Raw genomic sequence first — 234909 nt, forward strand, 5'->3', positions numbered from 1 at the left:
TAGAGAAGGTTGCATGTGGCAAAAATTTCTTGGTATCGATCACCGAGAGGGGAAACCCGGGCACTTCCTGCATGTTTCATATGAATCGACGCTTAGCATCCACCGCCTAATACGGTCGAGAGGGGAAGGAACATCTCTCGCATTTTCCATGGATCGCAGCTACGTTAGCGATCGCCGCTTAACTTGGAACGCCTTTTTCGTATCAATCACCTCTTAGCATCCACCGCCTAATACGGTCGAGAGGGGAAGGGACATCACTCGCATTTTCCATGGATCCATGGATCGCAGCTACGTTAGCGATCACCGCTTAACTTGGAACGCTTATGAATCGCTGCTTAGCAATGTAGGATGTAGAGAACTACTTACTGCTATTATGGTATAATTAAAAACATGTATAAAGTTGTATATCATTGTTTAAAGTTAATTAAATCGTGGAAAAATAACATAACCTCTTAAGAAACTAACTAAAGTTGGCACTCAGGAATGTTAAGAACATCAGTACCAACTGAAAAACAATCATGAAATTTGGAGTAATATAACCTCACTTACGACGAAATGAAGTGAAGTTTGAATGAAGATTGTGGAAAATGTAAGGCTTCTTCCGCAAATTTTTTAACTGATAACATGTAATTAAGGTGTCCTCTATCCATTTCTATCAATTTCATGATCATACCTGGGGGCTTATTAGCGCAACGTAATCGCCAATCTCTCCGGTGTACAATAATATACGCGTTTTAAAACTCGACCATAAATTAACAGAGTTCTACTTTTAAGGTGTTTTTCACAGAAAAGACAATCAATTTGGCAAGGGCATTGTCAATATTGAAATGATTGGCCAATATTATTTTTCGTCGACTCCTTGATTAACGTTTGATTACATACTGGTTTTCGAAACAATTAAATTGTAAATATTACATTTGCTTGATATTCATTTAACGATTATAGCATTTTTGAGATCATCGATTAAACCCTCGATTATGGATTACGTTATATCCCTATTAAGTATTTAATTTCTTTAGCTTTTCAAGACTGGAACAAGCATTTCTTAATCTCGCTGGTTTCCCCTTTTGGTAGGTATTCTCTCCTCTCTTTTGAAATTTACTCAAGACTAAGTGGCGCCTACCAGGTTTACTCTTATTACTTTTCTCTTTTGCTTATTTTTGCTTGTGTACAAGAACCCCGAAATTCACCCCGACTCACCTCTGCTTGAGCTTACCGTCTACTTATCTTAAGGTCATTTTGTTACGTTTGCCCAAAGTAACCGTAACATTTTTTATTGGCGCTTTACCTGTAAAAGCCGGAAGAAAGAGATGTTATTTTACTATAGAAGTGGTTTTATTAAATATTGCAAGCGAGCTGGTTCGCGGCGGTTAGAAAGCAGACGTTGTTTCGGAATAAAATTTTGTCATCATTCAATTAATTGAGTTTATTCGAATCGTTCGTGCGACGCGGATAGAATTTTCATGCCAGATTTTTCCCAAGTGTTATAAAGCAGTAATTGGCTGTCCGGAACGGTTTGTAAGGATGTCAAAGTGCTCGAAATGTTTCAGATAGTACATGTTGTTGATCTATGTAAGTGTATATGTATCCTTGTGTTTTAAGGCTAATTAATTTGGTATTTTCCTTGATCCCTATTTTGAACGTGCTCCAAAATTTGAGTTGACAATGTGTTATTTGATTATTGTACACAAAGATGTACTACGTTTTAAAAAGATGGTTTCGATATAATGAAGCAGCGTGTTTACATTTTTTGCCAAACCGTTTGCATCATCCACACTTTTGTTGTGAAAGTAAAAAGGCAAAGATATAACCTAACAAAATCAAGCAACAGTCAGAAATGCTATTCAAAATACTACCTCCACTTCAATACACATTTTCAAAGCTTCTCATCGCTTTGAACGTATCCCAATGTTCGTTGACTTACGCACTACAAAAGAAGTCGAAAATGTAAGAGCACTCGGAAGTGTGCGTTGAATTTTCTCGACGACTTGAATAGTGTTTACGATAAAAAAAACACATATTACCCACAGCTTTATTTAATAAAACACAAACTTAGATCTGACAAGTCTCTCGTCCAATCCTCAATTTGTAACCGAAATAAAAGTGCGCTCTTATAGTTAGCGGAATTCGCTGATTTAGGATAGGAGACTACGTAAGCCGATTTCGGATTATTAACCGTTCCGGAACTATCCTCTTATTCATATATTCAATCCGAGGCAATCGATTTTGCATTAACTTCGAACGTATTCCTATAGCATATGTAACTCAATCTTCTGCAGATTGAAACAATGTACGTGGCATGAATTTCGTCGCAATAATTGCCGATAGGTAGGAATGTATTCTAATTCCACCGCGTTATACAGGTAACAATAACATAACAAAGTTACATGGTAAAGTGCAATTGAAGCTTACACCAAACTAATTTGGGATGCATCCACATACTTCTACAAATGGTGTGGTATTTGTAAAACAATCTGCAGCGAACATAAAGTCAACCAGTAGATAACTCGTTTCTACATACGACAACTAATTGGAATTCGTTCACAATATAAGGGTTGATAGCGTGAAGTTGGCGGCATCATATTGTAAACCAAACATTACTTTTTCGTGATAAACGGCCAACTAGCTCAGGGTTGGAAAACAAAATCAGAGCTTGAGAATCTTTCACAGCAGTAGTGCGTTCTGGATAAAATGATCTTCGTCCTTCGTTGCACTTACCAATGCTTGAGCACCACTCAATTTCTAACTTAACTCTCGCCGTATGAAATTGAGAAGATACGAGGGTAGTATAACAGTACAAATTAATTTTGGTACCAAAAAATACTGGTTTATTCACATCACATATCAAATCAAAAATAAACTCCACAATGGGATAGCGTAACTTACAAACGTTCAAAATTATGTTACGTTACAAAAAAATCTTAGTAACTTGACTCAATTTAACAAAACCCCTAATCAAGAATAATTGATTACATTGAAAGTTTCCACAAATAAATTAAACATCCGGGCAAAAATTCGTACGTATAGCACCAAGTACAAGTGAAACTCTTACCTTGCCTAAATAATGCTGACGCCTAGACGTGACCTCATTTCTCGGATTCCAAAACCTGCAAACAAAAGAAAACCACCCAAGCCGCAGAGTGCATTTAATTGTTAGCGAAAATATTTTTTATTCATTAAGAGTTTTGAGCATACCACTCACTAGCCCTAGGTTTCGAGATCCATTCTATAACAGTCTTGATATAATATAAGGGTTCACATATTCAGGAGTCATGAAAAAGTATCATATTTGGCATTAATGCAAAATAAGATGATAGAAAAACACCTTTTTCAACAAAACCCCCGGCCCATCGTACACAACAGTCATCGTAGCTAATTTAATAGTTAACATATAAAATACATGTGGAAAGTTACATGGCACATTAACTATACGTACACAAAATCTCCCAGGTACACTAAATGATCTAAACGCCCTACATATACTCAAGTGAAAGCTACCCACACCTATGAAAATTCCTCTAACGTACGTTTCAAAAACTACAATATGCCCCAAATTGTATTAACACGCTGTATATTAATCCTTAAGCCTCCTTAATAGATTATAAAACCAACCCTAACTCGCAAACAGAATCATATTAATTAAGCTAAATGGATTTTTTTAACTCGTAATTATTGTGGTTTATTGGTGTTTTTATTTTACCTTTTGAAACCATCTCTTTCTAAGAAAGTGATTTTCAGTATTTGTGAAAAATATCAAAAGGTCATTGGGTAGGTACTTCTTACACTTTTTTACTAGTAATTAGCAACGATTCCACTAAAGTTTTGCATTATTCCAGATCGTATTTCCGTAATGGAAAATGTGGCCAACAGGTCCGCGCTCTAGGCAAGGAAAGTTACACTTCCCCACTTATACACTTCACGCTAATGGGGTGAACTAAATTTCGTAACCATAAAACTCTGCGAATGATCGACACACTATAGCGACCACCTAGTGTCTCCTCGTTTTCCCTTTCGCGGCACTTAGTCTTGAGGAAATTTCAAAAGAGCAGAGAGAATACTTATCGAAAGGGGGTCAAGGCAGACTAAGAGATCCTTATTCTGGTCTTGATAAGCTAAAAAAATAAAATATTTGAGATAACCAAGAATTGTTGTTACAATCGAGGGTAATTTAGTAAATGGTCTCCAAATATCACAAATAGGAAACTGTAATACCTAGATCTGAAATGTCACTGTTTAAATTTAACTCAATTTTTAGCAAAATGGGGATCAACTCGTAGTCGGGAAAATTATTTAAATCAAAACGAGATTCTGCAGAAAACAACGGAGCTATAATGGTTAAATGACAAACAAATGTAGTAATTGCAATTCGGTTGTATGGAAAACCAGTACGTGATCAAACGTTATATAAAGGAGTCGTCAAAAATAAAAATTACCTTTGAACTTTGTAACGGCCCTTTGAACTCAGAAGGGCGCTTTTCTGACTGATCCGTAACAGGTAACACAAACAAACAAACAAGAAGGGTAGTGAATAGCGCCGCAAAAAATATTGCGGTAGCAATGCTAATGTTTGACACTCGGGTAACTCGAATACTAAAACCGTAATTAATACTCAATAAAAATGAATAATTCAATTGACACTAGAAAAAGCAAAATTTAGATTCGACAACGAATAATCTTTTCATACCTCACATTACTTGCAAATATAAATCCGCTAAGCGTATTTAATCGAGCAGCCACATCAGAAATAGAGAAAACACTCCTAAGAAATATGGCGATATCCAATACCAAGAGACCTTATTCAGGTAGACAATAAGTAAAGTAAAAAAATTACGTATCGAGAAAATTTTTCACGTAACCTCTGTCAATGCCAGACCTTCTCTGTGCGGAAAAATACTGCTGCGCCAAGACCAAATTAAAAAAGGGGTAGAATTAGAAGTATCACGGAAAACATCTGCGGCGAAAAAAAACTATTGTAAATGAAACTTGTAATAGTCAACTACATCTAAACTAAACGGGTTTACAAAGGAAATACATACATAATGTAAGAATATCACTTAAATGAGAGTATAAATCGAAGAGTTGCTTAAATTGAACATAAATTAAAAAAAACGTTAAGGAAAAGAACGTTACAACTTCCCCGACGAGTAGAAAAACCGACATGATTCTACTAATGCATTAAAAATATCTTAGTATCCGTCACTTTGAATTTCAATTTGGCCGTCATTTTTGCTTATCAAAACCGTATCCTTTAACCTAACCCCTATCTTCAATCATGATAAAGCAATCTCACTAGATGTAGGACACCCTGTATAGACGTTTGATATGTAGGTGTATCATTCAAATTTGTCTAGTATTATTTGTTTTATTGTATCATCTCGAAATTTTTTATGTTTCTTATGTCGTAATAAATAAAACTGTCCTGAAAATTTCGTTAAAATTGAACAAGGTACTCTATCGGGTGTTAAGGTACTTACGACGGGTAATATATAATTATACCATTGCCACGGCACAAAGGGTTATTAACGTGCCAGAAAATGGTTGCTCGTACATCTAATTTATTCATTATTTCCGCCACAAATAATTTTTTGTGAACTGTAATATAATTACAAGTGAAAATAATTGTCCTCTCTTATGATTCATCATCACATAACGAAAATAAACGATATACGTTGCAAAAACCAATTTTTCCGCGCTGTTTCATACTCAATACTTCTCCATGAGAGACATCCTGCTCTATGACCGAAGCGGATAGAAAAGGAATGGAGGTATCAAATAATGGAGAGCAAATAAATTATAACGACAGAACAACAGTGATAAAACGACCTCATTAATCAGAAAACAATTTACATATGCAGTTCATTGTAAGCTCGGTAATTCAATTAGCGTCGTGACACAATATGCCCTCACTTCTGACATATTAACACGTCAGCCATAACTACCCTCACATAAATTGCGTAACTTCAGATAAATTCTCGAAATATACTAAGCCCATTTTTTAAACGACCGCGGTAAAAAGTTCTAAACATTTACTTCTAAACAGTGTATAAATAACGATAATGACGGCAAAGTGATCGTTTATCTCAAGTTTTACGTCACTTTTTTTGTTGTTATATTTAAGAACGTGCCCAGTTGGCCTTACAAGTTGGACAGGTTGAAAAATGGGTTTTCTTTAGTAGCTATAGTTAATTCTATATGCATGTGCACGTATGTTTTTAGCCAAGGCGACATCTCGCGTAAGATTAATGACACTTTTGAAGTTTGTAATGTTAGCGGCAACTTAGGTGTACGTGAAATAAAATTAGTTTAGGGTTTACGGGCAATTTACAATAACCGAGTCTAGAGACCGTTTACTTTGGCAAACACTGTGTTTTATTAGAACGTACCAATATGTGTTCGCTCATTCATTTAATTCGGAATTTGTAGGTTAGTTTTGTGCGCCGGTGGCGACCAATTTATTTTCTTCCTTTTCTTGCAGTTACATAAAGCGGTCGCGACGCCATTATGTTTACACTTTATTTACCAACGGAAAAATATATGTTCAATTTACTGAGGCTATTTGACGAAATGTAACGCAATTTACACTTCGGTTACATATATAAAGACTAGTTAAACGCTGTTGGTTAATTACTGAATCTGAAGGGAGGCTAATTGGAATTATAGTAAGAACTGGGGAACAGTTATTTTCTATGGAAACAAATATATTTATATTTGCTATTAACGTATTCCAATGGAAAACAAGTCGCTAAACCACCCACATTAACACCTGTCCAGCTAGCTCAATCTTTTACATGAAATTGTTACTATAAAATGTTTCCAAGAAACCTTTCGTAGCCGCTATTACGAAAAATTTCGACAAAGACGTTAATTTTAGTTAGAGAAACTCAGAAGCCTTCATCATGCCACAATTCCAAAGAATTAATCAACACCTCAACACGTGACTCAGTAATGAGATAATCCAGGGTTCATAATCGAGTGCACTAACAAAGCTTAAGGAGATCAGCGTATTCCTGTAGGTAGGAGACCACAATGTATTTAACAAATGACGTTTTTCTTACAAAAAAAAAGAAATTGACTTTGGTATAACCCTTGAAGAGGAATTATCCAATAATTATAACTAATAACTAATAATATAACTTTTCTGCATTCCATTCCCAGCTTGGTTATAACAGATTAGCCGAGATTTCAAGTTGACCTGGCATTCGAGTACATATTCCATACAAAATGTCAGCCGTCTGGCAGATCAGTTGACGTTGATAAAAAAACTAGTAATTAGCGTGGACGTAGAGTTGAACTTAACATAATATTTGTTACATTATCAATTGCTATCATTACTTACATTAACAACAACATGAAAAATTTATGTAATAATTTCAACGAGTACTTTGTCAATGTTTGTTCCAATACAGGGATGGCAAATAGGTAATGCCACTGATTACAAGTTAGAATCGGTCACGCAATCTTTCTTCATCATTGAAGTAACTGAAAGGGAAATTATTAGAACTGTTGGAAACATAAAAAACAGCACTTCTACCTCTGATGACAATATGTCAAATTTCCTTCTAAAAAATTGTATAATAGTTATTTATTTAATCAGTGGGATAACGGCCTCATTAACTTACGAATGCGACAATTGCGCATACGAGGGCGTTAGCCCGAGCTATTGTAAGAGCATGAGTATGTTAATAGCCGTTAGCCCAAGTATTAAATACAACTTTTTATCTGCGACTGTTCTTCTACTGCTAAAAATGAAAAATAAATTTGATGCATTTTTTTAAATTCCAATCGAAGTAGCATAGTTAGCAGTTTTCGACGCCATAGAAACAAGAAAATCCTAACGTCAAGAAAATTTGTACGTCAAAAATTTTGCTTCTGATTTCTTTGCGTATGTCATGAGTGAGTCTGGAACTATTCCATCAGACGTTAATGTTTACAATAAATAATCTTGATAGTTGATTTTTGATCATACATTGTTTTGACAAGGGCTTATCCCACTGAGTGTGGTAATGAAGTTCTTATCCCACTGAGTGTGGTAATTAAGTTCGTATCCCACTTAAAATGACCGGGATAAGTGAGAGTTATCCTACAGGCGCAGATAAACTCTATTATTATACGTATCACGTATATTTCAGCTATCACTAACGTCAGGGGTATTTCCCAACAAGTTAGAGTTGGCTACTATAGTGCCGCTTTACAAAAAAGGTGATGTGAATGCATTATCTAACTATAGACCGATAAGCCTACTCTCAGCCTTGGCAAAACTAATAGAACAGTTAATGTGCTCTCGCTTAATTAAATACTTGGACAAATTTAACATCATAAGCCCGTCGCAACACGGTTTTAGGAAAGGACGCTCCGTTGACACAGCTCTCAGTATATTTACACAAGATGTGTCGGATGCCTTGGACAGGAGGGAAGTCGCTCTAGGGTTGTTTGTGGACCTGTCCAAGGCTTTTGACAGCGTAAACCATATACTGTTGCTTGGAAAAACTATACTTATACGATGTAAGGGGCGTAGCTCACGAATGGTTTTCGTCATACTTGCGAGGGAGGCGCCAAAAAATTGTTCATTGCGAGTCGGGCGCCACGACCCACTCAGATGAATTACATATTATCAACGGAGTACCACAGAGTTCAATTTTGGACCCTGTGTTATTCCTAGTCTTTGCCAACGATTTACCACAGCAAGTACACAGCATTAAAAATTCAAATTTTTACATGAGTCGTGGTGGTGTCCGTGACCACGAACATAACACTCGTCATAAAAACTTGCTGCTGCTGACGCACCACAATTTAACTCTTTATGAACGAGGCGTGTTCTACTCGGGTAGCAAATTACTTAATTCTTTGCCTTCCCAAATAAAAAATCTTAGCTTCCCAGTTTTTAAACAAAGAGTTAAAAACTTACTAATAGATATAACCCCCTACAACGTAAAGGAGTACTATCAATACTGTCGCTCATATTCACAGTAAGTCTATAATAAATTGTTACGGTTTTTGCACTTGCTGTTTTCTTTGTGTTCGTTTCTTTATCTTGAGCAATAGTCATATTTACATACGATTGTATTGTATTGCATGTATTTATTTCTACTCCTCGAATAAATATTTTATCTTATCTTATCTTATCTTAACTTTTCACTCGAACTAGGTAGTCGAACTGGTATTCACAATTAGAACGGAAAATTAAACTGGAAACCTTGAAATAAAGCACATGTAACAACCTTAGATCACAAACATTAACTAATGAATAAGATGATTATTTAGAAACTAATAATGTTACAGCAACGATTGACTTAGATCGGTTTGAATTTCATATAAAGCGAAGAGAACTCCTAACAAAAATTTTACAAGATAATGAATAATTTAGCAAATGGCCGCCAGTATTAATAAATCCAATTAAAGCCTCCAAAACTGAGAGAAAAAGTGGAAACTCGGTCAGATACCAGGTCCAACTTAAAAATTTACAATTAAACCCACATGAAGTTTAATAATACACTCCGCTTAAGTTGTGTGCCAACGTGCTCGTAATTCGAGAGGAAAAGGTAAGCTAACGTTCAATGCAAACTCGGTTCAAGAACCAATCATAATTCTCCACGACCTATAAGACGCCAGAATTTGGAAAATACAGTGATTCTCAAACAAACAAAATTACAGTGATACTCGATCAAAAATGGTTAGCTGTGCTTGAAATAATAAATTTTGTAACTATGTGTGAAATGTGAATGAAAATTTATTTTCATTGTTTCTAGTTTCCACAACATTTTCAAACCACGTACATTCGTAAGGTGCAAGTAAATAAGAAGTGCGCGATGCATACAATTGAAAGACACTGCAAATGTGGTGCTATAAGAAATCGACTTCACTAGAAAATGGAAATTCTGCATCGTCTTACGTTCCTCACTCAAAGAAACTACAGCATACGGCCGAACCGCTCGAGCAGTTTATTAAATTATGAAACAGTACACAACTTTAAAGGCATATGAATATATTCACCGTTGAATAATTCAATTTTATTTGCATTTAAAAACGCTCAACCTTAGAAAATAGATTGCGAGACGTTCATTAGTAACTCAATCGAATTGGAATGTCCTTTTTTCAAAGCTCTGGGGGCGATTCTTATGAATACTGGTAGCCCAGATCCAGAAGTGAAACTTTTTAGGTAATCGTTGAAGCGATAAAGTATTTTAAAATATTCTATTTTCGGTTTATAAAACATTTTCTGAAGAGCTTTTGAGAAATGCGAAACCGAGTGGCTTCAGTTTACTACTTATTAAGATAGGTCTGAGCATTGTTTAAATAAAAGCAATGGTCTATTAAGGATCACGAGTATCTTTTGAATGTCTAACTGTTATTTTTCAACTGGGTTAATTATTAGTTCAGAAACGTACGATATTTGAAGTAGACCTACTTATACATTCACCGCTCATCACAGTCTCCTGGCAAATAATTGCACTGTAGGTATACAGTTTCGCGACAAATCAGTTACCAATCCTGATGTAGAACAGTAAATACATAATATTTGTAGCACTTAAATTCACCCGAGTCATTCCTACCGTAAATTTTGTCTATTTTCTCCAAATTTTCCTTACATAATTAAAGTTTCTGAAATTAAAGGAATGTTAGCGTATATTGTGCGAGGCATAACCGTCATAATTCAGTGTTCTGCGTCTCGACATTTTGTGTTAATGTGTTCTTAATAAATATCACTGGTTGCAGACGACAACGTACACTTTACTGTTTTTCGGGCAGCTTCTGCAGTTCACATCTTTTGGCGTCTCGGGTGGCACAACTTTGGTTAATTTCAACGTCAAAAAATTCTTCAAAGTGCATTTTCTTAAGCTGGCGGTTACGTTCCACATGCTTTTAATAACGGATTCCTTATAATCTTCTCCATTCTTCTGTTTCACATTGTATTCCCAATTGTAACGTTATTTTCTCACCAATTGATGTTCCTGATTTAAATTCTATTTAAGTACCTTTTGATTCTTACTCTTCTTTATATTCAATATTCTTACGCCTTCTAGGCATTTCCCTTGTAATCCGCTAGTTGATATGTAAGTTAGTTTTGTTGTAGTTTCTTATTAGCCGACAACTTTGTTTCGCCGACCGAGGTCGTGTATTTCTAATTCTATCCCTTCTTAAATTTTATCTCGCCCAGTGAAAATTCCGCCGACATATCGGTTACATGCAAATTATTTCTTCGGTACGCTATTACTTTGTTACTGACTTCGTGTCTACCTGTATAAGGGATTTTTATGTCTGTGGCTGTGCTCCATTGAAGCGCTTTTGGCAGGTTTGTGTTTGCAACTAATCAGTACGAGGTATGTTAGATTATTATCTGCATTTTTTTAAATATATGTTTTGGGGGCTTTATCTTCCATCAACCCTCAAAATCCCTTTATCTTCTCTTAAGTTCTCGTCGTTTTCTCTTTTGGATTACCTTTTAATTGGCAAACGTCACGCTATAGATGAATTTCTACATTACCGCGATTTCAGTGAAACCAAATATGTGATTACGATTAGGTATACCAACATTCCCTCGCAACCCACCCACCCCATGGAATTTTTTTACCTACACATCGACATTGTTCATTGATCTTGAAAATTGCTCCGATATATCTTTTACTTACGCCGGTTCTGTCGTTGTCGAAGAATATACTTTTCGAGACCCGATTTATATCTACAATTTTTAGTTACATTACTTGATTTACTCCGAAGAATTTGCTCATATTACCTGTTTTGCATTCTGAATTAATTAAATTGTATTGCTGTTGTTTGTTATTTGTGCACCATAAAGGATATTTCTTGAGTTGTCGTCACGTTCATGCTTTTATACCCGAATTGTAAGAGCTATCCGTGATCGAGTCGAAATTGCGCTTTTTAGTTAACGTAAATTTAATTATTGATTTTTAATGGGTATTAATAATTACGATTTAGTTTCGCAATATTTTATGTGTAATCTGTTACAGAATGGCAGAACGCGCCCTTTTGAGCTCAAAAGGTTGCGACCTGAATTTCAAAGGTAATTTTTTTTATTTTCGACGACTTTGAATCGTACTGGTTTTTGATACAATCAAATTGTAATTACTACCTTTAATTAAGATTCATTTAACGATTGTAGCTCCGTTGTTTTCTGCGGAAGCGTGTTTTGATATTAATATTTTCTCTAACTGCGTGTAGATCCCCTTTTTACTAAAAGTTAATTTAAATTTAAATATTGACATTGCAGATCTATATATTACAGTGTCCTATTTGTAATATTTTGAGATCATTTATTAAATTACCCTTAAATTACCACAATTATTATTTATGGTGTATCATCCCAGTCAAATATTTACCTATTTCATTAGCTTATCAAGATCAGAACAAGGATCTCGCGTAGTATGCCTTGTCTTCCCATTCTGTTTTGAAATTTACTAAAGATGAAGTGGTGCCATCCGGTTTACTTTTACTACCTTTCCCAGTATTATTCGCCCGATTTTTAATTAAAATTTCTACGGTGTTTCGCGTAATTTCCTTAATTACTTTAAATCCTATGTCCTCTTCAAAATGGCGGGTTAATTTACTAATTAATCGATCCTTATGTCGCCATACCCATATATTTAAATAAGGCTTACCACTCAATCAAATATTTTTCCCTACTACCAATGTTTCTGTTGTATTTCCCTAAATTATTGCTTTATAAAATAGTTCTTTTTGTTGTTTGAAAAAAGAAAAAATCTCAAAAAGTAGTATTGGTTGTATCGAGACTGTGGCTTTTAGTTGATACGGGCTGTAGTAAAGAGATACAGTTTGGATATAAACAAAACATCAGTGCACCAGAGGCGCGGTGACCATAGGCCGCATACGACTTTACTAAGACCAATAGCATTATTAGAAATATTTTCAAAGACGAAGAAATAATAACGGCATTATTGTCAAATATAAAAACTGAAACCCTCTCACTAAAAATGTAGGTCAAATGAGACTACAGAAATACCGGCAGCACCTCGCTGAAAACTTACCAGTCTTATCCAGAATCCAGCTGAAAAAGAACACGGGACATTATCATAAGTGCTCACAATGGAATCGTTGAATTTTCCAATTGTCGTGTCGTGGCGTGAAAGGATCATTAAATCCCATTTTATTGGAGGAAATAAGAATTTTGCAATCTCAATACATGGTGGAACCCAATTTCATACCCAACGAAGCCTTTCATACTGTAGGTTACGGTGTAACGAGGATTTTCTTCAGGAATCGGTTTTCACTCTTAGGTTAGTTTCTTCATAGTTGAGTTAATTCTTGTTTTTTAGACATTAAGTATAGATTTTTTACAATTGCTAATAAAATTCAGTTGGAATTAAAAAAAAATTGTAAATCTCATACTCGCCCAAATTACACCAGGCTCTACACTTACTGGGTTCGTAAACACACGTGACAAAATTCGAAAAAACAATTACAAATACCTTAAATCTAAAATAAAACCCTCCACGTAAATTAAATCTAAAAATAAAATGCCAACCCAATTTAATGTTAATCAAACAACATAGACGACTGTGCACTTAGATAAATTTTTCAGCAATATAGCGGCTTTAGGAAAATATACTTTACCACGGGCACAATTAAATTATTCCATTGTCAACAAAATTCAACAAATTCTTGATGGCCCTTTTCCTCCTTTCGGAACTTTCGGAAATCCCTTTTACTATCCTTGGGTCGCAATCCTCTTCATATCTCTCTAATAATTAAAATCACTGTTCGGATCATAAAATTGGAGCGCATTTCTCGTTCAATCCATACAGGAGGATAATGTGAAACCATCCCTACTTTTCCTTCTTAAAATTTAATTACACTAAATAAATTGTTACACCTTGGAAATACGACTTATAATACACAATAATGATATACTTTAAAATTAAAATACTAGAAGGTTGCTAAGTTCAGCCTTATAAAAAAAATATTACCTACCAAAACCTCACAAAGCTAAATACCCACAAAGTTAATAATTTTTATTTGTAAACACCTTATTTATTGGCGATAGGACACACTAATATTTAAACGGCGAGTTTCGGTTTGTGATAAACCTCTCCCAATAGAATTGTGCGAGTAAATTGCACGTTCGCTATTATTTGAGCAAAAACAATAGGTGGTCTCTGCCAAGAAATTTATGCAGTCATTGTAATGGGCTATTCTTATGTAGTACTCTCACTTTTAATACTTTTACAATGTTAACAACAGCTGCAAACCTTTATGTTTTTTTTTTACGAGCGCACTTGACTTTTTGTTAATTATTGGTCTAATCTGCACTCTAAAATTAAAATTGGTAATGCAGTGTCCTCACGTAGGTTGGTGTCTCGTGGTGTCTCTCAAGGATCAGCGTTAGGCCCAACGCAGCTTTACTGTAGGCTCCCACCTAGCAAGGTCCATACTGCTTCATTTCAAATAAATAACATCCTCGAAAATCTTTTTCAGACGGCACAGGAGTATTGTTAACAAATCAACCAAACTAAATTTAGTTATACGTATGACTTTTGGTAACCTGAAAATATTGTTCAATTCGCTGGTTTTATCTTATTTCAATTTTCTGCAAGAGATGGTTAACTAACAATGTCCTCATGTTGTATATTTATACATTCATTGTTGCTATAATGATGCATAATGTTAAATAATTGTTATTATTTTTCTTCCCATCCTCGCAACTTACCATGAGGTTGAGCGCCACCCAGTTTCTTTGAAAGCTTTGCGCTCCCTGTAGGAAACTGGGAAGACGCAAAGGGAAATAATAAAGAAATTAACCAATGAAATACTGATATATTTATGCACAACAAAAATGAATGTCACTTCATTAATTAATTTATTTAAATTTCACCCTCTGATGAGGAGATAACAAAGATGATTAAGCAAATGGCCCCGACTCCACTTACGTATTTAATAAATTCAATTTTATCTCCTCCGAATTGAGAGTAAAGTGCTTAATTCGATTTCCAAACTACTTCGAACAATACACCACAACTGGTTCATCGCCAGAAATAATATTTAAATAAATTACATCACACTTCAACGGGTCAAACCACCAACGGCAACGTATCGCAAAAAGTGAATCGGAAACGGATTTATTCACCTAGTAATTCGCCACGACTAAATACGATACAATTGGGAAAGTACTGTAGTCCTCGAACAAAAATTTGAGTGATACTCAACCAATAATAATAAATAACTGCTACAAGCTTGAACAAACGCTTTACGAACGGGAATGCTGGTTTTCTATTACGAATAGTGCTTTTATATGGCTCCGAGTGTAGCAAGATGAGAACGGTAAACGCTGAATACGAGGTTAGGCTATTAAATAACGGGACTGCCTATGAAAAAAGGGTTGTATTTTAAAAATTATTCTACAATCGAATGTACTCCCCTCCCCTTGATACACACCGTTCTATTGTTTTCTCCATTACTCCAAGCATTGCATCGCATTTTCACTTCACCTCTTCCATCGAGGCAAACCGGGTTCCTTTTAAGAGAGACTTTGTCTTCGGAAACAGCAACAAAGCGAGTACGGTGCGTATTCAAGTACTGGAGTGTCACCAGCGTGTGGATTGTCGCTTAGTTTCAACATTCCATTGGAATATCCAGGTTTAATCGCAATTGATGATGTGTTCCATCAATTCTGGCTCTTCATCTAACCTATCAAGAAAATCTGAGCAGATCTGTTGACGGGCGAGCTTTTGGTCAGGGGTCTATCTGGTTGGGACCAACCTCGCACTTTACGTTCAGTTTTTTTAACAGTTACTTTATGGGCGCTTACAAGCTCAGCAATAATCAGAATGCTCATACGACCATCTCCGCGCACAATTTCAGGTGACAGATGGACAGCCGGACAAACGGACAAAACTATCACATAAGGGGAATTTTTTTCTTTCGAAAAATTCCATTAAAAAGTGGCCGAAGTTTGGTTTTCATTGGGGAGACTACTCTTTTTGATCCGCATCTATGCAAATTCTGGAAAAACTGGAAAATTGAATGCTATAAATTGAGTGTTCAATTTGGGTATAGAAATATGTAAACCTGTAATGTAAGACACTGAAGAGACTAACAGATTTTAACATGATTTCCTCTAGAAAAATGGAAAACTGGGTAAGTGTACCTATACCTAATGAACTAAATGGGAAGATATTGCGGTCCTATATAAAACTGTAAAGAATTCGTCACATGTATGTAATATACTTCCCCGCACACGTTATATTATCAAATTTGCGTGTACTTTTTTCCAGCTTTTGTACAGCCAAGCCAGTTAAGCGTGAAAAATATCAGTGAAGTTAATTACCTTTACCTACACGAATTTACACCTCCTAATTGGACTACGTAATGAGTTCTCCCTGCGTGTCGTTTATCAATGCTTCGCGCCCCGGAACAATGGGCACATTGTAAAGACACTTCAATTGTGAAAATTCCACTTAAAGTAAAGGTCTAACAAGCAGAATTACTAAAATTGAATATTTTAATTAAAAAGGTGGACGGTCGAGTATTCGCAGTTTGCACTAGAATTTATAAGAATTATACTTTAATTGTTCGAGAATTAATCATCTAAAGCGTGCTTGACTTAATTGGATTTGTTGTGTAAAATTTGTGCTTTTCCGTAAATGGACTACCGGGGATAACTACAACCTGACCTTGGTTAAAATCTCGTTACCCTTCGCATTAACCTTAACCCTAAGTAAGCAATTTGCCCTCGTTAATTTTAAGCAAATAACCTTAATTAACGTCTGGCAATAAAAGTAATTTTCCCTTGGAATCGGACTTGTCTGCAGTTGTCCAACTTTATAAAAACTCATTTTCCGAGGGGGTCGAATGATAGGGTAGAGTTTCACTCGCTTCCCGTCTGTCAACGCACGCACCGCAACTACCATTCTATTTAAAATCGATAATAACCGACTTAATGCCATAATTGAAGGTAATTCGTGCCATTATACGTTCTATTTAACATTGAAGTGGTGTTGCATGCAATGGCGGTATATAATGCACCGCGCTTTTCAACTTCATTCATTACCCAACCTAAAACTACACGAGATCCGTTAATTGCGGAAAAAAATTCAATTGCGTTAGGTATCCCTATAAAAATCAAAGGTAGACACGCGTAACCTTTTAGTCGTACTACACATAGTATGTAATTAAATCCGTTTCTAATGTTCGTGTTAGATTTTAACGAGAATTTTTGTCTAAATCAAAACTGTAGTAAATATCAAGCCAACTTTACGACACATAAGCACACAATATTTATAGTTGGAAGCTCGAAGTTGCTACATTTACATGTAGAAAAGTGGAAATTGCACAATCTGATTTAAGAAATGTGCCCGAGAATTGTACTTTTTAAGGTTAATTCTAAATTAAAATTTGTTATTTATTACATGCAAGATATTTCGTAATTTATATTTTCAGAATCTCATTTTCAATGACGTTTGCTTGGGGGTAAGTCGGTCTTAGTGTTGCGAGGCGTGTTGCGATTTTGTCATTTAATTAAAAAAAATATATGGTTGCCGCAGCTGGACGTTAATAGCACTTAGGGGTTTCTTTTCTGAACTTCATTTTTTATACTAGGAATCTTATAAGGAAAAGAATTGTTTACGGTTTCCATGATGGACTGCCATGCGGTGTTGCGAAAGATATTAAGATTAGAAATTCAGAAAATGCCAACATTGATAGTGATTCAACAATCCTAGTTTAACCACACCATTCCCAAATATAATGTTTCGTTCGAGGTTTAGTAAAAAACGTTAGTTTATATAACAAAATTATTATAAAGGTTCTAATTACTGTATCTACAAACGGAAGTGTAGTGAACTACTAGTAATATACATTTCCTAAGATTACACTGATAATTAATATTCGATAATTCATAAAACGAACGTAGACTGTCGCTATCGTAAGATACAGAATACATTTTTATTCTGACCCCACACCTGAATGTATAAGAAGGACTTTTACTAATAGAAGTAGCTAATTGGTGGTGATTACGATGCGACAAATCTACTGTAAATTCACCTTTCATTAAAAACGCATAGGTCATAAGGGGTGGCATAGCAGCATTCGGTCTGACTCTTCTTTTGCGCTAGAGAATAATGTAAAACAAACTTCGCTACTGCTTAAAATTAATTATGTATGCATTTTAATAAAGTTTGCTTAGTTAATAATTAATTAGTATTGGATCGATCGTGTTACTTTTCATCGTTAAAAAAGGATAAAAAACCATCTAAATATTCTATATAAACACATAATTTTTATTAAATGGCTATGATCGACCAAAGAATAATAAATTGTTAAATTAATTAAACAATTTAAATAAACCTACTTGATTAAAAGGTAGAAATAGAATTCTGCGTTAAATTTTTTGCGATTTGTTTCATTGAAATATTCGGAAGAACAAATTGCTATATTTAAAGAGTCAAAGTCTAAGGAACATACAACCAGACAAATATTTCCTTATGTTAAGTTCAAGTTGTTATTTTGTCGATTGTAATACAGTGAAATTTTTTAGTCATCGTCGTCATGTCACCAATGAATTAATTGTACCTGTCGCCCTGAAAGCTGGTGAACCAATATTAAAATTAATAACATATCTCCGCCATTACTATTACATCATTAAACAGGCATTAAAAAGTTAACTTAGAGTTGAGAGAGGGGATTATTTTGCCCGCAATTAGACATTCTTGTTTTGGCGTTGGAAGAGTCAAGCGAACGATCCGATTGGCGGCAGTGGTACTACGTAGAAGTTAAAGCTTTTCTGCCTAACATCATTTAAATTGGCGTTCAGAAGTAACAGAGCTTATATACAACAGTTCAGTAGTTTTCAAAGCGACCGTAGTGTCCATTTTTAACCAGTAGTTTTCTGGAAGATCATCATTTGCCCCAGTTGAAAAATTACGTGGAGACTAAATGCAAGTAGCATTTTGGAGCAATATTAAAGGTGCATTTTAGTTACGGGACCGCGTATTGACGCAGTGCGATAAAGTAAAAGGGAGTTGGATTTATTTCATGTGCAACCCGAAATTACAACAAAGAAAACTGTTAGTAAACCTCGATAATATTCAAGTTCATTTTCCTTGCCGTTAAGATAAAGATAATTAGTGTAGTTTCGCCACCAAAATTCTAGTAACCAACATAGCATCCGGAGCCAGCCTGTATTTCCCAATCAATCGTCAAAAATTCCAATCCAAAGAGCATTTTTTTGGAGGTTGTTTCAAGTCGGCGGGTTTTAAGCATGCATTCCAGTTGAAAGCAACTACCCCAGATTGCTGATTCAACAATGTTAACTGGAAGAATTTCAGATCTTCCACGTAGAAGAAAATATTCTAAATAAAGAGGTTAGTTGTAATTTTGTGGTTTTGCCAAATTCGCTCGACAGCTTTACGATCCATTATACAAAGTAAAATTTCAACCTGTATTATATCAGTACGATTAAAATTTTAGATGCGAGATCCTAAAGTAGTGTAAAACAAATTATTGTCTTTTTAATGTGAATTATTATCAAAATGACCTCCTGAATTTGCTATCCATTTTAATTATTTCTCTTTCGGAATCAAAAAAGATTCCTTAAATTTCTTTGTAAAGGAAACCAAGTTCAGATGTGATCTGTAAATTAGTTTGTCAACAAAGGGCTAACATTAAGGTTTATTTGAAGTTTAAAGATTTTTGGGTAAATTAGGAGAAATTGAAATTCAAACTATTAAGCTATTTAAAACTAGAAAAAGCGGTTTTTAAACTCGATTGAATTCAGGTACATTATGATTATTACATATTGTCCTTAAAATTGAGAGAAGAATTGAAATATTGAATAATATACAGGGTCTTCCATTTCAAAAAATGCAATTTTAGTTTGCCGCGCCTTTATGAGCAACCCTGTATAATTGAAATTATTACTGCCTAGTAGACATAACCCCAAAACTTTTGTATAAAACATATTTCGATATGTTATATATTTTCGCCGATAACGACCGTTTTCCGACTTATCAGCGACCCTGTATACATTTATTTCGCACGACTAGACTGTGGTTTTTTTAAGTCGAAGTAGGGGTTGCAACGGCTTTACATAAAACAGGGTTGAACCTCCTACAACAAAATTTTAACTTTTTAAATGACAATTCTTTACCAAAATACTGATCAACGGCTAGCGCTTACCACAAATTTTACTATGATTTACCTTTCCTAATTTCCTGTAATTTAACTTCAATACTGGGTTTTCTAATTGGCTTGCTCACAAAATCAAACAGATTTTACTATTTATAGTTTTCTCTATAAATTTCAAGTTAACTAGATTAATTTTCTTGGGCAGTAAATTGGAGGTTTTCTTTATTGAAACCGTAACAAACTAATCTTAAATAAGAAGCTGATTTTTATCTATCAAATCAACATTTTTTTACTTTAATCAAATATAATTTACCCGAAATCGTCGTGGAACTTTCATTTTCTTGTCAAGTAATCTTAGTAGTATTTTTTTTAATTAATCCACAACCACAAAACCAATTTGTGATTGGGTGTAAAAAAGAGATTAACCAATAAAAATTAGGTATCGCTACTTTAAAAAGATAATTCATTGTCGGTGTAAAAAATTTACTCAGTAATAAAAAGGGGTGGTAGTTCGAAGTTGAAAAAACAAACAGATGAAGTTTCTCACTCATAGGGGAGAGATCACAAGATTTAATTTCAAAACTTTGTTAAATGAAGGGAAGTTTCAACCCTTTATTGCAACAAAGACCGTTGCATATCAAATCACTTTTAAATCGTCATGACGATTATGTTCATTTCAATGTATCGAAACATAGTGCTTTCCCTCGTACATAAAAACCGTTGTTTAAATATATCAAGGTAATTTCCGAGGTAATTTCGTACATTTTACAATTTTCCTGTTTAACTTTAGTTACCGTCGCAACTGATATTTCTTAGAAATTACATCGTATATGTCGTACTTTGACAATGGAAAGAACATAATGGTATATTATGAAATTAGTTGCAATATATGTATGGATGAGTGAATTTGCTTCATTTATACTGACAAACGTCTGTATCCCGCATCCTAATGAGTTTCATAAGCTCTTCTCTTGCAGAATAGAGAATTAGCAAACAATCCTAATTGTCAAAGTTGTGAAAGTTCGGTCTATTAAAAAAGTCACATGAATAACCGAAATGGGGTTGTTTTGAATAATTTCGTACTGAAACATTTTTAGTTGCAAGTATGCAGAATTTTAATGAAAATTAAATGGGATAGAGTGCTTTTGTAAAAATATATGCAGGACAAAGGGAAATTACATGCCCAAGGTAATTCGCGATCGGGAAATAATGTTTTTAGTTGACAGTATCGTTTCATCGTCTGCCTTATAATTAAATAAACTAAATTGTGGAGCGGTATAACCTTTGGTATAACTTTAATAACATTATCTTTTAAATTAGTGGCAACTGGCTTGGCAGTATTTACATTAAACAAATTTTACCTCAAACCGTACTTATGGCAAGATACAACAAAGCAAAAACTGAAAGCTAATATTTGATGTCACCTACAGAGCTTCGTGTTTATCTCAGGTTGTTTGTTTGACGACCACCCAAAGGGAGTTCGTTAACAGCATATGACGTAATTTTGTATCTTTAATTTTGCGTAATGAACCACAAAGAAAAGGTATGCAATTCGTAATTGAACCGTCAACAAGCTCCTCTAACAATTTCACATTTGCGATTCTTAGTGCTGAAATGTCCAGCACAATTGCCAATACATTAAACTACGCGTTTCGCAATAGCATGGGTAATGTACATATTGAAAGCTAGTAAATTTCTCTATGAATATATGCTCCAATTTCCTCCATTCCGGCTTTAATAATTTCAAAGCATCTAATGGTGCATTCTAAATATAGACATCTGTAAATCTCGTGTTTATGCATAAAAGGGCTTTTTCCCCAACTAATTTCAGGTCTATTGACGATTTATCCAATTAAATACTCTTGAATTTCAATGTTTAATTATAATGAATATAATTCCATACTTACGTAAGATTCGCTCAATGTAGTAGGCCTATTCTGAAACTCTCCTTTGCTTCTAATTAAACAAAACATGACGAACAGTGGCAGGACCAGATAACGTTACAATTAACATTAATTTATACTTGGGAATATTCTGCCATACCTTTTTGATGCAGAATTGTTTCAACTGCAGACGGTTTGAGTGCAGTAGAACCGAAGCTATAAAACTTTGTGCTTTTCAATAAAACTAGCGAAAAGAAGAACGATACGTGGCTTTCTATTTCAATCCCAAGCTCTCGGTATAAAGGCTTCGGTACGAAAATCCGTGTTTATCCTATTTTCCAGAATTTTTTCTTGTTACATTAATCCTCTTTTTATATAACTCATAACTTCATACAATAGCTAATCAAATAGAGTTCCCATTGTGAAAAGGAATATAGGACATTTTAAGAAATATTTCAGTTCTTTTTAGTGCCTGTATTGGGAGTCTTGCTTTATTCTTATACGAGATGTATCAAACTTGACTTTTGTTTTATTATTTAATAAGGAAATCGATGCAGAGTGTAGAGATAGTGCAAAAGTTGAAAATTGTTGCCGCGTAACCGTATATTTCCAGTCGTGTTCCAATAGTCTAAGTATTCCAGAGATGTCATGGTGCCGGAACGCACCGGAACGCTTACATGTTAGGCGCCAACAAAACAAAGAAAATATTCCCCGTTACACTTGTCATTCTGATAATAACTGAATACTTTTAACCAGATATGTTTCCAGAAAAATGAGAAATTTGTTCGATTGGTATTCATGCACGATTAGGGCGTTATGCGCGGGTGCACCATCCTGTTGAAAGCAACAGTTTGCAACTTTTGTTTTGTTGTGTGCAGTGTGCCGTGCATCGTTGTATTCGTAATAAAAGATGATACTCAATACAGTGTGTACTTTTTTTACGGGCCTTATAAAAAAATAAAATTGATAATGATTTTTCCCAGTGAGAAAATGGTTTTTACTTTTTGTGTCTGTTTAAATAACATTTAAAAAAATTAAAACGGAATCGGAAAATTTTTCTGGCATCTGCGGAAGTAATCGGAATGTTCTTGTGACAAAAGCAAAGTCAATAATTTATTTCTATTAAAAAAATGTGCGTTCTGCCAAATTTGCCATGACACCACTGATGTAGGTATTCTTCATTTTATCAAGTATTTACTAGGCGATTTTTCCTCGGGAAAGTTTCCTCTGCGTGTTTCTGTATGGGGCGAATGAATTTGTAGCACTACTTCTTTCGTGGTAGATATAAAAATCATTTTATGTTTGTGTCTAAGTATACTTTGGCGACATATTTTCTTCTCTTTTACTATTTAGAATGTTTGGCCTAGACCGTTATCCGCGACGCCAGCGAGTGCCCATTGTGGTATATTAATAAGAATAACCTGCCACGCGATAAGCTCAGGCAAAGTAGCGGTGCATCGGGGTGAATAATGGGGTTCTTGTACACTAGCCAAAATGAAGCACAATGGAAATTTAGTATTAGTAAACCGGATAGGCGCTACTAGCATGCTATATTTATCGATGTTCTCTTTCTTGGTAGATGCCGTCCGGCATACATTCAAAATCTACGCTATATGTATAAGGTAAAAGGAATCAAGCCCTTAATTCTCCGAAATATTGCATTTTCCCTTTGTAGGTACCCTCCTCCAACATCTTCGAGATATTCACAGTTAAATTTTTACATCGCCAGTAGATGTATATCGTTTCGACGATCTTTCCGCCCTTTAAGAGTACCTTCCTCCGACACTCCGTTCTGCAGATATTTGCACTGAAAGTTTTCATATCATGTAACATTTTTGGAAACTTTTACTATTTTTCAAGTACATTCCAAACCAATAATCAAATATGGGGTGTTCCATTTAAAAAAATGCAAGTTTGATACGCCACTGGAGTGCAACACGCCTCTGGTGTTTTAGAAACATGCCGGCTGTAAACACTATACCAAACAGGTATAAGTCGATGTCACGAAGCTAGTTTTATTTAAAGAAACGCTGTAGCAATGTATTTGTCGTACATAAACGATTCATAGAGGGATACATAATCAAAACTCAGAAGTTGAAAGTATGTCCATTAAAACAGCGTGATCTGTTATTATATCTGCAACGACCTTATCAAGTCGTAAGGATGATTTATCTACCTTCCTTTTCAAACTCCTAATAAGGATACCTATCTCGTTCTGTATACAGTATACAGATCCAATTTGCAACAGTCATTAAGTTTCTTTTTTGCTTTTGTCACCATTTACTTCTTTATTCGGGACTGACCGTATTTTTCACATAAAAGCACGTCCTTCGTTAATTTACCAATCACTGCTTTGCTCGCCCTTAAAGTGCTTGTTAAATTCTGCTTGATTTAATCTGCCGGCGTTTTCTATTTGAAACACGACGGAATTCTAATTTCACACACGCGTTATTTTATGCGGTAGAGAACCTCCGATTTTATTATAAAAGAAAAGCCGAATGATATTGTTCCTGTAATGCGGTGAAAGAGAGCCGCAAGAATTAAATTTAAGAATGTAAATCTATATAGGTCGTTTACGAGGATGTTAACATCTTCCACAGGTTTTCCAAAGAAATATAAGGTCATAAAAATAACAGTGGCAATAAAACCATTTTCTAATTTTCCGGGCACGTAAAAACGTATCGTAAAAAATGGGACGTTACAATATTCTTGCCACTTTCTCAAATACAAACGCACGAGTTATTAAATTAGTACCTAATATATAAATTTCCTCACTATGGAAAATAATCAATATTAACAAGGAACTTGAGTTAAATAGAGAGATGAAAAATTGAAGTTTAGTGCCCAAGAAATAAATGCCCTTACGCATTGCGGTCGGTCGATCTTGCTGAAAGAGCTAATATCGATAGCTGTGATATTAGCTTTTTGTTAGTCAACCACGATTGTCAGTCACGCACAAATCGATACCACACTTGCTTTGCTGCTCTTGGAGTACCTACCTACTTCTTGGATTGTTAATATCGCGATCTACAAATATGTTCTTCTGTTCTGTACTGGTGTGCTCTTTGTTCACCATAAAGTGCTCGGTCTGTAAATATAATACCTTCAATTGTTAAGGTATCGGATTTAGGTATGAGTATCATCCGTAGGCAGTTTTAGATTGTTTGTTGTTATACTTATGAAATAAAACGCGTTTAAGTTTCTCTCCAACCGATTTATTACAGTTTACAAAATAATATCTTCGTGATTACAATCAAGACTAACTTATAGTTTAACACACTTTCAATCCTTCCACCTAGACGGGTCATATTTTATCCGTTTCCAAAAATTTATGAGCAAATTTGTATTTTGTAAAACATTTACACATGAATCGCTTTTCAGAGTACATAAACGAAAGTATGTCTGGTGATAACAACGTGTACGTTTACGATAAGCCTGCTGTACGAGATAAGTAAAAAGCGACCGGATTGTAAGGAGGTTTAAGGCAGACAAAGTTACACTTCCTAAGAGTTAGCACATACTATTTGTGCGTGGTATTTTTATTTTTCGTATAATTGCGATTTTTTAAACTAGTTCCCGTAAGCGCTCATTACTAGTGCAAGCTTTTAAGAATTTTGGAGCGATCGCGTGTAAATATCCTCACTTAGGTATAAAAAATGGTGTGTGATTTCATTAACTAGAACGGACATTGTATAAATCTATTTGATTATAAGAAAAATATTGGCAATTTAGCTTCCGATAAAAAACATATTAAGTGGTTCTCCTTCTCGGCGAATTGCGAGTTAGCATTGTGTTTAACGGCAAACGGGGAAAATTAGTAAAATCCCAATAATCCCATTAATAAACTGGTAAAATTGCACAGTGAAACTTTTTCATTTTATTCCATTTCATTACAGTTTTGAGTATTACTTTCGTGAAACTGAAACCGGTTCGTTTGAATCACGGAGTTAGTTGTACCATACAGAAGCGATCAGTTTCCATATTTCTAAAAGTAGCGGCATATTCCGAGAATGCTACCAACGTCAATTAAGGTACATTATATTAAATTTCTTGATTTATAGAGAGTGATGGCCGGTTATTTTTAAGAATTTGCGTATTAATTTTGTTTGAAGTAATTTTGATATTCCTGAAAAAATCGGCCTATGAGAATTATTTACATGAACAGATTTTGTATTGTACTTATTCATAAGAATTGTATCCAAAGAAAGGATTTTGGGGTATTTTGTTTCATTGATTGCGGTTTGCCTTTCATTTCAGTAATTTTGGTGGGATAAACTTTGGCATTGAGAAGGGGTTGTATATTTTTAAACAGAAGAATGTTCCAGTAATTCATGATGTAGTAAAGATAAAATATCTGGATAAGGATCAAATTTAGCATGGACGGGATCCCGAGATAGGGATTGCAAATTTTCTTTTTATGAATTCAGATAATATTTTACATCCAAAAGCGTGTAAAGAAAAAATGGATGGTTTTGATAGCTTTTGCTTTATATATTCTACTAAAGTCGTATGCTTATTTATTGGAGTTCAATCCAACCAGAATTTTAGATTTTAAGAGGTCAAACTTTCGCAAGGTAAGGGGTATAAAATTTTATTAATGAGCTAGCCGTGGGTAAATTGAAAATGACTTGTCATTAAAATGTTTGCCGGTGCCGAAAACGTTCAATTTTATTTTATGCAAATGAGGTCCTCGACCTGTGTAACTAATCCCTTACATACTTTATGAAAATAAACTTTAAGAGGAAGGCTATATTATAAAAGCGAATATCTCCAATTGTCATACCTTTACTCAAAAGTGCGCACTCCGCACTTTATCTCATTTTTGGTCCTATGCACTCAAACTATACCATGCACCTTCTCTCTCGCTATCGTCTTTACGAAAACTTTAATGAACATCAATAATATAGTTCAGGATCGTTAGAAATAACTGCGACAAATTTAAAACAAATCGCTTCTTTAGGTACGTGTTGCAGTGAACAAAGGAGTGAATACAGAATATGCTGTATAACGACAATTTATAGAAACTTCCATACATACAGAAGGTGTAATGGCAATAATCAATAAATAAAATATGTTTCGCATAAATAAGACAAATTACACACTTTTTCGCCATTCAATCGGGTTGGCTATTTTACATAAAAATGCAAAAAAGTGAAAGGAAAATTCCAAACATGAACATCAAACGCAATTTAGATACATTTTTTATATCAAGCGCATTTATACATACGAAATTTATAAAAATTCTACCAATAGGCTTCTGTTTATTTCATTCTTCGTATCTCTTGAAAAACGACTATAGCCTTAGGCATAAATAATCCATTTGTAGTTCATAGAAGGAACGGCTTTGTGCCAGTTGTGTACCCCTATATTTTATAAATGAAACTTATTTTGGGATATGACGTGTAGCTAAGCCGAATATACCGCGCCAAATTTTAAATCGGTATACATATAAAGCTATCGAGTTACAAACTATCCTCCAATCGAACTAATTTGTTCTCTAAATTACGGCACGATGAATAAATAACTAAAATGGCTATTATTTGCTGAAATAATCGAGATAGGTTATCCGGCGATGATGAATTTCGGAATTTTCACGTTTTTATCGCAAAATGCTAATGGATATTAAACATTTCAATTAAAATATCGGAAACACAGTTCAATTGCTCTTTAAATTTGTATCGCATCATTGGCAGTAACTATTTTTCAACGCTTATCTACGGTATAACTATACCAGTACTTATTCTTACAGAAAGCCTCGCTGGATCTTTTGGTTGTATGTTAATAAATAACTTCGTATACTTCAAAAAAATCTATAAACTTAATCAAAGGTGATTTGCAAAGGAAAGTTGCCTCGCTTAGTCCAGGAACATGCATCTGATTCGTGCATCCCAGGAAACGAGCTTTCACGTTTCCCAACTTTGCCAATAATAGAATTATGCTCGAAGGTATTTGAAACCTCTTCAATTTTTGTAGCCAAAATTTTAATTGAAGCTTGAACCACATTAGCGCAATTAATTGGTAAAGCCTTCGATTTTTGGAAATGAAGAAACTGTGTAAGCAAAAACGAGGCATGTGACAAATGGTAAGTGTCTCAGTTAAATTAAAGTGGATGAGTCACAAACCACTTTTCATTCCCTTTTAAATTTTTATTTGCCGTAATTTGTACAACATAAAACAATTTATATAAGACCCGTTATACAATTACGGTAGCTTGAAATTTATTTTCACGTTCAAGTACACAACTCCAACACGCTATTGTGCCAACAATTGACGATAATTGGATATAACAAATGGCTTACACCAAACATTCAGCAATTCCGTCCGAGATCACGAAACGCTTAACTTCTAAAAACTTATATCAGGAAAATGTGGTAATAATGCTTTTTTTATACGTACATTGTGCGCGGTTAATAAATAGTTGTAATGTAGTGCGAGGGTGGATGGCAGTTATAAAAAGTGTGTATGTATTATTCTATTATTAGTTTATTTAATATTTTTCCTTGAGACGATAATTTTAAAATGGGTATGCATAACATAGTATGAGATTTTTGGCAAGCTTTCTGTATAAATGATTCAAAAAACCCAATGAAGTCACAAACGCTAATATTGTCAATGTAACTATTCATCACTATTACAAATCTACACAACTGGAAGGCCACAACCATGGCATTAGGGTGATATTTAAAGATGCACCTCAGGGATTAACTTTGGAACCACTGTTATTCACTGTTTACACAGTATCCCTGTGCGCTAGTAGCAAAATCTGACAACATTCATTATGCGTAGTTGACTTGCAGTGGTATCGCCATTTCCAGTTCCAGTTTTATAGGCGAAATATAACAAGGAGAATCTTGATAAAAGATTTATGTGGAGGAGTAACATTTTTTTGGAAAGTTTTTAAAACCATCTGTCCGTGTTCAGAAAAAGTTAGTTCGAGAGTTGTCTGGTTAGTGAAAATGTTTCTACCATCTGAGCCGCAACCGAAAATTGTTATTATCGTATTTATCAAGCCAGTTCGAGTCATTGAGTTCAGTTTAATAAACAAAAAAGTGAAGTTTGCTGAAGCTTTCATTAAGTGCGTTTGTTTTTGGGGGGATTTTTTTTTTTGAAATATCGAAGCATCTCATACGATTTTCAGTAGGGGAATCTTTTGCCACTCAACTCGCATTCGTAAACGAGACGTTTAATCCGGCTCATATTCAATAGCACTGATCCTTGCACTCGTAGAAATCGACATAGAGACGTACAAAATCGTCACATAAGGGGAATTTTTTTTCGAAACTGAAAATCATATGAGATTCTGCGTATCTTGTTGATAAAGGCACCTTAATATCGCAAACTTCTTATAACCAAATTATTAGGATTATTAGAAATAAAACTGTAAAGAATATAGATTTTTTTAATGATGCAACTACTACAAGGGGTGTCATAGTGTCCACAAAGCGATACAGAGAACAAAGTCCAAATACCTCATACGTTCACTATTCTTAAGTTTTGGTATAACTTGACGACATTTGTTCTACAACACAACAACAAAATTTAAAATAAAAAATGTTACTTATAGTCCCGGCAATAAAGAACATATGAGGACCTTAGCTTGCAAATTAATGGTAGTTCTGGAAATAGGCTTACTTTATGTTTTTTGGGTTGCTGAATCCAAATTTTTAACTTCCCACCAAACATTCCCTCCGCAACCCTCTTCAAATCTTGAAAATAAGAAAAAACTATGTTAAGAAAATCGTTTTTTTGTGGTTTCACGAATAAAATACCTACAAATTTGAAATGTAATATAGTATGCAACCAAAAACGTCCTAAAACATGTTTACGTACTACGCAAGTAGGGGGCGCTCGCGTGCGTTGAAGTATGCTCATTGGCGATTCAGGCGCACTTCGCTTAACAACCCACGGCGTTCGTGTGCGCTATCCCTCCACCCGCGTTACCTTTCGTTTTAACCCCCTCCCTCCTTTAATCTCTCTTATTTTTCAGCATCTGGAAGTCAACCCTCAACCTTCACCTTTTCCCCACCTTTCAGACGTTTCAGACAAGTTCAGAATTAAGAACACATCCACATATATTTTAAAAATATAGATTTTTATTACTAAACAGAAATTAAATTATTTTAAAAAAAAGTTTAAATTACTCTTTACCATTTAACCGCAGCTGATGGCCCAGGTTCATGAAATGAAAGAAAATTAGGTTCATTCGCGAAAAAGATTTAATTTGTTTCAAAGTTCCGTTTTTAAAGTAGATTGATTGATGCATCGTTGAAGGAAGACCAAAAAGGAAGTTTAGAAACGACTAATCTGACACATCTTCCCTGTTTTCGGACTCTAGAAAAGCTGGACCGTGGCCAAAAATCACAGACGTAGAGTCACAGTCGCTGAAAACGTGTAAAAATATATATTTGTAGCCACTGTGTTTTCTTCAAGACCAAAGGGCGAGTAGATCTGTTTTGAAACTTTGTCTTTGTCGGGCTTCATGAAGTAAATATTAACTGATTTGAGCAAGTACAGTTAATAGAACTAATAAATCTATATCGCCGACAATAATCACCGATGGATGAATTTATGCCATTTTAATTGCTTCATTAAGGATGAGACAGACTGCGTTATCGTCATGACGTACGTGCGGTACCAAGGCTCGAACGCCCTACTCATTCGCCCTACGTCAAAATATCATATGATCTTTTTGTCGCATTGTCTACTTTCCGAATTTCCAGATAGTTTTTCTCTGAAATACACAAAATAACGGTATTTTTTAAAAAACGATTTTTTTTTAATTTGGGGGGTCACAATAGACTGTAATGACCGTGCAGCAAACTTGAAGACGATAGGAACACTTCCATACTTTATTTAACATATTTAATGTAAATTTAATATCAACTTAATCAAATTAGTTAATTACTTTCATTTCGTTTATTAATTTATAATTTTGCCTATAATATAATCACAAATTTAAACACTCAAATCTGTGATATAATACGTTTACGCATAAACCAGGGGAATAGGCAACCTAATCTACACCAGAAATTCACAACATCACCGGGGGTTGCGGCGTAAACAGGATTGGTGAATGTCAGTCAGCGACCCCAAGGGCACTGTACTGCCCTTTTAGCCTAGCAGGCCCTCAAGCCATAATGAGAATTCAATCATCTTATTCTTAAGGCGCCGATATAACTTCATGCAGTTCATTAACTGAACTCTAATCGGACTACAATAAATAGTCCAACTAATTCAAAAAGAAAGGCTTGCCCTAAATTAAGCCTTATCAGACATAAAATGGAAACCTTATGTTGCTAATTGAAAATGTTTACACATCACCGTAATATTTACAGTTACAATTACCAAAAAAGTCACATCCGTATTATTTTGAACTGGCGTGGATCTCCAAAGAATTCACCATAGAGGAAAATTTTTCTAGGGTAAGGTCAGCGTTATTTGGTATCTGTAGCTTCTTATTTATTGGAAATAGAAAACCCCCGATATATGTTGATGAATTGGATATGCAGTTCATCTCACATGAAGTAGTTTTAAACCCACCTGTGTAACAATTCCAACATTCCATTAGGTCAAAAATATAAGTGAACTATTTGTTTTAAAATGGTCCGTGGTAAAGGGATAAGTAAATAAAAAATCGACGCCAATGGATTGTTGTTGCTGTGATTTGTGTATTGGGGGAAAATCATGACCGAAAACATTAAAATTTTAAGCGCCAAATTCAAACTGTCCGCACTCATTTTGAATCAGCCGGTACCAGATTTTTGGTGGATCTCCACCAACACAAAAATAGATCGCTTATCACAAAAGTCACGTTTTTTAAACGCGTATGGCTGTGGCTAATAAACCAACGCACTCTTCTTATGAAGCGGTACATATGAAATTTTACACATCCTTCCCTTAATCGGTATTATTATTACATTACTCGCGGACCGTACCTTATTTGAAGAAGGAAAAATGGTCTACACTCTACAGTACCGTGAAAAGAGCCCACCTCTGATACTACAACAAAAAACTGTACAAAAGGACGCACCCCACCGCCTATGGGAGCCCAGTTAAGAATTGACGCATGAGGCAACAACCACTCTAATGTTACACTGAATACAGTGAAGCGGTGCAGTCTGATGGATCTACAGTAGAAACCTGAGGATCCTATAAAGGTCGTATAAAAACCAATCGTTTATCCTGCACTACTCAAGTATTTAATCACCAATACTACATCGCCTACAATGAGAGGATCTTCACCATTCCTGGTGACCTACTCTTCGAATACTTAACAGCAAATTTAAATTTCGCAACACGGTTCCATAGCTGGAGAGTAGCTCTCAGGTTTGCCCCCAGGTACTAAACTTGTCACAAATCAGGAAACAAATCACAATCGGTAACATCTTGCCAAACCACTGACGCTCTTCAGTTCAGCGATGGGGTATTGGGCTTTAGTTGCCTACTACGACACGCAGTGCCTCTGAGGTAAGGTCATTCTACTGCCCGCCCCTATATACATACAGAAAATAACATTACGAAAATATTCAGAACAATCTAACGTAAGTTCAAAAGTCGAAAAGAAAATAAAATACACTATAGCGGGTTCCCGTTACAAAATTAACTTATCGAGATCATTTTCCAACATCAGCTGATGATGTGGTGGACGTGGGCCTTAGAAGTACACAGTCTCTCTCCTGTGATGCTTATATTTATTTTTTATTTAGTTATTGTCCCTCTCTTGTTCTGGGTTACATAATGCTTTTTAGAGGTGCCCCTGCAGAAGGTCTTAAGTTGTTCTATACTACTCCGATATTTACCTTACGAATTAGGAAAACTGCAGGAAAACCTAATTCGGATTAGCAGACAGAGTGCTCGAAACTAATTTAAGAAAATTCCCAACTCTGGCACACATGAAAAATTCACCGCAGCCTGAAGTCCTGAAGAAAAATTGTTCTTTCTGTCAGCTTTTACATAGACAAGTGTAGGACCAATAATTTGCCCGATATAAACAAACATTCAAAAAGGGAAATCGTTTAAAACGTTTCTTGCGCTTGACTCATCCCCTAAGACAGGAGATCTTCAATATTTTCGCCTCTCCAAACTCTTCATACACGCTAAATACCTTTTTCCAGCATTCTTTGTCTAGAATAAAACTACTGGCTCGCATTACGTTAAAATTTGTTGACAGAAAATTATATACTCCAATAAGTAATAAAACAGTTATTCGATCTATAAATTGAATGCCTAGTCAAGTTGTTTGTTAGCTTCTTTACAAAATACCATCAAATTTGCTATGAAAATATGCAAAAAATTTATGATACACTTATGGGAATTGAATAATATATTTCGTTTCTTAAATTTACGCATTTCGTATAGCTCTAAAATTCGAATCGAGCTCATAGTCAAGAAAAACGGAGCGTATTTCGACGTTTTAAATGAATCACGTCACCTACACCTCTGTCCTATTGATCGAGATGTATAAGGTAAAACTATTTAAAATTATAAGTAAATTGTGACACAGGGAAATCGCACGATGTAAGCATAACGGTTAATATCGCGTAATGACTAATGAGTGGAATAAGGAACTGTTCGAAAGAGTAACAATTAAAGACAAAAGCACTAAAGAATGAAATGACAAAAGCACATCCTGAAAGCTCTTACGATTACGAAAGCCGACAAATAGGAGAGTTTTATCAAATCGTTTTACACGCTTTAACATTGTGAAGCATATTGTACTTTTACCTACGGCCTAATGATTTAACAAGATGATGAACTTCACACAAGAGCCCTTTTATCCTTCTATACAAGACAAGGTGAAAACAAAGGAGCGCTAAATTTTTATTTGTCCGGTCGTGGTAATACCATTTCAGACTCGGCCGGAAAACACAAACCGGCAACGTTCTAAATTAAGGGAGCTGAATTTCGACAATATTACCTACTATAGAACAACGCGAACCCTAAATAATGTTCAAGTAAAAGATATTCAAAGTTAATCTCCTACTAACTTTTTGATTCAGTACTATCGAATTTAGCGTAATTACCAATTAAGTCAATTTATGTTTATAACATTCGAGCAACTTATGTAATTTTAGGAACAATAGCGTAAGGGATGTAGCTCTAAGACATAGTTTCAACCTCAATCTCATATTAAATGTTCCCAAGTTAAGACGTTTACAAATCGGGTCGTTTAAGTTGCACATGGATGTCATTAGATGCTTGTAAATTTATACAATTTAAATTCTCCCGCAAAGTGAGCGGGTGTACAGATTTATAAGTGGCTTTTGAGCTTATTAGGAAATATTCGCCGGAAACCGAGATTTGTAAACACGAATAAAATTTATTATCCTGGATTATCTAAGAGTTTTACTATCGATAAAACGTCCAACGTAGACTCGTATGTCAGGAAGATTTATGGTTGTGATCAATTAATAAAAAAACTAGATTGGTAGATGGATATTTTAGGTTTTCGCTTTGAATCCGGGTGCCTACACTTGTATTCTGAACAGGGAACCCTCAAAGCATTATATCGCACCTCTAAGCTCTTGGCAGGCAGTTTATTCCTAAAGTAGCAAGTTTCGTGGTGAAACAATACCATACCGTTTTGCACATTCGGCCTTTCTTGACCGTTGCTCGGATAATAAGCTCACCTCATAAATGTAGATAAACAACAAGGGGTTTACCTAGAATCCTGAAACGTCGCAGGCATTTCTAACATTCTCTGCCAATTTTCGCATAATTTTAATAAAATCCTGGTAATTAATTCCTCCAATCCTTTGATACGACTCTAAGTTGATTACAAAAGTGTGAACAGTATACATCCTTCTTTACAAAAAAATTTAAAAAGATACATTTTACAGTCAATATTCATTTGTAAAACTAGCACAATACTTGCCCAGTTGCCTCCAGATATAACAAACCAAATACAACTTGACATAGTCTACGGGTTGCTAAATCCGCGAATTAGAGAAAAGGTCCCCACGGATAAAATTGCAACTTTCACGAAGTTACTACAGCTGTGGAAGACAACTTGGAAGACCTAGTTACGCCGATATCTACAATCGTTAAAAGGGAAGAGCAACCCAAAGAGCCTCAAAAGAAAAACAGGGGCGCTTTCTATAAGAGTATCGGGCATCTGAAAGAAGAGTCTCGAAGTTACCTGAAAACAATCAAAGAAAAACCTCCCAAGCCGCAGGGCTTGGTATCAGAGCTGGGCAGAATACTTTCAAAAAGTGTTTCAATCCTAAATAATAAATACTTTACACAAATCAAAGGTATTTGAATACTAAATACTTTTACGTCCAGCACAAGCGAATACTAGATACAGATACATTGAATAGTATTCAAATACTTTAAAAAATAAGTATTCAAATACTTTAGAATGTATTCGAATACTTTCAAAAGTATTCTAATACTATCAAGGTATTCGAATACTATTTCGAAGACTTTGAAAAGTATTTCATTAACTTACATACTTTGAAAAGATTCGAATACTTGTCACTCAAATACATTAAAAATTTAAAATAGTATACTAGATAAAAGTCTTAATACTACTTAAAAAATCAAGTTATACTTTGTATGGGGTTAGCTTTTTTTATATTTCTATTGTTATATACAAATTTAAGGGGAGTAAAAGCGTACTATTATTATTAAATAGGAGTTACCTACCAGGACCTTTCTTATACCAGTTATATCTTAAGACTATGTGTACCAGTTTTCAAACCGATCGTACGTCGTGCACATGATACGTACGCCTTTCTGAAATTAATCCTAGCGATTTTGGAACAGATCCATTTTTGACCATCCGTTTGTCCGTGTGCATGATAGTTTGTTTAGAAACGTGCGATCGCTTTGAAAATTGGTACACATGGTCTTAAGGATATAAGAAAGGTCCCTAGTATTTTTAAGTTACGTAGACTATCGAGTCAAAAAGTTTCACTCCAGGATCGTTCGGTATTCAGTTGTATCGGATTTTTATATTTGATTTTGTGACCATGGAAACTTTCCCTAAACATTTCTAAATTGTTCTCAAATATTTGAAGAACTAGTACTGCCTTTTTTTGAGGCCGAAAAAAAAATTGTCTCAGATCGACCGGAAAAAAACATTTTCTTATAGAATTTGGCCCGTAGAATCCATAATTTCAAACAGTTCCAAGATTGGGCTACTAGTTCACAAGTTACAGCCCTTTGAATTTTCTTTCGAAATTGGTTTCTAGTCTATAACTTTTTATTGAGAAGTCTGATCGAAAAAGTACAAATTGTTTTGGATTCTACGCCCCAAAATTAATAAGAAAAAGTGTTTTCCCGAGAAATTTTGGTGTAGTCGATTTTTGGTAACTATGCGAAGTATTCGAATACTTCTCAAAGTATTCAAATACTTTGCCTAGTATTCGTAAAATAGTTAGCAACCAAGACTCTAAAGAGTTATGGAAGTTGTCCCATGTATGGGTCGATCCTCGATGTTTAATCTCCTTCATGACCCGGTGACCTATTTCACAGCAAAATGGCCGCTTGTTAACAACAGATGTAGACGTCAGCACCCGCAGGTAACGGTGAATTTGACCCAAGGTTACAAAACTTGTACATCGGACAAGAATTATTGATTTCTCTTAAAAGTGTAGACCATACTCAAAACTACTTGCAAACGAAACAAAATAAAAATTTTCAAAATCCTACTCAAATGCGCATCTAACGCATCCAGTTACAGTACCCCCTCCTTGTTTTTAAAAATGTAGTAAGTTATTTAAAAGCTTGTGATGGAGCGAGCTATGTGCGCTAAATTCAATTTAAATATTGGCGGTTTTTCTTAAAAAAGGGCGCGAATTATTAGTTAACTTTTTAGTGTTACTTGATTGGCGTAGGATTTAAATGTTTGTCACACGATTATTTCCTTTCCTTTTATGGGAGAATAATAATATTTATTTTCCCAACAGATATACATCCACTTATTGGACAAAGCCATATTACACAACAAATTACATTTAACAAGCAATGACAAAATTAAAAATAATCAAAGAATAAACATACAAATAAAACTTAATTTTAATATTTTAAACTGAATAGAAATAGAACTATATAAAAAAGGAGCTGTATCAATATGTGTGCATTAAACTAAAAAATAATCATTATGCAACCAAAAACTAAAATACGATATATAAAGGAAAATGTATTAACATATCAGCATAAAGCTATTAATTCCAAACCCTGCTTATCAAATATCATTAACAAATAAGAATAGAATAGAGAAGAAAAACAAAACATATGTAGGTAAAGTAAGTAATCTAAACAAGTTGTAAATCAGCATATGCATGATTAAAGCGCATTTTTGGTAATGCAGGTCAGTATTTTATTAGCGAAGTTTAAAATTATCGATCTCACGAGCTGCGTTAAATAATTAATTTTATTTAATTTCAATTGACGGTACGTCTTCATTTTGTAAAACAAATCGCAAAGTAAATAATAAGTTTTTATACTGGTAGCGCTATCTAACGGTAAAATTATAGCACCTCCGAAACCCATATCGAAATTATTTTCTTCAATTATGGATCTCACAAGTAATCTAACTCAAAATAGACTAGTGCCTGCACATCTACACTATAGCAGAAAGCTTTTAGTGAAAATTTGAAGTCTCTAGCTATTGTAGTTGTGGAGATCTAACGCGGACAGCCGGCCTGCCAGCAATGACGAATATAATAGCGTATTTTTTTCAAAAATGCGCTAAAAATATGTCGTATACCTACATGAACTATTCATATAGCATAGTTTTCAACATGCATGTTACAAAGTTTGCAAATTGTGTATATTGGGGACCTCTTTAATAAATTTGTCCTGGCTGTAGTTAAATAAAACGTATTATTGCCACGATAGTTATCTCGAGGAATTTGAAAGTTCAACATTCTTAATAAAGGAGTAATAGGAGTCCGTTGTGGAGGTTGTTTGTGTTAAGATCCGCGGAGAGCGGAGAACGCCGTCATCCCTCATAAGCAGAAATGCAAGGTCACTTGTTTTTCGATAGCAGTGCAGTTCTTCAATTACCTCATCTTCACTCCATCTCTCCCCTCTCATATTGGTCTTCATTTTTGATGTGTTGTCCTTTGGTTCGTATAGAGTTTGAAAGGCATTTCTTGAAAAGTTGATTATCTTCGAGGTTCCAATTGCCTATTTTTCACCTTGTTATTGAATTCCTGTTTTATGGCTTCCCCCTTTGTTTGAGTCACTCGCTGGTAACGCTTTTAATTTTTCCTTCTTTTTTTAATCCCTTTGTAACTCTGTTGGGTTCTTCCTGATTCCGGTCAATCATTCGTAAACAGGTAACAGAATTTGTCAAAAAAGTAGATGTAATTTGTGCTGCTTCAGGATTAGATTGAAAATCAGATTAAAGCGATAAGAACACATCAAAATACCACATAGTGGTACTGTTGTAGGTTTTAGCACACTTTTCCTCATGGATTTCGGATTTGCAGTACATGTTCAACCCAGCTTTTTCTAAGTTGCCCAACCGTGTTTTTTTTTCATTTTACCCGGAGAATAATGAAGAAGGAACCTGTTGCATTCTTGTTCCACGATTTGCTGTGAATATAAAATCCATTAATTATGATATGACTCAAATACAATACAACCGGTCTTGACCTTTGAAACAAAAGTCAAGGTATCCATATAAATTAGATCGTCTGTTTTCTGATTTACTATCGTTAGTGAACGAACAATTTTTCTACAAGAACAAAAAATCTCTTTTTCTATTAATTGTGTATACCGACACGTCTTTGAGTGCTATAAAGAAGAGAATGGGCGCGTTTTGAGGCAAGTGCACTTATTTAATTTGTAGAAAGCTATTTACATGTTTAAGAGGAAGTCGCCTCCTCAAAGTTCAGTTGGTGTCAGGTAACTAAATGCTGGAAGACTTACAGCAGCATTAGTGGGTATTCAAAAATTCAAAGCGTTTTTTTGCTTAGTGTATTTATTCAAATTCTAAATATCAAACACTGCTCGTGTTCCTCTCATCTCATCTACATTTTAACCTATTCTGAGTATAGAGGCTTCCATAAACCTGAGAAAAAAGGCACTGACTCTTATAAATGATTTCAATTTATCACTTCTTTAATGCGGACTTTGAAGGAAAAGCGTAAAATTGCTTTCCCTTAAAAAAAAGAACAATTAAAATTTCGAAATTGGGACAACAACACAATGTGGACAGTTATGTGGTTGATACAACACTTGCTGGCTCCAATAAACCAAAGAATAATTCTTTTATACTATTTTTAGTAACTTTTAAAGGATCTGAAATTAAATTACTGTGAAACTTGTAAATGAAGCGACAAAAAGCAAAAAAATGTTCACGTCGTTTCTACAGTTGCACATCACACTACAGCAATTAGAAATAAAGTTAAGTGAGCAAATGAAACTGTTACTCTAAAAGGAAATAAAGATTTCCGTTTGATTAACCTAAAAAAGGGAAATGGGGCATTAAAAATAATGCTACAAGATTAGACTGATCTTTATGAGTGGCGATAACGACGGTGGTTGGAATGAAGGTATTTGAGGTACGTTCAGCTATGCCCTAATCTTAATCACGTGATCTTCGGGCTCATTTCTGCCAAAATAACTGTATAAAAACATAGGGGGTGAATAAGCAATGAGGAAATCTACCGTTTACCTCCTTTAATTTACTTAAAACGTTCCATTGTGCGAGCTAAAGCGAAACGTCACAATTTAGTTTCCCAGATCTAGCTAGACGCGATTTGATTAATTTCATTGAACTATACGACGCTTTTTCGCCCAACAATGAATGATGATCTAGCGGCTGTTGTACGGAAATCGAAACAAGCGAATCTATGACGTTTTTATATTCGGCAATATGAAAAATGTCTTCTCCGCGTTTACAGCACGCTAACCGGGGTGTCAGGGGATCAAAGTGCCATATAGCGAGCATTAATCTCCAGAGTGCAGCTCTACAAATATGTCTATTTCGTGACAGCTATAACTGTAGGAATTCAAACAGAAAGTGATCTCACGTTTGCCTTTAGATGCACATAAGATTTACTTTACGATGGTTTTTAGTTTCATACATCGTGTCGCAAATTGTTCACTACACTTTATATCATAGATCTTTGATCTTTGTTGGTAAATTCTCTGCCGCAACTTGCTATATTTGTTGTACTACTTTGGAACGTGCCAATGGGGTTTGTTTGTCGAATTATATTAAACATGCGTTTATGACCTAAGATTATCGGCCCTTTCATTTTTTGCCAATGAACTAAAATCTTAAAGCCAAGGGTGGGTCAATCTATGTGTTTTAGGATCAAATTCTGACCCTGACTCTTGAACTCACTCTCTCATCCACCAAGAAGGTTACCCTAATCGAAACAGCAATGCAAAAATATTAATCAATTTAATTACTGTAGCGGTTTTCGGCTGACGTGCCGCATTATCTTCTTCGATTAGGCGTTACACGCAATTATGTGCGGGCTGTTTAATTCATATCGAAATGGATGCAAATTTGAATTTTCATTGCTAAATTAGGTAACTTGAAACCTCATCTATTAACGGATTGACTAAAATAGCTCCAGAATAAATTAATTTAAATTTTGCTGGAAGAGCAAAGCGGTATTGATAAATGAACCTGTCATATTTAATAATGTTGCATGCGCATATTAAAATTACCATCGCCGTAAAAGAACGCGTTAATGTTGCACTGGAGAGGATGTAATGGGGTTGGTTGAGCAGACGATTTAATAGTGTTCTGCGGGAGCATGGATACGTTGACTACTTTTTTAAGCTTTCGTCATATGCGGATATGTTTTTACTGCGCTGGAAGTATTACTTTTTTTATTAATTTGAAAATGAAAAACGCGTCGGAGGTAATTTTGCAGAATGGTTGCAATGTAATAGACTGGAAGGATGAAGTAACGGAGGAACTATTTTAAATAGTTACGAGAGGGGCAAACAATGGAATCTTTTAATGATCTTTAACCATTTAATCTTATTGCAGATGATCAAATTCTACTGAGCATATATTGACAGAACATTCAAATTAAACGTTTTATTTGCAGTGATTACCTACATTGTTACGGTTAAAATGCTGAATTTATGCACTTACGTAAATTGAAAAACCGCAATTCCTTACTGTTGTGCGCACGTAACAGTAAAGCATTGCACAAAACGATGGAGAAAGTGTAGTAATAGGCAAACGACAGTAACTGTAGCTCAACATTTCGACTTAAATTTTTTCTCGAAATTTCGCTGGTAAGATAGAACTTATGGGATTTTAAGGGTTAGAGCAGTTTCGGCATTGCATATCATAGAAATTCTATAGGGGTAAGAAACTTATTGATTTTTTCCAATAAATTAATTGACTATGGAATGGAATTATTAAAATGCAAATGCAAATAAAGTCTTTGCCAAAGACTATTGCGCTTTTGGAATTAATCTACGCGGCTAAAGATTCTTTATCCGCCTAGTTTAATTTCAATAGGGTTTTGTTTCTTAATGTATTTCGGAAGTCTCAGCGTTCAATCCCATACATGAAACTCGTTGATAACAACTTCAACGTTAATAAAAAGTTGTGCTTGCAATTTAAAAATGCCCGTATAAACAGTTTCGAGAAAAAATCTACCCCCTAGAACTTTTGGGTCGCCGACGGATTTTTTGTTTGCTGTCGTAAATTTCCAAGGTGCAGTTCCAGAAGGTATTTTCGAAGCATCGTTGGATGGAAGCCGGTGCAATCTGATTAACCGCATTCATGCCGTCGTTCTTGCTTATATTGCTGTGTAAACAATGTCGGCTTGGACCTTGAGGATTAGATCTGGACAGTTGAAGTGAATGCGGGTGGTGTAATTATTAATCAACTTCTTATGACAACTCATGTTAAGCCATTTCGTGGTATTATTTACGAAAAGACACAAAACGATTTTGCGTTTACGTTTTGTTTATTTATTTCATTGTAAACGAAAAGTTTCTTAAAATTAAGGTTAAGAGAAATTTTTACCTTAATTTTTTTTATCCATTTTGTTTTGTTAATGCATTTGTGACAGCTCCGACTTGATTTATTGGGTATTTCGTTTATTTTATAAAAGGTAATATTGTGCTTAATTTTGTGAATCGGCGCCCAAAGTTCATTTCAAGTTAAAAATTTGGTAAATGACGTTTTTGGTCTTAAAGGGGTTTGAACTTGATCATTATGTGCTTGAAATCAGAAATTTAAACATAGAATTGAATTTTTTGTTGAGAGGGGATCTGTTTACCGTCTGAAATACATTTTTTTGGCAATCTTAATATGTAAACAAACACATTGGAAATGGGTTGCCTAAAAAAATTACCTCGACAGAAATATGAATTACATTAACTTTAGTTAAGGGTACTCTTGACATATTTTTTTATCCAACCCATTTCCAAGATTCTTAAAAAATGTATTTCACTCGGTAAACAGATGAGCGAAGGTTGACCTTATGAGGGATCTTGTACTATAAAGGAACTAAAAGAAAGACTGTTTGTAAAGTAGATGTAGAAACGAATACTTATTGTTTAAAGGGTAGCATGACCGGTACCTATTAATCTATTCAGATTAAAGTACTTTGTATAGAAATGGTTTTCTAACTGCGTATTTTTGTTTTAGCACTGTCGCTAAAATGGGCACTGTTTAATGGAGGATGAGGAAGTTAACCCAAGGCCGTAAGGAGACCTTTCTTAGGTAACATTTTACATTTATTATTTAAGACTAGGCGGCATGAATACTTAAATCTACGCTAACGCATAGCATTAGTCACATTGACTACGGAATAGTGTTATTTATGGTATGGTTATTTTACATAATACCTACGAAAGCTGTAGTTAACCTACAGGATCCCTTTAAAGGGAATGTATTTAATTTAAATTTTGTTTAAGTTTTTTACTATTTGTGGGCTAAGGTTCCTAGATGCAGTCCTGTTGAATTACTTCTAAAAGAGTGCAGTTCAGTGCAAATATGTAAGAGGGTGAAAATTTAATCATTCGCATTTGAACCTTAAGAGAGCCGAGACAAAAGTTTTTAAAAATTAGTGAAAAAGAGAACCGTTCTTCCTTCTTCTATATTGCCAACTACCGTTTTGTAAAACTCGATTCTAGGAAACACTATAATTAAGGTAACATAATTTTTTTGATTTGTATAAAAAATAGCGACCGGTTCATTTCAAGAGATCGCGTTAGATTTTGTTGAAATTAACCAGAAAATTCTTAAAGGAATCGATCTGTTAAATTGCATGGAACAAATGTGGGTCGTATTTAATATAAATATGATTGAAATAATCTCAAATGTTATGATTCAATCTATTTTTTGTATAATTTGCTTCAAGGAAATAAGCATCGTTGCTATGGTTACTAGTCTACACTTCTAACATGTGTAACGTCATAATTACTATGGAATATTAAATGATCTTTCAAACACTAGTAAAAATTCTTCGTCTAAGACTTTACTGCTAATGAGAGTACAGAATTATTGTGGAGGTAAAATGTTAACTGCGTTTTTAAGCTCCTCGATCGTTTCGGAAAACTTTGTTGCTCCCACTAATAACTACGTATTAGAAATACGAGGTAGGCGTTTGGCTAATTTCTGTATTAAAAATTACTCGGGATAAGAAATATTTCTTTTCATTGCAACACAAGAACACAACGCATCTCACTGAACTTATTTAAGTACTGACTCATGACGTGAGCCAGCGCCACTTAGGGCGGTGCTGAATAGGTGACTTCTTTAGGTGATCAACTAAATTACCAAACTATAAGGGTCACGGAAAAGATTTGTATCAAGAAATCCCATTTTTTCCATAGTTTTCAAATATGCTATGGCAGACGATTTCAAGTGCAGCGTTGGTAGCGAAAGACGCCCTCCAATGTAGAGAAAAACACCCCTGAACTAAACCATGAGGACCGTATAAAAATTATACATAAAAAATTCCTCTTTTTGTCACTACTTTAAAATATATCCTGGCAGACAATATTAAGTGTAGCTTTAATAGTGGCAGACGTCTTAGAAGTTAAAAAATTTAGATATAGTAAATCCCAGCGAGTGCGAGCGTGTGAGAGATAAGCGCGCGAGAGCACAACGAACAGAGATAGCTATAGATTTACGCACCGCTTGGAGTTACCAAACGAATTAAATTATTGAAAATAATAAATTGTTTATTTCGCGATAAGATTGTCGGTATTTCTTGAATTCTTCTCAGACTGAGAAACAGAAAACTTGAAGAGAAAAGAAGATAGATCTTCAGCTCGTTCTAAACTATCCTCTGACTCCAGTTCCGTTGTCTCTATGCAACATTGATGGATCGATGAGTTTGTTTTGCTGAAACTTTTTCGGAAGAATGATTTCTTCAAGTGCTCCTAGTCCATCGCCAGTTGTAGATGTTGTTTTAATCGATGGATTATTTTTTTTGCATCTTTTAAAAGATCTCCGGTAAACCTTTGAGCGATTTTCTGAACACATCCTCGGCAAGATTTGTGCTGTGTCAGCGAGAGAAGTACATCTTACTTTTGACAGATAGTTACCCCTTCCATGAAGGACGCAGAACATGATCGTTGGGATCAAAATAAGGAAAGATTACAATCCTACTCAATTTCTGTTTCCACTCAGAAGCAGCCTGCAAATTTCATAAAACCACTTCGCAATGATAGCTCAAAGCCTCTCTTATAGATTACTTATACCGTTCATAGGCAAAAAAGACCTGTTGTGCTTTACTTAGAAGGAAAGTTGTATTTGCCACATATGAAGATAAGTGCTATAAATTTGTGACAAGGGAAGATGTGTGGTAAAAACTGAATTGTGCTGCAGCCACTAAGAGGCAGATGCTCGAATAATTTACCATCTTGGTAAACTACCAACAAGTAGCAAAGTCATTATTAGCGCTTCCGATATGGATATTGCTGTTATTGCTTTGGGAAATGTAAAATTGACGCTACCATCAAGGTATAGATGGAAGTAGGTCTCTTTTCCAATAACACGCAGAAATTCATAAATCTTCGAGAGATGTTCGTGAATTTGGGTGTTGATGTTGCTACGGGGGTTCCTTCTCGATTTGAAGATTACCATCGGTTCCGCCCGGCAAGGCAAACCGTCTTCTTCTCAGGCTGCTCAATCGATAAAAATAAATGCTCCGGCTAACTCAAATCGGTGGGCTTTTAACTCTTTTGAAACTGCGTAACAAACCTTAACCTGCCGCCTACCAGTCTCCTTCCTCAACTCCTACTCCTCTCTTTCCTTCCCCTCGTTCTTCGTTAAAGACATAGGCACATTGACACCAAATAGATAATATATTGAAATGAGATTAGCGATACAAACAATTTACAGGGATCTAGCAGTTCTTCTCTTCTACTTGTAAAAACACTAGCTTAACAATGACAACTAAACTAAATAAAAAATCCTAACAGGTGAGACTAATTTACTCAAGGGGTGGCCATCCTCTACAGTTTGAAAATTGCAACAACAGGTAATCGGTCTTTAATCCAGCATGGGCTGGGACTTATTTAAATAAACACAAAAATTTATCCTACTCTTTGGTAATCGTTCATTGGACTTTAAAAAACAATCAAATCAAAAAATTTTTTTACTATAGCTTAATTACCAAAAAGTGGAATTTTACAGAATGTTACAAATTTAATTAGACTAACCTTTACAACATTTGTACAGCCGATCTTGTGAACTGCTCTTTCCTCTGGTACAGGGTGGATGTGATGAAACCTGACACTTAGGTCTCTGTGACTTCCTAGGGGGTGGCTTGAATTTAACACACGGAAACAAAAATCCACGGTGCCTATCCTTCCTCGGAACGAAAGCAAAGTTTAGCGTTTGAACTGAAACTTAGTCCAGGAAATCCTTCGCGTGGCGAGTGGGAGACGGCTAGTTGCCAAAGTTTCTACACAGCACGTGTATTTAATTTTATTTTATTAGTTTATTAGCTTTGACCGCCTGCGGGAGACAGATTTTTGAGTTAGCGGTACGGCAGAACACAAACTTTTATGATCACTATCCGACGGTAAACCGCGATGGTTCAAAGTATTATTTCACCAGCTCTTCTTGGGGCAAATATCTCTCCGAAACGCAGCGCTCCTTCGACAAATGACCGTACGGCACTAGTAGGAAATTCCACCTGGGGCGGATCCCGAAATTCTGCGCCTTGGGGACTAGGGCAGCACTTTGAATTATATATCCTCGAGAAATCACAACGTATCCTAACGCGATTCACTGCATCCAAAGTAAACTGGGGTGAAGCTCAAGGGTTCGCCCAAATATCACCTGATTGAAACTTGGTTCTTCTTCGCCAAAAAATCAACGCGAAAAGAAAATAACACTTCGGAACGGGTGCAAAAAGCACGCAACTGGGAGCAACCGAAATAAGCCGGTGGCTCAAACCGCCAAGTGTACCAAAAAATCGCTCCAGGTACGTGTTGACCGCTTGAAGTACTAACCGCGAGTCTCTTCTAAAACGCGATCACTCAAAGTACGTGTTGACCCCTCGACGTACTAAACGCGAGTCTTCAAAACGCGATCACTCAAAGTACGTGTTGACCGCTTGACGTACTAACCGCGAGTCCCTCTTAAAAAACGATCACTCAAGGTACGTGTCGACCCCTCGACGTACTAACCGCGAGTCTTCCCAAAAACGATCCCCTTCTTCAGAAATGAAATGAAAAAACCACACCCAAATTACCCTAAAACAAAAATGGCTCCCGCTAGAAATTCTCCCATTGGTTCAGATAAAGAAGACTTAACCCACTCTAACTTCGTCGTCAACCTCAATGAACTGCTGACTCAAACTGATCTCACGGTTTTCTGCTGATGACGTGGAAACTCCTTATCTCTTGACGGCTCGGTGCTACATCCGCTCCTATTCTCGGTCCAGACGGCGCCAAAGTTGATAAACGAACGACAAAAAACTCGCATTCCTCATGATGACGTCAATCAGCTTTGCACTCTTCCCACGACGAAATTAAATCTGAGCGAAATTAAATCTATCGGACCATAGTCTTGAGCGAACCGAAATGCCCAAACACAAAATTTCTAACCGGAACAAATAATGAAATATACAGGGTGACCTTCACTATTATGACAAGGAATTTCGAATTTTTTAATGAAATTTGGCGCGAAATAAAACCACTCGTTACAATGTGTGTAACGTCAGGGTAACGCGTTACCGGGTTTCCACGCATTTACCGGATGTATGACTTGTGTATGGTCCTCATGGTTTAGTTCATCGCAATTTGAGCGAATGCCACCGAAAAATGTCTGAGTTTCTACAATCCGTTTGATTGAAGTTGATGGAACTATGTGAATCAGAAGTTTAGAATCAAATGGTTTGAAAGATCTCAGTAGTCAGTATCCTATCGCTATCTCTGTTGGTTATGCTCTCGCGCGCTTATCTCTCACACGCTCGCACTCGCTGGGATTTACTATACCTAAATTTTTTAACTTCTAAGACGTCTGCCACTATTAAAGCTACACTTAATATCGTCTGCCAGGATATATTTTAAAGTAGTGACAAAAAGAGGAATTTTTTATGTATAATTTTTATACGGTCCTCATGGTTTAGTTCAGGGGTGTTTTTCCCTACATTGGAGGGCATCTTTCGCTACCAACGCTGCACTTGAAATCATCTGCCATAGCATATTTCGGAATCCAACTATTTTTTAAACACGTAGTAGAACAATTCCTAAACGCGAATATCCCAGACATCGAGGCGCGATCAATTCGATAAAAGATGAGTCACCGGTGTTAACGAAGAAAAGCAGATATGACTCGTTTTTTTTTCGGTTGCTATATAATCCGAATTCGGAGTGATATAAGTGAAGTTCGCGCTTGTATGTGATAAATTCATGTTATAAATGTTATAAATTTGTATACAAGTAACATAAATAATGATTAACCGTTATAAATCAATCACGTAATTAAAAAGTTACACTATCTAAGCATCTACACAAGTTCTTTCAACCACGCGTTGTAATAATATTTACTTATTGTTGTAGGGCCGACATAGAAAACATGATCTCTCTGATGTGGGTAATTTGACATGTGCATTCCACGTTCTTTATTACTTTGACCACGTCGAAAACGAGATCGGCTGTGTGAGTTGTGACCGCATTATTTATTGTGCTTTATACGATCCTTTTGACATCAGTCTTTCAATTTGCGGGTAAGTTTTATTTAAAACTAGCAGCCCCGGTGAGCTTCGTACCGTTTTTGGGAAATCCCGTTTTTCCCGTACCCAGTTCCCATTTTTCGTGAGAACTTCGGGAAGTCTTTCCCCGTGTGGGTTTTTAAGGTTAGTCTAAAGCTCATGCACTCCGGTGAGTACTGCCAATAAAATTTGCTCAAAATAAAGATTGTTCATTTTAATTACTGGACGCCATGTTGAAACAGGCGATAATTTATGGCCCTTTAACATTGCGCTAATCATCAGATAATATTCTTAAAAATCGTCTTAAAAATATCCCTACCCGTTTGCAGGTTCTGATACTGCATACAAAAAAGGTCCAATCGTCCAATGTTAATTGTCGAACGTAAACGGTTTATTGTAGCACATCTCCACCTCTAATGATTAAATTAAAAAATTTCCATCTAATCTTCTAATTAAAGTGAAATACCTACGCCATTATACATACATACTAACATACACCTCTAACAACTCGTACTCTAATTAGTATAGACATATACTGAAAGCAGGATTGACTGTAGCGTGCGTTTGAGGAATAGCTCGTACAATCCCTTGCGTTTTCCGGTACCTATACCTTGTAAGCAGTTCGTCTGCATGCTCCCCTGAGATATACGAAAACGCAAACATGTAGAACATTGAATATAGTTCCAACCCTAATTTGTATTGACGTTATCTAAGTGTAACACCGCCAACAGATATGTCTTTCTGGTTTATTATTCCCATCGTGTAATCAACTCAAACGTTTAAGGAACTTTAACTCTGGAATTTTAACGAAATTAAATGGGAAATTTATTCTATTATGAAGGACGTGCTTCATTTGCACGTTTGGTTTTGTTCCCATGACGTTTACCTATGCGCTCGTTTTATTTCGATTTCAAGTTTCGTTCCTACAGTCATTGCAGTTTATTAATTTAATATTTGAAGTAGGTATGTATGTGTATTTTATATTTCTAGGTACATTGTAACACGGGGTAATTACTATACTATGTACACATCCTCTAATATTTCCCGGTTAGCTCTAGCGCTCTTATGTCTGTTGTAGCAAAATGTGAAAGATGCTGTACCTACTACTCTTTACAGTTTACACTGTTAATTCTAGTCTTTAAATTATATAAAAAGGCGACCCGCGTAATATAGCTACGATTATTGTAGCAGCTCATCCGTCTGTCTTTCTGGCCATGCACGATATCTCACGTATTCAATTGTTTTCGCATAACGTAATACAGTGATATTCATTTAGAAGTAGACATAGGGATTTGTGTATTTTTTCCCTATGTCTAGTTTTAAATGACAAAATCTCTTCTGAAGGACGCCTATTTTTATGCAACCAAAATAACTTCTTAAAACAAATGAAGATTTTTCTGTCATACTGATTAATTGGTATATTAGTGCTTTAAAAAATGCAACGTTGGCGAGCAAATAAAATTGCCGTGTGCAATAGCCCGAATAAAATTAACCATATACAAAACACAATAACAAATTTCAATCTCGACTTTAAATTCCAAATTTTAAGGCAAATAATGGCCGCGATCAAATTCCTTAAATTCCAAAAGGATTACTTACTAAAATTTTAAAGACACATGAAACTTTGGGACTAATCAACAAAATTAATCATACTTGAGCATGAGACATTTATCTGGATCGTAAAGGGTTCGAATTAACACACGATTTTCATGAATTCAGACAATCAAAATTTACTTCAAACACAAATTATAATTTGTAATATAATATTTCAACAATCAAAATGAACTACAACAAGGTAAAGAAATCTTAAAACTACTTAAAGTTTTTTGTTAAAATCCCACACACACACCCTAATTGCGAAAGAAAAACGCACTTTACTAAAACGTATTGCACTAACTTCTTCTGATCACACCAGACAGATGAATGGATGGCTGCCCAGAAACAGTAGAGGATAACTTCAATGACAAACTGCTACATCCAATCTTTTACGTACGTCTTCTTAAAACTTTCACTCGGACTTGGCTGACTCTCTGTACGTTACGTACCGAATTTTACTTGAACAAAGAAACTTAACGCGGAACACGCGTCTTATAGACTTTCAATGAACAGCAACTCGGCCTCGAAATTGGCAAAAGGCCCCTTTCTTAGGTCACCTCAAACCGATCAAAAACTCCGTTTCTGTATATGCTCTTGAAGTTACGTAGTGATCACAGATGGTTGCTTTAAAATTAAACGGTCCAATGACTTCAAGCAACAAAATAAAGTTTAATCAGACAAATGCATAAAGAACGGACAATTATCGATATATGAATAAATTTTACTACAAACGGTGCAAACCGCAGTAGTCGGAGGAATGGTATGGTATTATGGTAATCTTTGGCGCCACCAGGAGATACTAAATAAACTTGCTCCTGCCTGGTCAAGTCCGGCGGTGTCAGAATGGTCTCAGAAACTACGGGCAAGAGAGTTGGAGACAAACGGTCTATTTTAGCGTTCGGAAGGTCGTTCACTGGCTAAAAACCGGAAACAAAATTACGGCACACGGAAACGGTAGCAATTTCCAATCGGGAACGAAAACAGAATAATTAATGGAATATCGGGAAAACTTTATTATTAACGGAAAGGAAGGTGTCAATGCCAACACTTTCAAATTCAACGGTGCGGTTCGAAATTGCAAACGTTAACGTTTTACCTTCAAAAATACGAAGGAAAAAGACCCCGACCCCTTAAATATTAGCCTCATTTTTTATAAAATTTCCAAAATGCGGAAAGGGTACATCAAAAATGTCAGCCGACCGTCCTACTCGCGTGATAAAGTCCAAATTAAAACTCATTTAATTAAGTACCACGAACCTCTTATACTAAACATCTGGGACCAGTCTTAAAATTCATGTCATTTGAGCGCGCTTCCAATAATACCAAACACGACCCATTTTGATAACGTTTGCTATCAATTAAATGTAGACCCACCGATCAATTATTGGAAAGTCAAGTTAACGACAATGGGGACGTTACATTGTGCTGTGACAGTTCTTTCTTTTGAGACATTTTGTATACGGTCGTAGGTCGTAGACAAATTACAAGCGACACTTTTGTTAATGTCAGTGAAGAATTTCAACTCAAGCCATTTTTAGTATTTATAGAAAATTTTAAAGTGAAAAATACCAAAATAAGATAAACCTTTTATTGAACTTCTCTCTACGTATCTAAATGGACATGTTTTCGCAAATTTTACTTTTTTAAGATAATCACAGATTATAATCGGTGGTTGCTCTTTAAAATGTAAAGATTAATGTGGCAATTCTTCATTAAACTACGAAGATAGGTATCTCGTTCATATAAATTCTCTAATGCAACATCATTTAAAATTTTACAATGTGTAAATGGGTCATCCGCATCCTAAAGCGCAGGGTATCATCCCAATTTCAAATCCAATCTATACCTACACATTATAATGTAAATAACCTGTCATATTATTTCAGGATAGCATATTAAGTATTAATGCTATTTCAATTGCAAAATTATATGATGAATGAACCTCACATTGAAAACATTCTCGCTCATGACTAGCCCACCGATTGGTTTCGAAACCTGTATTTTTTCATAGTTACTTATTTATCAAAGAAATTTCATTTGATTACAAACGGATGTCAAATTTCTCACGGATATCGATGATAGAATAAATAATTCAGTATTTGTCTTTCGCAACTTTTAAATTTCCCATATTGACATGAAAACCCCCAAAATTAAAGTGGTGTATTATTTGTGTTGCGAATTCAGTAAATAGTAAATAAGATCTCGAGAGATATTGAAAGGCTGTTTGGAATCAGGGAGTGGATGACAAAGGGAATGCGGAATTCGGTTTCACACCACTAGACGTGTCAACAAGGACTACATTCAGCTATACGATCCTTTAAAAAAACGAAGCTGAAAAGGAAACATTTGAAAAATAAATATATTTTTTTTACTTTGATGTTCAAAATTCTGCTTTATACTTTAGTGTTTGTTTATTGAATGCGCCAATAATTTTTTATCGTCTTTACAATATATACGGAGAGATCATTTAATAATGACCGGCCCATCTGAAATGAGTTTACAGTTTCAGTCTGTAATATGATACCCTAGCAAATTTTCTAGAGCGACAGCAAGATGCCATCAAGTCGATAACGGATAAGGAATACAACGGGATGTATCTCATTCTTTCCATGAAATATGAGATGCTGATTCGTGATTTCTCTAGGTATTTTGTATGCTATATAAGCACATTGAATTGAGTTTAGCTTCAGTCAGTGTCAAAGTTCAATGTTACCAAAACTTAAGTTAATTAACACCTGTCGAAGACAAAAATCGAAATCCTTTAATGAACAGAGAGTTACTAATTTAAACGTGACACTTAAATCATGTATAAACAGTACTTGTGTAAGTATCCAGTCGTAATATGACATTCATATAATTTCTGAAACCCTTAGCATTTTTGAAAAGCCTTCTTTCGTTATAATGTAATAAATTTCGTTATAGAAGTGCCTCAGCCGTAGACAATTTTTAATAACCAAAATTACTTTTGATAGTATGAAAAATAAAACCCTTGTAACAGTATTGCATGGTCGTGGCGACGTTGATAATTTCTAATGGAAGCTGTCACCTGTTGGTTATATGAGCTACCTTGCTCACAAAAGCCACCTGTTACTAGAGCTATATACAATATTAATTCAATCCACTTTTTAACATACACCCACTAAATATTGATCGACATTAAAACTAAAGGAAAATGTTACCATAAAGACCACTCTCCAGTTAGGCGATATAATAAATGACAATCCATAAAGGGAAGTAACTTGTAAGCTTTAGAAGACAAACGACAACCGAATCAATTTGATAAGATGTTTTAAAGTGTTTCAGTTTAGTTTTTGATATATAGACGTGCATGAGAAATACGAGAGAGTAGGTGGTGAACCGATCATAAACCAAAAAAATAGCGGACGAGGCACAGGAAATGTGAGTTATATATCGACTTTCAAACAGATCATTTATTCCGAAAACAACTCCCGTAAGTCATAGCTTATAAAATGTCATCCTATCTTACTTTTTCTATTAGCAAAAATGAATAAATTTCGATGCCAGTAATTGATTATGTCCCTTCGCAATGTATATATTAGCATTCGATCTTCTATTTAGCGTTAACACATATCGGAAAGCTGCCAAAGCTGTTGTGTCCATGAGGGCTTGGATTTTGTCGATTAATCCCAATTAGGTGGATTTCGGGAGTTTCTGAAAGACCCTCAATTTCCTTCCGAAGGAATTTAGTTTGCATTTCATTTTCGGGTTTCAATGCGCTTTTAAGCGGCTTTCGTTTTTGACTGTATTATAGTTTGCCAGAAGTAATACTTGTATACATACACAGAGAGTTAATATACAATTCCCATATGGAGCACACCAAAGCATTAGACAATTAATTATTAAGAAATGACATTCAAAATTTTGTAGAGTTTGGCATTTCTAGTGCAAGGTAGAAATGCCAAACTCTCTCCGCGTGACATTTGAAATAAGGATGACAGTTGTCATTAGAATGCACAATCATGTCTTTCACTTTATCTACACTAGCGGTTAAAGTGATCGCTTTATGTATCCTCACGGTTAAAGAACGACTTATGGCCGTTTGCACCGCCAAATTTAAGCGGGGCTTAGCTTAAGCGTAGCTTAAAATCCATAGCAACCATTGTCTCAATAATCGTTTCAATGGATTTTAAGCTATGCTTATTGCTTAGGCTAAGCTCCGCTTAAATCTGTCTGTGCAAACGGTCATTAGCCTATTAATTCAAACCTATTAAAATGTTATTTTTAGGCTATCATCACAAAAACGTTGATTTTGTGGTCGCTTTTGCGGCCATAAAGTTTCACTTTATTGTACGCTTCTGTCAAACTTTACTTTATTGTACACATCTGTCAAACTGTACTTATTTGAAACTGATGTGTAAGAAACAGTAATCTGTTTGATACAAATCTTCTATCTGGTCTAACCCCATCAAGGATTGGGCCATCCACGTGCGTTTTTTTCATTTTCGGACTTGTAGGAATGTTTCACACTATTTTGCATAATGACAATGTTCACATTTAAAATTATAGTTTGACGTTTCAATCTTTGCTGCTTGCAGACCTTTTTGAAGTGTAGAACCAAAACATGAGGAAGATGTTATTGCTTACATTATTATACGAAGAATCACCAGCAATTAACCGAAAACACAAGTAGCTACCTATACCTACCATCAAAGTAGGTAATCAGGTTTCTAATAATTGTACAGCATGTTATCTATAAGTTACGAAGGACCTATTGCATTTGACATTATTAAAATCTTGTGCAACGGAGGAAGTTGCGATTGTACTTTTACTCTCAAACGCCTGCTCTTATATCATATATGACTTAGGGTCGCAATGCTTGCAGCTTCCAAAATTTCATTTGGGGTATCTGAACTGTCGCTATCGCCCATTTTGATACGCACAAAACAACCGCAAAGATGCTAATTATAATTTATTACATACGACAGGAAATGCTTTGTTTATAATTGTCTAAGATAACTATGATTTTCAGAAAAAATATGTTTATGAGCAAATTTTTGAATTCTTTTTTGATGATCGCCTAAAAAATGTTGTGTACACCTTGGCCAAAAGTGATTTGTTAGGCCTCATCTGAATTGCGGCCTCGGCTAGCGCCTCGGCCACAAACAGCAGCTTCGGCCAAAAAAGATCACTTTTACGGCCTTGGTACACAAATAACTATTTAACATATGCTATAAAATTAAAAAAATCATAGCGATGTCCTTTGTTCTTTTGTTTGTCTTTTGTTCTTTGGTATGCATTAATTTAAACATTAAAACTCGAAACAGCTGAGTTGATAGCTCAGTAACGGTAACGGCGTTGTATTAAGGTGTTTCCGATTTTAGTATGATAGTGGACTGAATACAGCCAAGTTCGAAAGCAAATATACCAGCTGTTTAGAATGCTTTTCAGGAGTCTTGTTGACAGCTCGATCTTTCTTGCTCTTCTTAAAATTAATTATTAATTGTATACTATGACAATAATTACACCCCAGTTTATACTGATCACTTTGTATTCGTGGGACATTCATACGGTTTATGTCCCGGATGTTTACATTTAAAACAAATGATTCTGGTCTCATTCTTAATAGTAGAACCCAATTCCTGTGATACGTCCGCACGACCTTCCGAATAGTATCCTAATTTAGCCAGGCTACACTATACTCACGATTAAAAAAATCAACCAGCCAGTCGATTCCACTACACAACGCCACTTTATATTAGTTTACTTGTAATCACAACACGCAGAGAATTTAAAGTCACATAATAATTTAGTTGAGCTGGCTTTGCAGTCTGTATTGCTGCAATTTATTCGAAGGTTCTGTGAAAGATCTTTCTCTCCCACCCGATTTTTCCTTATATACTCGCCGCAGAAAAGCCGTCTCTCGTGCTCCGTCAGAGCGCTTTTTAAACCCGGGAACACTGTGGCGTTTTGACCCTTATCTCTCATTCATCTCTTCATTCTCTCGCGTTCTTTTTCATTATGGAGCGGTACACGTATAAGATTTCTTACACTTGCAAATTTCTAAATTTAAAACCAAATCTTTCTAAGCCTAAAGCGACCACCTGTTAAAAGTTAAAAATTTTAATGGCTTTCTTGGGGTGTTCTAAATGTTCCTTCAGAAAAAAATGTACCGTGACGTTATTTTAACAGTCAATAAACCTGAAAACTTAAGGTTTGGTTCGACTTTCATTAAAATTTTTGGTTATTCCCATCAGAGCTAAACAATAGTATATTTACGATTATACTAACAATTAACTTGAATGAAAAAAAAGCGGATAATATATTTGTGTTTTTAAATTAATGAATACTGAGCGTCTGTTTGCTATTCGTGCGGCGCCCCTAACTATGATTTGGATTTTGGGGAGCTTACAAGAAATTGCAAGAGTCAAAACATGTTATAAATGTTCTAAAAATACTGTAGTGCTCTTTATGACTCACGTGAATTATTATCTTAATACGAAGTTCATATATAAACACCGATAACGGTTTTTATGTCTAATTGTTAGTTCAAATATTATCTTCGTTGGGGACACACATTCTTTCTCGCGTTAATCTGCGTCAAGTGGGAAAATGCCACATCACAACGTAACAACACTTCTTATTAATTAATCCATTCCAAATTAAATGGCTTCCAATAGTGTACGTTTTGACCTCGTGGATGATGTTGAAAATGATAGTGGTGTGTTTAGTGATGTAACTACGTCAGCACAGCTTCCAGCTTACTTCAACGGTCCAGATCAGAACAGGTACTCTATAATGATTGTTCAAATATAATTCCCCCTTCCCCCCTCCCAGTAGTACATAATCCTCTTGTTTGAGAACAGCAAAAACCGTCTATGAATTACCTATTCAATCAAAATCTAATACAGCAAAATTCAATGTTATTGGAAAAAAGTAGATATAAGGTATAATGCATGTAATTTGGAAAGGCAATTAAGGGAGATGAAAATTATTCCATTTCTGCCTGAATTTAATTTAGTTAGGTATGTCGTGTAATATCCTGGTATATATAAAAATTCTTCCGGCAATTAATCAAAAGGAAAAGAGATCAACATGAGAAATATCTTTGGCTTTCCAGCCTCGCATTTTTTCTAAGTGATGTATGTTGGAAGTAAGTTTTACGCGATTGTAATTAATCACTTTAGAACTTCTAATTAAAATGAATTAGGATACCTAAATAAGCGTCCACGAGGACCGGAAATATTCAATTCCTCACCTTGTATACAAACTATGGGAAAGTAGAACAAGTGTCATCCTAAGATGACGTATCAGTATCGTAATTGGTAAATCTCCATAAGTACTCGAAAATAATAACTTTTAGTACACCCACTAATTTTCATAGTTAATTTCGTTCTTAAACTCGATCTTTTAGATCATTCGCAGAGTTATAAGGAAATTTATGATCCATAACTTTATACGTTGGAAGCCGGTTATTTCCACATCGAATTCTTCCTGAAACACCGTCGGAAATGAGATATAAGATCTGATCGGTGATATTGAAAGTTACTCCATTTCCCAACATTTGATTAACCTCACAAGTTCGAATACATATTTTTTTAGGGAAAACTTGAAAAGTAATTGTAACAAACTCGATCAAGCTGTCGCTTCGTAGTGTTTGTGGAATTGTTTGAAGGGTGAGGTGAGATGGATGTGAAGCTGAAATAATTGATTGATTGGATATTAGTGCTAATCCATTATCACTCGTCGACGTACAGTCCCTAAATTTTCGGATTTAATATTGGGAATCCGGAAAACGTGTTGAAAGTTTAAAAAGTACCTAAGTCGTCGTGTTTTGATTATCCCACTAATTTCAAATGAGAGGCTTGAGGAATTGCTAAACTCAATTGTTTCTCTTAAGTGGGTTCTTGATAAATATACCTATATCTTATAAAGCTACCGAACATAATATTTAAATATTTAACATTTTTAAATTTATGACATGTGTGATATGATATACCTTATGATTAAGTGGCAATTGTCACAGCGACTGGTAATCATTATAATTAGGTATATTCTCGAGTATATTCTACATTTTAGTTATTTTGTGTACTTTGTATCTTGCATTGCGAATATTAAAGCAAATCTCAAATCTCCCAGTAAGGGGATATCTGTAGCAAGATTCATAACAAGGGAAATGTAATATTAATAATAACAATCGCTTTTATTGGTTATAATAAAGGCTCCTACACCATAACCAATAGGCACAAGGTCAGGCTGCAACTGTTGTTACTGTTGAACATCCCTTAATCGTGCAGATTTTACTGAATAGTATTTTTTTCTCTGAAACTACTTTAGAAACAACTACTTTCGTCTTTAAAAAGGGTGAAGAAAATGTGATTTTCCTCTCTAGTGAGGAAAGTAAAAAACAATTGCTGCGTTAATCTCAGTAATGACATTTAAACTTGAAACATACCCCGTATCTAGATTGCTTCATTTCATTATTGCATACGATAATTTTTCAATTTTGATTGTAGTTTCAGAAAAAAATATGTGTAAAACTTGTGAACAGAGTGTTTTTCAACTCTCGTTCAATTGACACATGATCATAGCTACGCTCTAGTTGTACGTACAATAGTTATTTGTACCTACAACTAGAGAAGAAAGTGAAGTTTTTAACTCGAATTCAGTTCAAAGTTTGACCCATTCTATATGAAGACAAGAATTGGCATAATGTTATTTGAGCGGGATTCCATATCGTAATTTAAATGAAAGCCAGAGCTAAGATTAAACAGTAAACTACAGAAGAAAGTGGAGTTTTTCAACTCGAGTTCAAAATTTGACACATGAGCGTGTGTCAATTGAACGAGACCTAATCAAGGTCAAGTTGATACCGTTTGCATTTTAGTAAGGCCTTTGATCACGTAAACCATAATATACTATTGTCATTGTTTAAATACTTTAAAAAAATTATTTAAACAATGCTATTGCATACATTGTCACTCTTCGATTTTCCTGCACACTTCATAGAACTCATTAGATCCTACTTAACCGACAGAACACTATACGTAACTTACAGTGGTTACAAGTCCAATCCTTATAAAGCTTGCTCAGGAGTCCCACAAGGATCCAATCTTGGTCCCCTGTTGTTTGTTCTATTTGTTAATAATATATAACCTAACTAATACTAACGTATTAATATAGGCAGAATTAGAATTTCCGACTATCTTTGGGGAAGTCAATATCAGCACGCAACAAAAATAATGTAGTCTAATTTAAAATTTGTTATATTTGTTGCAGGAGCGTTAATCGAGAGAGGAAAAAATCACTGCAAAGGGTCATACGAAAAACTGGAAAACCAAATATATTTCGAAAGATACCAAACCTATGGGCCGCTTATATCCGCGATATTGGGAACACTTTGGTAAACTGTAGATGGACGTGGACCCTAATATGTTTTGCATCCTCGTACATACTGACATGGCTCATATTCGCAGCATGCTACATGCTAATCGCACAAGATAACAATGATATATCCAAAGACAATCCTTCTAAGGCACCATGCCTGATGGGCATACAAGGATTCGCTGGGTATTTCTTGTTCAGCCTGGAAACCCAGCACACCATTGGATATGGATCCAGATACATTACCTCGAATTGCAACGAGGGCACGTTCCTAATCTCCTTGCAAATGATCTTCGGAATCTCGCTCTGCGGGGTGATGACCAGCATCGTATACACAAAAATGGTGAGGCCGCATAATGTCCCAACCACGGCACTTTTCAGTAAAGTTTGCGTCGTAAGTAAATTAATGCAGGAGAACTGTTCATATTGATTACATTATAGGTGTGCCAAAGAGATGGCGAGTTATGTTTAATTTTCCGATTGCGCGACAAGAAGAATCTGCACAGAGTTAATACGAAGGTCAATTTATACTTGGTTCATCGTCGGAACGAAGCGCCCTACCTCAAGTCACTCAAACTGGAACCTCCAGGTATTCTGTTGTGGCCGCTTGAAATTGTGCACAAAATCACACCGACAAGCCCTTTTTGGGATTTGTCAGCTAAAGACGTAATAACGAAAAGGTAAGGTAATGCTTTATTCAATTTTATCTCACTCTCCTTCGCCAGGTTCGAGCTTTTAGTAACTGTCCACGGAAGCTCGCTAACAACAGCCCAATCGTCGATGACCCGAGCCTCCTATGTGTCCAAGGAAATTCTTTGGGGCCACCGTTTCATACCTTGCATTAAGTACGATTATGAAAGGCACGGGTACTACATCGACTCAACAAACTTTCAAGCAACGGAGGAGATTTTAACTCCGCTCTGTAGCGCAAAGCGCCTTTGCGAGGTATCGGAGGAAATCAGTTTGGCCGTTTCCTCGCTCAGATCGCCCACGTTATCACGTACCTGCGACTCCTCTCGAAGCTCGTCCGGTTTCGCCAGCTACTTCGACGAACCAGTTCACGATAACAACATTGAAACCTTGACCACTCCCGTCGTTTTAAGGAAACTGAGTACTATAAGAGAGTTCAATTCGTTGGAGAATCTAACGGAGGAAGAATTCAATGCAAGCAAGCTATCCCTGCGAAGTATAAACAATGAAAAAGACTCCCAAAGTGATGCGCGTGGGATATTTAGCATTGAGGAATTGATTGCAAAGATGCAAAGTTATTCGAGTAATATCGAGATGAATGACTCGAAAGGATCTTTATCTGAGAGTGTTTAATGAAGAGGAAGGCGTGTTTTGGATATACTGCGAAGTACCTGATGTAGTAAGAATTGTAGATTTGTATCAGTATTAGCAGAGAGTGCCCACAGTAGTACTCTTTGGTATTAGTCATCTAATATGTGCTTCGTGAAATAAAATAAGCATTGGATTCAAGTTGTGCGATTTGCCAGTCGTTACTATTTATTTCTTTTTACTGCAGATGCATTACCATGGTGACGTCTTTTGTTCGGAGCAATCCATATGCATCAGCATAGGGGAAAATTCTGGATTCTGGATTACGATAGGAGGGTGAACAGTGTCCACGCGTACTTAGGCCTCAAATTGGGGCCCTTTGTACTACCTCCCTGACTAGGGTCGCCCGACCCCTCAGCATCACTCAAGCCATCCCACACGTGAGATGAACCTTAGGACGCTGGAAGGGGAGGCGGCTCTAATCGTAGCCATGTCCGGCCAGGATTCCCCCAACATGGATCGTCTCAGTTGGACTAGAGCGGGACATTCACAGAGTATGTGGTATGCCGTCTCGTCGTCTGTGTAACATCCTCTACAAGATGGTGATTCCACCAAACCCATGCAGTGCATGTGCTTGTTTAGTTTACAGTGCCCAGAAAGTATGCCCACGAGTAACCTCAGGTTCTTCCTTGATAGCCCTGTACAAAAACGCGCCAAGCTACGAGATGGTCCTCTGAAGGCTTCTCTCGCATGGCGACAATCTAACATCAAGTTCCACCTAGCCCTGTGCTGGGTTTGGGTGTCTTGAGTTATTAGGTTGTTTACAGTTTTAACTGTAAGTGGAAGAGCCGGCTCTGGACCATAAAACGCCTGTTTTGAGGCCAGTCGGGCTAATTTATCGGCTTTCTCATTACCTTCCGTTCCAGCATGCCCTTTGACCCATACGAGCTCAAGGGTGTTGCTGCTTGCTACTTGCTCTAGTACGTGGTGACATTCGGAAACCATCCTAGAGGTAATTTTACAGTGACCAAGTGACTGCAAGGCAGCCCTGCTGTCACTTGAGATTCTGATAGTTTTGTTCTTTATGTTATGCATAAGAACTGTTCTTGCACTAAGCGTTAATCCTACCAACTCTGACTGGAATACAGTAGGAAGTTTACCTAGTGGTTGGGTGATATGGAAGTTCAGTTCTTTGGAGTAAATACCAGTGCCTGTACCTTCCATTGTCTTAGATCCATCCGTGAAGATGAATATATCTGGTTGGGATGCCATATTCTCATCAAAGAAGATGTGATAGTTTTTCCCTAATATGAATTGAGGAGTGAGTGAGTCCGATCTCCCCTCTAGGATAGGCAGACGCTTGATCGCCTCGCCCAGAATTCGGGAGTGGCCCCCCTCAATGCCTCTGCTATTCAACAACCCCTTATTTTTCAGACGCAGGAATGCCAGAATGGCCTGCTCTCTCACGTGGAGATCTAGTGGAGGCAGATCCAAGAGGGCCTCCATGACGGCTGTGGGGGTCGTTCGCATCGCGCCTGTGCAGGCAAGGCACGCTAGTCTTTGCACATGATTAAGGAGTGCTACAGTTGTGGAGAGTTTGGTTCTAGGCCACCAGACAATTGCTCCATAACAGAACATAGGTCTAATCACGGCAGTGTACAGCCACAGGACAGCCTTCGGGGATGGTCCCCAAAGTTGCCAATAGCGCGGCGACTTTGCCAGAAAGCCCTATTTGCTTTTTCGGCTTTAAGCTGGATATGTTTGCTCCAATTCAGTTTTTTGTCGAGTGTGATTCCTAGATATTTCACTGACTCTGAAAATTGGAGGTGTTTTTGGAATAGCAGGGGAGCTCGAATACCCTCTACCTTTCTTTTTCTTGTGAAGAGAACTAGCTCCGTTTTTGTCGGGTTGATGGACAAGGAGTGTTCCCTACACCATTCTTCGGTTACTGTAAGAGCTGATTGCATCAGTCTGCATAAAGTAGCCTCAAATTTGCCGGTTATAAGTATGGATATATCATCCGCATACCCCAGCGTATAGTACCCACTGTCATTAAGGCGACAGAGGAGCCTGTTTACAGTCAAGTTCCACAGAAGTGGTGATAACACCCCACCTTGGGGGCATCCAAAATTCTCTTAATTATAGTTCCATTATGTTTGCCTTCCCTCGATATTATCCTACTCCCGCAATTACGTTATTTCGTTACAGTTGTGATGCACTTAAATACAGAATTGTTATACTCTGAGATAAATATGGAAGAAAATATTTAATGGATGGTAAGTAAATTACGTTAGTGCCACACCCTCAATATACCAGCATGTGCAATAATACCAAATTTCATTGGGGATGGTGTGGGAAGAAATGTTTGAAAATTAACCTTTTGGGTTTTGACTTATCTAAATGAAGTTCTTAACAATTCAAGTGACTCTTGAAAACTCCATTATTTTACTGTAGTCTCTAGACGCACATACAAGCACATTAAAGGTCCAACCTGTAAGAAATGTGCTTCGTTTATACGCCATTTATCTTTGAAGGGGGTGGTTCGTAAGTAATACACATAATCATTATGCATGTAAATTAATTTGGGATCGTGATATTTTACTTGTTTGGAACAGTAGAAGTTTGCAATGAAAACTATTCCATCTTCAAAACAACGAAATCGTTTCATGTCTAAATTGGTTTCACAAAGAAAAACTCCTTCTAAGATCATCTAATATTTAGAGTGCAAAGTTATGCTTTATCTCGAAAAAACTTTCTCCTTGTCAGCTTAAACGCACGTTATGCAAATTGAAGCTAGAGTAAAAAAGAACAGCAAAAGTTATTTTACAACTTGCAGCTCAGAAGTCGAAACTTTTCCATTAAATTTATGTGCTGCACCAACTAATATATACCTTATTTGAAATATTCCGTTTGTTTACTACCAAACGTTATGATTTATTAACGAGCACAAAATTATACTAAGTACCACTTGATGAAGAGTTTTGCGCAATGGAAATAAAAAACGCAGATACTTTTTCATTCGCTAAACCCGCGAGCTAAGCGGTTTCTTTTGTACTTAGTGCCCATTATGTTAAAATGATTACTATTCAATAGTGTTACAGGAACGGGATTAGTGAGATTACAACACGGATCCTGAATAATAACATGACCACTATAGGTGGAACTCGATTTCCGCGTTAAGCTGAATCTCTAACGGACTATTCAACTTATTCATTTCCCTTATACTAACTATTATTGACCCTTACAGCTTTTGTGCTTATTTTGTACTTTGAACTCTCGCAAGAGTCCTTTTGTTAGAACATAATAGCAGAATCTAACCTCTCAAATAAAACTTTACACTTCTAAGTCGTAATAGCTATTATTGTGCACATTATGACGTTTTGAAACGTATAAAGCCACATTTGCTTGCATATAATGATGTCCATTTTCTTATATTGTTAAGAGAAACTTTGCTTTTGAGGTCATTAATCAACGTATACATACTTATACGAATTAAGAATTACAAATTTAGTATAGAAACGATGTATAAACAATTTTTCAAGCTGAGGGGGACCTAAAAGATCGCCCCTAGGAGAATATAATATTTGGAGTTTCTCTTCTTAACAGTAGCTTTTAGGAGTAAAACAGTTCTGCTGAAAAATGAAGAATATTAGTGATTAGTGATAGGTACATGGCTTTTGCACAAACTTTATACTTCTGATGATGGCAGAAGAAATGATGTTGAAGAAAGATCAGAAACTTTATAATAAAAAAACGCATTCGAAACCACGATGTTACCTCTTGTTTAAAAAAAGTGAATCTGCTTCATTATTGGGCCAGAAGCGATGAGGAAAAAATTGTTAGATTTAGTGTGGAAAACAGCGAAGAAGCAAATCCGATATTCAAATTCAAATTCAAAATTCAAATAAATAGAAATAACAAAATGCGTGAGCGTGACATACAAAAAAAATGACAAACAAAACACTTACATCTATTTTTTCCACATACTTTTATTTTCACTAATACATAACTAACTTCTAGATATAGGTTTGTAAATTAAATAGTAAATAAGAATCAGAAATGCATTTATTATTACTAAAACCGTTGTATGTGCTAAAACCCAGTTAATAAGTATACTCCAACTAGCACTTACTCGTTGACTAATGCCATCAGGGAAGATTGGCCTAACGAATAATAAATAGAATATGCTTCTAATAATTAAAGTGTGCAAGGAGACTGTACCTGAAACCCTTACTCCCTCACCCCTCATTTTTTCTAGCACTTATTTTTTTATAGTTTCTCGTTCGCCAAACTATTTCCTCATCATCCTCTCTTCCTAGTCATTCAAATATAGCGCTCCGCACATTAACTTAAACATCCACCTAATATCCGTAAAAGTATTCTCATTTGTGATACACCCTATATTCCCCCCCCCCCCCCGCACACAACGAGTTCATCATAGTGATTACAGAATTAGGACAACGCCCTTACTCTTTTTTCAGCCTCCTCCTAATTCCCATTCGCAATTTATCAATAATTTGGTTCAGCATCCCCACCTACCTCAACCTTGGCCCTTACTTCCACACCACACCGCTCACCCAAAGCCCTTGATCCATCCACACCTAGCCCACATTATCTCTCTCAGCAGAAACCTTTGGCCATTTGCTATCCTCGTACCCCAGTATACATAGATACACAATTTTTGTGTAGCTTCAGGGAATATATAAATATGCGCTCAGTATCCGTTTCCAAGTCAAGTATGTAGTTCAGGCAGTACTTCGGGACGGCCATCATTCTCTTCATAAAAAATCTCCTGACTCCTTCCACTCCCTGGTGTTCCTGCAACCCCCATACTCTAACAATCTCGTTAAAAATCCCCATCTGGATGACAGCGGCAAATCTCCTTTACTTACTACTTTTACCCATGCCCGATTTATTGATACCTTATAGCTAGCTTCTGGCTCTCCTCTATGTGAGTAGTCATTGGCAGCTTCGGAGTGAAAGTAACACCTAAATATTTATAAACAATTTCTATTGCCTTCGCATTGTAATCAAACTGCTCGTTTACTCTCCCCCACGCCTTCTAAATATCGTAATTTTTGATTTTTTGAGATTTACTTTCAAATTCCACATCTTACAATTTGCTTATCATTTGTCTTAATACTCTATGATTGCCTGCAATTATCGTCAAATCATCTGCATACATTAATAATCCCCTAAAGAGCATCTAAAAATGCGCCAGAGCACGTATCTCGGTGTGACTCTACGGGGTCATTGTATTTGACCCATTTTCAATAGGCTTAGGTACTACATGTGGCATATGGGTCAACTGTGCAAAGTTTGAACCAAGTCGGTTCAAGCGTTTAACAGTTATCGTGTTCACGGACGGACGGACAGACAGACACTATCGACTCCCCTATAAACCTTGCATCGCTTAATAACCTTAAACCATCCCGTTGATGTTTATCCCTCCACCAATGAAATCCTGTAATTCATTAAAAAAAAAAGACAAAGAGAAAGGCAGAGCACCCACTCAACATTGGCCCGATCCTATCCGGAAGTCGCTCGCATCTTAAGAAAAACATAGATTGTAGATCGCGACATAAGGTGTGCTCTGGTGGGCAATCTTACTGGCAAGAGTAATATTTACAATGGTTTCACTTGTCACGTTGAGGCGTCATGTCCCATGTGACGTCATCTCGGTGAGCGCCCTGCCTAAGGGACTCATGAAGGCACCCCTGCCTAACCCCATGTTACAATCAAACTACGAACACCCCTTGATGCCAGTAATATTTTCACTACCGCTATCAAATTAGAAATATTTTCAATCGTGGAATAAAGATTTCTGTAACCGGCTCTCTCCTCCACTTCCCAATCCCGTAACCTATTGCGCAGCAGCGCAGTAAAAATTTTTGTGAGAGTGTCAAGAAAGCTAATTCCCCTATCATTTTTAACGTCATCCATAGACCCCTTATTTTTATAGAGTGGAAAGATAATGGCCCTCTCGAAGTCCTCCGGCACCACAGCTTTCTCATACAAAACATTGAAAACCTGTTATAGTCTTAGTTTCAAATTTTCAGGGCAGTTTTTGTAAAATTCCCCTGGGCTTCTATCCGTACTCGGAGCCTTATTTGGCTTTAAAGAATCAAGAGCATCTTCCAATTCGGAGAAATCAAAACTTTGGTTCAAACTTTCATAGGCTCAGTATACAAGGGATGATCACAGATAACCGCTGGGTTTAAATGCACCCAAAACTACTCTTCAATACAATCCAACAATACCCATCCCCCTATCGACGCATTCTTTCACTTGAGTCCTACCAAAGAGTATATCTCTTTGGTCATACCAAACGTCAAAAGTCTCTTACAGTCTTACATTATCTAAATCTCTTGCAGCCTTTTCATAATAATCCTTTTTCTTATGAACCAACAGCACTAGAATCTTGTTGTACTATCCTGTAACGCTCTCGAACATAACTATTACCACTTTTCCTAAACAATTTCAAAAAATATAGGTGTGCAGCAATGGTTCCCAAAGCGAAGATCCTTGAAGGCAAATGCCCTTGAGATTGTAAGATCAGATATCCAGGTAACAAACAATTAATATTCAATTGAAAAGTGAAAGTGCAACATCGGCATTCTGTAATTTTGCGAGTTGCTCAATTAAGAATCCGTTTCCCATTGTACACGACATAATATGTACATTAAATTTTTAAATAGTTCCAATTTTTGCCGCTAATGGTAATGGTAGGCATTGATTATACAGAGTGCGTATAATAAATGTTAATAAAGTGAATTGGTAAGCATATATCCGGTTCACGATTTTTGTGATTATAGTCCTATTATGGATAATTGTTTTGGAGATTTCTGCATTATCGACAGAGCTCACAGAACACCAAGTTGCAAAATGGACGTTTATGTATTTTGAGCGGATTATTTACTTTCTTGAGAAATTAAACAATTATATTGTACATAAAGTATCAGAATTTGATCCAGTATATGTTCTCTATGCTGTAGAAGTTTATTTCTTGTGAAAAATCGCCTACATAGTTTGATTAGAATCAAATTAATGTATTTTGTTGACAGCGTCCTTTAGGAAATGAGGTGAATGAATACCTGGATAATAATTTTACCCCCTGCTGGAAGTGTGCGATTTACCATGTAGTCTACAAACAAAAATGTTCAATGTGACGCGCTGTTAAAAAATATAATGGAATCCAAGTCTGCATTGGCAGATGTCAACTCCGACATCGAGTTTAATACGATCGCATTTGAGAAAAAGTTGTCAGCTTTAAAAGATTCGCAGGACAGTATAAACAGTTGTTGCCAGTGGTGTCTACAAAATCGTCACCACCACAAGAAGATCGTGAGTGCGTGGCTTAACGTGTTAAAACGTGTGAAAATTGAGCATAGACTTACGTTATTTTATTTAGCAAATGATGTGATACAGTACTCTAAGAGACGTAATTATGACTTTGTGCAGAGTTGGGGCACGACATTGCAGAAAGCGACCACCATGGTTCGGTAAGGTATCCTCTTTCGACTGCACCTCAAGTACTTCATTGTTACGTTTTTAGGGATGAAAAGATTAAAAACAAAGTGCTTAGGATCTTTAAAATATGGGAGGAACGCGGCATCTACGGAGAGGAGTTTATTACGGATTTGTGCGGTTTGATAAGCGCTACGCCTTCTGGACGAAAGGGCGACGAACCACATCAGTTTAATCCCTCGTATTTAATACAGAAGGTTTGGGCCTGCTCTAAGCTTGAAAATGACACTGATGTTAAGTTGAACCAACTCAAGGAGCACAATCCAAAAATTCAGATCGATAGTGATTTACTGATATCGTCACTTAAAGGTAAATTCAAGATTGCTTTTTGTGAGCCTACATTTGTACGTTAATTTTTAGATCGAGCTAATGTTGATGATGTAGAAAAGGAGTTGGACGAGTACAACAAGCATATGGAAAATTACATAAATGCCCTAAAATTGGAAATCAAAGCTAGGATACACTTAATATCTTTGTTAACGCAAGCAGAAAGTCAGTTAGACAAAGATAAAAAGGATGTAAAATTCGTCACAACGGTAAAGAATTTGAAAGCTTTTTTGTATTTGTAATTAATGCGGGTTCATAGGCGTACAGAACGTTTGCCGCGAGGGTAAAGACATTAAAAAAGAAACTGGAGGAGAAAATACCGACGTTGGCGAGTCCTGTGCCATCTCCAGATGTGAATGCGCCATCCCCCAGTTCCGATTCAGAAATTGACCTGCCAGCAACAACAGTTGTCGAGACAACTGCATCATCTGTGATTACGACTTCTTCTCCAACGATAATTGCTTGTATGTTTGTGTTGTTTGGTTTTGGGTAACTTCAAGTGTTGTGTTTTAGCGGATGTCATTTTTACAAATCCTGGATATTACAACCCAGTTCCACCACCCTCTGTAGAACCGACGTTTAAACCAAATAATTTTTCCAGTTTTATGGGAACAAATATGCCATTTAGTTTGATGGTGAGTTGTGGTCATGTCAGTGGCGAGATGTGACTTGTTAAGCAAAGGAAGCACAGTCCTGATTTTGAACTTTTTTTTTGTTAGGTGGGTGGGAGGAAGTTGTATTATTGGGAGGTGCAAACTCTGATCCATTTCTAAATGGACAAGAAAAATTTAATCTGCAAAAATAGGCTACCAGAGCGTCTTGCAGGGCGTCAAATAATATGATCATAATTACAATTTTAATCCGCAAATTTTTAAATTGTTATTAATTTACTCAATAACAATTCTTAACCTTTGTAAAGAATGCCCAACCTTTTCTTGGCATAAATACAGGGTGTCCCACTCTGAATATCTGCTATATCTTGATTATTTTGCAAATTTGACAGTGTGCAAGTGTCGAAATTCAGCTAAAATATTTTCAAGTTAGTGCACTTCGAGTTATACAGGAAGTTGATGTCAACTTGATTATTTTAGATGGCGCACCCTATATATTATTTTATTGTTAGATTCTATTTAAAATTTTATATGCATTTGATGTATAATGTCCTATAGCTCAATATAACCGTATTTGACATATTTTAATTATGTCAAAAATGAGTTAAGTCATAATGGCCAATTATTTCTATATGAGAGCTGTTATTATTTAATTAGGGCTGATTTAGAAGGGGTTCCCTTTAGTGGACTGTGTAGATATTTTTATTGTAAATATATACAGGGGGTTCAAAACGTTTTACACAGAATCTAAGTATAATTCATGAAGTATACAGAGTGTACCAATTAAAATAAGCCAGTTGGCATCAACAATTATTGGAAGTGGCAACAACCTGAAAATGTTTTAGATGAATTTCTCTTATTGACATTAGTATATTGTCCAAATATTTCGAGGTATCCTTTTCAAGATACAGATTGCTGTAATACCCTGTATATGTTTTATTAAGATATGTTGAAAAATTATATTTTCATTATAGGAAAGGGTACACTTTTTCATATATATTTTTTCAACATTGATAAAAAAGGCAAACATACACAAAAGAAAATGTGATCTGTTGAAAAAAGAACCTTTCTTTATAAATTTGTACAGGGTGGTGCACATTTGTGGCTCACCATTGGAACCTCCGTAACGGTGAGAGATACAGGGTAGGTTAAATGGGGCAAATTTGTCCCTCTTTGTGATTAAAAAAACGCATTTGCACAGAAATCGTCAAGGAAGTTAAACGGAATGTGAGACCCAGCAGCATTGGACATTAGGATATATGCAGGTTCAGTGTTAGATTTTAGGTTATTTGTAGGATTGGAAAAAAAAAATTTAACTGAAGTATACAGGGTGTTCATTAATTATATTCAAATATTTAAATGGGTGATTCCTACGACATATTTTACTACAACAATGCTAACCTTGTGCCGTCTATAAATTTTACAACTTTTTTTAACTTTTTCATAGGACGTTTTTCAATTTAAAATTGATTTTTAACCATCCTCAAGTAGTAAATATCGTCCAAATAACTCGAGCAGTTTCAGAATATTCGCAATTTTTTTTCTTAAATTTAACACTGTTTTCATAATGGAACGTTTTTGGACCATAGTTCTTTAGGCAAACTATCGTTAATTTATTTTTATTGCAGAATCGCCCAAATACAATTATGAAGTACTTTTTAAAAAACCATCATTTTTGCCCATTGAACTTTAAGCAGTCAATATCTAGGGGGAACCAAATGTCATTTTTGGGGTATAACCAAATTAATTCACGTTAATTCAAATTGATTCAGAGGGGTGTACACCAAAAATTCAAAGTTGTTTGTTTCACGAATACACTTGTGTTGCTAAAACGCTTAGTTCTGGTTCTACCCGGATACTCACTTAATTTCATTGACGGAATGAAAAAAATTGAGTGGTCAATTTAAAAGAAAATCAATTCAACAGAAACTAAAGTTGAACTATAATGGTACAACTGCCCCCAAAAAAGGTATTGGTATTTTTGTGACAGTATTGATAGAATTTTAAAGAACCTAATTCTTGGGTGATGGTATTGTTTGCAAAGTACGTGAATGTGGCAGAAACTACATAATTAATTCACTTTACTGAATTCTCATGTATGATTTTTGGGCAGAATCTAAGGGACACACTGCGTCTGTAGCTTCCTAAGCCGTTTCGCCACTGAATAATGTGCCATTTGAAATATTAAACAAGACAGAAAACAATTTTTGCTTTTAGAACTCCAATTCGACTTTATTGGGAAATAACTCATTCGCTGCCACAACGACGCAAGCGGAAACAGCAACAAGTTACAGCATTAACAACGCTATATCTAGTCTATTCCCTTCGATCGCCTGTCCTCCTCCTCCTCCCTCAACTGGATCCGAAGCTACTACTCCCAGCTACTATAATCCGGCACATGCTCCATTATTGCCTCCGCCCATGCCTCCTTTTAGTAAATCTGAGGACCAATTCGGAGTGACAACCTATTCGGATACATACACGAATTCCACCTTCAGTAAGTATCTTTGTCTGTGAAACTGGGACGTTAATTTGCAAACATTTTAAAATAGCGGACATCAGTTATGACCCAACAAATACTGCCAGTACATATCCACCAACACCTTTAACCGCCCCTCTTCCCCCTTTACCATCAGCACCTTACAGCGCCGAATATACCAATTACGACAATACAGTTCCTCCTTACGCTTCCAATCGATTACCATTGGAGTCGAATGTTCCCGTTCTGATGGACGATTATAATCCTGCCGAGGAGGTGGAGACGTGGGATTTGGAACCCACATGGGATCAGCCGCCGCCCATTCTACAAGACACCCCCGAAAGTCCACCAATGTCAGAAAAGACAGGATTCGGAGATCCGGTGGAGTATCACGAAGAGCATGCCTTTGGCAGGGCCGACGTTGATCACCGGGTGCTCTCCTCGTCGGCGGTCACCGAGTCTATGGTTCCGAATGGTATTTTGACCATTTCGCACGTATGTAATATCTATAAATTTATTTCATGTGTTTAGATTCGAAGGTCAAGCATCACAGTAAAGATGTCGATCATCGTAACTTGATCAGTTTAACTGGTTCACCTAGTGATGTACGACCTTCGTGGACACCTAAAACCGATAAGGTAATTTATATATACATTCAACTCACAAGTTTGACATGTCCTGTAAGCATGTTGGTTATTCCAGAATGTAGGATGGTTTATTCATTTTTTTCCTTGGGAATTTTTAAACACCTAGCAAAAAGGTTCAAAATTTTGATCTTAAATCATAATTACCTTCAACTTCACTTCCTACACTTTTTTTAAACCACCATGTATATCTCAATAATGATGACGGTTTTTCAGTTATCAAATTTTGAACTATAAAATGTATAAAGTATGGGAACCCAGAGACCATCATTTTGAATTTGATGCTTCAAGGTGAACAAATTAATTCGTAATGTAACTACAACAAACTCCTATAATTTTCCAAGTGAAAATGACATAGATGCATTTTTTCAAAATATATGGGGTAAACCATATAGGTATGTAGAAAAATTGGGTTATGGTGAGACCTTTTTTCTCCAAAGAAACAGACACGTCTAAAAGTTTTAACGATTGTACTGTAAATGTTCACAACAAGAGATCCAAGCAATGTAGAGATCGTTCTAAGACTAAAAGATGACTAACAATATTTGCCCTAAACATGATGCGCGGTTTTTTCAGTTGACATTCCCGGTACTTGCAGATGACTTGTTAGGCATAGAACATCAAGGGGTTTACGGTGTACGGTGGTTCATACTAGGCGCATTTGAAATTATTACTAGTCTTGTGTATTAACAAAATACAAATGTTGGGTGAAAAAATCACACTGGCCACATTTTAAATCCGGGCAGGATCAATGTCTTGACAAATGTTAAGATGTGATTTAACAATCGATGTATATGTTTGCTGACGAAAGCGCACTAGCACACTTTAAATCCTTGGTGAGATTGTATATAAATAAATGTGTTATGATTTAGATTTATCGTTTGTTGCATAGTCACACTGGACACATTTTAAATTCTGTGTGTTAAAATGCTATTAGGCAATAATTTAACACACTAATTTTACTTTGGGGATGAGGGGGTACATTTTGATGGTAGTTGGGTGACCCCTTATTTGAAAGATCTTGAAAACATTGTGAATCAAAAATATTGTCGTCTCGGGGTGGGGGAAAGGTATTAAAATTAATTATTTTGTGTTTGACTTCAATATGCCATCATTATTCTTATTCAAACACGGATGTCTTTTATCAATAAGTAATATCTAAATTCAAATGGACATCTCAAAGACCATAACCTTCAAGTATTCTTTCTTTCTGCCTTCTATGAGAAGCATAAACTGTAGATGCGTGTTAACTAAAATTTTATTCTTTATCGTTTTAGGAAAATGTGTTTGCATTCGACATGACTCGCAGTATAAACTTGAAATAATGTTTCTTTTTACATTCAAGGATTTACGTGTCACTACCACGCCAGCAACGCCTGGAACTGGAGCGGATCGAGATTACAGAGTGCCTTTTATTGAGAATTTGAAATTACCACCTCCTCCACCACCACCACCGCAAGCGTTAACGGGCGAGCAGGCAATTTCTCAATTGAACAACAACTTTCTACAAAACCAAAACACATTTAATACAGCAACAAATCCCTTTTCTTTAAATATATTGTCCAATTCGAATTTTACCAAGCCGCCGCCGAGCATGTACAATCCAATGGAATCTCAGGTGAAACAGGCGCGATTTTTTCCTGGAAAAAAACCTGGGCTATCGCCTAGAAAAGGTCAGGATAATGTGGAAAGTATCGACATGGACTTGAGTGACGATAACGAACTCGATGAGTCGTCCAACTTCGAAGACGGCTTCGAGCCGCCCTCGGATTTATTCGATGATGTTGACGCGAATAATTTCTTGGACAATGTTAATGAAAATCTCGATTTGGAAGATCTGGTCTCGGATGATTTACATTTGGAAGACAATGAGCACAATATGCAGTATAGGCAGGATTTCGAGTCGAAAATTGCGTCTGGGGTGTTTAATATGATTCCACCCCTATTTGACAGGGTACCTCCGTTGGATAATAATATGGTGAACCGGTCACAGGACTGGAATGAGCAAGGTTTCAATATCAAAATGGATTTTGAAACTGAAGAAGCTATGGGAAATCGAATGGAGTTTCCTAATTTGCGAAGAGGTAATATGAGAGGTAACTTTAATAATGGAGCTGTTCGCGGTGTTAGAGGGAATAAGCTACTTAGAGGGGGTCGTGGCAATCCAAATTATAGAGGGTTTGGCCAGAGAGGGCGTGGTTTTCGTGGGCGAGGAAGAGGTAATGAAAGTATGAGAGGAAGAGGAAGGGGGCGCGGCTACGACGGCAATCACGGAGGCTATGATACCAATCGAGGAGGTTTTGATGGTAGTCGAGGTAGAGGTCACGATGGTAACCGAGGCAGAGGTCATGATGGTAACCGAGGCAGGGGCCATGATGGTTATAGAGGTAGAGGTAATGATGGCAACAGAGGCAGAGGAGATTTTAGAGGTAGGGGCGATTTCCGAAATGTTAGAGGTGGCTTTACTTCAATGTGAATAAATGTGGGATTTAGACTTTCCTTTTTTAATGTAAGTTGTAAATGCAATATTGTGTTTACTGATAGCTGCTGTAGCATTGGAGGCAGCTGCATATTAGGACGGAGCGCGTTCGAAGGTAAACTAGCATTTTATTAAAAAGGCTCAATAAATCTTTTACCATTCCAAACACATTTTGAAAAGGAGTACTTTCGATTGGAATCATATTTTTCCACAGTTGTAGTTACAAATTAACTACTTTCTTATTGTTTTCACCTTGAAATTTAATTATAATTGTAGAGTTAAGGTTGGTATTGACTGTTATTAGAATTATTAAAGTACAAATTCTGAATTGCGCGGAAAAAATTGTTTTTGTTTTTATTGTACAAATCGTTAATGGAGCTATTTAGAGTTTGTACAATTGTAAAATGTACAAAAAGTTTCTACTGGTGTAATCAGTAACGGTTTTATGCATTTTTGGAATGTAAAGACTATCACTAGAATGTTTGCTTTCTTATTTTCTAGAGTATGTAACGTGTATGTGTTAATAAAAAAAGAAGTCTAGTACTACCTGATATTCCTATAGAATTAGAATATGAGGTTAATATCCGGGAATCAATAATTGTAATAACTCCCGCTCGATTTCAAATGTAAAGTTGGTACTTCGTATTTTCAGTTGCCAACCACGGTTTGAAGCTTGGCTAATTTTCTACATGATGCTTCATAATCAATATACAAAGTATTTCTCCGCCATTTTGAATTCCTGTTTATTTTGTCATTGGTTTTTTCGGAATCATTTCCTAACGATATTATCACTTCCACGTTACATTTTTTAAGAAAGAAAACATTATAGTCTAAATATACTTGGTTCCTTTGTGATCAATAAGACTTCAATTTAAAAGAAATGTATTTGTTATCTCAGTGTTACTGTGAATTGGATTTATTGAAATTTAACTTGCAATGTTGGAAATTACATATTACACTTAAAGTTTTGTTTACGATTCTTAGATTGTTTTTAACAAAAAAGTAAGTTTTTATGTTCTCTCATTGGCTATCATAGTAGTCCAACCTCTTTAACGTCGAGAGGAATATGGCTTTTAATTTCGTGAAGTGCCTTATTTTGCTGGCACTGGCGAACAACTGTTTGTCTGCTAATGTATGTATGCATGTCCCTTGAGGTATCAAAAATGTGACGCTGTTTATATCAGGATCCCTTTTGGCAAAATGAACACGCTTTTTTGAACATTTTTCTGCTTCTTCGAATGTTGGTCATGAATTAAGGACACGGTTTTAGAATTTTACAATCTAATTTCAGTGCATCGTTTCTTTTGTTGACCTGTACCAAAAAATAAGAGATTCCAAATCCGTGAACTATTTCTTACCTCCAGCACTTCTTCAAATGTGAAAATGGGATGGTGAAGGGAGTAGGCGATGTATTTCATTCACCTATAACATCTATGCCTTGGCCATGGCGATTTTGAAATGAAGCAAACATACAGAGGCATTAAGTGGCCGAAGATAAAGCAAAAAAAAGCTCCTCGAAGCGCCACGCGTTTAATGCCTCTTCGTATCATGCGTCATTTACAAAGGCGGACGTAGTGGCATATATCCTGGAATGAGAATTACAGTCCAATATTTATTTAGTCATTAGGATACATGATTCTCTGTTTATCATAAAATTGATGTCATACCTTATTTCGATCAGTAGGTTTGAAAAGAAATTGTTTGATAGTACAGTGCTCGTACTAAGTCCATTGTCTTAGCGGTTGACCCACAACCCCCAAAATTTTAAACAACATGATAAACGGTTAATAGATTTATTAATTTGGCTTTAGTAAGAGATGAAGAAATGTGATTACACAATTATAGTTATTCAAAAATCTGTATATGAATAATGCCCTACCAGAAATGTTTCTCTTTCCAAGAATGTATAAATTTGTGAACAACAGTAGAACTTTTGAAGTACATGCCATTGACAAATATAGTGTCAATAGTCCAAAATGGCATTGCAAATTGGCTTTGCCATTCGGAAGGAGCGAGCAGAAGAATTGCTAAAGATTATGACAGATTGATAAAAGTTTTTTTTTTTAAACTGTCGGGTCAAGTAGAAATCCAATTTTTAAGATACACTGTGCTGTTCTTTACGCGTACCCAGTGGCGTAGCGAGCGTTTCACTAACGCTAGCAGGGTTCGTCCAAAGAAATAAATAGTAGCAATTCTTGTAAACGTCTGTAACTATAGCGTGTTCACACTCCAGGAGCAGTATGGTGCTTATGGACATACAGTAACGGGCGATCAAAAATGAGATGCTGTCGAGTCGCGTTTGGAAGTTGTTAAGTCTCTCCATCATAACCTAAAAGCATTGTCGTTTTTATTAAAATCTAGAATGACAATCCAAAATGCGTGCGCATGTTATTTCAGTTGAATAAAATTAGGCGTCTTTCAAAAAGATTTATAAAATAGAAATCCCTATGTCTACTTCTAAATGAATAGCACTGTACATTTCGCCGAAAACATTTTATTTCCACTTCCGTAAGGGGTACGACATCTTCGAATAAGAATTTTCGTTAAAAATGTTTGCTTTGGGTCCGTCTCTACCGCCCAATCTCTTTTTTATTCCCTTACCTTTTAAACCCTAACTACACAGTTGCCGTCAATCCTTTTTTTTAGGTATTTGATATAAGTATCTTACATCAAGTTAAAAAAAATTTAGTAGTGCCAAAGAGGTAGGGCCTGGTAGTGTAGCGTGTACCTATTTGTTTTTATAATAAGTTAGACATGAATTACTTAACGATGCTGCAACATAATTTTGAGTGAATTTTCTCACCCGTTTTCTAGTCTTCCTGCAATTGTGGGTATATTGACAGTTTTAACATTTGTAAATAATTATCATTTCCAAACGTACAATATCTATTCTATTTTTTTCATTACGCACGGGTGTAGGTAATGGGTACTATATCATGCCTCTAAATTATACGTTATATGCGCTCAATTTCGGGAAGATCGTCATATATATCTTCTTCCGCGTGGTAGTTTCTTAAAGGATGGCAAAACATCGCAAGCTATAGCGTCGGACAGTTTTTGACCGAATTGGAATATGAAATTTGGCAACTGTGTATGGGAGGTAAATAAGCATTCAAAGGCGTATCCAATTGTTTTTTTTGCGACTATCGGTTTCACCTAAGAATGCTATACTGATACAGCATCGTATCGCAAGGGTGGCACTCCCTAGGTACATGACATTTTAGGTCGCATCAACAGTCGTCTGTGTGACCACTATACAACATAGGATAGCCAGATCCATATGCTCGTAATGTTGCTCGCGTTAAGTCGTATCGCTGCCCTTATTGACGTCACCAACGGGCCTGCCTGCCAGAATTCACTGTTTTATGTGTTTGCTATTGTACATGTCAACAAAAATACCGTAACGCCGATGTGCAGTATTTGGCTGTAATAATAGCCGTATTTTCCCCAAAATTACAAACCTGGGAATCATTTAACTTGTTAAGAGGAGTTTTGTAGAAAGAAGTGAAACTGGGGTTCGCGCATGCGTATAGGGTACTAAAAACAGAGCGGGCGGACGATGCGGGTAAAACAACATGTGCGTGTGTATTTCAGTATTAGTAGTGCTGGCCATCCACATTTGGTAAGTTATTTTGTTATTCAATTACATTCTATTTCCCTTGACGCGAGTTCAATTTCTACGCGCCCGCCTCGTTTAACTCAACATAACTTTCCTATAACCGATTATTTCATACGTAAGGAATAGGATATGGCGTTGCAAACGAAAAATATGTATAGGTATGTCGTAGACATTTTATAAAATGCTTGGGTTTATAAAACGCGGGCAAACTACTAATGTAACACAGTGTAATTTCGAGAGCGATAAATGGTCTGGCATCTCTTATCGATATAGGAGAGGGAAACTACCCCAAATGTCACATTGTCATCAGCGTTTCACGAAAGGACCAAGCAATTTATAAAATGACGGATATTACAAAATACCTACGACATATACACTATACAGTGCGTTCGAGATAAGACGGTTACCTCAATATCTTTTATTTGGCGAGATTTATCATATATAATTTTATGTGTGGTTACGCGGTCTATCCAATCGCATATTGCAACTTCCGAAATCACTTCCGGATTAACCGGAAATCGATACAACTTTTGCAATTATTATATTTTTTAAAGTTCTTTATCAAGAGCAATCACTTATTTATACGTGATATGGATATGCATATGGTTGATATATAAAAAAAATGGAGAAATTCGTGATTCAATATTTAAAAAACATATAAAATCTAGCATTCCGCGTGCTGTCAGGATGCGCGCTGTCTGTTACAAAAGTAAATCTTTATAAAGAGGCAATGAATACGAAGTAGGAATGCCAAAAACTTTGAATTTCTGACTTCAGTTATTAATGATCACTGATCAACATTGTATTTTTATATCTACGAGTACGAATTTTGAGATAATCATAGTTGCTCTCAGAGATTTGCAGTAAATTGCTACCGGTTTAAATTAAATTAACTTAAATGAAAAACCTGTAGTAGACAAAGTAACATATCAGCCAGTTCGTGAATTCTTGACGTCGAAAGCTTAGTTATTCGTGATTATACTATTGAAATATTCTTTTTTTATCCGTCAAAGTATGTAGTTGAAAGTGTAGTTTAACAAGCAACATATTTTATCACAGCCGAAATAGCTCAGTTGGGAGAGCGTTAGACTGAAGATCTAAAGGTCCCCGGTTCAATCCCGGGTTTCGGCAAAACATTTTTTTCATATATTTGCGTCTAGTATCGGTACAATATTAATTGCTACGGATTTGTATTACTGGGAGATTTCATCCATTTTGAAATTGTTGCACGAATCACTTAATTTTTAATAGTTCCGCAGCATCAACAGCAAGTGTCGCTATATCACCTTTAAACGGAAACGGTGTCTCTACGGAACTGCTCGTTATCGAATTTTCCAATACATTAATTAAACTTTCGCTCAAATCCGCAGCCTTATGGCCCAAATACTTCCCTTCTAACGTCGCCGATTTACACTCAATGTTTTCTTTAAGTGTCGAAAAATTACTTTTGAAAGTTTCGCCGGACCACTCTCCCCTAACAACCGTTCTGCATAGGGTTGATAGTGATTGCATTCCGTTATCAAATTCGCGTTCTCGCGCCTGCCTTTCTTTTTCCATTTTTGCGTATTGTTCCGGTGTTAAGTTTGCCAAATGCAAGTTTCCATTTTCCAAAGTGAGTCCAGGTTTACTGTCAATTGCGGGCTCTTTTTCTTTACGACGAGAACCTGCGCATCAAATGAAATTCGCATATTTCACTCCGACGGTTTTTACCTGTTTTAATTTTGCTGTAAATCATGTATGGTTTTAATCGCAGACACCTTTTGGAAATCTTCCCAACTTGAAGATGCTGAATGATCAGTAGCAAAAACACTACTGCAAACAAAACAAATTCACCCAGAAAAGCGGGAGTAGATTGCATGTGAATTGTGGCGGAGGAAGCAAAGTATGTGCCAAAAATTTTCTTGGGAATTTTCATGGAGTCCATTATGTCGACAATTTTGACGTTTAATACGCGAGATTGATTTTGTAGTTGTGTCACGTCAGTCGTGTAAGATCAATCATTTATTTTATTACCATAGAGACATTGATAATTTATAGTTTGAAATTTAAGACTCGGTGCGCTTGTGATAGTAGCCACGTATTTAATTTCGATACACGCAATTTACAACCCCTAAAATGTAAGGTCTCATGGTGTAATGGTTAGCACTCTGGACTCTGAATCCAGCGATCCGAGTTCAAATCTCGGTGGGACCTATTTTGTTTTTTTGTTTCTTATTTTTAAGGCCGCACTTCTATGAGACTGCTTGCCCTTTATTTTACATTTTTTGTTGTATACGAAAAATGTTAACAATCAAACTTTCCACCATTTAAAGTTAGCGTAACGTGGAATGCAGATCAATACTCGAAACGCCCTATTCGTGGCTAATTCAGGTTATTCTAAAATACAATCGGGGTGTTTCATTGGGTAAGTATAAGATTTAACAAAAGTTCAATTCATTGAAAATTGTAAAATCAACGTTCCGCGTGTATTGAGGTATATACGGCGGAGGTATACCTTGTAGGGTGAGTTTTTTATGAGGATTTCGAATAAATTGCTTCGACAGTACGCCATCACCAGGCGGCTTAAAATTTGAGACGATATTTACTCCCTTTCGGTGTGGATTACATTTTTTGTAGGGTCCCAGTAGACTCGCATTGCTATAATACTTATGTATGGTTTACATCTCTGTGAGGTGATTTTTAGGTTTCTTCCATAGACATAGACATGTCACAGTCTAGGTATGGTTATTGAGTTATAAATTCAATGGTATGGTATAGACTGTGGCATTGTTACACAAGTTATAGTGACTCGCCATGCTATGGCGCGCGGCCTGTAGATTCACTGAAACTTACCTCATTGTGTTTTGAAAGCATCTCACGCATTGCAATATTTCCTGATTAGAGTATGGTATCTACTGAAGAAAAAAGCTTGTTTATTTCGTTGGCTTTATTTTAAAGTGTGAAAAAATGATTCTAATAAAATTCCAAAGTAATTCCTTAAACAATTCACAATGATTGGAAATATATTATAGTACTAGAGCGAATATTATGGCATTCAAAGAGCTTCACTTGGTTTATAAACAATATGCGCCCTTAGGACCTGGATCTCCTTGACGGCCTGTAATTTGGATTAATGGATTAGTGCACTAATAAGTCAGTAATACATAATTACCTTTGGGTCCAATGGTGGCTGGGTATCCTCTGTCACCTGGCATACCTGGCGGACCAGGTAATCCTGGAAGACCAGAAAAGCCTCTATGTTTATCTTTGATTTGGCATTGCTTCTTGATCGCGTTACAAAGTCCGACAACCCTATCGTCCTAAATCTTCATTCCAACATCTTTATTTAACACTATTATGCTGTACTTACTGTATTATCACGTTTATAGCGTTCTAAACTGCTATACGCAGTCTCCACTTCTTTTCTTATATGTGAATAGACCCTTTTCATAGACACGTCCCGTTGCTCGTTCATGTTATTTAAGATTCTCGATGTAACTTCTTCTTGTAACATGTTATAGGTCATCATGCGTATCGATATTTCCGTCGCTACAATTAACAAAAGTAGTACCGCACTTAGCCCGTAGTTAAAATTCGTCCAGTGGTTTTCTTTCATTTTGTCAACCGCTAAACTCTTGGTAAACACTAAGAATGTAGTACTTTGCGCGCAACAAGGTTTCCTAGATATCTAATCATCGTTTCGGTTCAAGAAAATGTTAAACTTTATCTGCTGTTACTGGACGTTGTTGCATCAGCATCACCTATCCGGCACGTTCGAAAATAAAAAATTATGGATAATAAATAACGAATGAATAAAACAATAATAACTTTTTTGAATAGTTTGAAACATTATAATTTGAACTTCCGAAAAGTGTTCAGTAAGAAAAATTGTAGCTATTTACCGAAATCGTCATGAAACCTTCATTTTCATGCCTACGTTATGTTGGGAAATCTTTATTTCCATGACAGTGGCAGAAAACGCCTGTTACGTACGTTATTGTGGCTAAATTTTTTTGTTAGTCAATTTTTAGTTGAGATATGATCGGAAGAAATTTCTATCAATATTTTCTACATTCTTTAATTTTAATATACAAAGTTTCGCTTTAATTTAATTTAAAATAACTTAATAACGCAGAGGACATGTAAATTTGCCGGACAAAGGAGAAGACAGGAGTTGGAGTTTGGAAAGAGAGATGAAAGATTTTGTATGCACGTGCTACGCCACGATCAATAATATAGATCATTTTATCGCCGCTCCTCTACTGTTCTTGTACACGCCACTGCCATCTCTTTTACATACTGCTACTGCTGCTAATAGGTTAAGTGCGTGCTCAATTTACCACTTTTATTATTTTCCGTTCAAAACGGCACACTAATTTTTTTAGTCCTTCGAGCCGGATTTTCGATCACTTTTCCTGCCTCCTGTCACTTTATCAGACTTCTGTCAAAACTGACACAATAAAAAGTTTTGTATGATTAGACATTTTATTAAATAAACCGTTTTATTGCCTTAAACTTACTTTTTGGCACCCATGGATCTCTGGATGCTGTGTTAAAGGCTGACAACTTAACATTTCAGTTTTAACCCCACCATAATATGCATACTGATGCGTCTCCTTGACATCTCTATCCTCCCCCTTTGCAACTGCCCACTTTCAACACTCCGTTTTTGACTTTTTGTTATTTAAAGTTCAGACGCCATCTCGTATACATCTACCATTTTCTTCTTGTGAGCACCTCTTCTGACACATTATTCAAGGTATTTACATCTGAAATTGTGCCCCACCACCCCCTATATGATGTTTGGGATTAGACTGCTCACTTCACATGTTCAAAAGCCTGTGGCTCATTTTTTTTAAGCATCAGTTGCTCTGCTCTACCGCTTAAGCCTTACTTAAACAAAAACTAACTATTTAAAAATAATAATACTATGTGCTTTATGTTTAATTTACAACAGACATATGATTTCTGAATATAATACTATGGTACTTTAACAATATACAAAAGTATTAAGAAATTCTTATTATCTTGTCAGTGAACCAGTTCCAGAAGGTACAAAATAGTAGGGAGGGGCAATTGGTGCTTGAACAGGTTCTCTGTACCTATATTCCTCTTCACCTTCCAACTAAAAATGACCATAAATATAAATGAACCCTTCAAAATGAAAATGTACCTGTAAAGGATAAGTGCTATCGGAATCAAACGCATCCTCCTCACCACAAATGCTGAAACGAACCGTGTTCTTTGGTTCATCTCCAAACCATTGCAGATTTTCTATCTTACATTCGTTTGGAATATAGCCCAAGCAAACAACAAAGGCCTCTAAAATACAGCAAAATAACTAAAGAAGGTACAAAGGCTCTTGTACCGATGCTTGAATTTCGTGAACACTTCGGTTTAGCTACTTCAACATAAGTAAACAACTTTTTTAGTTGATTTGTTAGACAATGATTATTTTTCCCACGATACAACTTTGCTACAAAATTTCCCCCATCCCTTAAAACATTACGCGCTATTTTTAAAGCGCTTATTATCAACTGTCCTTGAATGTAAACATCCATCGAATGTAGGCCAATCACTGCAATAACTGTGGTAATTAAATATCAATGTGCAAGCCAGTTACCATCAGGTGCACCATCACATACAACAAGATCTGCCTTATGTTCATCTAAATGTATGAGAATATTTTCGACTGTTGATGATTTTGTGATATCGCCTTGTATTTGAACAACTCCCGGAAGAGGGGCCATAGGTTGAAGGTCAACTGCTACTATCCGAGCATTTTTGTTCTCGATGCATAATCTTTGTGACAGCACTTGGCTCCAACTTCCGGGTGCTGCACACAAGTCCACGACTTTTGTTACATCTGCAAATTAATATTAATTTCGAGCAGGCCATCGAACAGTTTACTTTCCAATAAATTGTACTTTAAATCAAGTTGTAAGAGTTTAAAAGCACTTCTGGCACGCCAACCTTCTTCTTTAGCTTTTCTGTAGTATATATCACGACGATCTTTGGAAGATTTGCCCATAATTTATTTCTTTACGAGTTGATTTGAGGTTAGATCTACTTTAAAGTTGAAAGGTGACAGCTTGATCGTCAGATGTTTTTTGTTTAGCAAATAGAATTTCCACAGGCGACAAGTATTTAGTTGAGTACTTTAGGGGCGGTAATTGACCGTGAACGATTAGATTAGATCACACCGGCTATGACGTAATTGGGAAACTCCCGCGTACCTGAAACAGCAAATCTATCGAATATTCTGAAGATGGCTGATTGTGATTGTAGCGGGTGCGACTTAGGGGGCTGTGATTGCGGTACTTGTGATTGTGCCGGTTGTGAAGATTGTTGCGATTGTACCGGTTGTGAAGATTGTAGCTGTGGTGCCTGTTGCAATAGTTGCAGCCATGTGGACGTATACTGGTGCCCATTACTTTGTTACGACTTTGGTACAACTGCATCTACACAAAATGATAGACAAGTCCGAGAAAGTAAGTTATTTTATGAATATTCATGAATCAGCACTTGTTGCATAAGTTTCTATGGCAACGTATAAGCAACCAATCCTACACATTTGGTTCATGGGCCACTCTGGATGCAGTAGAATATTTTATAAGGATCCTAAGCATGGTCTGTAATTAAGACCCTTGATCCTAAGGTATTTTAAAAGCTCTCTTTTCTTTTGATAACCAAGCTGCAATAATACCTACGCAAAGTGTGCTAATCAATAATCTTCTTTAGTGTGTGCTCTATAGCCATACCATTGATTGAATAACTTTCACTCGACGTTAATACTTTCCTACATGGGTAACTTCTGACTAGGTACACCATCTCACTTAACTAAAAAAAAACAATGCCCTATATTTCAGACAAGCCGGTGGTACAAGAAGAGCCTCAATCTGTGATAAGCAATCAACCAACCTCGCAACCATTGCAGCCACAAGCTCAATCTGATGCAATGGTCATGGGTTTGACAAACCAAGAAAGCATGAAACCAGCAGAAGTAAGCATTTTTAATGCTGTAACAGTAGTTAATGATTTATTTGTTGCAGAATGTTATTGCTTCTCAATTGCCTCCATCATATGAAGAAGTGATGAAGAATACAAAATGAAAATGTTTGCTGCTTTCCATTTTTTTGTGATACCAGCAATAACTGCTACCTATTTATACAATTACTTTTTCTATTTCAAGACTAAGGGCCGGTTTTTCATCTTACTGTTAGATCTGTCGGATATTACATTTCCATTGAAACAAATGTGTCTTACATTGAAAGTTTTCTATTGAATAATTTTAACTGAAACATAAAAGACCGGTCTTAAGTATTGCATTTTCTATCTAATTGTGTGATGCAACTGCTCAGAAATTTCTATATTGCAAGTGTGCCAAGTATTTCATAGTATTGTGAATTTTTATACCCACTGTTTATCTACTTTTTATTCCACGTGTTATTGAATCATGTAATAAATATATGAATTAAAAATAAATTTCTTTTTTATTATGTATGTAACCTTACATGCACTGTAAGGTAGGTACCTTTTGTATCTTCATCCTTTTTCGATATTCAATAAAATGGGCTAAAGCCATACAAGGAATCTGTGGTTGCTTGACTGGTGTTTACAAGCCCTTGTCGGTTGCAGACGTACTTTTTGGTGTTTCTTTCTTTTGTGTTGCAGACATAATGGTAATTCAATTTCATATCACAATTTGTTATTTATTAAATTTTGTTTTAGAGTACTTTTCTGACTGGTTGGTTTTTTGAACGACGACTAAAAAGGGAGAGGTGTATTGGAGGATTCGGTATCTGCCCTACCGGAAACGCTGTCGAAGACCGCTTTAAAAACTAGGAGTGGAGGCAGCAGTTTTCCTAGTGACGGAACGGAAGATCCCCAAATCAAAACTGAAGATTAGCAGATCTTCCACTTGGTGCAGAGACAACTGTATGTAAATGGGTTTTTGGACTAAAAAAAATTCCGATGAGCATCAACAAATAAATATGTGGTTGGCGCATTTAATTTGGATGCGTCAATGGAGTCACATTCTTGTGACGTATTGACCGTTGACAGTTACCGTTTTGTCGGCACAATAGCCACCAATCATTGTTTTGATTATTTACAAATTTCAAATCTGAACACAAATGCAATATAATTTAAACATAAATTTATACACAAACAAAGAAGAAATATCTAAGCAAGTGCTCCAAATTAAACCTCCAGCAAAAGATGGGTATCTACTTTATGATAATTACGAAATGTAATTAATAATTCAATTTTAGATTATTTTTACAAGTTCAGAACACAGTGGAAAAAGGAGCACTTAAACAGGTCCGACGGTTTATACACTTATGCTTCAACAGGCAAGAGAATGTGTTGGTAACGAGTGATCACACTGGGAATATAGTGGTAATAGATTTGGAGCGTGAGAAATTTTGGGTGTTACCTGCTATAAGCTTGTGTACCGTTTTAAAATTCTCAGCTTATAATGCCGGTGAAGTAATACTAGGGGTGCAGACGGGTGCTTTATACATAATTAACATTGATACCTGTGACATTACCGGAGAATTGCTATGTCACAATTATCCAGTGGTGGATGTATCGTTTTCGCTTCCTTACATATGTTTAAGTGCCTCAAGAAAAGAGGCAGTAATTTGGGATCTAAGGTCAAATTCAAAAATTCAGGTGCTATCTCTTTTGGATGACTGTATCCTTAAACATGTATGTATGAACGTTATATGATGCTTTGTTAGCTCGCTCACTTTTAAAGGTAATGTTTACACCAATTGTTGGCGATATCTTAGCTTGTTTCGATGATAATTCAATTGTAGTGTGGAAGTATGGCACTTACGAAGTGTCTCAAGAAATCCAGTCAAAATCACTGCAATCCATAAAAAGTATTACATTTACAAGGTTTGTAAAAGTCTTTGTGGTACATTTACTGCAAACATATTGTAGAAATGGACGTGCTATGGTCTTGGCCGACCGTTTGTCACAGCTAACAATCTTCATGATCGACACTTGGGCTGCTAGTCACACACTCACCTTGCCAGAATACATAATGTCGATAAGAAAGATCGCATTTATACCGCAACCATTTGATGGTGGTGCGAATAAAGTTTTGGGAATACTATCTGGGGGAGGCGTTCTGTATTTTTACAATATGGAAACTGAAGAAATCCTTAATAAAATATCGAATAAGGCTGAAATTTTAAAATTTGATTGCTCCGGAGATGGAAAGTATGTGTCCTGTCTTTTACACTCCGGAGAATGTTGTATTTACTCCACCATAAAGTATACTAGAACGAAAACAAACTCAAGGTCTGCTCAAAGGGTACCCAAGAGTCGTGACAGTGTAATACAGAAGAAGAAGTCGGAACTTGCTAATATTCAAAAGCAGGTGAGTATATTTTTATGACTTTTATGTAAGCATTTTTTAGCGCATTTTCCAACTCATGTTGGAAGGCGCTATTATGCCCACTTTCTCTGTGTTAAGGCTACAGTTTTCAAGATATTTAGTTCGGTTGGTATTTGCCATTCGGTAACTTATAGCTGTGGCAGCTCGACCAAGAAAAATCTTGATCATTAATGTGCGCATGCGCAGACTGCGCAATGTCAACTTTCTTATTTATTGAGATATTTTTCTGACATTGTAACCCTTTGAATATATCCAAAGTTATACCCAAAGATTCTTAAATATCGCGCATATTTTGAACATCAGCAGAGCAATGTGTCAACGGTTCTATACAAGCGTGAGATATATGTACCCCCCCCCCCCCCCATTGTCTTGAGAAGAATTCGGAAATGACAAAGGCTAAAACGATGCGATTTTTATATTGGTCTCCTAAAAAATCAAATAAAATGCATGCGCAAGAAATCGTGCTGCGCATGCGCAAAACGCAACTTTTTTGTGTATGGAGCAGTTTGAACGAAATTGTAATTGTAGGTCCCTCTAAAAGAATCAAACAAAGTGCATGCGCAAAAAAACGTACTGCACATATTGTTCATGCGCAAAACGCAAGTTTCTTATTTATGTAAGTAAATGATAACAGAATTGGTGTACAATTAAAAAGAGAATCGTTGTATGCTATCTATAGCATGGAACGAAACGAGATAGCGCAGTATCCAATTTCGAATAGGTATATATTACACCGAAAAAATAAACTCACGCTAACGAAGTTTTAAAATGCACAGCATTTTTACCAACATATAGGTACACACAATATGATAAACAAAAAAGAGACTTTCGATATATTGGTGCTTTTTTGGGCCGAATCAAATTTCTTTTCGCTTTTTAGATTATTCCAACGACACAACTCAACTAAATTCTCACAAAGCACAAATAAAAAATTTAAATAATTGTATTGTAAATTAGTTGTTGAAATATTTGAACTACTTATTGAAATCATTTCCAGATGAACGAATACTTGGCAACTGACCGACTTGTTGCCATACTGAAAGAGTACGGCGAATACCCCGATTCGTATCGATTGAAAATTTGGGCGCAACTTTTACAACTCCCTAATAACAAAAAACAGTACAATAACTTTATCAACCATGGATCACCTGCGCCCTTCGAAAACCTACACCTCGACAATAAATTGGCACTGCTCAGCCTTAAGAAGCTGCTTTCGAATTTAATTACCTGGTGCCCCCATTTCGCCCATGTTACCTACATGCCAGTATTTGTCTTTCCGTTTATCAAGATTTTTCAAAACGAACCCATCGTTTGCTTTGAAGCAGTTTGTTCTATTATATGTAAGTTGTATCACAAGCTGATTAGAAAACTGGCCATTATTATTTTGTCTTTCTGATTAATACGAGGTTTTTTTTAGTAAATTGGTGTCAATATTGGTTCGAGTATTTCCCCTTGCCCCCCATAAATATTTTGGCAATGATCGAGAATATTATATTTGAGCAGGATCCAGAACTACTCGAGCACTTGACAAATAACGATATAACTTCAAAACTGTATGCTTGGCCCCTTTTAGAGGCAGCATTTTCTGAAACAGTGAGCGGAGTTTACTGGTACAGGCTATGGGATCACATTTTAAGTAACGAACCTGCTTTTTTAATCACATGTGTTGCTGCATACAGCATTTATAATCGACAGACACTGTTAGGTATGAGCAAAACAAGCGACTTCGAGCACTTTTACCATTATCCGAACACATTTGATGTGAAAAAGTTTATTTTGAAAGTGTACGCGCTGATGGATAACATAAGCGAAAAAAACCACCCGAGGCGTTTCCTGCATTCTTTTAGGTGTCTGCCTTGCGGATCGTACCCTAGCTTTTCTGGGTTTCCAAAGAACTTAGTTAACTTCAATTTTGATCAAATACAACAGTTAAAGAATGAACAAAAGGAAATCGATCGTGAGACCGAAATAATGCTAACGCATAGACAAATGTTGACTAAGAATATGGAAATTGAAGAAAGACAACGGGTTGAAGAAGAGAGGTTGACAGGTATCTACAATCGTTCCTTTTTTGAATCTATGCATATGTTATTTCTATAGAAATGGAAATTGCTTATCGTAATAAAATACTGAAAGAAACCGAACGCGTGAAAGAAAAAAGAAACCGCATTAATGAATTACGCCGACATTTACAACTTGAAGAAATGGAATTACTGAATAAGTCTAGAGAGCGAATTTTAGAACGGAATACGAAACATCGGCAAAGAGAGATGGAACAACTGTTAGGAAACGTAGAGCAAAACTGTGCCAGCGAAGAAGTGGAGTTGGCGAGAGTGGAAGGTGACTTAGTAAAGCAATATTCCGAGTTATTGCATCATCAAATAAAAATTGAGAATAGCTTGCACGATGAGATTCCAAGTAACAGTCAGAGCGATGAGTGCCACATATTGAAAGCCCATCAGCAGAAGTTGGTCGAGTCACTAGAACTGGTAAGTTACGAGGTGCTCTTTTTTCGCGTCTCATTATGGGGGTCTTATCTATCTTAAAACAGCTGTTGGTTAAATTGGAGCAAGTTACCAAATTAATAATGTCATTATTATTATAATACTAAGGGTGGTCCCAGTCAATTCCTGCACTTTTGGTCTACTGTGTTTCCCAGTATTTAGGGTAATAGACATCGTGCAGGCCCGTCCATTGATTCTGAAGGCTCCAAAGCCAGTACCCTACAATAGTTTTAGAACCATCTGTGTAATACACGATTCCATTCAGCTTAACTTACTGGAATTATCCTCCCAAACGTGCTGCGACGGTCAGCAGGATCCAAGAGAGAGGGCCACAGGGGGATCTTTGTCACACTCTAGCGCATGCTTAGAGCAGCCTATTTGATACGTTTTGAATTTATATTTATGATCAGTTTCCCAATGAGTGACAGTGACAGAAATCCCCCTTGCACTATCTCTCTCGGCGCGCTACGTTTCTATGGCAGAGACCGCCAGTGCGCGTTTCCAGTGCTCGAAACAGGAAATTCCCATCTCTGCCACAGATGAAAAATTCACCTCAACCCAGGTTCGAACATCCGACCTCCCGACTATGTAGCCCAACTTTCTAACACTGAGCCACACAAACGGTTGTTATGCTGAGAGTTTTATCTTTTGAGATTTCAATCAAAGTTGAGCGAGTCCCCCACCCTTGACGATCGCTCCTCATCATTGACTCTTAACCTGTATGCCCCTCTAAGTGCCTCTGGCTAAGTCTCAGAACCGTAAGTTCAAGAGGGTCTCCGTAGCTGCCATAGGGGTCGTTATCATTTCACAATTGACGAGCATCCTTATCACTAGCATTCACCTATGCGTCACGCTCATTTAAAAGTATCTAACTTAGCCCAATCAACATTGTGTCCATAGTGAGATCCGCAGGATTGACATAGTATCTTTTATTATCATTGGTTATTTTAAGCTTAAAACCAATGGAGGGAATCAACATATCAAAAACATCGCGCTCGCCACCGGTATATCGGCTCTAGATGATCTAATTATGAAAATAAAACTGGAGTTGGCTCAACAAATAGACGACAATGTAACCGAAGACCTACACTCTGCGAGAAAAGTTTTAAGATTGGGATCGGAAACAAAACAGCTTGAGTACGAAGTTTCGAAGTTGCTGTCCGTTTTGGCTGATGTTAAGTCACAAGAACACAAGCAAAGGACGCACAGATCGCATGATGGCATGCAATCCAGGAAAAGTTCACAAAAGTCATTTGGAACAAGTCGTTTGCTACACGTGCATGGAGAATTTGCCAAATTAAGGGAGATGATTCAGGAGGCTTCGGCTAACGATAGCTGTTAGTATACTTTTTTTGTTAATTAAAAAATAATTGTTTTATTTTCAGTGGGAGATCTAAGCGACGAGTTGGCCGTAATTAATTTAGAAGCAGAATAAACCTGTTATACGTTGTCTATTTTTATTTATATTTTTGTCATTCAATTTACAGACATGAAAAATATACTGTTCATTTTGACATATCATAATTTCAAACAGTTCCAAGATTGGGCTACTAGATCAAAAGTTCAGCCCTTTGAATTTTCTTTCGGTTAATTGAAATACAATTGATCTACAGATCCTACAAGAGATTGCACATTTTGAACTGCCCTTTAAGGAAAATTGGGTGGGACGTGGCTATTAAGCGAATAAATTGAAATTTTCTTTAGGAGGTAGATACGCACGTGGCGTCATCTCATTGGAACTTGTTCAACTATTACAAGAAAGTAATTTGGAAAAGTGTAGCGATTACCAGAGAGATGGCGCACGCGTAGCAATTACTTAAACAAAAGACAATTCCAAATACTGGATCATTGAAGTACAATTGCTCTACAAATCCTACAAGAGATTGCACATTTTGAACTACCCTTTAAGGAAAATTGGGTGGGACGTGGCTATTAAGCGAATAAATTGAAATTTTCTTTAGGAAGTAGATACGCACGTGGCGTCATCTCATTGGAACTTGTTCCACTATTAAAAGAAAATAATTTGGAAAAGTGTAGCGAAAATGGTCTTAGATCGACCGGGAAAAAACATTTTCTTATAGAATGTGGTCTGTAGAATCCATAATTTCAAACAGTTCCAAGATTGGGCTACTGGATCAAAAGTTACAGCCTTTTGAATTTTCTTTCGAAATTGCTTTCTAGTCTATAACTTTTGATTGAGAAGTCTAATCGAAAAAGTACGAATTGTTTTGGATTCTACGCACCAAAATTAATAAGAAAAAATCTTTTCCCGAGAAATTTTGGTGTAGTCGATTTTTGTTAAAACAGGAAGGTGTGCGATTTTGATTTTTACCTGATAGGATATGGGCATGGGTCTAATGATACCACCATATTTTATAGTTTTTAATTTATTCAATAAAATACTGATAATGCATATAGGTATCCTCATTACTCCAGATTTTTTAAGAAATGTTTGGGTCGGCTGGGGGCGGGCGCAGCATCCTTCCATCATCTAGAGTAACGCCCATACAATTTTCACGAACAACGGTGCAGATATTTTTTACTATTTCCTAAAAAGAAACAAAACTATGCTTGTAGGTTTGCTATCCAACTCACCTCGGAATCCTCGGATCGTCCTCGCCTGTACATTTGTAACTCATCGTGGTTGCCAAAGTCCACTTTTTGAATATTTAATTTTAACTCATTCCTCAAATGTGCTTTTTCAATCCTTATTCTTTCGTGTATGTTTTTTTGAAATATTGTTCTTAATAATTTATGTGTGTATAAGCCAATAGATATTTGTAAAAGAAGAATCATCACAATTACACCAGTAGAGTTGACTATGGTGCTGCTTTTCCACCTGCTATCAACACCAGAGGCCATTTCTCTCATCATTTTTCACACATTCAACGAAAATTGCGACTTACGTGTTCGGAATTGTAAACAAAAGTGAAAGTCCGGTCTGAACCAATTAATCGCGGATGATCCCTGAGATGTGATTATCTTGTGGTTCAACGATAATCGCTTCTTTAATTTCCCAATTCGTTTCGAAAAAAAATGATAAAAGATAATTTCATTTTTCTGCATTTATAAATGCTATATTGTAGTCAGAACTGAAGAAATAAATCAAGTAATTAGATGAAACGTCAGGAGCCGGTGCAGTTTCGTCTAGTGCAAAGCATGTTTCAATGACTGCACGTATTCCTATATTGACATAATACGCCGTACACAGCTATAATAATGATTAATCAATACGTAGAATGACCAGGAGATTTTTCTATTGATTTATATCGATATTTGCCAACTATGATCGCGTTCAAAGTCCTCCTCTTAGGCAGCAGTACACTTTTAGACGATGCCGCAACGGTTCAAAACAGCTTTGGAATTCGTGTTCTGGAATGTTCCTACCAATCCCACGTTTAGAAAAATCATTAGCCAGAAAACCTCTCTGGTAATCAGTTCTCATTTTGCGCCACGAAACGGATTCAACTCATCAGAAACTGACACGTACAGCCCATTAATTCTGCCTTGTCTCCGGATAGACTGGCGTGGGGAACTTTTCTAATGAAATTAAGCGGCCAGTTCGGTATACGTAAAGTTGGAATTGCGCATGCGCAAAGAATATTTTGAGTACGTCGTTAGTTTTCCTTATATTCCTAGTGTTTATAGATACATTTGATCCTTCATAAATCTTCATAAATAAAATATTTAGCATTCCACCTTAGTTAAACCAATCTTTTGACACTGCGCATGCGCAAAACAAAAAATATCGCTACTCACAGGACCCTGGACCAATCACTTTCAAATGAGCCCCTTAACGCCCAAATCGGTTTAGACGTGTAGAAGTAGTAAGTGGTGACAGACGAACGACAAAGTGCAGCCAACGGCGATTTTTCACTTTGAGGAAAATGATTCAATGATATAAGGTAGTGATTTTTAGCGCATTTTTAAGAGCTAAAAAAAATGTGCTATTGATTGCGTTTTGTTCGTTCGTCCTAACCCACTATTTTTCGGGGAACTGACCTAGAGGCCCGGAATAGGTAGCCTATACCTTGAAGTAGGTAGTTATCTTTCTATAGACCACATGGTAGACATCTTTTTCAATAATGCTAGTGCGACTATAAAATCTTATTTAATCTGTAAGTAAAAAGCTTTGTGATAAAATTAACTGACACAATGCGCGTCTATAACAATGATTTTCATTCTACTGTTTTACATGTTAAGAATGGTGGTATTAGGCATTCACATGTTGTATTTTCAAATCGATATTTCTCTCCAATAGACATTGCGTAAGTTCCAAATCGACATTGCGTATCTGAAATTAATTTTATTAAGAAAATAGTTAGGTACCTTCAATACGTGAACTCACCAAGTAAAGGTGAAGTTGGTGGTGGCAAAAAAATGCCACCCTCGGATGCTGTTAAGAAAATGCAGATAATAAAAGACATATACATTGAAATACGTACGGCATATCCAAGAGTGGGGGCAACAATCGTCTGAGTGGAAGTAGTAAGGTGCACAATAGTTGTGAATTTCCTTAGAATGTTTCAGTTCACTTGAGCAATTTCGCAATTGGCATAAGTGATCAAATGAACCGTTAAAGCTTTTGTCACAAATACAACTGGCGCACTTTTTGGTTGGGTGACTGAACCTTTGCCCTTCTTTGTACGTCGTTTCACCAACTTCGCATTTGCCGTCTGTCTCACTGAAAGGTGCTGAAAGCTTTGGCTTTAATAATGTACATTTGTGTTCCTAATACTTACGGCATTTTTGGTCTACACTACAACAAAGATTATGTTTGTAAGTCAAATAGCAACCCGGTTCTTTAAGTACCGGTAGCCAATACTCTGCACAAGAGTCTGAAGGCAACTTGCAATTGAAAAGTCCACTAAAACATTTTGTAAGGTTTTGGCTTCCGTAAACAAGCAAACGATATACTTTTCTTCACATGTGCAAAATGGAAAACGGCAATCACTAGCCACATCTTCTTCTGCAGGTTTCTCGCCGGGCTTATAATATTTTCCCATCAAGTGGCAAGTTCCTTCCGGCCGATTGTAAATGTTGGAGCAATCGTATTCAAGTGGACAACATTTGTTGTCATCCGAAAATGTAGGGGTACATTTTAATTCGTGGTACAGCAACGTTGGCGAATTACACTCAATACATTCTCCTAAAACGGTACCAATCCAAATATTTTATCACTTATACCTAATGCAAACCTTTTGTGCTCGCAGCAACTGAAATTAACACTAATTGTAGAAGCATGTCGTATGCTCCTACACTGTTGGGATTAAACAGACTACAAACATTTTGAAACCGGATCCAAAGCTTTAGAAAATGTGTGATTAAATATATGGGACAGGTTATCATCGAATAGAATAGGTCAGCACTAAAATATACCATTCAATTGAAGAAAATAGTATTTTGTTTGTTTATAAGTAGAAAATCTGAGGAATTTATACATCAAACAGGTAAAACAAGAATTTTTTGTTACACAGTGATGTAGCCAAAATTGCTCTATTTATACTGGACCAGATACTGTTATCCAAACATGAAGCTGAGGCAATATATATGTCCCTATGAAATTTAAATTGCTAACTGAGACATGGAGCAAGTTGGGAGGATCGTTCCATATATATTGGGGAATATCTCGTTCTCACACGATCGTAAAAAAATTTAAATTGGAGAAAATCAATCTACACAACGAACACTATAGAAATACAACTATAGCATTTTAACAGGCTTTTTTGTTCGTTCTACAAACGGGGTGGTTTGGGACATTGCATGTAGGAGCATCATTTACAGTTGTATTACGCGGCAACTGCACCCACCAGTAGGTTTGGAAACATTTTTTCTTCTTTATCCTTGCAGCCCTTAAATACCTATATTTTTTTTTGAAGGAAGACCAATTTTCAGACATCTCTGTCAAAACTGAGTTTATGTGCACTGGTACACTTTGATTTTCAATTTCCTAATTTTCATTTGGCATTTCACTGTGCCTATGAGATAGCTCACGACTCCATTTGATGCAGTAAAACGGTACCTACAGAATTGAGGCCACCTGACAAAATTAACATTGGTCATTCAATCTCTCACTCGATCACTTAACCATTCTAGGAATGCTACGCATACTAATCTGCAGCTAAAGGGGAATACCTTAATTGTTTACAGTGTAGGTATTCACATTTATTGTTTAATCTCGGCATGCACAATAAAAAGAAGTAGGTATCGAAATAGGTTTTGTTCTGATGAATGTTTTATTTATAGGTGTGTTATCGCAGTCAATGTTTGTGCCCTGAATTGCGCCCGAGTATATAAACGCATTGTGCAATACGATCTGTGTTAGTAGGTGTCCTGCAATTGTCACAAAAGAAAAATGATAGCACATTGGATCATTCTAGTTGTTGCAACTCGTTATTCGGTGAATGGTAAGGGTCTCTTCGAATTCGCAAATTCATTATATTTTTAGGAGAATGCAATGAATGCGCAGTGCCAACGCTAGTTTACGAAGATCTGAAGTGTGTACCAAAATTTTCTGATCTGAACACATGTTGCCCTATAGAATATGATTGCTCGCACATTTACAATCAACCTAAAGGAACCTGTCAGGTGAAAGGAAAATATTACAAGCCAGGCGATAGACCCAGTAAGGAAGATGTGGGTAGTGACTGTAGCCACGCAAGCTGTACCTGCGGTGATAAGTATACCTACCTATGCAAAGACCAGTGAATTAGATAGTATTTTAGGGGACTGTTTGATTGTATTATCCCATCTGACTCATGTGCCGAGTTTTGGGTTCCCGGGTTTATAAAACCAGGATGCTATTTGGCGTATGAGCACAATCGTTGTTGTCATGTGGAACAGAAATGCCGTAAGTTCCCCAAAACACGCATTACATCTGTAGTTTCTAAAATTTAATTACAGCACCATTTAATGACGATAATGCCAAATGCAAGGTTGGCGATAATACTTACAGGGAAGGAGAAAGATTCCGACATCCCACTAAGAAGTGCACCAACTGCATTTGCGACAAGAACTTTAACGGCAAATTCGACGCACCTCAATGCCAAAGGTTTAATTGCACCAGTGAGACTGTGCATTCTAAGAAACTCCACAAATACTGTGCACCAACTTATGTAAATCCTGATGACTGTTGTCCACGATCGTGGTTGTGTCGTAAGTAATCGACAGTACATTTCTTCTTGTGTATTTAAGTGCTTTTACAGCTTCTGATGACGGCGAGTATATTCCATCATCAACTTCACCCGTCTCTTCAAGTAAGTACCAATGCGTGATAATTGCATATGGTAATATAGGTCACATTTGAATTTCAGCGCCTCAATGCACATTTGGTGATCGTTTAATGTACGTTGGGGAAAAATACCGACATGGCACAACTATTTGTGAATGTGTAATTCCACCATATTTGTCGTGCAAACCAAACCTTGGTGGTGGTTAGTAATAAAGCTAATGTTTGTGTTTTTTAGTCTTTAAAATAAACATTATCGCAAAAATAATGAGGTAGTTTTTTATAACCCATGCAAAAATCATCAGTATCAATCTTTATACATTGGGAGACCATCACCGAAGGCTGTCTTGTGGCTATACACTGCTGTGATAAGACCTATGCTCTACTATGGAGCAATTGTCTGGTGGCCTAAAACCAGACTCTCCACAACCGCAGCCCTTCTTAATCAATGACTTGCGTGCCTTGATTGCATGAGCGCGATGCGAACAACTAGCACGGCCGTCATGGAGGGCCTTCTGGATCTGTCTCCACTATAGAACTATCAGAATCTCCAGTGACAACAGGACAACCCTGCGAGCACTTGTAAAATTACCTTTAGGTTGCTTTCCGAATGTCACCACATCCACTAGAGCAAGTAGCAACACCCTTGAACACATTTGGGTCAAAGGGCATGCTGGAATGGAAAGCCGATGAGTTAGCCCGACTGACCTCAAAACAGGTCTAGAACTGACTCTTCCATTTACAGTTGTAACTGTAAACAACTTATTTATATATATTCAAAATACCGCACACAGCTAGCTATGAAACATGATGTTAAATTGTTGCCATGCAAGAGAATCCTTCAAACGCACCATCTCGTAGCCTGGCGCGTTTTTGCACAAGGCTATCAAGAAGGTTACTTGTGGTGGGTACACTTTCTGGGCACTGAAAATTAAACAAACACATGCACCGTGTGGGGATGGCTTGAGTGAAAGGGGTCGGACGACTTTATTCAGGGAGATAGTAAAGGGCCCGAATTTGAGACCTAGGTACCCGTGGTCCCTGTCCACACTAATATCAGAATCCAGACACACATCTGATTTAGTTTCATACAATCATAAGGTGCCCATTGTTAGGCAGGGGCGGCTCTCAAGGAGCCATGGCACCACCTCAAGGAACCTGCTAATTATCAATTCTTAAAATATAAATAATTAACTATTATTAATTGTGCTCACTAGAGTACATAATTGTGTTTTAAAACTTAAAACAAAAAAAGTAAATGATTTGATAAATTAGGTACCAAGAAGAATTCATTCGTGCTTATTCGTGGACTTCGCATACGGTCGAGCCGTGCCAAACTGAAACTGGCTCGTATTTTCCTACAAGTGTGGACTTCCGCGTGGAGTAGAGGGGTGGGAGGAGCGAAACCGAAGTAGCGTTTAATACGTACAACTTGAGCCATCAGAAGTTTGCCTCATAAGCACAATTCAATAATGTGTACGTGTATTACTATGCTTTGCGCCGTTTTCCTTGTTTCAGTCGTGATAAGTCAAACAATTTTTTTTACTTCTGTGTAAGATTACTCTTCCCGGATTAATTGTTACGTAAAATACACAAATTAAAAAATCATTTAAATAAATCTTTTTCCATGCATTCTCTGGAAGATAGACTTTAAATAAAGCAATTAAGCAGGCCGTTACCGGACTTAAATATTGTTAAAAAACGAAATGTGTCTGAACTCGACAATAGCGATAAGTCCGAAAATAAAGGAGTAGGTATTGAGAGAATTAATAAATTTCAGTACTTGTGTAGTTAAAGATTTGAATAGTTATTTGTACAACTATTGTTGAAAATGATACTTCGGCCTCATTAATAAAACGGCAAATAAAATGTTGCTATTGTTTATAGATCGGACTAAACGCCATGAAAACAGATAGTACAAATCGTGAAAAAAGTAACACTTTCCATACGATTTTTTGTCAAAAAAAATCCGCTAATTCTCATCTAAAACAACACAAAATGAATTACTGGAATGCATACTTGAAGTATACTTATGAAACAAGTCTCCAAAGAAATTAAAGGGCTAGATTTGTTTCTGTCACTTGCATTATAAATATTCGAATTATACTCAAAATCTAAATAACTGGAATAATATGAAAATAAAAATTTGTAACTATTAAAATAATGGGGAGGGGGACACAATTTGGCACTACCTTCTACGCAGCTTACGAGCCGCCACTGTTGTTAGGTATGGTAATGTTACCATGCATTTGTAGCCAGAAAACAATTTTGAAAAAAATCAAGCTAAATATATTCGTTTAAAGTTTGTGCTAAAGTTCAAAGGCTACAATACACATTACAAATTACTCGTAAGGTAAAATTCAACTGACGAATTAATATTGTCTAATCTAAGGATTAAACCCTGATGAGCTTCAGTTTAGAAAATTTTTTGTTTAAATTGCAAGCCCTAGTTTCTCAAGCTCAGCAAATAACTATATTTTTTGTATAAATAATTATTTCAATGTGGCAATAACACAATAACAACAGTATAGTCTTAAGCAACCTTGAAAGTGAAACAAAACCTTGGAATTAATCCATTATTTAAATACGTGACCAACAACATCTGCAATAATTATCAATAATTCATGAGAGTATAAACGTAATAAAATACATCGTAAGGAACAATATACCTACTGATCTGTAGAAACTTTTTAAAATTCAACCCTCTTGCCTTTACAAGTTTTCACTGTCTCTCAGGTAGATACAATTTTCCATATCAATAGGCAGTACTTTATTGCATTAGACCTAATCTAAATTATCCACCTGTAAATAATACAATTACTACAAAGAGAAATATACAATAAATTGCAATAATGAATATACTAGCATTGTCAAACTATAAATCACAAGATCCTCTTACTTCCCTTTCATTAAGTAGGTATATAAGTTCTCTAAATCTACCTACCCAACAGTAAAAGAATTGAATTCACAAGATGAGATCTACAGTAACGGTAAGTACACTTTTCAGTTCACTGCAATATCAAACAATCCTACAGGCAATTTTACTTGTGGCTGCGATGCTATGCTGTGTCAATTCGGCAATTAAACACTACAATGGTTTTCCCATAAATCGACAAGTTAGAGCGTAAGTTCATTTTAAGTGTTCGGGCCAATTGCACAATATGTTTAAATATTTCTAGGGCTGAAGGACCAAAAAATGCTGATTTAGAAGGATCCGAAACTGGGTACGTGGTGTACCCATACCTGTACCCTTATGCTGCATATCATCATCCCGTCGTTTATCTTGGAAAGTGAATTATATCCAGTCCTAGTCTGGTGGACATCCTTTGGTAACAAATATTATGTCCAGATATCATTCCATATATCCTTGTAAATAAAATGAATTATAATAAAAATGAACAACATTCAACAATACCATATTAGCTATTATTTCGGATACTAATATGGACCACTTGAAGGTTTAATCTAGTCTGGCATGAATGAAGCTTACCTTTAACACCCCATCGTACACAACATTCTATAACAGGGGTCCAAGAACTATGATCCCTGTGGCACTTGGCTAACTAAATTTATCTCTTTCCCTTCTGGTTTCCTGAAATAGAGGAATGCAGCGAAACCGATCTTCCTCGTTCGCCATGTACTCCATTTGCCATCCCCAACCGTCTTTGTTTTGCCCTTTTTGAAGGTACCTATATTAGGCGTTACCTTTTCCATGATTTTCCTGCAAAATCCAGAAGGCTGATTCGGTATGGTCCTGCTGCCTTCGATATTAATATTAACTTTGGTGTCTTCCCCACTTCCGGATAAACGCCAGTGTAAAGACTCTTTTATCGATTTGGATCGTATGTCCGGTTTAGCCCACGTAATCGTTTTGACAACCAATACCAGTAATTTCCTGGCGGCTATTTTCGTAACAACTTAGTAACCCTTTGTCCCAAATATTTTTGTTCTTTAGTTTGTTTCGCTACGTGTTCAATTCCGTACGCCCCTCCTCCATTTTTGTTTACTCAACTTGCGTTAGAAACGTCTCCTCGCAAGAACCCACCTCGCGTCCTGTGTGATATTGGCCAATAAGCGGTCATTCCATCCTGTCTCTTGGTAGGCGCCCCTCGCCACTCGCGGTACTAACTTCCGCGCAGGTCTGCATTTCGTCCGTATCTGTTCTGCCACCTATCGCTCTCCAACTGTTCACTTTGTGTCTTATGCTGCTGGAGCAGAACGTCTATTATAGAGTTACAAGTGTCCTTGTGTGTAAGTGAGACTCACTTTCTGGCCCATTCATTATTATTGTCCCCCCTTTGGGGTTCTTGTGATTACGTTTCAAATCTAATTGTATAGCTAGGTTTCTTACTGTTTGTAATTAACCCAACGCCTAGTACATTTTTCTATTCAAAAGATTTATCCACCTCTGGTTATTAAATAGAATTTAACCCACACAAAAGAATCGAATCAATGAACTTAAAATTCCACTTCACAATTAATGAAAAAAATCACCAAAATCTTTTATTTGGGTTAGCTTGTCATTCATAAAACATCTGTTCAGCGTATAAACTTCCGTAGGTCGACCTTTTCAGGAATGTTAAGTTGACATTGATCGACTCGTATTTTTACATATTGCAAAAAATTCGAATAACTTACATTTTTCGATGAGTTGAAATTTTCTCCAGATTCAGTCGATTTTCTCCTTTTGAAAAGGAAGCGGCAATTCGGAAAATTGGACGGTGGAACACCTTGTGCAATACAATTGACCCTTTGTACCGTCTGGTAAATTTGACTGCTCGTTGAAAGTGAATTTTGAGAGACGCTTGACTGCTCAAGAACAAACTGACCTTTAGGTTTCTCGAAATTTAATAGTTAAAATTTTGATTTTTTCACTGTAATAATTCACCAATGTGCACAATAGCATTAATTAATCGTCTTTAAATTTTTTACCGGTTGCCGTTTAAATTAGAATCTTATTATCGCCCCATATAAACAAGATAGGCGCATAAACATAAACAATAAATTCATTGAGTTGGCGGCAGTTTTCTTTTGTAATGCGGCGATTCCCTGCAACGTTCGCGATAAAAATTGTCACGTACGATACGTGGTGTTTTAAATCTGCCGTATACCTCGATTATATGAATTCGACTTGCAACTTTCTGTTGAAAATGTTACGCGCTCTAAAAATGCCGCGGACAATTTACATAGATTCGCTTCGAAAGTTCAGCGAAGAATCCAATGTTACGCGAAATAAAATTACCGCATACAACTCACATAGTTTCACTTCGAAAGTTCGGCGAAGAATGCTTCTCTCCCACCCAGTTTTACTTGATGCAAAACAAGCGTCAGCTACGTTTTTTACACATGCAAAAGTATATTAGAAAAGCCGTCCCTCATGCTCCGTCATAGCGGTTTTTAGAACCGGTAACACTGTGGCGTTTTGACTCTTATCTGTTTGTAATTTGTGAAATCGAAACCGAATCTTTCTAAGCCTAAAGTGACCACCTGTTACAACCCACTCCCTTCTAAACAGACACAAACTATAACTACTGATATCAAAATCCTAATAACTTGCACCCGCTTTTTTAAAAATGACAGCTTTTGCGTACAGAATTTTTGCAAAATGCGACCACGATTCTCATGGATCGTAGATGAAAATACGTGAAAGCGGGGGAAATCGTTGGAGGCACTCTCCACCCCTGAAACATTACTTTCATGTTTTTGAACCTAAAAGAATGCACATCACAAAAAAGGTGAGCTACAAGGACAGCTGAAGGTAACTTTTATCACTCCCATACTGATATAGATAAAACCTTTAGAATAATAGTACATTATATATCAAGGTAGAGAAGTCCACTATTATTGCCTGAGCACCAAGATTACATCTCGAGGCGCTTGCGCCGAGGGGTGTAAGGTGCGAAGGCAATAATAGACTTCTCTACCGTGGTATATATACTATTTTTTTCACTACTAGCACTTGAAATCCTCTAAATTAACATATTATATTGATAAGAGAGTTAACGGTTGGACAGAATTGTTTGTTTCTTAATTTAACATGTCAATCAAGTACGTGGAAGTACAAGTCAAACAGGCCGTATTTTGTTCTGTCATTGAGATTTTTCAAAGAGTAATTTCGTTCGAATTTTTTCAAAATGTGATAATTTTAGGTATGTAATTTCTCTGGAAATTGCGAATGGTGGCAATTATTCGTTTTAGAGAACTTGTCTAAACGTTCATTGAGCGAAATTTCGGGTTGTGTTTTCTAAAAGTGACAGCGTGACAGTTCTCATTATTGACTACTAGTTAATAATAAAAAATTATTAACCACTTTGAACAAATGCCGAGAAAGCCTACTTTACAAGTGGAAAAAAGGTTAATAATCATGTCATCAGACGCTAGTAGTGAAAAAACGGTTTTATTCAACAAAATTATTGGCAATGACAATATAGGAAATGACATTAAAATAACATTACAAACTAGATTAGAATGAGGCAATAAATAATGTGTTTCTATATTACCACATTCATCCACACATCATTTTAAAATATAATCATTGTAACGGATTGGGAGCCTACGTTCCCTAACTGATCTTCGTGAAATCGCTTCGTCAATAAAATTCGATGGTGATTCAATTTGCTCTGCAGCCGATTGGTCTGAATCAGTAGTTACTGGCTGTTCTATTCTTTCACTTTCTGAATCCAAAAACGATCTTGGTTCGCCAACTTGCTCTACAGGTGATTGGTCTGAATCAGAAGTTTCTGGCTGTTCTATGTTGATCATATCCGGAATTCTTTCACCTTCTTGATTCAATGGTGCTAAGTGACGATTTGAAACAGTCGATTCACGACCATCTGCAAGGCGAACATAAGAGTAATCGGGGTTTACATGAAGCAGTGTGACTTCCTCCACAAGTGGTTGGTATTTATTGGAGCGATTGAATTTCTGCATTAGAACTTGTTCCGAATTCGTCAACCATGTTGGTAGCGAGACCCCATTAGAAGATCTTCTTGTATGTTTAAACATCCTCTCATGCGGCGAACAATTTGTAGCTGTGCACAGAAGGGATCGTATCGAATGTAAAGCTTGTGATAATACTTTTTCCCAATTATCTACTGATAAGTTCTTTGATCGTAATGCCAACAGGATTGTCTTCCAAAGGGTTCCGTTTAATCGTTCAACTTGACCGTTTCCCCGAGGATTGTACGGGGTAGTCCTACTTGTAGCTATTCCTCGTGAATTTAGAAAATCTTTTACCTCCGAAGAAACGAATGAAGTCCCTCTATCTGAATGAAGATAAGACGGCATACCAAATAGCATAAATATGTCATTAAGACATTTGATTACTGTCTTAGAGCTCATGTCAGCGCATGGGAAGGCAAATGGGAAACGTGAATATTCATCGATAATAGTGAGTATATACTTATTCTTCGTATTAGAAGGAACTGGTCCTTTAAAATCAATACTTAATCTTTCAAATGGCGAGGTAGCTTTTACCAAACCAGGACCAGGCGTAGCAGACCTAAAATATTTAGGTTTTATTTCTGAACAGACGCGACATGAATTAGTCGTTTTCCTGATTTCTTCTACAGAAAAAGGCAAATTTTTCGATCTCACCCAATGTGTCATTCTCGAAACACCAGGATGGCATAATGCGTCGTGTAAAGAAATGAGTTTATCAGAGCGAGTCTGCATATTAGCACAAACACGCGACAATGCATCTGCAACATCATTCTGCTTTCCTGGTCGGTACACAATATCATACTTGAATGGCGCTAATTCCAGACGCCAGCGCTGTATTTTCTCGTTTTTAATTTTACTTGATAGTTTATTATTAAACATGAAGGATACAGATCGTTGATCAGTAATAAGACGAAATGGTTTGCCAATGAGGAAATGACGCCATTTCTTTAACGATTCGACAATTGCATATGCCTCTTTTTCTATAGCAGCGTGGTTGTGTTCACTTTTATTTAGTGTTCTTGAGAAAAATGCAACCGGTCGGTTAGCCTGGGATAAGGTTGCCGCTATGGAATGATCCGAAGCATCTGTTTCGACAGTGAACTGCACGTTATGATCTATAGCGTTAATAGCTGATTTTGCAATATCAGATTTGAGCTCTTCAAAGCGTTGTACAAGTTCGTTCCCTAATGGAAAATTCTTTGTGTTTGATAAGGCGTGAACTTTTTCCGAAAATCTTGGTATCCATTTGCTATAGTGGGCAAACAAACCCATAACTCTTCGTAATGAAGGTAAATCATGGGGCGGCGGCATACTAATAAGTGGTCGAAGGCGGTCGGGATCCGGTCTGATTACATGATCCTTTATATGATAACCCAGGATATTAATTGCATTTTGAGAGAACTTACTTTTTTCTTTGTTAATAGTCAGCCCATATTTGGAAGCGGCTGCCATAAATTTCTCGAGATTCTTGTCATGCTCCTGTAAAGTTTTGCCGCAAATGGTTATATCATCCAAATAGACGTATGTTCCCTCCAATTCTTCCTCTCTAATGATCCAATCAAGAACTCCTTGAAAACTTGACACTCCATTAGTTACACCAAACGGAATTCGGCGAAATTGATAGAGGTTTCCGTGCGCTTCGAAAACAGTATATAGTCGTTCTTCGGATAAGATTGGGATCTGATGGTAAGCACTTTGCAGATCGATTGCACTAAATATAGAATAATTCGATATATTAGATACTAATTCTTCCATATTTGGAAGAGGATATGCGTCCAGCAGCGTATACCTATTTATTGTCTGTGAATAATCGATTACAAGACGCTTTTTATGAGTTGCATTCTTCGTAATTAAAACTTGAGCTCTCCAGGGAGAGGTGCTTTCTTCGATGATCCCTTCCATCAACAGTTTTCGTATTTCTTCTTTTATAAATTTCTTGTCATCTTCGCTATACCTTCGAGACTTTATAGCAATAGGTTTGCAATCAGAAGAAATATTTGAAAATAAGGGTACCGCAGGTACAGAAGCTGCCGCAACTCCACACACTTTGATAGGTTCTTTCGTTCCACCAAAATTTAATTCAAGAGAAGAATGCTTTTTAAGAATATCGTGACCTATAATTAAATCAGCGCACAAATCCTTCACTATCAGTAAATGTAAATTTTGATAATCGTACTGGCCGACTTTAGCAGATACCCAGGTTTCTCCTGCAACTTGTGATGTTAGAGAGGTTGAAGCCATTGAAATACATTGGTTACTAGGTTTCTTTTTAAGTCGTAACAAATTAAAATACGATTCATCTATGAAACTCAAACTACTACCTGTATCAATCAGTGCTTCAGCTCGGACTCCTTGAATATATGCTATTACAGTTGCTTTCTTTAAAGAGCTGGGAGAAGCTGCTACAATACCTATACATGCTGAAGTATTTTCTCCTCGTTCCAAAACTGCAGCATTATTTGGCTTATTACTGCGGCACACTATCGCGAAATGTCCCTTCTTATCACAAAGTTGACAGGATTGGTTGACAGCAGGACACTCCTTTCGGGGATGAATGCGTCCACTTCCGCAAAAGAGACATTTTCGTTTATTTTTGTAAGAGCTCTTGTAAGAGGGCGAAGCTGCGACGGTATGTTCCTCGCACTGATCTTCAGGCTGTGATACTCCTCCTCCAAGTTGTTGAACAGCGTTTAAGCCAATAACGTTGTATTGTTGGGAATTAATCTCTGCCATCTCTAAGGATAATGCTTGATTGTACGCTTCATCGAGGGTTAACGTCAGATTCTCGAGTAATCGCTGTCTTATCTTATTTGACTGGATTCCCGAAATAAATGCGTCACGTATATTGTCAGATCGATTAGTTTCGGCGTCCACGCTTTGAAACTGGCATTCTCTAGATAATAGTTTTAAGGCCTGTATGTATGCATCGATATTTTCCTCATTAAGTTGCTTTCTAGTAGCTAGCATGTGCCTAGCGTAGATAATATTCTTAGGTTTGATAAAAATCGTATTTAGTAGGCTGATAGCAGCGTCATAAGTTGAACACTCACTGATATATGAGTATACCCTTGAAGACACATGATTGATTAGCAAATTCAACTTACTGGGTGCAAAAAGAAGCAAATCTTCTTCTTCGGTCGGTGTATATGCCAAGAGAAAATTCTCAAAGGTTCGGAGCCAGTGCTCCCATTCCTTGGAGGCGGAACTAACTGATGGATCAATATCCAATCGAATGGGTTTCAGAAACTTTTCCATTATTTTATTTTGTTGAATAAATTGATATAGATAAAACCTTTAGAATAAACGGTTTTATTCAACAAAATTATTGGCAATGACAATATAGGAAATGACATTAAAATAACATTACAAACTAGATTAGAATGAGGCAATAAATAATGTGTTTCTATATTACCACACATACCGAGGAGGGGGGCAATTGAGTTCCGTAAATAGAAAATTTCAATTAAATCTGCCTCATTTTCATCATAAATTCGTGAACCAAGATGGAGAGTCATCATCAAAATAGAAAACTCTCCTTGCATCACTGAAGTAAGAGAGTGTATTTTTTGTACGTATATATACAATTTAATTACAAAAAGCTAATTTTACTTACTAACTAAAAAGTGCCATGCTTTTCAGAGACATCCGTTGGGAAATCAAATTCCTTCAGTTTTTTATTTAACAAAGCACCAAATTTGAGAATTGCTAATTTGTCAGTCTCAATATAAATGTCTTCGAAATCATCCAGAATTGTTGCTGGAACTATAAACGATAACTGATTAATCAATTATAGACCAACTTATTTCAGTTACCAGGTTCAACTAAGGTAAGATCTGACAATAGCGAACACCTGCTTGGTTTAAAAGTCATCAGTCTAATGCAGCCAATTCCTTGCAAGCACTTGAACAAAAATATTAAGCTTGGTTAATGAGCAGTGATTGACCTACCTCAAGTAAGTAGTAAATGTCAACAGGCTTTAAATAACAAAGGTGGGTACTGATGCATGTAAATAACATGCTTGCTTCCGCGAGACAGTAACCGAGCACAGTTGTCAACCATTTCTCAAATATCCGCAAATTTAACGTCCCGTCTATTCGTGCCCATGGTCTAATATGCAGTTTAATTTCCGTGTAAGAGCTGAAATTATCTTATAAGTGGCACATCACAAATACAACAACTATGCTTACTCTAACGATCTAGCTAAGGTAGGAAGGTCCACTTCTTGTGATTCTTCATCTTTAGATACTTTTAATTTCTGCCTATCATTGTCTTCCAATGTACAGCTTTCCACAAGCCACGATTTCCTATGCTTGTAGTGAACAAACACGGTGTAGATTATTCCCGCTCGTAGAATAACGTTCATTTCTACCAATATGTTCAGTAAAGCCACCAGTTTGGTATCGTCCACATTCAAAAAGTGTTTCTGTAACGCACACAAGACTGAGAAGGAAGTTGGGAGCGTAGGTTTATACCTTTAATTCTCTAACCGATGCTCCCACTACGTGTTTTTTTGAGATGAAATCAATTAAATTATCTACGATTGACTTATCCTCCGTGCTGCATCCTAAGCTCTCCAATTTAATTCCAATTTCACTACTTTGGGGAAGAGCGTCACTTAAGATAATGTCCCTGAAATGGCTCGTAGTAAATAATTTGCTTGTCAGCTCTATACTCGATTCCATTTAACTATAGTTCATTTCACTTTAGGTTTAGAATATAGGTGTTGGTTTTGATGCAAGCTACATTTCCTATATCAAAGTTATGTACACATGACTTTGTGCTTGTGTTTTGTAAAATCAGGGTTATAAATAAAAGGCTCTTGACAATAATTTAGATGAGTTGTCCACTTTTCCTTATGTTAGTTTTCCGCTTATGCCTCAGCATTACTGTAGTTTATGGCCCAAAGTCTTTAAACTTGCCACGCCTGTTGCAGCCCCATAGCCAGAATGAAGTAGCAGGAGTGGCCGGTATTTTTCTAGGGGTGGTTCAAGAAGTTTTTGATAATTACCTCCCCTGTAATTTTTGTAAAGGAACCATTAACCGTAATTTCCAGTGGGAACAAGACCACGTTCTAGGTGGGGCTCAGCTCCACCTGGCCACCCTTTGGTTACGGGCCTGGCCTTTTGGCTTGGGAACTATAGGGTGTATCTGCCAAGTTAGACTGCTGCACGTGAAACAAAAGTCTTAATCCTGATCAGCTAGTCAGAATATCAGATGATCTATGATTATTATTACGAAAAATTGCCCTTGCAACAATTGGTACAAACTCAAGGCACTTCTGGGACTAGAGCCTTTACATTTAGCTGTGGGGGCAGACACAAGTGGAAGGCTTACATACGGCTAAACAATTGGGACAAGTGAAAGGATCGAGGCAGCCTTGGGCAAGAGAAGATCTGGGAGGAAACCCATAGATCTGATCCCCTCCTTGCAAGAAGGGATGCAAACCGGGCTGCCTTACTAAGACCAAAGAGTTATAAAGTCATTCACCCAGACAGGGAGCAGTGGCTGAACTCGGATTGCCCGTTCCTTAAACCTGAGGGGCTCATGTGGTTCCTAACAGAAACGGGAACGGGCATGGGTATACACCTAAGATCATAACTCATTTATAAAAGATTCCGAAAAAAGTCTTAGTGCAAAATTGTACACAATTACCGTCGTTTACCAGTGGCGTATCAAACTTGCATTTTTTTAAATGGAACACCCTATATTTTATTACCGATTTGGATCAGTGGAAAATTTATAGCTTTGGCTACCCAGAGGTATAATTTGTTTATGGGGGTGCCATTTGAAATTTTAAAAAAATATGACATTTGACGAAGGTCAATCAAAAATTTTATTTTTTCGGTAGGCACAATGAGTAAGTGTTCTGAGTGCAGATTTAGCTGACAATGAGCTTTCTTAGGACGAAATTTCTCGGAGCGAATTTTGACACAGCCAAGGAACTATAGACTCGATGAGAAAGTATTTCAGCAGGTTGCAAATTTTTCTAGAACACATATTCCTGGAGCGAACTTATCGGAGGGTAAGTTTTTTGGCGGATGCAGTACTATAACAAGCAAAGGGTATGGCAATCCCAACGAAAAGTAATTTTGACAATTCGAACAACCACAAATATCAATACCATATTCTAAGTAAAATGAACTGTGGCAAAATATCATGCATTATGATCAACTTACTTTTGTACTTTCCTCAAAAGTCTTTTGCATACCAATGGATGTTCAATATGTAAATAACTAAGGCTTTCGTTATCCTCAAAACGGTCTAGTATTAAATTGGTATCCGGACAGATAATTAAAAAGTGCTGATGTAATCTCTCCAGTCTTTCTTCGTCTTCATCCAGGTCTGGAAACAAACCAGTCACCAGTAGCCGTGACAAATTAATCGGATTAGGCACTCTTCGCTCCTCTGGATCACAATCAGCGACCATTTCGTTCATAATCTGCTCGATGGACAGCTCATCGTCCATCAAGTAGTGTGCTTTACCACCGCTCGAAAGCTCTCCTTCGGAATAGTGTACCAATTCGACATCCTCCGGCGCCTCCGTGTCAGTTTGTTGAATATCAACGACCCCAGTCGCCTTAGGCAAATATCTCTCTAAAAGATTATCCCCTTCGCTTTGCATCTTATCATCCTTCTGGGACGAGTTTGCCTCATCGTCTTCTTTACTACTCAAAAGTTTCTCCAGTTTCTTCTCGTAATTCTCGAAGCTTTCGCTTGAGGCGGGCGTCGTTGTTTTCAAATTTTCCGTCTTGCCGGAAACTTGCAAATGCTGTTGATGTATCTCCTTATTGAAGGAGTCCAATATTTTTTGCCCTTCCTCAGTTGTAATTTGCGCGTTACGCTTCTGTTTCTTATCGCCTTTCTTTGAACAGCTTTCGTCATCAAACAGCACGTGTCTGAAACTGTAGTCGATGTCACTGTTAGGTTCTGAATGGTCTTCTGATAAAAACCACGACTTCAAAAATCTCTGAATCATCGGAACTCTGTTAAATTGCCTCTCGTTACCCTCGACTTGGACTTGTTGATCTTCTTTGAAAAACGTGCCGTTTTTAATTAAATGTAGCATTTTCTTATAGCGAATCGCCAATTCTCGAATTAATTCTGTGTGATCGGTAATGGAGGGATTGAGAATTAGGACCTCCTTCGGAAAATCAATGGTAAAGTATGCCTTCACTTGGGTTGCAATTTCGGATAACCCAATTCCGTGACCTTGCGAGCAACATTCCATCGGCAATCCGTTGCGCGTTCGATCCGTAAGCGCCTCACGATGCTTTTGAGTGCCGAGAAACATTTCGTGCGCATCCAGAAATAATTCCACTGGAAACTTTGTAATTTGAATATAATTGTAGTAAAACGAGAAATGGAAAAGCTTGGATGTTACGGGAATGCCTTTGATGTCATGCTGTTGCTTCTTTGAGGTGAACCGTTTCACTGCGATTACCATCTGAGAGTTGCGCAATTCGTTTACTGCGGTTTTCAGGAGATCATCGGAATAGTTTTGATAGACGCGGAAAAATTGGTAAATGCAACTGATGTCGTCCGGTTTACCCGCAACCGTACTATGAATGATAGATTTAATAGTGTCTAGAACAACGTCGTTTTCAGTCACAGGAAAGGAACTTTCGGGGTATACCTGTGGCGTTTTATTCGATCGAGTTGAAGGTTCTAAGCTTTCATAACCCAGCACGTCAAGCTGCCCCTGTTGATCTGGGTAGGATTTTTTCCTTGCTGAATCATCATTTTCCGAATGTTTGGGCTCTACATGCGTAGTAAGATTAATTGCTTCGAAGATATGCTGAAGTTTATGTTGGTTTTTGTGGAAGTAGGCTACTAAAAGTACAAAGGCGCCTTTTAATTGTTTATCTGCCAGACTCCTCCCTGCTTGCACATGTTCGTAATACCTTTGAAAATACTTCCTAACAAAAGGAATGTGTGTTAAAGTTTTGGATATTTGTTGGAGATGTTCTTGTTGTTCGACGGACCCTAACAGTACGTTAATACGCCTCTGACAAGCACCGGATGTTTTATTGCGGCTGGCTCTCAACAACTGGTGCATAGTGTCTCGAATTACAGTATAATGCACAATTTGCTTGCGAAAATTTGGACAAAGAAATGAGGATATGATTTTACAAATATGCAATAAGCGATCTTCTTCACCTGTCCACTCCGAACGGCACTGTTTCAAATCGGCCATCAGTTTTTTATCCACAGAATCATAGCCTTTCCGTTGATCCTTCCTGTCTGCTCGAATCTTTACTTTACGTACAATAAACCTTTTAGATTGTCGGGCTAGCTTTATCACTCGAGTTTGCGGAATCATTTGAAACTTGGCCAGTTTCTTCTTTTTGGCCAAAATTCTTTTCTCTGACTGTCGAGGGGGAGGTCTACGACCTGAACCCCAAATCCAGTTCCGTTTAATGTGCGACCACAGTGCGGAGTCCAATCCGGCAGCGCCACGTTGGTCGCCAGGCAAAACTCCTTTGTCATTCAGTATAACAGATTCAGTAGTTTGGGGCTTCACTGCCTCCACCATAGAAGCCTTCGTTTCTAAATGCTCAATTGTAATGTAAGTACCAACAACAGCGTTACGCAGTCCCAGTTTGGTATGAGCACATATACTCCACATTTCATACCAGTAAGATTCCACGTCCGTGATGGAATGGAAGTGAAACAATTTCCTTGTATACTCCTTCTCCTCTATGTAATGATATCCTGAACTAGACGTAATTGTATCCAGTAGGGAGGCGTTTCGATTTAAATAGATGAAAACCTGATCTTTTTCCCTTAATTTCTGTGGACCAAACTGTAAAAGTCCAATATAACACAATTTGCACAATGTTTCATGTATGGCAAACAAATACTTCCTCTTGTAAATAAGCCCGGAACGCAATTGGCTGGGTAAATGTTTCAGCAGATAAAATTGTTTAACCGGATGCTTTAAGTACGTCGATAGTTCAGGTATGACAAATGTAACATTACACAGCTTTAAGAAGATGACTAAAGGTAAACGTAATAAGATGTCACACACCAACGCCCATCCTTCCGGCCACCCACTGTGGCAAGGTAATGGCGACATAAACATTTTCCAACTAACTCCCCTACAATATACAGGCGGCATTTCTTTGACATCATCTTCATTTAAATGAATATCAACCTCAGCCAACATTTCCGGTACGTCACTAACTTCCCGCGAGCTTGGGTGGGTGTAAATGAGATAGAAGAGAAGCTCGTGCAATGTACGCATTCGTACAAACTTAGGCTGGTATCCGTACTCCTTTCCAGAGTTTCGATCATACACATAATCCGGCTCTTGCTCCGACAGCTGTTTTAGCTCACCAACACTAGTCGACACCTGAGTTGTTTCAAACAGAGGCACCTTTTCCACTATGGATGCACGTGGTGTGGAGACAGAAGGTTCTTTTTTATGAACAATGAAAAACTTCATCTTGAACTGTTCAATAACTGACTCTATGATGCTGTGGTGAACATCTAGAGAAGGATCACATAACACAGTAACCATACGTTTGATCTGCGGAGATTTTAGATAAATTTGTAATATCTTGATATGACCTCCGCGAACTAACCGCGTGTAAATGCGCTGGAAGGACTTACGATCCGCTTTAACGTTGTAACCCTCCTCTCTGTCTTGAGCTTGAATTGCCTTATGCAACCTGTAAATGTCGGTGATCACTAATTCCTGATGAACAGCATTCAAAATCCAATTGGCCCGCTTCATAGTGCGTATCGTCGCATTATTCTCCTTGACGTATAGATCACAAGTAGTAAACTCTTCCGGTTTAGTAGACATCCACACTGATACATGTATGCCATCATTGTCAACAGACTGATACGCTAATGTCGGATTAGGCCCCATGTATATTTCTTTAATCACAACCTCAGCGCCATCTTCTTCCTCTGCTGCCTTCTGGTTACTACTGCCACCCTTTTGTTGTGGTGATGGTTGAATTTCGATGGCTACTTTACTTATGCTAGGGTGGTCTTGTTCAAATTTTTGAAGCTCTTTTGATGAAAGTTGATTTTTGCACAGATAGTGTTTTCGGGGTGCTAACTGAATAACTCTGTACTCCAAACTGATCATAAGCCGCTGTGATAATTTTAGGACCTTGTATAACAGTTTGCGATAACTTTCACTCAAGAGCCCATCATAATTTAGAGGACAATTCAAACTTTCATACATTGCCCTGACATCACCGATCTCCGATAAATTTTTCTCTTTGAGAGTTAAACAAAATTTGGTCAACCTTTTTTTTCTGACTTCTACATCGGAACATTGCGGCTTTGCGCATGATTTAATTATACCTTGACAAATATCGCGTGGCAAACTAATTTCGTTATTAAAGACATATCCATTCGGTTGATCAGTGTATCCATGTTCATTTTTATAAGTGGCCATCAAAATCGCCATACTTTCTGTATTTTCCTTCTTCTGCTTATTTTGTTGACGTAACTTTTTGATGAGAGTGTAATTATCGTCGGGAACCATTAAGTCGGGCTGTTGGGGAATATGGGAGGTAGCAAGGTAGGTTGGCTCTACTTCGAGCAAATCGGACAAAAAATTAATCGCATCGACCTCAAGCTGTTCTTTTTCCCTCTGACTTTCTTGGTTTGCTACTTCCAAATTGTAGGGGCGAAAACTGATTGTGCGATACCTACAGAGTAATAAAATATGTCAAATATTTTTGCAAGACAATTCTAAAAGTTTTATTATACGCCACAAACCACAACAAACGCGTTTTGTTCGTTTGAAGAATGACAACAAATTTAAAAAATATAATACATTTTGAAAATATCGTCATTTAGAGGTGCCAAGCTGAACAATCAAGCAGTTAGTGCAACTGTGAGGCCTTGTATTAAGGTTCTCTTGTTATTAAAAGTGAAAAGTTTGTAGCATCTGAAGAGCCATCGGCAACTCGTCATTTTATTCATCAAGTTAATGTTGTTTGTCATTGATTAGTTTTGTGTACAGAATCTGTCAGTGTTTGTGTGTGAAGTTAAGTGCACCTTGTTATCTTTGCAGTTTGCACGACCAGATTAGTAAGAAGTCGGAATAAATTTTTGTCATTGTTAATCAATTAATTGTGTGTTTATTCGAATCCTTTGTGTGATCCGGATCGAGTTTTCATGTCAGATTTTTCTTCTCGTGTCCAAGAATTGTGTCAGGTGTTAATTAAAATTTGTGTAGTTGATCCTTTAGAATTTTCGTAAGTGATCGAGGATACTGAGTCTCCCAAACCATTAATTTAGGGTAATATTGGGATTTTTCTTTGTAGCAGATGCTGGAAGTGTACGAGGAGATGTTAAAAAGAGAGGTACTAAAAATTCTGTTTAGTGTTCTGTGGTCAGTGTAGTTGACCACATTCCATTGCACACAGCAATCCTTTAACATGAAAATAAAGCTACCAACATGGAAATAATACTTTTAAACAACTAAGGGCCAATCTTTCCATCTCTCGTTATTTGGCAAATAAGTAAGTTACCAGTTTCACCTTTTGCTGTTGAAACCTTTGGACCCTGGTGTACGGAAGCTCTGCAGTTTGTGAATACTTAGACAGAGCTCGGTACTGCTCGCGAGGTGCTCGGCGCTCGAGCGCGTTTTTCTGCCCACGAGCGGTTTTTCCGCTCATGATCGTTTTTTTCCGCTCGTGAGCGCTTTTTAACCGCCCTCAAGCGCTGAATGATTAACCGCCGCTCGCGAGCGTTTTTTCCGCTCACGAGCACTTTTCCCGAGCACGCGCGACAAACCGCTTGAGCACTTTTAAGAGTGCTCGGAACTCACAAGCGGTTTCGCGTTGCAAAACAACTCGATGCTCGCGAGCATATTTGAGAAAATTAGAGCGCTCATCGCTCGAGCGGTTTTTTAGAACGCTCGACCCAGCTCTGACTTTAGGGAAGAAATTGAAAAATGTTCGAAAACCTTCCTAATTCAAAAACTTAGTCGGGCCATTCAGCGCGGCAATGCTGCAATCATTTATCGCATGAGGCATTAAAGAAATCAACTAAATTCGAGAAACGCCCTCTAGGTGCCAAACGATAAGAAATAGCTGAATTCTGTTCACACCAGTTATTTTCTCTCTAAGCTCCAGACACTTAGGTGCATTTTTTCTATCTGTTAAAATAAAGGGCGTTTCCATGAGAAAGTGTCGTTTTTGAGTTTCGAGTTTCTTTCTAAACATATTTAATAGGTCGGTTGTTATCCCATTTGTGATACTGCCATAATTTTCAAAACTCAATATTATTGGATAGAAGTTAGAGGAATGGAAATAACTATAGGTTTATAAGTTTGCCACCAGATGTTGCTCCCTTTGTTTTAATTGTATAGTTTAGTATAGTTCAGCATACAGCACAGTTAAGCAGATCTTATTCTGTAAAATATGTATTTGTCCGGTAGGTACTTACTTAATTTGCCTTTGTCTGCCAATATCAATTTTAACACCATCAACCAGCTTTAAATTGACAAGTTGGTTTACAGCCGCACGCGTCGTGTAAAAATCCAAACCTTTACACACAAGTATATCTTTTATTGATCTGCCTTCACGGCCCCCTAATTTGATGAAATCGTAAACTTGGTGCAAAATGGGAATTTTATGCATCAATTCCTGTGTCACTTCCTCATCTAAAATTGCTCCTGTAAAAAATTGAACTATCTCACTGAAATTCACCTGACGACTCCTCTTTCGCTTCATCCTCATTCCACGCGCCTGAGACGTTAACGTTCGGATTTACTAATTCTAATGTTCGTACTACTCGCTCCTTGTTGCTGGAAGTAATCCATTTGGACGAATCATTCGGATAAAGGTCTCGACTGAAACATGGCTAAAAAATAATTGTTACTTACTATTAAACAAATTTTACCATACCATGTCAGTCTTGACAAAACGCTGGAACTCGGGCAATTTAAACAGCTTTTTTAGAGCGACAGGATAACCAAAAATTTCTTTCGCCTCGGCGTATTCAATGCGATATCCTGGTTTGTTACGCAAAACTTCCACAATCTGTTGAGTCATTACTTCGGTCTTGGTCTTTTGTTCATTATAAAACCTGTATAGATGCAGCAACGTTCCGCTTATGTGGTTGCCGTATAGAGTTTTTATATTAAACGGTTGTTTCATTATTACATTGTTCTCCGATAGAATCTTACGATTGTAAAACAGCGTTTTTGGGTCTTTGCTTATCACTTGCAATGAAACTTTTCCCTGAGTAATCTCTCCAAATGTTCTAGAACGGCCGATACGCTCAAGTAGACAGTACTGAATCGAGCTGAATTCCACATTGGGATCAACCAGTCCATGTACAATTGCTTTTTTTCTACAACGCTGTGTTCCAACCAGGACCAACTGAGATCCATAACTGAAATGATAAAATGCAATGTTAAATCTTCTAACTTCTAACTTCTGTGGCAATATCTGTATCAACCGTAACTTAGCTTTAACAAATTAGTCATTTGCAAAAGGTGAGTTCAGTTTAATCGTCCACTCCGACGTTTTCATTGTATAAGGAAGAGTACTTCAGTCATAACTTTAGCGCATTTTCCATGAATTGATCAGTATGTACTTCTCCAAACGTCATGTAACAGACTTTATGTACAAAGGAAAAAAGTAACAGCATAAATATTCTTGTAAATAAAAACCTTAGCATTGGGCAGTCGGGCCATAATAGCGCCTTACAAAATGAGTTGGAAAAAAAAGGTCAAAGTCGAGGCGCTGCTATAACCTTCCAGATGGCGTTAGCGGTTACCGAAGAGGATTAGGAAGGCCATATTCTTCAAGTGAATTAATGAACTCGAAAAGATAATGGTTGCATTCGGTACAGGGGAGGGACCATGCATATCAGCTGTTCCAACCAGGCTACAGTAGTATAGTTTGGAAAGGTTCATCAACGCTAAAACCGATCAATGATTTAGATTCTGGGACAAGTAGTGGAACTGGGTAAGATAGTGAAGCGCCTAGGTAAAGAAAACTCGGGTGGTAGGAGTACCCTAAAGAGCAACAGTCGGTTGGCATCGCCCACATATCAACTTTTCCATGGTCATCTTCAAAACCATAGGGACAAGATGACAAGGAAGCCGCCAAATGAAATGAAGGTGAAGCAAACAATGTCTCCACATGAACATGAGGCTATATAGATTAACTTTCATCACTCAAAAGCTACCTGATTGCAGTAGTCCAGGAACCAGAACCGTCCTTAGGGTGGAGCCCCTACGACCTCTCGCTAAAAAAAATAAACCCATAAAGAGCGTCTAAAAAAGCGGCAGAGCACCTTTGTGTGACCCCAGGGAGTCATTGGATTTGACCCATTTTCAATTGGCTTGTTACATGTGATATATATATATATATGTTAGCTGTGCAAAGTTTGAACTAAATAGGTCCAAGCGTTTGACAGTTATCGCGTTCACGGACAGACGGACACCATCGACTCCTCTATAAAGCTTACATCGCTTTGCTCTGTCGCTTAATAAGTAAAAGTTTTGGTGAAAATAATGTAATAACTACAGATATAGGTACCTAAAATATAGTCTCATTACCTGCGCAATAGGTGCAATTATTGATTCATTACCAAACCTATGAACGTAGAAGAGAAGAGAAGAGACAGAATATGTTAATTAAATTAATAATTTGCAGATGCCAGGATTGAAGAAAACCTACAAATCAATGGAAATTAGTAAGTAATTGGAATTATTTACTCACAAGTAAAACTTCTCATAAAACTTAGTATAGTAGGAAGCGGGCTTGAGTTGATATAGCAGCGGTGACAGATGCTATTGAAGTTTTGCGGCATGCTAATCGTTGGACATTTATAAAACAAATTAGTACGGGGAATTGGATAGGAAAAAGTAAGTGGCGATCTCGAAATTCTGGTAGGAACATTGAAACAAAGTCGGGACGTTAAGTAGGGACAATCTCTTTCCTTTCGCCCCATGATAGTCACTAAAAGTGCTTAAAATGACGATTTTTTTTACGAAATATAATTTTGCAAAAATTTCCGGGGGTGAGCCGGACCCCCTCTCACCCGGAGGGTATTAAATGCCACCTCCCCCACCTCGGGAATCGTTGAAAAAAGGCCCCGCAAAAATATTTCGCTCCAGGACTCTCATTTGCTAAGGACGGCTCTACCAGGAACCCTGAGTATACAAAAAGTCACCAGGTCAAAGAAATTGGAAGTCATCCGCAGGTAAACCTAGGACCTGGATAGTAGCCAAAAAAGCATTACAACGCTGTGCAATATTGTTCTTCACAAGAGGCTCTCAAGGGCAAAAAATTGCACTGGGTGCCTTCTTAGATATCGAAGGGGCATTAGACAACACCTCTCTAAAGTCATTTATGAGAAGTGGACAAAACAGAGGAATCAACGTGGCAGTTTGCAGGTGGATTTCCTGAATGGTAGAAAACAGAAATATCCATACTACTGTCAACAAGAACACTGTGGGCGTACTTGCCGTGACTACAGTCTACAGTGACAGTGCGGTCATACGGTGGTGTTATTTTCTATTGCTAGTTGGGAGATCCGCCATGTTTTGGTCAAATACACAGGATTGGTGGAAATTAACTTGGAAACCAAAGTGATGAATTTATAATTGTGGCAGCATTATTGTACCCATAGCAAAATCTACTAATTCGGGTAAACCAATCAGCTTGATGATACATTAGAAAAAAACATGGCCGCCATGAAGGATTATGACCACACTGTCTTTATACAGTCACTGCCACTGTAGCCGTGACGAAGTGTCTGTAGGGAGAAGTACTATACCTACTACGCATGTCTCGAAGTCAAACTGACGACATAACCATGATAATACCGGCTTTATGGTTCAGTGGTAGAGCGTTGGGCTATAAATCCGAAGGTCGGGTGTTCGAACCTGGGTTGGCGTGAATTTTTCATCTGTTGCAGAGATGGGAATTACCTTAGACAACTTTCGAGCATTCTGCCAACTACTCCAAATTAGGTTTTCCTGCAGTTTTCCTAATTTGTAAGGTAAATACCGGAGTAGTATAGAACAACTTAAGACTTTCTGCAGACGCACCTCTAAAAAACATTATGCGGGTTACTCTGTAATTGGGCGCAAGCCTGTCGAGGGCCCAGAACAAGGGAGGGATAATAAATAAATAAAATAATGGTGTGCAGCAAATTTGAGAATCCTGTGTGCAACAGAATGCAAGCTGTTCAATTGATACAAGGACCCAATTACCAGGGAGGAACCCCATGGGAGCAGAGAGAACTTTCCATTACGGACCGCCTATTTCTGTGCAGAGCAAAGGCCCTGATAAGTGACACTAGACAAGACTTTGACCTTTAAATAACATTATGACAAAATCTATCAGGGCACTATGAACCTGTGTAGACGAATGTTCGGGAAAAAATGGAGACTAACGCCAAAAATGATCCATACATATAGATAACAATTACTAAACCCATCATTACATATGCAGCCTTGAAGTGGTGGCAACGAGCCAAAACACAAGGTAAAATATAAAATAAACAGAGTTCAATGGTTAGCATGGTTTAGTCATAACAGGAAAACGTCGTCACAGGGCCCCATCTACACCTACAGGACAAAAGAACAAAACTGGTCGGAACCATCTACTATACCTATACCAATGTGACACATGAAGAAGTAGAGGTGTTGGAGTACATGGGGCGAAGAGATACAGGGTTAGGCATCTGGTATCATCTATTTATAATAGGGGGACTCACACACCGGAGCAACATAAAAATTATCGTATGCAATTGTATAAACCAACCAGTAATTTTGTTTTTTATCAAAATTTTTTTTCACTATTTTTTAATCTCGTAGGAGATTATTGAAAATAGGTGATACCAAATGCCCTGTATAAACTATTACTCAGTCTCGGCCGGATTTGGTGTTCTATACAGTACAGGGTGGTTCAAATTCGTGACATGTCACTCTTTAGTTGAGTCTTAAGAAAAAAATAAAAACAAAACAAATTTGAAAGCAAACATACCTAAAACGTTTCGAATTTATTTAAACAAATGCACTCCAACACATTTTTTAGCTACTTACCTACCTGTTTACATGAATCTTTTGCTACCATAGCTATCCTGCTAACCAGATTTAGCTAACTGCATGCTATACATTGCATAGATTGAGAATATTCTGGGGAAAGTATGGAGACACTGTGAGAAGTGAAAAGTTACCACTAAAATTAATCAGAAAAAATTCTTCTACAAAGGAAATAGTAGCATGCATTACAAAAAATCCCTCAGAAAAATTGCACCCAATAAATTGCATGCAAAGCGCCATAAAATAAAAGCCAAGCGAGAATTATTATTTTAATACACAGGATATAGGAAGCATGTCCCAAATGATTACAAACACATTACTAAAGCATACCAAATACAACAGCACATTTCAGTATAGACAGTAACACAAACCTTTTCTCCACTTCCTCTAAATACATGGAACGAACCTCATTACTAATATTAACACGAGTGTCAAACGACGAAGCCGATCCTAAAGCATTTTGTTCTTTAACAGGGCAAAATGGGTAGATATCCAATGGTGCTTCAACCTACAAATAATAATCAGTTGAATGAAGTAGTTACAAAAGTTTCACTCACAGGATCAATGACTTCGCCGAGTACGAGATCTCTATCTTTATACCGATCATATATGTGTAACTTCTCTCGAGACTCTTGCAGCTTAAAAAATTGAATATCATTAGAAAACCTTGCAATATTCCAAGCAAAATTTCGGATTGTGTTTGGAAGCGGATCCTTATATTTAAGAGTGAAGGAAATGCGAGTCCACAGTGCTACAAACATAATTTTAAACTGTTTACCGCAATAGTGAACTTACCCTCCAATGTAATTCCGTCTAAACCTTCCAATGATATTTCGTCTGTAACTAAACGGACGAAGTTAAAATGTGAGGTCTCCAAGTTGAAGGGATCAATCTTAGGGGTTGTGCCAACACCAAATTTTCCGGAGAAGGTGGAAATATTTGAGGACAGTTCATTGTTTGAATCGTCGGCCCATTCTTCCAAATCGTCTTCTTCGTCCGTGTTTTTAGGTCGTTTCTTTGAAGATTTAGACGGGGGCGGATCTACTGCTTTGGGAGTTTCACTTTTGGACTTTTTTGATTTTACTGTACTAGGACCTTGCTCATTTGGAGGGCCCTTTCGTTTTTTTCCCGTGCCTTTTTTACTATCCACTTTCGTAGCTGTGGGTTTACAAGTTTCTACGGATTTACGTTGCTTTTTCTTAGTTTTCACTTTTGCTGGCTTTTCAGACATCGTTACTGTATTATTATCAACATACAATCAGCAGGAAAAATATTTTTTTTAAAATTACAAAACATAACCTCAAGATTGATGTTATTTACCGTATTCCAGCCGTATACACAGTATTTGCACTGCCACAGACCACCAGCCACCAGCAGTAAATCTAAGTGTGACTCCCATCAAAGCGCATGCCCCATTTTTTGGGTTTGCAAAGTGCAAAGTGGTGGAAGGTTGAAACAGTAGAAACATGGATCCTTCCTAACATTTTGATTATTCATCACTTGGCAGAACTTACCCATGTCTTTTATAAATTCCAAGATGGTGGCTGCCCACCAACACGCACATGCAAGACTATACAATATATACTGATCCATTAGGATCTTCACACAAATTTTTTATAGTTTGTATTTAGTTTCAATAAGCCAATTACTCTGTACCTACTATTTAATATAAATAAAGAATTGAGAGACATGGTTTTGAAATGATGCAAGTGTCTATTTATTCTCCAATATTATGTGGCTAAATAAAGAAAAATACATGTTGATTTAATAAATTACCGAAATGAATGTATATGTACAATATCAAATAAATAATAATTACAATACAAATAAATTACAATGACTGAAACCTGCTGAAGAAATTTGTTGCGGTCGTAAGCACATCTGGGACTCCGTAAGTTGTATGCGGATGCACAATTGGACCCGTTGAAGCTCCAACGCTTATCGATGGGAGATTAACACTCCAACTTCCAAAAATGGTAAGGGCAAACTCGAATATTTGCCTCAAAATGCTAATTCCGACCAATGTAAAACCTCCCAGCTTTTGAATTTTACTTATAATAATGTTAATAATGGCACGAACTAAGTCCCAGTTTTCATTGATTAAAATTTGGAGGCGCGCCAATAATTCGTTCTTGAAGTGAATGAAAGATTCGAGGAATCGGAAGACTTCAACGTGCGGAATAAGAACGTGAGTGTTTACTGCAACACCTGGAAGTGGTACGGCTGCTGGTACTACGGGTGCTGGTACGACCGCTGGTGCGACTGCCAGAGGAGCTACATGGGCTGGTTCAGCTGGCAGAACAGGTGCACTGTACGAGTTGAATGGCACGTGGGCTTCATGAGGTAGCGACGCCAAATCGAACAGACTGTCGGAAACGTTGTCTTCTAAGGGTAACGAACGGAAATCGTTAACGTTAGATTCCGCAAATTCATGGTCGAAATCTCCACTATCAGCACGAGTTGGTAACCCAACAACGAAGCTTGTGGCAAAATAAGTAAGCTACACAAGAAGAAAATAAAATAAGACACAATGTAAAAAAAAGTAAAGCGAACTTACCAATACAAAACTTGCTAATTCCATTCTGGTGCTTCGTAGGTATTTCTGTGATGGAGACAAGTTGCGCAATGACCCTCTTGCAAAAATCTGTACCTTATATACAGCCAACACTGAATCATAATTGCAGTCATTTGCAATACCTCATTATGAAAATCACTAATTACGCTTTCTACCGATACGTCACTTTGGGAGTGTCCTTATTTAAGGAGAAAAATCCCTAAAGCGCTTATTTCATTCTTTGAAACCTCCCGGTAAATATTGTCGCAAAATGGAGACAAAATTCTTACTGATGCTACCCATGGTGAGTTGAAGTTGACATTAGGTTACATCGCTAATCCGTTATCATTCAACAGATTTTTTCGCTAACAAACGCCTTACCCGCTGAATCTCTTAGCAACAGCAATGAAGAGCGCAACGATACCGAAACTGCAGCATCGGGAATTCTACAGACTTTCGCAACTATTCCATTTCTACCCTCCGGAAACAGCGATGTACCCGATCTGACATCATTTCCATACGAATCGTCTCACGACATCGGCCCCTCCTACGGATTGCCACCCCAGCCTCAGCCTTCCTTTGGCGTCTCGGTCAACACCCAAGCGATTTTGGCACCGCAAGTAGAAATCGTCCGATTCATCGAGGCATTTATTCGATTGAAGAGCGAAGTTTTGGCACGTCTGCAATCTGTACTCAACGAAAATTGGGACCTCGGCCGAGCCATTTTGAACGTAATAATTGGAAAAGTACAAAAACTTCAGAGCTTTCTGCTAAAGGGCGTCGGTTTGCTGAGGAACTTTTTGGAATTTATCCTTGGCCTATTTTCAAACTTCAGCCTGACGCTTCCATCGCTTACTCTTGGAGCAACTGGTACGGCGGAAGTTCAACCCCATGTGGTCTACGGGGTGCCGCCATCAGCAGCACCCCCTACTGCATTCTCTACATAATGGCAGTTCTCGTTTTCTCAGTGTGATTTGTACATAGTTATTTATTAATAAATACTTTTAAGACGTATGTTTTCTTTACTATTCGCAGATATCAAGGAACCTATTTTGAAGCTAAATGAATGAGTTACAAATCAGAAGTAAATCCAATAAAGCAATAAGTTATGGAAAAAACTTCAACAATAAAAGAATATAAGTATATTTCTTGTTTTATAATTCTGTTGTGTAACAGGGAGGTAAATATTAAAATTAGCGAAACCTGAACTCATATTATGTCGGAAAAGCTTACCTACATCTTAGATACGAGTATACAACGTTCCGGTAGAAAAATACGTCAGGACATAATTAAAAGAAACTGAAACAAAAAATAGGAATGATTGAAAGTAAATACAAATAAATATTCCTTATATGAGGCATACTGGGACCGCTTTTATTTGATCTTAAAATCAATTGTCCTTAATCTAAAAGTAGAATGTACGTAAGTACCTACCTAGTGCGTTTTTAGCGCATTTTTGAAATGTTATGTCTGGCTGGCTGGCTGTCCGGCTGAGATCTCAGCAATTACAATAGCTAGATACTTCAAATTTTCACTAAAAGCCTTCATTATAGCGTAGGATGTGCATTTTGAGTGAGATTATACTCGTGGGATCGATAATTTTAAACTTTGCTGATAAAATACTGATCTGTACCTATTACCAAAAATGCACTTTCATTGTGCACATGCTGATGTACAACTTGTTTAAATAATTTGTAGAAGTACCTACCCACCTACCTATATTACGCAGAATGTCGGATGTGATTTTAAACAGATTTTTGTAATTTCACAGACAATCCCAGAAATAACGGTTTGTTGCAGTTTTCAACATTATAGAATAACATACCTAATTATCTGATTGACAAAAATCTCGCTCTAATATAATTTTTGATCATCTCCCACAAGGCTATTTTCGGGTTAAAAAATACGTCCCCGATTTTAGGGTTTAGGTTTATTGTGAAAAACGTTCACTCCGAACATAAAATTGTTCGATCGTTTTATTAAAACTATTTCGTTTTCATAAAAATGCAGATTAAATTTGTGTTTTTTAATCTACGGATAAACTAATAGCAGGCTCCCTGAAATTACATTATAACATGATATTAAATATTTACGAACATTATGGTTTAACATACATAGTCAGTAGTTTTATAATAGGAAGCAAAGGCATGCCATCATTTTACACAGATTTTTAAAAGGTTACCGCCATAATTATAAAAAAAATTAAATGTTTTTATTCCATGGTTGCAAAAACCAGGCCTTGCTGAAGGTATCGAATTTATTTGTAGGGATTCACTCGGGAGAAATGATCCACAGACAATAACTATCTCGTACCTACCACAAACCAAATTCTTAAAACAAATGTAAAAAACTATCCGTTTGAAACTATTTCTTTGTTTAAAAATGAACAGGTTTTTATTATAGTGGAAAAATTCAAAGCATAAACAAATTGTTTAAAACAATTACGTTCAAATACCATATTCAAATTCCATTTAACATTTAAATATTCTAAACAGATGTATAGCAACTAACGATACGTGTGGTGCTCAGAGCTCAAAGAGACGAAAAAGTCCTTTTTTTTCAGAATTTCAAATTGTTATTTAGTCACAATTTTTTTACATCTATCGCATTTCTTCAAATCATGCTTACATTATGGCTTTGAACAACTTTAAATAACCGCGAAACGAATAAAATTGCTAGATATATATACCTAATGTTTCCACCCTGTGGAACGCCAGAATTTGAAATAACTAACCGTCAGACCATAATGTGGCGGACCCCCCGTCTTGCTGGAAGTGCAAATTTTCCGTTTCTAGCAAAATGTCCGGATTTTAGATTCTGATTCTGAATTCCCATGTTAAATTACCTTTTAGTAATCTCGACTTAAAAATTTCATTTTCAAGAATGAAACCCAAACATTGATTTTTTGCTGAAATTTGGAGCGATATTCTCGAAACAAGTGTGGATTTTCGTTACCCCAGTACTGACAATTGCGTTAGTTCACAAATCCATTCAGACATACGTGGCCGAAATAGTTATTAACGTCATAAGGCCGATATTAGCAAATAACGGACTTTGTAAACCGAAGCCATTTCCGTTAATCAAGATTTTTCGTCATCCCCGACTTCATAAAGATCCATTCGCAATACTTAAATATAATAATTATCTTGATCATGGTATGCTTATGGTCACATGTTAGCGGTTGTCATGGACGCAACTACTGAAAAATAAACAATTCGTTAAAAACGCGTGCTGAGAAGCTCTACGACGGTTTTCCAAAAATATGGACGTAATTGAAGGAAATATCAATATTCCTCCAGACGTATTAGCAGACTCCATGGCTGCAAGTGTCGATTTGCTACCAGAAAAGACCAGGGAGCGATATCAAAAAGAATACGAAGATTTCAAGGAATGGCTTAAGATTAAGAGGATCAATTTAGTAAATGAAGACGTGTTATTAGCGTACGTAAAGGGAAAATCGGAAATGTACTCGCCCAATTCATTATGGACAAAAGTTTCAATGTTGAAACTCACTTTTAAGGTATATGACAACATTGACGGTTGGTAATTTATTCATGTACTGTATTTATTGTGTATTGGGGATGTTTATTACATTACAGATTCGGAAAATTATTCGCCTTTTTGAAAAGAAAGTCTGAAGGTTACAGACCAAAAAAGTCTAACATTTTGTCTGAAGAGCAAGTCATGACATTTTTATTGGAAGCTGATGATGGTGTATGGCTCCTAGAAAAAGTCATCTTAATATGTGGAATATTTGGCGCTTGTAGGGGTGATGAGCTTTTAAGTTGAACGTGGAGGACTTTGAAGACACCAACAAAAACGTAATAGTTACATTGCGGATCACAAAAAATAAGAAAAGCAGAGTGTTTCTAATTCCGAAAGAAGGACTTCCCTTCAATGCGTATCAGTTATACCAAAAATACGCGGAAAAACGTCCTCAAAATTTAGAAACTCGGCGATTTTTCATTGTCTACCGCAAAGAAAAGTGTGTTAGGCAGGTTGTGGGCATTCATACCATTGGGGGGGTTCCCAGGAAAATTGCTAAGTTCTTAAAATTAAAAAACCCAGAGTTATACACGGGCCATTCGTTTCGGAGGTCATCCGCTACCATGCTTGCAGAAAATGGCGGCGATCTCCTAGCAGTGAAGGAACTTGGAGGCTGGGATTCATCTGCGGTAGCGGAATCGTATATTGAAAATTCTGTTTCGAAGCGATTAAAAATCACCAAACAACTATTTCAAAGGTCCAATGGAAACTCTGAAATTACAACATCCATAGCCACAGCTTCTTCATCAAGTGTAACATCAACAGGTGATAGTGGTCCTCAAGTTTCCAACGATGGACTACAGATTTCTAGCAATAATAACTGTCACTTTAATTTTCATATTCATTATAATAAGTAGTTGTTTGTATTTCAATAAAAGCATTATTTCTTAACGGCCGCATATGCGTCCGTTATTTTTTAACGGACGCCGTCCGTTATGAATGATATTTCATTTGTCAAATGAGTTGAGTTAAATTGAAATAACAGTATGGGATGACGAAAAAGATGTTTTTGGAAAAATTAGGATCTTCATAAATACTTAGATGGCAATTCTCAGATCGTAATCACTTTCACCCTGTCGTCTTTTTTTTAGGGTACTTGTTACAACTCTAGGTGTTTCCAAGAGATAAAAAATGCGTCACACTTATTTATTTTGTACCTATTTGTCAAAGTTTTTTTCATTCATATACACTATCCAAATTTGATTTTGTGACTGTTCTTGTATGAGGGTTAGCAGGAGGTGCGAGGGCGCATCAATGCCGAAACTAAGATAAACCTTCTAACAAACATCCCCTAAGCTTTTCAAATGTTCTTATAATTTTAACAGAATGACAAAATACAATCGGTGGTTAGTTCTGAAATGAAAGCCCTGTATGGGCATTTATGCTAACAAAACACTAGAACTGCAATCCAGGTATAAAAAGCAAAAAAATAAGAACTACGCGAATGCTGTAGGTACCTGGTGGATACCTACCTACATCAATTCATTCCAATCTTTATAGATGTTCCACCATTTGTAGTGGAAATGAAAGACTTTGTTTGCAGATCTAATAGTAAATCCAAGTTAAAACCTATTTACTTAACTAAAGAACCTAAGGCCGTTTGATACGTTTTTAAAACATCCTAAAATTCGTTAAATGATGACAGTATAAACTAAGTTTTCAATTTTTATGTAAATATCTTTTAAAACGATCATTGCTATTAATTTCAAGTTATGAATATCAATTAATAAATTAAAATTCTTCTAATTTTTGAGTAATGGTTCGCGTTAAAGGAAGAGAAATTTATCATTTACCTAATTTTATGTTGATGGCATATTAATAAGCGAATTAAGAGAATTCTTTTGCGTAGACAGATATCTAACATAATTGTACGTGAGTTTTAATTACACTTAGGAAGGTAGGTATTTATTAATAGCAACGTTAGTCAATTACATGCGAATGAAAATTTAGACGAATGTATTATATTAGCAGAAAATTAAAATGATCTAACTCATCCCGACAAAATATCAAATATTCTTCTTCGAAGGAAATGATCCTCAGATCCTGTATAGTTGTAAGTATACGGTTGTCCGTCCTTTTGTCCGCCCGTTCGTCTGTGTTCACTATAACTCTTACTTAAGATCTCCAGATACTTTTTATAGCCTTTAATTTTTTTCCGTTCCCCGTGTGCGCTATAACTCTTTTTAAAAGGGGTCGATCGTTGTGTACGGGTACTTTGGATATTAAGGTAAGACGCTATTGATTTTCATGAAAAAGTGAATCGGGAACAGGTCAACAGGAAATAGGTACCTATTTATTGTGTCAAAATCGTTATTCATGGCCAAGATTGTTGGGAAAAGAACTAAAAGCATTATATCAATGCCCAAGACATGCATTTGATGCGTTTTGTTGACCATATGTACATTGATCTAATTCAAAATACGTCAAAATTGTTATTATTTCACCGAGATCCTTGCAAGATTCAAATAAATGGTCGTTATAAAAAGTGATGGTAACACTGAGGATCCTTCGATATTCCGTTGTATCGGTTTATTGTACTTGTGAAAATGGTCAGTCTACAGTGACTGTGGTCATTAATAATACTCTTTATTTCCATGGACACATGATTGTAGTGTATAGGATGCGTCAAAAAAATTCATTCACATTTACCACTTAATTAACGTAAGTACATAAAATGTTCCGTATAATCCGTAACACAGAAAGGTATCGCCATCGCAGTAACTGACATAACACGAAATAAGAAGCCCTAGACATTCTTTCTGAATAGGAGACTAAAGTCGCTCCCAGTCGGCCCCAGAGCGTGAAATGTGCACTGTAGGCCAAGATTGGCAAGATCCCGAAAAGGCCTCAAAAAGAAAGACTTATGAGGGTAGTTGAAAATCCGTTTTAAAATGTTAAATTAATGATAATGTTATATGAATGCCTTTAAAAAAAACAGCTTTTTCAATTAACTATCGCTTAAGAGACCCACGTCTTGGAGAGTAGATAAATCCTTTAAAAAAATTAGATTGTTTGTTTAATACAAATTGTTAGAAATGTACTGCATAAGGAAATAGACGGCAGACAGACAGACTAGTATTGTACCTTACAAATAACTTCTTAATGTTAAGGTAATTATCCAGAGAAGCTAGCGATTTCTCTTTTTCGCTATAAATCATGATGCCAGCTCTAATTCTTTATTCGTATTTGAGTATTTGAAATACATTTTCTAATATATTTGTATTTTAAATACAAAATACTTTATAAAAACCATTTATTAGACAAAATACAAATGTATTTCAAATCAATACTGTATTTGAAATACATGTATTTTGATACATGCCCTATGCCCAGCCCTGCAAACAGCCTTCAGTAGTTGCAGCAATAACAGTTGCAGTTACACTAATCAACGAGGAAGCGAACCAAGAAGCAGGAACGACCTGCTACCAGACGCAAGTATCACAGATGTGGCAGGTGTGGAGACATCCGAAGGCATTACAGGGGTAGGCAGGTAAACCATGCAGAGGGAACCGTCAAAAAGGACGAACAGTCAGTGGCCTTTGCAGAGCTCGGGCAGTATTCGATTTTGTAAATACTTTTTAGTATTCAAATCCATTATTCAAATACTTTGTAATTAAATACTTTTATGGAAACAGTATTTGTATTTGTAACTCAAAAATACTTTCACATTAATATTTTAGTATTCGAATACTTCGCAAAGTACCGTATTTCGAATACTTCTCAATCAAAAGAGACTAGAAACCAATTTATTCTGTAACTTTTGAACTAGTAGCCCAATCTTGGAACTGTTTGAAATTATGATTCTACAGGCCACATTCTATAAGAAAAATCTGAGACAATTTTTTTTTCGGGGCTCAAAAAAAGGCAGTGTATAGCCTTCCTTTTTTACCAAAAATCGACTACACCAAAATTTCTCGGGAAAACACTTTTTCTTATTAATTTTGGTGCGTAGAATCCAAAACAATTCGTACTTTTTCGATCAGACTTCTCAATCAAAAGTTATAGACTAGAAACCAATTTCGAAAGAAAATTCAAAGGGCTGTAACTTTTGAACTAGTAGCCCAATCTTGGAACTGTTATTGAAATTATGGATTCTACAGGCCACATTCTATAAGAAAATGTTTTTTCCCGGTCGATCTCAGACAATTTTTTTTCCGGCCTCAAAAAAAGGCAGTACTTTTAAGTTATTCAAATATTTGAGAACAATTTAGAAATGTTTAGGGAAAGTTTCCATTGTCACAAAATCAAATATAAAAATCCGATACAACTGAATACCGAACGATCCTGGAGTGAAACTTTTTGATTCGATAGTCTACGTAACTTAAAAACAATAGGGACCTTTCTTATATCCTTAAGACCATGTGTACCAATTTTCAAAGCGATCGCACGTTTCTAAACAAACTATCATGCACACGGACAAACGGATGGTCAAAAATGGATCTGTTCCAAAATCGCTAGGATTAATTTCAGAAAGGCGTACGTATCATGTGCACGACGCTTTGAAAGCTGGTACACGTATTCTTAAGGATATAACTGGTATAAGAAAGGTCCTGGTAGGTACCTGCTATATAATAATAATAATACGCTTTTACTCCCCTTAAATTTGTATATAACAATGGAAAAATAAAAAAGCTAACCCCATACAAAGTATAACTTGATTTTTTAAGTAGTATTAAGACTTTTATCTAGTATATTATTTTAAATTTTAAATTTTTAATGTATTTGAGCGACAAGTATTTGAATACTTTTTACTGTATTCGAATACTTTTCAAAGTAAGTTAATGAAATACTTTTCAAAGTATTGGAATACTTTTTATAGTATTCGAATACCTTTGATTATATTAGAATACTTTTGAAAGTATTCGAATACATTCTAAAGTATTTGAATACTTATTTTTTAATACTATTTGAATACTTTTCATATGTATACTCGAATATTCTAAAGTATTACGCTTGTAGCTGGACGTAAAAGTATTTAGTATTCAAATACCTTTGATTTGTGTAAAGTATTTACTATTTAGTATTCAAATACTTTTTGAAAGTATTCTGCCCAGCTCTGGGCCTTTGTAGTTTCTACAGCCATATGTACACTGCCGAGCAGGAGGAAGAAGATTCTGTAAGTTGGTTAATCGAAAGCGACTCAACGGGCCACATGATAAATAATGACAGGTCAGTTGTAAACCTTGATATCGTTATTAATATTTCGTAAAATTTTCATTGTGTAATTACAAAAGACATAGGTCCACTGTACGGAACTGTTTATTAATAAAAATAGCAGAATAAATACATTTTAAATAAATAAACTGTAGTACTTAAGTTAAAACCCCAAAACTCACTTTACGGCACGTAATCGTACTGAACATGTTCATACTGAGGATTTCTTTTAAACACTGGGTATCTGAAGACGTACTTTCTTCTTGAGGGTAGAGGCGATGGAAGGGTTGCAACGGATGGCTGGGTGTAAACCCTTCTCCTTTTCGCCATCTGTTTTCGATACGCAAATAATGGACGAAACACAATGTTACTTTCGGCCACTTCAAGATCGCCCAAGCTTCCAGTGGGGTACATAATCTCGTTTTCGTCTTCAAACCCGGCGATCGCTTCGGGATCATCATCCATGAACTCGTACTGGTTATAAAATGGTTCTACTATAACCAAGTTTCTTCCTTTGGGAGATACTTCTTCTTTTTCAGGCACAGGCACACCGGCGATCGCTGTGGCAATCCCAACCACCAAATACAGCTAAATCGAATACCATATTTACATTTGCCTTAATCTTAATATAAACTCATCTTACCTCTAAATTCATCTTGAAGCACACTCGTTGCAACTTGAAGAATGTCTGAAACTTACTGAAAATAAATTTCCTATATATACTTACAAGATGTTAAGTAAACAAATAATTTTTCTGTGAAAATTGATTCATAGCTCATGTTTACTGATGTAATTAGGACGTTATCTATATACATGGTACGTTTTTTGCATTACTGATTAAAGTAATTTACAAGTAATAGAATTGTCATAGTACTAGTAATTAGAATTGGTGTCAAATAATCAAAATTTTTGTGAGAAAATATAGTTAAAGGTCGCGTAAACACATTTTAAAATTGTGCGAATGTGTACCTAGTTGTTAATAGTAAAGTTCCATACAATCTTTACTATTCACTTTGTAAGAAGGAAAAAATCGAAATGAAAACCGTTAGGTTTTTTATTTTTGTTTATTTAGCGCTAATTTTAGAACAGTTCGTGTGAAATGAAGGGTTATGCTTTTAGCACATCCATAAATGGATGCACTGAGCGTACTTCAAAAGAAATTGTAATTACCACTGCAAATAATGAATCGATTGTTTTTCTCAGCATTTGTTTCTGCCAAATTAAAGTCAAAATTTCAAATTCACCGCCGATGATTATTACAGAGATATGCCCAAAGTGAAACCTCCAACAAACGTTGTACATACAATGGAAGAAAAGCAAGAGCTTCCAGTCGACCTTCTAAAAGAAAAGCCCAAAGAAGACGGGCGTAATCTTCAGCGGATGTTAAAATGCGATGACATTTCCTTGTCAAAATTAGTGAAAAATTCGATGGGTCGGGTTGTTCAGTGTGCGGGTTGCGTATGTGGGGTAATAGTAAAGGGGATCTTTAATAGGAGATCAATTTCAGGTGGTCCTGTATTTAATTGACTTTGTAATCAATTTCAGCCAAAGTGAATGTGTCCGAAACGTTCTTGTTGTATTTCTAACGGTCTCTTTGGAAGCATTTGTCGTAATGGTTTTGGCAATCTGCACAGTTTTAACTACGATTATCGTCAATGCTGAAGACACCTACAAAAGTTACAGTGACGGTGTTACAGTAGTTCCCCAAGGTAAAACCAAGAGACCTTAATTTGCCATTTCTACATTATGTTATCAGAGGAAACAGGGGTCGAAGAGATAATACCAGTGAATCCAAGTTATCGACAAGAGAGGCGAATGGTAGATGATCATGACTTAGAGAGAGAGAACTCTTTCTGTTCCGCAAGGTTGGTGGTATAATCCGACGGGTTTTTAAAAAATTTGTTGTACTTGTACAAATTAAACGTCTTTGGTTACTAAATCTCTTTGATTGTAGAAATTTTAAGATTTCCAAAGCGTTACTGAGGAAGTAGTAGATTCACTACCCTTAAAGATTACTCATACTATGGGCACTCTTAAGCTATACCGTAATGAAAGGTATAACATCTTTCCGCCCCAAAATTAGGAAAATAATACTTTTCATACCCAGAGGGAAAGAGTTTTTTACTTAAATATTGAATACCGGCTGTGTGGGTAAATACCACGGTAAGATATGAGTGACATTCTATCAATTACTGTACTTTGCAATGCAGAATGCTTCTTGTGTAGGTAGTTTACAGTTTTAAATATTGGTATTCCTATAATTTAAAAACCAACAACACATTCAGTTACGTAGAACTCCTTGGTCCCCTATAATAACATAAATAGATACCAGAAGAAATAACAAGAAAAGAAAACATTAATATGTTCCTGATGTGCATCACTGCAATGTTTTGTGCCATTTCACCAACAACTTGTTAACGAATATTTTATTCAATTTTGAATGTCATATACCTACTTTCCAAGTCCATTAATTGCTGGAATGTATTATATACAGGGTGGTGACTTGCGTAACGCATCATAGGGATTTCAATGAAAAATTCATAACATGCGATTATTGGCTCCCCAAATTGATTGGCTCAATATGTCGAAAAGAAGATTATTACATTCTGCATCCTAATTTCATAAAATCATCTCTACTAAGATGCCTACCTACCTGTATGAAAACATTAAATTCAGTTCAATAGTCTGTCCAAAATTGACGCGAAGTAATAAATATACTTGATAGACAGAGACAGAGAAGCACTTCCATACAAAAATACTATTTCTATTTCACCAATTTATAATTTATTACTTCAATTTTATTATTATTTATTATATTATTATTATATTTTTCATAATTACGTCAATTTTAGACAGACTATAGTATATAACTCTCGCCAGGAAAGATTGCCGGTCACAGCACACCTTGTGTCGATTTACGATCTATGTTTTTCTAAAGATGCGAGCGACTTCCGGAATAGGATCGTGCCAATGTTGAACGAAAAGTCTTTTTGTTCAACATTGACACGATACTATCCCGGAAGTCGCTCACATCTTTAGAAAAACATAGATTGTAGAACGGGATCAAGTGTTCTATGACCGGCAATTTTTCCTGGCGAGAGGTTTAGTCGACATTACAAATTAATTACCCCTCCACTACATAAAACGCAAATGTTTAAGCGATCTTTTTCATACAACATAGCAAGTGTATATAACAATATTCCTGCGTATATAAAAAGAAAAGAAAAAGGCGCATTTAAACGAAATTATTTTCATTTACTTCTACGCGAGCAAAACAATTGATTATTTTTCTTCCCCTTTTCCTTTTCTTCTTCTTTATTTAGAACCACGACTGATTTATTTATCTCTCTCCCCCTTTCAATATAAATATTTTTAAGTTCATTCCACTGTCTCACCACAGAACTGAACTTCGCCCCGTTAGATTACGGAACATTCATTTCATGTAATTTTAATTATTTAGTTTATTATCTATTTGAATGTTTATTTTATGTTTATTTCCTTATGTACTTCCAGTAATATAATAAATGTCACTTATTATTATTGTTATTATTAAATTACTTTAGAGCAAAAATGTATTAAGGTTTTTTGTAGAAAAAAATTTCTTACGTCTATCAACCGTATTAGTTTTCAATTTTTTGCATAATAAAGACGAAAAATTGGAAAAATAAAACCCCCATCTTTTTTAATAATCTGTGATGCCATGGAATTTTCTAAAACAAAAACTACCCCAATATCCGTCATGCCATGGAATGTCTATTATAAAACAAATCAAATTCTATCAAAAAGTATTATATTTCGATCAAGTCGATCATAAAATCCATTTCGAACTGCTGCTAATTGATAACTGGATATCTTTTTGTTTTAGAAAATTCCATGGCATCGCAGATTATTGAAAAAGATGCGGGTTTTATTTTTCCAATTTTCCCTCACTATATGAAAAAAATTGAAAACTGATACGGTTGATTGGCGTACAAACATTTTTTCTACAAAAAGCTTTAATACATTTTTGCTCTAAAATAATTTGGGGAGCCAATAATCGCATGTTATGAATTTTACATTGAAATCCCTATGATGCGTTACGCAAGTCACCACCCTGTATGAACCGTGCATTAATATGTACTTTCTTACAGTTACTATACAGGGTGGTGACTTGCGTAACGCATCATAGGGATTTCAATGAAAAATTCATAACATGCGATTATTGGCTCCCCAAATTATTTTAAAGCAAAAATGTATTGTAACTAAAAAAACGCTTTTGACATTTTTGAAAAATCTTAAAATATTACTTAACCGAAATATCCCCGAAAAACTGAAAATGTCAAATTTTGTCTTTACACAAATACACATAAACATTTAAAGGTCGCCTGGAATACATTCAAACTCTACACTATGCAGGAAAATACAACTTGTTGAGTAGGTAAGTATCCATTCTCTCAGGGAAGCTCGAAATGGGGTAAATGATAGTCCGCAACAAAGATCACAAAACCTTTCCCATAAATTTCATTTATTAAACAAAGGTATAAATAATCATAAATAGAATGTAATGCTTTAACAAATTTGTAAGTTTCGTCGCTGCAGGTGAACTCAAATTTTCTAAAGCATTACTTTCTAGAGCCGAATGATGGCATTTGCCGGAACATGTCGCCATTGATTATTTATACCTTTGTCAAATAAATGAAATGTATGGGGAAGGTTTTGTGATGTTTGTCCCGGATTAGGAAGATACAAGCTCTTAAAGAAATTTTCCGAAATATTGTATTTCCTTTGTCGGCACTTTCCTCCAACATTTTCGAAATAATCATATCGGTAGTGCCTCATTGAGATGATCTTTCCGTCCATTGAAAGTACCTGTACCCTTCTCCGACACTCAGTTCTGCAGATATTTGCCCTGCAGGTTTTGATATAATCGGTAGATGTGTCTCGTTCAGACCTTGCACTTGCCCTTTATGAATACCTTCTGCCGTGTTCAAAATATTCGCTTCCACTTAACCAACAGATATAAGTCTTGTTCAAACGATTCATTTTGCCCTTGTGAGTACTCTCCTCCGCCAAACGACCAAACCATTTTCGAGGTATATTCGCTTTTAATGTGTGTGAATACCCTCCTCCGACATTCCGCTCTTGAATGTAAGGAAATATAACCGATTACGATGAGGGGTCGAGGTAGAAATTTGGTAGAAATTAACTCTTTCATTGAAGCCTTTCATTAGAGTACCATGATGGATTATATCAGTTCCTTCGCCCCCTTATTTTAATAAGGGGTAAGAAAGAAGGACGGTAGTTAGTAGAGAATAGTTCCTTTTATTGAGACCTTTAATTAGAATGCCCCCCCCCCCTCCGGGCCCGTCCGTCTGTCAACCACTCATCTCGAAAAGAAGTCGCGCGAGAAGGTTATCGTTATATAGGTAGTTTGTAAAAACCATGTATGAGACCTGTCATTAAAATACCATTGAATGTATGGGTAGAATGTATGTTATCATTATCTATTCGGAAAAAAATTAATAAGTTGGCAACATTGACAAACAATCAAAATGTGAATAGCGCTTAATGTAGAGGTTAACAATTGACATCGAAACATGTAAAAATATACAGAGTGATCTATTAAAAAAAGTTATTTATTGACACCCTAAAAATGGGACACCCTGTTCGTTCAAAAATATTTTTTTTGACATTTGCACACGCGGTTTTCTAAGTGTAAAATGTGGCGCAAGTACCAAAATGTACATATAAACGTACCCATTAATAATTAAATTGTGTTTGACATTTTAGTGTGCACTGTCAATGCTTTTTGTCTCGCGTCGCATTTTTCTCCCTCCAGGAGAAAAAGTGCCACTTTCGTAGATACGTTGATTTAATCCACGGAGTACAAAAATGTTTATTTTGGTGCTTTCCACCATCCAGTTTTTGAGATACTTTGATTGTTACAGCCGTAGCCGTATTTATTACAGTAAAAATGTTACTGTATTTTGCTCTCGACGATTAGTCTTAGTTCTATAAATCAAAATTTAATAGTTCGAGGAAATTCATTTCAGTGGTTTAGCTTTAGACCACAAACCTAGCGTTTTTTTGCATCAGCACCACTTTTCAAAGAATTGAATTGATCTCCTATTAATGAGTGAATTAACCTAAACAAATATAATTAATGTAAAGATTTCTCGAGGCTCTTTTGTTCAATAAGGCCGCGAGATGTGCAATAAAAATTGTACAAGGACCTACTCCTTTAATTTAAAGATTTATGTACATATTAATGGGTAATACTAATTAGCGAACTGTTCCCAGTTATTTCCATACAGAACAGCTTTGTCGGAATTTCGCACTTCCGACCGATCGTACTTGTTATATCCCAATAATTGCCTCGCTTGATTTGGATCTTTTGGAATTATCGTCGGGACGAACTGACTTTCTGCCTGGAACTGTGAATATCCTGTACCCATTTGGTGTACGATAAGGACCATACAGAAAAATATCTGCAACAAAAGTAAACTAGTCATCATGAATTGCATAATCTTTGTATGTGAGGTGATTTCCCATTGTGGTTCTTCTTTCTGTATTACCGAGAAATTGTTGTTATTCGTTTTCATAGTGGAATTGGTTGTCACAAAAAAATGAAGGAAGGATATCTACTTACTTGAAATGAACCCTTCATCTTGCGGACTTGTTATTTAAACTGCTTCAACTCCTCTTTTATATATAATTGTTAACAACCTATGAGATAATCGCTATTAAGATTCAAGGTATTTCTTTAATAACAGTTTTGAGAAAAAAAAATTAAAATTGAATCACTGTCACGTCAGCTGCTTATCCCAAGATGTATCTCCTAATACTGTCACTCGAGGACCAAACATTGTTTTAGAAAGGACCATAAAAGTTACCCTCCCATTGGAAATGGTTAAGTAATAGTGCTAGACACAATTTTAAATGTTACTTAAATGTTTACATTTGCATTTTACTTTTTTAATATAGTTTACGTGATTGTTCATATAATATCTATGCATTTATTATGTGGTTACGTATTATAAGTAAAAGTTTACTCCACGAAGGTCAAGGCTAAAAATTGCTAGTTTAGAAATTGATGGGCATATTTTTTAAAAATTTATGACCATAATTATGTAAATTGTGTAATAATAATAATAATAGCATACGGGGTTAATCTCAGAAAAGTATTCGACCCGTAAAAAACCACTCTACTGAATTAGTTTTAATAATTAGCTACATATTATCTTGATTGATTTAATAATCGATTGACCATAATTGGTGTTGAGGTACTAATTGTGTATAGTCCCATTTTTTTTTGTAAGGTACATACATCAAAGGGTTACTGCTAAATGACCATCTTATCAGGCTTTTGCTCCCAACAGAGTAATATGATATCTTTATTTCGAGCAATTTTAGAAAAATCATTGGTTTTCAAAAAACTGGACTGTATACATACAGCTCTTTAGCTTCAATCACAAAGAGATAAAAATTCCAATATCACGATAAGACCTTGAGACGATTTCATAAAGGTATCCACGAATTAGATCAATAAGCAAGACCTTGTTTATTAAACGTGTTTTGGTTTTATCGGGGAACACCCGTAATCAAAACAAAGTTGCGATTTCGAGAATATGACGATAATCTGCGATAGGGTACCCGATAGAGGAAAAAGTAAACCAGTTCGTCCTAAGATATTGTGAAATGTAAAAAAAAACTAATCAGTGTACCCCCCTGTTTGAACCATAACGAATTGGAAATGGTGGTTAATTTCACAATCCATTTCTGTATTTTGACAAGTACGATCGTGACAAAAATCGTAAAAAAACCTTGAATTTGGAAAATAAAAGGAAGATCAAATTAAGTAGGTATATGCATTACATAAGTAATTGTGACATTGATCATTGATCCACATACAATATATCGACTGATGAACTTTTCTGGAAACAAATTTCAAATGATAGTCTTTATTCTAAATAACTTTGACCTTAACCCCAACGCATATCTCTGCTTAAGTAATCATTGTGAGTGCTAATTATTGTGATTGTTTATACGATACAGCAACCAAATACATTGTAGGTACATATAGGTACTCTTACGAATTATTTCGTTTAGCTCCTAGCCCTTATATTGTGTTAAGTAGGTACCTGTTATATTATATACTTATACCTACCTCTCCTCGAAAACGAAATATTTTTTCCATTCACGATCGTGGGGGCTCGCAAAAACTAACAAATTTCCACTTCGAAATATCACCCACGTTTTCCTAGGACACTGAGGTGTCAGAAATCGTTTTTTTTCCAGTAACATGTTGATGTAGTCCTATGGATCTTAAAAAATATGACCGGTTTGGATTTTGCAGGTCAAAATCCACAAGAAAAAGTATTTGCCTACGACTCCATTCGAAAATGAAAATGAGCTTGTCTGAATTTATCAAATTTGCTTAGTTATTAAACGCTACCGCATGTTATTTGTTTTAAAAAATATTTTTTAATAAACTCACAAAAAACACAGAAAACAAATTTCTCCCCCGAAAAGGTGGTGCGATCTTTGATGAAAATTTGTATTCCGATGGAGGCTTGAAATTTTTAAAATTTATACAACAAAAAGGATTATTTTTCGATTTTGGTACTGTTATAACGTAATTGCCACACTAGTTTTTGGGCGATTTGCGACACGCTTTTTTGACCACAATAGGTAATAGATACCTACTCAATTTGCTTTTATTTTGATCAGTACTTGTACTGCCAATGTCAGTTTACAACCCTTAATTTAGCGTAAAATTTATTTAAAAAAATTACATTGTAAACTAATACAAGAGAAAATCTTGCAAATACATTTTTATTGCTGAATTATTAAGGTGAAGGTAGAATAAACTAAACCTTACCTTCGTTGCTATATATGCCATCATTAGCTTCATTAATAAAACGTTTCGCGTCATCTTCGGCCAATATATTTTTGATTCTTTCATACGGTAGCCATCAGATTGTCGCTTTAAAAAAGTATAAGGAATAGGTAGAGTTGGCGCCGCTTTCCCCAAACCCGCCGCATAAACGGCCAACTAGCACAAGGTAAAACACAAAATAAATCCTTGAGAATCTTTCACAACGGTTGTTCGTTCTGGGTAAAATGGCCTTCTTGACTTCGGTGCACTTATCAAAGGTTGAGTGCCACTCAATTGCCAACTCAACTCTCTCCGCATGAAATTAAGAAGATACGGGGGGATAAAAACGAGTAGAAATCAAATTATGTACCAAAATAACTTCTGGTTTATTGTTATCCCCAATAGGATAGTTGATCTTACGAACACAAATGCGCACGTTTAGTGCCAAATACAAGTAAAACATATAAGGCGACGCTTACCTTAATTTAATAAGAAGTTATCCACAGAAGTGAGCTCAGTTCCCGGATCCATACATCTACCACCAAAAGAAAACTCCAAAACTGCAGAGCCCGGAATGCGATGAACTGAAAGCTCACAAGTACGATACTTAATCGGTTAGCCGCTTCAGAAGGAAGTAGAGGGTTGTCAATAGCATCTGCATACGTGGGTCTTATTCGTCACTTCACACAAGTTAATAAATATAGATATACTTACGTAAACAAAGTTACATACTCACGCGCACCGATGGTGAATTTACTCCAAGGTTACTCACATTCGTTGTAAAACGTATCCGGAATAAAATGGTGTTGAAACTGGTCTTAAAACTTGGATTTGCAATTAAATTCGAACTAAAATCAAAAACCCTAAAAGAAAATCACAGGTAACCCTCTGCGTTGATAACCAAAAATGTACATACTTCTTTAATAATATAACAATATTCGCACTGACCTTTGCAGATTAGCAATATCTCAATTTGGTATACGATATCAGTCCCAATTTTTGTTTAATTGTCTCCCAGCTAATATGCAATCATTACCTTTCTCTACATTCAAATTAAAAATTAAACAACGCTATTAAGTAATGCTTTTTATTCGTTCGACGAGTTTGTTAGTTATTGTAAGTCTTCTCCGTTCATATAGGTACACAATGTGATTGTAACTATACGTCCGTTTTATTGTTTATGTACCTATATTTGTTGACGAGTGTAAGTGTATAAACACAACACACAATAAAATATTATTATTATTATTATTATTAAAAAAGGACTAATTATAGATGAACTTGCAACAATCGTCAATGGAAAATTGTATATAAAATATCAGCCTACCTAAAGAAAAAAAATACACTTACGATTAGCCAGAAAAAAAACGCAATTATAATATTCTCCTATCCGACTTAAAGGCGAAATTCCTTCCACCAAATATTGCGGAATCCCTAAATCAGAATTCACTAGCCAAAGATTACTACACTAAGAATCGCGACAATTAAAATTCAATGGCGCGTTTTACTGTTTAATTAAAAATCTTGGAATCGAAAGATAACCAACGCGCGCTAAAACTGCGTGGTCAAAATTCCAACGATAGATGGAGTCGTCTATTTGAAGACTACGACTTTTTTCCAAAAGTAAAGATGAATTAAATATTGAACAATTGAAAGTATAATTCACGTATCACTACAGAGAGTAGTGTCACTACAGGGCTTTATGCTACTCTCAAATTCTCAAAGAATAAATTGAATAAAAGAGGGTAGGTACCTATTAGCTGAATTACAGACAGCCGAAGTGAGCGCGAAGTTGCTCTCTGGGCCTGATTCCTGAACCCGGAAAGTGACGTAAAATAGACTGCAAACGTCATTCAGTTTGCCGCCTACCTTATTTTCAATGACATTTTCGTCTTTCGACGGATTGAGTAATTTTAGCAATTGTGTGAAATTTAAAAAATAGTCCATTGATTTCTTTGTTCGTCAACCTTCTGAAGACATGCCAGCAGAACCTTCCAAGTTAAGTTGCACATTTCGGGGGTCGATGGGAAGGAGCGAGCATCGACGTTACGCCCCGGAGATTGATATCCAAGTCGCGTAAGATCGTACATAACAGTCGTCAAATAGTTTACATATTGAAAAAAAAAGTTAAATACATACCTTGGTCGTCTGGTTTCAGAGAATGGAGTGACCGCGAATCCCCACAAAGTTCGTGTAGTACAAAAGTGGCCCGACTGAAACATAAACATGAAAAACGGAGTTTTTTGTCTCTACTAGCAAATTGTTTATCTCAAGATCTCAACATTCACCTTACATTTCTCTGCAATGGTGTGGAAATTGGGCCCAAAGTTGCTGTTACACTTACATCCGACAACTGTTGTTTGCTTATATTTTAAAAGGCCCTGTGAAACACCTGAGAAATCGTCAGCCGCATTATGATAGTCATATCAAATTCGGAATAAATAATAAGGAATTAAGGGGCCAAAAGTTGTGCGATACTATGGCACGTCGAAATCACGTTGACGATAGGGGTTCAATGCTCGCTGTAAACTATAGATTCTAAACATTTTTTTTTTATCAGTGGCTTTTCATAGCAGTTTTGCAATGAATTCCTAATTAAAAATGGCCCAAAAAAATCTTACTTTTTTAGTTTCTTTCCCAATAATTTGTCTGATGAGCCCAGTTCTATGCCCTTAAAGGTTTACTTTGGGAAGACGTATAATTTTATTCGATGTAGGTAAATTCCATCTGTAGAACATCTGGGGCCAAAATTTTGCAAAATCATGAATCTAATTTTTTAATAAATTGTAACAAAATCCGTTCACCTGAACTTGCTGAATGGATTTTTTAAAATATTTATTACATATTAAGTAATTAACACAGAGATAAAGCGCGTTCCAATTAAAACATCTTAAGATAAACGTAACAGCGCGGCTTGGTAATGAAAATTGTGAGAAGTGATAACCTCCTCAAATCTTCTCTTGGAAAAGGTTACCATAATCAATGAGTTTTCCTAGTTTTACAATAGGTAATCGACCATATGAAGTACACAGTTTAAAACCAAACCCGGCTCGGTTTTTTTTCTATTGACCTTAAATAGTGATAGACGTTCAAGGTTTATAAAACATAGAAGTCTTCAATTGTTGATTATTGTTATTATTGTAATTATTTAGGAGTCATGTCATAATTCTCGGATTATCAACACGTAAATTGATAAACGTAACTCATTAATTCTGGGGGGGTATTTGACAAAAACAATCAATCCGGTTTTAGCTTGTGGCTTGTTTTTTGCTGATTGGAAACGGGAGTATAAAAGATAAAGCGCGAGCTGGTTAACAACAAATTGCTTAGTTGTTTCGTCTGCGACCATATCATCCAAGACACTTAGGATGCGTGTTTTTGTAAGTTCAAACTGTGTTTTTATTCTCAGGTATGTTAATTGTTAAATTTCGTTTCACAGATTGTTTTGGTACTTTGCCTTGTCGCAGTAATGGCTGACTACGGCCACGGCAGCAGCGGAGGCTATGACCATCATAGTGGCGGTGGCGGCTACGGCCAGGGTGGCAACTATGGTCAGGGTGGCGGCCATGGCGTGGGTGGCGGCCATGGCGTGGGTGGCGGCCATGGCGTGGGTGGCGGTCATGGCGTGGGTGGCGGTCATGGCGTAGGTGGCGGCCATGGCCTGGATAGCGGCTATGGTCAGGGTGGTAGCCATGGTCAAGGTGGTGGCTATGGCCAAGGGGGCAGCTACGGTCACGATCATCATGGAAGCGGCTATGACCATCATGGTTCAGGTGCTGGACACCACCACGGAGGAGGTGGTAAATACCATTAAGAAAAATCCATTTCAACCAATTACATCTATTGTGATACGAGTGCACATCTTCATAAACAAAAAATCCACTTTTTTAAAATAAATTTTTATTCTATATTGAATTTTTTAATTATTCCGTCACTTGTCCAGATTAGTTGCGTACCTACCCCTCTATTCCACATTAATTACTTTGCAGTCAAAATAACAATGGTAAAAAATCGTGTGTCCGCTGGCCCGTCAGCTCTTTATATACCTACCTAAAGTATATGTATGTACTATACATATATATATACCTATAAGAAATACTTTTATTAGAAAGTTGTTATTTGAAATTTTCATAAAAGGGAAACCATACTAAAAAAAAGTACCTAGTAACTGAGAATGTAAAGCTGCTAGATCTTATAACCTTTTTCTTCTTTCAGTTTTCCGGTTTATATTTAGTTATCCACAGAAACATCACAAGTAATATTATATGAAGGAAGAAATGGTCTATGCAAATCTTGCGGTTTTTCTCAGATATTTACTAGCGTAATATCATTGGATGTATATACAATGGTAATATGCAAAAAATTACTGCAATAATTTTCGAATCAATCGTACAAAACTAATAAGATGCGGTTTTTCTAAAGATTTTTATTCGTCATTTTGTGAAATTAGATTTTAAAACGTATTTTTACAAAAAATACTAATTATTCTCTGATGGCTGCAAATTTTGTAGGGGTGGTATACAGGGCCAGATGTGGCATGTGCCCGCGCATCCGTTCAGTAAGCTTCTTTTTGCTCGTCAAGATGCTAATGCTTACGGGAATACTCTAGCATCTAGAAAATTCAACAGGCATGATATATATCATGCTTTCTGGAAAGTACACGTGTAATCGCTTTCATCCCTTATCGCCGGTGACTGTTCGACTTGATGACCAAGAACCTTCACTTCCGAACTGCGTTCAAGTTGTAGAATTTTCAAGAAATTTCAAAAGCCAAAAATCCGAATTTTCGGTTTTATTCAGACTAGAGCTGCCCACTAATTTCAATCAACTAAATCGCTGCTTAACTACAAGTTACCATAGGAACGTTGCGTTGGTACGATAAACCCTTTGAATAAAAGGATAAACCCTATGCTATGCTATGGTAACAAAAATAATTTGGAAACTCATTGCTAGTGTCATAATTTTGGTGGTGGGTGACAAAGATGTATTTGATATTGATAAGAGCACCCAAATTAGGTAAAGAATTGATACCACCGAAATCCAAAAAACTATATGAGCAGCAGTACGATGCGTTTAAGAAGTAGTGCCGCATACAAAATGTGGAACAACCTACCGAAATTGCCTTGTTAGTAATTTCATCCTTCCGGGATTTTCGTCCAAATTTCATCCCGGCGGGACAAAAAGTGACACTTCAGTACTTGTCATAATGGAGTGAAGTTGTCACTTTAGTCTCGGAAGTACGAAAAAATTATTATAAATGCGAATATTTTTTTATTGTGACACTATGCAACCAATAAACCGTACCTGCAAAGCGTGGGTTCAAATTTCTGAATGTATAATATTGAGCAGTCTGTCGTCAGTAAATTGTAAGAAGGATTTGGAAGTTTCAAATTGGAACTAGTAAAAGAATTATGATTTATTTAAAACGTTACATTAATAAACAAAGCCTACACCTATCATTTGACAGTTGAGCAACATAATGATAACAATGATACTGCTTTCCATTTGAGTGAAAGAGGAACTCTAAACTGTAACGTGCACGATGCCCTGTGTTCCTTTTAAGAAAGCTGCGAGCTCTGACGCGCCCGAAATTGGATTTCCCTTGTTCCCTCATACACCACCTATTTGCTTGGGGTCTGAAACACTGTGAATTACCGCTTTCCATTTGAGTGAAAGAGGAGCTCTAAGCTGTACCGTGCACGATGCCCTGTGTTCCTTTTAAGAAAGCTTCGAGCTCTGACGCGCCCGAAATTGGATTTCCCTTGTCCCCTCATGCACCACCTTTTTGCTTGGGGCTTGTAACACTTTTGTGGTTATTTACGTACTGTGAATGTCAATTCAAATGTGTTAAAAATGAACAACTTGCAAAATGAGCTGCTCCGAACGAACTGCACCAGAGCTTCACGCACTCAAATGGATGTTAATTCAAATTTGTGCAAAATGAACTGCTCCGAACGAACTGCACCAGAGCTTCACGCACTTAAATGGAAAGCAGTAGAATGCGACCCATTTATTTGCTGACTGTGGAAATGACGTGTACAGGTTATGAAAGGGCAAACAAATGCAGAAAATTAAACTTTTATTTGTTGTAATGGTTTTGCTTACATTTTACTTTTCCGTTCCTACCGAATAACGATTTCTCGATATTAATTACACCAAAATGGGCACTGCACTGAGTCGAACAGTTGATCTCAGTACAAATGAGTACATTCTAAGATTTATTGGTACTGAGACAATTACACCAAATGATCCCTTTTGGAACAGGTTTCTTGCTTTCAACATTTCTCTTCCGAAAACGAGGTAAAGCCGGTAAACATTGGCAAGGCACTAAAGTAAATAATTTGTAGCGAAGACCAATTAGCATTAGATACAAAAGTGGAGCCGTTTTGCCAACAGTTATTGTCAAATAATTTAAAGACAGGAAACGTGGGTTGTCTAATTCAGGTATTCCTATCCAGAGCATCAGAACTGTTGGCAGCTACTAATACGGATGAGTATGTGTGCTTCACATGGTTACAGTAGCTTTAATTTAAATGTTTTAGTAACATATTCAGCTGGCAAACATTTAACGCTTTATTTATAATCAGATGTGTAATTAAATACTTTACGGATGTTATAACTGAAGAACAATTCGTGGAACACATCGAATGTTGTCCGAGCAATGTCTCAAGATTGGAAATGTTAGTCGGGGCATTGATAGGAATATTGGTTGATGTTCCCCTGAAAGATTTCACTTACGCTGTACATTTAGAGAGCGTTACATGCCTGCTTGTGTTGCTGTCAATTCATTTACACGCGCAGAAAAGAGCGGACCAGTGCAATATTTACAGATTGATCATCAGAGGACGTCATGCAATTCATGCTCCTTTGTTAGTAAAGAGCTTACTATTTAATTTCATAGAACAGAAGAGGGCACCGCCTGTGTATGGTACAAATTCCGGAAATCAAGGCCTCGTTTACGGTAGAAAATGAATTTTACTCTCTCAAGTACTATCTGTGTGTTTCAAGGATTGGCGACTGGCTTTTGGTCTATGATCACTTTTAATCGTAAATCGGACAATGAAGTTGACAATACGCATAACAGTCTTGTCGATGTCCCTTTGGCGACACTCAGTTTGAGTTTGATATTAGTGTTAACAAATCATTGTACTGCTCAAGTGAATCCATACAGGCAGAGCCTGTTTACATGTGCCAATAGTGAAGGTATAGTCTGAGCATGGGGTAAACCGCCATAAAAATTGTATACACCTTTTTCCACCTCATTCCTTATTATAAAAGGCCATGCACCAAGAATGCCATGGAAAAAACAAATTCCGCCATTGGTTGCAAGTGTAATAAAAATAAATTAAACAAATATATCAAACGAGCTCCTGTGTATGGCTATAGCATGTGCAAAACCAAATTTTAAACCTGATGTTAGTTTTGCTTTTATTTAAAGTGTATACGTATGAAATTTCATTTGAATTCCACCATAAATATGAAAGTTGGCACTGCGCATGCGCAAAACCAAATTTTGAAACTGGCGTTAAATTTGCTTTTATTCCAAGTGGCTATGTATCAAATTTCATTTAAGTACCTTCATAAATAAGAAAGTTTGCAATTCGGTCTGTAAATGGTCGAGATGCGCAAAGGGCACTGTGAATGCTGATCGATTAGGCTCAACTTTTGGAATTGTCTTTTATATGGCTAAAGCTATGCGCATATTGAATTTCATGCAATTTTTTAGAAACTTTTTGTTTACTACATAAGGAAAGTGAACTGTGTTTAAGGGCAGTTCTAATATCGATGCTGAAGTGATTATTAGTGAAGTGCGAGCTCGTATGAGATAAATGCGCAAGTGAATGAGAAATAATAGTCAACTGTTATTAATCAATCCATTTAGGAGCTGTTTTAAATTGATTATTAATTAATTGTAAAGTACAAATATACTTTACACTCGTGTGTTGGCTTTTGATCGATTAAGCTTTTTTTTTCATTCAAGTCTGAATGATTTAAAATATTAGCCGAGTATTGCAGGAGTCCAAAATAGTGTGTTATTTTATCAAGCCTGACCAATTATTTTGTCCAATGGCGGTTTTTACATACACGTTTGTCCAGATAAGACTTCTTTCTTACTTCAATTTCAAATTAAATGTTTCCTTATTGATGCGTTCCGAATTTCAGACACTCGATAAATACAATACAACCCTTAAATTACTTGACACAAATTCTAAATTTACTATACTAAAATAAACATTACACTGACCATTAAATAAAATCCTCAAATTCTGTGTCCATAAACAAATAAATTAAAACATTGTACAGGATGTCCCGCCTGAAACTACTAATGCCAAACCTAAATTACGTTTACAGCACGTAAATTTCAACTACAAGGTGGCTCGCTATCATGGTCCTCATTATTTCATCATAGAGGAATGAGATCCCCCTGCAGTTTACACAATATATACATAGATATAGCCTCCCAATGTGACTATGCAATGAATGCTAAATCTAATTATAAAACACATTTCTTAGTATACAAGATCACCAAGGATTTAAAATGTGCCCAGTGCGATTTCGTTACCGAACATAAATCTAATCTTAAAGCACATCTTGACATCTAACATTTGTCAAGACATGGACCATGCCAATAGTTTATTCATGATTCATTCTAGAGAACCTGCCTAAACGTTTAGTGAGCTGAGTTTCGGGTTGTGATGTATAAAAGTGACACCGTTCTAATTATTAACCACTTTCAAAATCTGTCGAGGAAGCCTACTTTATAAGTGAAAAAAAGATTAATAATCATATGTCATCATAGGCTAGTAGTGACAAAAACATTTTCACGTAAAAATCAGGAGCGCAAATAGTATATTAAGACATAAGTGTTTATCAAGTCTAAAGCACGCACAAAGACCAATGATACACGTGTTTCTTATAGTATATTTTATTATACCTGCAATATAATTTAAAAATAAGGGAAATAAATGAAAATGATATTGAAGTTATACTCGAATACATGTATAATTAGAGGACTGAAAATTAAATCTTCTATCCTTTGGTGCATTCTTTCAAAACTTCAAACAATGCTGCGACTAAAAAATTAAACAAATTTGGGAGCAAACCAATTATCCCGAGACCAATTCCTTATACCCCACAAATCCCTAAAAATGGCCGACTCCTATTTTACAATAACTTACTTCCACTAGAATTGTATCTATTTTTATCTGCGGTTTACCCCTCATTTCTGTGTTAGTAAGATGGAGATACTGAAAAGGCTAATTGTAGATAACAGTCCGATTGCTCCTACCAAAGCATCTACTTTATTTAAAATTAATTATAACGATCTGTATGTAACAATTTGTAAAAAGGCGAATCAAGATTCGACAACATTATTATTGTATTTATTACTTCACCGAAACATTACATTTCGTAATTATGTACTGAATAAGACGGGCTGTGAACAATTGGTAAGTGATTTTTTTACTTAATTACGTTAATAATTTATTTCCAGGTAATCCCCATTTTAAAAACGCTTTATCATGCACCTAACTGTGACTCTCACCACATCTACATGTCTTTAATAATCCTACTGATTCTAAGTGAAGATGATATGTTTAATAAAAGTGTACATGCTACTGTAAGTATTTCACCAGGGGTGTCGCACACTTGCTGATGGTGTACAACACGTTTATAGAAATTGTCAAAAACTATAGCAAATGTTACCAAGCCATTATCACTTGGTCCACTTCTATCTATTTTATACTCCGCCTTGTATTTAAAATAATAGTATTATTGCCTGAGCACCAAGATTAGATTCTGAGAAGCAGAAGCATTACATTAATTTTAATTAAGGGTAGTCTTGATCTTGACTTAATTCTTTTAGCAACCATTTGCAAGGTGTTTCTTGGCGAAGGTTGAGCTTATGTGGGATCTTGTACTATAAATAGGCTGGTCAATTTAGGCAGGTTTATACAAGTGAGGTAGAAAAAATTAGTAACAAAGTGATCTCTGCGGAAATGAGTACTCAGTAGGGTCCTTATTAACCCCTCAAAAATCGGCCTTTGTCGCATTGGTGGAACTTGGAAAAAAATGGCCGCCATCTTGATTTTTTTCGAATTTATTAAATATTTCGTAAAGTATACATTATATCAAAAAAACTCAAGAGACTTTTTTTATGAAGAATCAAAAGTTACCTATAATAAAAATAATACATTTTTGCTCTAAAATAATTTGGGGGGCCAATAATCGCATGTTATGAATTTTACATTGAAATCCCTATGATGCGTTACGCAAGTCACCACCCTGTATAGTGTGTGACGTAAGTGGTTAATATAATGAATCTTCTTTAGACACCGGTACAGATTTAAAATAATTTTAAGTCCTGATTTAATTAAAACTGCTATATCTGCATTAATTTCTTGAAATACATCTAAGTCTCGATACAGATGTGATAATTCCACAAATCATATAAATTTCAATAACTTTTTTGTTTTTTGATCAATAGACTTAAACTTTTTTTTATTATAGGTAACTTTTGTTTCTCCATAAAAAAAGTCTCTTGAGTTTTTTTGATATAATGTATACTTTCCGAAATATTTAATAAATTCGAAAAAAATCAAGATGGCGGCCATTTTTTTCCAAGTTCCACCAATGCGGCAAAGTGCGATTTTTTAGGGGTTAATAAGGACCCTATTGGGTACTCATTTCCGCAGAGATCACTTTGTTACTAATTTTTTCTACCTTGACCACCTATTTTGACTAGCCTAAAAGGAAGCGTGGATTTTTAAAATTTAGAATGAGACCTTTCCCAAAAAAGGAAGAGTGTACACAGTGAGAGTGTGAGACACCCCTCCATGTTTCCGGCAAATAGACTGGTCGTTATCATTAATAATTTGCAGAAATTAAAGGGAGTAACATGGTATGTTGAGCGATCTTTACCAGAAATCTCCTTGGGTGGTTTGCTAGTTCTGGTAGTAATCCGAACGGTTCAATATAACATGCTGAAAATGCGCGACAAATACTTACACACAAACTGCCTGGCGGCGTTAGCAAATATGTCCGGACAGTTTCGCGATTTACACCCGTACGTTAGCCAACGCCTAGTTTCCCTATTCGAAACACTAGCGAAGAGGTATCGGAAAATTGCGCAACAACTCGAGGGTAAATCGAACGACATCGCCGTCAGCATGACGAATGATTCCGAGGAGGATGTGATCGTCCTAGAGGAAGTGCTGCGAATGCTACTTGAAATATTTAACTCGTGCCTAGTCCATCAGCTTGTTAACAATCCAAATTTGGTGTACACTCTGCTATACAAGAAGCACATATTCGAACCGTTCAAGAATAATCCCACCTTTCAAGATATAGTGCAGAATATCGAAATTGTCATTGAGTATTTCTCCGATCAGCTGTCAATTAAATCTGAAGAGCACGAGGTCGACTTTCACGAAGTGTTAGGGGTGATACAGGAAGGCGCAAAGCGCTGGCCCAAGGAAAAACTAGCTGTAAGTGCTTAGTGTCGCAATTTAAACTTATAGGATTTTTACAGAAATTCCCCGACTTAAAGTTTAAGTACGTTGAAGAAGAGCAGCCAGAAGAATTTTTCATTCCGTATGTTTGGTCATTAGTCAGTAATCATTCTTTACTTCAATGGGGTACAGACGGACAGTTACTAAACGTAGCTTGCTAACCTTACATTTGTACTTGAGATTGTGATAAATGTGTGCGCAACATTAACGTAGAAGCATTTTGATCTTTATTATAAGTACGGTACAATAATTTTTTCAGTATTGTAAGATACCTGTAATGTACAGTAGAATTAATAAGAGATTTATATTCTAACTTTGATTTGTTTTTATTGCTAAATGAAGAAGTAGGATTCTTTCTAATTACTACGATATTCCACCCTGTATGTAAAACTAGCATTGTTACAGACATTTTTAAGAAGTTTGCGTCTTCTAGGGGTAATAGCTAAATAAAGGACGCCTTCTTTAGTTGTTCCGAGCATTTTCTTAATTACATATTACAGATCCTATGGTGACTATTCAATAGTTTAATTATAAATTAAGCCATAAGGATTGAATGAAGGCGTTTATGTGAATAATTAATTTAGTCCAAGTTCTCATGAAAATTGAAGTACTCAATAACTCGTTGATTCCGTAATGACTATGTGTCACAAGATATAGGGAAACTACTTTGGAGTACAAAACACTAAACTCTTAAAACCGGAGGGGTTGACTTTAAAGAAGTTTGGAGTACTTACTTAATAACTGATGATCGATTTTTACAACATTTTTGTTGTATACGTGATAGGTATTAGAATAGGTCATAAAGTATATTTCATACCGCTAGGTGAGTATATAGTTCGTTCGGTGTGCGAGGTGAGGCGGCGCAGCCAACAAAACAGAACGTACGTCATCGTGTGTGACATATGAACTTAATGCCAATTTTTTTAAAAATACCATATGATGCCCGAATGCGCTGTAATCACAGAAACCAATCAACCAAATAAATGGTTAAATTTATAATTTTTTTAAAATATCAATTATTGCCGAGTTACGTAAAATGAACAACAATATTAGTAAGATTCCTGGGCTATTTGTTAAAAATTTTCAAGCCCCCCCTCCCCCTTTGTTTATTATCCTCATTGAATTGTACGTTACAAGTAGATTAAGGACAACCTGAAAAGTCAAGCAGTTACGGACGTTAGGCGAATAAGAACGAAACGCAATGGAATATTTAAAAATACAGCTATTTGTCCTTTGAAGGTTCGGCCTTATATACCGAATCCGTTGCGTTGTTTTAATTATCACCGATTTGGTCACGCTTCCAGCACATGTAAATATCCATAACGATGAATTTGTGGAAAATATTGACCAAGAAACGGCTTGTGACATTCCTATTGAATGACCAAATTGTCGTTAAAAAAGTGATGGTAATACTGATCCTTCGAAATTCCGTTGTATCGGTTTATTAAAATAATCCATGCCTTCTCCCATATAACGTCTAGTAATTAAGTAATTAGTCAACCATTTTTCTTTAAAAGACAATCTTATTGGAGATCCAGAGTGCAAGCAAAACTAGCCTGTTTGGTTTCTAGTCTATAACTTTTGATTGAGAAGTCTGATCGAAAAAGTACGAATTGTTTTGGATTCTACGCACCAAAATTAATAAGAAAAAGTGTTTTCCAGAGAAATTTTGGTGTAGTCGATTTTTGGAAAAAAACGAAGGTTGTACACTGCCTTTTTTTGAGGCCCGAAAAAAAAATTTACTCAGATCGACCCGGAAATAGTACTTTGTGTACCAAGGCGGGAAAGTGGTTGTTTTCCGGGGCGAAGGAAGATATGGCCAGGCGAGGCGCAGCCGAGGCTGGCCACTTCCTGAGGCCCGGAAAACAACTTTCGTGCCGTGGTGCACACAATATTTTTTATCCTATACACTTACATTTAAAATTAATCCCTCAACAACGTCCGACCGCAAGCGCTTGAATTTAGATTTGCTTTAACGCGTCAACGTGCACGCGTTTGTTTTGTTTATTTCCACGTTTCCTGCTGACTACGCGAAAATTTTACGAAACGGTGCAATCTAAGTGGGTCCACGAGTATATTTTTTACTCGTATATTTACCCCTTTCCCTTATAATACAGTTCAACGCAAATTCAAATTCTAGCGTGCTTGCGATTGCACAGTGCGGAGTCACCGAAGGGAGTCACGGTGCAACAGAGCAGAGGTGCAAGTGGAGAATACCGATCATGTGCGAACTGAGTTGACATTTCCGGCATTTCACTGGCGCGTGATTATTTCCTTAGAAAATAACGGGATTTAAGGGGTGGTAATTAATACCAGGCGCATTTGAAATTATTACTGGTCTTGTGTATTAACAAATGTGTTTTAAAATTGAATGTGTGTTTTCAGGGACAAAATCACACCGGTTACATTTTAAATCCTTCGCAGTATCCATGTCTTGTCAAATGTGAGATGCTTTTAAGACTGGATTTATGCTTGGCGACGAAAGCGCAATGGGCACACTTTAAATCCTTGATGATCTTGTATTTTAAAAAAATGTGTGTTTTATAAATACATTTATTCATTCCTTACAGTCACACTGGACACATTTTAACTTCGAGGTAGTCTCGTATGTTAAAATGCTACTTATTGCGGATAAGCAGTGTTCTACTTACAGTGCAAAGTATATCTTGATGTTAAATGTATTGACACAGATGCTCGTTATTGAAAGTAAATGGGAGATTATGACTTAAGTTTGAAACGTTTGAATTGGTCACGTGATATTGGGAAAGTATTCAAATTCACGAAACATTGATAGGTATAGGTTCGCTGTAATTAAATAAATTCTTGAATTCAGTAAAATAAAGTGAACATAGGGTAAATTTAATTATTAAATCAGTGTTGACGATTTTATGTTTCTTATTTAATTAAAAAGAAATAACTTCTTTGACATTTTTAAAGTCACTAAATATAGAAAGTACCGCAATCCATTGGGCTCGTGTGTTAGAGAGAGAACGCATGACTTTTGCCCAAAAATGGCGGAAGTTACCAGATTCTAGTAACTTTAATGTTAGGGATTGTTGCACCTGTTTGGAGATATCTGTATATATTTTTATAAAACATGACAGTACTATGAAGTTGGTTATAAAAAATGACAGCTATTCAGATTTTATTTGTCAATTTTTTTAAGTTGGCAGCAAATTTGCCCAAAAATGGCGGATGATTGCGGTACTTTCTATATCTAGTGACTTTAGACATTTTATTACAACCGCGCCATCTAGCTTACATAAGGCGTATTTTTTTTCTCGCCTAGCCGACAAAATTGAATTTTCTCGCTCCATGCGTGCAATTGTCTTCTTTCGCGTCCTCACACAGGCGAGAAAATGTAAGTTTCTCCTTGTATAGGATAAAAAAAAATTTTCTTATAGAATGTGGCCTGTAGAATCCATAATTTCAAACAGTTCCAAGATTGGGCTACTAGTTCAAAAGTTACAGCCTTTTGAATTTTTTTCCAAATTGGTTTCTAGTCTATAACTTTTGTTTGAGAAGTCTGATCGAAAAAGTACGAATTGTTTTGGATTCTACGCACCAAAATTAATAAGAAAAAGTGTTTTCCAGAGAAATTTTGGTGTAGTCAATTTTTGGTAAAACAGGAAGGTTATACACTGCCTTTTTTTGAGCCCCGAAAAAAAATTGTCTCAGATCGACCCGGAAAAAACTTTCTTATAGAATGTGGCCTGTAGAATCCATAATCCCCCCGTGTTATAAAATGAATGGTCTGGACCATCCTGTATACGATCTAGTGTACCAAACTCTTTAATAAACTTGGCAACATTGTCATCTAACGTTTGGTAGGTATGAAAAATAATTGTATAATAAAAGAACTTGTATGAAAAACGTAGTGTTGACATTAATAAAGCGCGTTTGCCACATCTTATAAAATTGCGTTATACTTTATGAAAAATAATTAAAATTCAATTACTTTTATCAAAAATGACTCGCATGGCAACGTTCCAATTTGACATTGGAAAAGTTTGGGCCACCTCATCGGTCTTGCGGCTTTTCGTATATTTTGTATCAATTTTATCAACATCTTACACGTAATAAATTTGTGGTCTTCGATGTTATAACTAAATTAAGAGAAAAATGGACGTATTTAATTCCCTTAGTTTAGTATTAACATTTCTAGTGTCTGTTAATTGTATTATGTGGACACAAGAACCAAATTCACAAAAGTGTCTAAAAGAAGAACTGCAACAGAATGTGTTAGTTTTGGGGGAATACGAGGTATCGGAAGCACCTGGTCAAAAAATAGATTACGTGGTATGTACACGGAAAACGTGGAAATAAAATTTTCACAACTGCTTTGCCCATTGTAGGTTAGAGATTCGAAAGGACACATTTTATCACAGCACGAAGATATATCGAAAGGGAAATTCTCTTTTTCAACGGAGACTTATGACAATTTCGAGATTTGTTTTATATCTCGTGTACCACAAAGTAAGTTATTTCCATTGGAATTTTTGCCTGGAACTATCATTTGCAGCGCAACGTGGTCTGGCACAGGAAGTTTCCCTTATCATAAAACACGGTGTTGAAGCTAAAAACTATGAAACTATTGGTGAAGCTGCTAAACTAAAACCGATCGAAGTAGAATTAAAAATTCTAGAAGACTTATCCGAAGCGATTGTTAAAGACTTTTCAATTATGCGAAAGCGCGAGGAAGAAATGCGTGATACAAATGGTAACTAATATTTTGATTAGTGATCTTTTCTTCTATACTCGTTTTTAGAGTCGACAAATAGTAAAGTATTATATTTTTCCATATTTTCCATGGCCTGCCTACTTGGATTAGCGACGTGGCAAGTTTTGTACCTGAGAAGGTATTTTAAGGCGAAGAAACTAATAGAATAGTGTACTTGAAATTATTTTGTTGTTATCTTTGGTGGTTCCATTTTTAATTATTTATATCAGATATCAACTTTCGTAAATCTGGTCATTTTCTGTTTGTAATTTTTTACAGAATTAAAAAATATTTAAAAGGCGACTAGTTTCTTCTAATAATGTTACAGTAATGTTATAGCCATTTCCCTCATAAAATGTTTCGAGAAAGAATGGTGTATTATTAAGACCTTAAAATAGGAACTAATATCAAAAAGATGTGTGGAAGTCATGTGCAGGCTGTGGGTGTATTGTGTGTTATGTGAGACTAGCAAAATCTGGTTTTTCTACAAGTTGACTGAATTTTGGAGACAGGACTGTCTGTAGCCTTTTCTGTTTGGTTTGGTAGTTTGGCCACTGTACCTCTTAATTTATTCAAAGTAACGTAATTGCAAAAATCTAGCGTATTAAGCCCCCAACCAAAATAGTATGTACCATACAAAAAAGTAATGAAGCTTACTGGCACTTAGGCAACCAACCATACAACTCTAAAATGGCAACGTTGAAGTGTTCAAGTTTTTTCGTGTGAACTTTGCAGCCAACACGTCGAACTAGCCCAAACGACCAGCGCCGCCGGAGAATTCAGTCAGATAAGAAACGCACACAAACCAAGCTATTTCATGACGATTTAGGTATTCTAACGTGACGTGACCCATAAATTTATCTGTATTAGATTTGGTTGGAACCACTCCAAACAAAATAACTTACCCGTCACGTAGTAATAACTAACCACATGTACTTAGGTACAATAAAATTCGTATCCACTGCCTAAGGGGATGAGAAGGTGTAATCAACCCTGGAAGCTTGTGTTATTAGAAAGTAGGGTTCTATATCTGACGGAGCTCAAACGATAGATTATAGGGTTTCTATAATACAGCAAATAATCGTGATACTCTATTCCACACCACCTTTGAGGTTAAGCTATAGGCGCGTTTTTTTAGTGGTGTCCCCAGTAGGCCTAATCCACTATATACTATATTGCACACATTATCAAAAAAGTGAGTATTGAAATGCAAACTCTCAATGGTAGGCCAAATAAGCCTCTGCATTTTTCCTAACAATTCGTTGAACTTCACGGAAGGGGACGGTTTGGCTAAAAAATGCAGACCCTCATAACCCCTTGGACAGTAGATGCCAATTTTATTGTAAATGCATGTGATGCGATTACTAATTGTCCGAATCTAGTCAGAAAGTGACACTCTTTTTGTGGGAGTATGAAATTAATTTTTTATTTTTGGGTGCTGTGAGCAATTGAAACCTTGTCACTGAGGGTAACAGCGCTATAGAGTTATTTTGTTAGAGATGGTTACAACCTTATAATAATACAGATAAATTTGTAGTGTACTTAACCCCCAGGTTCTACGCTACCTTCGAACTACAAGAACACGAAAATAAAATCAGCCCTGTGTAGTGTACCTAACCCCCAGGTTCTATGCTAACTTCACACTACAAAAACACGGAAATAAAGTCAATCCGGCAACGTTTAAAAAATGGCCACCCAAATGACTATTCCCTCCAAAACTAAACAAGATCCCGCTTAAATTTGAAAAGTGGCACGTGTCAAACATCTAAGGCAACGCTTTGACCTGAAGCACAGTAGGGAAAGAACGTTAAATAAAACACTGAAATTGTGAAAAGTTTGTTAATGATCGAAATTATTAAGATTGTGAAAGCCCGGAAATTTAGTTGATATACATTAATATAAACAAAGCAAGCAAAGCCAAAAGGTGTCGTACCCCCGCCAAAATAACTGCTAAGGGTAAAAAGAGTACGACGTAAGAAAAACGTCGCAGTTTGATTAATACAGTCCAAAAGTTAATTAACAAAATATTTTGTAAAAGTTTAAGCAGTAGTTAACAAAGATAGTAAATGCATATATACAATGTTGGTTACACTCAAGGTTAAAAGCAAGTTTTTGGGAACAATGGGTCAGGTTGGAGCAAGTAACTAAATTCTGAGAAAGGGTTAAGAGTACAGGATGTGACTCATCTTTGGTGCAATAAAGTCCTTTTGTTAAAAGCAAGATGGAAAATTACATGGCCTTGTAGGCAAATTATAACAAAAAACCTTTGTGGAAATTATTGAAATTAGTTATCGCACATAGATTCTAAACTGAAGAGCTTTGATTAGCGTAATCCCGCTCCTGCAAGATGGGTAATCCGCCCCTGGTTTCGGGGTTTCGAACCTACCGTTGGATGTCGAAGAAATCACGGAATTAGGTGTCGTACTTCAATTTTGACTACAGTTTTTTAACACCCCCATGATTGCTTCATTCATGGAGAAAATTGTTAGTAACAAACAACAAGTCAGTACATACATCAAACGAATCGGTAATTTCCACATATTAAAATAAAATTATCAAAACTTACATGAAGGTTACTTCAGAGGCAAGGCCAAGTAAATCAACATCAATAAACATAAATTAAGCAAACATTACACCAAAAACGTAAATTTTATTACACATTTTCGATATAATTTGTTACATTTTTTTTTTTGCTGAAAACGAATAAGTATAAACATTATTATTATTAGAAGATTGTGAAATTTCTGAAATTTAGTCGAAATAAATTACATTACAAAAATAAACTTTCGAAATGGTAGTTCACGGAATAAAAACAGAAATAGACTGGGAAAAAAGAACTTACCAAAAAAAAAAATCTGCCGCCAAATTAATATTAAATTGTGTATCAAAATTAATTGATTGTATAATGATCTGAGTGCAAAACATAAAACTATAATACTTTACTTTACACCTAATTTAAAATCCAAAGATTCGACGTAGGTATAGCATTTTCCGAAATAAATAAATGTAATATTTCAAGTGGAGGTTCTCCAGATATTGTAACCGACATGACAATAATAGCTATCGACAACGAGCCTTTTTTAAACAATTATAATGATTATCAAGCATGATGTATCTCATTGTACAAATTTAACTTTTGAACTGGTCTATCATCGCATAGCATTTGATTGAAAAATGAATGGCCTTTAGGATAAAGAAAGACAACGACATTTATTTTTTAGGAATTTTTCCTTGAGATTGCATAACTTTTTATCACTCCAAAAATGGTAGGTAATCAATTCGGTGAAGTACTTATTTGGAGATAAGCAACTACTTTCATTCTTATTTACCTACTATATGTATCTCATTTTATATATAGGTAACTATCACGCGTTTTAATCGTAATTGTCACTGAATTGAACTGGATTCAATAAATTTATAATATTAATGGAGATAGAACATCTAACGGCGTTTTACGGGAAAAGTGTGTAAGGGCCATCTTAGTTTAGCCCTGCCATACCTGAAACGAATTCCATGAAGGCAGTGGGGCACGCACTATTGTATGGTCTACATTCGCTTATTATTACCCCAGGGTGAACCCCAGATACTCATTTATGCCTAATCCTAATTCCTACTGGTCCAAGAAAATGAGGCAAGCAAAGGTATTCTTTGATCAGACTTTTCCTGATACTAAGGTAGCTTGATCTTGAAAGGCTAATTTAACTAGTACATAAGTAGATAATGCAAGTATCAAAAATCGGAGCACGGGAAGTCAAAATTTGAAGATTCATTGCTACTTTGTATGTAAGTGTCTCATATCATTAACCTGTAATAAATGAGCCTGAATTACGTATGAAACAGTAATCAATATCAGTTACTAGATTATTTTTTTATCGTCATCTTCCAAAGATAAATTTTAGGAAATCACTATAGATCGAGTAGTATTAATAATTTTCGTCTGCTGTAAGTCGGCTGGGTTTATGCAGTTTTGGAATTTACTGATTTTTAAAAATGAAGACATTGTTATACCTTCTACTATACGTGCTTTTGCACATTGATAATGTGAGCAGCGAATGCAAAATGTATGATGTGTGCCACTACGATGAAACCAAAGGTGTCCATCTTAACTGTGATTGGACCACTGAGGGTAAACTACTGGACACGACAGATCCCATTTATGAGAAGGTCTCGAAAAGTTTAGTTAAAGTCTGTCCTGAACTTTTTAAAGATCCTACAAAACCCGGTAAGAAACTTCCTTTCTATTCAAAAATTAAAATTATTTGGATAAGATCAAAGCTATTAAATTCTTCAGATATAATGCGGATTGATTCATTTGTTTTATATAACATTTTTTCTACTAATGTCGAGAAGATTGTTATCAGCCAATTGTATTTACCTATACTTTGTTTTTGGGCCTCAGGCCCAAATGTTGAAGTACTTGCTGAATCTGTCACCTTGAGACTAATCAAACCACGTGTTTTAGGAGAAACACCTTTATGCTGCACCATAAAACAAGCGCAGATCGCTCTAAAAAGCTTTGAACTTATGGAAGTTTACAAACGATGTCCGACGTGCATTAGAAATTTAAGATCATACACCTGCGCCTTGGCATGTTCGACGAATCAAGACGAGTACATGTTTAACTTTACCACTTTACCGAACGGTAATATTAACCCAAAATGTAAGTTGTACAATTCCCAAATGGCATGTTGCTATCGGAAGATTTTCAGATAACTACATCACAAGCATGAGCTTCAACTTAAGTAACGAGTACATGGAAGGCACATTCAAATCGTGCCGCAACGTGGCTTTACCAAGTTCAGGCGATCTGGTTCTGGGAACGACATGCGGCTCTTGGGGGGAGAAAAACTGCACGCCTGACCGGTAAAAGTTACCACCGTATCTAATTTTATGATCTCACATTGCCTTTTGGTAGGTGGTTTGACTACTTTGGATTAGGAAACAGTCTAGCGCCGTATCCGATCAGGTTTCTGGGAGTGCCCAAAGACTCGGAAGATGGGAAGTTTCACAAGGAAGTCGTTCCTTGTCACTTGCAGTATGACGTAAGTACGGTCCGGTCCCACGCTTAAATTGTTACCACCCGCTCGTTAGTAAGAGAGGATCCCCCCCCGAATCAAACAAAATTTCGATGATGTCGGTCTGTCTGTCTAGTATACTCTCAGTTCCGGCTAAACGGATGAACCGATTGACAACAAATTTGGTAGACATATTCTTGGACATAAAAGAAAGAAAAATCGCGCATGCGCAAGTGTGTCAAAGTCACAACAAACTTTTGACGTTTTCCCATATTATGACTAAAATATTGCATCATACGAGTGGTAGCCACAGAAATTTTTTTAGCTTACCTACTTAGATGCGATCAATCTGTACGTTTACATGATCACACTCTTAGGTACCTACCCCAAAATAAAAAATTGCAAGGAAAACTTGAGGGGTGTAATTTTGATGCTGGTTTACTGACTTTTGGTCTACTTCAACATAGTTAAAACAAACCCTAATACTCTTTTATGATCTCATAAAAATGTGCCGCTACCTTTCCCTAAACCTAACAACAGTACGTCCTACGCCCTTGGGGTTATACCCTGGTATATAATATACTATTAATTCGTGCTCCCTCTAGAAAGCGACTTTGTTCCTTTTTAACATAAAAAATACACCGCCCGAATACACTTGACAGTACAATCATCAATGTCCTCCAATTAAGCAAGGTTTCAATAAAATCATGCTAAACCCAATCTTACATTATCTTATATACAGCGCTATTTATTAAGAAGTAGACATAGGGATTTACATGCAATGTCTACTTTTAAATGACCGAAATCTCTTTTGAAGGGCGCCTAATTTTATGCAACCAAAATAACTTCTTAAAACAAGTAAAGGTCTGGTTGTCAGATTAAGTAATTTGAATATTGTTGCTTTGGCTTCTGTATTTCAATTTTCGTTCGGTTCCGATGTATTCAACTGAAGAAAAACTTGATATTGTCAATTGATATAGTGTTGGTATTAGTTCAAAGAGCGTAAGTAAGAGATTTATTTTCTGTGACGTCAAAATAACAATATGATGCAAATTAATTAATAATGACAGATAGATTTTTATTTGTTTTAAGAAGTTATTTTGGATGCATAAAATTAGGCGCCCTTCAGACAAGATTTTGTCATTTAAAAGTAGACATAGGGAAAAACAATATATGTAAATCCCTATGTCTACCTCTTAATAAATAGCACTGTATAAGTGTATAGAATGTGTAAGTAGACCCTATCACCCTTACCCACTTTTATCTCTACGCCAAAACTCCAAGATTTTATGTCGCGAGCTCCCAGGCTCTTGGATATATCTAATATGTATAACGGCGAGCTATAATTTGATTTATTTAGGAAACCTCCAAGTCGTGCAGCTGTATTGATTGCCCCCAAGCTTGCACCATCGACCAGTTTGAACCACTCGGCGTCGGATATGAGATTTTGGGGATAAATGGATACGCCTTCATAGTGGGAATAGTCCTGTTATCACTTTCAGCACTATTTGTAATAGTTGCCCTTTTTGCTCACAAAAGATTTCCGGATTATAATCTCGACGGTAATGTCCCAGAAAACCTTTACATTTTAACCTAATCGATTATTTAGAGCCGGAACCGGAGGTCGACGTAAGCACATTTAACTTCTTGGAGCGCTTCTTTAAGTCGCTTGGTGAAGGTAAGCTTTTCGCCAATTAGCGAAGCACTTTTTAATGCGTTTGCGTTAGGTGTCGCAGGGCAATCGGTGGTTATACTTTTCCTGTGTTCGTGGGTAGTTATTGGGTTAACATACGGCGCATTTTCCCTAAATGTTACCACTGATCCAGTAGAAATTTGGGCGTCGCCGACAAGTAGAAGTCGCCAAGAAAAAGATTTCTTCGATTTGGAGTTTTCGCCGTTTTATCGAACGGAACAAATCTTTATTAAAGCGGTTAATATCGAACCTGTAAGCATATACTTGTTTACTGTAGGTACCTCATGCACATTTTCGTAGTTTGAGTATGAATCAGTTCGTGGGAAGATACTAATGGGGCCTGCTTTCAATAAAACTTTCATGATGGAAGTATTTAAATTACAAAAGAAGATCGAGCAGGTATGACCCAATAAAAAGATCGAGCATTACTTATGTCATCCATTGCAGATCGGCCAAGACGAAAATGCTGGCTTACAAAACATATGTTTCAGTCCAATCGCAAGTTCGTTCACAGGACCCAAAACCATTAATGACTGCACCATCCAGACTTTATTAGGTTTGTATAATAACGACATCGACTATTTTGAGAAGCACGAAGATTATTTGGAGATTCTCGTACGTTGCATGACGTAAGAATTTGTATGCCGGTTTGTACTTTGTGTATTACAAGAAGATCATTTCAGGAGTCCATACAGTCTTGAATGTTTGGCACCTTATGGAGGACCAGTCGAGCCTGGTACTTCTGTCGGTGGAGCTACACGGTCAGATTTCACTGATGGTATTGGGCTTACTCTCACGTTTTTAGTTGATAACTCGGTGAATAAAGAGAAATTGGAGCCCGCCTTTAAATGGGAAGCAAAGTACGTCCTAATCACATAATGTACTCAATCTCAAAAACTCTGGCTTTAGGTTTATCGCATTATTAAAGGAGTGGGATGCAGATGAAAGACCGGACTTTATAGATATAGCATTTAGCAGTGAGAGGTCAATCGAGGATGAACTGTTACGTGTATCGCAAGCTGAAATCCTCACGACAGTTATTAGCTACCTGGTAATGTTCGCGTACATCACCATCGCACTGGGGAGAATTCGTTCCGTAGCCACTCTATGCGTAAGTACCACTCCCAGAAATTTGTATCGAGTACGTAAATACTCGTTGCAGTTGGATAGCAAAGTTACACTGGGAATTGGTGGAATCGTGATAGTACTGTGTTCTGTAATTTGTTCGCTCGGTGTTTGCGGATATATTGGAATTACAACCACTCTCCTAACGATCGAAGTAATACCGTTTTTAGTACTGGCAGTAGGTGTCGACAACATCTTCATCATTGTACAAACCCATCAGAGAAGACCAAGGTTTGTATAACTCACTAGTCTAGAATTCCGATTCATTCGAGAATTTAGGCAAAAAGACCTAACGATTGAAGAGGAAGTTGGTCTCACGATGGCAAAAGTTGGACCCAGCATGCTGCTTACCAGCTTTTCCGAAATATGTTGCTTTGGAATTGGTGCGCTCTCTAGCATGCCGGCAGTGAACACTTTCGCCATTTATTCCGTAATTGCATTGGCGTTTGATTTTGTCTTCCAAATCACCGCATTCGTCGCGCTGCTCTACTTGGACGATAAACGATACGAGGTAAGACTTGCGAATCTCGAACATAATCGCATAGTTTCCGCCTCTAGGACAACCGATTGGACTTCCTTTGCTGCTTTAAGCAAGATAAGAGGGTTTTCACACATACCGAAAGCTGGCTATACACTTTTTGGTCAAAATACTATACCCCAGTTATTATGAAGTTCGTATTTTGTTATACCTAGTGCAGCACGTTCCGCTAACGTATTTTCGTAGGTTCTTCGTGAGGTGTTTGGTAGTCATCGTGTTTACAGTAACCTTGTGCTTGAGTATAATTGTCGTGCCTAGTATTGAAATTGGATTGGATCAAGAATTGTCAATGCCCGAGGATAGTCATGTTTTAAAATATTTCGGGGTGGGTACCTACTAGAAGACAGCGCAATAATCTAATACACTATTTCTAGCATCTTAAAGAATTGCTCGGAATAGGACCACCAGTTTACTGGGTAACGAAAGGCAACGTCGACTACACCAATCCAAATGTACAAAACCTATTCTGTGGAGGACCCGGATGCCATCCGAACTCGGTACCGACCCAGTTATTCCAGGCGTCAAAGCAGTCAAACATGTAAGTACTCTCCTAAGTAAACTAATGATACAATGACCATCTTTAGCACCTACTTGTTACGACAACCATCGTCGTGGTTGGACGACTTTAAAGATTGGAGCGAGACTGAAGCGTGTTGCAAGTATTTTCCAACCAATGGATCGTTTTGTCCCAATTCGGCTGTCGGTTGTGAAGCTTGTAGTATAAACACTCTCAATATACCTTGGGATCAATACTTCAAAAAGTACCTGCCGTATTTTCTGCAAGATAATCCGACACCGCAGTGTGCTAAAGGTGGACATGCCGCATACGCAAAGGTAACGTTTATGACTACCAGGAGAGTTTGTAATCGAATTGTTTCAGGGAATGAACTACTATTTAGAAGAAGATGGAGCTAGAGTCATATCTTCGCATGTGATGGCATTCCATACCGTGCTAAAAACGTCTAAAGACTACTATGAGGCATTGCGCTATTCGCGAATCATTGCAAAAAATTTAACAGAGACCATTAATATGACGGATGTTGAAGTGTTTCCCTATAGGTAATGAGCGTTAATAACGTAGTGGAGGGGAGTTAACAGTGATTTTTAGTGTCACGTACGTTTTTTACGAACAATACTTGGATATATGGCCTACAGTTCTAACATCCTTGGGATACTCGTTGCTCGCGGTATTTGTGGTGATATTAATCATCTCCATCTTTGACATATTCGCTTCGTTCACTATAATTTTAACGGTTCTAATGATTATTGTCCACATGGGAGGCCTAATGTACATTTGGAATATTACCCTTAATGCCGTCTCCTTGGTAAATTTAGTTATGGTGAGTAACATCCAAATCAAATCGTTCAATAGCCACTCATGCGCATTGTAGGCTGTTGGAATATCGGTGGAATTCTGCGGGCACATAGTTCATTCCTTCGTCCATTCAAAACGTAAAGGATCTGTAAATAAAGCAGCGGATGCTTTAGCCAACATGGGCAGCTCGGTAATTCACATCGACTCAAATGTAAATCGTTTCGCAAATGATTTTTTTTAGGTGCTGTCCGGAATCACACTCACCAAATTTTGTGGCATCACGGTTTTGGCGTTTGCCAAATCGCCAATTTTCCAGATATTTTATTTCCGTATGTATTTAGGTATGGTCATAATCGGCGCGTTACATGGCCTTATATTTTTACCAGTCTTTCTCAGTTTCTTCGGTAAGTTTCACAGAGGGCGCCTAATAGCTAAACGGTCATGAAATTTAATCTTTTAGGTGCCTTAAGGTACGGAAGTTAGGAATCTGCGGAAGTTAGGTATATTCTCAACTTCTTTGACGAAATACGCCCCAAAATACACCTGAAGAATTCCAGCGTTGGCGTTGATAATTATTTCTATAAGTAAAAATCTTAATTATTATTATCGATAAGAATCTTTTTAATTAAACGATAAAAAAGGCGTTTTGCTTAATTAGAGACCTATCCTCGTTTCGGACACCACTTCTCGTTTTTATAGGTACCTATACAATTATTATAATTGTGACATTCAAATAAAAAAATAAATAAAATTAATAGGCAGCATGCGCAAAAACGAGAACCTGCGTTTTCAACGAGGCATTGTCGTTGTCGAGAAGGTTACTGTTCTAAGGGAAACAATTGCAGAATGTCTTCTAAAAAAAAGAGCACACGAAAAGGATCCAAAACACGACCCGAATTTCGTGATTTTGCGGTTTGAGCACTTTTCAAAAGATCGTTAAACAATTTTTGCATGCTTGATGGAAAGTGCCTCAAGATCGTGTTAAGAAAAAGATGCACAAAACAATAGAAGGAATCCAAAACGAAGCAATTTCTAATTATGTACCCATAAAAATTTACCGAAATTAATAATTGTTTACATTGAAATGAAGATGGGAGGAGCTAATTAATTCTTACCTCATCATAATGAACAAGAGCCCGCTCAAACGAGTTACTTTTACAGCTACACTAAAACTCACACATTTTTCTAAATAAATTGTTTTTGTATCTTGTTATATAGTTGCCCACATCTTATAACAATATTAACAATTACTGAACATTACTGACAAACACGTTCTCACAATATTAAAATATTTTATTTACACTGGAAAAAATTGCTAAAATGGATAGTTTGCAAACACCTCCGCCTTGTTTCCAACAATCAAAAAATTCTGAATTATAACACTACTTTATACTCAGGTCAGATCCTGTGTAGTTTTTACATGGTATTTTTAAGTGAACAAATTTATCACAAAAAATGAACCAGATTGACTACTTATGAAAAAGTAAAAATGTTTGCGCTCAATTATTGTATAAATTATCTTGATCATTGTTCATTAAATTATGTTATCTGGGTTATACGTGTAAATGTTTATCTATTCCATATGTAGATAACCAAACGTGGAGTTTGCATTCAAAACCGGATCTTGCAAGTTTTACAAATTTTTCAGATAAAAAAACATTTTTCATATTTATTTTAAAAAAGTGTTATTTTGAAAAAAAAAAGTGACCAACTGATTGACGTATTTTTAAACCAAACAAATCGGTGTTGTTAACAAAAAAAGCATTGAATTTCAATATATCAGATTTTGCACACAAATGAAATACATGATCCATTTATTTTTCGTTAAAATAACCCCACCTAGTTAAGGGGAAATGTGGAAATGACGGATGGAGGCAAATATTCATTTTAGACGTTTATTGAGCGAAATTTTTGGTTGTGATTTCTAAAAGTGACAGCGTGATGGTTCTCATTATTGACTACTGGTTAATAATGACCACATTATTAACCACTTTGAACAACTGCTGAGAAAGCCTACTTTACAAGTGGAAAAAGGGTAATAATCATGTCATCAGACGCTAGTAGTGAAAAAAAAACATATGTCTGTAGCTTACCTAAGCCCATTGAACAAAAATGTGACCACAGTAGCATGCTATGCGTTAGACAAGGAAAGTGGATGAAAGTCTCTCACAGTGTTCACCACACCACCAATGCGGTTCGTGTCTGTATTGTCGCATTATTCTGTAGTTGCGAGTACAAGATCCCACATAAGGTCAACCACGCTAAAATGATTTTTTTTAAGAAATCCCACACCTGTAACCTTTGTTATCAGCGCTAAACACACATGCCTCTCGAAAATCAATTACCTTTCGCGATAACAACGTGCTTATCGCGTCCGAACAGATAACACTAAAATGCACTCGACCAAATGTTCCTTAATTCTAAATAACGCAATTTTAACATCTTATAATTTAAATATACAAATTTACATGAATGATAAAATTTAAAGAAATTAAACAATTAAAAATGGACCAATAGCTAAAATTACACATTCCCATGAAATAAACCAATTCTGTGCTTATTTGTGATAAAATCCGCAATTATTTGCGACTGCCTCGTGAGTCTCAACGATATTTTATCACATCGCATTGGTGTGCAAGCTTTGCGTTTATTAAATGTAATTTTACTTCACCCGATATCGGAACGAAATATCGCGTGCGATAAATTGCGTCGCTGTCGCATAGTGTACAAACACCCTTAGACTCGCCATGAGAGAATACCGGTCACAGAACACTTGATGCCGGTCTACAATCGTACAGTTTAATATGAAAAACATACGATTGTAGACTGGGATCAGGTGTTCCGGCATTCTTTCCTGGCGAGCATTATATTTTGTTGCGCTATTTTATGAGTTTGTGAGTCTGTAGTTTGTCCTTTGATTCATATTGTTCAAATGGGCAAGTGCAGCAGTAAATTTTATCGTGACATGTTCCACTGTATTCTGTATCTTCATATAGATGAAAACAGTGATATATGTCCAATTTACTTGTACAGAGTCGCTATTAATGATGGAACCAAAGCTCTCACGCTCAAACCATTTCTGATGTAGATATGAAAGTTTATAAAGCTCCCATTTGAAATTATTTCGCATATTTTGATGTTAACCCTAGTTTACTGGCCACTAAAACTTTCAAGTTTACGGGCGTGGGGTGGAACGAACCCCAGATAGAAAAGACTAAACTTGGAAGGTACTCGAGCTCCCAGGCCAAAATATTGAAAGAAAAAAAACTTATGGACATTGAAAGTGGCTGTGGGGTGCGATCCACCCCAGACCTGTAAATTAGGGTTAAAAAAATTTTTTTTGACCCATGGTTTTTGAGTGCGACCACCATCTTGAATTTTTTTAACACATTACTGAAATTTTTCAACCTCAAAATATGTGCAATAACCAAATGGAAGCGTTCTAATTTTCATGTCTTTGGTTCCATCTTTAATAGCGACCCTGTACAGGTAAATTGGACATACAGGGTGACAATTTGAAAACTTACCACCCCCCATATCTTAGTAAATAAACGAGATATTTAAAAAAATCAAAATCCGTTTCGGTAATTCGGAGGGGGAATCACAATGACATAGTTGCGGCGACGCACCCCCTCCAACCCCCTGCGCCCCAGCCACCACAACTTTTAAATCTTAAATAGTGACCCCCCATGTGTGATACGTCGTTGGAAAGCTCTGAAAAAATGCTTTCCAACCATACCAAATAGCATTATATTTAGGTGAGTAATTATCGTGCAAATCAAAAAATAAGCTAATATGATACATTTGAAATCTGTCGTATTTAAAACGCAACCGGCGAACATTAGACGAACTAAGACAAGAGAGTAAATCAAGAATGTCGAAATATTGCAAAACCAACATAGGAAAGGTTCGACAAGAGTTTGAGAATAGATTATAACTGGCGATCAAAAATGAATTGCTGTCGAGTCGGCTTTGGAAGTTCAAGTTAAATACGATTTTCCATGTTTATTTTTTGATTTGCACGATAATTACTAACCTAAATGTAATGCTATTTGGTATGGTTGGAAAGTATTTTTTCAGAGCTTTCCAACGACGTATCACACATGGGGGGTCACTATTTAAGATTTAAAAGTTGGGGTGGCTGGGGCGCAGGGGGTGTGAGGGGGTGCGTCGCCAACTATGTCATTGAGATTCCCCCTCCGAATTACCGAAACGGATATTGATTTTTTTAAATATCTCGTTCATTTACTAAGATATGGGGGGTGGTAAGTTTTCAAATTGTCACCCTGTATATCACTGTTTTCACATATATGAAGATACAGAATACACTGGAAAATTTCACGACAAAATTTACTGCTGCACTGGGCAATGTGAACAATATGGATCAATACCCCCATAATAACAAAAGCATATCTGATCAATGACAATTTTATTATAAAACTGCGAGTGCTACATTAATTAAAATTCACTACTTAAAACAACAATAAACATTGTTCGTAACGACGAAATTAACAGTCTACCGTACAATTATTCTCTAATAACAATGATCATGGAACACATGCAATTATTCTATGATAAAAAAAGAAGGTGCTAAAGGTCGGCAGTTGATACCATCTCATTCCTAAATAGGTTTGGTCAAAAGTGTTTGAAAATTATAAAATCAAATTCTCACAATAAAGGCACGAAAATGGTAAATGTTTTAATAATGAGCGATAAAAAAAATTAAATCGATTTGAACAATGATCACATTGCAAATATTTACAAGCAATTAAACTTAAAAAGTTAATAATAAATAAAAGTAATAATTAATCACATTGGTCTAAAATTTTTTTACATCGAATATTGTATACCAAAGACTAAATCTATCGATAGTTTTTACATATAATCACAATTTATACCAAGGTGTACAATATATATATACAAGTATTTTACAATTATAAATAAACACCTATTTACAGTGTGTTCACTTTTCCTCGTAATATTCCGGAGGTATCTTCCACGCCTTGAAATTACTTGATTTTGTTCCAACGATAATCTGAAACAGTAATGTGCACAACTTTTAAATACATTTTTCTACAGCACAGATTTGTAGTAACTATAACAAATCATACATAAAGTAATTTATTTCTTATCCCTTTGTATGTCTTCTTTTGATATATGTTTTCTGTTGAGTATGTTCTCAACTCAATTTCTTGAAAAATATGTACCTATACAGGGTCTTTCATTTGAAAGGAGGTTACTTTATTAGAAATCTTAATTTTCCCTCTTGCTCAATATTTTTAAATATACAAGGTGGTGACTTGCGTAACGCATCATAGGGATTTCAATGTAAAATTCATAACATGCGATTATTGGCACCCCAAATTATTTTAGAGCAAAAATGTATTAAGATTTTTTGTAGAAAAAATTTTTTTACGTCATTCAACCGTACTAGTTTTCAATTTTTTACGTAATAAAGACGGAAAATTGGAAAAATAAAACCCCCATCTTTTTCAATCATCTGTGATGCCATGGAATTTTCTAAAACAAAAACTACGCCAATATCCGTCATGCCATGGAATGTCTGCTATAAAACAAATCAAATTCTATCAAAAAGTATTATATTTAGAACAGCGAATTCAACATAAAGAAAAACCAAATTACTAAAAACGGTTTCCTAATATAACAATTAGCAATAAATGTTCGAATAAGTCACCATTAAATGCAAGACAGTAACCAAGTCGACAGTAAAATCCATTTCTAACTGCTGCTAATTGATAACTGGATACCTTTTTGTTTTAGAAAATTCCATGGCATCGCAGATTATTGAAAAAGATGGGGTTTTTATTTTTCCAATTTTCCGTCTTTATTATGCAAAAAATTGAAAACTAATACGGTTGAATGACTTAAAAAAATTTTTTCTACCAAAAACCTTAATACATTATTACTCTAAAATAATTTGGGGAGCCAATAATCGCATGTTATGAATTTTACATTGAAATCCCTATGATGCGTTACGCAAGTCACCACCCTGTATATACTTTCTATTCCTAATTAAATAGATAGGTTTAAAACTACTTACCTTGAGCATCAACTATAGTAGAATTCACAATCAGATGGTAGCGTCACAGAGCTATCGCAATGCTTTTTATGTACGGGAATGTTGCCAAAGTCTATAAGTTCATCGCAGACGTTTGCGCCATGGCGATGTCAAAATGGCCGCAAGTAGAAATAAAAAACGGTGAAGTTAAATATTTTTAATACTTGTCAAACAGTAATAAACTTACAATAGCAGTAGGATTGGCAACGCTGTTATCCTATGCCTGTGTACTACCATCTCATTGTGAATTCCACTATAGACATTTTGTATTAAGCACTGTAAGTTAGTAACTGAAAGTCTTAACAACTGAAGAAGCTTGAAACTGCACTAAATAAAGAACAAAGAAAAAAAACCCTAGCCTATCATGCTACCCTGGATTATAGCAGACGTTTGTCATATCGAAAGCAAAATGACCACAAGTTAGTAAAAGTTAGAATTTCACTATAAAATTTTTTTATTAAGCACTGTAAGTTAGGAACCAGCAACCGTAAGTCTTATCAAATAAAGAAGATGTAAACTGCCCAAAATAAAGAACAAAAAGAAAAAAACCTACCCTATTATCATGCCCTGGATTACTTTTTAGGTTGTGATACATCAATATAATCAGGAAAAAGAATGCAAAAAGTTGACGTTCAGATATATAGGGTATTCCATTTAAAAAAGACCAACTTTAGATCAAAGCTCAGAAATGGCGGTCCAAAAATTTTTTTCACTACGCCACTGGATTCTACATAAAAATATCTAAGATAGTTCTTATCTTTTTTCTGTCTTACTACATGGGTAGAAAGATATGTTAACATCCCAAAAAAAACTTTTCATTTTCAGCCTGTATCTGAGAAACAAACGTAGCTAGATTGATTCTGTATGTGGTAAAGGGTCGCAAAAATCGCAAGTCTTTATCTTTAAAAACAGCCGAGATACACTGCAGTCTTAATCAGAATACATGTAGTTATGCTTCCATCAAGTTACCATCAAACTACTAAATCCACTTAATTGAAAAATTAGTGTGTTAGATCATGTTAAATGAATGAATTATTTTGTCTACCTAAAACTATACAACCCAATATTTTGCACATTTTTAAGCACTTTTCTGGGCATGATCATAAAATTTATACATATACCCACTTCCTGTCTCAAAAGACGTATACCTTTAATTGCTTCTCACAACTACGCCCCTAGCTATATGTCATTAAAGATTTAAAAATATTCTGTTTTCTGATTGGCTAACGGACAAACGAGAACGTATGAACAGAGGCTAGAATCCACCTTTACACAGTTGCTGTAATTGTCCATATTAGGTAGGAAGACTCCCATTAAGAGCAAGATAATAACTTACATTGGGTGGAACTACTACATCCAATTAAATACAATGGTGAAAGACTACAATGCAGAGAAATGGGAGGAGTTACAAATTTTGTAACGTTTGATTGTGGGGAATCCTATTGTATTATGTGAGAATTTTTGTTTGTGTACGTATTTTCCACTTGAAATCTTTAAATAATTACTTACCTTATCGTCAACAATTTCCATAGATAACATTAAACCACCGGGTCCGCTCATTATACCTAAATACGCGTTCGTTTTTATATTATATACATAAATGTTGCCATTGTAGCAACCGGCAAAAAGGAGATTGCCAAGTATTTGCATGCAAACCACGCCTTTCGATTTGGTCGCTTCGTGCTGCCGTGCCAGATGACCATCCTGTACAAAGCAAAGTTGAAACCTTTAATTGTCTTAAGCAACTTATGCAAACTAACCTCGAACGTATAAACTAAAATATCGTGTTGACTGGTACCACAATATATTAAATTTTTGTCGATTAATAATGTATAGACCGTGGGCGAAAAAGAGGTCTCCATTGTACGTAATAACAGACCACTGAGGGCGTCACGAATGCTGACGGGAGAGTTACGAGTCGCAACAACTAAAATTTTCCGCGGCCCCTCCGTTGAAGCCTTCATCATTAGAATATTAAAATTTGATATTTTCGTTTGGTCCACCACAGTTTCCGTCTGAAAGATTATCAAATAAATTACCATTCCCTAACGTTAACAAACACTTACATCTAAATCGAATCGAATCAATGTTCCTCGATCTGATCCGATGAAGATAAAATTCCACGAATACTCCATACACTGAACGGGCTCTGAGACAGTTTCCTGTTTGACGATCTCTTTGGTTTGGAAATTAAAGATTGTCACACGTGTATCTAGAGAGCCCAAGTAAATTGTTGTAATATCATTACGACATGTAGAAACGATTGATGTAACTGCCACACTTGAAATCTCCACCGTTTGCAGCAACTCTCCGTTAAGCATATCGAAACTGAGAAGTTGACCCTTATCGGATGCCGCTAATACTGTATTTTCAATTACCTGCGTAAAAAAGTTGTTAATTATCGCCAGCAGAGTACAGAGGAGAAGGAAAGCGTAGGGATCTTAAGTCTATTGCCAATTGGACTTTGTGACTTGCTAACTGTCAGTTAACATTAATTGATTGTGAGTTTATACAATCATTGGTTCAGTATCATTAGATCATTAAGAAGTGGCCAATAAAAACAAAGGTTAATTAGGCGTCACTAACCAACGAAAGCATACCTTTGTTTCTATTGGCTATTTGGAGATAATGATTGTTTAAACTCACCATGATGTGCATCTATGTACTATGAGGTCAATTTGTTGAAATTAATAGATATATTGATGATAGAGATATCAATTAGTGCTAATTAACAAAAAAAAAACTATGAATCTCCTACGCTTTTGTAGAACAGCAATGCAGAATCATCACATCATTGTGTTAATAAAATTGGGAAAACCAGGAGTTAACCCTTGATAGGTACTGCCATTAGCCTGACATGAGCCTTTCTTGTATTGTAAAAGATGCACGTTTAAAATATTAAATTTGAACTTACTACAATGAGTGAAACTTCTATTTTTGCTAAATCCACACAGTCTATTACTACCAACCTTTATAACTAAAATAGCACCCGTAAAGTTTTTAAACTCCATTGAGTACGAGGTAGATGTGTTTGTGTCATCTGCAACCACGTCAGTTTCAGACGCATTTTCCTCTGTCGGTTCTACCGCTTCTTCACTCAACTCCCTAGTCTCTTCGTGTTCAGCATCTGCAGCAGGATTCTCATTTGAAACAGACGAATCGTCACTTAGTGGTTGCTCCTGAACATGTTTACTACGTATACTGTTCCTCATTGTTTCCAATTGCTCAATTGAAAACCTTATCATCTTCACACTGCTGGGTGCGGATACACGTACGGTTTCAACGTTTCTCGCACTGTGCTCTGGCGACTCGTGTCTGGAATCCAAATGTTTCTCATCTTTCTTTTTAGACTTTTTCGATTTTTTCTTCTTCTTCCGATATTGGGCCATCATTCCGCTTAAGCGCCTTTTTTTCTTTTTTGGCGGTGAAGCAAGGTCCGAGCTCGTGAGCGTTGCACCGGGAGTAATGGGCCTATCTTCGAATGTTTCATCCCTTGTATCGTCCATTACATCGGGGATGTCTCCCATAAAGCTTCCATTTATTTTGCTTTCAACCTCGGTTTTTTCTTCTGCTTCAGTATTGTCCATAACCGCGTCCTTCTTTTCCTCTTCCACCGCTCCGTCTGTCACTTCCATCTCAGACGTTTTAGTATCCAAAGAGTCATCAGGTTTAGTATCTTTTTCAGTGTGTGTCTCCTGTTCGACGTCTTCACTAGGAGTGGTCGCTTTCTCAACGTCGTCAACTGCTTCAGATAGTTTGATTTCCTTATTCTGAATTTCTTCTATTTCTTTCTCCCGTTCGATAGTTTCAACAACCTCAGATTTCTTGGACCGTTTCATCTCTTTATTAGGAGCATCGTCAGGTTTATCTTCAACAATACCACGTTCAACCACATCAGATTTCTTAGAACGCTTAATATCGTCAACACTCTCTGTCACAATCGGATTAGCTTCAAGCGTATCAGATTTCTTCGATCGTTTAGTTTCATTATCCTCCACTTTTTCTACTTCAGAAGCGTCAACTTTCCTGGAACGTTTAGTGTCCTCAACTTTTTCCTTCTCAGCCGAATTGGCTTCGATCACCTCGAGCTTCTTCAAACGTTTCGCTTCCTTAGCGGGAGTGTCCTCAACTGAACTAGCCTCAACTGTGTCAGATTTCTTGCAACGTTTTTCTTTATTTGAACTTTCTTCAACTGAATTACTTTCAACTGTGTCTGACTTTTTGGAACGTTTTTCCTTATTAGGAGCTTCCTCGCTGAAAGTTTCAATTGTGTCTGGCGACTTTTTGGAATGTTTTGCTTCTTTCGGAGTTTCTTCAACTGGAGTAGCTTCCACTGGATCTGACTTCTTAGAACGTTTCTGTTCCTTATTAGAAATTTCATCCGATTTTTCTTTCTCAGCCGGAGCAACTTCAGCAGGTTCAACTTTTTTGGCTCGCCTTTCCTTGTCACCAACATTTTCTTCACTTGTTTCAATTTTTTTTAAACGTTTCACTTCTTTGTCGGGAGTTTCGTCATTTTTTAGTTTCCTCTTTCGACCAGTTTCTTTCGAAACTGTAACTTTTTGCTTCTTTTCATCTAAATGTGACGGTTCTTCGCGTGACGGTTTTACTTTTTCCTCGTTGGACCCATGAGGTGCACTTTTTTTCAATCGACCTCTTCCATGGTGTTGGACCTTTGCGCTTGGTAACGCAGCCGTCTCCTTTTTCTCAAGCCTTTCTACAGATTCTTTCTTTTCCGTTTTTGCAATCTCTTGAGATTTTGACGTTTTCTGCTTATCAGAAATGTGTACTGGTTTTGAGTCTGTTTTCCGCGATCTTTCCCTATGAGACTGCGCCGTTTTTTGCTTTGACGGTTCCGGCGTACTTGTCTTGGTATCTGCAGAAGTATGTTTGTGGTGAGACCTTGAGCTGCGCTCGGGAGTATTTTTACGATCACTGGTCGTGTGTGGGGTTCTTTTTTTAGAAGTGCTACGTTCGGGAATACTTGGCGTTGGAGTGCTCCTTGATGTCTTAGAGTCTGGCAGCTTTGGAATGGATTTTGGACTATCAGTAATCCCTTTTAGGTCTTTAATTTCGTGATCTGGATCACTTACATTAAGAAATAAATGGTAGAAACTCTGGCGCAACTTAACGAGGCGATCAATCTCTTTGTCAATCTCATACATGCGATCGATAAACTGCTTACATCGCAATGTTTTTGGAATGCTCTCGTCTACTTCTACATTTTCTGCCACATCAACAATAATCACGTGGTCTGTTTGAATTAATTTCCCCTTCTCTACAGTTTTTGCAATCGGAGTTTGGGTACTTGCAGCTACAGTACTAACCACCGTTTGAGTGGAAAAAGAGGATACTTTCTTCTTCTCTTCCTCATAGGTGGCTTGGGTGAATTTCTCCGTAGTATCCAACACCGTTTGTGAGTAGGTATGCTCAGTTGTACCAATAATAGTTTGCGTAGCAGCGTGCGCCAATATTTTATCTATTATTTTAGGTTTTTCTGATACTGTTTCCTTTTCTACGGGCATTACTACTGGCAACTCTACATTTTTTGCACAGGAAACTTGTGCGGGCTTTTCCGTTGACAAAGAATCGACTTCCCCGGAAACTGTAAGAACTTTGCTCAGTAACCCCTCATTTGTGGGAGTATCATGTTCTGCATCGACCTCCACGCCATCTTCATTTGCGTTGTTTTGATGGAGATGTTCCATCATGAATTTTTTTTCACCTGGACTTTTCCACGGACGGTGCTTATAATTTTTTGATTCCGAACTTTCCACTTCGGAAGAATTTTTCAGATCATCCTCACTTTCAGATCTATTTTTTGTATTAGCTGTGCCAGATGAAGTATCTTCTACTGTTCTACTAGACGAATTATCTTTTTGCTTTGTTGTCTCATCGCCCTTGTCACTCGGTTGTTTATCAACACTAGTACGAGTAGGTTGTTTACGCGAATCACTATTGTTTTTACTTCCCGATTTGTCACCCTCACTATTTACATTTGAGCACTTGCGCGCATCGTCATTAGGATTTGGAGAAACCGGTTCCAATTTAATACCACCTAATTTAGTGTCACATAATACTTGTAACCGCTCCATTAGCGATGTTTTTGGCAGCCTATTAGTCATCCCCTCCTCTGAACTGTCGTACAAATCAGACTGTTTGGAAGTCTGTTTATTTGTCTTAAATGATGATGTGGAGGAATTCTTTTCTGATCCAGACGAGCTTACGTTAGAATCTGAAGAACGATCTCGATGTCTTTTGTGTTTCTTAGAATGCCTTTTATATTTATTCTTATGCGTTTTAGAATAGTGGACCTTTTGATCATACTCTTCAGAGGGATACATCTCTGGCCGCTGATAATATTCCGTAGAAGGGTAATCGTATTTGTTATAAGGATATTCGTATTCTTGTCTGTAAACTGATTTCTCGTGATAGTACCTATGGAAAAAAAATGAAAGTTGACAATTTGTTTGGTCCTGTACGTGCAAATGTGGCAAGGTGCAACTAGGGACACGTGAAAACGTCGCATAGACATTTTTGCAATAACGAAGAGAAAGAAAAAATGGTAGTCCTATTTTTTAAAGGGGAAAGGCAATTGAAACTATTCGAACAGATATTTTTTCAAAATATTTTGTACATTGTGTACAAAATTCTGGTAGGCAGTGTAAGAATTTAGGGAAGGGTTTCTAATGTATTGACAATACTTGCGTCAAATGTATTTCAATGTAATTGTAAACATTTTTTCTGCAAATATATTATATTATTATTATTTTATGATATTATGAAATATACATGACAGTAATCAACTATAAAATAAAATATTGTAATAATATAATAATAATTTATTATTATTATTAAGGAGAGTTCGGTGGTTTCCATGTTTTTTCATAGAATATAAGAATTAGGAATTATTAACAAGATCACAGATTTGTGATGGTACCTATAGTTTATGACATTGTACAGGGTGGCCAAATAAGAATGTGAGGTACTGTATCTGAGAATCTATCCATCGTAGAGGCTTGCGGTAAAAAAATTTATTACTAAAACGGCCACGAGAAAAACCTGGAAAATATTTTTAAGTTTCTGAAATGACCGCTAGGGGGCGTAACTGCAATCTGGAATCTAAAAAAGTGATTTTTCTGTGAATTCCGCTATATTAACCTAACAAAAAAATGCCCGGGCTTTGACAATTTTTCCTGTATCTCTAAAAATGAAGTGGTGGGGGGTATTCAAAGGTTTCCGTAAAGAACACTCTATATCTTCGAAACGGCTGAGCCAATTTAAACAAACTCGGGTTAGTTCAAAAGAGCTATTCTTCAGCTACAAATATACTATTTGAAGTTTTGTTAGTTTCACATATCACCGCTTGAGGGCTTTTTTCGACATTCCGACAGAAATGGTTAATTTTCTCAAAAAAATTAAATGAATTGGTTCGATTTTTTTTTCATGAAAAAGTAGCTAAATGATGCCTAAACAAACTCGCGAAAACAGCATCTCGATATCTTGAGATATAGATATATACATATATATATATATATATATATATATTTTTATATCATGATGACCAGCATTTCGAGCATTTACGGCGGCATTAAGCTTCCTTTTTTAAATCGATCCACCTTGGGGCCACAAATTATATAATAAAAATAATTCCGGAAAAATTATCTTAAAAAAATAAAATTTTGAGGGTATAAAATTTTCTTTGGCCTAAATTTTAGGTTAGGAACAAGATATCGAGATGCGGTTTTCGCGAGCTTGTTTAGGCATCATTTAGCTACTTTTTCTTGAAAAAAAAATCGAACCAACGCATTTAATTTTTTTGAGAAAATTAACCATTTCTGTGGGAATGTCGAAAAAAGCCCTCAAACGGCGATATGTGAAACTAACAAAACTTCAAATATTATAATATTTGTAGCCGAAGAATAACTCTTTTCAATTAACCCGAGTTTGTTAAAATCGGCTCAGTCGTTTCGAAGATACAGGGTGTTCTTTACGGAAACCTTTGAATAACCCCCACCACTTCATTTTTAGAGATACAGGAAAAATTGTCAAACAAAGAAAGTTCAGATTATCGTCGTCTTCAAAGACCGGACATTTTTTTTGTTAGGTTAATATAGCGGAATTCACAGAAAAATCACTTTTTTAGATACCAGATTGCAGTTATGCCCCCTAGCGGTCATTTCAGAAACTTAAAAATATTTTCCAGGTTTTTCTCGTGGCCGTTTTAGTAATAAATTTGTTTACCGCAAGCCTCTACGATGGACAAGTTCCCAGATACAATACCTCGCATTCTTATTTGGCCACCCTGTACATCATGAAATATACATACCTAGACTATAAAAAAATTATTATTATTATTATTATTATTATTGACCCTGCGTTCCAATACTTATAATTTTTGAGCCAAGGTTTAAGTACCCCAAGAAAAAAGAGAAGTTGCAGTAATGTACCAATTTACATCCACAATTACTTAAGGCGAGGCATTAAGAATGAAAGAACAACCCTATGCAAACGATCATCAGTGACTTACCTTTTGCTGTTCCTGCCCTCCTCGATTTCAACAGGATACTTCGAATAATGATATAGATCAGGCTCTACCTCACGATACCTCTCGACATGCTCCGTTCGTCGATGTTTATCATCCTCAACAACAGGACTCTCCCTGTACCGTTTCCGGTACCCATCATCATAACCTTGACCTTGATACACATCAAATTTGCTACGCTCGTACTTGGAACTGTAATACTCGTCATCATACTTATTTTTACTTTTTTTATCCTTTCGCCTTTCTAAGTCATCATCATAAGACAGCCTGCTGGTCTCGGTAACATTATATTTATCTCGTTTTCGCTCAGATCTGTCTTCTTTTTCTATTTTATGTGGTTCTTCAGTTTCATACTTCAACTTTGTCTTCTTCTCCTGTTTCCTCTTCTCCTCGTCATCCTCATCCTTTGTCTTACTTTTGTTCTTACGATCTTTATGAACTTTCTTCGGTGGTGATCCTTCCTTCTCTATCTTCTTCTCTTCTTTCGTCTCTTTTGCTTTTGCTTCTTTGTTTTTTGATCGACTTTTACGTTCTCTAACCTTTTCTGCTTTATCTTCCTTCGGAATTTCGCTCTCGACAACTTTAGGTGCTTCTAGTTTTTCTTCCGTTTGAGATTCAACAGCGGACGCTTGAGATTTTTCCTCCTCATCTTTTACCGATTTGTTTTCTGTAAATTCATCATTTTTCAATAGAGTGCGCTTATTTAAGTTAAAGGATATTTTGCCTCTATTGTTAAGATCCAACACGTCTGATTCGGTATGTGTCTCTTCTGCAAGATCTGTGTTTGGCGGGGGAGCGCATGTATGCACTTCTTGCGGTATGGGAATGTCACCGGGCTCTGGCATGTTCATGACGTCGTAATTTAGAGTACAAGGTTCTGGAGAGCTGCAATTTGAAGACTCGTGACCAGGGGAATAGAGCTCGGCCTCTGGTTTAACGAATTCAGTGACAGGTGTTTCTATGTAATCTGTTTCTTGTGATGAGGGCGGTGGTGCGGCAACCGGTGATGGAATACCAAATTCTAATGGTTCAGGAAGATCAAAAGTAAATGTTGGCAGTGGACAACTTTCAATATTCGGAACACTTGGAGTGTTAATCGATTCAGTAACTGCAGAATTGTCAAATTCTAATGATTCGGTAATATCGAAAGTAAATGTTGGTGGTGGACAACTTTCAATATTGGGCACGGTTGGTGTGCTAATTGATTCGTCAGGTGCAGCATTATCCGTTGAATCCTGTAAACAAACATCCACATTAAAACACCTCCATCATAGATTAAATCATGTATCTAGACTGTGAAATAGATACACTACAGATAGATCATCAAATGCTATAAATTGGGTACAGTGAATAAGATTGAATCATCTTGCTGGAGAATATTATTTAAAGTTCATGAACTATGTCACCCATTGAACTAATGGTAATTTCTGCAGAGGCACCTCTAAAAAGTATTATGCGGGTCACTCAGTAAGCCTGTTGAGGACCCAGAACAAGAGAGGGATAATAAATAAATTAAAAAATAAATAAATCATTAGATTTGACCCATTTTCAATAGGCTGGTTACATGTGGTATGTATATATGTCAACTGTGCAAAGTTTGAACCGAATCGGTCCAAGCGTGTGACAGTTATGGTGTTCACGGACGGACAGACGGACACCACCGACTTCCCTATAAAGCTTACATCGCTTTGCTCTGCCGCTTAATAATCTAAAAATATAGCATATTAACTTTTAAAAAATATAATACACTAATGATGATATTCAAAAAGGGCTCAAAAAACATTTAAAAAAAGGTCAACAATTGATAAATACAACAAAATTTCAAAAAAATTTTGATTCTTTCGGTTTTTTAAATCTTTTGAATCTATTTGAATCAATATGGAATTTTTGTGGTGTTATATTTTGGAAAAGAGATTCTTAATATGTTAGTTTTTGATTAAAATATTTCAATTTAAAATGTATGTAGGAAAATCAAAAAATTGTCAATCTCAGAATGAACTATATTTATTAAAGGTGATATAGAAAGATGTTACGAGTTTCTTTATAAAACTGTTGAATAATCTGCCGTTTTAAAATAAGTGTACGGGATCAGGTAATAAAAGTTATAGGACCTAACCCAAGACCCAACATAATTTTTTTTTGTGGAACGCTCTGTATATTTTATTCGGAAAAGAGCATATTAAATTCGCTTTCCAAAAATATAACACTAAAGTGCAATATAAGATTTTTCAAAAAATTAAAAAATTTCAATAGGTATAATTGTTTCTTTTTTAATATTTGTACCTTTCTTAAATGTTTTATTCTTTCTTAAGCATTTTTAATTTTTTTTAATCACTTGTGTTTTCTACGAAAGCGTAGAACGGACAAGGTAGTTCAAATTATGTAATCCCGAGATAAAATTCGGGATTATACTTAAGCCCGAGATATAAGTCGGGATTATACTTAATCCCAAGATATGTCGGGATTATACGTAATCTCGAAATGTAAGTGAGGATTATACTTAATCCCCAGATATAAGTCGGGATTATACTTAATCTCGAGAAATAAGTCGGGATTATATGTAATCTCGAGATATAAGTCGGGCTTATACTTAATCTCGAGATATAAGTCGGGCTTATACTTAATCCCGAGATATAAGTCGGGCTTATTCTTAATCCCGAGATATAAGTGGGGATTATACGTAATCTCGAGATAAAAGTCGGGATTATACTTAATCCCGAGATATAAGTCGGGATTATATGTAATCTCGAGATGTAAGTGAGGATTATACGTAATCCCGAGATATGTGAGATATGTCGGGGAGATATGTTGGGATTATACTTAATCCCGAGATATAAGTCAGGCTTATACTTAATCCCGAAATATAAGTCGGGATTATACGTAATCTCGAGATATAAGTCGGGATTATACTTAATCCCGAGATATAAGTCGGGATTATATGTAATCTCGAGATGTAAGTGAGGATTATACGTAATCCCGAGATATGTCGGGATTATACTTAATCCCGAGATATAAGTCGGGCTTATACTTAATCCCGAGATATAAGTCGGGCTTATACTTAATTCCAAGATATAAGTCGGGATTATACTTAATCTCGAGAAATAAGTCGGGATTATACTTAATCCCGAGATATGTAAGGATTATACGTAATCTTGAGATATAAGTCGGGATTATACGTAATCTCGAGATGTAAGTGAGGATTATACTTAAGTATAATCTCGGGATTAAGTATAATCCTCACTTATATCTCGAGATTACTATAATCCCGACTTATATCTCGGGATTAAGCATAATCCCGACTTATATCTCGGGATTAAGTATAATCCCAACTTATATCTCGGGATTAAGTATAATCCCGACTTATATTTCGGGATTAAGTATAATCCCGCATTATATCTCGGGATTACATAATTTGAACTACCTTGTCCGTTCTACGCTTTCGTAGTTTTCCCTATTTATTGCGATTACATTATATATTTAAAAAAGTCTTTTTAGGTTCAAATATACAGGGTGTTCTATTTAAAAAATGAGGTTACGTCCAATTGGTTGTCGCATGTAAAAGTTATGACATTTTACTTTGAGAAACAACATCTCAGGAAATAATTTAAGGGGGGAGGGAGTAAATCAGCGAAATTTGATAGCCGTTTGGCACCCAAGCCCTGACCGAGGCACGTGGCGCAGTGGTCGCGCTCACCGATGCTATTCGGGAGGTTGTGGGTTCGAATCCCGCTGCCGACTGCTCTGTCTGGGGTTTTGTTCCTCAGACATACGTAGCTTCGCATAATGCTAGCATTATGTTGAAATCTACTAGGCAAATGCTGGAGCAGTACTCTCCCCCTCAGCACCCTAACTCCGTTCCTTCCGTTCCCATCCCTAACTTTACCCATCCTTACAATCCCGTTCTCTGGCTGAAGAGGGCCAGGAAGCCCTGAGCAGCCCGCCTCCGGTATCCCTGTAGTCGGGGATGCCGGAGGAATGAAACACGTTGGCTTTTTTTTTTTTTTTTTCCAAGCCCTGGGCAAGGGGCTTTGGATCTTCTATGCTTCTAAAACTGAATAGAAACCAAATTAAGGTCACTGTTGTCTTTACAGGTATCACCTGCATCACATTGGGATTATGGAAGTTCTGTGGTGAGACAGATAAAACTACCGGCATATGGTTGATCACTGTGACGCCTTGATTAGACACAGAGCTCAACTCCTTGGAGACAGCTGGAACCTCTGGAACCAGAGAGGGTGAAGCAACTTGTGCAAAACAGAGTCCTATCCTTTATTGAGAGGAACAGGCTCTGCACCAATAGGCCTTTGGTATACCTAAATGCTGCCTGATTGGGCTCCCCTGTGAATAGACAGATAGAAATGTCTTTAAAAAATGCAGAATACGACTAACGTCGGATAACGTAGTACAAACAATGCAAAATGCGAGTCAGAAGTTAACTGGGTCACGATAGTGAGCACATGCATGCAAATCTATAAAACTGGGGAAAACGAAGCCCGAATGAGCACAAATTTAAATAAACCAGTGTGAACTAGACCAAAAAGAAAAGAATAGCAAGTATGCCAGTAATGGAGTATCGCACGTCACACTACTATGACCCAAGTACAGGGTGCCTCATAAAGGTTACACAACCTCTCAGCAAAAAAAACTAGTTGTCAGGTAAACTCCTGACTTTTACATACATATAGCTTTTCAAAAAGAAAGTTATGCATATCTCAACACTTAGTTATTTATAAAAATGTTTCTTTTTGCCACCTCTACCCCACCATTATTTATTTACATACACCCTATATGCGATAGATAAATTCATCTTCTTGAAAGAGCTTTACCACTGGATGAAAAAAGGCCGTTTTCAGATTACAATCTAGGGATTATGAACGAGTTCCCTAGGGTTTCGTAGGAGCTCTGTGTAACTTCAAGAAGTTCAGGATTTCACAATATACTTAATGGAATTTGCCCTGGTATTTGGTATTGCCACATTACCCTCAAAAAATGATTAGGGTTGTGACAGAGCAGCATGAATGTTACATTCAATGACCCAAATGCAACATTCCTTGTACTGTTTAGTTTTAACCTCGGTTTTAACTTACCATGTGATTGTCTGATTATGTTATTATAAGCCTAATAACTAGCTGTAAATGATCTATCCGTAGTACACCGATTTTCAACAGTAATTTTTGTTTAATCTAACAAAAAAAAGCAAACCTTATTTTCTATTCTGTCGACTATCGGTTCATCGCTAATTTGTTCACTTGCAAAGGTTACGCAATTAAAATCAGCCTCTACTTGTGTCTTATTGTCCTCTTCGCAGGTTTTGTCAATATCCAACGTAGTACTTAACATCTCGGCGGCCTGCTGAAACATCAACTCTGGATCGATGCACATACTGACACGTTCTGTAACATCCTCATCCAGAGTACTACTAAGCTGCTCCACCACTTCTCGCGGCAACTCCTCGATTTTAATATCAAAGTCAGGAATAATAGCATTAATAACTTGACTGCTATCCTCAGTCTCCTTAAATTTATTGTGACACATATCTCGTAACACCTTGGAAAGTTCCATGCGTTTTTGTCGCGTGATCTCCTGAATAGCAATGTCATATCCGGACGGTCCCGAGAGATTTACTAAATTCATTTTTTTATTATAACTTAAATTAGAAATGTGATTTATAATTTTTTGGTGGATCTCCTCTACGCTCTGCGAAATAGGTCGTTGCTTTTTACTTCGACGTGGGGATTGTGACACTTCACACACCGTCTTATCTTCATCACATTCCCTCGGATATGTGTTTTCGAAAAAGTTGTTATTTGCACTATCAGTTTGGAAGTCACTATTCACTGATTGTAACGGTCTCACACTGTCAGTAATTGAACCAGAGCCTTCGAGTTCAAGTTCACGTTTTAATAATGCACTCTTTTCACTTATGTTTCGCTCCATATACTCTTCCGAACCGGGTAGTGGTGATAGCGATCTGGGGGGGTTCTGATGTTGAAAATGCGAGTTATGTGGAATCGACTGTCGTGGATTGACCAGAAGCGGAGGTCTACTCCTTGGAGCCCATTGTTCATTTTGACCAATAGGCAAATGTGGATAACTAAAAAAGCACACGGTTAGGTAAAAAACAAACAGGTGGTTGGTGTATACTAATTAGAGAAGTTTTCGTGTCCACGGAATCGATTAGGGCTATAATAATTATCCGAATTTAACAGTGGAGGAGCACCACGATGAAAATGTGATCCCCCTCTATAGTGTCCACCTCTCCAATTTCGTGTAGAGCCCCTATTGCCACGATTTCTACCCCTATTTCCATTCCAGGAGTGGTTAAAATTCATTGTGTAAATTGTGAGCATAAGCTAATACATTCTCGTATATCTTCCAATTGGAAGTGACTAATTAATTACGAATCGCATCTGAAACGAAACAAAATTCAAGTACTCACATACAGTTAATAAACAAAAAAAATTAAATAAACAATAGGTTAGATATAGAAATTTCGACTATAAACTGTATATAAGCACACACCATTTAGATATTGGCATTGAATATTTCGTTTTCCAAACTCAATTTCGTTGCATTTCAAAGTCAAAAACATTGAAATATATGCCGAATTCAACATTGCAAATTTAATTTATTGTGTTTTAAGAACGATGGCCGTCGCTGTCACAATGACAGTAACAAACAGCATTGCCATACGTCATTTTAGTTACTTGTTAAAATTACTACAACTCAAGTGGGTGCATTCCATGTATATTATACAGGGTCAACAAACTTGTAACAGTGTAACCAATGATTGTACAGGTGTACAATCAATGGGTGTAACGTGACATTTTCTAAAAACCAAAAAATGGTAGCAAAAACCTCGTCAATCGCACCGATCAATTACACGGCTATGATTTCACCCACCACTGTATTTAACTACACAGTCAACTCACTGATGGGTAAAAACTTCTTAACGCGAACTGTTAAACTAATTAATATTAGCCGTGACCTAATTTCCACCTCTCGAATCAAAATTTTGTTGCTCATACCTTACTAAATAAGAAAATTTAAGCGTCGGTCAAGTCGCGGGTTGCTACTTACACAGTTATACGTAATTCAATAAATATCGATTTTTTTTACCACAGGCATTTCCCTTTTTCGAATCGCTTCCCAAAGTTTTTCAGCTCTCGAGACTATTTAAGAGAACATCTGTTTCAAATTTTAACCAAATCGGTCGCCGGTCGGGTAATTTCGCCTGCACCGCCCGTACGAGCATACAAGAATTTATTTAAACCACTGTTTTGGACTCCTGGGACCTTAAAACGTCAAGATCCGGTGAAATCTCAAAATCGAAATTTGGAGTGTTTTCAATAACCTCCCAATTTTACGACGTTCATGCCATCGATTTATAAAATGTACGGATGGACCGATTACGATAAAATTTTGTAATTAGATTCCTTATCATATTTGTAGATCGAAGTGAATTGGAAATGTAAGCCAAAAATAAGGAAAATGCTTTTTCGACAGCTCCGTTGCAACGAATTGCATTAAATTCAAAGGGGACATAGCTTTAGAAAGGCAAAAAGTTGAGCTTAATCGTTTCATTCAAGGAGGGGGGGGGGGCAAAATAATACTATAGATTTCTCTACCATGGTATATACTATTAAAAAGAACAGGATGAAGTAAAGGAGAGAAAGGGGGTACACTGCCTAGGGCCCCTGACGAAGTTGATATGCCGTGGGCAATATTTAAAACAAATTGTATAATTTAGTAATGTTTTGAACAAATCCAACATGTGCCTTTGTTAAACATTAGTGTTTGAGACATGTCATTTTGACAGTCATATAAAATGAGTTTTTTTACCTGTTGAGGGCCCAGAACAAGAGAAGGATAATAAAAAAATAAATAAAGGCTTTACATACTGGAAGATTACTCTTGATGTCACAACAGGGTTGCCATATTGACTACCTTTAATTCCGGGACACCATCCCTCCATAAACCAAAATTATGACTGGGTAATAATATACCACATTCAAAAATTTATTGGGCACTTGGTTTATGACTTAAAATTTTGGAAAAAAATTGGGTGCTAGTTTTTTATTATTATATTCAATTTTCTTTTAATGTCATACCTATTAATCCCATTATATTTTTTTCACGCACAGCAAAACGACATAGAAACTAGTAAAGTATATAACAAGGTAGGGAAGTCTAGTATTATTGCCCGAGCACAGTTTATAATCCCGATGCGCTTGCGCTGAGCGGTGTAAGGTGCGAAGGCAATAATAGACTTCTCTACCATGGCCATGCGGTATATATACTATTTTTTTTCACTATGAGTACTTTGATTTCCGCTGGCCACATTACTACAGCTCGCATTGCTATTAAGATCTGAAACATTAATAAAACAAATAAAACTATCCTGTAACAGAATCAGTAACTTACCTGCACCACTCTGTATAACCACTTTGCGGAATTGCTTTTAGCTTACTGAATTGCCGGAAAAATTGATTACTTATTTGATACAAAGAAGCAGATGAACACCAATTTTAATCGGGATTACTGGTGCTCTATGCGTTACAGGACAGTGTACTAGTGATGTGATGAGGTACCAGCAACTGTTTGTAGTTATCTAAAAAGAAATAAATTAGATTCCAGTTGTATTAACAACGGTTTGAGAGAAATGTGCAAAAAATCAGACTGCCAAATCAACATTGACACAGGGGTAATTGTGATAGAATGTAAATTGCACAAAAAACTTGTCCAAGATACAACTGCTCACATTACAACCAGCACTCAGTTTCGTCATCGACTCATCATGTAGATTTAGCATGTAATAACTAATAAGTTCGAAAAGAGATAAATACCTGAACTGTTGATATGAATTGCAAATAGAATTGTTTTCACTTTGTTCAGCTCGAGTTCCATAGAAGATATTTTCAATTGGCTAAATGGTCATCTGTGGTCCCCTATAAAAAAGCAACGAGTTAATTAACATTTAAAATTTGTATACGTTTCATTCCACATACCCCAAACTGTCTTAAGCACACGTTGATCCCAAAGTTCACAAGTGTAAACCAATTACAAAGTCGGTCAACACAAATTCAAAGGGATTTTAATTGCAAAATATTCTATTCAAGAGCGCATTATGAGCAATGACAAATAGCAACCCTTTACAGTTGTCAATTTTTTTCTTTAAACCCAAATTGTCTAAGAAAATTAAACAATTATTAGAAAAAACGATTGAGGCGCTCAAACGTCTCAGTTGTACTTAAAGCTAATAAATAAAACAAATTAATTATTTTTATTAACTACAGGGAAAATAAAGTATTAATATATCCATATTAATATGTATTTTCATTTGTAGATTCTCAGGCAAATACAAAACAAAACTACACATATACAGTAAGTCGTGATTTCTACACATGTGATTATTTATACATAGCATAGTTACATAAAGATAATTTAGTTTATAACATAACCTAATAATAAATCAAAGATCAATACTGGCAAATCTTTTCCACAAAAGAAAGATTACCACAAGGTCAGTCAAAATGACCAAAATTTTAGGTACGTTAATTTACCTACTGAATACTATTTACTAATGTAAAATGCAAGGCAAAGACCTAGATACAGATTTCTTCAGTACGAAATTTCTTTCTAAGCAATTTTAATATTTACAACAATACTCGGCACTCAAACCGATCAACATATTATTTTTTTGTGATTTGCGAGACCTGTAAATTGACTTTAAACACCAGTCAAATCACTTTGTCACCTATAATAAAAAATTAAGCTAAATGAAAAACCAATAAGTAATCATTCTACTAATATGGGTAAAAAAGGATCATGTATTTTTTTGTAATATAAAATACAGTCTTAAACAATTTCTGCATTATACACATGGAGATACTAAATCGAAAAAAAAAATTAAATTTTGTTCTCCTCTTCCACTACCTAAATAGAGCTGTAACAGAAATTGCGAACGATTTTACAACCTAAAAATAAAATAGTTCCTCGATTTTATACAAAATAAAACTGACAAAATGGTCATAAAAAATATCATACATTAGATTTGTGTTCATTTTGTATAAAATCTTATGCACATTTTTTCAAAATAAATATAAAGAAAAATAATTTACTTTTAGACACATTAAAAAAAAATGTTAATCACTAAAGATAACAAAGGGCAATTAGTGGTTCGCTTGAGTAGTTACTTTTTTCACACATACATTTGCCACAAACCATTATCTAAGAATGACAAAGTGATCAGGTGGGCAGCTTATTTAGGCTTGATTCCAATAGGACGGCGGATAGTTCTGCTTTGCCCCAGATTTTGCTTGGCTGGATGCTTGCGAACGCTGACCTGTACTAGTGGAATCCTACAACAATGAGGAACAACGTCAAGGATGATTGTAGGGATGCCAGTATATAACAAGCAAACAAGCGTTTACCAATAATGGACATTTAACGTTCACACATAAAAGTTAGTTTACTTGATGCAATGAGAACAATTCAGTTATTTCATAAGTACATCATTTTTTTTCAAAACTTAACACATTTCCAAACACTGATCCAGAACACAACAGTTAGGTTAAAACTTGCCACGCATTCAAATTGCCAAAATTACATTATGCAAGACTGTTTTGACATACACAAAGGTGTCCTTTTTTTGCGCCTCCTTGAAAGGAATTGGATATGAAAAGTTTTTCATTTGAAGGCAGAATGTAGAAGCTTTACTGCATCTGAGTAAGGCATTTTAGTGAATATTTTAGATCAAATATTGTACAGGGTGGTTTAAATTCGTGACTCACCACTTGGGATCTCCATAACAGTGTACGTTAAATAGGGGCAAAGTTTCCGACTAAAATAACGTATTTGAACTTTCTCGTTAGCACTTTCTATGAGCACTTTTTTTCGCAGAATCTGAATCTGTTATCAGAACGTCCATAATACGCGAGATGTAGAAGCTACAGGCTACTTTCTTATTTCTTATGGACGCCATATTGGATTTTTACGGAATGAGAGAGAACAAAAAAAGGAAAACAATGAGGTGTCACACTATACTTTTACACACATTTACAAAAAAATGTCCAAATCAATCAAGTTTTACATTCATTTCTCAACAAAACATCAACAAGTAACTAATAGCGTTTTCGATTGGCAAAACTTGTGCTGCACGAGTGCAATTTTTACGTTCTATTGGTAATTTTAGGGCAATTTTCTGTGTTCCATTGGCAAATGTGATGCAACAATTACGCACTCAGTGCAAATTTCGACGCACGAGGTCCGAGAGCTCGTGGAGCTGCTAGTTAACAAATTTTCAAAACAAACGTGCGACAATTTGAATTTGTTTCTTGCGTTGGGAGAGTTTTTTGTGGTCATCTAGCGATAGCGAAGATGATGAACTAGCCATAACTTCTATTTTACAAAAAGTTGCTCATTAAACTGAACGCCAAAAATTGGTCCTTTACAGGAATTTCAAATTTATATTCCTCATCGTTTATCATAAATAATACTGAAATCGTTTGTCATTTTTTAGAATAGAGATTTGACGATTACCTAAATCTAAAATGAGGTTATGGACAAATGACAACAAATATTTACGAATATTTATGTTCCATTGAGAGCAATTTTCACATGGATTTCTTCAGTTTCTCGTGCAACACTCGTGCTGTACGAGTTTTGCCAATCGAAAACGCTATAAGACAACATGACTATGACGGCGATCTCATTCTGTAAAAATCCAATATGGCGTCCATAAGAAATAAGAAAGTAGTAGCCTGTACCTTTCTACATGTAGTGTTATGGGAATTCTGATTAAAGATTCACATACTTTGAAAAGACATGCCCATAGACACTTTCGACTGTTTAAGCTAAGCAAAATAAAAACGAAATTTGCATTTTCAATTTTTCAGTGATATTTTTAAAGATTTCAAAAGCTTTAACAAACAGGAACAACTCCATTTAACCTTCACTATATCTCTCGCCGTTACGGAGATCCCAACGGTAAGTCACGAATTTGAACCACCCTGTATACTATCAAAACAATCGATACAATGTCATCTTTTATCTCCAAGATCCTCTTTTCACAATTAAATATATGAGTATTTTAGTTGCTTTGAATATACTACGTAACTTTATTAAATTATTATGAAAACTACATTTGAAATTTTAAATTCTGCTCTGAAGATACCCAAAATCCTGACGGTGGTGGGCAAAATATGGACACCTTGTAGAGTTTTTTCTCTCTAATTTGTATATTATAGACAACACGAAAGAAAGATGTTTCTGTTGAAACATGTCTATTGAAACATTACTGAGGCGGTATGCAGACTACAAGGAGCAACATGCAACCCTATTCTGTTTCTCCCATGCACTTTTTAACTCCGACAATTTTAACATTTTAATAATGTACAGTGTGTCCTACTTTGGTTGAGACTGCAGTGTATCTTGGTTGTTTTTAAAGGTAGAGACTTGCGGTTTTTGCGACCTAGTGCCACTTTTTGTGAAACTTTTAATACCACAAACAGAATCAATCTAGTTACGTTTGTTTCTCAAATACAGAATGAAAACGAAAAGTTTGACTTTTGGGATGTTATCACATGTAAGATAGAAAAAAAGGTTAAAAGTGCATGTTTTAGATATTGTTACGTAGAACCCAGTGGCGTAGTCAAAACAATTTTGGACCACCGTTTCTGAGATTTGACCCAAAGTTGGTATCTTTCTATCTTATTTGGATAGTAAGACATGATACATCCCAAAAAGATTTATTTATTTATTTATTTATTGTCCCTCTTGTTCTAGGCCCTCAACAGGCTTGAATGCTTTTTAAAGTTGCCCCAGCAGAAGGTCTTAAGTTGTTCTATACTACTCCAGTATTTACCTTACGAATTAGGAAAACTGCAGGAAAACCTAATTCGGAGTAGCCGGCAGAATGCATGAAACTGACCTAAGGAAATTCCCATCTCTGCCACAGATGAAAAATTCACCTCAAACCAGGTTCGAACACTCGACCTCCGGATTTATAGCCCAACTTTTCGTTCTCACTCTGTGTCTCAGAAACGAAAGTAACTAGATTGACTGTGGTGTTAAGTTTCACAAAAAAACTGGCACATGGTCGCGAAACTGCAAGTCTCTATCTTGAAAAACAGCTGAGATACACTGCATTCTTAACCAAAAATTATGATAATCAGAAATTTCACCTTTAGGTATATTGATTTTAGATTTAAAAATTATTTTTTTTCAAAATTTGTCAATAAGCAATTTTGTGGTCACATACATCTATACCAATTTTTGTTGCTGATACAAAACAAATAAATACTTGTTAATATGTAATTGAGAGTCTGAAATATTTAACTACAGTTCCTGTTATTGGTTTCTGTGTGTTTACATGTGACATTTGTCAAATTTGACACAATTGCTTTTGTTGTTTAATTTAAACGTGTCTGATTTTTTGTGACTTTGACGTTTGACATTCAGAAAAACAAATTATCAATGGCCAACCACTACCAAAACAATTATAGGACGCCCGTTCCTCTAATATAAGCAAACAAAATAAAAATGGCCAGAAATCGTATTGCGCCGAATCTAGATTAAGTTTTTGAGGCTATTTGTGCGAAATATACCCACCCTTTACCAATCATATACAATGAGGTTGACTAAACAAAGGGGATTATCATATGTTGGTCCTTTTTTGAATCAAATCAATTCTTTTCGCTTTTTAGAATATTCTGACGACACTTAAACAACCCTAACCACACTCTCACGACGATAAAGCAAAATATCAGTGATTAGATAAAGTAATTCTTCTGTAGTTCTTTAGCAAGTCTTAACCGACTTGATTCTTGATCTCGACACAAATTTTAAAGAAACAAAATCCTTAAGGTGTTAATTGTAACAACTGTTCTAATTGGTGGTACAGTCGGAGAATGTGCAACCAGCAACCCTATCTACAATTGACAGCTTTTATCAATACCCCATATAGCTTCTGCATCTGCAGCCATTAGAAACACTACTATACCGTAAACTAAACCAAACTCATTTCTGTCAAATTGACGAAATGATATGGTGGATGGATATTCCGAGTAACTGAATATTCTAAACAGTATCTTCCTGTTTCATAAGACACATTTCCACCAATCTACTTACATAAACCCCTTTCAAGGTTTCATTGTTACTATATTCAACAACTGACCCAAGTTTAATATACCCTTCAACCCACTGTGTCCCATGCAAACACTTACAACGGAACAAATGTTTTATAGTAACTCAATGCCACAGTTAAATATTAATCACTTCTCCTTTCAAACTACATACTTTACAATGACACCCACACCAAAAGGGCAGAAAAAAGGGAATTAAGAGATAATTCAATTTCCCAGTTCAATTTTGTTACTCACCCTTCCAAATTAACCCCAATTATGTCACAATGCATGCTTAAGTTAGTAAGCTTTTGTTACAGCATTTTACAGAGGAACTGTGCAATTTAGGAATAGAAAAAAATGTTCATTTTTTAGGTTATGATATTAAATTAACACTCCATCTCTCTTTTGGATTTGCTCACCGTCAGTGCAGTATTCTGTTGAACTGTCTATCACAAAACAGAGTATAATTTGAGTAAGAACAAAAACATTTTTGATCCGAGCTTTAAATTGCCATTTCGGTGTGTCGATTATTCAACATATTACATTTGTGTTTTTATTACATAATTACTGTTTAAACGCTCCAAAAATTACGAATTAGTACAAGCAATGTTACAGGCATCTTATTCGTAAGTCATTCTCATACCAGCAGTACGACAATAACGCAAAACAAGAAAAGCTCACGTGTTTTTTAAGATTTAACTTACCATACGCCGGCCTTGCCGTACTTCCATCTATAAGCAAAACAAAACCTGAATAACCAAAAAGAAGGACATGCTGCATAGAAACACGTAAAACAATAACAATCAATTAACATTAAGTTTCAATATAAACCAACGTGGAATGTTGCGATTGACTAGTAATGAGACATTTTTAATTTTTTCACATAAAAAATTGTGGTTTCCATTATTGGCAACACAACTATTGAAAAATTTACTCATTATACCTGATGTATCGGTTGATGAATTAGAGGAGTTGAATGGTGCTGTTGTGGTGGCATCGTTGAAATGTACATCGGATTAAAGTTAGTCCCGCTAGGCGCTAACGCCGTACTTTGATTCCCATGTAATGTTCCAGGGAATGGAGGTGGGGTTCCCGAATGAAATCCTTGTTTATCATACGACTGAAACAATGTAATTTAAATTGAGGAATCCATTCTTTCGTAAGATAAAAAAATTATTTTGTAGTACAAGTCAGATTGCCAAATCGTCTACTGTAGGTGTTATCAATAGAATAAGCAAATATGAAACAAAACACTTGTTCATACGAGCGTTAATTCTATACAAACACCTACATCGGTCTCGTCATCTGTATCATCATATAAAAAGGCACATAAACAATAAAACGAAGAGACAATTTATGCTTACATTAACTTTTCCCAGTGCTGTATGCGATTTTCCATAAATAGCAGTTAAATCATTAGCAGATGAGCCACCCGTTGAAGCGTTAGCACCAGACCCCTTACTTTGACTTTGAGTATTGCTTACATACCCTCCTTTACTATAATCTTGGGTCTGCGTGAGAGGGTCATAGCCAGAACCATAACCAGATCCATACGTCGCCGGTTTAGGATACTGACTGTTATTAGACCCATGAGCATTCGTAACGGTTGGAAGTTGCTGCAATGCGATAATCCTATCATTCACCTGTCACATATGCAACGGGATAATTACGTTATTAAAATATATAATACTTTTGCACATTCAGATTAAAAAAACCCCAGCTAGTAACATATTTCTGCCGAATCATGTACGCATAAACATACAAGCTGTTAAAAGACACCTACAACGTAACTACATGTTCATGTACGTAATAGGATCCAATTGAGCATATTCTTTTCGATCGGAAGCGGGTTAAATAAAATGCAAAATTAGAATATGCAAGCATATGACAACAATGGGAAAGTTATTTAAATAAAACTAAACGATAGAAATACTTACAGGATACACTGGAAACTGATACGTCGGCTGTAAGGCATTGTAAGGTGCATAAAAAAATGGTGCAGCTCCCGTTTGGGCAGCTAGCATAGGCTGCGCTTGATGTCCCGTACTCGTCTGTTGCGATAGAGTGGAAGGTACCGGTGAGGTATTGTTGTCTCCCCGTGTAAACCGACCATCCGAAATGGAATACGCTACATTAGCCAAGGTTCCGTCCCTTACCGCCGTTAACGTTGTTGGTGTTTGGTAACTCATATCATAATAACCCGTCTAGAAAAACAAAGGTTCTCCCTCTATGCACTCTGCATTGTTACTCACCATATGAGGCATCCTTTGTTGTAATAACTGCATTTCTTCAAACGAGTAGATAGGCTGCTGGAAAAACGGCACGTTGCTCATTATGTATTGTGTACTCATAACGGGAGTTACGCCGGCCGGTGGTATATTCGACATCACGTTGTTGTTTGTATTCTTAGCTTAAAAAACAAACAAACAAATCATTAATAATTGTAATCAACTTTTTATACAGGAAAATCCGAGCAAAAATTAAAATTTTTTTCTCTACTCCTAGTACCTTAAACACTTGACAGAATTTATAAAACTTATTCTGCATTAACAAACAGCTAATAGGCGAAACCCGAAGACTACTCTTGTATAATGTCAGGTTAAACTTCAGTTTATAGTTGAATTGTGGGTTAAAGGATTTGATTGGCTAATATTTCACAAGTTGGCCAATCGTATTTCTCAAATCTGTCGGTTAAACCAAACTGAAGTTTAACCTGACATTGTGTTACAACCGCGCGTGTGCGTGTTTCTCTTTAAAATGGCAAAATAGAAATAATATTTGGATTATCCGTGCTTTCCAGTTATATGTGCTTCTTCGGTCCCGTAGAACACAGATAATCGGAATTCTAGTGTAATACCAACACAGTGAAACATTGGTATTTTATTCCTGGGTGTAATCATGATCTTGTGTATTAGCTTCGAGAAGTTGTAGCCAGTTTACTTGGGATTCGCGATTTATGCAAACTTTTCGTCTATCTAATTTTGCCTTCATCATGAACATAAAGTTACCGTCAACTGTACCATCGAAGCGATCCATTTCGATATTTCTAAAAGGAGCGGTATTTTCCAAGGAGAGATAAGATTAAGTGTTACCAAAAGGGAATATTATTCACGTCAATTACTTCAGTTATTTAAAATTGTTATGATTTCTTAAAGTGGTGTGCGGTTATTTTTTGGAACTTGCGTAATTAATTTTGTTTGAGAATATTCCTAAAGTAATTGACCTATGAGAATTATTTGGATGAAATTTGTTTTACATTTATTGATCCATAATCCATTAATGTATCCGCCTCCACAAATCTTTATACAAAGCGATTCCACCTCAAGTATCATAAATGGTTTTCGCAAAAGTTGGATCATCGCATTGGAGCAATGTAGTGATTTGAACCCTGACAGATTTTTGCGAAATTCATGAATTTTCGGTTTTTTCCTGACCCAATATCAATGAAGATACAACCTTCAAATATATCATTGAAGCATGAAAAATTATGAACCAAAATAACTGAATCAGAATCACACCTTCATACATGTATTGTTTTTGCTTCCTCAGTCAATGCGTGTAGTACATGCAACAGATTTTTCTCAACAACTCAACTTTTACGATAAGACGTTTGAGGTTATGTTGCTCTGCAATCGGTACTCGGTATTGTTCCGTAAATAAGACGTCACCACAAATAAATGGAGAATACCGGAACCATGGTTTCGGTAATATCGGTTCATTCATGGAACATACTATTAATAAGTGAAACTTAAATAATAATAATGCTTTATTTGCCCAATAGGAACACCCATTTAATTTAATTTAAGTTAGGTTAAGCAGCACCAATGTGTTTGATAGGAACAGATTACACTGGACATTCTTTTTGTTTGATGTGACGTGCTACACTTGACTGCTGAAGCTATTATAATGAATTGTGTACTTGCTTGGTATTTAACAAATACAAGTTTATTAAAATTTGTAAAGGAACATCCTGTATATTATGTCAAATTTTAACTAGAACATTTTTTTACAATATTTGTACTTAAAAAAATGTTCTATTAAAAATTAAAATAGAAATACACAATTGACTATAGGTACCTACCTACCACTAGCTTTCTTGAAACTCCAGAGATATTTTGGTTTCACACTTTTACCCATCTCTGTAATGATTTCCCTAGTTTACCCTAAATTATCTTTGCCCTGACACTTCCTTTAGCATAAACAACAAACGCCCGCAAACTGCCACAACACAAAATGAGGACCTTAGATGTACAGGGTGGCCAACTAAGAATGCGAGATACTGTATCTGAGAATCTATTCATCGCAGAGGCTTGGGGTAAAAAATTTATTACTAAAATGGCCACGAGAAAAACCTGGAAAGTATTTTTAAGTTTCTGAAATGACCGCTAAGGGGCGTAACTGCAATTTGGAATCTAAAAAACTGATGTTTCTGTGAATTCCGCTATATTAACCTAACAAAAAAATGTCCGGTCTTTCAAGTTGACGATAATCTGAATAATTTTTGTTTGACAATTTTTCCTGTATCTCTAAAAATGAAGTGGTGGGGGGTATTCAAAGGTTTCCGTAAAGAACACTCTGTATATTCGAAATGGCTGAGCCGATTTAAACAAACTCGAGTTAGTTCAAAAGAGCTATTCTTCAGCTACAAATATTATACTATTTGAAGTTTTGTTAGTTTCACATATCACCGCTTGAGGGCTTTTTTCGACATTCCGACAAAAATGGTTAATTTTCTCAAAAAAATTAAATGCATTGGTTCGATTTTTTTTCATGAAAAAGTGGCTAAATGATGCCTAAACAAACCCGCGAAAACAGCATCTCGAAATCTTGAGATATATATATTTTTTTATATCGTGGTGGCCAGCATTTCGGGCATTTACGCCGTAAGCTTGCTTTTTTAAATCGATCCACCTTAGGGCCACAAATTATATAATAAAAATAATTCCGAAAAAATTCGCTTAAAAAAAATAAAATTTTGAGGGTATAAAATTTTCTTTGGCCTAAATTTTAGGTTAGGAGCAAGATATCGAGATGGGGTTTTCGCAAGCTTGTTTAGGCATCATTTAGCTACTTTTTCATGAAAAAAAAATCAAACCAACGCATTTCATTTTTTTGAGAAAATTAACCATTTCGGTCGGAATGTCGAAAAAAGCCCTCAAGCGGCGATATGTGAAACTAACAAAACTTCAAATATTATAATATTTATAGCCGAAGAATAACTCTTTTCAATTAACCTGAGTTTGTTAAAATCGGCTCAGTCGTTTCGAAGATACAGGGTGTTCTTTACGGAAACCTTTGAATACCCCCCACCACATCATTTTTAGAGATACATGAAAAATTGTCAAACAAAAAAGGTTCAGATTATCGTCAAGTTCAAAGACCGGACATTTTTTTGTTACGCTAATATAGCGGAATTCACAGAAAAATCATTTTTTTAGATTCCAGATTGCAGTTACGCCCCCTAGCGGCCATTGCAGAAACTTCAACATATTTTCCAGTTTTTCTCTTAGCCGTTTTAGTAAAAAATTTTTTTACCGCAAGCCTCTACAATGGATAGGTTCCCAGATACAGTACCTCACCATATTTGGCCACCCTGTACAATTTAAAACGTACCAGTACTGGGTCTTATCTCTTATGTTTATACTTTTGCTTCTAACTCGGCGATAAAGCATCCCAGTGTGGAACTATAAAGTATATCCCTGTGAAAGGCCACTCAAACATATCATTTAATTTCATTTTCAAGTGGTACATGAGAATAGGACACCTAATTGACCTAATGTGAGTAACAGTCCAGTAAACCCATCAACTAACAGAAGGATATTTTTTAAAGGCAAAGCAAGCAGCATGAGAGTAGTTCTACCTAGAAATTGTTATAACACAAACTGCCACTTTGCTACTACGACCCGTAACGTCCCACTATGGTCAACCCATGTAGGCAAGCCATAGTGACCATCTTCAAGTGTTTACAGGTCTTCGGAATATCAAACACTACATGCTGCACTGCATATTATAATTGAATAAAGCATACAGAGAAGGAACAATGATCCTTCCTATTTTCTTGCAACTTAGTGCAATTTAAATACTTACCTAATGCAGTTGTAGATTTCGCTCCCGTCGATGTTGTTTGTGTTAGCGAGGATGTGTTGTTAATGCTACTAACAACGGTCGTCGTGCTACTAACGGAAGTTGTGCTACCATCATAATTCGACTCCTTCACCGATTTATTACTACTGGTATTGTAACTACTGTACTGATTTCCGCTCGTCGCGTTACCATAACTCGAATTGCTATTAAGACCTGAAACATAAAAAAATCGAGTAACGCGAACCTGCGACAAACCAAAGAGATTTACCTGTATTTCCTCCATAGACGGATTGACTAGTTTGTTGATGAAATTGATTGTTGGCAGGATAGCTATTAGCTTGACTAATTGCCGGAAAAGTCGATGAGTTTGAATTACTCGTTTGATATGAACTGACAGATGAATACGAATTTTGATAAGCATTACCAGCATTCTGTGTGTTGTACGATGGTGTATTACTGTTGACGTAGCTGTTCGCGGTCGTCTAAAAGTAAACAGGAACAAGTTAGATCCTAGTCGTATATTCACAATCCTGTGAAATGTACGCAAGAAGTCAGACTGCCAAATCAACACTGATGAAGGCGTAATTATGACAGAATGTAAATTGTACAAATAACTTGTCCAAGATACAACTGTTCACATTACACCAGCTCTCAGTTTCGTCATCGACTCATCATGTATGTTTAAGTCTACACCTCCAAAGGGTAACAATATTTCATTAGGTGGCTATTTGGTAGCATTAAAGTATTAATCCCACTTTGAAAATGTAATGAACTAAAAATCTGTAAAAATGGACCTCAATATACACAAGATGGAGCCGCTTCCGTAAACACCGGAAGTGGCGCCATCTCGGTTCTTCAGGTAGAAAATTTATGGTATGGGAACATTACACACATTTGTAATAAGACAATCTCATGTGTTGAAAGTCTACTGCTTCTAATGAGCGATACATAAATAAGGGGAGAAGACGTTAAACTACAACGCAGATCTTGAAATGTGATAATTTGGTAGAGATAAGTACCTGTGGCGTGCTGTAACTTGAAGAGCTATAGTTTTGATTTTGATAAGTGGTGGTCTTCGGCTGATACGAATTATACGAAGAACTTTGCGAATAAGAATGTTTTTCACTTTGTTTGTTCAGTTCAAGCGCCGCAGGTGTTATTGTCTGAGTCGCATTAGCAGCAACAGTAGAGCTCCTCGGTAACGTTGTATATGACGCCGTCAAATGTTCGTTAGCTTGTGGAATGGTGTCCGCATTAGAAATCTGAAAGGCTCCAATTAAAATACGACAAAACTGATCGTTAAATATTACATTTTGCGAGAGAACCGTTGTAATACTGCTTTGTTGGGTATTTGGTTTAGAGGCATACACATCTAATGGGGGATTTTGCACTGATTGGCTGAGATCCATCAGATCTATGTTAGAATTTGGGGTTTGCAAGGTGCTTGTTAAATTAGTATCGTTTGTTGGACTAAATTTATTATCTACAACACCGTCGAAGGAACTGGCATCAGAGATAAAGTCCATTGCACCAAACTGGACATCCAAATAAGCAATGCTACTATTGATGTCACCCGGCATTTCGACAGCACTCGAGGGAATCTGAAAGACTGTGTCAATTCTCATTACACGCGTCAGAGCAAGCAATTACCTTGGAGGGAGGTGGTACCCTCGCTCTTTGCGCCTTAGTCCGCACGGGATGATGTTGGGGTGGTGTCTGTGTATCGGGGGTCGTCACATAGTTACTATTCCCGACTACGTAGTTACTGTTGTTGCTGTATGTGTTTGTATTAGGAGATGAACCGTATTGAGCATTGTTATATTGTGCCGAAGTGTTTGTGTTATTGTTAGCGTAAGTTTGTGCCGTATTATACGGCTGAGATGTTGAGTCGTACGACTGAGATTGGTGACTTGAGTACTGCGCAGCTTTCACATTTTCATTACTTTGTTGCGTTAATTGGTTAAAATACTGCGTTTGGGCAGCATTTAAACTTCCAACCATCGGAGGATCCATCTGCAAAGGTCAACATTAGTCAAATTGAAACCTGCCACGCAGCAACATACAGCTTCTATCGTCATTGATGGCATAACATTGGGTGAATTGGCTTCCATGTTTGCCTCAATTTCAGATGCCATAGCCATACTTGGTGTGAACACCTTAGTATCCGCTAAACTACCTGTATATTCCTCCGTTGACCAATCATCTGTTTGGGGAAACTCGTCCCAATTTTCTTCTACAATATGAGTTTTAAAACTGCGACAAATTCATTGAGAGAAAATTACCCGCAAAGTTTGTATGAGAACTGTTCGTAATTGTGGTGCTTTCCCACGGTATTGAGTTGTCCCATGTCTCAATTGTAGGTCTAGCGTTCGGAAAATTACTCCGATTGTTGCGTGGTGGATACCTGGACCCAGCCCTTCCACCACCGCGTCCTCGACCAGGTCCTCCTCTAACATGTCCACCCCTGCCACGTCGTTCCTTACGATCCTGTTGGTTTCCATCGTTCAGGTTACGCTCGTTCTCTTTATTTTCTCTACCCCTCCCTAAATTAAAAAAATTTTTATTGTATATTTTGAGTTTTTGTGTATTAGCCTCACTATTGACTTTAGTACAATACGTTGTCATGAAAATCACCACTTTGCTTTAGGGAGGCATTTATAAAGATTTTTGCAAAAATAACAGGAAAAGCTGAGATTGGTTGAGCCATGAAGATTTGGTTATATATTTTAACTAAGAGTTTCAGAAAATTGAAAAGATGTGCAAAGGAGCATTTTTTTTAGACTAAGTACATGCAAATGGTTAACACCGAATTTCATAGCTACCATGTCTTTTACCTTGTGAGCCGAAACAAGTTCCTATAGAATTGATAAATCTAAATCAAAATTTTGATTTATAAAAATAAAATCAAACTTACTACTAGCAGAAGAAAAAAGAACGTGGTAACCCACATGGCAGATAACCCACAATTTGAAATTACATTGACTGATAAGATAAATCCACGCGTGAGAAAGAAAAATAAGGCCTTGCAAATTGGTACTATAGATAAAGCAGATTTACACATTATCAACTAGGACTAGTTGATATACAGGATGAATGCTGAAAAATATTGTAAGACCAGAGTAACATAAAATTTAGATGTCAATGATTCTGTTATTACTGGTTTCACAAAAAAATGTGCGAAAATCAAAGTTGTGGGTAAATTATGTCGTTAACAGTACAGTACAGGTTAGACTCTTAGGCTATCACTTTCTAATGAACATCTTGTAATTGTGCCCCCCTTTCGGCAATTCTAATGATACCCTACTCCTTACAGTTTTTTAAAGCGAATTTTGACTTTATTTTCATTGACTTAGTGAACAGATCTTGTTACAAGGGCCTACATAGACGTTCTAAAAGGTCGCTGGACCCTGAAAATGAGGTTCAAAAAGTCTGTATGTACGTACAGACGAATCTCCGAAATATAATAATATAACGGTGAGAGATAGATACATTTTCCGCCATTTTAAAAAAATGACGGACGAGTCCATCATGAAAAATGAAGGTGAGTCCGCGATCGCGGAGCTATTATTGCAAAAAATTTGAGAAATCATGAGGAACGAACGCGAGAATCTGCGGAAATTGTTTTTTGGCGCTAAAAATAGCTATGTTGACGTATAGTCAAGAGTTTACGCCAATTTCCCTCTTAAAGCGTATGCCCGGGATTTCAAATGTGAGCGTTCTGCAGAGTTCACTGAAGGCAAATCGTTAATACAAATGCATTGAGAATACCTAAAATTACACGAAGACGTTCTAGGGGGAAACACGTACCATTTTTGGTGTATACCAAAAATTCAAATTAATTCCCGTCAATACAAATTAATTCACGTTAATTCAAATTAATTCATAGGAATGTACAACAAAAATTCAAAGTTGTTTCCCCCTAGAAGACGTTCATATGCCAAAATGAATTTGACAGCTAAATGTTTAAATTTGGGGCTCCTCATGCTTCTAAGTCCTGAGACAACTTTATATATAGTTGCTAGCAGTCCCTGTATGTAGAAGTTCTAATCGGTAGCGGTGTAGTGCAAATTTTGTGATGCGTATAACGCAAAATTTTGCATTCTAACGTATACTTGACCAAAATAAAAGATACGATCTCCCTTAGACGCCTTCGCAATACAGTGTGGTCGTTATTTTTCTTTTTTTTGTCCTCCATCTCATTCCGTAAAAATCCAATATGGCGGCCATACGAAATAAGAAATTAGTAGCCTGTAGCTTCTACATCAAGCGTGTTATGGAAATTGTGATTACACAGATTACAGATCCTATGAAAAAAGTGCCCATAGAAGGTGCTAATTGGGATCGTCCATTTCTGACCGTTTAAGGTACGGAAAATTAAAACGAAATTTGTCTTTTGTGTTCCCTTCAATTTTTATAAGGGACGTCCTGGGTCCAAACCTCATAGTAAGTTAACGGTCAGTCAATAGACTGTTTTGACAAGTTTTTCAGTTTTGTGAAGTGACTAAAATTCCGTTTAGAAAATTTCAAAAACTGGATCTGTTCACAACTCCTGTGCAGACACAGCGCATTTTTTTAAACCTAAGTAGCTGGTTACAAAGGTAGTAGGATGCTATATTTATCGATGTTTACCTTATTAGTAGATTATGGGGAGGGAGATCTTTACGCATAACCATTTAAAAACCGCCTGGCACACGCTCAAAATCTACGCTACATAATGCAAGAAGGATCTTCATCTTGAAAATCTTTCCGCCCTTTGAAAGTACCTCCTCCAATATTCCGTGCTGCAAATATTTGCAGTGAAGTTTTGACCTCACCAGGAGATGTGTCTCGTCCAGACCTTCTAGTTGGCCTTTATGAATACTGTCTTCCAATACTATACTTTCAAGATATTCGCTTTGACTTCCCCACTAGATATGTTTCGTCCAGGCACTGCATTTTGCCTTTTGTGAGTACTCCCCTCCGACAAACTGTTTTTGACATATTCGGTTTTAAAGTTTTGCCATCACCAATGAATATATTTATTCCAGACGTCACAATCGTCCTTCATGAGTACCCTCCTCCGACAATCCGCTCTTGAAATATAAGGCATTATAGTCTATCATGATAAGGGGTCGAGAAGGGGGACTATGATTGGCAGAAACCGTTCATTAGAGTACCATGCAGGATAAAACCAGCCCCCTGAGATAAAATCAATTTCTACCCCCTCCCCCCTAACCCGCTAATCTCGAAAAGGAGTCACGCATTAAAGTTATAGCTTGTAAAAACCAATTCGTTTCCATGAGACCTTTCATTAGAATACCATGAAGGGTAGAAGGTATGTTCAATCCTCAATTTGTGGACAGTGGCGTACTTCTGCATTACCAAGAGGGGTATATTTTTTTAATGGCAGCTACTACTAATTTTCATTACATATTTATTAAGAGTGCGCTTTTTGGATGTAGCAGCGTAAAAGGTGTGCACTTTTAGAATATGTAATAAAAAATAGTGATAGTACGCCACTGACCACAAATTTAAAGTATATAGAGACTCGTCTACTCTGTATAGTAAATGATTAAAAATGTGATTTACCAAATTAATCTTTGAAACAATTGCAGAGGAAGCCCTTCCTTGAGCAACCTTCAGTTCATATCGTCTTAAATTCATTTTTTCTATTTCGGTGTTACAATGAGAATTTTGTGCAACTGTATACAGCAAAAACAGTGTTTCAATGAGTTCCATTGTAACATTGTTTTTGGTAACTTTTCATCTCTAAGTTGGCAGTTCGCCAAGACGTCAACGTCAAATCATCAGATGTGAAATCAAATTACGTAAAATTTATGTGTTTTCCTTGATTTTTGGTACACGAAAAACTTAATACATTCCAAATCAGCAGTTTACACATCCACCATAAATAAATTTATCTACGAATAAAAATTACACATTCATGGAAGTTAAAGTTTCCAAATGTCAGTGTTGTGTTTATCTACGCTGCCAACTTAAAATTTCTCAACGTAAATGGTGTTGCCAACTTAAGACAAATTAATTCTAAAGTTTCCTGTAGTTTTTCATAATTACTTTTTAATTAAATTAAAGCCCCGAAATAGAAAAAATAGTATGAAAAACACGTGTTACAATGCTTTATTTTAATACTCCTATCTTGTGGACACTCGTGCCACAAGATAGTCGTATTACAATAGGTCGCATTGTAACACTTGTCTTTCAATATACTATTGTATATCTGACAGCTCTATGTCTGTCTTTCCAATGAACACCAATGTGGATTCAGTAAGAGAGCACTTACAAACACAAATGTTAAACAAACCATCTTTGGGTGTTACAAAAAGGAGCAGAATGCTGTCATGGCTTTTACACCACACCTTACTAAGGCATGGTACTGTGTGTCACATAAGCGCCTTAAGTTGGAATTAGTATACAAGTTTGATAAAAACACTAGGTACCCTTAATGTCGTCCTATTTAAATAGAAGAAGCCAGTGGCTTACGGTATAACAACAACGTATCCCAAGAAGTATCAATATCCGCAGGGGTCAATACTGGGCCCGCTAGTGTTCTCAATCTGCATCAATAACATGTCTTTCTATCTGCCTAATCGTATTAAGTGTATACTGTATGCTGAAAATGCTAACCTAATCTCGATTGGCGATGACTATCATACCACTCATGAGGTCATACGCACCGGAATCTCGACCATGGACAGTAAATAACCTAAAATTAAACAAAAGGAAAACTAAAATTCAGACCTTCACACTAAAACGCTATGAGGACATACGCCTGAATATAACGAACACTGCAATACAATTTCAATAAACTTGTAACAAATATAGCAAACACCCTCCTGGGTCACTGAAAATAGAATTCGAAAATTTGAAATCGTTCACGAGTTATCATGTACACAAACGAACGGACGAACAAAAAGTCCAAAATCATGAACTCACTTAGGAGCTCGTTAATAAAAATCAGCAAAACGATTTTTGTTTTATGCAGGTTAATGGTTTGCGCCTCAAAGGAAAATAACATGCTGCCTATACGCTTTGATTCACAACGTATTAAGTTATGGTACCCTGGCCTCGGCACACAACAGTGTCTTGTAGATGTTAGTATTCAGACAGTTCTGTGTATCTACAATTTAAAAGCACTCGGCTATACTAAAAAGAACCTGCACAAATTCTGTACTTAGTCGGATTTCCACACATAATTAACACTATATTATTATTATGCATGGAGGCTTTTTTTGTTAGTTTCGCAATGAGCCTGGTACACTATCAGGAAGCCAAATCTCAGTTCTACTGTTATTAACCAAAAGTGTATCCTCCGGACATGAAACAATTGTTTGCCTTAGTAATGGCAACAAATGACACCCATCTTATATGAAAATCGAGCATTTAGTTGCAACATTACTTACATCCTCTATTATCGTTATGTCTGCCATGGAGACGAGGTGGGCCGCCTCCATTTTTGTTCCTCGGTTTCTCTTTATCACTAGGTTGCTCTGGGGTTTCGTTCCATTCATCGACGGGAGCTGCCTCTTCTGTTTCAGTTTTACTAGTCGAAGCCTGTCTATTCTTTTTTTTCTTACTGGATGTTTCCCACTCGCCCTAAAGCGTAATAGAAACAATGTTTTACTTTTCGAAAATCACTCTCGATATCTAAACGGATGGCTATGCGCTTACCTCAATAAAATTCTCGTATAGCATGTTAATGGCGCGTTCCGCATCGTAATCGCACTCGTATAAAGCCAGACAGACTTCCTCCTCCGATCTCCTAGTCATCTCTGTAACTTGTCGCACCTTTTCTTTAATGCCTGGATCGTCAGTTTTGGACCTCGCATTTTCGCCGCCGCCATGCTGTTTATCGGAACCTTTACCTGTGTCGGATTTGTCATGTTTGTGTGATTTACTGGAATCCCCTTTAGCACTTTTACCACCCTTAATAGTGGTTCGAGTAGTCGAACTCATCTTTACAGTATTTACAATTATTTACAATAGCTTTTCTGGAACGAAAACAGAAAATTAGTTAGGCACGTTTTATTATAAACACCAAAATTGTTAATGAACTACGATAGAAATCTTGTAATGTTATTAAAACATGGCAACCTTGTAAAATTCGTCATACAAAGAAAGCAACGGTTAAAGAACTCTCTTTGGTGATATAATAGTTTCACTACGCTAAAAAATGCCGGTTTTCGAAATATGAAGAAAATCTTCTCAACTAGACTGCGTACGTCCAAAAATACGGATCAAAATTTAATCGCCATGTGGAAGGACGCCATTTCAAAGCTTATGCATAGACAGTGTATATTGACATCTTACAGAAAATATCAATGGATTTGACAAATAAAATCTTACAATCACGTTCTTCCTTCATCAACACGATTTTTATAACACTAATTAACTAATTATATTAATATTGCAACTACCAACGAGGATTAAACTAAATTTAAAGCCTACAATAAAAGTGACTGTGTTCTTAACCATACCTCGGTCAAACGTAACTTAACACAGTTATGGGTCACGTGACTGACATAAAATGGCCGTCTCGAATTCATGCAAAATGCCGCCAAAATTAACAACCCTGATCGCTTTAAAAGTATAAATTACTACGGTTCCTGCTTGGAAGACGTTATTTAGTTTTCTTTTTAGCAATAAGAAAGTTTGGCAAATCCTCCAAACTCTCCGTATGGATATGCAATTCATAGGTAAGTACGGTTTTCGTATTCTACAGAGTAAAACAATTTTTAATGAAATAGGAATTGAATTTGAAAAAGATAATTGCTTTAATTTTAATTGACACTTCTACAATTGTTCCAAATTTTTGAGATATTTTGCAATTTTAAGTTCTTCGTTTCGTACCTATGTCAAGGAAAAAATACAAAATATTTATTAAGTATAGGGAGGAATATTACTCTGGAATTTTTATTTGTGATTATTGCCGTGAGGAAACAATAGCTCACAGCAATTTCCAGAATTGTACGTGACGATTAGGTTTCGTCGAATAATGAAAATTGTGTTGTCGATGATAGGCAACACATAATGCAACAGCAGTGCACCGTGGTGTCTTATTATTTGGTTGAGATTACCTTGTCCTCTGTCTCAGCCATACATCACCATGGTCTCAGCTGAGCATTGCTATTTTCGCGACCCTCTACTACTTTTTTGTGAAACTTTTAATACCACAAACAGAATCACTAGGTACGTTTATTTCTGAGATAGGTACTTACCGGCCATGTTTAAATTTAAACAATGCTACTGGATGAAAACAAAAAGTGTAACTTTATTACCCATGAAGTAAAAAGTGGCGTAGTCAAAAAAATGTCCGGACCAAGTACACCTACCTACCCGTTTCTAAAATTTGACTTAATGATAGTATTTTTTAAATGTTATAAATTTACGTGTGAATCCAAGTGTGATACATAATAATTAACCGTTATAATCAATGCAGTATTCCTAGAAATTCATACCATAATGAACTATGAAATGATCCAAATGAACTGTTACTGTAGAAAGGGAGACGAAATGAAAATGTATGCAGCTATTGTTAACATTTTTAATGATTAGTTTTCGCGATGGACGCCACTTTGGTTTGCCTTTAAATTTGTTTCCCTATTTATTTCATTTCTTCGTTTGTCGCCGACTTCCTAAAAAATCGTCAATCATCATAGGCACCGGGATTTTTACGCATTTTACGCTCTAGGTAATTGTGGCAATGCTATTGGAATGATCCGCACCGCCATTGTAACTTATGTCTGGTTTTCTGAAGAAATTAAGAAGGATAATTTATTATTCTTGCTTGATCTTGGTGGTATAGTAAACAGAGCAAATCAGTAAAAATATGATAATTTTGATCGAATATAGCGAAAGGGCACATTCGAGCAAATGTGCGATTGATTGATGTTTGTTGAGTGTAACGTAGAAAGGAGAAGAGAATAAGGAGCCGAAAATTCTTGAAAAAGTAAGGGCCACCCGACTTTAATTTATAAAATATTTCCGACGGGTAGCTATACCTAGGTATAAGAGTTAGGGGCAAGGCAGTGTTAATGGGGACTCAGCGGAGTGTTTCTGTTCCTTTCAAAAAATATAAATAACTCACAAATATCAAAAGCTTTACTCTAAATCACAATCATGTTAAATAAGTACAGTGAGAGGTCTTTCAACAAACGAAAAGGAAAGTCACGATAACACCTAAAAGTAAAGGAACATGCATTATAAAAATTATTTCACCTTGGCAGCATCTAAAGCTTCATTAGCTGAAAGAAAAAACAAGTGAGTATAATGAAACAATCGTATTGTAGACCACTTACCCGACTTTTGAGCTTTATCGAGAGCATCGTCGACAATGCCGTGATATTGCAGAAAGTATGGTTTAATTATACTATTATATATCACTAAGGATCCATTGAAACTAACAGGAATCATTAACCATACAAGGAAAGCGCACTAGAAAATTAAATAAAAAAAACAATTGTAGGTAAATGAAATGATCCAACCACCTATACCTTTGCTAACCAATACAATGGAAACCATCCAACAATAATCGCCGCAAAGTATTCGACGATGGAGAAAAAGGAAAATACCACCCAGTATGTTAACCATTTCGTATCATCTGTCGGATTTGTCGTCTCAATTGCATGCATCGAAGCATAGGCGGGATACGCTGTTCCAACAATATTGGAAAGTAGCTGACCGGCGTAACCGAAAATTAACCATAATAAAAGAAAAACGCCAAATCCTAAAAATCCTCACGGTGAACACCAAAAAATATTCTATTGTAAGTAGTAGGTACTTACCTATAACTATAAATTGTCTTTCTATTCCAATATTTTTTTCGATTATTTTAAAAACTGGTGACCAAACCTTGGTTTCGTCATAAAGGACTTTATGGAGTTTTTGGTGAAGTTCTGAAAGATCTTGAGCCATTGCTTCTCGGTTTGGGCACACTCGCGATAGGTATATTAATATATTGGGTTGACTACTACAATTTTGTGGTTAGTAACTCTGCCTAATCTAGTTTTTAATATATCTCAAGATAATGATATCGGTATTATGTTGCTTACTTATATATTAATCGCAATTTCTTGTGGTCACTCTAATTGTTGCCACTAATTTTAAAACTATAGTTCTGTAAAGGTATCCAAAAATATGTAGGTATTCACTAGGCGAGATTATCAACAAAATGAATGTGCACTCATGTTCCTTATCAGTTCTTACGTTTCTTTTCGTGTAGGTAAAATCATCCCATTTAAATACAATGGTACATTTAATAAGCAAATATGTGATAATTATGTCGTGGAAAGATGATATACATCTGACATTCTTATCAGAAGCACTCCAAGGTTTTTTGACCTAACATGTCGCCTATAATGTATGTTATCAAGGTAAAGTTTTAAAATTCATCGTCAAGCAATTAAAAAGCTGTAGTACTATGGTAGGTACTTTATCTTATCACTATACTAATTTTGTCTCTGTGGGCGAGCCCGGAACGAGCGAAATTTGTGCTCGAGAAAACAAGATAGTGTGAAAAAGATCTATACGCCTTTTTAAACAGGACATATAGGTATATGTGTGAGTAGGGAATAATGTAACAAACGTAAACGTTTTAACACTATCTTCACGTTAAAAATGCAAAATGAACAATAAAATGGTAATTGCCTCATTATATAATTACCTTCACACAAGTTATAGTGACAAAATATCTTATTTATTTATTCCTAAACAATTAAAAAAACAAACTTTTTATTTCTGTAATTTGTGGATTAAGTGGCGCTTTCATCGTCAAAGTACAAATAAACTTTTATTGTGCGATGGGAATTTTTTGCGTATCTTTCGTGAAAGTAAAGCTTATACCTTACACTATGCTTATACATGAGTGAATTCCGTCGGCTGGGTGAAGGTTTCAGATCTCAGCACTCAGACCTCGTAGAAGGCTGCGGTTTGTTTTTATGTAGGTAGTGTAGGGTGGGCGAAAAGAAAAAGGATGTCGAATAAGTTTCCGTTTCTGCGCAAGCGTATCCCAACTTCTTACCAAGATATTTTAACGATATACTTCTCATTAAAGTGATTCTTAGGGAACATACTATGAAATAAATTTGCGCATGCGCAGACCTAACTTTCCTATTTATCGAATGATTTTTGTGAAATTTTGATATTATGTACGTATACTTCTAATCGAATTGAATATCAGCTGAACCAAACAACCATTGAAATAATTATTATAAATGTCGATCATTTCAGTGCAAACAATAGATTGCTAATTTTTTTTACTTTCCTCACTAGAGAGGAAAGTTACATTTTTTCGCCCTTTTTAGAGACAAAGTGGTGAATTAGTTTCAGAAAAATACAGTTACAATGTACTTACATTACTACGTGTTTTCTGATACTTTCACCATTTTAAACAGAACGTTTTCCAAATTTATTGGAATTATCATTATCAGCAATCAAACATTCATGCAAAATCATCAAATTTTTTCAAATAGGTACCAGAGAGAAAGTTAGGAATGTTTACTCCAATGCAGTTTTGGGAAAAATGGCACCAAGTAACTATTTAAATCATGCAGTTCAACATTTAAATAATATGGTTCAGACAGTACGATATATTTTACTTTTCTACATGTAGGAATAGACTACACATTTAAACCAACTAGGTACTTAATCCAGCTTGCGATATTTGTGGATGTTAAGAGTAATATATATAGGGCACGTAAACATTACAACAATCATAACGAACATGTGGCCACACTTTTCGGCCGTAGTCATAGGATTTGAAGGTGGTGCCACAACAACACTATACCGTGCTCGGCTCATTCGCATAACAGATTTGAGAGCAAACATAGCTAAAATATAAATTTCAATTAAGAAACATTACAATCAAAAACCAATGTTAATCACAACTAATTCCCCTACATGTTTTTATTTGTTACTATATATACAGTACATCTTACTAAATAGTTATCTTTATGCTAATCCTCTATATTGACGGATGTGTGTTAGCACATAAACAGGTATCGCTAAACATGAAACAACAATAACACTTCCATGACAGATTAACTCTGCCTTGCTGACAGGAACACTAGGTGGCCCTGATATACTTGCCATTTTTCTCACATGGGGGAGAATTCTCACTAAAGGTCGTGCAGATAACATAGCTGTAAAAACATTGATATGTACAGACAAATTTCAAACAATCATTTTATTACAATATTAGTAAGTACAATAGAAAAGTGTTATTTGTTAGCATCTCTCCATTTTGGAATGTTATAGGTAACATAAGCAGGAACGGACACAAAGGTAAATATAATTATAAAGCCGTGGATAAACAAATCACAGGTTGAGATGGGATTACAAGGTGGGGCTGCAACAACAGGGTAATACCTCACTTGCTTGAGCGCTTTAAATAAAGGGCGTACAGCCAGCATAATAATAATCCTGTAAAAAGCTAAATAAAAGAAAAGTTACATAATCAGTGTGAGAAGCAGTGCACCCTAATCTACCTCCAAAGCAGATATAGCCAAAAATTGTATTTAAGAATGTAACATACCTTTTTCCGTTTCTTTGCGGTGATAAATAGAGATTTAACCGAAATGGGTTGTTATTTGGAAAATTTACTTCCGAATGGCTGACTCTCACCTCTTGACAGAATCTGAAATGAATATGGCGACCGGCGGAATTATCACCTAAAGCTAAACGCAATTCTTTGAAAGCGCATGCGTTACGTGTTTTATTATACAAGGTGTTCCGTGAGCAACGCCTGGAACAGGATCCAACCGTTTTGAAAATTTGACAATGTACTAGTAGATAAAAAGAAATCATCTAAAATATTTTCAAGTTGGTGGCAGTTCCGTTCCGATATGGCTCACAGAGTCGAGAAACCACCTTTTAAATACAAAAGTACTCTTTGTACATTTTTTAAATAACAACTCATTTTACATAACTGTTAGTCCATTGTGGGTGCTGTAATTTTTGTAGTACATCAAGTATTTTTGTTTCTTTATCTAATTATGTTCACAGGAAGTGAAATATTTTCCAAAACTTATTGGGGCATTTTTTTTAAATTGCGCGGTTAGTGAGATAGGCCAAAGAAACGCCAAGCGCATGCCTGTTTTTTAGAAAAGTATACCTACAATGTGAATAAGCCGCTTCGGCAAATATTACTACTTAAACAAGTTTTTGGTGTGATAACGGGACGTCCAAATTGAGACACTCTCAAAAATCTGTGCCACAAACTACCTATAATAATAAACTAAACTTCAAGGTAGTACACTTTCTGGTATGAAAGGAATAACGTTTGTTTGAAACACAAATCTCAGTACATAACGTAAAGGTGCGCTAAAAACTGAGATTTTAAATTCCGGGGCCACAATGCTTTAAAGTTGGCACTTGAAAATTGAAGAATGAAGGCCAAATTATCCGTAAGTTATATTAATATCATTGAACTGTATTTGTAGTTCAATGATTAACTATTGATGGTGGCCAAAGGGTTTTGAAAACGACGCCGAATTTTTAAAATTGGGCGCTTTCAGAACGAGTCGCGTTTAGATGGAACAACTAGATTACCAACGGTCAACAAAAAAAACCCTACACCTTACCGCCTTTTTGAAATTGTAACTCATTTTTAATCCTTTTCAAATTAAATGGTACAAATTTTACACATTTATTTGCATTTTTCATCTACGAAGAGTGCGTTAAAAAAATAGATTATTTTTTTCCCATTTTCCAATCTATAATTTGTGCTTGGCACCCAGAAGAAAGGGAAACATAAGCGGGTGATCTAGTTTTATTTTAGGTTTTAACCACCAAAAAATTTAGACCACAGCAGATTGTACTTCCATTTTCCCCTTTCATTTCACTATCTGACCAATCAGATTCATTTTTAAAATCAGCATAATCACCTTGAAATTGGTAGGTAACCGGTAATTTTACCACTTTTACGCTAATACAAGCTTGAAATTGATCGCGCTGATTTGCTTAATCCTTAATATATAGGGCGAAAAAACTTGAAGGGAAAATGGCAGCAAAAGTAATGGAAATTAAGGAAAAACTTGAAGCCACCCTTAATGATGGCAGCAAACCATGGACGGCGATTCTGGCTCAGATAGAGGCGAAAACTGGCATTAATCGGGTTTATATATTTTTTGGTACTAATTGTAATAGGCGGTTATCGACATTGTGTGTGAAAATACTTATTTTTAGTATCGGTTGCTGGCCTTGCACTTTGGTTGATGTTTGGCTTCGCAGGACAGCTGGTTTGTAACTGTGTAGGCTTTCTGTATCCTGCTTATGTGTCCATACATGCAATTGAAACGCCTCATAAAGATGATGATACAAAGTGGTTAACTTATTGGGTTGTTTACGCATTATTTTCACTTGTGGAATTCTTCGCCGATATTATCGTTGGTTGGTTCCCAATGTATTGGTTACTCAAGGTAAGATTTACAAAAGATCGTTACTGTTTGTAATATCTATTGTAGTGCGTCTTTATGGTGTGGTTGATGATACCAACTGAATTTAATGGTTCTCTAATTCTATATAATCGTATAATAAAACCTTACTATCTACAACATCATTCAAGAGTCGATGACACAATCAATAAAGTGCGACAAGAAGGTATTCATTCTTGTCGTAAATTCCACAAATAATGTTTTTCTTTCAGCTACGAAGATATTAGAAAAACAACAATAATTTTTATGCACTATTTGCCTGTTGTTACTGGAATGTTTAAAGCCTGGTGTGGTACTTGCATTAGCTTATGGTTTTACTTTGTGAGATTTATGCAACGATTCATACTTTGGCACCAATAATTTTTTTATAGCTACTAAGTCCACTGTGTATTTTATCTCGTTTTTAATTATTAAATATTTATACAATGTCAAGTTAAACAATTTTTAAGTTTGTGCATTTGCATTCCTTCTATTACGCCATGCCGTTAGGTACTGGCGCGGATGAATTGGATAGAAACCAGCTAATCCTACAAAGGGATCACAAGTGTAAGGATATTAAAAAACAATATTACCGAGGAGCTCTGCAACTGATGTGGTAGTATCTGCACCATTTCCAATCCAATATTGAATCCGCTCATAATTTAAGGACACCAATTTTTCATTACACTCATTTGGGATAGGATCATATGACCCTACCTGTTCAATAACTGGCTCATTTTGTGTATTTCGTCTCTGCAAGTAAATTGCGTTAGCTCGGCTATTGTGTATAAGTTCTACGCACTTCTGAAACAACAATGTGATAGAAAGGTCTATTCGTACAGCCTGAACGAAGGAATCTTATTATTTTTCTTGAATTAGCTGCAAACTGTCCGATCCCACTGGATGGATGTAACATTTCACTTGTTTTGAGCTGAAGTTGCTATGAAATTCTAACCTAATTCGAATGTCCAATGCAGGGTTGCCAACTTTCATCTTATTTTTTAACTGTATTTCAAAAGGGACTTTTGGAAAATGCAGATAATCTTTCTTTGTAAAAGTTCATTTCTTGACCATTTGATACTATTTACATTTATATCTTTCGCCTACTCTAATAATTCCTCTATTTTATAAAAAACCAACAACCATACTTGCTGTTCCATCATGGCAATGCTAACTGCACAGAAGAATAAATAATAAATGAAATACATTACGAGAAATTTATTTAATAATACATTTTTTTTACTTATATTTTAATGATTTTTTAAATTAATGATTACGATTAATCGCATCCTTGAAATCACAGGATGATGGTACCTGTAAATCTTACATAACATTAAAATGGATTGTAAAGGCAAGGAAACAAATGTAGACATTCCACAACAGTTCCAACTAGTTCTCTTCACATATGAATCGATCAATATTTTTTAAGACATTCACACACTTTCACACCAAAGTATCTTTTTGAAAGTATATAGAATATTTCAATTTTCTACTTAAATAATTTTTTTCTCTCAAACTATTGAAATACTCTATATGAATTAATCTAGAACCTATATCGTAGACATTTCGATCCGCCAACCATCTTTTTTCTTTTTTTTGTCTTGTTTTTTCTTTTTTTTAAATTTAAAAACCAATTTGGCAAATGTGGGAGTTGTGTAAGGAAATGAATGTAAATCAGTTAAACGTATAAAAACCTGCACCAGATATCCAATTAATAAGGCGCAAAATACCCTCCTCGTCTGTAGCTCCTGCACATAGAAAACCATGTTATATGAGAAAAAAGTAAAAAATATTTATGTTCAATATCAAATTTATAACCAACCTTGGCCTACGGGTAGGTCTAAATCCACCATAATATCCTCCCCTTGTAATAGCGCCACGTCCACCTCCTCGAAAACGAGATCCACGCGGAGGTCGATTTGTCGATGACACTCCTGGGCGGTTGGTCCTTTTCGGCATCACCTAAATTAACACTGTATCCTGTACTTAAATGTAGACAAGCACACCTTAATTTGTCTTCCTCTGAAGATAGACTCGTCCATCGCCATGGCAGTTTGAAGGGAATCACGGTCGCCGAATTCAATGTAAGCAAATCCTTTGGGATGTCCATCGTACTTGTTACACAAAATAGTAACGCGATTTATAGAACCACAACCATGAAAATGTTGCTCTAACTCTTCAGCTGTCGCACCATAGTCTACATTTCCGACGTAAATGCTCCGATTATCCACCTCCATTTTTTCTTCAAAAGACATATTTAAAGGACTCGCTGAAATATAAGAGATAAAGTATACAAAGTAACCGAAAAAGTATACTTAATCCAGGCGGACTCCCCATGTTCATCTGTTTATCAACCTCATTTTGCAGCTGTTTCAATTTCTCGGCCTCCTCTTCCATTTCACGCACACGAGCTTTGATAGCTTCCAATTCGGGATCGTCCGCTCCACCTCCATCTCCATCCGTATCATTCAGCAACGCTTCATCGTTTACTCCGTTTTCATCCAAGCCATCTAAATGGTCTTCAGAGCCCAAGCCTAAGTCCTCAGTTTCTGCCATATTCTCTGTTTATACAAAATGTAAACAGCTTTTCAGGTACAAATTAGTGTAATCCTGTCGTCCGGAAAATCGTTAAATTGGATAAGTTCACCTGGTCTATTTTATTACAAACAAATTGAGATGTATTTGACCGTTTTATTGAAAAGAAGCCGGCACCTAAAAAACGACAGCGTGTTTTGCAAAACCTTGACATACCATGTTTTTGAATACAGGTTGGCCATGACCGTTGCCAACTGCATAAAAATCCCTGCAAATTAATAAAAAGATTTGATATACAGGATGCTTTCAATGGGAATATACAGTGAGCTTTTCTTAAAAGTGAACACGTAATCTCCCGTTCGCTTAAAAGTAAAACCACAGCAACAATGAAGGGTGTAGTTAAGTGGTTAATAAATGAATAAATCTGCACCTGCCAAATAAGTTTAAATATTTGCACTTTATTCTCATTTAATCGATTCGAGGTGATGAAAAATACATTTTACAAATTGAGATATTCGAAGAATAGTTGGTTTAGAAAAGTGACTTGCTGAAGTACCAACCATAATTGTTATTAAGTTAAGTGAATTGACACACATTGTCAATAATGCCTGTGCAGCAACTGAACCGATAACCCCTGTGGTTTCCATTTCTTTAATTTGGTGGAAATAAACACATTATTATTATTAATGTTCTCATTCTTTCTGGGACTTATTCAACTTTTAACACAATAGAGAGCGTGATCGCCAAGCTTAAAAGTCACGTTCAGTTGGAGAATAAAATAACAGTTTCAGAAGCTGAGCTGTTTTATATAAAAAATTGTAAAAATACATCTGACGGGAAAGTCTCTTCCCTGTCAATATTGTTGTCACATAACTCTAGGTAAAAAAAAACTTACAATTTCATTTATTTATTTAAGGATGTGCCAAAAGCAATTTCAACACTCAACATAGTATACTCTTACAAATATCCAATTTGTGGGTGGATATTTGTTTATGGGATTGAAATTGATCTGCATAAATACATCTCATGTTTAAATCTATTAATGATAAATAAATACAATTAGTACAGAAAAATTTCGTACAAAACCTACTACTATATTTTTAAAATTACATTAAATAGCTATTAGAAAAAGAAAGAACAAGGTTCTTGTGAAGATGCTGCTTGTCTTGAGATGTTACACTTTTAACATTTTACATAAGCCACGGTGACTTTTAACTACTTACAAATCTAAATTATATACAAAAGAGATTCAAAGAAAAGAGCCATACAAATAATTAACATATACTTACACTCTTAATAATAAATAAAATATTTACACCTTTTGCAATATTTTTTTCTTAAATATAGCTTACACGCACACTATCAGCGGAAAAGATTTACAGTCTTAACCTTCCACTTTGTTACTTTCCTCAATATTAATACACCTCAAATCAATAATAATGTTTATTTAACAAAATGGATTACAAACAATTCCAATTTTCAAGTAGGCAAAGATGAAAAACATAGCTAAGAAAATTCTTCGTATTGTTCACCTGTTCTCCAACATTGCTGCACTTGTGGTTTTTTTTTTCATTTGGAATGTATTAATTTATCGTTCTTCCAATATCACAGTTTCTTGTGGACACAGCTTTAACTCTTGTAATGTCATTTTACTATCCAACAACGTGAGCTAAAACAGAAGTTAGTATATGCCATTGGCGAAAGATAAACCATAGCTTACATCTCGTCTAGGCCAGCTAGATATGACCTTAAATTCTTCAACCGGGTAACCTTTAACAATTAAGTAATCGAACAGTACCTATACACAGTCAAGTTATTAAAGGTATCAAAAAAAACTGACAGAGTATACCTTCAATGGCGTGCTTGCTTGAAATCGTCTTTCTATGTTTTCCCCTTTTGGTAAACGGAATCTTATTTTTGCAATATTATCACCTCGGTCCATCGGTTCTGAGGGTAGACTTGCTTCGACTTGTTTACGATATGCTTCTTTTCTCGCAGCTTCTTCAACCATTTCATTTTCAACTCGCTGTCTCTCCTCGTGCAATTCACGTTCTTGAATACGTTTGGCTTCTTCCTTTGCTCTTTAAAAGTGGTTGTGTATTAAATCTAGTCTAGTCAAGATGTGGTTTTTCCGTAACAAAATTGAGAAAGTTATTTGGCGATTGTACATTTTTGGGTGTGCTAAATACGAATTCCTAGTTGCTGTTTTGCTGAATGTTTGATATTACAATGCATAAATATTGGCAAATCATGATGACTCACATACCTACATCGTACAACAATTTAGGGAACACCCATCTGTAACCAGCATCAGGTGCTATTTCAAACTGTCCCAATGGCTGTACAAAGCAATGATACAACTTAATGTGTCAACCTATTACAACCCCTGAGTAAGCCCAACAGCAACAAGTTATGTTGAATCCTAGGACATTAATGCAACAGGGAAACAAAATAGCAAACCAACTTGCAAAAGGTAGGGGGGGAGGGGGAGGGAGTTTTCATGTCCTCAGTATACTCAGTATTCCAAAACAACTTCCCCAATTTCGTTATAAAAACCTCAATTGAAGCATCTATTTGAACAAGTATGAAACTTACCTATCTGCTTCAAGGCTCTCGCGATACGCTTGATCTTGCTCCCATTTGACCAACTCCCTGGCCGTGCGTTCGTCCTCCTCCTTCATCTCGACCCTTTGATGCTCAGTAAAGACTTCCATTGCTTCAGTTAAGCTCGACAATAACTCGCTAACGCCTACGTTTCCGTGTATAACGCTAAACACATCGGTAGATGAACGAATTCGCATGATAATAATGATCGCGGGAAGTTTATCCACGGGAATATTTCGTAAACTAACGGCGGCGGTCGAGCCTAAGCACATGTTAACCGAATTCTGCAATCTCGTCCGGTTACTTTCAAATGTCAGATCCCAACCCCACAAGATAAAATTGGCCTCGATAGTTTGTATAACACTCTCAAAGCCTAACAGTTGTGTACAGAAAACGTTTGATAAGACACTCGCATCGTGGTGCAAGTAAACTGCTAGGATTTTGCGCTAAAATTTTAAACTGTTAGCTAGTACACAACTAAAATAGAATCTCACATCTTTTGCCGATTTCGGACAGGCCTCCTTTAAAGCATCATCCAAAGTGCCCTGATAGAAGGTGGGATGAACATCCCCATAGCGGGCGGTATATTGTTCCACAAAACTGATACTACCTACTATTTCATCTTCAATGTGTTCAGGTACTAAAAAAGAATAAAATAAAAATGAAGAAATTTGAAAATTTTATGACATGCTTACTAAGAGGTTCAACTCGTCTAGTGGTTACGTTATCGACAAACATTTCATCATCAACTGTGAACGTTTCAGTGGCATCTTCGAACTCGTCATCGTCGCTGTCATGAATTTCAACCGTATTGTTTGGCTTCTTTTCGCGGGTGTGATTTGTTAAAATGTTACGTCTCACTGAAAGGTCATGTTCCGGGTAACTGAAATAAAGGCAAGTTTGTAATCCCAAAGAACAACGCCATCCTGGAATCATATGAACAGACGTGTCCTATAAACTCTATTAAGACACCCTACCAGCACTGCACAACTATCAGAATAAATCCTCAATTTATGCATTAAGCATTAAATATTGTTGTGTAAACTACGCCATACAGACGTTTTTATTGGTATTCAATTTTTTAAGATTAAATGTTGTCGCTAATTTAGATTGAATTAGATGTTTTATTTTGATGCTTTATTGTTTAGCGAAATTACGTTTAAAAAAAGATACATATTAGGAACATCGAGTAATAATTGTGTGCTGTTTTGTAAAAGTTTATCTCCTCCCTCGGTTTTTCTTTCAAAGTTTTAGTGGTGGCTCAAGTGAATTTAATTGGTGTACGTTGACAAAAGGTATTCGAACGCTTACTTGGCGATGGAAAGGGTTAATATTTTATTTTCGAGAGTACGCAGTGTTTATTTTTGGATTATTGATAACCGTTGAAAAAATCAATGGTTTTTCTTTAGATCACAACACAATACATGCAGGACATAGAACTTTCAGTGGGCTCCAACATAGTGGACGAGTCCGTGCTGCTATACACATTGATTTTTTTCAACGGTTATCAATGCATAAACATTAGACCTTACACCTTAAACACTCTCTTTTGTGCCCAGATTTAAATTATCAGTAGGCTCCAAAATGGTGGCCGCACGCTAAGCAAGCAGGGTTAAAACCATGTGGTTCTAATTGCAATTTCCAATTATAATCATTTCTGGTGATTGAACCTATATTTTTGTGGATTCCGATTTAGTTGGAGAATGGGGTTCTACATTTTTGCCAAGTTTTTGGGGAGCTATATTCAGTGTTGCGACAGATACTTTTTTTTAGTATCTAGATACAATAGTATATTGAAAGACAAGTGTTACAATGCGACCTATTGTAATACGACTATCTTGTGGCACGAGTGGCGACGCGAAGCGTAGCCACGAGTGTTCGCAAGATAGGAGTATTACAATAAAGCATTGTAACACGCGTTTTTCATACTATTTTTTCTATTTCGGTGCTTTAATTTAATTAAAAAAATCATTATCAGAAACTATACGGAACATTAGAACTAACATGTTTTATGTTGGGAACACTTTTTATGCCGTTAAGTTTTAGGTTGGCAGCGTAGTAAGACTGACATTTTGAAGTTCAAACATGGAAGTACCCAACGAAGTACCTACTTGTACTCATGTACTAACTAGTAACTGCCAACAGTGCCAACTTAAGAGATGAGTTACCAAAAAAAAAACGACTATAATCACTGTCTTTGTACAACTGACCGGGTCGAAAACAGTTGTACAAAATCATCATTGTGACACCGAAATAGAAAAATATATATACTTATATTTTGTATCTAGATAACATATAGTGGAAAATGTCCAGAAGGCCTTGGAATTGAGAATAAAGAAAACTTGCATCTAACACAGTTTGAGGTTATGTAAAAAGATTGAGGGTAAATAAGCGTGAGCACACTAAAGTCAACCAATTAGTAAATATTTTGGATAATTCCTTTGAAAGGAAATTATAACGATATTTTTTGTAACAACTGTACGATCACTATTTGTTTGTAATTCATTAATGTCACCTGAACCGATGTATGATCCTCATCATTATTTTGTTAGTGTATAACAGGGGTCGGCAACCTTTCGGTAAGTGTGGGCGAATGTGTACTTGTGATCTGTATGAGGGGCCAACGGGGGGGTTGGGGGTACGGAGTACCCCCAAGGGGATGGGGGTCCTCCCCCGGAAAATTTGTATTTGAATTAACAGTTTTAGCGCCGTAAATTGGTACAGTTATTTTTCATGTAGTAATTTCACTCGTAATTTCATTCATACTTCAAGTTCGTTCTAATGTAAGTCGCAATTTTGCCGTTTATTTTCACATTATTCTAATGTAAAAGTCGGGTCATATATTTAGTAAAATTTGAAACACTTCGCGGGCCACTAAGAAACGCCGCGTGGGCCACAAGTGGCCCGCGGGCCGCCGATTGCCGACTCCTGGTGTATAATAATAATATTTTGCGGTAGTAGCTTTGAGATATTGTAATCAGGGGACATTTAATTTACACTTATTAATTTGATTTTAATTTGATTTGATCGGATTTTCTTGTTACTTGCCTTGTATCTTCCCAGTGTTATAGGTACATCATGGAGATCATGGAAACCATACAAACCACATCTCAAATTAGAGAAAAGATGCGCAAAGAAAGAGTTATTATCATACTTTAAAGAAAACCAGAAAATTCCTTATACTTCCGAAGAGATGCCAGAAAAACCGAAATTTGCCAATTTTGTTTTTATTTTTTTCTGATTTTATTTGAACAGATACAACAAAAATTTTACTTTCTCATTGTACATACCCTATTTAATAGTATTTTTTAATACAAAAGTTGGATACTGTTGGTTTCAACAGAATGGTGCACCCGCCCACATCGCCTTAATCGTCCCAGAATACCAATCGGATATATCTTCCATTTTCCAAGAAACTTGTGCGATAGGTATTCTCGCACGTTTAATTTTTTTGTATCTGTTCAAATAAAATCAGAAATAAATAGAAGCAACAAATTTCAGTTTTTCCGGCATATCTTCGGAAGTAATAGGAATTTTCTGGTTTTCTTCACAGCATGATGATAACTCTTTAACTGCGCAACTTTTCCCTAATGACCATCTTCCCATCCTCTATGGTTTGTGTGAACCCCATGATAGACATCATTATCTTGGACACAGTGTACACAATACACCACTTTGTAATGTAATGGAGTGAATACAGTACAATCCCGATAATCCGAGGTAATTAACAAATAAAAAAATTGGATTGCGCAAATACAAAAGTTGGAATGCGCATGCGCAACATTTTTTTTTTCATCTGCATAGTTTAAATTACTTACATGTTTTTATTTACTTATTTATTTATTTATGTCAATGATAAAGAAAGAGAAAACAGGAGTCGTTCTATGCAATCAATAGGAAAGAACTGCAATATTGATCATCTAATTTGCTGATCTTGGTTTGCCATTTAATTGGAATAAAATGGATAATCACTAGAACTCGAGCCGACAGACGCCAAAACAGGTCATGAAAATAACAACCACTGAAGAAGAAGCAATGGAAACAAGAAGTAGAAATACAATAAACTAGTAACAAATATAGCAAACGAGCTCCTGGGTCACTGACAATTTAATCAGTTCTTACTTGGGTGATGATAAACATAATACCTACTGAAAACAGAATTGGAAAACTCGAAACCGTTTGCGAATTATCATGTACACAAAGTCCAAAAATATGAACTTGCTCAGACAGATATGTTATTAGTTAACAATAGCCATTAGTATACTATTAGTACTATTAGGTAGGCAGGTACAAGAGATGCCCAAGGAGCAATCAATACCATCAACATATTTATTATACGACAATGATTTCTCACATAAAACTAGCGCCAATGTCTTTTAAAAACACTAGCTAGAAGGTTCTTATCGCACCAACATCAATGAACATAGAAAACCATGGTACTCAGTTAAGAGTCCTTTTCAGTATGACATTAACATACATTTCACATCAACAGAAATAAATAATACATACTTAATTCCAGAAAGTGCCAACATGGTTTGATCATCGATATTTGGCGGCCAACCACACCATATTTGGTTACGTACGTGAATATTGGTCATTGAGTATGTATCTGTTTTCACTTTCAAGATCGGGATGGTACCCAAATACTTAACACTGTAATGTTTGTTAGTATTTTCGTCAGTTACATTTAATGTGTATGTACCAGTCAACCGTTCCGACCTGAAATGCAACATTTAATTACAGCACCACCTGCCTTCAAAGTTCTTACTCATGATCTGTAGTAAAACTGCTATCGCTAGATTTTATATGCAGCTGCAAAGTGCTTTCATCGGGAATTTTCAGTTTCGACAGAGGAGTATTTTCATATTGTGGAAGTCTGGCCCAATTCGACAAAAGTTGACGACAGGGTGCAATCTTCAATTCTTTACTCAGTTTTAATTTAATGTCGGCTTAAATAATTCATACTTCAGTGAACTCCAGAGGTGGCGTGAAACATACTTACCTACTGTCCCCGTATCTGGAATATCAACAGGAATTGTACGATCACAATATTGTATATTAAAGTGCAACATTTTAGGTGTAAGTTTTGATGAAGACGTAGATGGAAGAGGGTGATGATCTACATGATTTTCAGTTGCCACAACAAAGGAGTTTGATTGAGGTGTATTATTTCCGACAGAGGCCATGTCTGTACCCACTTCAATTGGCATTTGCACAACTGGCATGTCATCTTCAATCATTATAACATCTTGTGAACCACTGTTGTTAAACGATTGGCTATCTGCCGGTACCACACGATTAACGGCACTCTACAATCATTGTGTGTAATAATAATGAAATTGATTTTTCAACAGTTTACCAGTAAATCCCAATCTGTACTTTCTAGGTGATAAATGGCCAATGCGTAATCGTCAATTCCAGTACAAGCCTGAATAAGACAAAACTTTCAAATAATGAATGTCATTCAACTAACCTAAGATTTATAAACAACAAAGAAAAAAAATGGACGTACCTGAAAGTTTGCCAAAATCTCGTCTCTATTTTGTGACATAATTTACTAACGGGCTGATCTTATATTCATACAAAACCTAGAAAATTGAATTTTCAGATAAATGGTCACTGATATTCACAATAACATCTGAATTTGACGCAACATGCACAACTGCGCAAGATCAAATGACGCATGCGCAGTTGATCAACCCTTCAGCCCATATTAAACGTTGCCATGTCTTTGTTTATTACACACAAATATAGTGAAAGAAATTTTTACGTCCTGTTGATTAATTCTTGGGATTGTTCCAGTCTTTAATACTTAATATTCTTCTCATTCTTCGTTTCTTTAAATATTTCAAACTGTGTGGTCCGTCGTATGCTTCGGATTTTTCATCGAAACGCTTCAAAAAGTAGGTACTTCATTTTGTAGAGACGAAATAATATGTGTCTTTAGGTTCCTTGAATCTGTCAGATTTTACAACTTCGCCATATATACATCAGATTTTTCATGTTAACATAACAAGAAATATTAATGAGATCATACCATTGTAGCCAAAAACGGTCATCAGATAAGCTAATGTGCAGGATTGGTTCCATTCAACTCCAGCATCGATCTCGAATGGGAATGCCTACTTGTCTACATCACAGCAAAATCCTGTTACCATATCACAAAATGGGTATAGACCTCTATAGGTATGTATAACAGAGATTATTTTATGTTATGATCACGTCTATTGCGTTCCGTTTGCACATGAGATGGAGTGTTTGGAGTTAACGTATAAACGAACGCACCTATACTAGATTTTAAATTCGTGTATAAACGGCACTCGCAGATACTGTAAACTTTTAATGCGCATATACGCGTCACTCGCTATAGTTTTTGTATACGCAATAACACGTCGCGAGCAGCGAAATGTTTAAATGATTAGATAAGATTCGCTTTGGTTCCATGCTTTTCAAATTTGTGTACTGTTGCGGTAACGGCAACATCGCTAAAAATCATTAACAGCTGTTGTTGGCCACTGGCAACTTACAATTGACCGTGGTTATTGAGCCGTTTTAGTGGGACTGGAAAGTTTTAAACTGTTTATATTCTTGTAAATATTTAAATGCTGTTTGGATTAATAAAATTTCATTTTCATCCTAATGCTGTTACTACAATTGTAACTATTCTTGTTAAAAATTGATACAACGAGACTTTTTTCTAGGTAGCATTTGTGTTTGTGATTGTCTCTTGGTATAATGCTGTAAGTTTGGGAAAACATTTTGCTAGTAAAACCTGCAATTAATACAATGCCCTTCACTGCTGATTCTATTGCTGCACAGCAGGTGCAAGAATGTTTAAAGTCTTTGTATAGGTTAGTGCACGACATCGAGAAGAAACGTCAGCAAAGTGAAAATGGAATTAATACAATTAATAAATTCAATAGTCAAGATGAAAGAAGTAGTTTTATGGTAGGTTCATCAAATTTAACGTTAATCATATAACCAATTGTTTAGCAAACCGACATCAAGAGTGTATACAAGACTGCAATGTTACAAGCTGAGCAGGAGGAGGAGTTACTACGGAAGGCTTTACAAAAAATCTCAGACATTAGGAACATAAAAAATGAACGACGTATACAGGTTAGGATTCGTTTCCAGGTCACAATTAAAAAAAAAAACTAATAGTCAAACTTATTACAGGCACGCAATGCCGGTAATAAAGAAACCATACGAAGAGGAGCATGGATGAAGATGCTACTGAGTTCCGCACAGACATTACCACTTTTTGTTAGCAAAATTGGTGAGAAACCACCACCCTTGTGCGGTGCTGTGCCGGCTGAACCTAATTACTTTGCAAAGGTATCACTTTTTGTACCTATATGTGTAATTTCGTAATGTGCATCTTAGGTAGGTGACATGGTTGCAGCTCTGGTCAAAGTGGCCGAAGGTGATGGAGACAATTGGATTTTGGCCGAGGTTGTCAGTTACAACCATGCTCTTAACAAATATGAAGTTGACGATATTTTAGAGGAACAAAATCAAAAGAAACGCCACGTGTTAAGTAAGAAATATGTGGTTCCTTTGCCACTAATGCGTGCAAATCCCGAGACCGATCCCACCGCTTTGTTCCCAGAGAGAACCGTTGGTAAGTTCTTTGGTAAGGGGGTGTTGCTGCACTTGATGATGCTACAGACACAGTTCCCTAGACAAATGCTCATTCCTCCCCACTTTAAGATACGCTCCTTCATGAATACTGGAATCTTCAATTGGTAAAGGGAAAAGAAAACAGCTCAACAAATCAAATAAATCGCTTGTCGAGAAAGTGGTCACCTCCTATGTTTAGTGTTTGACGAGGTGTTTGAGGATAACAGAATTTGAGAAGGAGTGTGGTCGGAAGCAGTCTTCCCTATCTTATATTTACTGCAAGCATGATATTTTGTCATTATTATGAATGTGTATGTTGTAAGTAGGGTGGCTTTACAGGGTCGTTCAAATTCGTGGCTGACCATTGGGAGAGATACAGTGTAGGTTAAATGGGGGCAAAGTTGTTCCTTTTTGGGAAAAAAATGCATTTGAAAAAATCCTTGAAAATAACTGTGATTTGACAAAAAACTGAAAATGTTTAATTTCGTAGTCATTTTCCCCTAGCTTAAACGGAAATGGACAGTTCTCGTTAGCACCAGCTATGGACACTTTTGTTCCGAGAATCTGAATCTGTTATCAGAATTTCTATAACACTAGATGAAGAAGGTACAGGCTACTACTTTCTTATTTCTTATGGACGCCATATTGGATTTTTACGAAATGAAATAAAGGAAAAAGAAAAATAATTACATGTCACGCTCTGTAATGTTATATAAATTTACAAGAATTTCAAAATCTAATCTAGATATCCGTGGGTGAATGTAAAACATTATGTAAAATTATAGTGTGACACGTCATTAAGCGCCATTAATTTGAAAAAGACAGGGGGAGGCCTTGCACTATGATTCATTGCTGATCTTCCATGCATTAAATTGTATCTTCTGCTTTCCTCTACCACTGGAAGTACTTTCTCTGCTTAAACTGGTGGTGACAAATGTTCCCTTCAAGAAACAGACCCGTTGTACTGTCCATGCACAGGCCGTCTATATGTACGGAATAAATTCATCGGGAAAAACCTGAAACAGGTCGATTGTTATTTGTACCATGACAATCTATCTGCAGTATGAAAATATTATCTCCCTCCTTAAAACCCTCCTTGTAGATCCTAAACACCCTCTTGAAAATTTCAAATTAAAATGAGATCTTGATTCTTGTAAAGGAAAATTACAGGGCGAAGTCACAGCACGAAAAAAACGCACATGGTAACTATCCACATTCAGGAATTAAGCGCAAAAATCTGGTGATCCTGCTCTTATTCCTATTAGTTAGATTATGTAAGTAATTATATTAAAATCAATAATTATTTAGCCCTGAGGGAAGACCGGGAGCCGTCACGGTGGCTGTGTCTGGCTTGTTCAAGTGAAACAACACAAATTCTGGTGGAATAGTAAAAATATGGCTTGTTTTAGTAATGGCCTTATACCCTCAGACAACATGCTTTTATAAAGCGGTCGTCAATAAATTGCCTCAAACTCATACTGACGAATACGAACTTTTGTTTGAGGACTTCAGTTATACTAACGGATATAGTCCACCACTTTATGTGGCTCAGCGTTACGTTCTTGCAATAAAGCAGAAAACTAGGTTACCATGACATCCAGCTTCAGACAGTAATATGTCTGATTCGGAAAATTCAAATACATTGGAATAGCAGCATGTAACGGTCATAAGATATGTGGGATCCTAAGACCGATTGTAAATATATTTATTGTTCTCTTATCCATACAGGAGTACTATTATTTTTGCCATTTATTTTGACTTAATGTATCAAACTTTGGTGGCGTACACGCTAGTTGTGTTCTACTCGCCGCTAGTATTCTAGTTTTTATTTAATAAGCAAGTACAGTTGTGTAAAAATTAAAGTTGTTATTTATTTTCAAAACGCAGCAGTTGAACAAGAGAGGGCGGAAGCGCCTAAGTGAATTGTCTTATAAAATAAAGTGAATTATAATGCAGTACATGAATCTATACCTAGTACATAGTTCAAAAAGAGAAAAGTATTAAAAATTACACTGTGTTTCTACTCCAACTCGTGCTTTGAATTTGGAACCAAGAGCTAAATTTCAGATAATTCAATTAATCTGATGAAAGTGAAGTCCTGTTGACGTCTACAACATGGTTGTAATTATTACGCATCATATCATCTTGGTGTTGGAGAAACTAATGGTCGTTTGCACCGACAAATTTGAGCGGTGCAAACGGCCATAAGTGGGTTTATAATATTGCTAGGACAAGGTGTACGAAAATTAATTTTTCTAGCAATCCAGCTCATTCTGGAACAGGCGGTCAAGGGTTTAGCAGACCCACAACTTTACAGTTATAACATTCAACAGTGTGGGATTGGTCACAGCCTTCGGGAGGTACAGTGTTACCATGCTCAGAATGGGCCCTGAAAATATGCGAACTAATTTTGAAATAAATAATTCAAACTGGCCAATAAAAGGCGCCATAATTATTAATTATACTCTTTTGACCTATGGTTTTGACAATTTACGCTTCACGTTATTTTAATTTACACTTTGCTTTTTGCATTTGTTTTATTTTACGTTTTCCGTTTCCAAATTTATACAAACTCGTCTTTTTCAAGACGCATATAGCTTAAATCTAAGATGACTGGGAAGTCAGTTAGTTTTATAAAACAAATTCGTGAAGAATCTGGTGAAGTTGGGCCCTCCAAGTTAAGATTTCCTAAGAAAAAACGCCATGTGGAGCCTACAAACAAGATCGATTTTGATGAAGCTGGTCTGTGTATTTTAAGAAGAACTGTACAAGAAATGTATACAGTTGAACGTAAGGTACGTAGAAAAAATGCAAAAAAGATCAATTATATGGGTGGAATAGAAACTCTTTGCAAGCAGTTGTTGAAACTTGGTTTTCGATATAAGAAAGTGTCATGACAAATGTAGGTTGTTGGAAAAAAGTGACATCGTAGCATGGTGTTCTCGGTATTTAAGAAGATTTAAAAGAACGATCAACGTGAAGGTGACTATATACTTGATCGAATGGTCAAGTGACAATAATGAATGAAAAAAGTTAAGGGCTGTGTTAATTTTGTCAATGTGAGTGTTCAAAAGTGCATCAAAATTGAAAATTGTGTTTGAAAATCTGTTTTTGTAAATCCAAGTAGAAATAAATAATTTTACTGTTCTCCCTTGATGTTATGTAACTCGTATAGCGCGTTTGCATCAGAATTTACCCTAAATGGGGGCGTGTAAAAAATTCTGATTTCGGCGAAATTTGGTATCTAGGGATTTTTGAACATGAAAATCAAGAATCTGCAATTACTTTTTGAAAATTCGAAAAAAATTTTACTGCAATTTCCCCTTCCGTGGTTAACATTTTGAAAATATTTTTACAAAATCGGAAAAGGGCATATCCCAAAACCTATGCAAAGACATCTTGATAACTCTTATGGTTTCTGAGAAAAAAAAAGCCAATTTCACCACTTTTTTAAGATGGCTTCGAAATGAAACACCGTGGATCCTCAGTTTATTTGGAAAAAGTGCTTGATTTGATCCCCTATAGCTATACTATACCACCTTACCTTTTTTACATACCCAGTATAAATAATTGTCCGCAGATCAAGGATTTTGGGTTATATTTCAGTAGAGGTGCTGAACTGCAATCAAACCAAAGTCATAGGGGTCTTTATTTGGAGCATATTTTTTGTGCTTCTGTCTTGCTATTTTCTATCCTGTATTAAATTTATTTTACCCTAAATCGTATTTTAATGTAAAATTGCAATTTTCCTATAGAAGTTTTGATTAATGTCAATCTGTCAATGATGACATGACTCATTACCAATGTGACAAATGCGGCCGAAAAATTGTTGATGGCGCCGGTAAAGTGACAGACGACAAGAAAAGTAGTCTGGTAAAGTGTCACTGCTGCTACGCGGCCGAGAAAATCAAACACCCTTTGTCACGTTGATAATAAATTGAAGAAAATGAGATTGGTTAGGTATCATTATTGGTGTCATCCGACGAAGGAATTAACTTTCATCTAGAACATCGCTATGATGGGTGACGACGACTCCGAAATAGAATACAAATTTAATTGAAGCAAAACGAGGTGGCTCAATTAAAATCCACATTGTTATAGGTCTAACAAAATGTTATTACATTTGATGCGTAATAGAGTGTAACCAGCAAACCAAGCAAGTTATAACTGTAAAATGGCCATTCCAACCATTCTATGGACGTAATATATTTAGCGGAGGATGTGTATAGGCAATTCTGGAGCTCCCATCCCAAATTGTTTTTTTTTTCGTATTTGTCTCCACCGTAGCTACGTAAAGATGATCTAATGCACAATGGTCTGTGCATTAATCAGAATATTAAAGCATTGGTGTATGGTAAATCAACCAATTCAAATGAAAAATTTGACACCATCAGAATCTAAAATATCTTGCTGTAGAATTGGAAGACTGAATGCAGAACACCTTTCTTTTACCATATCTAGCGTAGGTACTTACATGACAAACGGAACTAATTCAATTTACCTACAATAAAAATCAAATTTTAATTGGTAAATATATAAACGCATGAAAAATAAGAACAATATTACATTGCAAAAATCATTTAAGTGCAGACACGAAACCATTAGCTTGCCGTTATACGTACATTATTTCCGTTAATAACACAATTTCTTGCAAATTAAGTTGCAATTAAGCGCAGGATATAGCAATCGGCTCATTTCTCTTTTCCATTCTGGTGATTTTGCAATGTCAAGCGTATCCAATTGAAGATACGTTGAACTTGTTCGATATTATAAAGAAAGT

General features: G+C 36.3%; 25 protein-coding genes, 3 long non-coding RNA genes and 2 other non-coding genes across 43 annotated transcripts; 15 read left to right on the plus strand and 15 right to left on the minus strand.

The window, feature by feature from the left end:
- Nucleotides 1–42561: 42561 nt before the first annotated feature.
- LOC116182111 (G protein-activated inward rectifier potassium channel 3-like) lies at nt 42562–60514 on the plus strand. Of its 2 annotated transcripts, none has more exons than XM_031502619.1 (4): nt 42562–42642; nt 58931–59429; nt 59477–59715; nt 59761–60514. In XM_031502619.1, exons 1-4 carry the CDS (start codon nt 42602–42604, stop codon nt 60356–60358), a joined length of 1377 nt encoding a protein of 458 aa, XP_031358479.1. In that variant the 5' UTR covers nt 42562–42601; the 3' UTR covers nt 60359–60514. The 2 variants fall into 2 exon arrangements, with proteins under 2 accessions (XP_031358479.1, XP_031358472.1); XM_031502612.1 differs by lacking the exon at nt 42562–42642 and adding an exon at nt 56186–56439.
- A 6667-nt stretch (nt 60515–67181) lies between these two features.
- LOC116178718 (regulation of nuclear pre-mRNA domain-containing protein 2) lies at nt 67182–74395 on the plus strand. 2 transcript variants are annotated; one of them, XM_031498299.1, is made up of 9 exons: nt 67182–67815; nt 67869–68149; nt 68201–68376; nt 68427–68631; nt 68681–68802; nt 70996–71275; nt 71331–71732; nt 71789–71895; nt 73247–74395. In XM_031498299.1, the coding sequence occupies exons 1-9, from the start codon at nt 67502–67504 to the stop codon at nt 74375–74377; spliced, it is 3018 nt and encodes a 1005-aa protein (XP_031354159.1). In that variant the 5' UTR covers nt 67182–67501; the 3' UTR covers nt 74378–74395. The 2 variants fall into 2 exon arrangements, with proteins under 2 accessions (XP_031354159.1, XP_031354167.1); XM_031498307.1 differs by lacking the exon at nt 71789–71895 and having other exon boundaries at nt 71331–71752.
- A 4662-nt stretch (nt 74396–79057) lies between these two features.
- On the plus strand, nt 79058–79130 carry Trnaf-gaa. Its single transcript has one exon. It is a non-coding gene; the product is annotated as a tRNA-Phe (tRNA).
- On the minus strand, nt 79104–79986 carry LOC116159585. Its single transcript, XM_031472595.1, has 2 exons — nt 79710–79986; nt 79104–79663 (listed from the first exon to the last, which is right to left on the minus strand). Exons 1-2 carry the CDS (start codon nt 79921–79923, stop codon nt 79233–79235), a joined length of 645 nt encoding a protein of 214 aa, XP_031328455.1. The 5' UTR covers nt 79924–79986; the 3' UTR covers nt 79104–79232.
- A 134-nt stretch (nt 79987–80120) lies between these two features.
- Nucleotides 80121–80192, plus strand: Trnaq-cug. Its single transcript has one exon. It is a non-coding gene; the product is annotated as a tRNA-Gln (tRNA).
- Nucleotides 80193–80907: 715 nt separating this feature from the next.
- On the minus strand, nt 80908–81648 carry LOC116181942 (collagen alpha-1(VI) chain-like). Its single transcript, XM_031502399.1, has 3 exons — nt 81349–81648; nt 81151–81298; nt 80908–81096 (listed from the first exon to the last, which is right to left on the minus strand). Exons 1-3 carry the CDS (start codon nt 81592–81594, stop codon nt 81053–81055), a joined length of 438 nt encoding a protein of 145 aa, XP_031358259.1. The 5' UTR covers nt 81595–81648; the 3' UTR covers nt 80908–81052.
- A 1242-nt stretch (nt 81649–82890) lies between these two features.
- On the minus strand, nt 82891–84037 carry LOC116181932 (putative tRNA (cytidine(32)/guanosine(34)-2'-O)-methyltransferase). Its single transcript, XM_031502390.1, has 5 exons — nt 83889–84037; nt 83602–83844; nt 83347–83556; nt 83152–83300; nt 82891–83103 (listed from the first exon to the last, which is right to left on the minus strand). The coding sequence occupies exons 1-5, from the start codon at nt 84007–84009 to the stop codon at nt 83002–83004; spliced, it is 825 nt and encodes a 274-aa protein (XP_031358250.1). The 5' UTR covers nt 84010–84037; the 3' UTR covers nt 82891–83001.
- A 174-nt stretch (nt 84038–84211) lies between these two features.
- Nucleotides 84212–85438, plus strand: LOC116181951. The gene is made up of 3 exons (XM_031502404.1): nt 84212–84469; nt 84848–84981; nt 85031–85438. Exons 1-3 carry the CDS (start codon nt 84247–84249, stop codon nt 85088–85090), a joined length of 417 nt encoding a protein of 138 aa, XP_031358264.1. The 5' UTR covers nt 84212–84246; the 3' UTR covers nt 85091–85438.
- A 599-nt stretch (nt 85439–86037) lies between these two features.
- Nucleotides 86038–91405, plus strand: LOC116159014 (TBC1 domain family member 31). The gene is made up of 9 exons (XM_031471903.1): nt 86038–86202; nt 86252–86690; nt 86740–86882; nt 86928–87369; nt 88385–88727; nt 88805–89437; nt 89488–89876; nt 90844–91228; nt 91277–91405. The coding sequence occupies exons 1-9, from the start codon at nt 86114–86116 to the stop codon at nt 91324–91326; spliced, it is 2913 nt and encodes a 970-aa protein (XP_031327763.1). The 5' UTR covers nt 86038–86113; the 3' UTR covers nt 91327–91405.
- Nucleotides 91406–92260: 855 nt separating this feature from the next.
- LOC116160596 lies at nt 92261–95901 on the minus strand. The gene is made up of 8 exons (XM_031473827.1): nt 95702–95901; nt 95090–95259; nt 94809–95040; nt 94634–94758; nt 94337–94585; nt 94240–94287; nt 92487–94185; nt 92261–92440 (listed from the first exon to the last, which is right to left on the minus strand). The coding sequence occupies exons 1-7, from the start codon at nt 95788–95790 to the stop codon at nt 94070–94072; spliced, it is 1029 nt and encodes a 342-aa protein (XP_031329687.1). The 5' UTR covers nt 95791–95901; the 3' UTR covers nt 92261–92440; nt 92487–94069.
- Nucleotides 95902–95905: 4 nt separating this feature from the next.
- On the plus strand, nt 95906–97387 carry LOC116160597. Of its 2 annotated transcripts, none has more exons than XM_031473828.1 (7): nt 95906–96042; nt 96138–96298; nt 96340–96571; nt 96617–96741; nt 96795–97046; nt 97097–97147; nt 97205–97387. In XM_031473828.1, the coding sequence occupies exons 2-7, from the start codon at nt 96247–96249 to the stop codon at nt 97327–97329; spliced, it is 837 nt and encodes a 278-aa protein (XP_031329688.1). In that variant the 5' UTR covers nt 95906–96042; nt 96138–96246; the 3' UTR covers nt 97330–97387. The 2 variants fall into 2 exon arrangements, with proteins under 2 accessions (XP_031329688.1, XP_031329689.1); XM_031473829.1 differs by lacking the exon at nt 95906–96042 and adding an exon at nt 96076–96091.
- Nucleotides 97388–99362: 1975 nt separating this feature from the next.
- LOC116160598 lies at nt 99363–100533 on the plus strand. 2 transcript variants are annotated; one of them, XR_004143260.1, is made up of 4 exons: nt 99363–99472; nt 100037–100109; nt 100155–100243; nt 100299–100533. It is a non-coding gene; the product is annotated as an uncharacterized LOC116160598 (long non-coding RNA). The 2 variants fall into 2 exon arrangements; XR_004143259.1 differs by having other exon boundaries at nt 99376–100109.
- LOC116160595 (general transcription factor 3C polypeptide 1) lies at nt 100525–122398 on the minus strand. Of its 3 annotated transcripts, XM_031473825.1 has the most exons (13): nt 121895–122398; nt 121657–121850; nt 121471–121607; nt 116940–117429; nt 116742–116895; nt 116479–116695; nt 110238–114731; nt 108534–108690; nt 108249–108484; nt 108009–108198; nt 107874–107961; nt 107675–107823; nt 100525–101928 (listed from the first exon to the last, which is right to left on the minus strand). In XM_031473825.1, the coding sequence occupies exons 1-12, from the start codon at nt 122328–122330 to the stop codon at nt 107678–107680; spliced, it is 6939 nt and encodes a 2312-aa protein (XP_031329685.1). In that variant the 5' UTR covers nt 122331–122398; the 3' UTR covers nt 100525–101928; nt 107675–107677. The 3 variants fall into 3 exon arrangements, with proteins under 3 accessions (XP_031329685.1, XP_031329684.1, XP_031329686.1); XM_031473824.1 differs by lacking the exon at nt 100525–101928 and having other exon boundaries at nt 107603–107823; XM_031473826.1 differs by lacking the exon at nt 100525–101928 and having other exon boundaries at nt 107603–107823; nt 121657–121737; nt 121895–122019.
- Nucleotides 100657–107316, minus strand: LOC116177496. The gene is made up of 3 exons (XM_031496524.1): nt 105468–107316; nt 103677–103952; nt 100657–101021 (listed from the first exon to the last, which is right to left on the minus strand). Exons 1-3 carry the CDS (start codon nt 107314–107316, stop codon nt 100657–100659), a joined length of 2490 nt encoding a protein of 829 aa, XP_031352384.1.
- A 10042-nt stretch (nt 122399–132440) lies between the features above and the next one.
- On the minus strand, nt 132441–133062 carry LOC116182193. The gene is made up of 2 exons (XM_031502717.1): nt 132997–133062; nt 132441–132941 (listed from the first exon to the last, which is right to left on the minus strand). The coding sequence occupies exons 1-2, from the start codon at nt 133006–133008 to the stop codon at nt 132537–132539; spliced, it is 417 nt and encodes a 138-aa protein (XP_031358577.1). The 5' UTR covers nt 133009–133062; the 3' UTR covers nt 132441–132536.
- Nucleotides 133063–133304: 242 nt separating this feature from the next.
- Nucleotides 133305–134287, plus strand: LOC116182185. Its single transcript, XM_031502707.1, has 3 exons — nt 133305–133811; nt 133861–134062; nt 134110–134287. The coding sequence occupies exons 1-3, from the start codon at nt 133620–133622 to the stop codon at nt 134229–134231; spliced, it is 516 nt and encodes a 171-aa protein (XP_031358567.1). The 5' UTR covers nt 133305–133619; the 3' UTR covers nt 134232–134287.
- A 4271-nt stretch (nt 134288–138558) lies between these two features.
- LOC116159159 lies at nt 138559–139273 on the minus strand. Of its 2 annotated transcripts, none has more exons than XR_004142896.1 (2): nt 138908–139273; nt 138559–138820 (listed from the first exon to the last, which is right to left on the minus strand). It is a non-coding gene; the product is annotated as an uncharacterized LOC116159159 (long non-coding RNA). The 2 variants fall into 2 exon arrangements; XR_004142897.1 differs by having other exon boundaries at nt 138982–139263.
- A 5158-nt stretch (nt 139274–144431) lies between these two features.
- Nucleotides 144432–145125, plus strand: LOC116182738 (holotricin-3-like). Its single transcript, XM_031503284.1, has 2 exons — nt 144432–144590; nt 144650–145125. The coding sequence occupies exons 1-2, from the start codon at nt 144579–144581 to the stop codon at nt 145022–145024; spliced, it is 387 nt and encodes a 128-aa protein (XP_031359144.1). The 5' UTR covers nt 144432–144578; the 3' UTR covers nt 145025–145125.
- A 2093-nt stretch (nt 145126–147218) lies between these two features.
- Nucleotides 147219–153033, plus strand: LOC116181753 (dymeclin-like). The gene is made up of 8 exons (XM_031502177.1): nt 147219–147510; nt 147558–147704; nt 147753–148171; nt 148219–148413; nt 150478–150659; nt 150704–150829; nt 152091–152696; nt 152741–153033. The coding sequence occupies exons 1-8, from the start codon at nt 147371–147373 to the stop codon at nt 152879–152881; spliced, it is 1956 nt and encodes a 651-aa protein (XP_031358037.1). The 5' UTR covers nt 147219–147370; the 3' UTR covers nt 152882–153033.
- A 3684-nt stretch (nt 153034–156717) lies between these two features.
- On the plus strand, nt 156718–157743 carry LOC116178995 (transmembrane emp24 domain-containing protein bai). The gene is made up of 4 exons (XM_031498687.1): nt 156718–157019; nt 157076–157196; nt 157243–157440; nt 157489–157743. Exons 1-4 carry the CDS (start codon nt 156843–156845, stop codon nt 157608–157610), a joined length of 618 nt encoding a protein of 205 aa, XP_031354547.1. The 5' UTR covers nt 156718–156842; the 3' UTR covers nt 157611–157743.
- A 3622-nt stretch (nt 157744–161365) lies between these two features.
- LOC116160454 (NPC intracellular cholesterol transporter 1 homolog 1b-like) lies at nt 161366–167761 on the plus strand. Of its 2 annotated transcripts, XM_031473647.1 has the most exons (22): nt 161366–161662; nt 161903–162100; nt 162150–162303; nt 162356–162482; nt 163816–164017; nt 164065–164133; nt 164183–164400; nt 164449–164547; nt 164596–164777; nt 164832–165008; nt 165058–165259; nt 165311–165504; nt 165553–165784; nt 165832–165944; nt 165998–166136; nt 166186–166349; nt 166396–166645; nt 166692–166870; nt 166920–167151; nt 167203–167316; nt 167368–167530; nt 167587–167761. In XM_031473647.1, the coding sequence occupies exons 1-22, from the start codon at nt 161431–161433 to the stop codon at nt 167607–167609; spliced, it is 3663 nt and encodes a 1220-aa protein (XP_031329507.1). In that variant the 5' UTR covers nt 161366–161430; the 3' UTR covers nt 167610–167761. The 2 variants fall into 2 exon arrangements, with proteins under 2 accessions (XP_031329507.1, XP_031329506.1); XM_031473646.1 differs by having other exon boundaries at nt 165058–165504.
- Nucleotides 167762–171538: 3777 nt separating this feature from the next.
- Nucleotides 171539–188408, minus strand: LOC116168263 (titin). 2 transcript variants are annotated; one of them, XM_031483995.1, is made up of 10 exons: nt 188273–188408; nt 187895–188160; nt 186953–187844; nt 182475–182985; nt 181736–182417; nt 176175–179643; nt 175272–175583; nt 174966–175220; nt 174715–174909; nt 171539–172161 (listed from the first exon to the last, which is right to left on the minus strand). In XM_031483995.1, the coding sequence occupies exons 2-10, from the start codon at nt 188098–188100 to the stop codon at nt 172090–172092; spliced, it is 6594 nt and encodes a 2197-aa protein (XP_031339855.1). In that variant the 5' UTR covers nt 188101–188160; nt 188273–188408; the 3' UTR covers nt 171539–172089. The 2 variants fall into 2 exon arrangements, with proteins under 2 accessions (XP_031339855.1, XP_031339847.1); XM_031483987.1 differs by having other exon boundaries at nt 181736–182985.
- A 1411-nt stretch (nt 188409–189819) lies between these two features.
- LOC116160322 lies at nt 189820–190884 on the minus strand. The gene is made up of 3 exons (XR_004143181.1): nt 190597–190884; nt 190175–190361; nt 189820–190120 (listed from the first exon to the last, which is right to left on the minus strand). It is a non-coding gene; the product is annotated as an uncharacterized LOC116160322 (long non-coding RNA).
- A 682-nt stretch (nt 190885–191566) lies between these two features.
- Nucleotides 191567–210439, minus strand: LOC116160319 (protein lingerer). Of its 3 annotated transcripts, XM_031473503.1 has the most exons (16): nt 210304–210439; nt 209629–209948; nt 209361–209553; nt 204243–204503; nt 204024–204193; nt 203611–203973; nt 203271–203561; nt 202980–203222; nt 202229–202442; nt 201964–202173; nt 198129–198286; nt 197814–198080; nt 197241–197519; nt 196820–196996; nt 196581–196607; nt 191997–192111 (listed from the first exon to the last, which is right to left on the minus strand). In XM_031473503.1, the coding sequence occupies exons 2-16, from the start codon at nt 209911–209913 to the stop codon at nt 192016–192018; spliced, it is 3234 nt and encodes a 1077-aa protein (XP_031329363.1). In that variant the 5' UTR covers nt 209914–209948; nt 210304–210439; the 3' UTR covers nt 191997–192015. The 3 variants fall into 3 exon arrangements, with proteins under 3 accessions (XP_031329364.1, XP_031329363.1, XP_031329365.1); XM_031473504.1 differs by lacking the exon at nt 196581–196607 and having other exon boundaries at nt 191567–192111; XM_031473505.1 differs by lacking the exon at nt 197241–197519.
- A 1601-nt stretch (nt 210440–212040) lies between these two features.
- Nucleotides 212041–215637, minus strand: LOC116160321 (receptor expression-enhancing protein 5-like). Of its 2 annotated transcripts, XM_031473507.1 has the most exons (6): nt 215489–215636; nt 213009–214784; nt 212742–212926; nt 212451–212683; nt 212256–212391; nt 212041–212201 (listed from the first exon to the last, which is right to left on the minus strand). In XM_031473507.1, exons 3-6 carry the CDS (start codon nt 212869–212871, stop codon nt 212167–212169), a joined length of 534 nt encoding a protein of 177 aa, XP_031329367.1. In that variant the 5' UTR covers nt 212872–212926; nt 213009–214784; nt 215489–215636; the 3' UTR covers nt 212041–212166. The 2 variants fall into 2 exon arrangements, with proteins under 2 accessions (XP_031329367.1, XP_031329366.1); XM_031473506.1 differs by having other exon boundaries at nt 212742–214784; nt 215489–215637.
- Nucleotides 215638–216636: 999 nt separating this feature from the next.
- On the plus strand, nt 216637–217820 carry LOC116179803 (receptor expression-enhancing protein 5-like). The gene is made up of 5 exons (XM_031499658.1): nt 216637–216849; nt 216934–217085; nt 217141–217373; nt 217419–217554; nt 217601–217820. Exons 2-5 carry the CDS (start codon nt 216956–216958, stop codon nt 217627–217629), a joined length of 528 nt encoding a protein of 175 aa, XP_031355518.1. The 5' UTR covers nt 216637–216849; nt 216934–216955; the 3' UTR covers nt 217630–217820.
- On the minus strand, nt 217775–218400 carry LOC116179813 (probable 28S ribosomal protein S16, mitochondrial). The gene is made up of 3 exons (XM_031499668.1): nt 218170–218400; nt 217961–218120; nt 217775–217915 (listed from the first exon to the last, which is right to left on the minus strand). Exons 1-3 carry the CDS (start codon nt 218281–218283, stop codon nt 217833–217835), a joined length of 357 nt encoding a protein of 118 aa, XP_031355528.1. The 5' UTR covers nt 218284–218400; the 3' UTR covers nt 217775–217832.
- Nucleotides 218401–218570: 170 nt separating this feature from the next.
- LOC116179791 (polyadenylate-binding protein 2) lies at nt 218571–220135 on the minus strand. 2 transcript variants are annotated; one of them, XM_031499646.1, is made up of 4 exons: nt 219683–220134; nt 219374–219636; nt 219190–219329; nt 218571–219115 (listed from the first exon to the last, which is right to left on the minus strand). In XM_031499646.1, the coding sequence occupies exons 1-4, from the start codon at nt 219921–219923 to the stop codon at nt 219079–219081; spliced, it is 681 nt and encodes a 226-aa protein (XP_031355506.1). In that variant the 5' UTR covers nt 219924–220134; the 3' UTR covers nt 218571–219078. The 2 variants fall into 2 exon arrangements, with proteins under 2 accessions (XP_031355506.1, XP_031355497.1); XM_031499637.1 differs by having other exon boundaries at nt 218571–219329; nt 219683–220135.
- A 1197-nt stretch (nt 220136–221332) lies between these two features.
- Nucleotides 221333–228182, minus strand: LOC116172968 (FAS-associated factor 1). The gene is made up of 11 exons (XM_031490254.1): nt 228019–228182; nt 227866–227934; nt 227509–227815; nt 227275–227455; nt 227016–227225; nt 223202–223389; nt 223001–223146; nt 222498–222952; nt 221752–221983; nt 221623–221700; nt 221333–221571 (listed from the first exon to the last, which is right to left on the minus strand). The coding sequence occupies exons 1-11, from the start codon at nt 228055–228057 to the stop codon at nt 221491–221493; spliced, it is 1986 nt and encodes a 661-aa protein (XP_031346114.1). The 5' UTR covers nt 228058–228182; the 3' UTR covers nt 221333–221490.
- Nucleotides 228183–229011: 829 nt separating this feature from the next.
- On the plus strand, nt 229012–232084 carry LOC116172977 (SAGA-associated factor 29). Its single transcript, XM_031490264.1, has 6 exons — nt 229012–229162; nt 229208–229454; nt 229500–229625; nt 229686–229844; nt 229893–230130; nt 231539–232084. The coding sequence occupies exons 2-6, from the start codon at nt 229293–229295 to the stop codon at nt 231721–231723; spliced, it is 870 nt and encodes a 289-aa protein (XP_031346124.1). The 5' UTR covers nt 229012–229162; nt 229208–229292; the 3' UTR covers nt 231724–232084.
- The last annotated feature ends 2825 nt before the right edge of the window (nt 232085–234909 follow it).

This window comes from Photinus pyralis, unplaced genomic scaffold (genome assembly GCF_008802855.1).
Source record: "Photinus pyralis isolate 1611_PpyrPB1 unplaced genomic scaffold, Ppyr1.3 Ppyr1.4_LG1, whole genome shotgun sequence".
In the NCBI taxonomy this organism is placed as follows: domain Eukaryota; kingdom Metazoa; phylum Arthropoda; class Insecta; order Coleoptera; family Lampyridae; genus Photinus; species Photinus pyralis.

What these genes read in the sequence shown, in the direction of transcription:
- LOC116159014 (XM_031471903.1), top strand. Translation starts at nt 86,114, where the DNA reads ATGCAATATAATTTAAACATAAATTTATACACAAACAAAGAAGAAATA. An exon ending in TTGCTAATATTCAAAAGCAG is followed by an intron (nt 87,370 to 88,384) that starts GTGAGTATATTT and finishes AATCATTTCCAG; the next exon opens with ATGAACGAATACTTGGCAAC. An exon ending in TGAAGAAGAGAGGTTGACAG is followed by an intron (nt 89,438 to 89,487) that starts GTATCTACAATC and finishes TTATTTCTATAG; the next exon opens with AAATGGAAATTGCTTATCGT.
- LOC116172968 (XM_031490254.1), bottom strand. Translation starts at nt 228,057, where the DNA reads ATGTCACAAAATAGAGACGAGATTTTGGCAAACTTTCAG. An exon ending in TTGGCACTTTCTGGAATTAA is followed by an intron (nt 223,390 to 227,015) that starts GTATGTATTATT and finishes CCTTTATTTCAG; the next exon opens with TTACCCGGAACATGACCTTT. An exon ending in GTCCGAAATCGGCAAAAGAT is followed by an intron (nt 222,953 to 223,000) that starts GTGAGATTCTAT and finishes TTAAAATTTTAG; the next exon opens with CGCAAAATCCTAGCAGTTTA.
- LOC116160595 (XM_031473825.1), bottom strand. Translation starts at nt 122,330, where the DNA reads ATGTCTGAAAAGCCAGCAAAAGTGAAAACTAAGAAAAAGCAACGTAAA. An exon ending in TTAGAGGAAGTGGAGAAAAG is followed by an intron (nt 117,430 to 121,470) that starts GTTTGTGTTACT and finishes TTATCATTTCAG; the next exon opens with TTATGGATCTCAGTTGGTCC. An exon ending in GTTTTGTCAAGACTGACATG is followed by an intron (nt 116,896 to 116,939) that starts GTATGGTAAAAT and finishes ATTATTTTTTAG; the next exon opens with CCATGTTTCAGTCGAGACCT.
- LOC116181932 (XM_031502390.1), bottom strand. Translation starts at nt 84,009, where the DNA reads ATGGGCAAATCTTCCAAAGATCGTCGTGATATATACTACAGAAAAGCT. An exon ending in AAAGTACAATTTATTGGAAA is followed by an intron (nt 83,845 to 83,888) that starts GTAAACTGTTCG and finishes ATTAATTTGCAG; the next exon opens with ATGTAACAAAAGTCGTGGAC. An exon ending in ATGTGATGGTGCACCTGATG is followed by an intron (nt 83,557 to 83,601) that starts GTAACTGGCTTG and finishes CAGTTATTGCAG; the next exon opens with TGATTGGCCTACATTCGATG.
- LOC116179791 (XM_031499637.1), bottom strand. Translation starts at nt 219,923, where the DNA reads ATGGCAGAAACTGAGGACTTAGGCTTGGGCTCTGAAGACCATTTAGAT. An exon ending in GGGGAGTCCGCCTGGATTAA is followed by an intron (nt 219,637 to 219,682) that starts GTATACTTTTTC and finishes CTTATATTTCAG; the next exon opens with CGAGTCCTTTAAATATGTCT. An exon ending in TCAGAGGAAGACAAATTAAG is followed by an intron (nt 219,330 to 219,373) that starts GTGTGCTTGTCT and finishes GTGTTAATTTAG; the next exon opens with GTGATGCCGAAAAGGACCAA.
- LOC116179813 (XM_031499668.1), bottom strand. Translation starts at nt 218,283, where the DNA reads ATGTTACATCCATCCAGTGGGATCGGACAGTTTGCAGCTAATTCAAGA. An exon ending in ATCACATTGTTGTTTCAGAA is followed by an intron (nt 218,121 to 218,169) that starts GTGCGTAGAACT and finishes ATTTACTTGCAG; the next exon opens with AGACGAAATACACAAAATGA. An exon ending in ATCAGTTGCAGAGCTCCTCG is followed by an intron (nt 217,916 to 217,960) that starts GTAATATTGTTT and finishes ATCCCTTTGTAG; the next exon opens with GATTAGCTGGTTTCTATCCA.
- LOC116160597 (XM_031473828.1), top strand. Translation starts at nt 96,247, where the DNA reads ATGATAGCACATTGGATCATTCTAGTTGTTGCAACTCGTTATTCGGTG. An exon ending in AACTCGTTATTCGGTGAATG is followed by an intron (nt 96,299 to 96,339) that starts GTAAGGGTCTCT and finishes TTATATTTTTAG; the next exon opens with GAGAATGCAATGAATGCGCA. An exon ending in TCCACGATCGTGGTTGTGTC is followed by an intron (nt 97,047 to 97,096) that starts GTAAGTAATCGA and finishes GTGCTTTTACAG; the next exon opens with CTTCTGATGACGGCGAGTAT.
- LOC116160319 (XM_031473503.1), bottom strand. Translation starts at nt 209,913, where the DNA reads ATGAGTTCGACTACTCGAACCACTATTAAGGGTGGTAAAAGTGCTAAA. An exon ending in ACATAACGATAATAGAGGAT is followed by an intron (nt 204,504 to 209,360) that starts GTAAGTAATGTT and finishes TTTTTAATTTAG; the next exon opens with GGAGGGGTAGAGAAAATAAA. An exon ending in CGTCTATGGAGGAAATACAG is followed by an intron (nt 202,174 to 202,228) that starts GTAAATCTCTTT and finishes TTTATGTTTCAG; the next exon opens with GTCTTAATAGCAATTCGAGT.
- LOC116179803 (XM_031499658.1), top strand. Translation starts at nt 216,956, where the DNA reads ATGGCAGCAAAAGTAATGGAAATTAAGGAAAAACTTGAAGCCACCCTT. An exon ending in TCGGGTTTATATATTTTTTG is followed by an intron (nt 217,086 to 217,140) that starts GTACTAATTGTA and finishes ACTTATTTTTAG; the next exon opens with TATCGGTTGCTGGCCTTGCA. An exon ending in CAATGTATTGGTTACTCAAG is followed by an intron (nt 217,374 to 217,418) that starts GTAAGATTTACA and finishes TATCTATTGTAG; the next exon opens with TGCGTCTTTATGGTGTGGTT.
- LOC116181942 (XM_031502399.1), bottom strand. Translation starts at nt 81,594, where the DNA reads ATGAAAGAAAACCACTGGACGAATTTTAACTACGGGCTAAGTGCGGTA. An exon ending in GCTATAAACGTGATAATACA is followed by an intron (nt 81,299 to 81,348) that starts GTAAGTACAGCA and finishes ATGAAGATTTAG; the next exon opens with GACGATAGGGTTGTCGGACT. An exon ending in AGCCACCATTGGACCCAAAG is followed by an intron (nt 81,097 to 81,150) that starts GTAATTATGTAT and finishes TCCAAATTACAG; the next exon opens with GCCGTCAAGGAGATCCAGGT.
- LOC116160596 (XM_031473827.1), bottom strand. Translation starts at nt 95,790, where the DNA reads ATGTCTGAAAATTGGTCTTCCTTCAAAAAAAAATATAGGTATTTAAGG. An exon ending in TTTTGCACATGTGAAGAAAA is followed by an intron (nt 94,759 to 94,808) that starts GTATATCGTTTG and finishes AAAATGTTTTAG; the next exon opens with TGGACTTTTCAATTGCAAGT. An exon ending in TAGTGTAGACCAAAAATGCC is followed by an intron (nt 94,586 to 94,633) that starts GTAAGTATTAGG and finishes CAAAGCTTTCAG; the next exon opens with CACCTTTCAGTGAGACAGAC.
- LOC116181951 (XM_031502404.1), top strand. Translation starts at nt 84,247, where the DNA reads ATGGCTGATTGTGATTGTAGCGGGTGCGACTTAGGGGGCTGTGATTGC. An exon ending in TGATAGACAAGTCCGAGAAA is followed by an intron (nt 84,470 to 84,847) that starts GTAAGTTATTTT and finishes CCTATATTTCAG; the next exon opens with ACAAGCCGGTGGTACAAGAA. An exon ending in AAAGCATGAAACCAGCAGAA is followed by an intron (nt 84,982 to 85,030) that starts GTAAGCATTTTT and finishes TATTTGTTGCAG; the next exon opens with AATGTTATTGCTTCTCAATT.
- LOC116178995 (XM_031498687.1), top strand. Translation starts at nt 156,843, where the DNA reads ATGGACGTATTTAATTCCCTTAGTTTAGTATTAACATTTCTAGTGTCT. An exon ending in GTCAAAAAATAGATTACGTG is followed by an intron (nt 157,020 to 157,075) that starts GTATGTACACGG and finishes TGCCCATTGTAG; the next exon opens with GTTAGAGATTCGAAAGGACA. An exon ending in TATATCTCGTGTACCACAAA is followed by an intron (nt 157,197 to 157,242) that starts GTAAGTTATTTC and finishes TATCATTTGCAG; the next exon opens with CGCAACGTGGTCTGGCACAG.
- LOC116182111 (XM_031502612.1), top strand. Translation starts at nt 56,318, where the DNA reads ATGGCTTCCAATAGTGTACGTTTTGACCTCGTGGATGATGTTGAAAAT. An exon ending in AACGGTCCAGATCAGAACAG is followed by an intron (nt 56,440 to 58,930) that starts GTACTCTATAAT and finishes TATTTGTTGCAG; the next exon opens with GAGCGTTAATCGAGAGAGGA. An exon ending in TTTTCAGTAAAGTTTGCGTC is followed by an intron (nt 59,430 to 59,476) that starts GTAAGTAAATTA and finishes ATTACATTATAG; the next exon opens with GTGTGCCAAAGAGATGGCGA.
- LOC116160454 (XM_031473646.1), top strand. Translation starts at nt 161,431, where the DNA reads ATGAAGACATTGTTATACCTTCTACTATACGTGCTTTTGCACATTGAT. An exon ending in TAAAGATCCTACAAAACCCG is followed by an intron (nt 161,663 to 161,902) that starts GTAAGAAACTTC and finishes CACGTGTTTTAG; the next exon opens with GAGAAACACCTTTATGCTGC. An exon ending in GCGTCAAAGCAGTCAAACAT is followed by an intron (nt 166,350 to 166,395) that starts GTAAGTACTCTC and finishes GACCATCTTTAG; the next exon opens with CACCTACTTGTTACGACAAC.
- LOC116159585 (XM_031472595.1), bottom strand. Translation starts at nt 79,923, where the DNA reads ATGGACTCCATGAAAATTCCCAAGAAAATTTTTGGCACATACTTTGCT. An exon ending in TTACAGCAAAATTAAAACAG is followed by an intron (nt 79,664 to 79,709) that starts GTAAAAACCGTC and finishes TTTGATGCGCAG; the next exon opens with GTTCTCGTCGTAAAGAAAAA.
- LOC116178718 (XM_031498299.1), top strand. Translation starts at nt 67,502, where the DNA reads ATGGAATCCAAGTCTGCATTGGCAGATGTCAACTCCGACATCGAGTTT. An exon ending in CGAGTCTATGGTTCCGAATG is followed by an intron (nt 71,733 to 71,788) that starts GTATTTTGACCA and finishes TCATGTGTTTAG; the next exon opens with ATTCGAAGGTCAAGCATCAC. An exon ending in GGACACCTAAAACCGATAAG is followed by an intron (nt 71,896 to 73,246) that starts GTAATTTATATA and finishes TTTACATTCAAG; the next exon opens with GATTTACGTGTCACTACCAC.
- LOC116181753 (XM_031502177.1), top strand. Translation starts at nt 147,371, where the DNA reads ATGGGCACTGCACTGAGTCGAACAGTTGATCTCAGTACAAATGAGTAC. An exon ending in AAATCAAGGCCTCGTTTACG is followed by an intron (nt 148,172 to 148,218) that starts GTAGAAAATGAA and finishes GTGTGTTTCAAG; the next exon opens with GATTGGCGACTGGCTTTTGG. An exon ending in TACATGTGCCAATAGTGAAG is followed by an intron (nt 148,414 to 150,477) that starts GTATAGTCTGAG and finishes GGCTAATTGTAG; the next exon opens with ATAACAGTCCGATTGCTCCT.
- LOC116177496 (XM_031496524.1), bottom strand. Translation starts at nt 107,316, where the DNA reads ATGGAAAAGTTTCTGAAACCCATTCGATTGGATATTGATCCATCAGTT. An exon ending in GACTATTAACAAAGAAAAAA is followed by an intron (nt 103,953 to 105,467) that starts GTAAGTTCTCTC and finishes TTCGCCTTGCAG; the next exon opens with ATGGTCGTGAATCGACTGTT. An exon ending in ACGAAGATCAGTTAGGGAAC is followed by an intron (nt 101,022 to 103,676) that starts GTAGGCTCCCAA and finishes TTACGAAAATAG; the next exon opens with CCGCCAGGAAATTACTGGTA.
- LOC116160321 (XM_031473506.1), bottom strand. Translation starts at nt 212,871, where the DNA reads ATGGCTCAAGATCTTTCAGAACTTCACCAAAAACTCCATAAAGTCCTT. An exon ending in AAGACAATTTATAGTTATAG is followed by an intron (nt 212,684 to 212,741) that starts GTAAGTACCTAC and finishes GAGGATTTTTAG; the next exon opens with GATTTGGCGTTTTTCTTTTA. An exon ending in CGATAAAGCTCAAAAGTCGG is followed by an intron (nt 212,202 to 212,255) that starts GTAAGTGGTCTA and finishes TTTTTCTTTCAG; the next exon opens with CTAATGAAGCTTTAGATGCT.
- LOC116172977 (XM_031490264.1), top strand. Translation starts at nt 229,293, where the DNA reads ATGCCCTTCACTGCTGATTCTATTGCTGCACAGCAGGTGCAAGAATGT. An exon ending in ATGAAAGAAGTAGTTTTATG is followed by an intron (nt 229,455 to 229,499) that starts GTAGGTTCATCA and finishes CCAATTGTTTAG; the next exon opens with CAAACCGACATCAAGAGTGT. An exon ending in AACCTAATTACTTTGCAAAG is followed by an intron (nt 229,845 to 229,892) that starts GTATCACTTTTT and finishes TGTGCATCTTAG; the next exon opens with GTAGGTGACATGGTTGCAGC.
- LOC116168263 (XM_031483987.1), bottom strand. Translation starts at nt 188,100, where the DNA reads ATGCTCACAATTTACACAATGAATTTTAACCACTCCTGGAATGGAAAT. An exon ending in CACGAAAACTTCTCTAATTA is followed by an intron (nt 187,845 to 187,894) that starts GTATACACCAAC and finishes GTGCTTTTTTAG; the next exon opens with TTATCCACATTTGCCTATTG. An exon ending in TGATTCGATTCGATTTAGAT is followed by an intron (nt 175,221 to 175,271) that starts GTAAGTGTTTGT and finishes ATAATCTTTCAG; the next exon opens with ACGGAAACTGTGGTGGACCA.
- LOC116182185 (XM_031502707.1), top strand. Translation starts at nt 133,620, where the DNA reads ATGCCCAAAGTGAAACCTCCAACAAACGTTGTACATACAATGGAAGAA. An exon ending in TTGTTCAGTGTGCGGGTTGC is followed by an intron (nt 133,812 to 133,860) that starts GTATGTGGGGTA and finishes GATCAATTTCAG; the next exon opens with GTGGTCCTGTATTTAATTGA. An exon ending in TGTTACAGTAGTTCCCCAAG is followed by an intron (nt 134,063 to 134,109) that starts GTAAAACCAAGA and finishes TTATGTTATCAG; the next exon opens with AGGAAACAGGGGTCGAAGAG.